Raw genomic sequence first — 288358 nt, 5'->3', positions numbered from 1 at the left:
TGTCCCACCAAAGTTGCAAGAATCCAGCAGAGTCAAGCCAACAGAGAAGCCATGTGGGTTGCAACCAGCAAAGACACCGGGGCAGAGCTACACAAGCCTTTTAGAGAGAACATCACAATGCCATGTGCTCCAGATGCCGGATGTGAAACTACAAGACTTGTTTATCCAGCTGGATTTTAGTCTTGCTTTGGTCCCATCCTTCTTTCTATACCCCTATTTTTCTGAATGGGACTGTTGACTCTGTACCTTTATTTTTATTTTTTTTTATTTGTTCTTTTTTGATATATATGAGAGTAGAGTATATTTTGACATATTATCTATACATAGAGTATAACTTATTCTAATTAGGATCCCATTCTTGTGGTTGTAGGTGATGTGGAGTTTCACTGTGGTGTATTCATATATGAACATAGGAAAGCTGTGTCAAATTCATTCCACTGTCTTTCCTCCATACCTTTCTTTCTGAAATATTTTTGGTGTTTTACTCTGAATTCTGTACTTTGGATTTGACCTTTGGGCATCATAAAGAAATGAGAGTGAGGATGTTAAGATGAAAATGGCTCCATCCCTTGCTCTCCATGATTTTGCTGGTGATTTGACCCTGAATGTTTCTAAGACATCAGCTCACACTTCACATGTAATTCTATCTTCTGCTTTTTTCACTATCTTGTAAGCATGGGTCATATAATGCTATGTTCTCCATAAAGATTATTTTAAATGACTATGTTCATCTAGCCACATGGCTGGCCCTCACAGGAGCTTCCCTGGGTACAGAGTCTTGCCTTTGTGCCAATATGTGGAGAAGATGATCTGTTGTGTCTTCCCGCTACTTGGAAACACTGGATGAAACAGGATAGGCCAGAAATGCTCCCTGCAAAGTTGGGGCATCCTGTAGCTAATCATTGCCTCGTTCACATTAAGGTCAACAGTAAAATCTCTGGATTCAGACTGCCTGGGTTAGAATCCTGGCTGCACCTCTGACCAGATGGTTGATTCTGGACAAGCAGCTAACCCCTTTCTTCCTTAGATTTCCTGTCTATGATATGAGATGGTTTGAGGTTTGTTTGTTTGTTTGTTTTGTTGTTGTTGTTTTGTTTTGCTTTTCTATTCTTATGATTGCTGTGAAAGATATCTGATAAAGATCTGATCATTGCCCTAAACATAGAATGCTCACTACTCTAAGAACGGTGGGATGAAAAAATAATCTCAAAATTAGGGCAAAACTGAGTGGATTGGAATATAAATAGTTACATGCTCCTCTGCCCTTGGTTTCTGACAGAGTTCAGGATTCAGATAAGAAATAAAAGAGCTCTGGCCTCAGGGGTTGACTAATGTATCACCTGTCACAATAAAAGACAATGAAGGAGGGTGTTGGAAAAAGCATTTGGGTGGGTAAGGGGTCAGGCCAGGAAAAAACTTGCAGCCCCTGTTTATTGCCTGAAATATCTTTTGTGTTTTACTTTCTGAATTCTGCCTGATGGATTTGACCTTAAAGAATCATGAAATTATGAGAGTGAGATTCTTGAAGATGAGCATGTCCCCATCTGTTGTTCTTGCTTTGCTGGTGACTGACCTTCCCTAACGCACTTCCTCCCAGATAAACTATTCCTCCTTTACCATCCCTTTGTATTTTCATTTTCTTCTTCCCTGGTGGCCATCTCATTCCTCCAGCATAGCCTCATCATATTTTACTGTACTAATGTCATTCCCTGCCTTTGCCCACTAGACTGAGAGGTCAGGAAATATTTGTTGAATTTGTTGAGAGAAAGAATGAGATGTTCTATGGGGTAAGTCAAAAGGGATTATTATCCAACTCTGCAAAAGAAATCACAGTACTCAGAGAAGGTTAGTGGCTGGCTACATATAAAATGAGGTTGATGTGGGCCTGGAGCCTCCTGAATCAAAGCCCAGTGCTCCACAGTCAGCCTGGGTCACAGTGTGTAGTGGATAGGGCAACCCCCAGCAGGGGCAGGCAGTTTGGGAGTCCAGTAGGAAATAATTCTAATCTTACCACCCACTGTTCAGATATTTTCCTCTGAACACTTCAATGTATCTCTTTAGAATAATTTTTTCATCACTAAAATCATGTCAGTAGTACAAGCAATCATGGACTGAACAGTTGATGAATTACACTATGAATTTCTTGAAGTCTGGGTTCATGTTTCTTCTCTTAGTATCCCTGCTCCACCACTAGGATATTGCCTAGCACATAATCGGTGCCTAACAAATATTTGTAAGTAATATGGAGACGGGTAAGTGAGTGTTCATGGTCATTGCTTCTGTCAGCTGATAAGACTTTGACTTCACTGTTTTCCCAAGGTAAATCTTTCAGAGGAATCAACTCTGGATTCAGATCAAGCTCTGTCCTGACCCTTCTCTCTCCTACTGGTGGTAAAGGTAATCCTCCCAGGACTTAGGTGGGGTTACTTAGAGGGTTCAGTGATACTGAGGGATCGTCAGTTGTCTAAAAGCTGTTGCTTCACAAGCATCTCTGCACTGAGCCTCACCAAACTCTCAAGATGTATCTCTGGATTCCTCCAAGTGGCCTTTATGCTGGGCCTACTTCTTCTGCTGTACAAGGCAGCCCAGCAGTACATGTTGCAGGCAGTGGCTGCTCATAACCCTCAAGCAGTTCCCATTCCTGCCCTCTTTGGGCACAAGGTAGGAAGCAGGAGGAAGTGGAGTAGAAGGGCAGGCAGGTTCAGCCCACAGAGACTGGCCAGCAAGTCCACAGGACAAAGCCTCTGTGGAACACAGCGTAAAGCTTCTGAGAAACACCCAGATATCCTCTCAGGCTAGGCTCATCCCTGTGAAAGGAAGCTCATTCCCTCACAAGAATCCTATCCTGCTGTTATTCAGCTTTATTACTGTTACCTGCCCAGGCAGCCTTGTGCTGGGAGACTATGGTTGGTCTTTCCTGAGTCTGCTGTTTATGCTGAGCATCCCTAGCTCCCTCAGCTTTCACATGTGTGGCTTCAAGAGTAGAACAAGCAAATCTTTTATAATTCTAAATATCTGTAGTATTCAGGTTTTTGTTGCTGTGACAAAATAACTGAGAAAATCAGCTTAAAGGGGAAAATATTTATTTGGACATATGGTTTCAGAGATTTCAGTCCATAATCACTTGATCCCATACTTTAGGCCTTTAGTGAGACAAAACATTATTGCATATGAAATCCTATGCTAAGTGTATAAATAGATAAAAGATACTGTCCCTGCCTCCAAGAGCTTAGAATCACAAAGTAGGGTGTGCAGAATCAGATACCTACCTTTAGACAGACATCATTCCTTCATTCTTTCACTGGCTCAATAGTTTTGATAACCAGTTTGTGGAATATTCTATGTCTCTGGCACTGTTCAAGGCCCTGGACTACAGTATGTCTTGAATAAAACACCCATGGGGACTTTGAGGCCTGGAAGATAGAGCCAGCAGGCCACTGATATTGGCCTGATCCTTGAAAATACAAAGGCAGAAGTGAAGGGAAGACATCCTCAGTGACCTCAACAGCTTGAGCTGAGCTTGGAAGTGGATTTCAGGTAAGAGGTAGTCAAGGCAGCAGCCCACAGAGGGTATGCAGGGAGCTAAGGCATTTAGACACTGTCCTACCTGATGAAGGGCAGGGCAGGTTTAGTGTGGAGGTGGGGAGTCAGGGATACCAAAGAAGTCCAGGCGAGGGGACTGAAGTTGGCAAGGATGGACATTTCTGGAGTAGAATTAGAAGATTACAGATGCTAATGAACTGAGTAGGCCAAAGGAGCAACTGAAAGGTGAGAGAAGGTGGCTTCTAGGATCCCTCCCAGTTTCAGAGTCTTAATCCATAGAAGGCTGGCTCCATTCCTTGGCCCTCAAGATGAGGCAGAACATCACGGTAGAAGAGGAGTGTGACAGGGAAGCAGCTCACATGATGATCAGAAAGCAAAGAGAGAGATATCTTCACTTGCCATATACAAATATATACCCCAAAGTCATGTGGTCCAATGTCCCACCTGCCATCAGTTACCACCCAGTTAATCCCTTCAGGTGATTAATTCACTGACTGGGCTAAGGTTCTCACAACCGAATCATTCCCCCGCTGAACCCTCTCACATTGTCTTACATGTGAGCTCTTGGGAGACACCTCACATCCAAAACATAACACTACCCTTCCATCCACAAAGTTTCCCCATGCCCTTCTAATGTCCCTTTCTTACCCACCTTATCCTATTTCTGATAATCTGAGTCCTTCTGTGTCCTTCTAATGGTGATCTGGGAGTGTGGGCCACCCTCTTCAGGGCTCTAATCAATGGCCTCCACATCGAGGAACCAGAAACTGTGAGTGAAGGGAGTGAATGAACCAAGGACTAACTCTAAAGGTTCATGTCATTGGACTCTGTCCTTTAGAATTCTGATACTATCCTGACAATTTCATTCCTCCAAGAGCAGAATTAGGGCCAGGGCTTGTCCTGAAACAATGATAGTTTTTGTCAAAGGTCAGGAGAGTGTGAGCTAAGGTTTGGGTTAGATATATGTGTGACCTATAAGGAAGAGGAAGACAGGCCCCAACAAGGAGGGCCCTGAATGTCCAGCTCTGGGCTGGGGGGCTCAGGAGCCAATCAGTGCCTGTCTGAATAAGGTCTGAATAAGGTAATATCTCAGAATAAGGTCTGAGGTCACTTACCATGTCATTGTCCCTTCCTGGCCTAGGAACTGCATTGGGAAACAACTTGACATTAATGAGCTTAAGATGGTTGTGGCCCTGACCTTGCTCCACTTTTGAGTTGCTGCCAGATCCTACCAGAGTCACCTTCCCCATCTTTTGAGTTGCATTGAGGTCCAAGAATGGGATCCACCTGCATCTGAGGAAGCTCCAATAATCCTTTTGAGTACAAAGACAGCTCTTTGGGCCTGCTGCCAGCAACTCTATCTTGTCACCTGCTTCCATTACCAACCTGTCTGCCCACATCTTGCCTTCTCTCTGCTCACCTGCCCTTCTTCCCCCCTTCAGGCTATCCTTCCTCCTTCCTCCTGTCTATCTGTTCTTCTGTCTTTCACCTTCCTCCAGGCTCCCTACCTGCTTTTTTAACTACCTGTCTCCTACTTCTTATCTCTGACTGTCCACCTAACCCCTGATCACCTGTTGCTCTCCAGCCTGATTGCACCTCTCTTTATGTAATTGCAGAGTTGAGACCGTTTACACTGTTATTTCAGATAGATGTTTATTATTTACTGTCACTTTTATTTATTTATAATGTTAAATGTGATCCTAATTATCATTTGCTTAACTACTCTGCTAATTAAACTCATTATTCCAAGTCCTTCTGGACTTTAGGGTTTCTGTTAAGAAGTAATATGTTACTCTGATTACCTTTTAAATGTGACCTGACCTTTTTCTCTTGAAGCTTTTAAAATCCTATCCTCATTCTTTATATTTAGCAATTTAATTACAATGTGTTATGGAGTAATTCTTTTTTTTGATGTCGTCTCTTTGGCCACCTTTTCTTCAGGGTCTGAGATTCTGAATTCTACTTTAAAAGATTGGTGAGACTTTAATTTGAATTTTTATTTGATTTACAGAGTCTTTTATTTCCAGGACTTCAGTTTGTTTCTTTCTCAGACTCTCTCTTTATTGAAATGCTTTACCTCATCTTGTATTTTCTCCAAATGCTGCCTATATTAGGATGTTCATCTCATTCCCAAGGTTTGGAAACTACTAAAAGATTAGCAATGCCTGTATTTCTGTTCCTTCCATTTCATCAATGATTCTTAAGGTTTTTCCTCTCAACATTGTCTGAGTTCTTCCATATTCTGATAATAGTTTCTCATTTTTTTTCTTCAATACTGTCTGTTTTAAGTCAGCTTTTCCACTGTTGTGACCAAAGGACCTGTCAAAAACAATTTTAGAGGACGAAAAGTTTCTCTAAGGGTCATGGTTTCAGAGGTCTCAGTCCATACATAGATGGTTGACTCCATTCTTCAGGGCCCAAAACAGGCAAACATGGTAGAAGTGTGTGGCAGAGGAAAGCAGCTGGGGACATGGCACCAGGAAGGAGAGAGAGAGAGAGAGAGAGAGAGAGAGAGAGAGAGATCCCCTCACAGATAAAATCACAGATAAAATATAAACCCTAAGGACATGCTCCCACTGACCCACCTCCTCCAATCTCACCCCACCCACCCACAGTCACTATTGAGTTGATCCCTATCAGGGGATTAAATCACTAATTGAGTTAATGCCCCAATGACTCAATAATTTTACCTTTAAACTTCCTGCATTGTCTCACACATGACCTTTTGAGGGATGCCTAATATCTAAACCATAACACTGCCTGAATATTCAAAACTGGCCACCTTTTCTTCAGGGTCTGAGGTCACTTTGAATATTCAAAACTGGCCACCTTTTCTTCAGGGTCTGAGATTCTGAATTCTACTTTAATCGATTGGTGAGACTTTAATTCGAATTTTTATTTGATTTACAGAGTCTTTTATTTCCAGGACTTCTGTTTGTTTCTTTCTCAGAATCTCTCTTTATTGAAATGCTTTACCTCATCTTGTATTTTCTCCTTTTATTCATTTCTTATATCTTTTAATTTATTAATCATTTTATTTTTTTAATTTTTTTTATTTTTTATTGTTGGTTATTCAAAACATTACATAGTTCTTGATATATCATATTTCACCCTTTGATTCAAGTGGGTTATGAGCTCCCATTTTTACCCCATATACAGATTGCAGAATCACATCAGTTACACATCCATTGATTTACATATTGCCATACTAGAGTCTATTGTGCTCTGCTGCCTTTCCTATCCTCTACTATCCCCCCTCCCCTCCCCTCCCCTCCCCTCTTCTCTCTCTACCCCCTCTACTGTCATTCATTTGTCCCCCTTGTATTATTTTTCCCTTTCCCCTCACTTCCTCTTGTATGTACTTTTGTATAACCCTGAGGGTCTCCTTCCATTTCCATGCAATTTCCCTTCTCTCTCCCTTTCCCTCCCACCTCTCATCCCTGTTTAATGTTAATCTTCTTCTCATGCTCTTCAACCCTACTCTGTTCTTAGTTACTCTCCTTATATCAAAGAAGACATTTGGCATTTGTTTTTTAGGGATTGGCTAGCTTCACTTAGCATAATCTGCTCTAATGCCATCCATTTCCCTGCAAATTCTATGATTTTGTCATTTTTTAATGCAGAGTAATACTCCATTGTGTATAAATGCCACATTTTTTTTATCCATTCATCCATTGAAGGGCATCTAGGTTGGTTCCACAGTCTAGCTATTGTGAATTGTGCTGCTATGAACATCGATGTAGCAGTGTCCCTGTAGCATGCTCTTTTTAGGTCTTTAGGGAATAGACCGAGAAGGGGAATAGCTGGGTCAAATGGTGGCTCCATTCCCAGCTTTCCAAGAAATCTCCATACTGCTTTCCAAATTGGCTGCACCAATTTGCAGTCCCACCAGCAATGTACAAGTGTACCCTTTTCCCCACATCCTCGCCAGCACTTGTTGTTGTTTGACTTCATAATGGCTGCCAATCTTACTGGAGTGAGATGGTATCTTAGGGTGGTTTTGATTTGCATTTCTCTGACTGCTAGAGATGGTGAGCATTTTTTCATGTACTTGTTGATTGATTGTATGTCCTCCTCTGAGAAGTGTCTGTTCAGGTCCTTGGCCCATTTGTTGATTGGGTTGTTTGTTATTTTATTGTCTAATTTTTGGAGTTCTTTGTATACTCTGGATATTAGGGCTCTCTCTGAAGTGTGAGGAGTAAAGATTTGTTCCCATGATGTAGGCTCCCTATTTACCTCTCTTATTGTTTCTTTTGCTGAGAAAAAACTTTTTAGTTTGAGTAAGTCCCATTTGTTGATTCTAGTTATTAACTTTTGTGCTATGGGTGTCCTATTGAGGAATTTGGAACCCGACCCCACAGTATGTAGATCGTAGCCAACTTTTTCTTCTATCAGACGCAGAGTCTCTGATTTGATATCAAGCTCATTGATCCATTTTGAATTAACTTTTGTGCATGGTGAGAGAAAGGGATTCAGTTTCATTTTGTTGCATATGGATTTCCAGTTTTCCCAGCACCATTTGTTGAAGATGCTATCCTTCCTCCATTGCATGCTTTTAGCCCCTTTATCAAATATAAGATAGTTGTAACTTTGTGGATTAGTCTCTGTGTCCTCTATTCTGTACCATTGGTCCACCCGCCTGTTTTGGTACCAGTACCATGCTGTTTTTGTTACTATTGCTCTGTAGTATAGTTTGAAGTCTGGTATCGCTATACCGCCTGATTCACACTTCCTGCTTAGCATTGTTTTTGCTATTCTGGGTCTTTTATTTTTCCATATGAATTTCATGATTGCTTTCTCTATTTCTACAAGAAATGCCGTTGGGATTTTGATTGGCATTGCATTAAACCTATAGAGAACTTTTGGTAATATCGCCATTTTGATGATGTTAGTTCTGCCTATCCATGAACAGGGTATATTTTTCCATCTTCTAAGATCTTCTTCTATTTCTCTCTTTAGGGTTCTGTAGTTTTCATTGTATAAGTCTTTCACCTCTTTTGTTAGGTTGATTCCCAAGTATTTTATTTTTTTTTTTGAAGATATTGTGAATGGAGTGGTTGTCCTCATTTCCATTTCAGAGGATTTGTCGCTGATATACAGGAATGCCTTTGATTTATGCGTGTTGTTATTAATCATTTTAGCAATAAATTTTTAAAACTCTTTTTCCAGGATTTCATCTACTTCATTGTCTATGGAGTCAGTTATTGGAGGGTTATAAATTTTTGGAGACATCTAGTTGGCATGTTTCATCATGTTTTCTGAGGTCCTGTATTTGTACATCTGTTGAGATGGATTCTTCTATCTGTTTTATGTGACGGTTGTTTAGTAAATAGTTATCTCTGGGCTAGAGACATAGCCTAGCCTCACCACATCTGAATAATAAAAATTATTAAGTTCAACCAATAGTACCACATTGAGAGGAAAGAATAACAGCCAGAAAAAAATAGTTATTAAAGAGCAAACTGTATATCAGTATTTGCTTAAAAATTATTACCAATGATCTCTATGACTCTATTAACAAAAAGAGAAAAATGTGTGAGAAATAAGATAGAATAGGTTGAGAATATTAAGCACTAATGATAATACACTAAGTTGAATTGGAAGAAAGGATTAAAATGAGGAAAGGAGAAAGGAAAAAGAAAAGGCTGGGGAAGGGAAGAGAGAAGATAAAAAGAGAAAAAAGAAGAATGAAAGAGAAAGAAGAAAAAATCCAATTAATTGATAAAACTAGGTAGAATTCTGGAAAAACTCAGAGTATGGGATGTTGCTGGAAATCAGTTTACATCAAGCTGCTAATACAATGCCAGTCATAAAGAGATTCCATTTTCTTGATGAGATTTTTTAAAATGTTGACATTTCTTTCCAGGATTTCAGTTCTAGAATCTCCTAGCTATGAGGAAATTTGTGTGACACAGATTTGCTCTTTGTTTTTTCTCATCTTAGACCCAAATCAGACAAACTAGTTAGCGGGGTTTGTATGCTGAGCTCTTCCACCTCCTTGCCTCACAGCATCTATTGGTGGAGCATTACCCATTCCAGAGCAGACTTTATCTTCAAAATTGTTATGTTATTTTGACCTGGGGTAGAGTGTCAATCTGGGCAGCATTATTAGTCACCCTTCTCACCATCACAACCTGTTAATTGATCCAGATTACATGACTACCCTTGTTCTGAACCTCCATCCGTGTGCAGCAGGAGTATGTGGGACACTGTCTGTCTATCTTCCAGACCTCTCTGGGCATGGGGATGGTTGTGTTGGGTCTGCAGTAGGATATTTCAGGGTCACTGACTTTCACCAAACCCTGATCTGTCCCAGATCCACCCCTGTCAGCCCCATTCCTTAGCCCACAGCTCAGGCTGTCAATTCAAATGAAAGTGCCCTTTGTTCTTCTCCACTCTGCAGGCTCCTAGACTGGCAACCGTGGTCCCCATCACTCAGACCTCCCCACAAGTCTGTTTTACAGTTTCACCCCTATTCCCAGACTGACTCACATCTTGGTCACCTACCTACCCAGTGAAAAGTAAAATGTAAGTGGCTGTTTGGTCTTGGGTATTCAAAAAGCAAGCCTACCAAGAACAAGAAAAAAAATTTTTTGATAGGAAAAAAATGAAAAATAAAAGGAAATTCTAGTCTCCCACTCAGGAAATCCAAGAGTCTTGGTAAGCTATTATTGCTTCCCCACTTTCACTAAAGAACTAACTTCACTAACTTTCACTAACTTCACTAAAGGGATGGGATTTTTCCTGAACCACCATAGCTCAGCATATCTGAGCCTATTTTCTGCTCAGATTGCAGATTGATTGGATGGCTGCACCTGTTATTCTTAAATTTGGGGGGGAGAATGTCTTTTAGCTTGTTGGAGGGGGACTTCCTGCCACTGAGCAAATGGGCACCCTGCACTGCCACAGTCTATTCCTCTTATTATCTTCCTCTTCTAGAAACCAGTATTTTTGGTTTTCACAGTTTCAGGCTGGTTGCCTACCAGCATTTTCTCACAGCCTTCCTACCTCAACATGCTGCTGCAGAACTCTTGTTTTTATTTAGTCTCTGGGAGCTACTATGATACTGTTCATTCCTCTAATCCACCATTTTCCTCCTCCATATGAATTTTAGGATTGTTTTTTCTAGTTATGTGAAGAATATATTAGTATTTTCATGGGGGTTCATTGAATCTATATATCACTTTGGAAAGTATGAACATTTTAACAATATTCATTCTTCCCATCCGTGAACATGGAAGGTCTTTGAATCTTTTGTCTTCTTCGATTTCTTTATTCAGTATTTAATAATTTTTGGTTGTAGAATCCTTTCACATCCTTTGTTAAGTTTATTCCTAGTATTTTAATTATTTTATTGTGAATGGCATTGCTTTCGTGATTTCTTTCTCAGAAAAATTGGTATGTAGAAAGACTACTGGTTTTTATACATTGGTTTTGCTGCTACCTTACTGAATTTTTATTAACAGTTGTAATAGTCTTTGGGTAGAGTCTTTAGATTTTTCTATATAGAGAATCATATTATCTGCAAACAGGGATAGTTTAACTTCTTCCCTTTCAATTATGTCTTTTCTCTCTTTCTCTTGCCTAATTGTTCTAGCTAAAACTTCTAGTACTATATTGAATAAGTGCAGTGACAGTAGATACCCTGTATATTTTCTGATCTTAGAGGAAATGCTTTCAGTTTTCCCCTGTTCAGTATGGAAGTAGCTGTGTGTTTGTCATATAGAGCTGAGGTTATGTTATGTTATGTTATGTTATGTTGAGGTGTGATTCTTCTGTAAATAATTTGTTCAGAGATTTCATCATGAAGGAATGCTGAATTTTATAGAATGCTTTTCCTGCATCTGTATTCATATGATTTTTGTCCTTCATTCTGTGAATGTGGTATATTATGTTTATTAAGTTGTATATGGAGAACCATATTTTTATGTCCCCATGTTTCAATTTTGTTAGGTCATATTTGCCAAATTTTGTTCTTTTCTTCTAGGTTTTCTGATTTATTAGCATATCATTTTTAAAAATTATCCCAAATAGTCACATTTTCCTTATCCATTCATCCATTCATCCTTTGTATTTTTGTGGCTTCTGTTGTTAACGGCTCCTTTTCCATTTCTTTTTTTTACTTATTTGAGTCATCTTCTTTTTCTTGGGCAGTCTTGCTAAAGGTTTGTTGATTTCATTTACTTTTTCAAAGAACCAACTCTTTGTTTCATTGATCTTTTGTATCTCGTATTGTTTTCTTCTTTACTTTGTTTGCTTGTACTCTGATCTTTGTTATTTCCTTCCCTCTGTTAATTTAGGGCCTGGTTTTTTCCTGATTTTCTAAGTCCTTAAGATGCATCATTAAGTTGTTTATTTGAAATCTTTCTATTTTTTATGTAGGCATTAATCACATCAAACTACCCTCTTAGTACTGGTTTTGCAGCATCCCACAAGTGTTGATATGTTGCGTTTCCATTAACATTTGTTTCAGGAAAATTTTTAATTTTCCTTATGACTTCCTCAATGGCCCAATTTTTGTTGAATGATGTGTTGTTCAGTCTCCGTGCATTTGTATAATTTCTGAAATGTCTTCTGTTGTTGACATCTAGTTTTATTCCAGTGTGATCAAAGAGATACAGGATATAATTTAAATTTTTAAAAATTATTAAGAGTTATTTCTCTCTCTCTCTCTCTCTCTCTCTCTCTCTCTCTCTCTCTCTCTCTCTGTGTGTGTGTGTGTGTGTCCTAATATATGGTCAATTCTAGAGAAAGTTACATTCTCTGGTGAAAAGAATATGTATTCTGTGTCTGATGGATAGATGTTCTGTAAATATCTGTTAAGGATACTTAACCTTAGACTTCCTATCTATACTATGAGAAATTTTTTTTTCATTTTTAAAGAAACATCAGAACTAAATAATACTATAAATCAAATGTACTTAAGAGATAATTACAGAACATTTCATTCAACAGCTGAAGAATATACATTATTCTCAACAGCGAATGGAACTTTTTCTACTAGACCATACATTAGGTTACCCACACACACAAAAAAATGTCCTTAACAAATTTTTGAAACTTAAATCCTATGTAGTTATGATTTCTGTATATGTTTGAGAGGGAAATATATATACAAATATATGTGTGTATATATTTATAGTTGTTTTCTCAGTGTGTTGAACAATTAACTGCTCACTAAATGGTAGCAATTGCCCTCATTATAAGCCAAACTAAAAGGAACTCAGGATTCAGAGATTTTTAAAAAGAGCCATAAACACAAGTGAAAGTCAGACTCTCTGACTCCACAGAACATTCCACTACTGTCCCCAGTGCAGTAAGTGAAAAGCAGTTTCAGAGCCAAGTAGAGCGAGAGTAGATATTCAAGAGCCCCTGACAGAGGAGGGTGGGCATGAAAATTTCCCTTTCCTAAATATCTTATATTTCATTATTTCATTCATGCAACAAATATTTGGGGATGGAAAGGTAACCTCAGAACAGGGCAAAGTTGAGCAGAATGAAGTGTAAATAGTTGCATGCCCCTTTGCCCTCTGGTCTTGAAAGGGCTCAGGATTCAGGGGAAAAAACAGAATTCCAGCCCCCTGGATTGAGTAATGAATCACCTCTCATGAAATAAGGCAAAAATGGAGGGTGATGAGAAAAAGAATTCATATGGGGAAAGGATTGAGTAAGAGCAAATCTGGTACCTGAGAGATCTGGCTTTCAAGGGATTCTTCCTGAAACACCTTTTCTGTTTTACTCACTGAATTCTGCATATTGGATTTGACATTTGGGGGTGACAATCAGAAAAAAAAAGTGATGGTGAGGAGCTTAAAGATTAACATGACCCTATCCTTCCTCTCCATGACTTTGTTGTTGACTGTTCCTCCATGTATCACCCCCCACTTGGTGAATACCTATTCATCTTTCAAGACCCTATTCTAAGGGTTGGAGTTGTAGCTCAGTTGGTAGAGCATTTACCTAGCATGTGTGAGGCACTGGGTTTGATTCTCAGCACCACATATAAATAAATAAAATACAAGTCCATCAACAATTGAAAAAAAAAAAGACCCTATTCTAATTTAGTCTTTTCTATATCTGGTGAACATTTCATTATCCCAGTGCAGGCTTACCATGTCTAATTGTACAATTATTTTGTTTTTTAGCTTTTGATTTTTGCCTTTATCCACCAGACCATAAGATCAAACATCTGTTTGTTAAAGCAGTAAGTTATTGAAAACTGAACTATCTTCTAGGGTATTTGGGAAAAGGATTATTACCCCATGTCATAAAAGCAGACACTGCGGTGCAGAGAGGATAACTTGCTGGCTGTATGAACTAAGAAGCTGACCTGGGCCTTGAGCCACCTGAATCCAAGTGTTCCATCCACCTCCAGTTGCCCTGGGACATAACTGGAAAGTGGATAGGACAACCCCAGGGAATATTTCTGAGGCAACTAAGGCAGGCAGTTATAGAGTCCAACAGAGAAGATTTCTAATGTGACCTTGGACTGACTACCAATGGTGATTTTCCTTTGAACACTTCTCTTTACTTCACTCTAATTAGTTTTCATCACTGAATTGGGATAATATTTCAATCAGGTACACCTAAGGAACACTTGATAACAAGACAATGAATACCTTGAAATCCAGTCTGTGCTTGTATTCCTTGCCATTGTGCCCCATGAACTAGAATACTTCCTGGTACATGGTAGGCTCTCACTAAATATTGTGAATAATATGGGGAAGGAAGAAGGGTATAAACATGGCCATCTTCTCTGTCAACTGGTAAAGCTTTTCCATTAATTCTCAAGTCAGATCCCTCAGGTTAATCACATATGGATGCTGAGGTCCAAGCTCTTCCCTCACTCTTGTATTCCTCAACCATGGAATTATAAAGAAAGGGAACAACTGGATACTCAATGTTGACTGGAGGTTTGGGGCAGGAGAGTGAAACAGAAGATCCTGGACAGGATATTTGGCAGCTCTGTGGCTTCAGTTGGAGCAGCAAGGAGTCATGCTGGCCAGGCTCAGGGAATATAGGACATTGGAAGCTTACTCCCATTACTACCCCTAGTCCTATGAGCAAAAAGAGGGAGCTCAAATTCAATCTCATAAGCAAAAGTGTCAATGTTCAGGTCCGAGAGACATAAGAAATCAAATTTGGCTTAAAAAAAAAACACAAAACAAGTAAATCCTGGAGTGATTGCCCCAAAGCAATACCTGCTTCAAGATATCTCATCAGAATCCACAGCCTCTCCTCTGCTTTTCTTTGCTTATAAACTCAACCAGAAAGCTTGTGGGAGGAAAAATGTTGATTTCATTTTTACTATAAACTATGGCACCCAAAAACTGAGCTTGCTGTAGTCAAGATGGAAATCCAGCCACTCCAGAGTTTTACCCATTCCCTCTCTCCCTCATTCACCAAATTAGTCAGTATTTATTAGTCACCATCAGTAGGCACAGGCTTCTGTTCCATGCAGTGGGAAGCATAAGGATATACAATGCCCAGTAACAACTTTCCAGAAGTCTTGGTTGAAGTGTCTGAATACCAAATAAATGGACAAGGTATTTACTTATTAATAAATATTAATGATGCAAAGCAAAATTTGTGTAAGAGTTAAACTTATAGAGAATATAGATACAGTTCTATATTCTCTTTTTATCACTTTCTTATAAGCTTTACTTATGTCCTTCAAAATTCTTCATATGACTATGCACGTTTAATCACATGTTTTTCCATACATCTTCTCATAGGGGCTACCTTGGATATTGAGGCTTGAATTTGTGCTTATATGTGGAGTAGATAATCTGTCACATCTCCTGCTACTTAGAACCACTGGATAAAATATAGCAAACATAAAATACCTCCTAGAACATTTGAGACCTTCAATGTAAGATATGTGCCCAGTGGAGTGTCATGAGGCTCAACCTAGTCCTCATCTCCTTTGTGCTAATGTATAACAGCTAAGTCTTTGGATCAAGACTGACAGGTAGAATCCTGGAAGCACCTCTTATCAACTGGGTAAGGCTGAGAAAGCAACTAACCTGTCCTGCCTCATATTTCCATCTATAGTATGAGTTGTTTTGTTGTTGTTGTTGTTGTTTATCTGTTCTGTTGTGATGAGGAGCAGGTAAAGTCCTTTGCTCTGTGCCCAGCATATACTTACTAAATGTTAGCTTTTACCATACTATGAGCCCCACTAAAAAGAAGAATTCAGGATTTAGAGAGGGCCAGAAAAACTCACAACCACATTTCAAAGCCAGAGTCCGACTCCACATATCTTCCCACTACTGTCTCTTATCTATAGATGAAAAGTTGGTGCTGAGCCAAGTAAGGTAAGAGTCAAGGTCCAAGAGTCCCAGGTCAGGGAAGAAGAGTAAAGTTAATGATGAAAAATAACCACAGAATTAGAGGAAAGTTCCGTGGAATGGGATGTAAATAGCTGCATGCCCTTTCCCCTGGCTTTTTGTAGGATAAAGAAGGGCGGGGGGAGCTAGTCCCATGGTTTATGTAATGGATTACTTGTTATTAGGAAAGGTAAAGGTGAAGGTTGTTGGAAACATTTCAGAAGTTGTCAGGGGAGGCAGTTTTATAGTCCAATAGGGAAAAATTCTAATCCTACCACAGACTATCAATGGTCATCTTTCTTTTCAAAAAAACATCACTTTGCCACTCTGCCATCAATTTCTTATCACTAAAATAAGAATAATAGTTCAACCAATCGTACTTACTGAACATTTGGTAAACTAGATTATGAATTCTTTTAAGTCAGGATTCATGTCTATTTTTATTGCTTTGTGCCTACTACCTACCATCCTGCCTGGTTCCCAGGAAGTACCCAGTGGATTGTCATTAGCAGGATGCCAGATTAGAGCTACCAAGCACATTCCCTCCACAACCAAGGATTAAATCAAAGAAAACAAAACTACCATCTCACTGGAGTGTTTGAAGAAAGTGTAGGAGTACAGGGTCATGATGGAGGCCACACAGCCTACATATCCAGGATGGCTTTCTAAAGAATGTACCTACCATCACATCTCTCCAAGCAAGGTAAAACCTAAATTTCACACAGTAAATATGAGGCCCACAGCAGTCCCCAGTAAACCCTCCAATACCTGAAGAATTTGCTACTGGATAAGCCTGCAACCTTCACAGGGTGTTCAGAGCTGCCAGAGAATCTACACTGATTCAGTACCCCCAAAGGAAGAGTCCTGCCCATTTTCTGCCCTCCACTACACATGCTTCTACTGAGCAACAGCAAACTCACTCAAGTGTAGTCCTATGATGCAGCAAGTCCACCAAGACTACAGAAAGAACCTCAGGGACCTCTTCCACCCACCAGCAGCCCTGGTAAACAGCTGGGCAGCCCCCTCTGAGTAAACCATTGGGCTAACTCCCCATGAAGGAACCTGTGCAGCCCTTAGAAATTGGCTGACACCAAACCCGGGCCCACGGATGCATCTCACTGGTGATAGATATTTTCAGGACACAGCTGAGGAGTGCCCACTCCTCCTGCTGTGAATGCTCCATTCATCTAGGCCTGCCAGCGGGGCCTGACTCTAACATTTTCTCACTCAAATGTGAAAGCTAAGAAGTTGGTTTTATAGAAGTAGAATGTAAAACAGTGGCCACTACAGACTAGGAAGGGTGGGGGGAAGAGGGATAGAGGGAGTTTGGATCAGGGATACCAAACTACATTTAGGAGAGAGGTTTAGGTACCACCACAGCACAGGGGGATAACTACAGTTCAAAAAAATTTATTATATATCTTATAAAGACATAGAAGAGTTCAAAGGTTCCCAGAAGAGAGAAACAATAGCCTGAAAAGCCAGCCTTCTAGTGGAAGAGGGGAAACTGAGGATGTCCTCAGGTCACAGCTAAGCAGCCTCCTGTAATCTGTTCCAACACCCCCATTGGCACCAAGACAAAAGGAAAAGAGTGTGAGGTCAGAGAGTGGTCAAGCGTCCTCGCTTACAGTACATGAAGAACATGACCAAAAAGGCTCCTGCAGCAGAGGGGTTAAAAACCAGTGGGAGGTGTGTAAAGGCGGAAGGAAACCCTACCTGCTCCAGAAAAGTAAAGATAGCATGGGATGGAGAACAGTCACGCTCAGTTCAAAGGAGGGGCACCTAAGAATTCATTGATAATGTGCCAAGGAAGGGAGAAGCTACAGGAAAAGGCTTGTGAGCTGAAGCTAAGACTTCTCCCATCAGAGGCAGTAGGAGCTGGCAAATGTGCCCAAAGCCCACATGGGCATGCTCAGCCCCCTCCAGAAGTGGCTGAATGCTTCACGAAGCAATGCAAGACACTCATTCACCACAGCCCTGGACACCAGGCAGCAACAGCTGCCCATGTGATGGATACACCTAGTGGGAGACTGGCAGCTGTGGTACTTAGATGCTCTAAATTGATGAGCACTCACCTCCTACCAGGAGAACTTGGCATGGGCAATTCCGATGTAAATATGCAGGTGTTGGACTTCCTGAGTGAACTCAAGGAACTCTCTGCTGAGACCAGGAAAGTGGCAGCCTTAATAAACCATGAAGTCTGGGGAAAAGCCCAGGGCATGGCGACCCTCACTTCAGACACGTTTTAGCAGAATAGCTATTTTTGTGTGATAATCTTGTTAGATAGTTAAAAAAATAAATAAAATAAAACTTTTGCAGTAGAAAAAAAAGAAATGATAAATATGTAAGAAGAAAGAAATGATAATTACCCTGATTTGATCAGAACATACTATATTCATGTACTGAAATATCACACTGTACCCCATAAGTGTGTACAAAAAAATAATACAGAGAGGGGAAAGTGGGTGTGTGCATGACCGTTACCACAGTCAGCTGACTAAAACTTTCTGCCTCCCAAGGAGAATCGTGTGGATGTTTCAGGTTAATCGACTCTGGACTCAGGTCAAGCTCTGCCCTCATTTTCCAGGTGGGCGGGGAAATCCTCCCAGAGCATAAGTACTGGAAGTCAAGGGTGATAGCAACAGACAGTGATCCAGAAGCTGCTGCACCATGAATGTCTCTGCACTGAGCCTCACCAGACTCCCAGGGAGCATCTCTGGGTTCCTCCAGCTGGCCTCCCTGCTCGGCTTGCTTCTGTTCCTGTTCAAGGCAGCCCAGCTCTACCTGCGCAGGCAGTGGCTGCTCAAAGCCTTCCAGCAGTTTCCATCCGCACCCTCCCATTGGCTCTTTGGCCACAAGGTAGGAACCAATGGAAAGGGGAGTAGGAGGGAGGGAGGCTGTAGCCCGGAGACTGGCCAGGAAGTCCACGGACAAAGCCTGTTGCATGCACTGAGGAAACCCAGATTATCTCTTAGGTTTGGCCCATCCCAGCACCAGGAGCTCACTCCCTCAAAAGAAGCCTGTCCTGCTGTTACTCAGCTCTGTCACTCAGCTCTGTCACTCACTGCATCACCAGGCAGATCTGACATCTGTCCTGGCAGCCCTGCATTTGGAGGACTGTGGTTGGTCCTTTCTGAGTCTCCTCCTCTCCAAGCTGAGCACTGCTATCTTCCTCGGCTCTTCTCAAAGAACCAGCCTCCTAGATGCTCACCTGTCCCAGTCACTGAATGCCATCAGTACCTGATCTGGAGCTTGCCTCGATTTTTATGGAACCTCATAAAAATTACCTTGAGGAATTATGCTGTGTGGTGACAATTTTAAAGACCCTCAAAAGACTTCAAACCACAGTAAAAGAGTTTACTTTGCTGGAGTGGGTGGGGAATGTCAAGTAGAGGGACCAACCAGCTAGGTTTACTGAAGATCAAGGGAATTTTCACAATAGGTGATTTTAGGGACTGAAACCCTGATGATCATAGGCCCATGTGAGTGGGACAGAAGCACTGTACCTTCCAGGTAAGGGAGACTGATGTTTGAGTTACCCTATTAGACAAGATCTGTTTAGCTCCAACTCACCCTACACTGTGAGGTTCTTTGCTGTAACTCAATGCCCAGCACAGAGCCTGGCACAGGTGTGTAGAGTCACAGAAAAAGGAAGGAAAGACGAAGCCAAAGGGCTGGGGAGGTGCAGTACCAACCCCCTATCCTGACAGCTCTGGGGAAGGAAGGCACAAAGCAATGTAAGGAGCACAGAGAGGGGCTCAGCAAGGGATTGTGCATTGAACACACTTAAGAGGAGGAGGAAGATATGGAGCTTATGTCACGAACGAGGCTCTGATGCCAACAGCTCCATCCTACAGGGCCAAAGGATCCCAGCTTTGAGCAAGTGCTGGGAGACACCAAAGTTCTGGAAGTCAGCACAGATAGGTCAGCAAAAACAGCTCCAAATCTCTAACATCTCTTGAAAGATCCATAACTATGTCCCTGTGGTCACCCTGATCATCACTCTATTGCAAGGACTAGACCTAAACAAAAGATTTTATTCATTTGTCTTTCCTTTGATGACAGATCCAAAAGGATCAGGAGCTGCAACAGATTCTGTCATGGGTAGAGAAGTTCCCCAGTGCCTTTCCTCGCTGGCTCTGGGGCAGCAAAGCTCACATGGTTATCTATGACCCTGACTACATGAAGGTGATTCTGGGGAGATCAGGTGAGAGAGAAACCTCATTCTGGCAAGAGAAGCTCCTCCCTCTTTAGTATATGCCCCTGGTCTGTCATATTCCAGAGCAGAGTGATGCTTTAGCCATCAACCCTAACCACTACCAACCATTTACCCAGGCCACAACCCAGCATATGGCCCAAATACTGGAGATATAACACAGCTGTGTGGAGGGAAACTTTTTTAATGTTTTTATCTTTCTTTTTAAATCAAATCTTGAGGCAATCTGTTATGCAAATTGCCCCAGATCCAAAAAAAAAACACCAAACTTCATATCCACACTGGCTTGTATTCGAAACCTCTAATTGTCACCTGTCTTGGGTCACAGGATGACTAAGCCACCATCCATTATAGAAAAACAATGAAGCTCTGTCCTGTTCTTTGGCACTGATGACATGGCCTGTTTCTCTTCATCATAGTCCTGGGGGTGTTCAGCTTCTGGTCTATGGAGCTGCCTTCCTGAGCCCAGCTGACTATCAGGACAGAGAAGGGATGGGAGGGAACGAATTGCCAACTGATAGTCATCAAGAACTCGTGGCAGCACATGGTCTACACCACAGCTACCTTGGGACTGCACTGTTTGGTCCCCAGTTTCCTGTTAAACCTTTACTTTAAACCTTTCAGATCCAAAGGCCTCTGGTACCTACAGATTCCTGGCTCCCTGGATTGGTATGTATGTCTCTAGTTAGGTTTCCAGTGTTATTCTCTGGTTCACAGGATCAACAGGTGACAGGCCAAGGAATGTCCCATCCCCAAATCAAGTCTCATTTCTTCTAACCATACCCTCCTTCCTTCCTGTGCTGGTATGAGACCTCCTAGTCTTCTGCCATCTCTCTACTCCAAACATCCCAGGCTAACATTTAGTTATGGCCTTTTTTTTCCTGCCCACAATACTTTTTCAGCCTTTATCTCACAGTTTTCATGATTGTAGCCGGATATACCAGCCCATTTAGGAAATTCACATTCCTGAAATGCACCATGTCCCTCCTTCCTTTGTCCAAGAAATTCCACCTTCTTCAATGTTATCTTCCCCATCTCTACCCCCATAGTACCTCCCTAATTATCCCAGGGGTATCTCTGATTCTGTATCCTCAATCCACATACACTTATCCATCTCTGGTCCAGGATATGGTTTGCTCCTGATAAACGAACAGACGTGGTTCCAGCACCGGCGGATGTTGACCCCAGCCTTCCACTACGACATCCTGAAGCCCTACGTGGGAATCGTGGCTGACTCTGTCCGAGTGATGTTGGTGAGTCTCTCTCTTTCATTTCCACTCACCCACTCAAGAGCCCCTCTCAGATTCCCCTGTCTAACACAGACAGCCATCAAACAGAGTCAGATGAAATAACACTCTCAGGACGGTACTTCCTAAAAATTAGAGGGGACAGAGAGGACCCAGGCATCAGGATAGAGCCACACTTCACTTATGGTGCAAGTCAGAAAGCATCAAGGTGGATACAGACCCTGGATCCCACTTCCAAGTCTTCAGAACAGTCAACTGGAGGAGTAGTCAATCATGCCAGACAGCAGGACTGGCTGACCTGGGCAATGGCAGCTTCAAAGGCAGGCTAGAACTAACAGGATGTCACTCAGTCAGGCTCTGACCTAAGGCCCAGGGCTTTTGCATGGACTTGAGTAACATATGCAATGAAAAGGATACCAGGTCTGCATTCTCACTGCCACTCTGCCATGCCATCAATTGCAACATAAACTCTAATTTATTTTTATTAGTGCACTTTTATTAGTGCTTATAGTTATACACAATTGTTGGATTCATTCTGGCAAAATCATATAGCAAAAAATTTAATTTTCTCCAGTTCAGTCACTGGTGCCCCTTCCTGTTCCTCCCCTCCTCCCTCCCCCTATTCTTCTTCCTCTTCTCTACTGGTCTTCCTTTCGCTCATTTATTTACTTATTTTTCGATCAGTGCTTTATAGATACACATAAAAGTGAAATTCACTGTGGTATATTTATACATGCACATAGCATAATTTTGTCAAATTTATTCCTAATTTCCTCTCCTTTCCTAACCCTCCCCTTCCCTCTCAACCCTGTCTTCTACATCACTGATCTTCTCTATATTTTTATGATATCTGACATCCCTTCCCCTTTTTCCTTATTTTGCTTTACCTTCCGCATATTACAAAAAAACATTCAACCTTGATTTTCTGAGTCTGGCTTATTTCACTTAGCATGATGTTCTCCAGTCCCATTCATTTACCAGCAAATGCCATAATTCTACTCCTCTTTGTAGCTCCATAAAACTCCATTATGTATATATACACCACATTTTTTTTTATCCATTTAACTGTTAACAGGCATCTGGGCTGGTTTTATGTCTTGGTTGTGCTGCTATAAACTATGAAGTGGCCATATCACTATAGTATACTGATTTTAGACCTTTTGGATAAATACCAAGGAGCTGGATCATATGGTGGGTCCATTCCTAGTTTTTTGAGGAACCCCCATACTGTTTTCCAGAGTAGTTATATTAATTTACAGTCCCACCAACAATGTATGAGTGTACTTTTCCCCCACATCCTCACCAGGTTTTATTGTCATTTACATTCTTGATAATTGCCATTATTACAGGATTCAGATAAAACCTTAGTATAGTCAAAAGTCTGATTTATGACCCAACTGTTCTCAGTAAACTTTTGTTGAATAAACAGAAATCAAAGTCCCTGGTGGCCCACTAGAAGTCCCAATAGCGGCAACTTAGATTTTAGGTTTTCTTTTGCCTCCAGACATTTGTCCCCTAAAATTAGAGTCCTACCAGTCCCTCAGATGGAGCTCAGCTCTATATTTTGCTGGTCAAACAAAACATTATAACTGACTTTCAAAATTCAAAATTTATTATAGAATACTATGCTTAATTTTTAAATAATTTGTGAAAATATAGGCACCATTTAACAAACATTTGTTTCAGCAGTTTTTAGTGCATCTGCTCTCTAAAGTGAGGGACATGGAATGGGATATCTGGAGATGCATAAGCCTTCTAGGGAAAATGAGAAGATCATTGCCCCTATCCCAAAACAGGACAAATGGGAAAAACTCATTGACAAGGACTCCTCTGTGGAGGTCTTCCAGCACATCTCCATGATGACCCTGGACTCCATCATGAAGTGCGCCTTCAGTTACCAAGGCAATGTCCAGTTGGACAGGTCAGTGACAACCCTTCAGCTACAGAGTCCTTGTTCTTAACCAATTGGTGTAGACTCACCTGAGAGGCAGAAAGATCAGTATGGATGATCACCCCCACAAAAAGAGAGATTCTGACCCCAGCCCCAGACTAAGCCCTAATTCCCTACCAAAATCAACCCTGTCCCAGCCACAGAACCCTGATCCCCAATACAAGGTCTGTAAGGCAGAAGTAATGTGTGTCTTAGTGTTGTCTGTCCCCACAATTCAGGAAAACTCCACAACAGAGCCCACTCTGCCTGCAGGTCCTCTCTCTTCACAGTCCAAAATGTTCTGCATCCTTTCCCTCAGGCATTCCCAGTCCTACGTCAAAGCCATTGGGGACCTGAACAACCTGTTTTTTGACCGTGTAAGAAATGCCTTTCACCAGAACGACACCATATATGGTCTGTCCTCTAATGGCCGTTTGTTCCACCGTGCCTGCCAACTTGCCCATGAGCACACAGGTTCTGTCTCCTCCTTGCCTCCTCTCCTTTACCAGGGGAAGTCTAATAGAGCTGGTCATGACCCCTCAGGCACAGCCAGGTCCTCTGGTATTCCAGCAGGACTTGGGACACACAAACACTGAGTACTTCCCTACTGCAAGGGTTGGGAGCTGAAATGTTAAGGTGCAAGACGGTGTGCAAGGGATTACTTGTGCCATCTCATTGGTAATATTGATGAGACCCATCCCGAAAGCTTATACAAATACTTTATGTGCTGTACTCTAGACGGGAGGTTTGACCTGCATTTGATTGTTCTGGGCCCCCTGACTCACACACCACACACATCCTGAGTTCTACGAGGCACCCAAATTGGTGCAGGGAGGCACATGGGGCTTCTGGGGGTTTCTGTGGCTCTCAGCCCTGCCTGGTAACTGCTGTTCTGGGACAGACCAAGTGATCAAAGAAAGGAAGGCTCAGCTGCAGAATGAGAGAGAGTTGGAGAAGATCAGGAGGAAGAGGCGCTTGGATTTCCTGGACATCCTCTTATTTGCCAAAGTGAGTATGTGGGAAAGAAACCTGGGGCTTTGCCCAGGGGAGGGAGTTTACAAACCCTGCTCTCTTATCTATGGCCTCCCCAGATGGAGAATGGGAGCAGCCTGTCTGATGAGGACCTGCGTGCCGAGGTGGACACCTTCATGTTTGAGGGCCATGACACCACAGCCAGTGCTATCTCCTGGATCTTCTATGCTCTGGCTGCACACCCTGAGCATCAGAAGAAGTGCAGGGAGGAGGTCCAGAGCCTCCTGGGGGACGGAGCCTCCATCACCTGGTGAGTGAGAGCTCAAGAGGTGGGAGAGCCCTGCCTCTGGTAGGGACAAGGTGCTGGTCTTCCCAGGTCCTGCCTTCTGCTCAAGATGGCCTCACTTCAGGGACCACATGGACCAGATGCCCTACACCACCATGTGCATCAAGGAGGCCCTGAGGATCTACCCACCAGTACCAGTTGTTGTCAGAGAGCTCAAAACACCTGTCACCTTCCCTGATGGACGCTCTTTACCCAAAGGTATGATCTTCCCAGACTCATTCACATAAGATCTCCCCAGAGATAAGAAGGATCAGAAATCCCCACGTGCTTCAGCAGTTCTGAACCTGTCTATGCCTCCCTGTGTATTTTCCAGTACATATGCCCAAATGACCTATAAATTTCCTTCCAATTCTAATAGTCCACATAACTAGCATCCTAAACTTATCTTGTTCTTTAGCAAACATTCCTTCTTCTTTAGAATCTTTGGTCTTATGGTGCTATAGTTAATTTTAGTCTGTTGGCACTGATGTTCTTTGATTCTAGTTCAACATTGTAGGAATCATGGGCATCCATGATGTTCATATGTCCTCATTGTCATATCATTTTTATCATCCTCTATATTTGTGAAGAAATATAGAGGATGTATAATGTGCAGAAAAATTGGTGAAATGAAAATAATTATGTGCACATATCTATAAATGTGATGCATCTCAATCCCTGGAAACTTCTCTACAGAGATGTCAGCCTCTGGATGTAATATCTCATGACTTTAGCTCTAAAATTCTATTTCCTGAGATATGGAAGGTAGACAGGGGCTAGGGAGAAGTGGTTCTTTCGTTCAGTCAAGGAAAATAAAAGAAATCAGCAAATTTCATGGCATGGGTCAGATGTGGTCCAGTCCCTCAGGAGCCTCAGGTTGATGACAGAGAGCAGCTTATGACTGGATATGAGATCCCTGCCATGGTAGCCAACCATCTGTTGGCTCATACCTCCTTAGGTCTGAATCCCAGCCCTGCCACATCCTACCTATGTGATCATAGGCAATTCCTCTCTGAAATTTAATTGCCTCATCTGAAAAATAGGGATCCCGCCATCTTCCCTGGTGGGTTGTTGTAAGGACTAAATGAATTAGTGTGTACTCCTCAGTGGAAATTTTTCAAAAACATAAGCTCCCACTAGATTTATTCCCAAAAGTAAGGTACGATGCTTTCTTGCTTCGCTCTTGGATTTGTGGTTTTCTACTCCTTGCCAGGGCTCAGGTGTTTTGTCAAATCCACACACGTTCTGCTCAGAGTCATGCTTTATAGGAACAGCCTTCTGTGCATGCATGTCCCCTGCTGGCTGGAGGATCATGGCCTCACCCCATGGGCATCATCGATCTTCTCTCTGCCCCACAGGCATCATAGTCACACTGTCCTTTTATGGCCTTCACCACAACTCAAAAGCGTGGCCAAACCCAGAGGTATGGAGGTCCGGAGGGGATGGGAGGAAATGATCTCTGAGGATACCACCTCCCTCTACACCCACCTCTGGATAGTCTGTCCCCAAGTGGATCAGAATCAGAAGCTTGACCTCTGTCTATCCTGGTCCTGCTGCTCTCTCTCTGCAGGTATATGATCCTTTCCGGTTTGCACCAGATTCTTCCCGACACAGTCACTCATTCCTGCCTTTCTCAGGAGGAGCCAGGTGAGGGGTCCTGTCTTGGTCATGGGATGGGGGAAAGAGGAGTCATCTCTGGGCATATACCCAAAGTTTGTGATCCCTTAAGTTGCTGTACAGCATCTTCAGGGATGGTGTTGTTTGTTGGTGTTTGTGGGAAAGAAACCTCATGTGGGCATGTCGTGCATGAAAGAACCATGGCACTGCAGGGCACACCACGGACATGCTGGTCCTCTGCCCTTCCCAAGGTCAGACAAATTTCACTGTCAGAGGGTGTCCCACACATCAGCATGTTCTGGTGTTTTTCTCACTTTAAGGATATAACTTTGTGAATTAGAAATTCAGTTGCCGGGATTCTTACCAGGTGGAGCCCTCTCTTCCCGCACATTCTAAATCCAGCCCACCACCCTTTCTGTTCAAGTCACCAATCCTCAGATCACTGAAGGAAGTGACGACTTTGCTAGTGTTTGTTTTCCCAAGGCCTGGAATGTGCCAACTGTTCAGTTAGAGACTGAAAGGTGAGCTATTTGAAGAAAGTGTCCCACCAGTGTATATGGCCCCTTAGCCTCCACGTTTGCAGTCTCTCCCAACATGATGTTTGACTATATGTTAATGTTCACATTCCCCGTACAACATTCCTAGTTGTCAAAATTTGACAGATGAAGTAAGGTCTACATACCTTGAAATCACACTTACAGTCCAGCTTCAGACAAAAAGCATTAAAATGAGGACAGTAAACTGCCTTTGAGAGAAAGCCACTCTATTTGGTATGTGGCACATAACATTTGAAAGCTTCCTCCAAAAGGGTTCACTCCAAAAGGGCTGCTGCCTTCATCCACAAAAGCTGCTGAAATCATCCAGTGAGACAAAACATCATATAAATTTTACTAAAAGCTAATAGAAGTAGGCTTTTTTCTCAGCCCATATGCCTATGAATCCTTCAAATGGTAAGTCAGCTTCCATAGAAGAGGCTTTAAGCAAATTGTTTTTCCAGAAATTGGTTTTCTAGGATTTGTTTAATTCCGGGACTACTTCTTCCTACGATGGCTGCAAATCATGTTGCTGCCACTAGGGGTCAGGAGAGTATTAGATAGTTTAGGTCAAAACCAATATGGCCTTTTGTGGTATTCCATTCTGTTTTACATTCCATTACTAAATTTAAGTGAACCGAATTTTTAAAATCAAGTGACATTAATTAACTTATTTAGTGTAAGATAAATTATTAAGCCAGCCTCTCTGTGCCAGGTCCTATATAGGCTAGGTGACAGGAACATAGAGATGAAAGATATTATCACTGACTCCAAGAATTCAAAGTCGAGGAAAAAAAGTGCATTCTCTAGAGACAAATACCTAAGCTTAAGACACATTGTTCCCTTCTTTATTCTTTCATTCACTCATCTGAGCAGTTTGTAGAGTATTCCACATCCCTAGCACTGTGCAGACTGGCCCTGGACTATGATGTGTCCTTAAATAAAGCTTGGACGGCACCTTTAAGGCCTGGGAGGGGGAAGGAGAGTCAGCTAGCATGGGGTGAGGACCAACTGATCACTGATCTGAGATTTTAAGATATGTAGGCAGAGATGGAAGGGAACATTCTCTATGATCCCCACAGCCTGAGCTGAGCTAGGAAGTGAGACTGGACAAGCAGGAGGTGGGTAAGGCAGCAATCCAGAGAGATGTGGAGGGAGCTTGGGCATTTGGACATGGAGAGCATGATGGAAGGCATGGGAATGTCTGAGTTGGGCTGTGGCTTGGTGTGTAGGGAGAGGGACGCAGGAACACCAGAGGAGTCCAGGAGAGGATTCAATCTTCAGCTAAAGATGGCAAATAGGGACAGTTCTGGAGTATAAGTAGAAGGCTACAGATACTAGTGGAATGAGGGGGTTAGAGAGTGGCAGGAGCCTAATCACCCTGTGGGTGGCAGATGGGGCTGCAGCTCAAGGATCCCCAACCCATCTCCTACTCTAGGAGCTTCTTCATTGATATCTGGCTTCCCTATGAGGAATTCAGTCCCTAGATCCTCTTAGATGGAATGTACAATCAAAAATTAATTATTTAAGTTATTCATGTGATTGGACTCTGTCCCTTAGAGTACTGGTGCGGTCCTAATAGAAATTTCCTGCTTCTGAAAGTAAAAGTAGCATCAGGGCCAGTCTTCAAACAGTCATAGACCTTGTCAAAGATCAGGAGAGTGTGAACCAAGGCTTGGAGATAGAGGAATGTGTGATCTGTAAGTAAAGGTGTCAGGCAGGCCCCATGAAAGAGGACCCTGAATGCCCAGCTCTGGGCTGGTGCTCAGGGACCACTGCCTGCCCAGCCTAGAACAGGCCTAAGACCAATGCTTACTTCACTGTCCCTGCCTGGCCCAGGAACTGCATCGGGAAACAGTTTGCCATGAATGAGCTGAAGGTGGCTGTGGCCCTGACCCTGCTCCGCTTTGAGCTGCTGCCAGATCCCACCAGGATCCCCTTTCCCATTCCGCGACTTGTATTAAAGTCCAAGAATGGGATCCACCTGCGTCTCAGAAAACTCCACTAACACTGGTAGGTCAAGTGCAGGCTCTGAAGGCCTCCTAGCTGTGTTGTCACCTGCTCCCGTCCCCAGCCTATCTGCCCACATCCTGCTTTCCCGTCTGCCTACCTGCCTTTCTTCCCATCTGCCTGTTCCCTGTCCTCCTGTCTGTCCTCTCACCTGCCTCCAGGCTCCCTACCTGTTTGTCTATCTCCCTGTCTCCCACCTGCCTACATCTCTGACTATGCACATAACCCAGCCTGCCTGCCCCTCTACCTGTCTTTTCCCTTTCCTCCTACATGTTTTTCTCTCTCTGAGTTTCCTAACACTGCTGTATTAACCACAACCTTAGTGGTTTTAAATGATGGGAATTATTATTCTTTTACAGTTCTGGAATCAGAAATCCAAAGAGGGTATCACTGAGAGAAGACCAAATTGAGAATGTAAACAGCCTTCCTCTGCAGGGTTTAGAGAGAATCTTGACCCTTGACTTCTCAAACTCAAGCTGCATTCCTTGCTTTCCTCCATACTGGCTCCCTTGTACTTCTTTGAAGCCAGCATCTTTTCAAACTTCTTTCTCTTACTGTCTTCACATTTCCTTCCTGTTTGTAAGGAACCTTATAATTACATCAAGTCCATCCAGGTGATCCAAGATTATTTCCCCATCTCAAGATCCTTTACTTAATTAAAACTTGAGTTCCTTTTGACATATGAGGTAACACATTCATGGGCTCTAAAGTTTAGGATTTGAGCAACATTAGAAGCCAATAATGAGCCCAACAGAATCCCTCCCCAAATGGCACCTCATCTGTCTATCTGAACCTCTCCTACATGGTTTCTGTCTACCTGATTGTCTTTCACATAAACCTCTCCATCTCCCTCCTCCCTGAAATAAAGTTCCTAATATCACATGTAGTGCCTGTCTTCCCTTGGGAGGAGATAGAGGGAAAGGGAGACAGGCGGGGAGACAAGTCTTTTCTGAGGAAGGAGCAGGAGATGACATTTGCCCTGTAGTACCAGGACTGACTCCTGCCTGGTCCACCTCTCCAGACATCTCACCCATATGAACCCTGATGCCCCATAGCTGATGAGGGTCCCATGTAGTGGCTGTGTTTAGAAAAAAATCTCTTGTCTGGGAACTCAGAGGGAGAGGCTTACACCTTTTGGGGAAAAAAAAGACCAGGCCTCCATTCTATTCAAGGAATGTTTCTCATGCTAGATTTTTTTCAGAATAGGTCCCAGCTAGAGCCCTTCTTGAGTTGAGCTGAGCAGGAAAGACTTGCGGTCCTGGTCTGGCATGAGACCTGGGGGACCTTTTTATTTCTTCTTTTTTTCTTTTTGATGTACTGGGGATTGAACTCAGAAGCACTTTACCACTAAGCTACATACCCACCTCTTTTTATTTATTTTATGTTGCAAGAGTCTAAGTTGCTGAGACTGGCCTTGAACTTGCAATCTTCCTGCCTCAGCCTCTAGAGTAGTTGGGATTATAAGCATGCACCACCACACCTGGCTGAGGACCCTGCTTGTCACAGACCCAGTGAGATGCAAGAAGAGAGCCCAGCCTGGCCATGTCATCAGACACCTGATAACCCACGAGTCCCAGCCTCCTCAGGAGGTTCAGGAGTGGATAGTTTTCCAGTAAAGGCTGGAAGGAACCCAGATGAGCAAATGCCTGGCCACTCTGAGGAGGGGCTTCATTGACCTTGCTCACATCTGGTAACTGCCTGGACGCTAGTGCTCCTTGCCCTGGGATGACCCCTGTGTGCCATCCAAGCACAACTGCATCTGCTTCCCTTATCTCTGGGTCTTCAGCACCCATGTCCCTCAGTACTCCCACCAGGCTCCCTGGGCTGGTGTCTGTACTTCAATCATCCTCTCTCAAACCACACCCTGCTTGTCTTGCTGGATCTGAACACAGGTTCCCTTATTTCCTTGAACCGTTCGTAGTTCAGGATGCCATAGACAGACTTCCCTGGAGTCCTTCGCCTTCCCCAGTATCCTATGCTCTGCTTCGCGGAAAGGGTTTCTCCCCAAGTTGCCTGAGCCAGGACCTCCTTCCTTGTTTCCTGACCTCCTAGGTCACTAAGCTGTTCAGTCCTGATCTGAAGAGGGGCAGGAAAGGGCTGGACATTTGGTGCTTGACCAAGGGGAGAGGAGAGAGTTGGGGCAGGAGAATGAGCAGGGAATGCTACAGGAGGAGGTTTAGTAGGTCCCCGGGTACCAGATGATACATAAGGGTTCATGCTGGCCATACTCATAGAGAACAGGAAAATAGGAGCTCAGAATTCTGGGTTGCCAACCATGGGCAGGTGTTCTAACCACAAGATTCCAAAAAAAGTGTGTTGCCAAAAATTTGACCCTGTTGCCTGCAAGTAACAGGCAAGAGCCAGGCTGATTCACATTCATATACCCGCCTCCCATGACTCAAGCACAGAGATACTCGTGTAAACCACTCCTACACACCCATTGCCCACTCCACACTCTATCCACACACACATGTGCACATAGATGCCCAGGATTACAGGAGACAGAGGGTTATGTTTAGAGAACTAGATGGATTAACAAGAACTTAACTGTGCTGCCCAACAGTCCCAGCCTCCCTCTGCCCTCCCGGAGGTAGCCTCCCCTCCCCTCCGGCGCCAGAGCTCTCAGGTCAATCTTTCACAGACACATACTGTCAGGGAGATTGGCAGTACTAGTAATGGAGTCTTGGTCAACATATGCCTGAGTTAGGAGGCCCCAGCTAGTTCCTTCTAGATAAGCATCACAGGTTCCTCCCCTTAATATTGAAATGGGATCACAGACTCCTCCCATCAGGAGGGTCATCAACCCTGCTGACACCAGGTAACTGTCTGAGGGCTAAATATCCAGAGATAAGGGAAGCAAATTGAGTTAAGCTTGGGTGCCACCCAGGGGTCATCATGTGGTTCCCAGTTTGAGGCCCTCCCCAAAAGCCCTTTGCAGCTTCATACCTCACCCATAACTCAACACCTGATTCAAGAAGGACTTTCTTTCTCCCAGCAAGTCCCCCTCTAATGCCACTTTGCCACCTTCCCCAGCCTAACCCTGAATGCCTAGAGCACTGTGAGATATCACTGCTGAGAATGGCAGGGATGCCACAGCGATCCATCTCAGGAGGGACAGAGACACCCTGGAGAAACCATCTTCCAATTCCTCAGTGTTCATGGGGTGCAGGGGAGGGGGGGTGTGCTTTAGAATTATCCATAATTTTTTTCAGTTTTTGTTTATGTGAATTTCTGTTATGTCTGTTATATTCCAAACCACACACACACACACACACACACACACACACACACACGGTTAAAAAAAGAAACACATCTCAATGAAGGGACAATGCCCTGAGCCGTCCCTCCATCATGAATCCAGAGGCAGAGCTTCCAATGCAGTCACTGAGGCTGGAATGTATGTTTTGTTACATTTTAGAACAATTGTCAATTATGGGACATAAATTTTCTCTAAGCAAGTAGGTGCTCACTAAGTGTTTGTTGAATGACTGAATCAGCTCTAGAATACATGCATAACAAGCATTTATACATACATGTTGATGTGGCACTCTCCTCTAGGAAGCTGTCTATGTTAGTGCCTATTCCCCTTCCAAATTACAAGCCTCCAGAAGCCAGAGAGCCTCAACCACTCCACATCCAACCCAGAAGGCAGTGTCCGGGGAGAGCCCACTGCCAGGGTTATCTGGTTCCTGGTTCTCTATAGAGCTACTTCCCAGGCCCACGGCCCAGAGACTTCAGGTGGAGATGGATACCATTCTTGGAGCGCAAGATCAGCTGGGGCATCTTGATGGGCACCCGCGAGGGATCCAGAGAGAACTCAAAGCGGTGCAAACAGAGGGCCGTGACCACCTTCATCTCATTCATGGCAAACTGCTGTCCGATGCAATTCCTACAGTGAACAGCACAAAGAGATGTTGCTCCCTGGAGTGTTGAGATTGGTGAAATTCAGGACTCTTAGTAGCCAACAGAAATCGATAACTATTTTTGGTTGTGAAACTGGCTGGTGGATTTATTGATTTGGACTTAAGAAACAGATCTTGGGAGAATGATGAGGAGCCCAGGCTGAGTAGCTTTACACTGGGGATTCTGGTTTGAGGTCTCTCCTGGATGACTCACCCATCCCACCCGCTTCCCTAGGACAGGAATACAATAGTAAGAAAGTTCCCTGGAGTTTACCCTGCATGACGGTACCCACAGACCCAGCATGGTCCCCCTCATCATGAAGCACTCCATAATGATGCCTCCCCCATGATGTCCTGCACCCCCCTCCACAGCCTTGAGAGCCTGAAGATGCTGGGTTTCTTCCTACCTGGGCCCAGCTGAGAAGGGCATGAAGGCGAAGGGGTGGCGTCCAGACATATTTTCAGGGGAAAAGCGCAGGGGATCAAAAACCTAAGGGATCATGCTTTGTTTAAATATCCACCAGGTCCTGGCATAGTATAAGCCCCATACCCTCCCCCACCCAGTCTGACTCCAGGCCCAGAGATGGAGTACCTCAGGGTCAGGCCACACTGCGCTGTTCCTATGGAGGGCATAGATGTGCAGAGAGATCAGGCTGCCTGTAGGTGGAACAGAGGCCTGGTGACAAGGTGTTCCTGGAGCAGCTAGGTCCCCTCCATATAAAGGCTAAATCCTCTACTATCCACTGCCAGTGACAGACAACTTATGTTCACACTCATCAAAGTAGCTTGATCATCATCATGACTGGTTTCTATAGACCCAGCACTGGGCATGGTCCTGACACAGACATTGTGGAAAGAAATAAAGGAGAAATGAACCCACCCTACCATAAAGTAGGACAGACAGGGTCTTAATATCCTTGCTGCTTTCAATGAACTCTCAGTAAGTTTATTATTCATAAGATTATGTTATTAATAGTAACAGCTACCAATCACTGGTATGTCCTATGTGTTGGGTTGGGTGGAGGTCTGCACACTCTTTACATCATGTATTGCTGTGTATGTTGTACACTGCACAACATCATAGTCTATCTATAGTGAATCTTGCCCCCTGAAGTTGTCTAGAACTCAACCTGGGTATGCACGGTGGTATTGGAGAGCCCTGATGAACATTGTCTCTTAAATCCTGACAACAACTTGAAAAGTAGCTATTCTCCTCACCCCTATTTTACATAAGAAGAAATGGAAGCTTAGAGGTGGAGGAATTAATTAATATGTTGTGAAGCTGGTTTGACCCAGGGCTCTGAATGCAAAGCCTGAGCTCTTTCCCTTTGGTGCAAAGATTTGACCAATAATCTAGGAGGTTTCAGAAGAGGATCCAGAGGACTCTGATTCTACTCCCACAAACCCACCCCATCCCACCTGCAGGCAGTGAGCGACCATCCACAAAGTTGACAGGCTTGCTAAGCTGGCGGTACACCTGGGGCACAGGTGGGTAGAGACGGAAGCTCTCCTTGATGCACATAGTCAGGTAGGTCATCTTGCCCAGATCATCCCTGCCAGCAACAGAGGACACTTGGGAATGGGGGGTAGTAGAATCCTGGAAGAAAATAGACCCCAGCCCCAGCTTCCCACCTCACCACCATCATCCATCCAAGAGTCAGAGGGGGCACAAAAGCTCCAAGTGCCCAGCCAGATCAGACACAGTGTGGCCACTCAGCCCCAGCAATCTGGCTCCACTATCTCCCATCCCCTCCTCATCTTTGCTGCTAGGAGAGGAAGGCACAATACCCTAGAAATGTATGCATCCAGCCATCAAAGACAAGGACAGATCTATGTACGTATCTCAGGACCCCATCAAAGCCCCACAAGGGACAATTCTGTAGGTTCTGCTAGTTTCCCCTGCAGACTTGAAACAGAAAGGACAGGAGTGTATGTTGATTTAATTAACCAACCTATATTCATGAATTGTTCAAGGGGTACAGAATGATAAACTGATAAATATACACACATACACACACACACACACACACACACACTCGCACACTACACACGCACACTTGGTCACCAGGAAGCCCAGACTCAAATGTGAGGTCCAACTATAACTACTGTGAAATATCTTATTACAGAGAGCCCCAAACTCCCAAGTTATTTTCCCTCTTGTCCCGATTTTTCATTTGTTGTATTGTTTTATTGAATATGTGTCCTCTAAGTTGCTTCAAGTTCTAAACAGGATGAAGGGAAAGCAGAATGTTTGAACTACCTGCCTCAGGGTATGTTCACATTGTTGCCCAACTGAAATCCTCTTTATAAAGTCAAGGTGAGCCCCACACCTTCTGATGCCTCTGTCCTCAATATCCAGGCCTCTCAACCTTATTCCTCCCTCTGTTTTTCTCTAACTTTTCAGTTATGTGAATTTGTCTCTAAAAACTTCCCAAGAATAGCAACTTGGCTTCTCCTCCTCTTCCCATTTGCCCCACATATACTACCTGTCACCCGGCTGGATACCCTGGAAGGTTCCTACATCCAAACAATAAAAATGAATAACAGAGATTCTTCCAGGTCTCAGATCCTAGACTTACATATAGGTCAGACCCTTCTAGTGAACCCAAAGTTCCTCCATTGACTGGACACTTTATGTACCTCTGCTATGTGTCTTGTCTGTCCTAGAGGCAGTTCAGGAGCCCATAAAGTTGAGGTGCCTGGCAGGACACAAAGGCCTGAGGGGAGGAGGCAGTTGGGGGAGAGGAGGCTGTGAGAGATTCCTAGAGATCACACTGCAAAAAGAGTTTGGGGCCAATCAGGTGCCGTGTTCAGGACTTCAGTATTGAGCCAAGAAACAAGGCGGAACATTTGGAAGTTTTTAAGAGATGGAGTTTGGGAAAAAGTTCTTTGTCCTTCACCAGAGGGAAAAGATGTAGGAGTCCAGAGGCTGTGTACTACCACCCAAAGGCAGGTGACAAAGGCTGGCTCTCCCTACCGCCTTAGCAACTTCCTCCTCTTTCTCTCCCAGCCCTCCCTGCTCTGTCCAGGAACCCAGAAGGGTATTCATGTTCTACCAGCATAGAAATTCAATTCATAAATATCAGCCTCTTATTGAAAACTTTCTCTATGTGACAATGAAAAGGCTCCATTTGGGAGAAGTGGGCTACAGGGTACATACACGCTCAGCCACCCACAAAAGCCATAGCACCAGAAGAAACAGGTCAGTCACCTCACCTCATCTCCAGGCACAGGACAGGATGGCACAGGACAGAATGGGCACAGCCTCTCCCTGGGTTGAGCACAACAGACTGGGCTCACTCTCAACCTTACTCACCACTGGAAGGAGTCCTTGTCCCCTAGGATCTCACGGACCTCCTCTCTACAGCGCTGCTGATGCTCAGGGTATAGAGCCATGCAGTAGAGAAACCAGGAGATGCCACTGGTGGTGGTGTCATGGCCTTCAAACATGAATGTGTCCACTTCAGCCCGGATGTCTGTGTCTGATAGCCTGAGCCCATTTTCATCCTGGGTTAAGGGGTAATGAGACAGCTCAAAGCACTTGAAGTAGATATTAAACAGAAATTGAAACAGGAGTTATCAAATGCAGATATGGAGGAGAAAGTGAAAGCTGCTTTGCAGACTGGGAGTATGAACTTCCCATCTTCCAAGCCCAGCCTGGATGCCTCCTACTCCAAGAAGCAATCTCCGATCTCTCTGACCAAATGACCTGTGACCTTACCCTACCCCAACTGTCAACTCTGCTCACTTGACACACAGAATGCCACCTGGCAGGTGAAGATATCTTTGTCAACATCCACCAACTATTCCCTCTACTAGACTGTAAGAACCTGGAAGGCAGGGCCAGGTCTTTCCCATCTCTATACCCTAGTGCAAAAACAGATTCCATGCAGGTACTCAGTGAGTTTATAGAACAGAAAAATAAAGGACCAAATGAATAAAGCCTAAATTCTAAGATTCTACAATGCCAAGATTCTTGGGGCTTTTAGAAGTCTGGAAATATCTTCAGGCTTCTACCATGTAACCCAAGCTCTCAGATCTCTGATGCCACAGCCCAGCCAGACACACCCTGAGTATCTGCAGCTTTGTTGATATGTGTCATGGGACAAGGAGCAAGTTATATTTACCAGGTAAAAAGGTAAGGAGTACTTAACAGCCTCTTCTGCTGGACAGCTGGCCCTAGGCAGAGATCCCTCTGTGACCAGCTCTCAGTGGGATTGGGCAACTACATACTCACCCGTGCTTCCAAGAGAATATCCAGGAAGTCCAGGTGTTTCCTTTTCTGAATCTTCTCCTGCTCCTTCTCATCCTTCAGGACTTCCTTCCGCTTCCTGATGACCTGGTCTGGGCCAGGAGCACAGGTTGTGCTGTGCCTGGGAACCCATCCTCTGCCCAAAAGGGAACTGAGGTCCTATAATAGGAAGCATGCAGAGGAGCTGGGAGGAAGAACCCAGGTTTCCTAGGAGTGGGCCCTGCAGGGAAGACCCACCTGTATGGTCATGGGCCATCTTGCAGGCCCGCAGGAAGCGGCGGCCATGTGGGGTGAGCCAGTAAATGAAGTCGTTGTGGTACTGGAAGGACTCGATGCGCTGCTGCATCAGTAGTGTGAGGTCACTAACTGCCAAGTAGTAGTTGTTGTCCCTGCACAGCAGAGGGTGCACGGAGGGCAGAGCCCTGAGCAGCTCCCTTCCAAGCATCTGGCCCAAGCACAGCACCTCCTGCTCTTCCCCTCCTTTACCCTTAACCCTCCTCTCTAAAGCAAGCACCAGCAAGGCCTGGCTCATCCCAACAGGGCAATAGGACAGGACACAATCTGTTCTTCAATCTGGGCCCAGGAGCCCTGCCAACTCTCCTCTGAGCTGGCCTGGGATAGGAATTAGGGGGCCAACCCCAAAGTGTCTGCTGACCTTTGGCACAGGCCTTTCTCTCCTTTACCAAAGGTGCATTTCATGAGTGTATCCAGTGCCATGTGGCCCACATCACAGAAGATGTCAAAGCTCTTATCCTCAAGAGCCTTTTTCTCCCATTTGTCCTAGAACCCAGAAATGGGAGACAATGTGGTGGTCAGCTGGGATGGATGCCCCTCTCTCCCCTTCAGGACCCATAACCTCCCTTCTGCCACCAAGCTCCCCTCTATGTGTACTCCCAGTCCCTGCCCTGCCCTGCATGCTGCTGGATTATGGGGTTTGGCAACCTCTGGGCATCAGGTCCATAATGCAGGACCAGGAGGCAGATCTTGCAGAGTGTACAGAGACGTTCTCCCAGTCAGAGCAGCCAATGAGGGAACAGGTATGCCAAGAGGTGGCGAGCTCCCCAGCACACCTGCAGCACACCTGTGCACATCAGGCCTGCAGTAATGCTGGAGGAGTTTCCTACAAAGGAAAAGACTAGCCCTGGTAGCCTCTAGGAATTCTCCAGCCCTGAGACCCTAAGCTGACTTGATATCCCTCTTAGAGATAAGTTGTAGCCACATCAGGGATAGGAACTGTGATGAGCAGAGAATGAAAAGGAGACACTTTAGATGTGAAGGACTTTCCTGATACTCTCAAATACAGGCAGCCCTCAAATCTGCTCCAATAAGGCTTTTATTGATGCCTCCAAGAGCCTTTTGGTCTGACAAGAAAGAGGGCTGGACCTCCTGATGGAGACAAAACCAGGGCTACCTGGACCCTGGGGGTTTTAGCACCTAGCCAGCAGTGTCATGCAACAGGAGGGCAGCAGAGCAGGGCATTGGTATTGCAGGCAGAAGGTAGACTCAGGGACTTAGGGGATCTCCCAGCTACAGAGCACCACCTTCCCTCCCCCAGGGCAAAATGAGGGTACAGAGGGCTAGCCCATCAGCCCACAGCTCCAGGAGCCTGCCACAGGGAGCTCACCAGCATGGCATGTGTGCATTCAGCAAACACAGCCACGTAAGGCTTCAGCACATCATAATGGAAGCCAGGTGTGAGCAGCTTGCGGTGCTGGAACCACTTGGGCCCATGAAGAACCAGCAGGCCTTCCCCTGAGAGGAGATTAAAGATGGAAGGCTGGTGAATTCAGATAATCCTGCTCCAAACCTAGCACCCTGGGATGAAGCACTCCCCATTTCCCATCCCCAGCCTGAAACCCTCTAGGGTGGGCCACTAAATTACACTCTGTACCCCCACCAACTAGGCACACAGAGGCAGAAGAAGTTCTTGACTGAGAAAGCTTCTTCTTCAGGGCAAGATGGCACAGCTTCTGCCCCTCAGCAGCACTTACAAAACCAGGACTCATAGAACACCGAGCTCACACTAAGGAGATTTGGCCCCCTAGGGACAGACAGGCAGGAGGGAAGCCAGCTGGGCCTTGGCTCTTAGCTGCTGGGACTGTGGCCACAGCTTCAAGACCTAGGGGACAAGCTGCCATGTCTGTGTTTTGTGGCCTCAGGTGGAACCCTATCCTCCTTCCCCCCGCCCCCCACCACACACACATACCCAGCCATGGAAATGCATTCCTATCTTCAAAACTGCATCTCATTTTCCTAAGCCTTTTGTCCTTTCTTTTTATCCTCCCTTTGACAGTTAAAAATAGAGTAATAATCACTGAAATCCGCAAAAAATAAAAGACTTCCCTGTGTTTCTCTGTGAGTCGATAGTGTTGAGACTGTTTTCTTCCTCTTGCCCTGCTCTTCTCAGCTCCAGGAAGGTGCTGATCGTAAGTAAAAAGACTTTGGAGAAGCATATGGCCTTGGTTCAAAAACACTCAATGTCTCCCACCTAATCTCAACATCAACCCACAGTCCTCATGCTGATAACAAAGGTAACCAATCCTCCCTGCCGAGCCTCATCTCCGAATTGAGGTCTGCTTTCCAGTCACCCAGAGCTCTTAGTCTCTGGTGACACCAGCCATGGTCCTACTAGTATAACTTTCCTCTGAACCTTGCCCCAGAGAGCACTATCTACTAAAATGTCCTATAGAGCAACTCTAGAGCCACTTTCGTCATGCCCACACATATCTCAGAGCCCTACCCCTGCCTGGAAAGGAAGCAATATGGCAGGCCCAATAAAGGAGGTCCTGGCCCCACTTCCCTGCCAGCCAAGAGCTTTCCTGCTCCTCCCACTGAGCTGCTGAGCCAGAACAGACACATTGGGGGCTGGCCTGTTCAACTGATAGGATCAATGACTCAGTGAGGCAGACAGGACCAGATCCTGGCCACCCAGCACAAAGGGTGAGAAAGGAAAAGAAGGGAAGGCAGGTGCTCACTTACCAATCCACTGGAGAAAGAAATCGTACACATCCGGGGCCTTAGGGTCTGCAGTAGAAGTAGAAGTCGGTCAAGCAGGGATGGGGGTTCCCAGAGGAGGCTCACTGATGAATGGGGTTGGGACCTTCACCATCCTCTTCCCAGACTTAGGACAGATGCCCAGGCTCTGAGCCCTCTGCTTTCAGAAAGCCCCACCTTCTCCTTGAGGTACCTTACCCCCACGGCTGTACACAGCTTTGGCATAGTCAGGTTCATAGATGTTCAGGAAGCCAAGGAACTGTCCAAACCAGAGTTGGTGGGCATAAGGGAACTGGTGGGCCCAGGATACCACCCTTTCCAGGAAGTCTGTCTGCTTAGCCTGAAATAGTAATAGAAGGTCAGGAACCCAGCGTCACTAGCCAGGCCCTAGGTCGCTAGGCAGAGAAGAGAGGAGGCAGCCCACGCAGCTGGGGGCTCTCTCCCCACTCCTCTGCACACTCTCTCCTCAACAGCTGGATGCAGCGCCTCCTCCAGCCCCTCAGCCACTGCCTTAAGTCCAGGGAACCTTGTCTGATCCAAGTCACCACCTCCACAGATCCTGAGGATTGGGCCTATTTTGGTCACCAGCCATCAGCTGTGCCTTCTCTGGGGTTCCTCTCCTCCCATGCCCCCTGAAGTTTGGTGTATTCTCCCCCAGAGTTTCATCCCTCAGGATCCTGAGTTCAACCCAAGATGGTTGTAAGAGTTCTCATCACCCTCGAGCACACGTTGCCAAAAAGCACAAAGTGAGGGAAAGGTGAGCTACTGGAGACCTAAATTGACCAAATTGTGTGCATGTACAAATACATAACAATGAGTCATCCCACTATTATATATAATACAATGCCAATAAAAATATTTTGTATATATATTATATATACGTATATAATATATATTCAATCAAATAAAACCCCACAAAGTGATAAAAATCATCTTTACCTACAATTAAGAGGGAAAATTCTAGTTTGCCTTTCAAGCTCTTATTCCTAGAAGTACTCCTTTTCCTCATGTCTCTTATTTTTCCATCCACCCTCCTAGGTTTTCCTTATCAACTTTCTGATCACCAGGGCCACTTCCTTTTTCCCCATTCTCCCAGGTCCAGGAAGCCAAATTGGATGTGGCAGATAAAGGCTTAAGTCACAGAAAAGCCAGACTCATAGTATCCCAGCACTGAAAAGAGCCTATGGCTGATCTGGTTCATCTGCACCCCATTTCCCTCCTTATCAACCATGCTTGTGTCCTTCAGCATCCCTGCCATAGACAGGAGACCCTGACCTCATGCTGACCCTGACTTCAAGTCACAGTCAACTTGCCGTAGACTCCCTGTGCCACCGATTGCCCCAGGAACCTAGGTCGAGTGAGGACAGCTCCCAGCATTTTCCCCCAAACCTGCATCTGCAGCCCCTCCAAGAGTTCTGGGATGTCTTCCTTCTGGGACACATATGGCTGCTGGCCATTTCTTCTCGGTTATACAACAGGTTGCATCAGACTTGTCCTCAGATTCCCTGAGCTAAGACATTTACTCGTAACTCTGGGACAGTTTGTTTTTCTCCATAAGGAAGGAAGCAGGGGGAAATCAGGATATGGAGATAATTCACTGAACCTAGCTCCCCAGCCCCACCCACCTCATCCTCTAATTTGCACTCCTTGTTAACCCTACTAGGAATAAACAATAGCAGGGACTGGGAAAAGCGAGCATTAGTTATCCCTCCCTGCTCTACTCCCCAAGAGTCTGAATAGGTTTTGCTCCAAGAATCAGATCAGAAGAGGACATCAATATTGCCTAGTCAAACTATGACCTCTTTTTATAGGTGGGAACAGCCCAAAGTCCAAAGGGAATTGATGTGGGAACGGTCCCACATAAGTCAGAGTCAAACAAGAATCATGACTGAGGCTCTTCCTGCTGTCTTTCTTGTTAATAAGACTTCTTAGGCCACCAGACAGTTGTCCTGAAGCTTAGCTGGCCAGTGTCCAAAGAAAAAACTACCTGCTTCTCCAATCTACTGTAGCCACAGCGCTCCCAGTTTCTCTCTTGAGAACCAAAATTAATCTGTTCACAAAATGGTAAGGACATTAAAAAAAAAAAAACAGTTCGGAGGGGAGAAAACAGAGATTTCCTCTTCCCTAGCAAGTTGCAACCTTCTGAGTACAGGTCATGTTGATCTCAGTCTCTAAATATCACAAGTTGCCTGGCCTCAGACCTCCACCCTCCGAGTATCTCTACGTGTGAGACCTCAGACACCTTTAGCGACAGGAAACTTACTGCTTTTCAATGCAACCATATTCGGGACTGTAAAAATTCTTAACAAGACTTCTTAGTCACTGGACTGAAAGTCACCCGCCTGGAGCCTTTCCCGTGCATCTCTGCTCTACTCTCTGGAACTACTTAGATCCATGTTTTGGATGAATGAATAAAACCCTTGGTGACTTAATTTGGGGGAGCAAAGCCATTCACACACAGGCTAAGCAGCAATGGCAGCATCCCCTTGGGACTATTAAGCAGCTCTTGGGTCCCTTGATATCCTGTTGTCTTAGGCGGGTTTTTTGTTTGTCTGTTTGTTTGGTGGTGCTGGAAACTGAACCCAGGGCCTTAGGCATTGGAGGCAGGCACTCTACCAACTGAGCTATATCCCCAGCCCATCTTAGGTGTATGGAAGTCTCTACATGATATCCTCCAGGTCCCTCAAACCCAGCATTTTGAAACAAGTGCACACATAAGTTTATACATATCATGTTTTCCTCCAAAATCTGTACCTAGCCCCATCCCATAGAATGGAACCACCACCCATCTCAATGCTAGCTAGGAATATGAAATATGATTTCTTTCCATGGTTGATAGTGACAGCAAGGTCCCTGCTATCCTGTGTGGAATCTGGCTCTCCTCACTGCAGGCTCTACAAGTGAATTTTACAGTGGAATTGGCAAAACAGAGATAATAAAACCAGATGTAGCAGCTCCAGGGAGGAGTCTCCCACCATGAAACTCTACAAATCCAGTACCCAAGGGTCCCACACCCTAACAATGATATGTGCTGCCAGCCCTGAGCCTCTTCTTCCTGGGCCTCAGATCCATGCATATTTGAATTTGACAGAAATTCATTGCTCTGTTTACAGTCCTCCAAATCCCATCCATGTGGCTCAACGGATCCTTTTCTCTCTAACTAATATTGCCAAATCCCACTGTGATTGAGATGGATGGATACCTCAATTTAATAAAGCTCCAAGGGCAATCTTTGTCCCCTTTTCCTAGTGGTAAAGGGGACTTCACTGATACCTTCACATCTGTGGCAGAGGCCTTAATACCCCTCTCCTTTGCCCACCGTGCCCAGACCTGGACTATTCTACCCCTCATTCTGCTCCATTCCACTAACTGCCTCCTCAGCATCTGTCTAGATTATCTCCACCTAACCTTCCTGGCTCCCAATTTGCCCTGCACCTGACCTTCCTATCCACCATTTTCCCACCACCCTGGCCCCTCGCCTCCTATTTGCCTTCCACCCTGGCCTCTCGGCCTCCTGTTTGGTCTCTGTCAATCTATGCACCACAAGCTTTGTAATTTTTCTCAAACACAAGTCCAACCTCGGTCATTCCCTTGCTTCAATGGCTCTAACGTTGTTCTTGGGGGAAAAAAACATAGCCTCTTGGCCTGACCACAAGTATGTACACGACCTGCCTCTGCCCCCACTTGCCTCATCCTCTCTATTATGTCCTTGTTCTCACCTTCCAGAAATGCTGAGCTACTGACACAGGCACATACTACAACTCAAAAATTAAATTAATAATCCCAGTGATTCAGTAGGCTGAGGCAGGATCACAAGTTCAAAACTAACCTCAGCAACTTAGTGAGAACTTATTTCAAAATAAAAAAATTAAAAGGGCTGTGAATGTGGCTTAGTTGTTGAAAGCCTCTGGGTTCAATCCCCAGTACAAAAAAAAAAATCAAATTAACGTCCTAAACACACAGTGCTCTTTCCAGCATCTATGCCTGTACCCAGGTAGCCTCTTCTGTCTTTCCTTCTGCATTTCCATGAACTTCTGCCTCCAGACCTTATAAGAGTCACCTCAATATCACCTCCCGGGAACTATTCTGACTCCCAAGCTGAGAGGTCCCTTCTCTCAGCCCTAGGATCCATAAAAATGTGCTGTGTTATCCATCTCTCCCTCAGATCTAGGTCCTTTAGTCTTCACCCTCCGATCTCAGCATAGGATCAGACATGGAGTTGTTGGTCAAATGTTTGTTGTCCGGGAAAAGAAAGACCAAAGACTGGATTTATTTGGAAGGAAATAGGAGAACAAAGGAAGCAAATATCTTGGGGTGTTTTGCATCAAAAATCCCTCTACAACGATTTAACAGTAGACATCTATCTGCTATCTTAGCAGCTTGCTAAGACTCCATACTGTATTCCTTTTGATATTCTTCTAACTCCAACACAGCAAGTTGAAGGTGATATCTCTATTTTATCAAGAAGAAAATGGAAGCATAGAGAGGGGAGTGATTTACCCAATAGGGCACAGCAAAGGCCCATTGTCAATGTTTGCTGAATAAAATGAGCCAGTGTCTTCACTAACCCATCCAGGGTCTATTCCAGGGACTATTCCAGTGATGGGCAGGGCCAGGGGCAAGGTCTCAGGGAACTCAGGGGATTACCTGCCCTTGGACTGGAAACAGGCATGCTCCCCTCCACACATGCACACATTTGATTTGTCAGCTCCTCCCAGAAACCCCAACCCTAGATCCACAATTAACACCTAATATGTGCAAAGTCTTCCTTAAGCCCCAGAGCAGAATAAGAGGCACTCTACAATAGGAACTGACCTATCCCAACAAGACACATTCTAAGAATTGAGTAGGATAAAAGGTAGACACTCAGGGCCTCATGATTGGAGACCAAAAAGGGAGAAGCCCATCCTGATGGACAACTCCATATCCAACACCCTTCAACCACCAATCCTCTTCCTTCCCTTCCCACTCGCATCTGCACCAAGTCTAGGAATCAAACTTGCAGTTACTTTTTATGGATCAATCATGTCCTGATTTAAAATGCAGGAGTCCAGGGCCCAGCCTTAACTCAATTTCTGAGCTATTGTATGGATTTAGGCAAATATTTTTCCCCCTCTGAATCTCAACTTCCTCATCTTTACACTAGGGAAACTAATCCTCCCCCCTCCCTACCCTCCCTATTTCTCAGGTTCAGGTGTGGATCCAAACAACATCAGAGGTGCCAAGCACTGAAGGCACACAGTGGTTCTATGCCTTCCATGGTTCCCCAGGAAACTTTTCTAGTGTTTAGGAGCAACCACCCATTTGATCTTTACATGCCCATGTTCCTAGTGTCAAGCAAAAGCCCTTTAGGTGGTTGTTTTGGAGATGAGAAGCCAGGCCTGGACTCTTTTCCAGACTTCCTCACACTCCCAAGTTTCAGGAGAGGGGGAGGTTAGGAGAGAAGAGGACAGTCAGCTCTGGCACAGAGTTGTGAAGAGGACAAGATCTCTGTCCTGGGGAAGCCCACTATGAGAGCAAACCTAATTCTGATGGAAGCAGGTAGAATTGGGGATGGAAGGGGAATTGAAAGTCTCCCTAAATGTCTCTCATATTCACTTCATGAGGGTTAGACTTCAACCTTCTCATGACCCTCCTTCCATACTTGGCAAAGATTCTACCAAGCCCTCCTGACCCCTCCATGTATCATCTCTATCACTCTCTCTCTCCCCTCTTCAAATACTCCTCACTACTTTCCAATATTCCCTATTGGTTCATTTGATGATGGCTGGTCTGTGCCAGGCATTGTGCTGAACCTTGAGATCCCAGGGATGAATCAGAACAGATCTCTATCCTCCAGAGGTCACAGACTGGAGGGAAAGATGGGAAATTACTGAAGCAAAAAGAATGGACCTAATGTGGAATACTGGGGAGGCACTTCACCCAGGGCTCCGGTGTCTGCTTTCCCCTCTAGATAGTAATTTCCATGAGAGCCTGGGCAGGGTCTGGTTTTCTCCCCAACCCACATTTATTTTTTCCTAGTTGTCCCCAGGATGCACATAAGTTACTAGGCTATCTCCAAAAGATTATCTAGAGGCAAGAATAAGCCTTGAGGTCAAGCTCATTTCTGGAGTCAATAGTAGAAGAGAGGCAATTCCCTAGATAGAAGATGAGGAAAGAGGATTTAAGAGGTAAAAGGAAAAAATATGTCCCTGAGCCCTAATCTCTGGCATCTACACCTGGGCTCCCAAACTTGGCTGCAGATTAAATCACTTCTGGAGGTTTTAAAACTCAGATTCCTGGTCCCGATCTGACAAATTAGAATCTCCAGGTGCTGGAAAACCCACAAATCTGCTTCTCCCAGTGATTCTACTTCCCTACCTTGTGTTTAGAAATGTCTGATCTAGATGCTCATGACAGAAGACATTCCTAAAAGTGGGTACTATGATGGTCCCCACCACACCGCAATAATGAGAGGATGAGCCAGGATCTAAACCCATGAAGATGCCATGCCTCCTCTGTGTCCCATCACCAAAATTTAGACCCTCTGGGAGGTCTCTCATGGCATTGCTTATCTCTGCCTCTTTCATTTTCTGCCTTAGAAATGGAAATCTTTACGCTGCATAGAGCAAAGAGGATAACGATGACACTCTAAACCTGACAGCCTAGTTCTAGGGCACTGTCAGGGGCTTTGGTTCCTTTCCTATGCCATCGTCGAACCTTGAGCCTCACAATGATGGAAGGAGTCTGTAACCTGAGATGTTCCCAATGTGAAGTGCTCACTCCTTCTGAAGCCACCTTCAAAGGCATGAATGAGGAAGCAGTGCCAGTAGGAAAGCTGAACAGAAATCACTCCCCTTGCCTAAGCTGAAGGTCTCCCACCCCAGCCCCCTAGGGGATTAGGCCTGATTCTCTGAAGAAAGGGAGCTGCCTCCTTTCTCTACCCCTCCCCACATACCTGAAGAGCATGCCCAAAGAGCCAGTGGGTGGGGGGCCCTGAGAAGCTTTCCATAGCCCTGGCCAACTTCTGTCTCCGCAGCAGCAGGCGAAGGAGCTTGAGGAAGCCGATGACCAAGATCACTCCAGACACCCATAGGCTCAGTCGGGAGAAGCTCGGGGACAGAAAGCTGGGCACCATGATTACAGTTGCAGCACCCAGGTCCAGCCTGCCTCCAGTTGCTTCTGGGTTCTCTTTTATTCTGGATCCAGGCATCCAGCCAGTCCCCACCCCCAGCCACACCCTGCAGCCAACAGTAGTCCAGATTGGGCTGAGTGCCAAAGGGTGGAGACAACAATCTCAAAAGTCGTGAACAACAGAAGAGAATACCTAGCTGACTTCTCCCAAAACTTGACTGAAGAGAAACTAGGTAGTAGGCTCAAAAAAAAAAAAAAAAAACAGGCAATGGTCATCCCACCTTGCAAGAGCAAACAGAAAGTGAATCATGCATAACATTGGCATAAAAACTCCCTTTTCCCACAAGCACCTTGTATGTTTCCAGGACTTTGTACACACTGTTCTCAATTCACCCAGAAAACAAGGAGATTGTAGGTGCTTGCTCTTTATACCGATTTCCCAGATAATGAAATCAAGACTCAGCTTGCCTGTGCTCTCTTATAAGAAAGTTTCCACTATCTCCTTCAACGTGGACCCTAGACAGACTTGTACTTTTGTCAGGCCCATAATGCTTTGGGTCCTTTTTTGTGAGGCAACTTTATGGATAATGTTCTACCCACAGAAGAGAGATCCTGAGACAGAAAAGAGCCAGTTGTACCCCCCAAAAACCATAGAATAAATGTGACATTTAAGAACATAGCATATCATCCTTTCAGGATGATTAAGGGAGTTCATCAAATGCAATCCCTCTTGGATGGATAGAGCTACTTAGGCCCAGAAATGGGTAGGGAAATATCCAAAGTTGCACAGCAAGGCAGTGGCCATCCCCCAATGTCCTAGTCCAGGTTTCTGTTGAAGAACAAGCGTGGCCCAAGCACCTCTTGCTTCTTCCTCCAATGTTGGCTTGTATCAATCAGTGCCCCAGCAGCACGCAGAATTCACTGCGGATGTTTTAGATGAAGAGTAGGCAGAGTTAAGGCATCAAACAAGATATGCTGTAGCATCCTGAGACTAGCAACAGCAGGAAATCCGTCCACTCTCCCAGGCTGGAGGAACAGTGTTTCCAGAGCCTGGTGGAAGCTGGATTTATGAGGAAAAAAGTATTATCAGAGAAGTGATGCTGGAACTGGAAAGAAAGAGAGAAAAAAATGTTCCAAACCCTTTCCTCTGCCACCTTCCAGGCTTTCCCAAACAGAAATGAGATGATAAGGGATCCTGGGGAAGTCAGTCTGTGGAAGTCAGATTGCCAGCAGGGACAGAAGAGCAAAGACTGAGTGGGGCAGGGAGGTTTCAAGGGGCAAATGAGAACACAGGTGGACTTGGAACTCAAGAACTCAGTGCACAGACGGCGGGTACCGACCTAGAGGAGAGTGAGGTGTCAACATGGCCTCCTCATCCCTTCTGGCAGAGAAGATCAAGCCTACTCCCAGTTTGGAAGAGTGTACCCAGAGCGTACCCACAGGCAGAAAAGGCAAAAAGAGACTACAATGAATGGAAATCCAAAAGTGTATTCTCCATTAATCTGCCACACTTCCACAAATTCCACAGTTGTTCTTCAATTTATTGGACTAAAACAATAAAACACTCATTTTAAATGAGTGCCCCATTTAAAATGCAAGTCATCCAGGTCAGAGAATAAGGGTACATGATAAGCTAACTGCAGACTTTCATGCTTTATAGTAAATTAATTTATCAGCCTGGCAGTGTAATAAAAGAAGTATTGGGGGGAAAGGTTTCTAAGAAAGCTCCAATCTGATAAAGGAGCCATGCCTACTGGCAGCAAGTATATGAGATTCACCTAAAAGTAAATAAGGCTAGGCTAGAAGTTATTAGATGGGTAGTGTAGATATTGGTTGAATGACTTTCCAACATCTATTTCATGATTATCCCTTCTACACAGTACCACAAATTCACTGCCTTTGGAATGCACTGGAATTGCCCTCACCCTCAACTCCAGTATGGACCTGTATTTATGTAATATTTATAGTCTATCTGTCATACACTGCTGATCACTCCCTGGCTATAACCTGGTAGGGCAAAAGGCAAGTCAGCAAACAACTAGAGTCACAAGCTGGACAGCAGCCAACTCTCAGATCCTAGTCCTACTAGATACCCACCTGACCATCCTGATAGTATAGTACAGATTGTATTCATCTTGCCCATAGTGATTAATTATTTCCAAGATAAGCACGTGATCTAGAACTCCTAGATAAAGTTTCACCTAAACCTAAGATTACCTTTGAAAGGTTTAAGTGAGCAAATAAATTCTCTTTGTTGTATAAATTCTATTTGAGTTGGATTTTCTTTCACTTGAAATGAAGGATTCCTACATGACGTACTTAGGAAAGCCCAGAAAGGTGGGAAAGGTTTGGTTAAGTAGGGCTGAGATGTATTTAGGGTGTTAGCCTGGGACAAACTGACTGGAATTAACCTGAAACAGCACAAGGAGGATCAACCTGGTATATTTTGAGCAGTGGGACTAGCCTGGGAAGTACTGAGGGAGTTCATAGAGGAGCCCTAAGTGAAATTAGCCAGAGTAAGGTCCATAAGAGGGGACTGAGCAATGATCTGGGTATGAAGAACGTGAGCAAGATGGATACCACTCATGGCCTCTGAAGTCCTGCAAAACTTCTACTGCCAGAAACATGACCAGTGCTTGTAGTCTATTTATCAGACACACCCACTCTCCACTTCCTTGTTAGTCTGGCAGTCATCCATACATCTAAGTCAAAAGTCAAGTAACCACATGATCAGAATCAAAGGTTGAGTACCAGCCAACTCCCTAGTTCTTTCCCACTAGCTACCCACATCCAGCCACCTTAGAAGAATAATTCTTAGAAGCCCAAATGTACCTCTCTGAAGTTTCCACCCACTAGTCTTAGTTTGGTTCTGAACGACCTGATAGAAAACTTCTACTAACAAAACAAATGGCAAATATATATATATTTTTTAAATGTTCGACATATGAAAATGCAAATCAAAATTATAATGATATTTTATCTCACTCCAGACAGAATGGCAATTATCAAAAATACAAATAATAACAAAAGCTGGCAAGGGAGTGAAGGAAAGGAACCCTCATATATTGTTGGTAGGACTACAATTTATTACAACCACTCTGGAAAGTAGTATGGAGATTCCTCAAAAACATATGAATGGGACCACCATATGACCCAGCTATCCTACTCATTGGTATGTATCCAAAAGATTTAAAATCAGCATACTATACGGATGCAGCCACATCAATGTTTAAAGCAGTACAATTCACAATAGTCAAGTTATGAAACCAGCCTGGAAGCCCATCAACAGATGAGTGGATAAATACAATGTGATATATATATACACAATGGAGTTCTACTCAGCCATAAAGAAGAATGAAATTATGGCATTTGATGGAAAATGGATAGAACTAAAGAATATCAGGCTAAGTGAAACAAGCCAGATCCAGAAAGTTAAGGGTCAAGTGTTTTCTCTCATATGCAGAAACTAGACCAAAAGAAAAAAAAAAAGATCTTTTAAAATGGGTGGGAGGACTGGGGTTGTAGCTCAATGGTACAGTGCTTACCTTGCATGTGGAAGGCACTGAGTTCAATCCTCAGCACCACATAAAAATAAGATAAAGGTATTGCGTCCACCTACAACTAAAAAAATTCTTTTAAAAAGTGAGGGGTGGGAGGGAATCCCATGAAAATAGAAGAGAGATTAGTGTAGTAGATGAGGGGAAAAGAAGAAGGATGTCAAAAGGGAGGAACAGGGCTGGGGCTGTAGCTCTGCGGCAGAGCACTTGCCTAGCATGTGTGAGTCACTGAGTTTGATCCTCAGCACCACATAAAAATAAACAAATAAAATAAAGGCGTTCTGTCCATCTACAACTACAAATTTTTTTTAAAAAAGGGAGGATCAGTGGAATGAAAGTGATCAAATCATTCTATGTACATATATGAATATAGCACTATGAAATCAGTATATATATATATATATATATATATATATATATATATATTGCACTAATTTAAAAATAAATAAATAAACTGAAGAAAGACTAATTGAATAGAGGAAAGGGAACAGGAGAGGGAGAGTGAGAGGGTAAGGAGAAGTACTGGGGACTGGACTAGAGCAAATTCTATTCTATGCTTACATAATTATGTCAAAACGAGCAGTGTTATATATAACTATACTGTACTAATAAAAAATTTACACATAAATAAATAAAATGGAAAAAAGAAAACTACTGTAAAGAGGCTTAGAGATAACAATACAGTAGTGTTCTAGAAAGAGTTGGCACTGGCCCTCAAGAGCAGATTATGAGCATTACTTCCAACTTTAGAGTTCAGTGACATCATACTGGTAGCTTGCAATTGGCCATCGTGTGATTATTTACACCACAGAAATTGGCAAATGCCACAAATCAAGGCTTCCTCCCCCCAGGAAGCTAGGTGTTAAACATTTTCCAACATACCATTCCCCCAAACCCCCAGCTGCAGAGTAAGTGACCCTCCTTAAGTGGTACTTGCCTAAGAGACCATCATTATGCAGTCTTGTAGGACAAGGCTGGAAGGCACCTTTTCAAACTCCTGGGAAAAGAAAAGTAACGGTCTTTAACCCCCTTAGCCTGTGGCTAAGGGAATATGGAAGGAAAGGTGGTTGAGGAGATGGAGAGGAGATAGACTGACTTTATCCAAATCCTTCCCAGTAAATCTTCTCCTCCAGAAGACTTCCTCCATACCCTTCTGTTGTGCAGGGGCTCTGACCCAGGAAACAAAGTTAAGGACTCAGCAGGTAGAAGATGAGGCATGACGTAGTTAGGATAATAGAGGTGGCAACAGCCTCCAGCTTTGACTTCAGCCCTCAGCCAGTTTTATTTTTGCCGCCATTTCACCCCAGAGTCTTTCCCATAAGCCCTTTTTATATGCAGGCCAAAGAAAGAAGGCACACAGATTACATAAGTGGGCCCATGCTCACAAGAAAATATTTATGACCTCAAGCACAATGAATCACAGTGTTTCTGGCCTTGACTAACCATAACATAGTCAGTTCCCAGCCCTGGCTATTCATTAAAAAACATAACATAGTCTGCCAGAAGTCTTGGCAAGGGAGCCAAACTATAGCCATTTGGGGCCTGATCCAAGAATCCAACCCTTTAGGATTTCTCACCATACAATCCACCTGTCTTGCATCTTCTTCCACCTGCAAAACCCTGAACTTTGTTTCCTGCATCAGAGGCCCCACACGACATCTTCCTTTCCAGAAACACCAATTAAAGTCAGTCTTTGAAATCTGCCAAGTTTCTCTACAACTCTTCTGGGTGGGTTTATTTTGTTCCTTCATTGCCATCATTTGAGTGCTTGTCCCATCTCAAACCCTTCCATAAGTCCCATCTCAAACCCTTCCACTCTGCTGCAAGTGGGAGACCACGCTGGTATTTCCCTTGTTTTGCATGGGATAGATAAGACACAAGCATTCAGTAAACCCATGAGCAGGTGCACGAATTAAGGGTATTACAGGCACTGAGTGATGTGGGAGTGGAGAAAACAGGATGATGGGCATCCACAACACAGCACAGCTCTCACCCCCAGCTCCATAAATCTTCAAGGGACATTCAGGGCTTTCTCCACTTACCAGCACACAATAGATACTTAACCAATAACTGACAAGTGGATGTTGAAGGGACTGGCTATTACAGACTGGCTGGGGATGTGGGGAGAAGACAGTGAGGAAAGGTTTACTATCCAATACAAACTATATTGGAAATTATATATATATGAAATGCTCTGTACTGATGCTCTTCTGGGGATGCATTTGGCACCTCTGTGGCTAGGTCCCAGAATCCCTTCTCCCCCAGGCCCCCCACCCTTCTGCCTAAGATGGTGGATGATGCTCCTTACTGAAGCTTCTAGCAATCCAAGCCAGCCAGTATGATTGATGAAGAGGTTAGGGGTGAGAGGATAGGTCAGACATAAATGGGAAGTAACCTGAACACCAGGTTAAGAGTTTGGCCTTTTCCTGTTTATACCAGTCAGGACCCTGAGAGGGAAAACTATTGAAATCTTATGAATGGGAGATGTTAATGGGGAAGGGATAGACAAGGCACAGGGGATAACTGTAAGAGTCATTATGGTTTGGATATGAGGTGTCCCCCTAAACCTTATGTGTGAGACAATGCAAGATTTAAAGGAAAATGATTGGGTTATGATACCCTTAACCCAATCAGTGAATTAATCCCTGATAGGAATGAACTGAGCAATAACTGTAGGTGGGTAGGGTGTGGCTGGAGGAGATGGACCATAGAGGTGTAACTTTAGGGTATATATTTTGTTTCCTGATCATCATGTGAGCTGCTTCCCTTGGCCACTGTCTTCCACCATGATTTTCTGCCTCATTCAAGCCCTGAGGAATGGAGCTAGCTGTCAGTGGTCTGAAACCATGAGCCCCCAAATAAACTTTTCCTCCTTAAACTTATTCTGGTCAGGTCATTTAGTCACAGAAGTGAAAAAAACAGAGTCCACAGACAGGAGCCATCCTCATAGGAACATGCCCTCTTTGCCTGGATTCCTCAAGAAGGGAGCAGAAACCCTGTCTGCCAGAGGTCATGCTACCAACACATCTAGCTGTCCCCCAGGAAGAGCCAGTCAGGAAAACTGATGAGTCATGGTCCCTAGGAAGGGAGGAAAAGGAAAAAAAGGAAAGAAGAGAAGGAAGAAGGGAAGGGGAGGGAGATGAGGAAATAGCTCCTTTTGAGATGCCAGAAAGAGTTTTCTCTGATGTGCCAAACATCCTCCTTCTCCCTGCGGGTCTGAAGCAACTGTGTAATTCCCATATCTCTTTCCTCAGTTTATGGGACACTGAATATTCATGTGGGGGTTCCCAAGCTCCAAGATTCAATAGACAGCTCTTAGAGCTCTCCCTTCCTGGCCTGGCTAGTTCTTCATCAGACACACTAGCTGCGTGGGACTTCCAGGAGCTTCAGCTAAGACCATCATCTTGGATTTCTGTCTAACCTCAGATGCAAGCACAGCACTGGGCAGGTTTCTTAACCTCTGTAAATCTCAGGTTCCTAATCTATAGACTGGAGACTATAATAGTATCTACCTTGTAAGGTGTTTGGCAGGTCAAAGAAGATAATGAGTGTGAAGTACCAGCCCCCACATTAAGAATAGCTTAACAGGGCTGGGGTTGTGGCTCAGAGGTAGAGCACTCACCTACCATGTGTGAGGCACTGGGTTTGATCCTCAGCACCACATAAAAATAAAAAAATAAAGATATTGTGTCCATCTATAACTAAAAAGGAAAAAAAGGATAGCTTAACAGTCTTATAGTCGTTTGGGGATGGGAGGTTATCAGTAAAAGGAGAATGGCTGAGACAACATTGAGTCTGGACTCAGGCTTCTTTACCTTCTCAACAGCTTCTCCCACTGAAGTAGACTTGCTTCAGAGTAACCCCAGCTACACTGGTGTCTGAAACTGAGTATGTATGAAATGGATTGGGGAGGGAGAGGGCTATGGAATATGGGTCAGGCAGGCAGAATCAGGAGGCCCAGAAGCTACTGTATTACATTCAGGTATGATCTCAGTAAGATAAGTCTGGGTCCTTCTTCCAGAGTGACCAGAGGGCTATGGATAAGAATCCAGGGACAGGTCCCCAAATTAATATGTTGGGGTATGCTGGGTTGCATACTGTGTTGAAGAGCTGAATTCCAGACCATGAACCTCTATATGATCCTGGGCAAGTAGTTTCCTTCTCAGGTCCTCAGTCTGCTCATCTGTTCAGTGGGAGGGTTGATCAAGGCCCCATCTTGATCTAAGATAACGTTTTGGAAAGGATCTGATGCCCGAGAAGGACAGCAGTTACCCACAAAGTTGTAAGTGGGTCTGGAGGCAGTTGGGAGAGAAGTATTACTGACTTTTTCTCTTTTAATTCCCAACCTCTGTCTATCTAATTTCCTATGTTCTATACTCAATGCACTTCCTCCAGGAAGCCCTTCCCAAGCCCAAGTTCATCAGCACACTGCTGAGTTTGGCTGTTTTTGATTCCAGGCTGCATTTAGCCTGTCATCCACGAACCTCACTCCCCTCATTTTCCAACCCTTAAGGCCATCCAAGAACCCTATTCCTCCTCAAAGGCAAGAACTTCACCATTTCAACTCTTCAGGGACCATGGCTCAGCCTGGAACCATAGACCAACCACCCCAGTATGCCTAGGACTGAAAGTTTCCCAGAACATGGAATTTTTAGTGATAAAATCAGGACAGTCAGGCACACGGGGGCGGGGGGGGGGGGGGGTGCTCGTCACCAGCTGATGCATAGTTGGGTCAGAAAGTGCTTAATTATGTTAAGAAGAGGGGGGAAATGCATGGGAAACTTGTTAGCAAAAGGTGTGACTCATTTCTAATGATTCTTTTTTTAATCTCAGAAAGATAGGAACCAGAAATTGGTTGGTCCTAATAATGTGCCAAGGCTACAACAAACATGTCCAGAATCACAGACTTTGGAAAGCATTTTCTTCAGCATAAGCTCCATGGATTCTCACAAAACCCTGTGAGCTCATTAAAGAAGGAAATCTAATCCCCATCTCACAAGTCACTGAGGTGCATAGAGATTAATGCATGGGGAAATATACCAAATCCACAAAGGAGAAGATTCAGAATCACAAAGATGGCCCTTCTTCCTAATCTGTAACTTCAATGCCATTCCAAAAAAAAAAAAATCTCAACAGGAATTTTCATGGGACTTATTAAGCTAATCCTCAAATTCTTAAAGAATAATAAAGGGCAAAGTATAGCCAAAGGTAGAGGGGGTAGAGAGAGAAGAGGGGAGGGGAGGGGAGGGGAGGGGGGATAGTAGAGGATAGGAAAGGCAGCAGAACACAACAGACACTAGTATGGCAATATGTAAATCAATGGATGTGTAACTGATGCGATTCTGCAATCTGTATATGGGGTAAAAATGGGAGTTCATAACCCACTTGAATCAAAGTGTGAAATATGATATATCAAGAACTATGTAATGTTTTGAACAACCAACAATAAAAAATTTAAAAAAAAATTTTAAAAGATTAAGAGTGGACCGGCCTCCATAGAGATATCAAGACTTATTTTAAAGCTGTTATAATATTGAAAAGTGTGGTAATGGCACAACTGGAACAGAAATACTAATAATGACACAAAAATTTCATGTGACAAAAGTACCATTACAAATCAGTAAGCATAAATGAAATCTTTAATAGATGGTGCTGTGACAATTGACTGTTCACATGGAAATGGGGAAAATTAGATCTCTGACTTAAATAATACGCAAAAATTCTAAATAAAAAGACCTGAACATTAAAATTTTTAAAGTTTTAAAACTTTTAGGGGAATATAAACTATAAAAGAAAAATTGGTGCATTTGATTGCATAATAAAATTGATAAATTTGACCACATTAAAATTTTGAAATTTGTGAATAAAAAAAGGTTATATAATAAACAAAATAAAAAGCCAAGTCAGAAGGAATTGGGTATTTACAAAGCATGTAACTAACAATGAATTAGTATCCAAAATAGATGAAGACCTACAAATAATAAGCAAATGACAAACATACCAATGGAAAAATGGGCAAAAGATATGAAAAGGTAATTCATAGAAGAAACAGAAGAAAATAGAAAGTGGCCAAATTTCATAGAAGTGGCCAAAAACATGGAGAAATATTCAACCTCACTAGAAATCAAGGAAATGGAAATTTAATCCACAGTGAAAATCTATGTCTCATCCAATAACTGGGAGCAAAAATCTTTAAGGTTGACAATACCAAATGTTGGTGTGGACCAATGAAAACCCTTACCTGTTTCTATTCAGAGTGTAAGCTGGACAGCAATGCTTTCAATGCTTGGAAAACTACAGAAGCACAAACCTCACCACCCAGCAATTCTTGTTTTAACCACAGATTCAATTCCCACACTTGTACCCAAAGACCATATCAGGGTACTGGGTGTTCCTTGTGGCTGTGCTTATAATGGTTAATAAAATAAGTAGAAGTAGAAACTTTCCAATTTTCCCTCAGAGTACAAAAGTGTATATATAAACTGAATAATCTGTACAATGGAATATCATAAGGCGATTAAAATGAATCAATCAGTTTACACATATCAATGTGAATATCAAAAATAAAGATGAGTGGGGTGGGGGAGAAAGTTGCAAAAGCATATAACCATTTATGTAAAAAAGAAAAAATTGGGGGAACCAGCTAATGGCCTAAACTTACCAATCAAAAGACATGGACTGGCAAACTGGATTTAAAAAAAGAGTACTGACTCCTCTCCGGAGTTTCTCTCTCTTTCTCTTCTCTTCTCCTCTCTTCTCCTCCCCTCCCCTCCCCTCCCCTCCCCTCCCCTCCTCTCTTCTCTTCTCTTCTCTTCTTTCTCTCTCTCTCTCTCTCTCTCTCTCTCTCTCTCTCTCTCTCTCTGTTTAATTTAAATAAAATTTACTGCCTTCTCTTGCCTGGGTGTTTCTAAGATGTTTAATATTCAACACTGGGGCAAGAAGGATCCAATTCTAATTTTTCAAGACTGGTATCATAACTTGGTTACAATCTACACCACACTAGATCCTAGATGGCAGGCTAGAGGGCGGCAGCATTCTGTGTCACTCTGTGACTTGGGATTCAAGTAGTGGGAATATTGCTTCTCTTCGAGTGATAGCGAACACCCCCACAGCTGCTCCTGTGCAGGAATCACGGACTGCTGTGCCCACATAGGGCTCCAGGCCTCAGCATAACAGCAGGACTCCCAAGCAGGTGCCCAAGCAGGTCCACTGGCATCAGCACCCACACAGGACTACTGGTCACCCACCTGCACTCCGCTCCCAGGCAGGACACCCAGCTGCTACCCACGCGCAGGAACTCTGGCAGCCAATCCCATGTGGATCCCCATCTAACAACATGGGGCTCACCTGGTTGTCTCCATCTTGGGATTCTGCAGCCACTGCCATGGTCCCCTACATGGAGTAGCGTGCCTGCACCTGGGGACATTGCACAGACTCTGAAGACAGCCAACAGCCACAACATTGCACGCCACAGAGCTGCATCTCTGAATACATAGCCTAATGCCATCGCCCAGGCCCCCCCACCCAACGCCCCATCTCTGAAAATAGCCGCCTCCATCTTGGGTCACCTTCCTCACCATCTTTAGATGGGGCAACTCCCAATTTGGATCACAGCTGGGCAGGAGAGATATTGTAACCCTACAGTGGCACTAAAAGCCTATAGGGTAAAAATAGTAATGCCTCAGATCCACAGTGCTAGAAAGGAAGACACACAAACAATATGAAAAAACAAGGGAAGGAAGTGCCCCAAACAAATCAAGATACTACATTATTAGAATCCATGGTCAGCACAACAGAAGAAATTTCAAAGAAGGAGTTCAGGAAGTACATAATTAAAATGTTCTGTGAATTAAAGGATGATATAAGAGAGCAAATACAGGCAGCAATAGATCATTTTGATAAAGAGCTACATACGCAAATCAGGGAGCAAAAGATTACTTCAATAGGGAGAAAGAGGTTCTGAAAAAAAAAACAAATTAAATCCTTGAAATGAAAGAAACAATAAACCAAATTAAAAGCTCAATTGAAAGCATCACCAACAGATTAGATCACTTGGAAGACAGGACCTCAGACAATGAAGACAAAATATATAATCTTGAAAAGAATGTAGACCACACAGTGAAGATGGTAAGAAACCATGAGCAGAACATTCAAGAAATATGGGATAGCATGAAAAGATCAAATCTAAAATTGAAATAGAGGAAGGCATAGAGTTCCAAACCAAAGGAATGAACAATCTATTCAATAAAATAATATCAGAAAAAATTTCAAACATGAAGAATGAATTGAGAGATCAAATACAAGAGGCTTACAGGATGCCAAATGTACAAAATGAAAACACCTGGAGACTAAAAACTATGCTATTAAATGAACAATGAGTAGCAAAAAACATCAAAGAGGAGATTAAAAAATTCTTAGAGGTTAGTGAGAACATTGACCAAGTCACATCATAATGAAAATGCCTAGCATACAGAAAAAGGAGAGAATTTTAAAAGCCACAAGAGAAAGGAATCAGATTACATATAGCGGGAAACCAATTAGGGTATCTGCAGATTTTTCAACCCAGACCCTGAAAGCTAGAAGATCCTGGGACATATACCAAGCTCTGAAAGAAAGTAGATGCCAACCAAGAATCTTATATCCAGGAAAATTAAGCTTTAGATTTGATGATGAAATAAAAACCTTCTATGATAAACAAAAGTTAAAAGAATTTACAACTAGACAGCCTGCACTACAGAACATCCTCAGCAAAATATTCCATGAGGAGGAAATGAAAAACAACAATGAAAATCAGCAGAGGGAAGTATTACACTAAAAGAAATACTAATCAAAGGAGAAACCAAGTCAAGTTAAATGCCAAAAATAAACAAAAATGGCTGGGAATACAAATCAGTTCTCAATAATAACCCTGAATGTTAATTGCCTAAACTTACCAATCAAAATACATAGACTGGCAGATTGGATTTTTAAAAAGACCCAATAATATGCTGCCTCCAAGAAACTCATCGCATAGGAAAAGATATCCACAGACTGAAGGTGAAAGTTTGGGAAAAATTAGACCACACACATGGACTGCAGAAACAAACAGGGGTTTCCATCCTCCTATCAAATAAAGTAGACTTCAAGCCAAAGTTAATCAAAAGGGATAAAAAAAGACATTTCATACTGCTCAAGGGAACCATACACCAACAAGACATAACAATTATAAATATATATATACTCCCCAAGTTGGAACATCTACATTCATCAAACAAACTCTTCTCAAGTTCAAGAGTCAAATAGACCACAATACAATAATTCTGGGTGACTTTAACACTCCTCATTCACCAGTGGATAGATCTTCCAAACAAAAGCTGAACAAAGAAACTAGAACTCAATAATACAATAATAATAACTTAATAACTTATACTTAACTGACATATATAGAATATTTCATCCATCAATGAGTGAATACACTTTCTTCTCAGCAGCATATGGATCCTCCTCTAAAATAGACCATATATTATGCCATAAAGTAACTCTTAGCAAATACAAAAAAATTGAGATAATATTCTACATTCTATCAGATCATAATGGGATAAAATTATAAATCAATTATAAAATAAAAAATAAAAGCAACTCCAACACCTGGAGACTAAAAAATATGCTATTAAATGAACAATGAGTTGCAAAAGACATCAAAGAGGAGATTTAAAAATTCTTAGAGGTGAGTGAGAACATTGACCAACATATAGAAATCTCTGGGACACTATAAAGGCAGTACTAAGAAGAAAGTTTATTGCATGGAGTTCATTCCTTAAAACAAGAAAAAGTCAATAAATAAATGACCTAACATTATATCTCAAAGCCTTGGAAAAAGAGGAACAAATCAACACCAAAAGCAGTAGAAGACAGGAAATAATTAAAATTGATTTCAGAGCTGAAATTGATGACATTGAAACAAAAGAAACAATTCAAAAAATTGATAAAACAAAAAGTTGGTTCTTTTAAAAACTAAATGAAATTGATAAATCCTTAGCTATGCTCAAGAAGAGAAGGAGAGAGAAAACTCAAATTACTAACATACGTGATGAAAAAGGAAATATCAAAACAGATACACAGAAATACAAAGAATACTAGAAATTATTTTGAAAATTTCTACTCCAATAAAATAGAAAATATAGAAGGCACTGGCAAATTTCTACAGTCATATGGTTTGCCCAAATTGAATCAGGTTGATGTACACAATTTAAACAGATCAATTTCAAACAATAGATAGAAGAAGCCATCAGAAGCCTACCAATCAAGAAAAGCCCAAAACTGGATGAATACATAGCTGAATTCTATAATATCTTTAAGGAAGAACTAATACCAATACTCTTCAAATTATTTCCTGAAGTAGAAAAGAAGGGAACCCTTCCAAACTCATTCTCTGAGGCCAATATCACTCTTTTTCCAAAACCAGGCAAAGATACATCAAAGAAAGAAAACTTCAGATCAATATCTCTAATGCATATAGATGCAAAAATTCTCAATAAAATTCTGACAAATTTAATTAAAAAACATATCAAAAAGATAGTGCACCATGATCAAGTGGGGTTCATCTCAGAGATGCAAGGTTGGTTCAACATACGGAAATCAATAAATGTAATTCATCACATCAATAGACTTTTAAAGATAAGAATCATATGATCATCTCAATAGCTGCAGAAAAAGCTTCAACAAAATACAGCACCACTTCATGTTAAAAACACTAGAAAAACTAGGGATAACAGGAACATATCTCAACATTGTAAAAGCTCTCTATGCTAAGCCCCAGGCCAACATCATCTAAATAGAGAAAAATCGAAAGCATTCCCTCTAAGAACTGGAACAAGACAGGGATGCCCTCTTTCACCACTTTTAATTAACATAGTTCTTAAAACACTAGCCAGATCAATTAGACAGACAAAAAAAATTAAAGGATACTGATAGGAAAAGAAGAACTCAAATTAGCACTATTAGCTGATGATATGATTATATACCTAGAAAACCCAAAAAAAAAATTCCACCAGAAAACTTCTAGAACTAAAAAATGAATTCAGCAAAGTAGCAGGATATAAAATCAACACCCATGAATAAAAGGCATTTCTGTATATTAGTGACAAATCCTCTGAAAGAGAAATGAGGAGAGGTACCCCATTTACAATAACCTCAAAAAAATATAAATACTTGGGAATCAACTAAACAAAAGAGGTGAAAGACCTCTACAATGAAAACTACAGGGGCTAGGCTATAGCTCAGTGGCAGAGCACTTGCCTAATCTATGTGAGGCACTGGGTTCAATCCTCAGGACCACATTAAAATAAATAAATAAAATAAAGTCAGGCTGTCCATTTACAACTATTAAAAAAATTAAAAACTAAAGAAAGAAATTAAAGAAGACCTTAGAAAATGGAAAAATCTCCCTTGTTCTTGGATAGGCAGAATTAATATTGTCAAAATGACCATACTATCAAAAAGCTCTATACAAATTTAATGAAATTCCAATAAAAATCCCAATGACATTCCACATTGAAATAGAAAGCAGTCATGAAATTCATCTGGAAAAATAAGAGACCCAGAATAGCTAAAGCAATCCTTAGCAAGAAGAGTGAAGCAGGTAGGATCACAATATCAGACCTTATATACTACAGAGCAATAGCAACAAAAACAGCATGGTATTGGCACCAAAATAGACTTGTAGAACAATGGTACAGAATAGAGGACACAGAGACAAACCCACATCATTACAGTTATCTTATACTAGACAAAAGCACCAAAAACAAATATTGGAGAAAGGATAGCCTCTTCAACAAGTGCTGGGAAATGGGAAATCCATATCAAACAAAATCAAATTAAAACCCTATCTCACACCATGCTCAAAACTCAACTCAAAGTGGATCAAGGACCTAGGAATTAAACCAGAGACTCTGCGTCTTACTAGAAGAAAAAGTAGACCAAAATCTCCATCAGGTCAGATTAGGCCCCAACTTCCTTAATAAATTCTATAGCACAAGAATTAAAATCAAGAATCAACAAATAGGTTGAATTCAAACTATAAAGCTTCTTCTCAGCCAAAGAAATAATCAGTGAGGTGAATAGAGAGCCTACAGAATGGAAGCAAATTTTTATCACATGTACATCAGATAGAGCACTAATCTCTAGGGTATATAAAGAACTCAAAAATCTTAACACCAAAAAAAATAAATAACCCAATCAATAAATGGGCCAAGGAACTGAACAGACACTTCTCAGAAAATGATATATAATCAATCAACAAATACATGAAAAAATGTTCAACATCTCTGGCAATGAGAAAAATGCAAATCAAAACTACTCTTAAGATTTCATCTCACTCCAGTCAGAATGGCAGCTATTAAGAATACAAATAACAATAATAAGTGTTGGTGAGGATGTAGGGAAAAAGGTACACTCATACATTGCTGGTGGGACTGCAAATTGGTGCAACCAATATGGAAAGCAATATGGAGATTCCTTGGAAAACATGGAATGGAACCACCATTTGACTCAGCTATCCCATTCCTCAGTCTATACCCAAAGGACTTTAAAAACAGCATACTACGAGGACACAGCCACATCAATGTTTATAGCAGCACAATTCACAATAGCTAAATTGTGGAATCAACATAGGTGACCTTCAGTAGATGAATGGATAAAAAAATGTGGCATATGTACACAATGGAATATTACTTAGCAATAAAAGAGAATAAAATCATGGCATTTGCAGGTAAATGGATGGAGTTAGAGAAGATAATGCTAAGTGAAGTTAGCCAATCCCAAAACACCAAATGCCGAATGTCTTCTATGATATAAGGATGCTGATTCATAATGGGGATGGGAGGAGCATGGGAGGAATAGATGAACTCTAGATAGGGCAAAGGGGAGGGAGAGAAAGGGAGGGGGTATGGGGGTAGGAAAGATGGTGGAACAAGATGGACATTATTATTCTAAGTACATGTATGAAGACACAATACATGTATGAAGACATAAATGGTGTGACTCTACATTGTGTACAACCAGAGATATGAAAATTTGTGCTCTATATGTGTAATATGAATTGAAATGCATTCTGCTATCATATATAACAAATTAGAGTCATTTTTAAAAGAAGAAAACATTTTTAAAAAAAGAAAAAAATATTTAAGATAGGTCTCACTATATTGCCCAGCCTAGCCTGGAACTCCTGGGCTCAAGCAATTCTAGCTGAGACTATAGCACATGTATGCAACTAGGTATAAAATTTTTAAGACACAAAGAAACAATATTATGTATGGTATACAGATAAACTTACACACACACATACACCATACGTGGAAAAATATAAAAATAAAAATAATACATGCTAATTTCTCATTAGACTTTTGTGGAGGGAGAGAAAAAGAAAAGGAAAAATAGATGATCAGGGTACAGTTTTAGCTATATCTAGCATTTAGTTGCTTTCAAAAGAAAGGGGGCTGAGGATATAACTCATGGTAGAGCCCCTGTCTAGCATGTTCTGGATTTGATATCCAATACCACAAAAAAACAATAGAGTAACATCAGAAAGAACTATAGCAAAATATTCACATCTGTTAAATCTGGGAGCTAGGTTCATCAGGTTTTTTTCTAGTTTTTTTCTGTATTTTCAATTTGTTTAGCATCTTGTCTCGAAATTTAAAACTTCACATTGGTAGAAGTGATATGTTAAGTGACTCTGTGGCAGGACCTAGAGCAATGCGACAGGAGCAACCGCAGACAGGACATGACTCAGTTCAGGCAATAGCAGTGACAGCAAGGTAGTGGTCCATTGAGTTTCTGGGGACAGTTATAGTGTCCTCCTGGCTCTAAGCAAACATAACCATAACTGGTCTTTTGACCCCAGCAAGCACCTGTGGATTTTCCTGAGATGGTCACCATATCAGGAACCCCAGAGAGGAACACCAGGCAGAACTAGAAGTAGAATTCAGAGTCTGACTCCCAGCAGATCCACAGCTGCCATCTTAGCAAACTCTCAGAATCTCACAGTCCCGAGGGTCAGGGAAGGTTCCAGTTTGGCAGTGTGGTAGGATTGTTGCCTAGAGTTGCAACAGTGCTATGGAATGGCAACAGCTCTCTTTGCCTTGAAGTCCCTGAAGCCTCCTTCAGAATCTGAGATCCTCCCCTCAAATTTGCTGTGTCTCCAGGTGCACACAAGATCCCCATCCTCATCTCTTAGTTCTGTGGCCTCTAGTCAGTTCATTGACTTTCTACCCCCAGAATGACAGAACTCAGAGCTGAGAACCTTAGCAATACATCTTTTAGTCTATGGATGAGTCCTACAGAGGAGAAGAACGGGGCTAGCAAGTCAATGAAAGAGCTGGGAAAACAACTTCGGTCTCTACATGTGCATAGTCATTGAGGCTGAAAACTCCCTGGAAGAGCCAGAAGACACAGGGAACAATTACACAGAGAAGAGAAGAGAAGAGAGACTCTAAGCCATAGGGTGATGGAGCTCAGAGTGGGGACAAAATACATGGCATGGAGTCCCTGGCAATTGGGAGTAGCCAGAGGGTCCTGAACTCTATAACCCAGAAGACAGGATCCAAAGGACAAATTCCTAGGCTTTCACTAATTCTGTAGTTCTGCCCAGAGGATTCAGCGTGGAGCCAAAGGGCAAAGCAACTCCCAGCTCCAATAAAGCAATGGAAAGGTGAGGATAGCGGGAGGTAAAGACAGTGTCTGAACCAGCAGGAATTCATAAAGCTGACAGGAGGCTGTCACAGCAGAATCTGGAAGGGCTGGTTGAAATGTCTGGCCACCCCCACTCAGCTTTATCTTTCTCTCCAGTTCTACCCATATTACCCTGATGTAATGGAGAAGATGCAACCTGTAATAGTCAGGGTTCTCCAAAGAAACAGCACTAATAAGATGAATCTAGAGGGCTGGGGCTGCAGCTCAGTAGCAGAGTACTTGACTAGCATGTGTGAGTCACTGGGTTCGATCCTCAGCACATATAAAAATAAACAAATAAAGGTGTGTTGTCCATCTACAACTGCAAAAAAAATTTTTAAGATGACTATAGAGAAGGAGGAAGAGTTTTCTTAAAAGGAATTGACTCAGAAGGGCATGGTGGCACATGCCTGTAATCCCAGTAGCACGGGAAACAGAGGCAAGAGGATCTCAAGTTGAAAGCCAGCCTCAGTAATTTATCAAGGCCTTCATCAATTTAGCAAATCCCTGTCTCAAAATAAAAAAATAAAAAGGGCTGGGGACATGACTCACATTGTTAAGCACTACTGGTTTCAACCACTGGTACTAAATAAATAAGGAGTTGACTTAGGCAGTTATGGAGACTGACAAGTCTCCTCAGGGAATACAAGCATTCCCTTTAGTCACTCCCAAACATTTCCAAATATGAACACACACACACACACACACACACACACACACTCATCCCATTTTCAGAGCATTTGTACCTACATTGCTTTGCCCCAATATCACACTAATTGAGGAAGGCATAGCTACTTGAGGGAGGCCCAGCACTTACAGCCCAGCACTTTATGAGAAGACGGATTATTCCCTCTAGGTCTCAAGCAATCAAGGGAAGAGATGTAGTTAGAGGCTTCTGCCACCAGCCATTTCCTCTTCCTTTCTGCTTTGGAGTTATTTCTGAAAGATTAACAACTGGATTAGGGGAACTCGCAACCAGACACATTATATCTCAGCTCAGGCAGGATTTACAAGGCAGCACTCTGTGTAAAACAACCCAGATGGGTAGGGAAGATGGGAGACAGGAGATCACAAGATTGTCACGCCTGGTAGTGTTGTTTCCCATGAGTTTGGATTTCAGACACCAAAGCGCTGGGCTAAAAATCAAAAAGATTTTTCTTTAAATGCTGCACCTGGCTGGATTCTGCCTTGACTTGTGCTGAGCTAAGCCTGCCTCAACCTTGTTCATGGGTGTTGTTAATAATTCATGTCTCTTCATCCCTTAATACCTAAAGGTGAACCTTTGAACCAAGCTTCTGTCCATCCCTTTTTATTTCCTCTTACATCTTATTCTTCCTCCAGGACATAGCAATAAAAATACTTCCTCCTGCCGCACTGCCCAGACCTCCCTTCTCAGACCATTGAATTGGAACCATGCAATTGCTAAATTATCATGAAACACAGAAATAGAGTTTTGAATAAATGTCTTATTTACATATATGGATGATACATTTCTAATTTTTATTTATAAAACATTCAAATATATATTTCAGATGAAAGTGCAAATTCAAGAATTTAGAAGTGAATGCAATTTACCTTCAAAGTATTCAGAAAAAATATATGTGTGTAGGAGATATATATATATATATATATATATATATATATACACACATACATATAGATTACACATGTGTATGTATGTAGTGTGTGTGTATATATGTATACATATATATCGTGTGTACATAATGGAATCAAAATGGGACTCTGTCACTTGTGGCAACTTGAATAAAATAAATTAACAAACAAAGCTGGGAGGTTATGAAGGAAGAGTTCAAGTGCACAATTACTTGATAGTAACTATCACAAAAGACTCGGCCAGGACCACAACCATACATTTAAACATATGAGGAGTCACCCCAAAAGCTCATGTGTGAGACAACACAAGATGATTCAGAGGAAAAATGATTGGGTTGTGAGAGCCTTAACCCAATCAGTGAATTAATAGGGATTAACTGAGTAGTAACTGAAGTGGTAGGGTGTGGCTGGAGGAAGTGGTATTTAGGACGTGGCTTTGGTATATATATTTGTGTCTGGCAAGTGGAGTCTCTCTCTGCTTCCTGATCATAGATGTGAGCTGCTTCCCTCTGCCACAGGCTTCCACTATGAGGTTCTACCTCGCCTCGAGCCCCAAGGAATGCAGCCAGCTGCCTATGGACTGAGACATCTGAAACTGTGAGCCCTCAAATAAACTCTTCCTCCTCTACAGTTGTGCTGGTCAAGCCATTTAATCATAGCAGCAAAAAATCTGGCTAAAACATCACCCTTATTATTAATCCCTGTGGCCAAGGACTTTTTTTTTTTTCAAAATAGCTCATGGATGGTTATGGGAGTCATTATGGCTTGCACTGATTTCAAAGGAAAGCCTGGGAAGCCAGGCAGTGTGCCTGTAGCACTGGTCCGGCCCGGGGTCCTTCTCACTGTGGGGGGGGGGGGGGGGGGGGGCGGGGGGGGTTAAAGTTTTTTCAGAATAAGTACTCTTGAAAGTCTTCTGCATTTTGGGAGAACTATTTCAGAGTAGTTTTAAGACTTTGAACAATAAGGTCAATACATGGCTATTTTTACTCTTTAGAAATATGTATGATTAAGAGATGTAACAACTGCTGTTTTAACAGAATTTACTGGATTGATCTAAACAAGAAAAAAGAACAAAAGCATTAACTAGAGCTGTGTTCTCAGTTACCAATGTATAGGCCTTATCATTGCCAGAGTTATGAAAATTGATTACCAAGAGGTTGAAATTATAGCCTTCTGGTTTTAATTTCACTGTGTTGCCTTTCATAACAAGTTGTTTTCAATTTCCTTGCACTGAAAAATTTGAGATGTCACCTTTTTCTTACTGTTGGTACTATAGGAGTGACTTGTGTTTAGCTTTGAGGACCAGAGCTCTGGCAAAGAAAGGTATAGTAGAAGTAGAGCAACTGGGAGAGGGAATGGGGTTCTGACTATGAAAACAAGATTCTCACTTTTTTTCCTTACACCTTTCAGTTGCTTGAATGTTGAGTGCAAGATAGATATGACCAAAACCTTTCTTCCTCTTCTGTGCTTCTTAATGGGTTATACTTAAACGTTTTCCTCACTACTGCTTTAATAAAACAAGAAGAGGGGCCACTGTCATGAAGATAGACCTGACTTTTAAGCCCTTATTCATTCTTTAAAATCATGGTCTTTGCTAAAAGATTTGTAAAGGGTCTAACCCTTTACCTAAAACTTCTTGGAAATGCCTGAATACCTTGGCTTCAGGTTAATTTTCCAGAAGGAATAGTGCCTTCTCTTAGTCACAAAGAAGCACAGCATGATTCGGGTTTGTTGGTCTTGCCAAAAAAAATGGAACCTGAGAACGTAGAATGTAGGTGGAATGGGTGTGTGGCCCATTGTAAGTGTGCCTGTGGCTCACTGGCTTGTGGATAGAGGTAGGGTTCATCATAGGACAGCCAGAGGAATGTAAAGTACTGCAGCAAAACATCAGTGAATTAATGGGACTTCAGAATGAGCATCATTTAATCCAAGGCTGTATTTTATATAAGAAGAATCTGAGGCTGTGGGGTTTTTCTTAATTGCTTATTGGTTTCATTTTATTAAAGAGGACTTTAGATCTTAAAAAATCAAAAAGAAAGAAACATGATTTAACCACTTTTAAATGTGCAGATGGAAAATGGGTTGAGAAAAATATTCACTCAATAAAAAATGCCGCAGTCTGGCTGGGCACAAAATCACGAGCCACTCAAACAGGAACAAACTTTATTTTGAAACTCCCGCCAATGCCCTGTATGCTCCCGGGAAATCTGCCGACCCACACACACGGTGTTCTCCCGGACACACACCAACAGGAAATCCCTCCTCCGGAATTCCCTCCTACCGCACTTCCCCAACCAATGGGAACTCTCCAGGAGTCCGTAGCAGGCCGAGGTGGACAGCAGGGGTCTAATATCCATTTGAATGCAGATCTTAACATAATCATATTATCTCAATGGCTTGCTGGCGTCACCTTTCAACCAAAAATGCCGTGCATCATTACTACTTGGCTATGGCTCTTAGCAAAAAAATATATATAAAATATGGGGCACACCTTCCAAGTAGAATTCACAAAGGGCACTGTAGAACCAGATGCATTGCAGTGTCTGGCTTCAATCTGGCCCTGGGAGTTCATTGAGCAAGTCACTCTAGAATAAATTTTAGTTGGGCGAACCTTGTGTTCCACCATAGTTCCAACTGGTGAACAAGCCAACTAAGAGCCATTCCAACTGGCTCTGGGCCAACACCACTCCTGCTGGTTGCGTGGCAGTCAGGACAAAAGAAGTAAGGGTGAATGAATAGCCCCAGCCTTTGCTCTACAAAGAGGTGCATAGCCTAAGACATGGGGGAAAAAAGCTGAGAGGTACAAGTAAAAAACATCTACTCTTGCCTGTACCATCAACCACCTCAGCAGAGACAATTGACAGATCATCCAGACCAAAAAAATCAACAAAGAAACATCAAAGTTAAAATGCACTATTGATCAAATGGACCTAACAGACATCTACAGAACATTCCATTCAATGGCTGCAAAATACATTCCTTTCATCAGCACATGGAACTTTCTCCAAAAAGATCACATTGAGGTCATAAAGCAGATCTTAACAAATACAAAGAAAAGAAAAGAAAGAAGAATTTTAAACTAGAAATTAATAGCAAAAGAAACAACAGAAATTATACAAACACATAGAGATTAAACAATGCACTTTTGAAAAAGCAGTGAGTTGTTGAAGAAACTGGGAGGAAGGGGGATTTAAAAATTCCTAGAATCAAATGAAAATGGAAACATAACCTACAAGAACTTGTGGGACACAGAAAAATTTTATAGCTATTAGTGCCTACTTTAGATAAAAAGAAAATTTAAAAAAAATACCTAAAGATGCATCCAAAAATCTTAGAAAAACAAACAAAAAAATTAGTAGAAGGAAAGAAATAATAAATATCAGAGTAGAAATAAATGAAAAAAAAGACTAAACAAATACAAAAGATCAATTAAATAAAGTTGTTCATCTTTGAAAAGATAAACAAAATTCACAAACCCTCAGCCAAACTAACCAAAAGAAAAAGAAGACCCGAGTAAATAAAATTAGAGTTAGAAAGGGGACTATTACAAGAGATACAACTGAAATCCAAAGTATCATTAGGAAATATTTTGAAGAAAAAATATTAAAAACATGCCATTATATGCCAATAAATTGAAAATACAGCAGAAATAGAAATTTTTCTAGAGATATAGAACATGTCAAAATTGAACCAAGTAGATATAAAAACCTAAATTTATCAATAAAATGTGACAAGATTAATTGAAGCAATAATAAAAATTCTCCCAGGATTGATGTATTCACTGCTGAATTTTTACCAGACTTTTAAAGAAGAACTATATTAATGCTCCTTAGACTATTCCATAAAATAAAAAAGAAATGAACTCTTCCAAACTCATTCTATTAAGCCAGTATTATCCTGCTATCAAAACCCCATAAGAACACAACAAAACAAAGAAAACTTAGACAAATATCCTTGATGAACATAGACACAAGAATCCTAGATAAGGGCTGGGGTTGGGGCTCAGTGGTAAAGCGCTTGCCTAGCACATATGAGGCACTGGATTCAATTCTCAGCACCACATAAATAAATAAATAAACAAACAAAGTAAAGTTTAACACTATTCCTTGATAAAATGTTTGCGAATCTAATTCAACAGCACATTAAAAAGATCATACACTATTATTGAGTTGGTTTCATTCCAGTGATGCAAAGTTTTACAAAAAATTCAGAATGGATCAAAGACCTCAATTAAGTCCTGAAGATTTGAAATACTAGAGAAAGACAAAGGGAACACTTCAAGATATTGGTACAGTCAACAACTTCCAATAGGACTCCAACAACTCAGGAAATGATAACAAGAACTGACAAATGAGTTTACATCAACTTAAAAAGCTCTACACACAAAGGAAACAACAGGGTGAAGGGACGGCTTATAGAATGGGAAGAGATCTGTGCCACCTTCATCTGACAAAGCATTAATATCCAGTATATATAAGTAACTCAAAAAAACTTAACACCAAAAGAACAAATAATCTGATTGATAAATGGACAGCTGAGCTGGACACTTTTCAAAAGAAGGAGCACAAGTGGCCAATAAATATATGAAAAATGTTCAACATAGTTGACCATCAAGCAAGTGCAATTTAAAACCACACTGAGAGTCCATCTCATCCCAGGCAGAAGAGCTATTATAGAATAGGAAAAAACTGGTGAGAAAATGCTGTGGTGAGGATAAAAGGAATTCCTATGCATTGTTGGTGTGAATGTAGATTAGTAGAATGTAGATTTCCTCCTTAAGGAAATCGGTAAGGAGGTTCCTCAAAACACTAAAAACAGAACTACTACACAACGCTCCTGGGAATATACCCAGAGGAATTAAAATCAGCATACAAAAAAAAGCATACTATAGAGAAGCTTGTATACCCATGTTTATTATGTATCATAGCATTCATCAAAATAGCCAAGTAATGGGGCTGGGGTTGTGGCTCAGGAGTACAGCCCTTGCCTAATACGTGTGGGGCACTGGATTTGATCCTCAACACTACATTAAAAAAATAAAGTTATTGTGTCCATCTACAACTAAAAATATTTTTTAAATAGCCAAATATCCATCATTGACTGAGTAATATATATATATATATATATATATATATATATATATATATATATGTATATAATGCATATTATATATATTTATATATATCTGAGCTATGAGATACTAGCTAACCATCACTGGAAGTAAGCAAGCAGAGACTAGGGTTCCCATCCATGAGGAACTAAGTCAATCACCTCTGAGACTCCTTCTTCCCTAGTTCAAATAGTAGGACTCCACATTAGCAAAACAGGCCAAATGGTGGATGATAGCCCAATTTTTAAAAGCAGTGAGAGATAGGAACCCAGTTTCAATCTTCCACAGGTGGACATCTAGTCTTTTAGCACCATTTATCTTTCTTTCTCCCTCTCCCCATACACACACACACATAAGTATGTATGCATATATATATATATATATATATATATATATATATATATATTAAATATTATATATATTTAATATATATGCATACATATATGTGTGTGTGTGTATACGAAAGTCAGGATCCATCCTAGTTCAGTGTTCAGACACTACCCAATATGCAGGCATGTTATAACCACCCCAAGACCCAGAGGCCACTAGGCAAAGCACAAGCCCTAACGATAGTGACGAAGAGGGTGGTGCTAATTTTCCTGCCACCCATGGAAACAGATTCCAAGTAATTCTGTTTAAGTGCCAAAGGGCAGAGTGACCTCAGAAGCCGGAGAACTTCTGAGAACATACACACACACACACACACACACACACACATATCTCCTGTCACATTATCACATTATTCTTTGTGAAATTTAGAAAAAAAATAAATTTAACTTTTAAAAAACAAAATAGAGAGGAGCCTATTCAGGAGGAGGAAGGAGGAATAAGGGTGGTAGGGAGACTGGACATAAAATAAGAAGGACTAGGGGGAAAATGTCCAACATCTCTAGCAATTAGAGGAATGCAAATTAAAACTACACTGAGATTTCATCTCACTCCAGTCAGAATGGCAACAATCAAGAATACAAGTAACAAAATGGGTTATAGAAGACATCAAGGAGGAAATTAAAAAATTCTTAGAGATAAATGAAAACACAGACACAACATATCGGAATCTATGGGACACATTGAAAGCAGTTCTAAGAGGAAAATTCATTGCTTGGAGTTCATTCCTTAAAAAAAGAAAAAACCAACAAATAAATGATCTCATACTTCATCTCAAAATCCTAGAAAAAGAAGAGCAAAACAACAGCAAAAGAAGTAGAAGGCAAGAAATAATTAAAATCAGAGCTGAAATTAATGAAATCGAAACAAAAGAAACAATTGAAAAAATTGACAAAACTAAAAGTTGGTTCTTTGAAAAAATAAACAAAATCGACAGACCCTTAGCCATGCTGGCGAAGAGAAGAGAGAGAGAACTCAAATTACTAGCATACGGGATGAAAAAGGCAATATCACAACAGACACTTCAGAAATACAGAAGATAATCAAAAACTATTTTGAATCCTTATACTCCAATAAATTAGAAGATAGTGAAGGCATAGATACATTTCTTAAGTCATATGATCTGCCCAGATTGAGTCAGGAGGATATAGACAACCTAAACAGACCAATATCAATTGAGGAAATAGAAGAAACCATCAAAAGACTACCAACTAAGAAAAGCCCAGGACCGGATGGGTATACAGCAGAGTTTTACAAAACCTTTAAAGAGGAACTAATACCAATACTTTTCAAGCTATTTCAGGAAATAGAAAAAGAGGGAGAACTTCCAAATTCATTCTAAGAGGCCAACATCACCCTGATACCTAAACCAGACAAAGACACTTCAAAGAAAGAAAACTACAGACCAATATCTCTAATGAACCTAGATGCAAAAATCCTCAATAAAATTCTGGTGACTCGGATACAAAAACATATCAAAAAAATTGTGCACCATGATCAAGTAGGATTCATCCCTGGGATGCAAGGCTGGTTCAATATACGGAAATCAATAAATGTTATTCACCACATCAATAGACTTAAAAATAAGAACCATATGATCATCTCGATAGATGCGAAAAAAGCATTCGACAAAGTACAGCATCCCTTTATGTTCAAAACTCTAGAAAAACTAGGGATAACAGGAACATACCTCAATATTGTAAAAGCAATCTATGCTAAGCCTCAGGCTAGCATCATTCTTAATGGAGAAAAATTGAAGGCATTCCCTCTAAAATCTGGAACAAGACAGGGATGCCCTCTCTCACCACTTCTGTTCAACATAGTTCTCGAAACACTGGCCAGAGCAATTAGACAGACGAAAGAAATTAAAGGCATAAAAATAGGAAAAGAAGAACTTAAATTATCACTATTTGCAGATGACATGATTCTATACCTAGCAGACCCAAAAGGGTCTACAAAGAAACTATTAGAGCTAATAAATGAATTCAGCAAAGTGGCAGGATATAAAATCAACACGCATAAATCAAAGGCATTCCTGTATATCAGCGACAAATCCTCTGAAATGGAAATGAGGACAACCACTCCATTCACAATATCTTCAAAAAAAATAAAATACTTGGGAATCAACCTAACAAAAGAGGTGAAAGACTTATACAATGAAACTTATACAGAAACCTAAAGAGAGAAATAGAAGAAGATCTTAGAAGATGGAAAAATATACCCTGTTCATGGATAGGCAGAACTAACATCATCAAAATGGCGATATTACCAAAAGTTCTCTATAGGTTTAATGCAATGCCAATCAAAATCCCAACGGCATTTCTTGTAGAAATAGAGAAAGCAATCATGAAATTCATATGGAAAAATAAAAGACCCAGAATAGCAAAAACAATGCTAAGCAGGAAGTGTGAATCAGGCGGTATAGCGATACCAGACTTCAAACTATACTACAGAGCAATAGTAACAAAAACAGCATGGTACTGGTACCAAAACAGGCGGGTGGACCAATGGTACAGAATAGAGGACACAGAAACCAATCCACAAAACTACAACTACCTTATATTTGATAAAGGGGCTAAAAGCATGCAATGGAGGAAGGATAGCATCTTCAACAAATGGTGCTGGGAAAACTGGAAATCCATATGCAACAAAATGAAACTGAATCCCTTTCTCTCGCCAAGCACAAAAGTTAATTCAAAATGGATCAAGGAGCTGGATATCAAATCAGAGACACGCCGTCTGATAGAAGAAAAAGTTGGCTACGATCTACATATTGTGGGGTCGGGCTCCAAATTCCTCAATAGGACACCCATAGCACAAAAGTTAATAACTAGAATCAACAAATGGGACTTACTCAAACTAAAAAGTTTTTTCTCAGCAAAAGATACAATAAGAGAGGTAAATAGAGAGCCTACATCCTGGGAACAAATCTTTACTCCTCACACTTCAGATAGAGCTCTAATATCCAGAGTATACAAAGAACTCAAAAAATTAGACAATAAGAGAACAACCCAATCAACAAATGGGCCAAGGACCTGAACAGACACTTCTCAGAGGAGGACATACAATCAATCAACAAGTACATGAAAAAATGCTCACCATCTCTAGCTGTCAGAGAAATGCAAATCAAAACCACACTAAGATACCATCTCACTCCAGTAAGATTGGCAGCCATTATGAAGTCAAACAACAACAAGTGCTGGCGAGGATGTGGGGAAAAGGGTACACTTGTACATTGCTGGTGGGACTGCAAATTGGTGCAGCCAATTTGGAAAGCAGTATGGAGATTTCTTGGAAAGCTGGGAATGGAACCACCATTTGACCCAGCTATTCCCCTTCTCGGTCTATTCCCTAAAGACCTAAAAAGAGCATGCTACAGGGACACTGCTACATCGATGTTCATAGCAGCACAATTCACAATAGCTAGACTGTGGAACCAACCTAGATGCCCTTCAATGGATGAATGGATAAAAAAAATGTGGCATTTATACACAATGGAGTATTACTCTGCATTAAAAAATGACAAAATCATAGAATTTACAGGGAAATGGATGGCATTAGAGCAGATTATGCTAAGTGAAGCTAGCCAATCCCTAAAAAACAAATGCCAAATGTCTTCTTTGATATAAGGAGAGTAACTAAGAACAGAGTAGGGTCGAAGAGCATGAGAAGAAGATTAACATTAAACAGGGATGAGAGGTGGGAGGGAAAGGGAGAGAGAAGGGAAAATGCATGGAAATGGAAGGAGACCCTCAGAGTTATACAAAAGTACATCAAGAGGAAGTGAGGGGAAGGGGAAAAATAATACAAGGGGGACAAACGAATGTCAGTAGAGGGGGCAGAGAGAGAAGAGGGGAGGGGAGGGGAGGGGAGGGGGGATAGTAGAGGATAGGAAAGGCAGCAGAATACAACAGACACTAGTATGGCAATATGTAAATCAATGGATGTGTAACTGATGTGATTCTGCAATCTGTATATGGGGTAAAAATGGGAGCTCATAACCCACTTGAATCAAATTGTGAAATATGATATATCAAGAACTATGTAATGTTTTGAACAGCCAACAATAAAAAATTTAAAAAAAAATGGATTTGTTTTAAAAAAAAAAAATCCCAACGGCATTTCTTGTAGAAATAGAGAAAGCAATCATGAAATTCATATGGAAAAATAAAAGACCCAGAATAGCAAAAACAATGCTAAGCAGGAAGTATGAATCAGGCGGTATAGCGATACCAGACTTCAAACTATACTACAGAGCAATAGTAACAAAAACAGCATGGTACTGGTACCAAAACAGGCGGGTGGACCAATGGTACAGAATAGAGGACACAGAAACCAATCCACAAAACTACAACTATCTTATATTTGATAAAGGGGCTAAAAGCATGCAATGGAGGAAGGATAGCATCTTCAACAAATGGTGCTGGGAAAACTGGAAATCCATATGCAACAAAATGAAACTGAATCCCTTTCTCTCGCCATGCACAAAAGTTAATTCAAAATGGATCAAGGAGCTGGATATCAAACCAGAGACACGCTGTCTGATAGAAGAAAAAGTTGGCTACGATCTACATTCGGTGGGGTCGGGCTCCAAATTCCTCAATAGGACACCCATAGCACAAAAGTTAATAACTAGAATCAACAAATGGGACTTACTCAAACTAAAAAGTTTTTTCTCAGCAAAAGAAACAATAAGAGAGGTAAATAGGGAGCCTACACCCTGGGAACAAATCTTTACTCCTCACACTTCAGATAGAGCCCTAATATCCAGAGTATACAAAGAACTCAAAAAATTAGACAATAAGAGAACAAACAACCCAATCAACAAATGGGCCAAGGACCTGAACAGACACTTCTCAGAGGAGGACATACAGTCAATCAACAAGTACATGAAAAATGCTCACCATCTCTAGCTGTCAGAGAAATGCAAATCAAAACCACACTAAGATACCATCTCACTCCAGTAAGATTGGCAGCCATTATGAAGTCAAACAACAACAAGTGCTGGCAAGGATGTGGGGAAAAGGGTACACTTGTACATTGCTGGTGGGACTGCAAATTGGTGCAGCCAATTTGGAAAGCAGTATGGAGATTTCTTGGAAAGCTGGGAATGGAGCCACCATTTGACCCAGCTATTCCCCTTCTTGGTCTATTCCCTAAAGACCTAAAAAGAGCATGCTACAGGGACACTGCTACATCGATGTTCATAGCAGCACAATTCACAATAGCAAGACTGTGGAACCAACCTAGATGCCCTTCAATAGACGAATGGATAAAAAAAATGTGGCATTTATACACAATGGAGTATTACTCTGCATTAAAAAATGACAAAATCATAGAATTTGCAGGGAAATGGATGGCATTAGAGCAGATTATGCTAAGTGAAGCTAGCCAATCCCTAAAAAACAAATGCCGAATGTCTTCTTTGATATAAGGAGAGTAACTAAGAACAGAGTAGGGTTGAAGAGCATGAGAAGAAGATTAACATTAAACAGGGATGAGAGGTGGGAGGGAAAGGGAGAGAGAAGGGAAATTGCATGGAAATGGAAGGAGACCCTCAGGGTTATACAAAAGTACATACAAGAGGAAGTGAGGGGAAAGGGGAAAATAATACAAGGGGGAGAAATGAATGACAGTAGAGGGGGTAGAGAGAGAAGAGGGGAGGGGAGGGGAGGGGAGGGGGGATAGTAGAGGATAGGAAAGGCAGCAGAACACAACAGACACTAGTATGGCAATATGTAAATCAATGGATGTGTAACTGATGTAATTCTGCAATCTGTATATGGGGTAAAAATGGGAGTTCATAACCCACTTGAATCAAAGTGTGAAATATGATATATCAAGAAATTTGTAATGTTTTGAACAACCAACAATAAAAAATTTAAAAAAAATTTAAAAAAAAAGAATACAAGTAACAATAAATGTTGATGAGGATGTTGCTGGTGGGACTACAGTTGGTGCAACAACTCTGGAAAGCAGTATGCAGAGTCCTCAAAAAGCTTGCAATGGTTGGAAGAAAAAAAAATCTTTTGCCTTTTTTGAGGGATACGCTAGTGTGTTCTTGATGCTGGGAAAATTTTATCATATGAGATGAAGCACAGTTATCATCATTGTCTTCATTTCGAGATTGTATTGCTCATGGTTATGGGAGCGGATATCATGTTGTCACATTTATGCTGTTGTTTTCTTTTTTTTAGTGTCAACTTTGACAGGCTGAACTGTAATACACAGACCTGATATGGACAGATAAGACTAGAGAAATGAAAAATATTTTTCTGCAAAAAAAAAAAAGCTTGGAAAAGAAACACCATTCAACCCACCCCTTATACCACTCCTTGGTATATATCCAAAGGAGTTAAAATCAGCATACGACAGTGGCATAGCCACATCAGTGTTTATAGCAGCTCAATTCACAATAGCTAAGCTGTGGAACCAACTTAGGGGCACTTCAACAGATGAATGGGTATAGAAAATGTGGTACATATACACAATGGATAGCTGGATGGATAGATAGATAGATAGATAGATAGATAGATAGATAGATAGATAGATAGATAGATAAATCAATTGATCTCCTTGGTATTAGATCCAGTGAAAACTCTTCAACATGCTGTGCTGCCAGAAAATAGAAGGGACAAGAGCAGGAACACACATTTAATGAGCTCTTACCACAAATGGCCCATTCACAACCAGCCTTCCAGGCAAGTGCCTCTGAACTATGAGATACTGAACTCTCCATCACTGGAAGTGAGCAAGCAGAGGCTAGGACTCCCACCCAGGAGGGAGATGAAGGGAGCTAAGTCAATGCCCTCTGAGACTTCTTCCTCCCTAGTTCAAATGATAGAACTCCACATTAGCAGAACAGGCCAGATGGTGGACGGTGGCCCAGTCTCTAGCAAGGACAACCATGGATCACTCACAGAGGTGCAGGTCAGGGCAAGTGATCAAATTACTAACATAATAAAGGTTAAGAGTAATATCATCCTGTGAGTCCTGCCTCCACCCTTTGGAAGCTTAGGTTTAAGGTGGCTTGTGAGAACTGCCAAAGCTTGCTAAGTACTTTTGTCTTCCTGCTTCACCTCCAGCCCTTCCCTGGGAACAACTACCTGACTCTCATGCCTGGTGATATTTGCTGAGCAGGTTAAAAAATGTCAAGTGGATTAAGCAGGTCGGATAGAATGGTGTTGATAACCTCAGCCAGAGCCATGACCCTGGAGCCAGAAACCAGTACACAGTAGATAGTGGAGGGCGTGGGAGGTGAGGAATGTGCCCAATGAGGGCCAAGAACAAACTCTTCTGAGAATTGCTGTGCAGGGGAGGGCCACTGATGGTCCAGGAAATGTTTCACTACTTTTAGAATGAGGAGATATGAGCATTTTAAATACTGAAAGGGACAAGGTTGAAGGTGCAGGACAGAGTGGAGGAATAAGATGGGTCCAGCTCCCAAATATGGAAGAGGACATGAGAGCTATGATGCAGGACTGGCCATGTCCAGGTAGAGCAGGGCATGAGAGCAGGGTAGACAGGAGAAAGGCAGGTTCTGAGGAGACCAAGGAGGATACTAAATTCTTTTCAGGGCAGAAGGAACTAGGCATTGAGTAGGGGGAAGGTTTCCAGCCATGAGCAGAGAAAGATGGGCAAGAAATGGTGGCCAGCAGAGAAGCCTAAAAACCTCCACAGAGAAGGACATGGAACGAAGCAGGAGCTGGGGCCCAGCGGTACTGAGGGACTGAAAGCCACTTGGAGCAAGACAGCAGAGCCCGTGAGGCTTACAGCAAGCCTGAATGGAAAGGTTGGCCCTGTGACCTATGATGGGGGCTCTGAGGCTCTGCCTACAGTGCCCCGACAGCTCCTTCTCAGGGGGCTCCTCTTCATCCTCCAAGGCCCAGACTGGGAAGCTTCCTCAGTCCACCTCCACTTCAAGCAGTGTGAATCCCTCCCTCCTGAGAAACCCAGCAGGCCTCTCTTAATATCTGTAAACCCTACGATAGCAAGTTCTTTTGATATGGATGTTGGGGTATTTGGGGGGCAAGAGAGTTTTAACCTTCATAACACACCTTTCATAGTTAGGAATTATTATCCTCATTCTACCAAAGGGGAAGCAGCCTCAGGGAGAAACAGACAGTAGCCCAAAGCAACCCAACCAACATTGGCCCAGATGATTCTGAGCCACAAAGCCTGATCTTCCACAGGAGGGTATTACTCTAACCTTTACCGATGTTAAAACCATCTGAGTGTGAGCTTGCCTCCTGGACTGTGTGCTCCGGGAAACCAGGGGTGAGGTCAACTTCATCTGCGCACCCCAGGCAGCCCCAATGCAGCATTCATGGTAACACTTGTGGAGACCCCAGAGACAGATCATCTGACCCAAACTTTCATGTTACAGATAAAGATATCTATAAGATCTTATGGCTATCATAATAAGAAAACAGAGTCTCAAGAGGAAGGAAGGGGCTTGGGAGGGCCACACAGCAAACCAGCACTGATGCTGAGCTAAGATGCAGGCCATCTGGCTCCGAAACAGGGCTAGCTTCATGGAACTTAGAATGCGGCTTGGTCCCTCCCTGGGTCTATTCACTCACTTGTAGCTGCCTAATTATTTGCCCACTAATCCAGTTATGTCTTAAACACCCCGAGCCCTGAGTCATAAATGGACTTCAGGTACTGGAAGCACTGCCCCAGTTCTACTTGCCTCCCTCTCTGCCAGAGGAAACCACCCCAGGGAGCAGCTCAGCCACCTACCCAGGCAGTTCTGGGCTGGGAGTTGAGCCAAAGCTTAGGCTGGAGTTCTCTTTGGGATAGTAGAGAAGACACAGATCAGAAATATCACCTCTGTGCAGAGACAGACTTAGTTCAACCTAGAGGCCTGGATGTGATTTGAGGAGGTAGATACAGAGATGAGACTGAAAGGAAGAATAAGAGAAACCCAGATAGAGATGGGCAGGAGAAGGGCATTCCCAGTGAGCAGCAGGAGCACAGGCTTGGAGTACAAGAGAGAAAGAAGAAAGTGTTCAGAAGCCTGCAAGTTCAGGGTGCCATAAGAGGCAGGCAGTGGAGGGATAGGAAATAGGGTTCAGGCTGAGCAAAGTCAGAAAACCTTCCCATATAAGGAAGGAAATAGCACTGGGCACTTCAGGTGAGGAGAATGGAATGAGCAAATACCAAGAAAGGGAGCAGAGAGACAACACTTTAAATTATGACACCGCCTCATACTTCTTCCCCTTGGGATTGAAGCCAAACCCTTTGTGTTCCAGACCTGGCACAAATGGTTCCCAAGAGCCAATCTAGAGCCCATTTACACCCTGCAATTCCTCCTCAAATTCTGCTCATCACACCCTGAAATGCTCTCCCCAGCTAAATGCCACTTCCTCTAGGAAGTCTTCTGCGGCCCACTTTCCCTTGTCTCTGTCCCAAGATTCCCAGTGCTGGCCTCCGCCATAGCTCTGATTGCACAGTTTTGTGGTTTTGTTACAGAAAAAGGGCGAATGTCATTTCAAACACTAGATGCTGAGTGTGTGGCTGGGTGTCAGAATGATTGCATAATGGGTGCAAGGTCCTAGGTTCAAGCCATAGAACTGCAAATAATAATAATAATAATAAAATTATATTAGAAGTTATCTTCAATCTGGCCTAAGAAGAAGGTGGAATTGTTCTTAAAAAGATAATGTTCACCGGGCATGGTAGCGCATGCCTGTAATCCCAGTGGTTCGGGAGACTGAGACAGGGGGATCTGGAGTTCAAAGCCAGCCTCAGCAAAAGTAAGGCACTAAGAAACTCAGTGAGACCCTGTCTCTAAATAAAATACAAAATAGGGCTGGGGACGTGGCTCAGTAGTCGAGTGCCCCTGAGTTTAATCCCTGGTACCTCCTACCAAAAAAGGCAGAGAATGTTCTGTTGGTCAGAAAAAGACAATAAGAGGTAAATTTTGGAATGAAATTACCTCAGCCATAGATTAGATGTGAACCAAGTAGACAAATCTCTCTGTGTGATGTTAAGTTCCAAACACTGTCTGCTGTCCATGCATTGTTCTCCCCCTCTCTTCCCAGGCCCCACTTCAACAGGTAGCCCTACAGGTCTTTGCAATCAGAGTTAAATTCTTAATTTTAGGATTCAAAAGCCTAAGTATGATGGATAAATCCTATAACATCAAAAACAAATTTGAAGAAATACATGGACAGTTGGAGCCACTTTCCTATAGTTGAGACCAGAAATGAACTGAATGGGGCAGCAAAGGAAAGAGAGAAGGAGTGAAGACAAGAGGAAGACTGACAAGTCTGTAAGAAAGATCCTTATATGACATCTGCAGGGAACTCAGAGAGTGAAAAAGGACACAGGACAAGCCCTTCCTGGCTCCGGGTAGGTGGAGTCAAGGGGCCTGCACAGTGCTTCTAGGCTGATGGGTCTTAACAGCCTCACAGCAGAGGAGCAAATGTGTGCTCAGTGCACCCAGTTGGGATTCAGATGTAGCTAGAAGGGAGTCGGAACTGGAGAGGCCTTGAGTTTGGCAATGAGGAATATAGAGCATAGCTGTCAACTCAATGAATTAACAACTAAGGATAAGGCAGCACCATGTACAGGTTAGGCACACCCATGAGGACAGACACCCTGAACCCCAGCCTCACCAGTGCCAAGACTCTTAGAGCTTGACACAAGCTTGGTATTATTGTCTGAATGTTTGTGTCCCCTAAATTCACATGTTAAAACCCAATCATCACTGTGATTATATTAAGAAGTGTGGCTTTTGGGGAGGCAGGATCCCTTTTGAAAGTATTGATGCCTTATAATAGGAAGCCAGAGAGTTCCCTGACCCCTTCCGCTGTGTGTGGACACAGCAAAAAGATAACCCTCTATGAACCAAGAAGCAGGTACTCATTAGACACTGAACCTGCCAGTCCTTTGATCCTGGACTTCCCAGCCTCCAGAATGTGTGTTCCACATCGTTGATAGTAAGTCACATAGTCAATAGTACTTTGCTACATCAGCTCAATGTCATGTGGAAAGAAGGAGTGAGGAGACCTTGATGTGACTGTGAGGAGACCCTGATGTGACTGAGATTCAGTTCTGCCATCTATAGGAAAAATGTTAAGAGAACAAGTTTCAATGTGGAGAAATAGCATTTCGTTTCTTGAAGCACTGAGTTTATGGACTCATAATCTGTTGGGTGGCTCTTAATATAAAAATAAGAATGAATGCAACTAAAAAGGGAGAGGAAGGTGGAAAGGGGGGAGGGGAGAAAAAGAATCTGAGGATAATGGCAGAAAGCTGCACCTAAGGGTGGACAAGACCTGTAAGAAATTCTCTGTGGTTGGAATGCCTAGGAATTTTCTCTCACATCAGTCTAATACTCAAGTTGAGTTTTTCATTTGTTCTGGACTTTGCTGGATCCCAACCCCTCTGTGGTCCCAAATCTTCAAAAATCATCAACTGCACACACTTGCCTTGCATTTGTGATGCTTTGCCAGACTGAAGGAGGAAGGAGATGGTGTTCACAGAATCAAAGAGAAAAAAGAATAGCCATTTCAGGCCATAGGGAGATTACAGTCTGATGGTGGCTGGGGTATTGTCCTCTCAAATTTTACTCACATGCTGCTCACATGTCACTTGAGATCTCTGCATTCATTGGCCAGAACACACCTGGTTTTTCCATGCAGCCTGGGCCTCCTCACAACATAGCAGCTAGAATCCAAAAGAGAAAGAATCTGACAGAAGCTCAATCATCTTCATAAAAACCTAGACTCAGCAATCAAGTGGCATTGCCTCTGCCCTTATTTATTAGATGTAAATCACTAAAGCCAACCCACAGAGAGGAGAATTAGACTTGGCTCTAGATAAGATAAGTATCAAAGAATATGCAGGCATGTTATAACCACCCCAAGACCCAGAGGCCACTAGGCAAAGCACAAGCCCTAAAGATAGTGACGAAGAGAGTGGTGCTAATTTTCCTGCCACCCGTGGAAACAGATTCCAAGTGATTCTGTTTAAGTGCCAAAGGGCAGAGTGACCTCAGAAGCCGGAGAACTTTGTGGAATCCCAGGCAAGAATGTCAGTTTGCACTCCACAGATAGTGATCTCACAACCCTCCGCCCTGGACCTGTGACTGTGTTGCTGACTGAGTTACTCAGAGCAACTGGGACTCGGCAGGGTTTCAGTTTCCAAAGGGCACACATACTTGCACTAAATCTAACAAATGCATTAAGATTTCTAATGCTTAAAGAAACATCACTACAAGAGAGGGTACAGCAGTATTAAGACTTAGGAATGTTATCTGGAATTGATTTAGGGACTTGACCAGAACTCTGTAACACATACCCAGAGGTGGATAATGGTTTCTCCAGTGATTAGAACTCCTGAACTAAACAAGGCAGTTAAAAACAGCATAAATGGATAGAAAAATGAATCCCTCCATGACGTGGTTAATGTCTAATAAGAAAACAAACATGTCTGTGAGTAGGAGAGGATAAGACAAGGTCAGAAAACATGGATGAGTTCTCTAAAAGATGACAACAAAATATGGGATTGGATAAGATAACAAATAACCCAATCAACAAATGGGTTTGTCTGAACAGACACTTCTCAGAGGAGAACATACAATCAATCAACAAGTACATGAAAAAATGCTCACCATCTCTAGCTGTCAGAGAAATGCAAATCAAAACCACACTAAGATACCATCTCACTCCAGTAAGATTGGCAGCCATTATGAAGTCAAACAACAACAGTGCTGGTGAGGATGTGGGGAAAAGGGTACACTTGTACATTGCTGGTGGGACTGCAAATTGGTGCAGCCAATTTGGAAAGCAGTATGGAGATTTCTTGGAAAGCTGGGAATGGAACCACCATTTGACCCAGCTATTCCCCTTCTCGGTCTATTCCCTAAAGACCTAAAAAGAGCATGCTACAGGGACACTGCTACATCGATGTTCATAGCAGCACAATTCACAATAGCAAGACTGTGGAACCAACCTAGATGCCCTTCAATAGATGAATGGATAAAAAAAATGTGGCATTTATACACAATGGAGTATTACTCTGCATTAAAAAATGACAAAATCATAGAATTTGCAGGGAAATGGATGGCATTAGAGCAGATTATGCTAAGTGAAGCTAGCCAATCCCTAAAAAACAAATGCCGAATGTCTTCTTTGATATAAGGAGAGTAACTAAGAACAGAGTAGGGACGAAGAGCATGAGAAGAAGATTAACATTAAACAGGGATGAGAGGTGGGAGGGAAAGGGAGAGAGAAGGGAAATTGCATGGAAATGGAAGGAGACCCTCAGGGTTATACAAAATTACATACAAGAGGAAGTGAGGGAAAGGGAAAAATAATACAAGGGGGAGAAATGAATGACAGTAGAGGGGGTAGAGAGAGAAGAGGGGAGGGGAGGGGGGATAGTAGAGGATAGGAAAGGCAGCAGAATACAACAGACACTAATATGGCAATATGTAAATCAATGGATGTATAACTGATGTGATTCTGCAATCTTATACGGGGTAAAAATGGGAGTTCATAACCCACTTGAATCAAAGTGTGAAATATGATATATCAAGAACTATGTAATGTTTTGAACAACCAACAATAAAAATAAAAAATAATAATAATAATAAAAAATATGGGATTGGAGGTTTTGACTACCTGTGCAGACATTCCCTCAAGGAGATGCTGAGGTTCCCCACAGTAAATTACCCATCCATTTCCCAGGCAGCAGGTGCCAAAGAGGAGAAACTGCTTCTGCTTAATCAGTACCTGTCACTTCACTGAAAAAATTAAAAGCCCTGGAACAAAAGGTATTTCTCACCTTACCCTATCTCCCCTTATCCTCTCCCTCTCTCCTGATAAACAACAGCAACGGTGGGTGAGCAATGCAGGTGGCCAGGAGTCATGTCACATTTTATAGAGACTCAAAGCAGACTTTTGGAGAGGGATGTGGTTAGTGGAGAAGAGAGGAAGGAATGTGCCCAAAGCTTGTGCCAAGGAGGAATTCCACTCTTTCTTGATGTAAAAGCAGGACTTTATGGCCCTGATGGAGGTATGCCCTAACTATGCAAGGATGTCTGAAGGAAGGAGGAGTCAGCAGGGAAACTGAGGCTTTTTCTTCATGTGCCTTTGTAAAGTTTTCCCATCACCTAGAAGGAAATTGGAGCAGCAGGAACCTGAAGCCATAGGCCTAAGCCGTGATGCCATCTGAGGTCAAATCAGGCATTCAATCAACACCCACTAAGCCACTCCTGTGTGCTGGGCTTTGTATGAGGGCTCGGGACACAGAGGTGCCTCAGACATGGTCCCTGCCCTGCAGGAGCTCAAAGTGGAAGAGAAAGACAAAATAGATCCACGTAGACAATTGTTTTCAGTGCTGGGACCATGGGGAGAGGAGGGGAAGAATTTGTTCCTGCTGGGGTCGTAGAATCCTTCCCAGGAGATGGGCCACCAGAGCTGATGAACGAATCCAGGGTGGTGCAGACTGAGGGAAGGGGTTGAAGAGGCAGGCCAGGCCCAGGCCACACCTGGTCTTGCAGGCCCCATTAAGGAAATGAAGCTTTTCCAGGCCATGAGGAGTGCTGAAAGATTCTAAAGGAATTGAGGCATGGCCAGTGAGGCCCACCCTGGCCATTCTGTGGGGATTCATGTGGAGAGGTAGCAAGGACCGGAGTTGGGGAAATCAGTGTGGAGGGTTGATGAGGGATGATGGAGGCTTATGCCAGGACAGAGCCATTGAAGAGCACGTGGGTGCAGATCAAGCAGCAGAAAGACCTTGACAAGGGCAGAGACCGAAAGTCAGGCTCCATCCCAGTTCAGTGTTCAGACTCTACCCAAATATTTGGTGCCTGTTCTGGTTTTGGATGGAAAAGAAGTACTGGAGGCAGCTTCAGAAAAAAAGAGAGATAGAGATAGAGATAGAGATAGAGAGAGAGAGAGAGAGAGAGAGAGGAAGCAACATGGAGACATTGGGCAGAACTAGGAGATGGGAGGTAGAAGCAGAGTAATTTCTTCCTTGTGATGAGGATCTGCACTCAGCTGTGTGTGGTATTGACCTGGAGAAGCAGGACATTGAGAAAGAGAAGGAACATTCTCTGACTTCATTCCACAAGTTCATTCAAATAACATTGTCCTGGGCCTACTAAGGGAGAGGCACCAATTCTTGGAAACCAGGCGACCAGATTTAAATCCCAAGCAAAATATTTACCAACTCCATGGCCTCAGGGATTTGATCTCTGATCCATTTCCGTCTGGAAAATGGAGGCAGTCATCCCTGCCATGCAGAGTTGTTTAAAGATTAGAAATAATGCATATGTTAATGATTTAGGCACAGAGTGGGTGTTCAGTAAATGGCTACCATTGTTATGCACCTAAAACTCTGTTGATCTCTAATATATTGAGTGAGAATGAACTTAAAGTCCTAGGCTTTAAAAATTTCTGTGTTTCAGTGCTTCCCTCTGCTGGTCAAAGAGGGTAGCCACCACAGGGGAAAGAATCACAAGATGCCAGCCCAGACACAGCTTCATGCCCTTCTAACCAGACTAGAATCCCCCTACACTGTGGGAGGACAGCAGCTTGGCATGGATCTTTCCAGAGGCACAGATAAAGGGTAGAATATAGACCACCAGCTACTCACCAGCAGTATGAAATTGCATGCAACCCTTCACTTCTCTGAGCCTGTTATCTTAGCTGTGAAATGGGGTGACGATCCTTGCCATGTTTCACAGAGTTGCTGTGAATCCCAACTGAGATTATATCTATGGAACATTTTGAAGAGCCTGAGCTATCTCACCAAATGTAGTGGTCCAGCAATTTTTGATGCTCCTTCCCCACCATCCAAGGTATTAGGGACCCCAAAAAATATAGGAAGCTGCCCTTGACAAGCTCCATTTTCTAAGCTCCAATCAGTCATGCTTCAGGCAAGTATTGGGATGGTACAGAGACTGTGTGTCCTGCTCCAAGAACCCCAGTTTTTCAGCCCTAGAAGGGCAAAGGCAGAAACCAAGTCCAGGAGGACCAATCACATCCTCTTCCAGCATAATCCTTCTTTCTGCTGTTCAAGCCCTTATCTTCCAAGCAGAGAAAAGGGAAATGTAGAAGAGGGTCACCAGAGTCAACCAGCCGAAACCACAGCTGCCTCCAAGTACACACCACCTCATATAAGGTAAGGCTCTCCAGATGCTACTGAACTGAACATTTGCACCAGGTTTCCTGGGCAAATTCCTGATGGGCTTCCCAGCTACTGACATCTCCAAAGCTCTGCTTTTAATTCACCCCACTAAATTTGTTAGCTCACCATAGATGGGTTTCCACCTGGGGAATTTATCCTGCCCCCTACCCACCTATAGAAATTCCTGAGCACATGGATATTGACAAAGATTCATAGGGATAGAGAGAGATTTAGACAGACAGGGACAAATTGGCAGAGAAACAGATATGTGCTTGAAACTTCCTTAGAATTTAGAATCAGGGAAAAAATTATCTGTAGAGAAAAACTATATAACTAAACATTTCCCAAAATAAACTACTCAAAACACTGGTTTCTTGCACGCTGTTAATAAATTTTCCCTTTGGAAGAGGCTTCACAATCAAACTTGAGAAATTCTGAGTAAAAATAAATTTCACTTGAAAGATGTCTCTGAGCCTTCATTATATAATGCCACTAGAAATCTTCAAGTGGGATGTGGAGTGTAATGTATGCAGCATTAATCAGTTCTATTTGACCAAGAAACTGCTTATTTATGGCACACTTATTCACATCTTATGGAACTCAGATTTCATGAAATTGAAGTACTGATATCCATTGTGGTTCCCTTTGTGCCTTGGCTTCCAGGGAACTCAGAGCAAACCACAACGGTCATTTGCAATCACAGGAAGCAAGTAAATTAGGTCTGAGGTATAATTTTCCTTTCCCTAATAATATTTCAGGGCTTCTGGACAACACATAGCTGTCATTCCGTGGCAACACAAGACAGATATTGCTATAGATAGGGAACTTTTCCTCCTACCCCTGACCACCCCTAGGCTCTAGACCAGGCTCACTAATGTGATCCCCTATATCTTAGGGTTGACTATTCCCAGCCCTGCCAACACTGCAAAGTCTAAGGGTAAGAAGCAGCTCAAGATTAGGAGCCAGGGACTGGCCACTAGGGACTTCCCCCTGGGAATTCTCTGGCTGAAGGTTCACTGCCACTGCTGCCAAATCTGTAACTTGCATAGATGGGATCCCATGATCCCTGAGGAATTGAGCTACCTGTCATTCCCTAGACACAGGAAAAAGTCTTAACCCACAACTCAAATTGCCTAAATTTGTAAGGGCTGTGCTAGAATAGCAGCCCCTGTGATGTCCCTGCTATATTATAAGCCCCTAGCATTCTGGAGGAACCCCAGAATGTAAAATGGACTTCACCATGTTGGCAGGGAGACCAGTAGGACTTCCTGAGATAACCAGAGCCAGCAGCCTTGTGCTCAAAGTTCTCCAGGGAAATAGAGTCACCAAGAGAACTTCCTAAACCCCCTAGAAATTGAAGGAAGCACCCCAATCCATCCTCACTCATTAATTCACTGGAAAAGGAGTTTTAAAAAAAATAATTAAGAGAAAAATATTAGGAGTTAAATCTGAGTTCAAATCCAAGCTCTGCCTCTTTCTGGTATGTGGCCTTTGGTAGGTTGTTTAGCATCTCTGAGTCTCTGCTCATTCTAAAAATGACATAGTAATTGTACCCATCTTATAGTGTTTTTAGGAGAATTAAATGAAACTAGTTTTACAAAATCCATAGCACAGTACTCAGTAAATACTTGTTATTATTCCCAAACATTTGCTCTGGGCCAAGACTTATCGTGTCTATCTCCTCAAAGAATTCTTACACTAATAAAAGAGATAGACAAGTGATCAGACAATAATAACACAGTACCATCAATACTATGAGGGAAGTTCGGGAGCTTAGAGAGAACAAAGGAAAAACTTTAGCCCTAATAAGTGAAAAAAAATGTTGAGGCATAAATGAATGGAATGGAAAAAATAAAGCTGTGAATTAGTACACATAATATGATTGTCTGCATAAAATGAAACAAAATAAAAAACCCACAGACCAATGGTTAGAATGATTAAGAGTATAGCAAAGCAATTGGATGTAAGATGGAAACACAAATATCATTGCATTTCTATACATCAACAACAAAAAATTACTATTGAAAACAATATTGAAGTTGGGTGAGTGGCACATACCTGTAATCTTAGTGACTGGAGAGGGTAAAATAAGTGAATAGCAAGTTCAAGGCCACTCTGGATAACAGAAAAACCCTATCTCCAGTGTTATATAGTTCAGTGTTAGGGCACCCCTCAGCTCGATTCCCAAAATTGAAAAAAAAAAAAAAAAAAGCAAGAGAGAAGGAAAGAAGAAAGGAAGGAGGGAAACAATATTTAACATGCCATCTATAATAATACCAAAATTACAGTCATTTTTCAACTTACAATGTGGTGTCAACTCAACCAATAAATCTATCATACATTGAAAATATCATAACTCAAAAATGCATTTAATACACCTAACCTACTGAATGTCACAGCTTAGCAGCACTGTACACTGTAGAGTGTCAGTTATTCACCCTCATGATCACATGGCTAACTGGGAGCTGGGACTGGCTGCCACTGCTTTGCATCAAAAGAGAGTATTGAACTGCCTATCACTAGCTCTAGAAAAGATCAAAATTACAAGTATGATTTCTACTGAATGCCTATCACTTTCCACCATTGGAAAGTCAAAAAATCCTAAGTCAAACCCATCCTAAGTTAGGAATCTTCTATATAGAGTTTTTAAGCATAAATATGACACAAAGTTGTATAAGATCTATATGCAAACAACCATAACACATTACTGAGAGGTAACTCCTCAACCAAATGATCAAATCTAACATCACCAACAATTACTCAGATGACATTGTGTGCCCTCAGATGTGATACCTGAGTCATTGATAAAGCACTCCTGCCCAAGCGCTTAATCTGAAACTATCATGAGAAAACAATTATATAACAATTGCTGTTGGAATTATAAATTGGCCTAACCATTTTACATCCAAATTTTTAAAAATTTTTGCAAAACCTAGCCTTTGCTTTCAAAAATATCATAAAGACCATGAAGCTCTAATTAAATAAATAAATAAATATCATGAAAGATAAAAATCACATAGGTCAATGACACGCTGTAGAATTGCTCTAGATTAAACGAGAAAAAAAAAGAGAGACATGGCAACTAAACACAGTGTGAGATCTTTGATCCCAAAGAATACTAGAGAGACAAGTGGAAATTTTTTAACATGGAGTATATATTAAAGAATAAATAATGTATTGGTGTTAAATTTCCTGAGTGAGATAATTATGTTGTACTCATTCTGAAGAATGTCTTAGGACTTAGGAGTTATATGTAGAAGTATTTGGGAGTAAATTTCATAATTTGAATGTAAGTTAGTCTCAAATATTTTACAATAAAAGAACATAAATACTTATATAAATACAGAGAACTAAAGCAAATATTACAAAGGTATATGGGTGTTGATTTACTACTCTTGTAAATATTCTATAGCCCTGATATTTTTATGAAATAAACAAAACAAAAACTTTATTGAAAGATATTGAAGAGACTAATACACGTATGTTTTTCTAAAGAAGAAGAAGAAGGAGGAGGAGGAGGAGGAGGAGGGGGAGGAGGAGGGAGGGAAGGAAGGAAGGAAAGAAAGAAAGAAAGAAATTTAAGAAGATGAAAATGGCCAGGCTTGGTAGCACATGCCTGTAATCCCACCTGAGCCAAAATGATGGCAAGTTTGAGGCCAGCCTAGGCAATTTAGTGAGACCCTGTCTCAAAAGTAAAATAAAATAGGCTAGAGGTGTAACTCAGTATAGAACACTTCTGCAAGGCCCTGGGTTCAGTCCTCAGTACTGCAAAAAGAAGGAAGAGGAGGAGGGGAAGGAATAAGAAGGGGAGGAGGAGGCAAAATAGATAGAGACAATATTTATCTCATATCCATAAATAGACATATTTAATATGATTTTAAAAGGTTGATTTTACATTGAATGCAACCCCAATTAAAATCTCCACAGGGCTTTTTAAAGAGAAACTTAGCAAGCTTATTGTAAATTAACAATGAATAGGAAGAAGCCAAGAATATCCAAGGTATTTCTGAAGAAGAAAAATAGGGAGGAAAGATTTGTCTTACCAGTTATCAGAATACATTATGAAATAATAGTAACTAAGACAATGTGATGGTACAAATTGGCCAATATGAAATAGTCCCAAAAGAGATTTATCAAATAATATGACAGTAATGAAAAAATGAAATTTTCCCCTATACATACAAAAAGTATCATCTCAGAATAGACTAAGGACTAATGGAAAATATAAAACTTTAAAGCATTTAATAATAAATGCTTTTACAGTTTAATATCTTTATGACTGTGACCTAGGAAATGATTTCTTTTTTAAAAAAAATATTTTATTTTTTAGTTGTAGTTGAACACAATACCTTTATTTTATTTAATTATTTTTATGTGGTGCTAAGGATCCAACCCAGCACTTTGCACGTCCTGGGCAAGGGCTCTACCACTGAGCCACAACCCCAGCCCAGGAAAATGATTTCTTAAACAATTTATCCCCCCAAAAAAGGAGCTAATCATAAAATAAAAGATTCATAAATTTAACTGTTAAAATAATGACTTCTTTGGACAAAAGGCAAAAAAGAAAGAAAAGGTAAATTTACCAGCTGGGGAGAAATCATTACACAGATAACCAGCAAATGATTTATATCAAGAATCTATAAAATGGGGGCTGAGGTCGTGGCTTAGTGGTAGAGCGCTCACCTAACAAACATGGGGCTCTGGGTTCGATCCTCAGCACCACATAAAAATAAAAATAAAGATATTGTGTCCACCTAAAACTAAAAAATAAATATGTTTTTAAAAAGATTCTTCTTAAAAAAAATCTATAAAATGCCTCAAATCATCCAGAGGAAGAAAAATAACAGGAAAAATGAACAGAAGTCATAGACATTTCATAGAAAAGGAAACCATGTCTTCAGTAAGCATTGGCTCCACTTAATTAGTAGGAAGGAAAATGAAAATAAAAGCGTACAATAAAATTAAAATTGGCCCATTCAGTTTACAAAGATCAAGAAGACTGGCAAAAGCAAGTTCTAGAGAGAATGTGAGTCAACAATTCTACTATACACCACTGATGGGCATGTACTTGGCCACAACCATTTTGAAAAACAACTTAGTACTACCTGAGTATTCACATACTGTACAAATCAGAAATTCTACTTCAAATTCCACAAGTATGTACAAGAAAACAAGAGCCAGGATGCATGTATGACAATATTTTTAGCAATACTACAGGTTAATATCTTTATGACTGTGACCTAGGAAATGATTTCTTTTTTAAAAAAAATATTTTATTTTTTAGTTGTAGTTGAACACAAAATAATGGCAGCAACTTCAATGCCTATAGAAAGGAAAATGGATAAATAATTTGTGACATATTTACACAAAATAATATTTTATATAAGCCAGCAAAATTGAGTGAATTATAGCCCATGTAACAATTCGAATGAAATTTCAATGTTATGTTGAAATAAAAAAAAATAAGTCTCAGAAGAGTGCATACAGCATGATACTCTTTATATAAACTTTAGTAACAACTAAAATAAAAACACAAATTAGCTATGCATTTGTGTTTAACAAGAAAATTACAAATACAAATTTCAGGTTAGTGTTTACCAGGGGATGAAGAAAGGGGATAGGAGCTTAAATGTCAATTAATGTTGATATTATTTATTGGATTGGGTTTGGTTGTGAGTTCCTGAGCAGAGTGGGGATGGAGAGAGAGAGGGAAAGAGAGGGAGAGGGATAGGAAGAAAGAGAGTAAAGAAGGAAAAAAGGAAGGATAAAAGGAAACAAGTCTACACAAGGACCTATGAGGACAGTTTTCAGGAGCCAAAACTATAGATAAGTTAATTTTGTGCGTAGTGTCAATTAAGAAGAGGAGGAGGGGGACTGGGGATTTAGCTCAGTGGCAGAATTCTTGCCTAGCTTGTGCAAGGCCCTGAGTTCAGTCCTCAGCCCTGGGGGAAGTGGGAGAGAGAGGAGGAGGAGGAAGAGGAAGAGACACCTAAGCAACCTAGGAGGGGTCAGTGAAGGCTTTCTGAAACTGGTACACCTCACTAGAACATGGAATGGCACTAGGATTATCCATATAAAGGAAGCATAAAGGGACTTTTTAGAAAAAGTTAACATGCAAAGACAAAATGACAGAATGTTTGGGCCTACAGTTTACAGCAGTTAGCTACTGAGCAGAAAGACAACTAGTTCACTATGAGGAACAAAACTAAGGAGCCAGGCAAACCCTGAGCCACCTCCATGGTGTTACTCATAAGGGTGGGGTGGAACCTTGGGAAGTGACTAGGCCAGAGCCCTCCAGTTCCCTAGATAGGAAGACTTTCTCAGTCTGTCTGGTCAAACAACTACAATATGGGGAGATCTATGAAGGTGAAGAGGTGAAGCCAACACACATCCCCAAGCATCTTTTACCAGAACCAAACGCCATACATGGGATGATGCTGGGCTTGTTGATTCTTTGTTAACCCTGAGATCTGAGATGGGAATGTCGGTGCGCCCTCCAGAGGTGGAAATGGGAACTTACACACAAGCACCAGGGACAGAACCCTCAACACCTTCTCTCCCCTCTCCCCTCTCCCCTCTCCCCTCTCCCCTTTCCCCTCTCCCCTCTCCCTTCTCCTCTCCTCCTCTCTCCTCCTTTCTCCTCCTCTCTCCTCTCTCCTCTTCTCTTCATTCAGGCCAAGCCAGGAAGATCAAAATGGAATCTTTGGCAGACAAATCCCTGGAGACTTTGATGCTGCAGGATCCCAGAGACAGAGAAACACCATATCAGGAGATCATTGGCCTGTATCTAGCCTGATACAATGACCTCATTGTTGCTCTTGCCTCCTGCCTGGTTTTCCTGCCCAAGGGCTCTGTCCCACCCTAACCATTTCATTCCCTCAGTTCATTTCATTCCCTCAGTGCTGCCAAGCAACATTTCTAAATTGTGAATCTGAGCCTGGCACGGTGGCACACACCTGTAATCCCAGTGGCTCAGGAGGCTGAAACAGAAGGATCTCAAGTTAAAGGACAGTCTCAACAGCTTAGTGAGGACCAAGCAACTAAGTTAGACCCTGTCTTAAAATTTAAGAAATAATAATAATAAAATAAAAGGGCTGAGGGTGTAGCTCAGTAGTAAAGTGCCTCTGGGTTCAATCCAAAATAAAAAAAAAAAATTGTGAATCTGACCATGATTCTGATTCTTCAGAAACACTTCAGTGATATCCCTACCCTGGTATTTGAGGCCCTTCTTGACCTCCACATCCTTAGTTTTAACATTGTTGATAGTGTCTGTCCCTACACACCTTTGCTGGTGCCCAAGCTACCTACTTCTGATGGTCCCTCCCAAGAACCTAAGCTAGGGATTGGAGGATCCGCAGGACTCAGTCCATGGAACTCATGTCCTTCTATTTCCATTCATCACTTTAGTGATCTAATCTAATCCTAAGGCTTGAAATATATTTGGAACCTAAACCCCTACCCAGAACTTCAGATTCAATATCTTAAACTAATTACTTTACAGATCCATTTGAATGTCCAGTAGGCATCTCAAACTTAATATGTCTGTAACAAAATGGTTGATCTACTCCTCCCAAAATGACTCCTTCCACCATCTTCCCCATCTTCAATACTTAACAACTCTGCCTCCCAGTTACTTGGGCCTTAACACTCACTCACTTCCTTCCTTCCTTCTTTCCTTCCTTTTCTTCTTTCTCCTTCCTTTCTTTCTCTCTTCTCCTCTCTTCTCTTCTCTATCCCATATCTAATTCATCAACAAATTCAGTCAGCTCTACTTTCAAAATGTATCTATAAAATCAATTAAATGGTATCCTCTCCACCTTGATCCACACCACCATCATCTCTGTGTTATTGCAGTAGCCTCTGAAATACTCCCCTGCTTCTGCCCTGGCTCCCTTTTATTTCTTTCTAGAGCTGGCAACCAGAGTGATACTGTGAAAACATTAAAAGCGATCACATAATTCATTTTATCAAAACCCTCTAATGGCGCCCTAATTCACTTAGAATAAAAACCATAATCTTTACAAGGTCTTGCATAGCCCTAAATTACCTTTCTGTTACCTGTCTGACCTCATCTCTGGCTACTCTCTACATCCTTCATTCTGTGTGGCCACATTGGTATCCTCATCGCTCCTCAAACATTCCAGATGTGCCCCCTCCTTGGGCCCTTTGCATTTTCTCTTCTCCCTGCTGGAGGTACTTTCTCCCCAGATTTCCGTGTGATTTGGTCCCTTGCTTCCTTCACATCTCCATTACTGTTATATTCTGTTAAGTCTTGAAATCAAATAATATAAATCTTCCAACTTTTTTCTTCTTTTTCAAAAATTTTTTTTACTATCTTAGTTTCATGCATGTTCATACACAGCAATGTATTTTAATTGACAAGGCTTATATTTTCAATTTCTTTCAAAAAGAAAAGAAAAAAGAAAAAAACCTACTGGCATTTTGCTCAAGACTGCATAGAATCTATAGATCAATTTGGGAATAATTGGTATCTTAATAATATCTTCCAACCTATGACCATAATATACATGTTAATTATTTAGAACCTATGTTAGTCTCTCAGAAATATTTTGTAGTTTCAATGCACAGATTTTTCATAGCTTGTGAAATTTATCCATAAATATTCCATGTTTTTATGCTATTGTAAATTGGGGTATTTTTATTTTATTTTATAATTGCTAGGAGTTGTAATGGTAACTCCATTCCTAGTACATAAAAACACAGTTGACTTTTATACATTGACCTTTTATCCTATGACTTTGCTAAATTAATATTAGTTCTAATAGTTTTATTAAAGACTCCTTAAGATCTTTTACTTGGGCCGGGGTTGTGGCTCAGCAGTAGAGCACTCATCTAGCATATGTGAGGCCCTCGGTTCAATCCTCAGCACCACATAAAAATAATAAATAAAATAAAGGTATTGTGTCTACCTACAACTAAAAAAAAATTTTTTTTAAAAAGAGCCTTTACTTGTATAATCATATCATGTGTAAATAACGTCAGTTTTACTTCTTCATATCCATCTATATGGTTTTGTTTTGGGAGTTTTGTTTTATATTAGAATTTTCGGTTTGTTTTGGTTTTGTTGTTGTTGTTTGCAGAGGGGGGTGTTGTTGTTTATGGCTTATAGAACTTACTGGGACTTTGGTACAACGTTGAATAGAAATGGTGAGAGCAGAGCTGGGTGCAGTGGTGCATATCTATAATCCCAGGAACTCAGAGAAGAAGGCAGGAAGTTTAAGGTCAGCCTCAGCAACTTAGCATGACCTCTCAAAATAAATAAAGGGCACTAGGTGCTATCCTCAGTACTGAAAGTTAAAAAGTAGTGAAAGCAGGATTGCAGCCTCAGCAAAAGCAAGGCACTAAGCAACTCAATGAGTCCGTCTCTAAATAAAATATAAAATAGGGCTGGGGATGTGGCTCAGTGGTTGAGCACCCCTGAGTTCAATCCCTGGTACTAAAAAAAAAAAAAAAAAGAAAAGAAAAGGCATTTTAACCTTCAGCATTAAGTATGATACTTAGCTATAGGCTTTTCATAGATTCCCTTTTTCTCCCTCTATGGAAAAGTTTGTCTAAAGCCATTTTTTTTGCAAATATTGTGATGATTACATTGTTTTCCTCATTTATTTTATCACATTGTAATTATAGTGATTTTTCAAATGCAAAATCAATCTTTCATTCCTAGGATGAAGCCCATTTGGTCACGACATGTTGTATGTTAATAGTTTTGATTTGCTAATTTTCATTAAAAATTTTTACATCTTTTTTCCCTAAGCAAACACAATGTATAGTTTGCTTTCCTTGTAATGTTTTTATCTGGTTTTAATGTCAGGATAATATTAAGCTCGAAAAATAAGTTGATTAATTTCCTTCTTCCCATATTTTTTAACAAATTGTGTTAAGTTAGTATTATTTCTTCCTTTTTTTACTTTTATTTTATGCCTGGTTTTTCTTTTATTTTTATGCAGGGGGATTCTAATTACAGATTTGACTTATTTAATAGATATAAGGTGATTCAGGCCATACTTTTTTTTTCTTGAGTAAGCTTTGGCAGTTTGTGATTTTTAAAGGAATTTGTCCATTTCATCTGAGTTGTCAAACTTATTGGAATAAAGTTTTTTCAAGATGTTACCTCTTGGAGGAAGGAAGATGGCGGCGAGGGGAGTGCATTGCCCCCGTGTGCTGCTTCACTGTGTGGGAGTATGACAAGTCAGGACGGCTAAAGGATATCTTGTTAGGAATTTCCAGCAATAGTGGGGTGCTCCGGAACCTGGAGGAAGGATTTCCATCGCACGAGGATCAGCTACGGGGACTCAAACGCGAGAGGTTTGTCGCACGGAGGGTAACACTGCTTATTCAGCAAATCGCCTCGCGGCTAGAATCTGCAGCGTGCGCTGGGATAGAGACGCAGGGTTACAGCGCTGCAGTTTCTGCCAGCCGCGCAAGCACCGTACTCAGGGCTGAATTCTGGGTTCGAGACGGGGGAAGGAAGTGGTCCATCTCGGTTCTCCACACCGGTCAGACCACAGAGGAGGCCAGCAGCCACCATGTTGGTAAACTGACGTCACCACCCCTGTTTTCGACTGACCGCAGCTCATTCAGCCATAGAACAGGTAATTTCAGGCTGCAATTCGCCTGCGGCTTGCAGACAGATTGCTAGGGCTCAGCACCTGGGTGCTTCCTAGAACCTGATCTTATTGGAGTGAATACCGAGCGCGGGGCGGCCGAGTTCCGGCTCCCGGAACCGCCCTGGCCCAGGGCTGCTGAGCCTGCGGAGGCTGCTTCTTGGACCCTGCGCCTACCAGAGCATACAACAAGCACTAAGCAGCCGAATTACGGCTCCCGGAACTGAGCCCGCGGGGACTGCTTCTTGGAGCTTACATTTATAGGAGCTTACACCGAGCACGGAGAGGCCGAGTTCCGGCTCCCGGAACTTCCCTGGCCCGGGGCTAGGAGCCCACGGAAACTGCTTCTCGGTCCGGGTCCTGCTGAGGGCCGGTCAGGACTCACCCGGTGCTTTGGTTGCCCGGCAAGGGGAACGAAATGCTGCCATTCGCATAGGATACCAACATGGCAGAGATCTGATGTCTGCAGAAAGCGGCGGAGGAGGGAACTTCATCAATACCAGTGGTGACATAAGCAGTTGGTCTCCTGGTGGGGGGGTGAGGCACAGTCACCCGAGTCTCCTCAATTTGTCGTCAAGCCAGAGGGAAGGAGCCGGGCCGCCGCCAGCGCCCGGAGCAGGCCCAGCGGCTCGCCAGCGTGGTGACCGCGTGACCCCAATTGGAGAGGGGGCGGAGCGGAGCCGCCACCCGCAACCGCAAGGTGGGCAGACCCGCGACCCAGTGGTACATGGGCGTGGTAGGAGGGGCAGGGCAGAGCCACGGTTCGCGCTGTGACGAATGAGCGTGCAAGGTAAACAGACCTGTGACAGCCTGGCGGGTCAGGCCCAGTGGCCTGCCAGTGTGGTACACACGTCACCCCAACTGGAGTAGGGGCAGAGCAGATCCTTCTCCCACGCCCGGATCAGGCCCTGCCGGTGTGGTGGTCACGTGACCCCAATTGGAGTGGGGGCGGAGCAGAACCGCCACCCGTGCCCGCAGGGTGAGCAGACCAGTGATCAACCTGCAGATCAGGCCCAGGGGTCCGCAGGCGTGGTAGGAGGGGCAGGGCAGATCTGCCGCCCGTGCCTCCAAGGTAGGCAGACCTACAACAGACCGGCGGATCAGGCCCAGGAGCCTGCCGGCGTGGTACAAACACCACCCTAATTGGAGTAGTGGCAGAGCAGAGTCGCCGCCCGTGCCAGGAACAGGCCCAGCGTCCTGCAGGCGGGGTAGTCACGACACCCCAATTGGAGTAGGGGCAGAGCAGAGCCTCCACCCGTGCCCGAAAGGTGGGCAGATCTGCGACCGACCAGCGGGACAGGCCCAGTGGCCTGCCGGTACGACAGACACGTCACCCCATTTGCAGTAGGGGCAGAGTAGAGACGCCGCCCGCGCCTGCAGGGTAGGCAAACCTGCAACCGACCGGTGGATCAGGCCCGGTGGCCTGCCGGCGTGGTACACTCGTCACCCCAATTGGAGTAGGGGCAGAACAGAGCCGCCGCCAGCTCCCAGAACAGGCCCAGTGACCTGCCGGCGTGGTAGCCACGACACCCCAATTGGAATAAGGAGAGAGCAGAGCCGCCGCCCGCACCTGCAGGAAAGATACGCAAGCAGTATGAAAAGACAAGGAAAGAAAGGACCACAAGCAATGCAGGTCAACGCAACTTTAGAAGAGGTAACAGCTGCAGCAGATGGAATGTCAGATAAAGAATTCAGGATATACATGCTTCAGATGATCTGGAGTATCAAGGAAGACATTAAACAGCAAAATCAGACAATGAAAGATCACTTCGACAACGAATTACGCAAACAAATCCAGGAAGCAAAGGATCAACTGTACAGGGAGATAGAGGTTATAAAAAACAAACAAACAGAAATCCTAGAAATGCAGGAAGCAATAAACCAACTTAAAAACTCAATGGAGAATACTACCAGCAGAGTAGAACACTTAGAAGATAGAACATCAGACAATGAAGACAAAGTATTTCAACTGGAAAAGAACATAGACAGCTCAGCAAGACTGTTAAGAAACCATGAGCAGAACATCCAAGAAATATGGGATAACATTAAGAGACCAAACTTAAGAGTCATTGGGATACAGGAAGGTACAGAGCTCCAAACCAAAGGAATGAGAAGTCTATTCAATGAAATAATACAAGAAAACTTCCCAGACTTGAAGAATGAGACAGAATCCCAAATCCTAGAAGCCTACAGGACGCCGAATGTGCAAAATCATAAGAGATCCACACCTAGACACATTATAATGAAGATGCCCAACATACAGAATAAGGAGAGAATTTTAAAAGCTACAAGAGAAAGGAAGCAGATTACATTTAGGGGTAAGCCAATCAGGATAACAGCTGATCTTTCAACACAGACTCTGAAAGCTAGAAGATCCTGGAATAACATATTTCAAACACTGAAAGAAAATGGGTTCCAACCAAGAATTGTGTATCCAGCGAAATTAAGCTTCAGGATGGAGGATGAAATTAAAACCTTCCACGATAAACAAAAGTTTAAAGAATTCGCAGCTAGAAAACCATCTCTTCAAAACATCCTCGCCAAAGCATTACAGGAAGAGGAAATGGAAAATAACAATGAAAACCAACAGTGGGAGGTAGGACAGTAAAGGGGGGGGGGATAATCAAAGAGGAAAACAAACCATGTTTAGTAACAGAAATAAACAAATATGGCTGGAACAACAACCCATATCTCAATAATAACCCTAAATGTTAATGGCTTAAACTCACCAATTAAGAGACACAGGCTAGTAGAATGGATCACAAAACAAGACCCAACAATATGCTGCCTACAGGAGGCGCATTTGATAGGAAAAGACATACATAGGCTGAAGGTGAAAGGTTGGGAAAAATCATATCACTCATATGGACTTCGGAAACAAGCAGGAGTGTCCATACTCATATCAAATAAAATAGATTTCAAGCCAAAGTTAATCAAAAGAGATAAAGAGGGACACTACATATTGCTTAAGGGAACCATACACCAACAAGACATAACAATCATAAATATTTATGCCCCAAACAATGGTGCAGCTATGTTCGTCAAACAAACTCTTCTCAAGTTCAAGAGTCTAATAGACCACCATACCATAATCATGGGAGACTTCAACACACCTCTCTCGCCACTGGACAGATCTTCCAAACAAAAGTTGAATAAGGAAACTATAGAACTCAATAACACTATTAATAACCAAGACCTAATTGACATATATAGAATATACCACCCAACATCAAGCAGTTACACTTTTTTCTCAGCAGCACATGGATCCTTCTCAAAAATAGATCATATATTATGTCACAGGGCAACTCTTAGACAATATAAAGGAGTAGAGATAATACCATGCATCTTATCTGATCATAATGGAATGAAACTGAAAATCAATGATAAAAGAAGGAAGGAAAAAGCATACATCACTTGGAGAATGAACAATAGGTTACTGAATGATCAATGGGTTATAGAAGACATCAAGAAGGAAATTAAAAAATTCTTAGAGATAAATGAAAACACAGACACAACATATCGGAATCTATGGGACACATTGAAAGCAGTTCTAAGAGGAAAATTCATTGCTTGGAGTTCATTCCTTAAAAAAAGAAAAAACCAACAAATAAATGATCTCATACTTCATCTCAAAATCCTTGAAAAAGAAGAGCAAAACAACAGCAAAAGAAGTAGAAGGCAAGAAATAATTAAAATCAGAGCTGAAATTAATGAAATCGAAACAAAAGAAACAATTGAAAAAATTGACAAAACTAAAAGTTGGTTCTTTGAAAAAATAAACAAAATCGACAGACCCTTAGCGATGCTAGCGAAGAGAAGAAGAGAGAGAACTCAAATTACTAGCATACGGGATAAAAAAGGCAATATCACAACAGACACTTCAGAAATACAGAAGATAATCAAAAACTATTTTGAATCCTTATACTCCAATAAATTAGAAGATAGTGAAGGCATAGATAAATTTCTTAAGTCATATGATCTGCCCAGATTGAGTCAGGAGGATATAGAAAACCTAAACAGACCAATATCAATTGAGGAAATAGAAGAAACCATAAAAAGACTACCAACTAAGAAAAGCCCAGGTCCAGATGGGTATACAGCAGAATTTTACAAAACCTTTAAAGAAGAACTAATACCAATACTTTTCAAGCTACTTCAGGAAATAGAAAAGGAGGGAGAACTTCCAAATTCATTCTATGAGGCCAACATCACCCTGATACCTAAACCAGACAAAGACACTTCAAAGAAAGAAAACTACAGACCAATATCTCTAATGAACCTAGATGCAAAAATCCTCAATAAAATTCTGGCGAATCGGATACAAAAACATATCAAAAAAATTGTACACCATGATCAAGTAGGATTCATCCCTGGGATGCAAGGCTGGTTCAATATACGGAAATCAATAAATGTTATTCACCACATCAATAGACTTAAAAATAAGAACCATATGATCATCTCGATAGATGCGGAAAAAGCATTTGACAAAGTACAGCATCCCTTTATGTTCAAAACTCTAGAAAAACTAGGGATAACAGGAACATACCTCAATATTGTAAAAGCAATCTATGCTAAGCCTCAGGCTAGCATCATTCTGAATGGAGAAAAACTGAAGGCATTCCCTCTAAAATCTGGAACTAGACAGGGATGCCCTCTCTCTCCACTTCTGTTCAACATAGTTCTCGAAACACTGGCCAGAGCAATTAGACAGACGAAAGAAATTAAAGGCATAAAAATAGGAAAAGAAGAACTTAAATTATCACTATTTGCAGATGATATGATTCTATACCTAGCAGACCCAAAAGGCTCTACAAAGAAACTATTAGAGCTAATAAATGAATTCAGCAAAGTGGCAGGATATAAAATCAACACGCATAAATCAAAGGCATTCCTGTATATCAGCGACAAATCCTCTGAAATGGAAATGAGGACAACCACTCCATTCAAAATATCTTCAAAAAAAATAAAATACTTGGGAATCAACCTAACAAAAGAGGTGAAAGACTTATACAATGAAAACTACAGAACCCTAAAGAGAGAAATAGAAGAAGATCTTAGAAGATGGAAAAATATACCCTGTTCATGGATAGGCAGAACTAACATCATCAAAATGGCGATATTACCAAAAGTTCTCTATAGGTTTAATGCAATGCCAATCAAAATCCCAACGGCATTTCTTGTAGAAATAGAGAAAGCAATCATGAAATTCATATGGAAAAATAAAAGACCCAGAATAGCAAAAACAATGCTAAGCAGGAAGTGTGAATCAGGCGGTATAGCGATACCAGACTTCAAACTATACTACAGAGCAATAGTAACAAAAACAGCATGGTACTGGTACCAAAACAGGCAGGTGGACCAATGGTACAGAATAGAGGACACAGAAACCAATCCACAAAACTACAACTATCTTATATTTGATAAAGGGGCTAAAAGCATGCAATGGAGGAAGGATAGCATCTTCAACAAATGGTGCTGGGAAAACTGGAAATCTATATGCAACAAAATGAAACTGAATCCCTTTCTCTCGCCATGCACAAAAGTTAATTCAAAATGGATCAAGGAGCTTGATATCAAATCAGAGACGTGCCGTCTGATAGAAGAAAAAGTTGGCTACGATCTACAGTCGGTGGGGTCGGGCTCCAAATTCCTCAATAGGACACCCATAGCACAAAAGTTAATAACTAGAATCAACAAATGGGACTTACTCAAACTAAAAAGTTTTTTCTCAGCAAAAGAAACAATAAGAGAGGTAAATAGGGAGCCTACACCCTGGGAACAAATCTTTACTCCTCACACTTCAGATAGAGCCCTAATATCCAGAGTATACAAAGAACTCAAAAAATTAGACAATAAGAAAACAAACAACCCAATCAACAAATGGGCCAAGGACCTGAACAGACACTTCTCAGAGGAGGACATACAGTCAATCAACAAGTACATGAAAAAATGCTCACCATCTCTAGCTGACAGAGAAATGCAAATCAAAACCACCCTAAGATACCATCTCACTCCAGTAAGATTGGCAGCCATTAGGAAGTCAAACAACAACAAGTGCTGGCGAGGATGTGGGGAAAAGGGTACACTTGTACATTGCTGGTGGGACTGCAGATTGGTGCAGCCAATTTGGAAAGCAGTATGGAGATTTCTTGGAAAGCTGGGAATGGAGCCACCATTTGACCCAGCTATTCCCCTTCTTGGTCTATTCCCTAAAGACCTAAAAAGAGCATGCTACAGGGACACTGCTACATCGATGTTCATAGCAGCACAGTTCACAATAGCAAGACTGTGGAACCAACCTAGATGCCCTTCAATAGACGAATGGATAAAAAAAATGTGGCATTTATACACAATGGAGTATTACTCTGCATTAAAAAATGACAAAATCATAGAATTTACAGGGAAATGGATGGCATTAGAGCAGATTATGCTAAGTGAAGCTAGCCAATCCCTAAAAAACAAATGCCAAATGTCTTCTTTGATATAAGGAGAGTAACTAAGAACAGTGTAGGGACGAAGAACAGGAGAAGAAGATTAACATTTAACAGGGATGAGAGGTGGGAGGGAAAGGGAGAGAGAAGGGAAATTGCATGGTAATGGAAGGAGACCCTCAGGGTTATACAGTGGAGGAGGTAGAGAGAGAGGAGGGGAGGGGAGGGGAGAGGTGGGGAGGGGGGAGGGGGGAGGATGGGAAAGGCAGTGGAGCACAACAGACACTAGTATGGCAATTTGTAAATCAATGGATGTGTAACTGATGTGATTCTGCAATCTGTGTATGGGGTGAAGGTGGGAGTTCATAACCCACTTGAATCAAAGTGTGGAATATGATATGTCAAGAAATTTGTAATGTTTTGAACAACCCACAATAAAAAATTAAAAAAAAAAAAATACACATCTCCAAAAAAAAAAAAAAAACGTATATGTATAGATAACAATCAATACCCTGTTACAAAACAGCCTCAAATTTCTCTGTACCACTCATTTTTCTTCATCTGTTTCTTGTCTACTCTGTGATAAAGTATAATGAGCTCTATGCAAATGCATTTGTGTAACAGGGAATGAATATATTAAAAATGAAATACCTAAAAAAAAAAAAAAAGATGTTACCTCTTCATACTTTTCAAGTCTGGAGGCTATGTCATGATATTCCCTCTTTCATTCTCATATGGATAATTTGTGACTTCTCTGTTTTCCCTACATTGGTCTAGCAAGAAGTATATCAATTATATTGATATCTTCAGAGAACCAGCCTTTGACTTAATTTTTTGTTTCCAGTTTGATTGATTTCCTCTCAGACAGTCATAATTTCCTTTTGTTTATTTGAGTTTAAACTTCTCTTTTTTGCTAGCATGTTAAGGTAGAAATTAACGTACATGATTTTCAACCTTTCTTCTTTTCTAACATAAGTAATTAAAGCTATAAATCTTTTAGGTAATTTTGGCCACTCCCTGAAATTTTAGTTTGTCTCTTCTTCTTTCCCTGCCATCTTTGGATTGGATTTTTACTATTTTACTTTATTTCTGACATTAGCTTATTAGTCATAAATCTTTAATTTTAGTAGTTTCTCCAGGATTTACAATAAATATTCAATCTATCTTCAAACCAAAGTGTACCCCATCACACATATTGAAGAAAACAATATGCTTCAGTATTCTCCATCCTACCCTGTATTGTCAAATATTTTACTTCTTCATGTTATAAACCCCATAATACATTGTTGTTGTTTGCTTTAGTCGGTTAAAAAAAATTTAAACCAAGAAAAATGACTCTGTATTTAATATTACCAGTACTCTTCATTCCTTTGTATAGATCCAAATTTCTAGCTAGTGTTATTTTACTGCAGTCCAAAGAATTTCTTTTAACATATAATGCAGAGCTATTGACATGAATTCTCTCAACTTTTGTTTGTCTAAAAATGTATTTATTTTGCTTTCACTTTTGAAGAGTATTTTCACTGGATGTATATAATTCTAGTTTGGCTTGGTTTTTTTTGTTTGTTTGTTTCAGTTTTGGTTTGGGGATTTTTTGTTGTTGTTGTTGTTTTGTTTAGTATTTTTGCCCCCCCCCCCAATAGTTTGGATATTTTCTATGATCATGTCTTCAACTTCACTGATCTTTTCTTCAGTATCTGATCTTATGGTAAACTGTACAGTGCATTTTTAGTTCAGATACTATACTGTTAAATTCTAGAAGTTCCATTTGGAAACTTTCACTTTTTTTCTCATTAGGTTCATGTTTTCATTTAAATCTTTTAATATGTAAGTATATATTAAAATAGCTGCTTCAAATCTGTGTCTGCTGATCCCATCATTTGTCATTTTGGCATCTATTTCTATAGAGTGACTTTCCTCCTGATTATAAGTCATATTTTGTGGATTATTTACATTTCTAGTCATTTTATTGGACATTGGACATTGTAAATGTCCTACTGTTGAGGGTCCAAATTTTTGTTCTGTTGGAGTTTGTTTCACTTAGGTAGGCAATTAAGTTATTATGAATCAACCCTTTTCCTTTTGAAACTATTGTTAAGCTTTATTTGAGTGACTCATGGATTTTTACTCTAAGGGTAGTTTAGCCCTACTACCATGACCCTTCTGAGATCTCTACTGAATGTTCCAGGTGTTCATCAAGTTCTCTCCACTCAGCCAATTAGTAGTTGAACGTTTCTCAGCCCTGACTGAATCCCACAAGCTGTTCAGTTTAGAACTTCCCAGTAGTTATTATTTGCTTTCACTCATGAATTTTTACTCTACATATGCATAACTTTTTAGACCGATTCAGGGGAGTCCTTTTTCCAAATAACTCCTTCCTTTCTAGTACTCTTCCCTGCAATTCTAATGCCTCAGTCTTTCCGATGTCAATGTCTCTGTCTTAAACACAGAAAGGCTCCCATTCTCTACTTGGGTTCCCCTCCCTGCTCTGCCAGAAAGTGCCTTCAGGGAGAAAGGTCAATGATCATCAGGCTCAATTTTGTTGGTTTTCTTTCTTTTAGGGATCACAGCCCTGTGCTAACTGTTGTCCCAAGTCTAAACAGTTGTTTCTTATATTCGTCCAGTTTTCTAGTTATCTGTGTGAGACAGAATTACAGGACCAGTATTCAATTATGTTCAGAAGCCAGATTTTCTCTCCCTTGGGTTTTTGTTTGTTGTTGTTGTTGTTGTTTGGGGGTTTTTATTTTCTTGTATTTGGTTGGAAGTTTTTTTGGCACCAGGGATTGAACTCGGGGCACTTGAACACCAAATCACATCCCCAGCCCTATTTTGTATTTTATTTAGAGTCATGGTCTCACTGAGTTGCTTAGTGCCTCACTGTTGCTGAGGCTGGCTTTGAACTCGCAATCCTCCTGCCTCCACCTACTAAGCTGCTGGGATTACAGGTGTGCACCACTGAGCCCAGCTCCCTTGGGTCTTTATTCAAATGTTACTTCAGGAGTTGTGATCATCCCAAAAGTACTCCCTTTCCTCCTTCCCTGCTTAATTTTTCTCCTTCAACACCATATAAACATACTTGTCTTATTTATTGTTTCCCTTCATTAGAATGTAGACTCCAGGCAGGCAAGGATTCTTATGAAATCTCTCCCCTTTTGTAGCTCCAGAACAAATATTAGAGCTTGTAACACATTAAGTAATGAATAAACATGCGGTTAATGAATTAGGTAATCCATGAATTAAAGATCATCACCATTTGAAAACTTATCTTCATACCATTTTTATCTTTTCTGCATCTTGTTTCATGGTGATTATCACAATTTTATTGTACATGTGTGTATGTATGTGTCTACAAACACATATGCACACACAAGCCCTTAAGCAGCAAGAATTTGATCATGTGTATCTGTGGTGGACCTACACAGAGCTGAACATGGGCGGATCTTTGCATGTGAATGGGAAGGAACTCATGTATAAAGTGTTGCTGTTCAGGAAACCAGCAGAGGGCAGCACAAGGCTGCACTTGCCTTTACTGTCTCCCTAGTCTTCTCCAGTGAGAAGGCGGGGGATATCAGTCAGAGCTGTATACTACTGGACCAAAGCTCAGAAGAGAACTCAGGAGGGCCCAGGAAGCCTTTCTTAGGATCCTTCACAGGGCCTTGATGACTCAGAGTCTCCTATTCACTCCATCATCCACAAACATTGAGGCTTGCTGGAAGGAGCAGCATGCACAGAAGGAGCAGCATGCACAGAAGGAGCAAACACCACACACACACACACACACACACACACACACACATCAGGCCCTTCCTTAGTAGAACTCTCTTTTTCTGATCCCAAAATCTCTCCAGACTGTACTAAGTTCCCTGGTTCAAATGGGGTTTCTCCAAGGCTGGCCTCCCAGTACAACTAGTGCACTTAGCAATTCTGTTGAAGCCCTTGAAAGTCTACCACTTAAATGTAATCCTTACCTCAGACACTGCCAGGAGGTGATCATTAGTTCTAATTTACAGATGAGAAGCTGGGCTCAGAGAGGAAAAAGGAGTTTGCCTAAGGTCACACAGCTAGTGAGTTGTAGAGACTGAAACACAAACCCAATGATGGCAGCCCAGGGCTCCTTCCAGGGCCTCTTGAAGCCTCCTCTCCAGCTTAGACCCCAGGGGAAGAAAGCCCAAGGAGGCCAGGGTAGGTAGGCTGGAGGCCATGGTAAGATCCTTTCATTCCAGGATTATTATTCTCATCCTAAAATAAACTTACTCACTCCAGTCTTGCTCTTTTCTATAAGCCTTTCTGCGACATTTACCCTGTGATAGTGGGGATGGGCATTGCCTGCTTCCTTGGAACTTTTGGTGAGTAGAGTCTGAGTATTATTGTACTCCAGGACAGCACACAAGGCCTCAAAAGTAAGTAGGGGCTCTCTTGGGGACAGAAGAATGGATGGATAGAAATCACCAAGAAAAACAATGCCTGGAAACTCTTTGGCTTCATCTACTCCAATAGTTCAAGTCAGCAAACAACCCTTCATTCTCCCCTGCCCGAGGTTCTGTTCTGGACACTAAAAACAGTTTATAGGTGAGGAAACTGAGGCTTCAACAAGCAGTGGCACGAAAATGCTTATAGCAATTCAGAGGAGGCTGTGCCTAGAATAGGAGAATTCCAGCCAGGGGTAGTCCTTACCCCGTCCCACAATAATGCTGGGAACCAGTTGTTGCTTCCGGCTGCTTAGGACCCATGGGGAAAAAAGTCATTGTTCATCTTTGTGCTTGGTCCCTTTCCTACCACCTAATCCTTCCCCTTCCCATTGTCCTCAGACCCTTCGTTGGGGTACAGGATGCAGCTGCTGGTGCAGGAGCAAAGATGGGAAGGGGCTCAGGAAAAACCAATGAGGCCATCCCAGGAGAGATGACAGGCTTCAGCTGGCAGTCCCTTTTCTGGTGAGCTGCAGACAAAGGCACCAGGCAATGGGATCTGCCACATGGTGCTGGACACCAGTGCAGAAATTAGGCTTCAGAGGTGGACTAATCCAGATCCAAGCCACAGCATCTACCACTGATTTATTGTGTGTCCCCGGGCGAAGCCTCTCTCACTTTCGAAACATTAATTTCTTTCTCCATTAGAGCAAGAATAAGATGCTTGCCTAGAAAGGATTAACTTATTGTAGTGAGGATTAACACAAAAATGCCTGATACCTAAGTATTTAAAAATGTTCACTTCTGTTCCTTCCTCACCCTTCAACCATGGCAAAGCATCAAGAAAGATAATGCTAAAGAGGGATCTTCTAGCAAGTATAAGCAGCACTTCCTATTAGGTAAATGGAGATGTATTCCCACAATTGAAACATCATCAAAATCATATGTAATAAATCTATACATCATATTAAATAATTTATAATTGCATTAATGGAACAATTGACATTTACTAGGCATTTACTTACTATGTGTCAGGCATATTACTTCTCTCTGCACACTCTGTGAGCCCAGTACCATTGGGACCAGTTTGACAAGTATGTGACCAGTGCAGCTGCACAGAGTGCATCGTCAGAAGGGTGCTCACAAGTCAGGTTTAATGCTCTGGGGTAGCCCTCTTGAAATTCTTATTCATTGTATCTTCTTTTTTTTTTAAGGTAAAGTAATTTATTACAATTATTTTAATAAATAAAACTTCCATGTCTAGATAAATTTCTTTCTAAGGTGTTGAGAACTCGGAAAAAAATTATAAAATAACCATCAATAAATTTAAAACTATATGAGACACTAGAAAGCAATTTAAATTGGGTTGACCTTGTATAAAGGAAAATAGAGCTTGTTTCCTGATGCTCAATATCAACAGTGAATAGAATTTCCTAGCTAAGCAGGTTTGCTTGTTGTGAACACTTGAAAATAATTAAATGAACAGCATGTTCATTGTATCTTTGTGTTTCAAATGTGAAGTCTGATGGAATAATGGAGCACACACTGGGTATCTGGAGCCTCAGCGCACGTGTGGTCCTGTCTCTTTTCTCCTTCCTACCTCCCCATACCTAAGATGGATTCTTAGCTGTCTGTCCACCCAGCCCCCTGCCAAACTCTACTCCCTGTCATCCCCTGATTCTGTGGGGTCTGGATGCAGGCACAGGAAGAAGATAGGAAGGTGTGCATGCCAAGTTATGGGACAGGGACCTACGCTGCTGTGATGGCCTGCCTGTACTACCAGGCCCAAGGAAGAACATTAGATAGTGAATAATAAACAGCATGACAGGTTAAAAAAAAATCACAGAAAAGAGGACAAAAGCCTTTTTCCAGCTTTTTTTTTTTTTAACAAGAGGCCTCCCCATTTTCATTTGCATTTGTCCACACAAATCATGCAGCCAGTCCTGAGTACTGTTATTACCATCACTTCAAAAAACTGGACAATGAGGTTCAAAGAGGCTCAGTAATTTGTCCAAGGTGACACAGCTGCCAAGTGGCAGCATTCAGAGAATTATATCTCAGGAGTGAGAGAGAACTTTGAGATCATAAAGAACTTTAGCCCAGGAACCAGGAGACTTACATGCAACTTCTGACCACAACTGGGCAAGCTGCCCATTCCACCTCATTTTTCCTAAGTGAAAGCACTCTGTGTAATCTTTGGCAGTACAGGTCTCGGGATTTAGCTTTGCAACTTACATAGGATGTGACTTTTGAGTTACAAGAAAATCATCATTCACCCCACTTCCCCAGAGAGCTGCCATGAGTATTCAGCAGATGACAATCACTCAACCTAATGATACCTGAAGTCATATAAAGCACTTTCATGCCATTCCCTCCCCCAGACAACACTGAGCAGAAAGGAGTATTATTTTCCTCATCCCATGGACAGGAATGCTAAAGCATCAGAACTGTAAAGTGACTACCCCCAGCTCCTACTGCTTTTCAAGCAAGTTTTGAATAGGTTAACAGGGCTCCCCAGGCACAGTCTCATAATATGAACATCCACAAAAGAAGGGTCACCACTTTGGGCAGTCCTGATGTGGGAAGACAGAATGGACCTCTCAGGACAGGAGCCCCAGATCTGAGGGAATCGGCTCCATCCCAGATCTTGAGGGTCCCAGGTCTGAAGGAGGAGCCCAGAGAGGCACCCAGGAGCTCCTGAGAGAAAAGAAATACCAGGTCAGCAGCATTCACAGAGTGACTCAGATCCTGGAGGATACTTACCCAACATAGGTGGGGCATGATCTACAGAGCATAGACAAACAGACAGAAGGATTGAGGGACAGGTCACAGCATAAGCATCATCCTCTCCACACATGACCAGTTCACTGGCCAGTCCTGGGGAAGGTTTCTGTTGTGAGTTATGCCATTAACATAGACCCAGCATGTTTGTGTCTTTCCACAATGTCAGAATTTATTGAATAACCATAAATTCATAGCTACACCACTTTCAGGAGCGGAAGTTAACTGAATATTAGGGTGATCACCTGATAGACATAAGTCAGGCAATCACAGGTTCTTTTATTCCAATCTTAACTACTAATATTTATAATACTCAAGTCACATAGGGGGATATCTTACAGAAAGGCTAAGAAAGGGTTAAGGCAGCCTCAGAGGTTCAGGAGGCTAAACTAAGGGCAAAGTCTGAGCAGATACAATGCAAAGAATCACTGTAAGTGATCAGATCAAGATTACTTATTCTAAGTGAAGAGCTGTCAAAGTGCAGGAACTTATTCTAGGCCAGGGGTCAGAGGGCAGTTTCAGAGTGTCAGCTTGAGATATCCGTTTGGAGTGAGCTGTGCATGGTCTTCACAGGCAGCAGAAACCAGACTGTGCTGAAGCCCCAGGATAAGAACTGGAGGTTCGTCGTTATGGCGATTTTCCTGGGCAAGGCTCTTGACAAATGACCAAATGACAGGGTTAGTGTGCCACTGTGTCCCATCTTGGGTGCTCCTCCTTTTATAGGCCTCAAGTGGGGGAAGTTGCTTCATTTGGTACTCAAGTATTTTAATAAGCTCATGGGCCTGTTTTTTTCTGATATGAGTTTGATACATCTATGCATCCATGTGTTTCTGATTAATTCAGTAAGTTCACAGGTGATTATTTTTAATACCACAATGAATTTATCAGTTTGTGCTTTATGGTTGTGCTAGACAGATAGTAGTTGTTTACTCATACAAACAAGATGTAGACTCATTCTACCTCAGCACTTAACCTCAAAATGGAGTAAGCTGGGGGACAGGGTTATGGCTCAGTGGTAGAGTGCTTGCCTAGCATGCGTGAGGCATTGGGTTAGATTCCCCACACCACATAAAAATAAAAATCAAATAAATTAAATAAAATAAAGGTATAAAAAATGGAGTAAGTCAGGGCAAACGACTGCTTTTTAAAATGGAGTAACTCTGGGTTAGGCACAATCTGAAAACTACTGTTCTATACATCATGAAGTAACTCAGAGCAGGGCACAGCCTGCTCTGCATAGCCTCCACCTACAGAGAGGGTGAGATCTGGGTGACCAGAAGTCATTCAGCCTAGTGGTATTTCCTTTGTCCTACCCCATACCCCTGGGTTCCTCAGTCCCCAGTTTCCATGGGAAGAACAAAGCATTTACAACACCGGACCCTTCCTCCTGACAACCACCTCTCTTGCCTGGGGCTTCAGATGACCACAAGATGTGACTGTGAAATGGTTCCTGAAATCACCTGTCCATTTCCAGTCTTTCAAAGAAGCACAATACAGAGCAGTCCAATAAACTTTCTGAGATGATGGAATTATAAGATCTATATTTCACTTTAAATAAGTCAAATGTACATTTAAATTGTCAAATGTGGCTAATGGCTACTGTACTTGTACAGCACAGCTTTACAAACAGAGACAATAAAAATGGAAAAAATGCACCATGATTTTGGGCTTCAAAAGCACTGTCACAATCACCTTCTCCTTGTCTGTCCTGCAAAAGAAGTATTTATCCCCATTTTACAGAGGAGGAAAATGGAGCTCAGGAAAGTTAAATGGCTTCCATATGAACAGAGTTAGTTTAAAATGGGATTTAATCTCAGATCTCTGGATTCCAAAATTCTGCCCATACTTCTATGCAACACTTAACGCAGTTATGCAGTCATGACATATTTATGGATCATTATTATTAGGTGTATACCTCTGAGCTAAACGCTTAAAGACAAATCAGGCAGACTTTGGGTGGAAATCTCTGGACAAAGGCAGTATAATTGCCACAAAAGGAATAAGGGTATAAAAATTATTTTGTCTTTCAGATAGCTCAAAGCACTTCATTTTAAGGGTCATTGTGCCTCATGACTCTCCAATTTATATTTCAGGTCCCAACTCTGCCCAGAATTCCCAGTGGATATATCAATATCTAATTGACAAGCTTCTCAAGCTTGTCCCATACTCCCCGCCGCCCCACCTCACCTCAGTAAATGGAAATGCCCTTCTTCCAGATGTTCCACCTCAAGTTTCTAGAGTCACCCATGGGTCATTTTTTTTATGCCTTTCATCTAATCCACCAGCAAATACTGTTGGCTCTGTCTTGAAAAAGCATCCAGAATGCTCACCATCTCCACTGCTGCCACCCTCACCTATCATCATCATCTCTAACTAGGCTGAAGCAAACTGGTCTCTTGAGTCCCTCACTCTTCCTGATCTTTTTTTCCACACAGTAACTAAAGTGATCTTTTCTTTTAAAACTAAAAAGTCAAAATATGTCTCCTGTCAGTTTAAAGCTCCCAATGGTTTCCCAAAGTCCTTTGGTAAGGTCCTAGGGAGTTTAGGAATAGTCAAAAATGCCTCTCCAACCTCATTTCCTACCACTCTCTTTGCTTTCCAGGTCCAGCCATACCAAGTCTTCCTGCTCACTCTTTCCTACGGCTGTTGCCCAGTTCACTCTCTCCCTTTTTCAGGACTTCTGACCAAAGGTTTCCTCACGGCAGAGGCATTCCCCATTACTTTATCATGTTTCCATTTTGTTCATAACATTCATCACCTCCTGACATGAATATGTTTGCTGGTTGTTGATCTTCTCCCACTAGAGTGTGGGCTGCTAGGATAAACATGAAATATACAAGCTGTCCAGTTGGATTTGAATTTCAGATAAGCAATGCATCATTTTTCAGTCCCAGATGTTGATTATAGCAAAAAAAATCCTGTTTATCTGAAATTTAAACTTTACTGGGTGTCCCGTATAATATTACTTGCTAATTCTGGCAACCCTGTTCAGGAAAACAAGGACATTGGTTATTTTGCTCATTGCTGTATCCCCAGCATTAGAATAGCTCTTGAAATGTCGTCCTCAATAAACACTGAATGAATGAATGTGTTCAACCAGATGATTAATCTGAAACACGCCCAAACTTTTAATGAACGGCTTGCGAGTCAGAGGGGTGGATCCTGCAGACTAGGTTAGTCCGGCTGGCTACCGACGGCCTGCACAGCTGACAAACTTTCCAAGCAGGTCTGGCAGCCGGGTGCTCAGCCTATTCCGCCACCACTCCTCGGCAAACAAAACTCCACCCCGCCTCAAAGGAGCTGCGGATCTCCAGCGGCCCTCCTGGGGGCGGGGCCTCCCTAACCTGCAGGCCCGACCCAACCCTCGCCTAGAGCCTGCACCCCTCTAAAGCCCCGCCTCCCTGCCACCATTCGCACCCACTTGCGTGACGTCACCCAGCGGGCAACCAATGGGGCCCCTGCTTACTGGCAGGCGGTGCCGGGGGCCACTGCCAAAGGGGAAGTGAGCTGAGGCTGGAGCGATGGCCCGGGTTTGGTGCCCGCGGCCGCCGCCGCCGTTGCCACCAGCGCGTCGGGAGCAGCCGCGGCCGGAGCCGGAACGGGGGCCGAAGTCGCGGCTGGAGTGGGAGCGGCGTGTGTGAGTAGCTGAAGTCGTCCGTGTCGCAACACCTCAAACTCAGCCGGAGCGCTTCAGGTGGGGGGAGCGACGGTCGCCCCCTGAGTACCGCCCCCCGCCCCCCGGCCCAGACAGCAGGGCTGGGGTCTCCCAGGCACCGGACTAGCTGCTGTCGCGCCAGGCTCTCCGACCCGGACTCCCTTCAAACTCAGGACGGAGGCCAGAGAACGGTGATCATCCCAAACCCCCTCCGCCTTCCCGGCCGGAGCGTTTTTCTCGTCGCCCGGGCAGAGTTCCGGGTTGTAGTGCGGCGGAGCAAACCCCCTCCTGCCGCCACCTCTCCAACCAGCTAGTTCCCACTGTCTTGCTCTGCATCGGCTCTTCTCCACCCTTTTCAAGAACAAGTGCTGTCCCAGACGTTCAAAGTATCTATTCTGGGTGTCCTTCCCCATCTCTTGGAGCACTCTTAGAAATATTGCCTATTTACCAGGGCTGAGAATCTCTCATTCTTGACGTAGCTTTTCTCCCCTTTGGGAGATAAAGGTTGCCCCCTTTCCACTCTCTTACCCGACAGACACTTCATGACCCGGGCTTTAGCCATTTGGATCATCAGCGCCTCGGCCATCTCTATGTGACTTCCCCACCCGTTTGAGTTCCAGTGTCCTCTGGGCTCCATTCTCCAGCCCCCAGCGGATCTGGTCAGTCCCGCCCCTGGGTGGGAGTGACCAGGGGGCTCTGGCCCAGGATTTCCCACCCTGGAAGGTAGTAGCTCCAAAGCAACAAGAGAACTGGGCGTTGGGTACGAACCTGGCAGCTCAGGAGTGGGTGCTCCACCCACCCCACACAAGAAGATGAAAAAGCGCAGAGAGCTTAATGCATTGATCGGTTTGTCTGGGGACAGCCGGAGAAAGAAGCCCAAGAAAGGCTCAAGCAGCCACCGTCTGCTTCGCACTGAGCCTCCTGACTCAGACTCTGATTCCAGCTCAGAGGAGGAAGAGGAATTCGGTGTTGTTGGAAATCGCTCTCGCTTTGTCAAGTGAGTAAATGCAGTGATCAGGGCTGGGAGGGTGAGAGCCATCTCCTTGCACTACCAATGGGACAAATCAGTGGGAAGAAGAAGGAAGTTTATAAGAAGAAAAAAGGTAAACCTTAGAAGGCAAAGAGGGAGAAAAGATGTTCAGATCCTGAATAAAGGATAAGTTGGAGGTCAGTCTTTAGGTATTGAAAGAAGAGCCCCACCTGTAGGGTGAAGGTTGTGGACGTGGGGAATGTACCAAGATCCCTGGGAGATTTAAAGAGGCTAAGAATAGAGGGGCAGAGAAACTTCTGGGATTAGGCCTTTAAAAAAGAATGTAGGAGAGTCCAGACTATCTTCAAACTGCTAATTATTTTTTGTACTCATATATGAGTCTAAATCTTGGTGGGAGAATATGGTGAGGGATGTATTATAGAAAATATGAGACTTAAGAGAAGATGGAGGGTGAAGGACAAAAAGGCAACTTTTCCCCAAACTATTTTTAGTTGGCGCAGTCATTGAACAAGTAGTGAGCTTTGAGCATGTTGGAAATTGGAGCTGAACCTGGTAAAGGGACCCTGTTAGAAGACACACTAAAAGAAAAGCGAATTTTTCTGAGGATTTGAAAGCAAGAGCTAGGCAGAAAGTTGGAGTGCCAGAAGAGATTGGGTCCTTTGTGTTTTTATTTAGAATGTCTACCCTTTTTTGTTGTTGTTGTTTTGTTAAAGAAGAGTATGGTTTCTAGTGACTTTTTCAGATTAGGTACTTAAACTTGTGTTTGGGGTATGAAGGTTTAATGATGGGTTAATTCTAGAATAGTTACCCTACTGGGTTAGTTTAGACCTTGAGGTCTGGATGAGTTTGGTATGAAATCTAGCTTGTTTGTTTCCTTCCTTCTGAGCCAATAAACTAGAGTGCACCAGGTGTCCACTTAACCCTACAGATCCTATTTCTTTCATTCCATTTGCAGTAAAACTTGTTCAAAAGTTTGTGAAGTTTCTATACACTGAAACAAGGTCCCCTGGAGTGAGCAAACTTATATTTGAAAGTGAAAAATAGGTACATTACAGTGCGGTGATAGTTGAAGAGAACCACTGGTTTTATACTTTTCTAATTAAGCTTTTCTCCAAAGACCTCTTGCCTGAATTGATGTTGATGGCATTATTCTTATGATAGGGGAGACTACTTAAGATGCTGCAAGATCTGTTATCCTCTCTGTGCTTTTGTCATCCTCGCGGCCTGTGTCGTGGCCTGTGTTGGCTTGGTGTGGATGCAAGTTGCTCTGAAGGAGGATCTGGATATTCTCAAGGAAAGATTTAGAACAAGTAAGTGGTCACCCTTTTCCGAGTATAATCTGAAACTCTTTTCCAGGTTCAAGGACAAATTGGACCATGCTGAGTTTTGCCCATTCTGATAAAGCAATTGTACATTCTTTTCAGCATGTTTATACTCTTTTCCAGCTGTCAACTTGAATGTTACAACAGTTGTTTTTTGGTTTTGGAGATAGGTACTAGAAATTGAACCCAGGGACTCTTTACCACTGAGCTACATTCCCCATCCTTTTTTATTTTTTATTTTGAAATGGGGTCTTGTTAAGTTGCTAAGACTAGCCTCAAATTTATAATTCTCCTGTCTTAATCTCCCAGTTTGTTGGGATTATAGGGGAGTGCCACTGCTCCTGACCAATTATCTCTTTTTAAACTGATAAACAAAAGACAGTGCTTATCCACCAGTATTTTAGATGCTACTTGTCCACCAGGACATTGCAGTTGACTCTTAGAGTACAGAAAGGAAGAGCAGCCTTGAGCCTTGGTTAACCTCCATGTATGACCTGGACGCCACTAAGTGAAGTGGCGATAGAAGGCTCATTCCTTCTATCTTACAGGAACAGTTGAGAAGGAGGGTAGGTGTGTCTATCAAATTATTTTCTCTTATGAAAAAACATGTAGAAACATAGGAATAAGCAACTACAATAACCAACATTTATGGAATGCCTACTATATGCCATGTCACAAATAAATCATTTTATGATTTTTATGCTCTTAAAATCAAAGAGGCTTAGAAAGATTAAGTAACTTGTTCAGTGATTACGTGTGGCAGACCTGACATTTGTACCAGGTCCTCTTGCCCCTTGCTGCCCAGGTTCATGTGTATAACCACTAGTATATTGAATCACTGTTGCCAATGCTTGTGTAAGTCTATACACATTTCTCCAAATAACCATAGATTTCTTTGATATTAACTTGGGCCAGTAATCTAAGAGAAGTTTAGTAGAAATACCAGATGAGCTGGTTTTCTGCATATTTATCAGCTTTCAAGCATAGAGCAAAAAAAACCCCAGATTTCCCTCTTTTCCTTATCAATGCTTATTTGCTTGTTTGTGGCATTATGTGTTTTAAGGAAGACTTTTTTTAAAGATATAATTTTAAAATTTTAGGAAACCCCTGATTCTTTGAATTAAATTATATATTCATGAAGAGCTTTCAATAACCGAAAGAGTACCTACCTTGAACAATATACAGCTGGGAGAAGTATCTGTCTCATGAAAGAGTGTCAAGGTTAAAGAGACTTTTCAAGATACAAAGCACTATATATTCTAATTGTGAAGTTGTATTTTACACATTCAAATTATTTTTTCTGACAGATTTGTTTGCATGGTAGCTTCCACCACATTTAACCTAAATATCTGGTTGGCAACACTGAAATTTTTGGTTCTAGATTTCATGGGTTAATTTTCTAAACTAAGGAATTAGTTTCAACTTAATCACAAATACATAACCTTGATAGCATTATCACACGGGGAAACTGATCACAGTCTTTCTCAAGGTCACGAAGAAAGCTGGCTTCAGAACTGGAATTAGAGTTCTTACTCCTATTTTAAGCCTGGGAGATCACAACATTTGACCTTTTCTTCACCCCAGCTTCTTCTTGCTGCCTGCAGTTTTCAGGTTCTGAACCTGACCTAAGGATAGCTAACCTTTAGTGTGATAGTCATGTCTCTAGTGATATTGCTTTGGGGAAAAAATTATGAAATGCTCACTTTGGTTTTCTTCAGATTCAGGGATTGCATTGGGTAAACCATAATTTTCTGCCAGAATCATCCTGACTTGTATGATTTATCAGCTGGTTAAATAATATAAGAAAGAATGAGAGTCAAGCTCTGTTTTTTCTCTGGCTTACTGGTTGTCCTTGCAGTATTGCAGAATGTTTCTAAGGCCAGTGTATTCTTCATATGTAAGTAGTAATTATAAATTGAAAACAAGGTTCTCAGAAACAGTGTTTAACCTTAAGTAACCACTGACCACTCCTGTCTGTACAATCATCTCTCCATAATTAGTTGGACTTCATAGGCTTGTGCCACAGCTTGTTTTGATCACACATAGCAATTATATATTTATACATTTCAATACATTACTCAGTGCTGCCCTCTAGACATTCCTTTCTCTAAATGCTCTATGTCTCTGTTTATAAGATACCCAGGTAATTTGTACCTTAGCTGAGCTTTTCAAGGAATTTCTTAGTTTGGAGAATGTAGGACATGTGGTAGGCCTGACAGTAAATTAGTTAACAAATATTTAGTGAGCACTTGTTAATACCAATCTCTGGAAAGAGTGTATTTAGGAGCTGCCAAGGATTATGCCCTGGACCATGGAGCTGGCTTTCTCACACTGAGCAACATTCCCCTGGGATCCTGACTACATTTGTCAGCCAGCTAAATGAAGTAGGTTTGGATTTAGCAATCCACCTCTTTTGATGTCTTTGATTTGCTACAACAGAAATGCCATTACCTCAATATCTGAAAGCAGGACTTCTGAAAGATGATAGAGAAGAGATGGAGCCTGGGGCATTCAGTCCATAGGCTAGACTATTGTGGACTGCTTGTCCAAGAGTTTTTTTGTGAAAACCAATTATCTTGACTAAATGGGGTCACTCTTATGAAGCTTAAATAATCTTTCTTTGAATTATGCTTCTACTTTAAATATGTTTCAATAAGTTAACTTACTTTTTAGTTTTCAAGGACATGGTGGAATTCACTGACTCAAATAAGACCACCATCTTATCAAGATTTAATACTTTTTTGAGAAATTCAGAGCCCCTCTTTCTTTATTTCAGTAAATTTTCCAAGGAGCTTGTGAGGCTAAAATATCTGAAATAGCAAAACAGATAGGCTTGGCATTTTCCTTTGTGATCAAGGAATAACTTGATCCTTGAGTTTAAAGTACTAGCTGGCCTTAAAACTCTTGGCTCAGTGTCCTTTTTCCAGAAGCAGGTACTTTGAAAGATCTCCACAGTTATTCTAAGAAAAATTCTGTTCCAAGTTATCCTCCTTTGTCACTAAAGTGTTAAACATTAGGAAAAGAATTTGGAAGAGAAGGATGGTATTAATATATCAGTCATCTCCTTTTCTGGCTATACAGGCAAAGTAGTGAATTGATATTTAATATATAGAACTTAAAAATATCTTGTGCTAATGAGGGTATTAGGATGTGTGTGAGACCTCTGGAGTATACTCAAAAGAGTACTGACCCTCAGAAAAGAAAATTTGAATCCTGGCTCTAAAATTTAAACAAGTCACTTATTCCTTTTGAGCCTTCATTTTCTCATAAAAATGTATTTGTACCCCCAAGCACTTTGGGCATTCCTCTAACGTTGGTCACACTATATAGTAATCAATGCCTCACTTTTCCTCTAGACTAAGAATTTAGGGTCTTCTGTATACAGTGGTGCCAAATGCAAGACTGGCACATGGTAGAGGTTCAATAATAATTTGTTTAATAATGGTTACATAAATTTTATTGCAAGTTGTAAAGACATTGTATAAATAAATATTGCTATTAGCATATGTTCTGCTCCTAAGGTACAGTGCATAAATTTCCATCTCCTAATCTTTTTTTTTTTTTTTTTTTTTTGGTGGTGGTGCTGGGGATTGAACCCAGGGCCTTGTGAATGCGAGGCAAGCACTCTGCCAACTGAGCTGTATCCCCAACCCCCATCTCCTAATCTTATATATTAAAAAATCAACGAGGTAATTCTTTTGAGAATTAACATATTAAATTTTAAACAAGTTGCTTTCCATATTGAAAGAACATGAATTAGTAATTGTAAGTTATTTGCTACACTTCCTCCCATTTATGTAATAAAAGTATGTCTGCTTAGCTTGTATCTCCTAAAAAGCCTAAATTATATAATGATTACAATCCCCTTTTAATTCATACAGTCCTCAAGATATAGTATTTTCAGGACTTACCATTTTTATGTATTCATTAGTTAATAATTGTAACCTAGGTTACTGTGTTTGTCTTATTTTTCTCTTCCACTTCTAATTCCTACTTAATGCATACTGACTTCAGAAAAGAAAGAAAACTTTCCTTCTTTGGGATTTTCAACCACCTGAATATGAACATTCATGGATGGGTTTTCTTTACAATCTTACTGAAAATGTGTAAGAAATTCAGTAACATGCTTTGAGCTTCTTTAGTTTAGACTAAATGGGAAAATATTTTTATTATATGGGATGGGTATATTCCTGCAACCCATGTGTAAATCAAATGCCACATTAAAGTACTTAAGGAAGTCTATTACTTGAAATGAAATCCTTCAGCAAATATTTTTGAAAGATAAATAAAAATATCTAATTTCATTTTTCTAAATTTTCATATATTGGGCATGTATGAAATACCACCTCAGTTTTAGGGGGGAAGTTTTTGTTGCTAAGCATTTTGAGGAGCTTTCTTTCTTGAAATTTTCTTTGTTAGATTGAAGAGGTAGACACAGTGGAGTGCCTGAAATGTACCAGGTATAATTTTTTTAAAGAGTTGACTCTTTTTTCCTTTTAATGCCTTTATTTCTATTTATTTTTATATGGTGCTGAGGATCAAACCCAATGCCTCACATATGCTAGGCAAGCACTCTACACTGAGCCACAACCGAGCCTGTGCCAGGTATATTCTACACAGATATGAATATGACCCAATCTTGGAGTTTACATTTTAGTAAATTGTTTTTTATTGGTCCTTTGTATCAGTTTTTGGTTTAAAAGAAAGTAAGTAATAACTAATCATGCGGTCCATGACCTAAAAAAAAAAAAAGTAGGTTTTATTCTGAAGGACCAGCCATTATCAATATTTTATTTTCCATTAGAAGGAAAAATGCTTTTTAAAGAAGAGAAAGCACTCTCTCAGGACTCTGCCTTCATGCTGGTAAATCTCTCAACCATTCAGGAGATATTGTTTCCTAAAGAAAAGGCCAAATATCACCCTGTACTTCACCTAGCATGATCCTTTATCTTCTACTTCATCTGGAGCTTTTGGGTTGAAATCGGATTTTAGAAAACACTTTGCTATTTATGAAAAATATTAAAAACCTCAGTCCTCGTAACAGTTTCGAAAAGTGATAAAACCCCTTGCATTTAAAACTATAACTTGTATGATGTCACTTGAGCATTAATGGAGCAAGCTTTATAAATCTTCATTGATTAATTGAAAAACTCCTTATTTGAGCTGGTCAGTACTAAGCATTTATGTATCTCTTCTTGTGTGCTTGGCCAACTGTGTTAAAAACTTTATATCTATTCTCTTATTTAATTCTAACAATCCTGGGAAGTACATCTTATCACTACTGTATTACAAATGAGGAAACTGAGTTCAAAGAATATGAATAATTTGCTCAAAATCAAAATGTTACAGAGTTTCATATCTAACTCCTCTCCATGAATTTTTTATTTTTTAGCTACCTGACTTAAAAAAACTGCAATGCCAGTAGTAAAATAGCTCTAGTTGGTCTAGTTGAAATGAGGGCTTAGTGTTAAATATATGCATTTAGTATATAAAATAACAGTGGAGTTGGTAATATGAATTTGATCATTATCATCCCAGAGTTAACTTTTATTAATTTATCTTCTTTCCAACTGTGTGATTATTTTTTCATCTTGGAATCATGAGGGAAGCTTATTTCTATTTATGATTTTTTTTTTTTTTTCCTTTTAGTGGAATCTAATCAGAAAAGCTCATTCCAGGAAATACCCAAACTTAATGAAGAACTACTCAGTGAACAGAAACAACTTGAGAAGATTGAGTCTGGAGAGCTGGGCTTGAATGATGTCTGGCTCAACATCACAGAAATGAATAAGCAGGTAGCAGTGATTTTATTTCTGTATTAGCTATGAGGGTAGTGCATTTACTTCAGGTTGCTAATTTTTTAAATTGAGGTTTTTGCATACTATGATCCCAATACATTTAAAATATATATTAGTTATGCATTTGCCAAATATTTAAAATTTTAACCCTTCTTTAAATAAACAAAGTTCCTCCAAGTTAGAGCAGTGTAGAGGGAGTTGGAAATTGTTGAGTTGGTGTTTCCTATGAGGCAGTATAGGTATCATAAAAAAGGAGTGTCATCCAACCCCCAAGAAAAATGGATAACCTGTTTTTATTAGATTGTGAGAGCTTTGTTTTATTTAATAGAGTTAATAAACTTACAGTTGCAGCCTTGGGATGTAGCGCTGTATACTATGCTAAACCAAATCTGGAAATCATACCTAGTGGTGGTTATTCTAGAGTAGCTTAGGAGCAGGTGGTAAAGTAAGCTAAATACTTTGGCCAGGCAAAGAAGCCTAGAATATAAACTTTTCCAGTCCCTAAGTTGGCTAGAGTTCAGTAGGCCTTAATTCCTAAAGAGTGAATGTGACAGGGCTGGGGTTGTGGCTCAGCGGTGCAGCACTTGCCTAGCGTGTGTGAGGGGTTTGATCCTCAGCACCACATAAATTAATTAATTAATTAATTAAAGAATGTTGACTATGCATCTCATATATATAAGGAGCTATTGTTGTCATTGGGTCTTGTAGCCTGTGTCTGCAGTTTATTCAGTTTATTTGGGAAAGATGTCATCATTGAAAAGAAAACTCAAGTAACAAATGAATTAAAATAAAAATGAGCAGTTTGGCTAGAGAATACATCAGGTGAAAGCAGACTACACTGAAACTCTGAGAGATAATTAGCATCTCTCCTGAGGTAATCAAATTCCAGTATTTCCCATCTCCTTATAAATCATGGAGTTAACTATTCTGAGTTAAAGATGAGATTGTTTAGCATGAATAGGCAAAATGCCTAAAAATAGGTGTGTCATGTTTGTGGAACTAAGAGGATATTCTTTTCTTCAGAGGGGAGTCACAAAGTTCAGAATGAGCCAAACAGTGGGAGTTTGCTGTGGGAGAGAGCACTGTGCTAGAGGAAGTACTTGTGATTATTTCTGAAGCTACACCTTTCAACAGTTGTTTGTGAGCTGAGTAGTTCAGTACTTAGGACCAAAGATCAATGACCTGGGCACCACATGGCTTCCAAACTTTTGCCTGGAACCCACAGTAAGGAATGTTTTATATAATGACTCAGTAATCACATTCAGACATATGTGTTGTAGTTTGAATGTGTCCCCCAGTAGTTCATGCATTGAAATTTAATCCCCAGATTAATGCTAATGGTATATTAATTGAAACTTAATCTGCCAATGCTAATGGTATATAGAGGTAGACTTTTTTGGAGGTAATTAGAATTAAATGAGGTCATAAAAAATAGGACCTCCAATGATGGTATAATAAGAATGATGGCACACTGTTGTGTCTCATCACGTTCATTTGATGTTCTCTATTATATTACCATGCAGCAAGAAGGCCCTCCCAGATGCTGGTGCCATGCTCTTGGGCTTTCCAGCCTCCAGAACCATGAGCTAAATATAAATAAACCCCTATTCTTTATAAATTACCCAGTCTCTTGTGTTCAGTTATAGCAACAGAAAATGGTCTAAAATGCTATATGTAACTGAGATAAGTTTCTGAAAACAGTGACACACCCTAAATATGTATGATGCCTTATGGCTTGTTATTTCCTATTCAATTCAATTTTGGAGTTTTTAAAAATTATTTATGAAATAATTGATAGGCTATAGTACCTAGTACTGACTAGTTGCCATTTATGCTTGAACTCCGTAACAAAATAGGGACAAGCAGGTATTCACTCCTTTCATGCAAAAAGAATAGGATAAACTGTGGCCTTGCTTACATTCACACAGAAAATGAGCAATTTGGGCAGAGATTATATCAGGTGAAAGTAGACTACACTGAAATTCTTTGAGATAATTAGTCTCTTCTGAGGCAATCTGAGGATTCCAGTAGCTAGTCATGGAGTTAACTATTCTGAGATGAGGATGAGATTGTTTAACAAGAAGAGGCAACATCAGCTATTTCCCATCTCCTTATAAATGGCATTGTATGAAGAATCAAAGGGAAATTGGTTCTTAGTATGAGAAGACAGATTTTTTTTCACATGTTTGGGATATATTTTGATTTCCAAATTCTCTTTAACCAGAAATCTGGACACAAAAGAATCACTTTTATTCCTGGCCTGGCCATTATTTTTAATGCAAAAAGTATCTGGGAAAAGGGCTGGGGCTGTTGTTCACAGTGATAAAGTGCCCACCTCCCACGTGTGAGGCACTGGGTTCAATCCTCAGCACAACATAAAAATAAATAAAGATATTAAAAAAAAAAAGTACCTGGGAAGACAGGTATATCGAGAAGTTTACTTCAGTCCTTGGGTTTTATATATGAAACTGGGAAGATTGAATTGCAACCTTTTCCATTTTAGCTTCAATACACCTTCAGAGATGCTAGGAGTGACTAATGAAGTCAGCCTAACACAGCAATTCTTTACTGGCTTGGGCCCAAACAGTGAATGGATGGTGGTGAAGCAGAGTTTCATGTTGTTTCCAAAGGGAGCGCAGCACTCTTGAGTGTTTTTCTAATGGCATCTCTAATGGCATTTGTCCTAAACCAAAATAGGTATAAAAATAAAATTAATATTTAACTATGTTTCTATATCTAAAGGTAACTGTCCATTAAGATGCTTTTAGTGGCATTTTTAAAAGTAATTCAAAGTGACTTAAACAACAAAAAAATGTATTTCATCACTTAACAAAGCACTGTCCTTACCACAATGTAAGTTGAAGTTAATGCAGTTTTTAAAACAAAAGCTATCAGTTTGGAAAGCATAAAATCGTATTTTCCCTGGAAAATTCTTTAAACTAGTAGTTGAAATGTATTCATAAAAACCTCTAAATTTATATCTATTTCTTCTTGACCATTATAGGGAATCTTCTCCCTTTTCTTTGAAGATTATTAATGCCACAAATGTTTACTAAGCTGCTTTTATGAAACTAAGTCTTGGATTCTGTTTTAGTCCATTCAGGTTACTATAGCAAAATACCTTAAACTAGATAACTTACAAACAACAGCAATTTATTGTTCACAGTTCTAGAGGCTTGGATGTACAGAGTCAAGGCACTAGCAGGCTTGATGTCTAGTGAACATTCATTTCTCTGTTTCATACATCCTGCCTTCTTACTATGTCTTCCCATGTCAGAAGGGGCAAACAAGCTACCTTGGATCTTCTGTGAAGACACTAATTTCATTCATGAGAGTGGAGCCCATATCATGTCTCAGAGGCTCCACCAATTAATGCCACCACATTAGGGATTAAGTATCACCATATAAGTTTTAGGGTGACACAAAATTCATAGCATAATAGATTTAAAACCAAAAAGATATAATTTCTTTCCTTAAGGGTCTTACCAAAAAAGTGGAAGGTTTTTTTTTGTTTGTTTTGTTTTTGTTGTTGTTGTTGTTTTGGTACCGGGGATTGAACTCAGGGGTACTCAAGCACTGAGCCACATCCCCAGCTTTATTTATTTATTTATTTATTTTATTAGAGACAGGGTCTCACTAAGTTACTTAGCACCTCGCTATTGCTGAGGCTTTAAACTCAAGAATCTCCTGTCTGAGCCTCCAGAGCCGCTGGGATTACAGGCATGGATGACTGCGCCCAGCTGAGGTTTTTTTTTTTTTAAGGTATAAATAGTTGTAAACAGCCTAATAAACAATAAGAAACAGGTTCAAATGACTACTGTGAGTACATATTTAAGTATATATTCAACCAAGGCTGGGGTCAGTTGAGATTTCCCAAAGATGTTGAGCTGAGTCCTGAAGGACAAATAGGAGTTGGCCAGGTAAATTTTTGAGAAAGAGAAGAGGGTACTTAGCTTAAAGCATTAGTATAGCCTGTCCTCCTAATTTGTAAATTCCATATTTGCAAATTCACATGCTCAGTAAAATTTATTTGTAACTCCAAAGTCTATATTTGGGAGGCTTTTGTAGTCATTCACTCACTTGTTCACAGAAGTAAAAATTTGAGTCACTCAGTACACATTTACAGCTGAGGTTGAACAATGCAACACACTGCTTTCTTGTTTCAGGTCTTATACTATAAACAAGTGTCTTTTTTATAGTATATTTAATGCCACATTTTTCCTATGTTTATACTTTTTGTTGGTGATTTTACTGTTTCAATGTCGCCAAGGCCTAGAGATAAAGTGCTATGGTGTTCTTAAATGCAAGGAGACGGTGGTATGCCTTATGAAGTAAATATATATATATATATACACTTGCCTCCTTCAAGCATGACTTGAAGTAGTGCTGTTAGTGAGTGAACAATATGCATTAAATAATATTTTTAAACAAAAACATGCATAAAACAAAATTATGTATTAATTGATCAGTTGACAAAATTGTGATTGAAAAAAAGGTCTGGTAGGAACGTAACCCTGCATTTCCCCTAGGAACAGCAGTTTAGTATTCACTAGTTCAATATTTGCTGCAACTTTTCTAGAAGATAACTACCACTACCAATGAAAATGAACTTTATGTGCAAGAGAATAGATGAATAGAAACACAATGTGTTTAGGGAATTTTAGTCATTCATTATAGCTCTAACATAATAGAAAGAGTCCAGAGATCAAATCCCTTAACAAGAACCATTAACAAAAAGAACCTTGAGTGCCCTTCTGTAGTACTCCCTATATCTTTAAGCACTTGGTCCAAATAACGTATGTGATGGTTATTTGCATGTGTATCTAATTGCACTAGAAGGTTATATAATGTATTCTGAACCTTAATCATGATGATGAAAGTGATGATGATGATAGTGGTGGTAGGTTACCAAGTAATGATAATTGCCATTATTGAGTATTCTCTTTGTGTAGGCCACTATTAGATGCACTGCATCTGTGATCGTCTTTGTTTATATAGCCCTATAAAGTAGAAAATGGTATCTCCATTTTATTGGTAAGAAAATTAAGGGTCAAAGAGGTTAAGTAGTTTGCAGAAGGTCACACAGCTGTATAGCAGTGCTAAAATCAAAATACATCTTGAGAGCCTCTTTCCCATTTCCCATTCTGCCTCCCATCCTTATGTCCCTTTCAGGATTCAATAGGTGCTTGGTAGATAAAGTTGAAAGGATAAGATGCTGATGGAAGGTTCCTATTCATTCTCATTTACTCTTGATGAGTGTCTGTTTTAGTAACTTTTTTCCTTACTGTTTAAAGAACACTTAATTTCAACCCCAAAGCAAAAAAATAAAAAGAGCACCATTTTTTACTTTATAGTATAAAGTGATCTATTAAGCAGATGATCTACAGTGGCTATTTTTAATTTTGCTAATGAAAAGTCATGTAATATGCATAAAAGTCATGACTCATCTTTTGGCTGAAATATGAATTTTTTCTTAATGGTTTCTATTTAATAAAACTTTAGATTCTTCAGATTGCAAAATATGACTTAGTGATAAGTTCTGTGATGCTTAAATCAAATCTGACATTCCAGAACGTTTTAGAAGGCAGGGCAGTTTCAGAGATAGTAACGAGAGGGTGCCCCTCATCTCTCCTTTCCAGATACACACATAGCTTTGCTATAGTTTTCTCGAGATTTTTGCATTAAAGTCCCCCAAAGAGAGGAGGGCTGTAAGATGGAATTCAACCTTGTAATTTATAGGACTATAGCTTACTTTTAGAGACTGACCATGTGTGATCCAGGTCTTTTTTTTTTTTTTTTTTTTTAATGTTTTTAGTGGTAGATGGACACAGTACCTTATTTATTTCTATGTGGTGCTGAGGATCAAACCCAGTGCCTCACACATGCCAGGCAAGTGCTCTGCCACTGAGCCACAACCCCATCCCGATCCAGGTCTTTTAAGTTTGTTAGGTAACTGCCAAGTTGATGGTCAGCTCTTCAGAGCATACTCTTCAGTGGTGCAACTGAAACCCTAGGCCTAGAGTGTTTGTGGTATGAGGAGAGGGGAAACAGTACCTCACCTAATTCTACCTACATTGGCTTCTAGCTACTTCTCTGGTTTTGGGTAAAATGACACCTGCTAAATAACCACACTGGCCTTTTGTGAGGCTGAAACCATTCCTGAGCTACTTCTGACTAGTTCTGCCATAACCTCATGATGTCGTGGAATCTGGGACAATAGTTTCTACCTAGCTCACTCTACCCAGAGAAGTTTGTTGTCCCTTTAGAAGGCCAGCTGTCATGGGAAGGAATTTGTTCCTTCTGGTGGCCAAAAGGTAATCACATAATTAATAGGGCATTTGAAGTAACTATGTTCTTACACATCAAATTGGTTTTGAGCCAACTGTATATATACTGTGGGGCACTGAGTAAAACATACTTGGTGAGTGAATTCCTTCCTCCTCTTTATGATTGGATGATCTTAGAAGGTCCAGTATAGGGCATGGAAGGAAGGGGCGGCTGAGGAGAACCATCAAACACCTTCCAAAGTTATGTGGTAACTTTTTCATATATGTGTATTTTTTTCTCATCTCTTGTCTTTTTAAAAATTTCATAAATAATATATGAATATAGTCTTAAGTAAGATTTAAATAATAAAATACATTTTATTGTTATTATTATTTAATAATTTTATTATTTGTTATTTAGTCCCCATCTGTTTGTACCCTGATCTGTCAAACACACACTCACACACACACACACACACACACACATTTGTGTTTCCTTCCCCTGTAGTTGTCTATTATCAATAATATGAGCTGCATCTTTCCATTTGTCTTCCTATGTATTTAGAAAACCATGACAGCTTTTAGTAAGAATTTGCTAATGGATTAGCATGTATGTGTGGAATAAGTGGTATCCTTTAATATGTGTTGTTCTACAACTTATAGAACATGTTTCTTCATTCTTAGTGATAGATATTTAGATGGTTTCTAGTGCTTTGCTATTACACATAAGGAAGACCTTAATATCTTTGTGCATATATCTTTGTATACATGAGCAATAAGGGTAGCTTTCTAGAAATGAAATTGCTGAATAAAAGACAAATACATTTCAAATTTTGAAGGTTGTTCCTAGATAACCTTCTAACACAGCTTTTCCAATTTATAATCCTGTGACCAATGCTTGAGAATGCCTTTTTCCTTATGTCTTTTTCAAATCTTAATATTATTCATATACTCTTAAAGGCCTGAGTGAAAACCTTCTTAATGTAATTGCTACTCTATTTAGAATTTTATAGCTTGCTGAGAATCTACCTTTGTGGGCTAAGGTTTCTCACTTTTTTGTTTTTAGAGTTAGGATGCTGATGAGTGGTCTGAATATTTGGAACACTTATGGAAAATTCCCTAAGTGCTCATTAAATTGTACTACTAAAAAACTGTTGCTTATTTAATGTTTTGTTTGTACCAGGTACTGTGCTTTAGTTACATATGTATTTAATCCTCATAACTTATATTAGTCATCTGTTGCTGATTTACATGTTGTCCTAAAACTTAGTGGCTTAAATCAATAAACACTCAGTATCTCAGAATTTCTGTACTTGGGAACTGGAGAGTAGTTCAGCAGAGTGGTTTTGACTAGCATCTCTAAGCAGCAAAGCCACTGCAGCAAAGATATCAGCAGGCCTTCAACATATGAAGGCCTAACTCGGCAAGAGACCTCAGTTCTTCCCAACGTGTACCTCAACCTAGGGATGTTTGTGTGTCCTCACAATATGGCAGCTAGCATTCCCAGAATGAGTGATCCCAGAGCAGAGAGGAAATCATAATGCCTTTTATGTATGACCTAGTTTCCAAAGCTGCCGATTCCTACATCCATTTTATTCTGTTTACTAAAACAAGTCAGGTTAGTCCAGAACTCACTCAAGGGGAAGGGAAAGGAAGGTAAGACTGTCAAAGAATTTGTAAACATATTTTAGAACCATCACACATCCCTCTGATACGGTTGTTAAACAGTAGTTGTTATGCCTACTATATTGAAAAATAAGTTTACTACTTATCAGCCTTATCTCCTGCCTCCTGGCCTCTCCCCCTATTCTGCTTGGACTACCCATCTCAAGGTTCATCCCAGACAGAGTGTTTATTCTCAGCCATTCATTTATTCAGTAAATGCTTACTAATTACTGTCTTCGTGACAAGCATACTCTGGAAGATACAGCAGAAATGGTCCTTGAGCACATGAAGCTTATAGTCTTGTGGAGGAGAGAAACCTTAATCAAATAATCACACAAATAAATAAGTCATCACCTTGAGAAGTACTATGAAGAAAAAGTACCCCTGAGCTTATTTATGCTGTTTGTTCATTACCCATTCCTCATTGCCACTGTCATCCTTCTAACCTCAAAAGAATGCCTGTTTTATTTTTTTGTTTATAAAAGTTAACTTTTCCATCAGAGTCTGAGTTAGGACAGGCTTCAATAAAGCCTGTCCCTTCCCGCCTAATATTATTTCAGAACTTTATCCAATATCACACTTAATACTTAATCAGTTGTTTAATGTGACCTCTTTCTCAGCTTTTTTTTTTTTTTAATACTTTTATTTATTTATTTATTTATTTTTATGTGGTGCTGAGGATTGAACCCAAGGCCTCACGAGTGCTAGGTGAATGCTCTACCACTGAGCCACACCCCAGCCCCTCAGCTTCTTGAGGTAGTTTTCCTTAATTCCTCTCTCTTCCTCACCTCTTCCCAGCAAATCATGTCAGTCACAACTTCTACCACTAACTCTGCTACCACTGAAGTTCAAACTACCATTGTCTTTTACCTACACTACTCAAATTGCCTCTTTTTCTGGTTTCCATATATCTACAGAGCAGCAACAGTCATCTTCCTACAGGTTATCTTCAGTCATGTAATGATTCTGCTTATACCTCTTCCCATCACAGCTCAAATACAATTCATATCTTTGTTCTGATTTATAAAATCCTGCCTGTTCTGGCCCTTTCCTGTATCTTTGGCTTCACCTCCCACCCCCAAACCCTCCTCACACACATTATTTGGTCCTGCCACCTGACCTTTTTTCTATTCTTTAAATATGTCAAGCTCTTTCCCTAGCAATTTACCCTGAAGTATACGTCATCCAATCTTTGTATGATTAATTTCTTTTTATTATTTAGATTTTAGTTTAACTTTCTTCTATAGAGGCCTTCTCTGAATTTGATCCAAAGTAGCTATTCAGTCACTCTTACCAGGTCAACTTATTTTAATTTTCTTCTAATGCTGTCTACCATCTGATATTTTTCTTATATGAAATTGTTTATCTACTTGCACTGAAACATAAGCATTGTAAGATCCCTGATATCTGTGTTGTTCACCATGGGTATATAATAGAGTTTAATAAATATTTGTTGCATTAAAGTGAATGAAAAATGGGCAAGTCTTTGAACTTACCTGTCCTAAAGGGAAAGAAGGAAATGAGAACTTGAATTCCTGAGTTCCCAAGTTCTTTATTGGATTCCCTTACCCAAACCAAGCTGCTGCTCATTCCAGCAGCTCTGTTAACTTCTTTGCATAGTATTTAGTACTTTCTGATTCTCTTGTTTTTCTGTCACCTTCTGCTGAGATGAAAGCTCCATGAGAGCAGAACCCTGTCATCTTATTTGCCACTGTCTCCTCAGTGCCTGCAGCAGTGCTTGGCACAGAGAAGATGCCAAGCATCTGTTGAAGGAATGATAGGGAATATGGTTCTCTTTTGTCTAATATCCTCCTGGTTCCTGCCACAGTCCTTGGCCTGTGCCTAGAAACACCGAAATGTTTACTCTATGGCCATTCTTAATATCATTGCTTGGTAGATCTGAATTCTTATCCTAGAATTTGAAATAGGAAAGCAGTGTGGATCTGAGAATCTTTGAAGAATGTTTTTTTAATTAATCTATTTATTTATATATGACAGCAGAATGCATTACAATTCTTATTACATATATAGAGCATAATTTTTCATATCTCTGGTTGTATATTCACACCAATTTGTGTCTTCATACATGTACTTTGGATAATAATGTCCATCACATTCCACCATCATTTCTAACTCCATGCCCCCTCCCTTCCCCCTTTGAAGTTTTTTGAGCTACGCTACAAGCCTCCTTAGAATATTATCTCTGCAGCCCGAAATTGAACTTCTCTCCATGCAAGAGAGAAGTTCAGCTATTTAGAATTCTACCCCTAAGTAGCAGAAGGGAAGCCACATTTTATTTTGATTCAACTCCTGTTTTAATACATTCATTGAATCAGTCAATGAGTCAGTGGTATTTATTGAGCCCCTTCAGGGTACAAAGTAGTGCTTTGGCTGAGTTATTGAGTTTGAAATATTAATCACATTATTAAACCAAAACCAAATCCCTAAGTAGTTGAAAGTACTGTTCAAATTGTCAAGGTATAGTTCCTTAGACTATATTTTGTAATATGGGCTTTTATTTTATAAAATATGTTCCCACATGGACTGGAACAAAAGTCAGTTAAATAACTGAGGGTGTTATATTTTACCAAAATGAAACCTTGAAGTGGTCCTTGATCATTAGCTTTCTTCTTGTCTAACTATTGAAGGATTGTATGTAATCACTGCATCTTTTGGGTTATTTAAGATTTTAGACCTTATAACTGCTAGGACTAGGATAAAGAATAATAACCTCTCTTTCCCTCTTTGGCACTAGTTTAAATTGGGCAGGGAAAGAAAGGGTATTATTGCTGCCTCCTGAATCTCAACCCTATCCAAGGTACTTTTAGTTCCTTATTCCTGCAAACTGAAAGTGTACCTTGACTTCATCAGCCTTGTAGTTTGTGAAGGAAACATATCTATGAGTTCTGTTTTCATTGTTTGTTTTTCCTTTTCTTTCCAGATTTCTCTGTTGACTTCTGCAGTAAACCACCTTAAAGCCAATGTTAAGTCAGCTGCAGACTTAATTAGCCTGCCTACCACTGTAGAAGGACTTCAGAAAGTAAGTGCTTTATATAAGTACTGAGACTAACCTACTGCTGGACTTCTAGCTTCAAAGTTTTCTTTGAAAGCCTGGCATCTAAAATCAGCTGCTCAGAGAGGGCAATAATAGAATCTTATCATAGTGTTCTTCAGAGTTCAGAAAACTTTGTTTTGGTCTGGTTAATTAGACCTTTAATTTGCAACATGTTACTTTAATGATGGTTTATAGGGTTCACACATTTTTGTCTATTGCAGTCCTAGATTTACATTGCTGAGACTCGTATGTTAGCTTATGGTCTTGCTTTTCAACACTTGCCTTTTCAGTTTTTCATTCATGTAGTCTTTATGAAAGCAGACTATTTGTACATGAGTGTTACCCTAAATCTCTGCTATTTTCCATGTTTAAAAAGAGTTGGTTTGGGCTGGGATTATAGCTCAGTTGGTAGAATGCTTGCTCGCATGCACAAAGCCATGGGTTCAATCCCAGCACCACAAAAAAAAAAAAAAAGAGTTGGTTTTTGTTTTTGTTTCCAGAGACACAGAGATATGTATTTAGGAAATCAGATACACATCCAAAGGAGAATGAGGGCCATCTCCAGAGGAAAAGATAGCCAAGAGTTGGGTATTTTCCCTTAAAAAAAGATGTAAAGGAAAGTAAAATGTAAGAATTTAAGGAGCAAGTGTTGCTAAGGATGTGAAGCAAACACTCCTGCTGAGAGTTTAAATTGGAAAAAAAATAACTTTGGGAAACAATTTGACATTTTATAAAGGTAAATGTACACATCCTCTGAGCAATTCACTTGTAAATATATGCATAGATTCTAGTTTAGAATTCTAGTTTAGAATTTCTCTTTACGTGATCCGTAGGATTCAGACCTAGAGAAGGAGGCAAGAACCAACCAGATAGATGATACTTAGGAATCCTTAGAACTGGATGGGGGTTGGAAGGGGAAAGAATGTACCTAACTGAACATAAGGAAATATCCCTGCATCAGGAAATGGAAGAAAGGATTCAGGAGTAAGAGAATCTCAAAGAGTGGGTATTGAGTCTAGGATCTTTGGCTTTTTTCAAAGTTCGTGTGTGGTAAGTTTGATTCAGTTATATGCCAGTCTTTATAAAAATTTCAGTTGTTTCAATAACAGAGTGAGAAATTCCTGAGCCATGAATAAAACAAAACTTGCTATTTTATAGACACAACATCATATGTGCTCAGTTGTCAGTTTGCTGTTTGTCTGTTATGGTGATCTGTTTTAAACATTAAAAAAAAAAAAAAGGGTAGAGACATCTTTGATGAAGCCAGATTCTTGCTGTTATTCCCAAGAGCCAAGTAGGGAAAAGGCCTCTGTAGGCATTAGTACAAAAGCAAATCTGGCAGTCTTTCATTAAAAAAGGAAACTAACTTATTCTTACATTCATTAATTCAACAAATATTTGTGCAGCTTCCTCCAGTGTGTACCAGGCTCTTTGCAGTTGGTGGCAATACTAGTTTCAAAGTTTGATTCCAGAGTTTACATGGTTGTGTCAGCTGCTTTCTTTAAAAAAAAAAAAATCTCTAAACAAGAGCTTACTATCTTCGGGCATCCTGCTGGGCTCATACATCCAGCCAGTGAGGATTCTCTAACAGTAGGTGTCTTTGAATGCCTGTAGCTTTTGTAACAACAGAGCTTACATAGCATTCCAACTTAGAGACTTCTACTCTTGTGTCTTTGCAAATCCTTATATTGGTGATGCTAGATACTGCTTTTATTACAACTGGCTCACTTTTGAAGCAGTAAGTCATCTCAAAGACCTGACTTCAATGCGTCTCATGTATTTATTTTCTTTTAGTGTTGAAAATGTTATCTTTTTTTCCTCTTGGATTCTTGTATATCAGTATGATAAAACATTACCTTATTAAAAATACTAATATGGGGGGGGGGGGGGCTGGGGATATAGCTCAGTTGGTAGAGTCCTTGCTTTGTATGCACAAGGCTCTGGGTTCAGTCCCCAGCACCAAAAAACAAAACAAACAATCAAAATACTAATATGACACTATAAATTGTCAGCATGTTTTTATAAAAGGCCAGAACCCACCAAATGGTGACATTCTTTAATGTTCCCTTAAGACAGGGTTTTTTAAAAAGATGGCTTCTGAATCCTGTCCCCAGTACACTTAGGCTCCTTAGGCCTAGTGAAAGCAAAATAAGTTACTCCATGTACTCAGCTCTACCCAATAGTTGCCGACAGGATTCTATAGAAATGGAATTTTTCTTCATCTCTGCAATGCTGGGTTTCTTAGAACCAAAAATTGTTCCTACCCATTTTTGCACAAAAGTCATCATTTGCCTCTGACCCAGTGGCAGTCCACAGTGTTGTACCTAGCCATCTGCCTGCCCACAGCAGGGCTTGACAGAAGCAGTTTGTAGATGAACCTTATCTCTTGGCCCCACATTTATAAACCAATATCTTTTCTTTAGAAAAGATTTTATTTTCCTCTAGAAAAAGTTCTTTAAACTGAGAAAATTTGTTAGTTTTATATATGTAGGAAATTATACGTATTAGAATTCATAGTTTGAATATATTTGAAGTAATTAAAAACACTTATCTACATTTGGTTAGTTGTTTAATGTAAATTAAAATCACAATATGCCATTGTATTTCCATTAGAATGGCTAAAATTGAAAGGACTGATTGTACCAGTTTCAGTGAGGATATGGAGTAATGGGACTTCTCATACACTGCTGGTAAAACTTCAAAATGGCATAACCATTTTAGAAGACGGTTTGGCAGATTTTTATAGAAATTAAAGCATAGATTTGCCATATTATCAGCGACTCGCTTCCTAGCTATTGTGTTGATGAGAAAGCATACGATGAAGGGAAATGAAAACATAAGTCCACATAAAGACTTATAGATGAGTGTTTGTGGCAGCTTTATTTGTAATAGTCAAATAGAAAACAACCTAAATGTCCATCATCAGGTAAGTAGAGAAACTGTGATATGGCCATACAATAAAATGTAGCATCCTGAGTAGCTACAACATGAATGAATCTCAATTATGCTGAGTGAAAGAAGCCACAGTTTAAAAGTTTGTACTCACTCACTGGTTCTACTTATATAAAATTCTAGAAAATGCAACTGATACAGAGTGACAGAAAGGGTATCAGTGGTTGCTTGGAGATAGGATGGGAGGAATTACAGAAAGGTATGAAGAAACTTCTGGGAGTGATAAGTGTTTATTGATTTAATTGTGGTAAAAGTTTTACTGCTATATTTATGTCAAAATAATCAAAGCATTTTGAATATATATGGTTTCTTGCATGTCAGTTATATCTTAATAGAGCTATTAAAAAGGGAAAAAAATTGACATTCTTTCATGTTTCTGTTCAGAGTGTAGCTTCCATTGGCAATACTTTAAACAGTGTCCATCTAGCTATGGAGGCAATACAGAAAACTGTGGATGAACACAAGAAAACCGTGGAATTGCTGCAAAGTGATATGGTAAGGAGATCAGCAGATACTAAAAAAGTCAGCATGCGTCTCACCCTTTTTTGTAAAAGAGTCATGATGCCAACTTTCCACTGATCTGAACAGGCCCTCTACATACTTTTTAAAAATATCTAATAAGCAATATGTGCTGACTGTTCTGCAGTCTGTGAAGTAAGCAGTTAATGAAAATAAAACTGAAAACTGAGTCTTTTGCAAACATGGTGCTGGAGGAGACAGTGAGAAAACACAGTTCCTGAGGATAGAATGGGTAGGGTGGAAAATAGAAAATAAGGAAAAGGATGTGGAAAATTGTCTCAATTTATTGCTATACAACAAACCACCTCAGTTATTATTTCTCATTATTCTGAGCATCAGGAATTTGGGCAGGGCTTTTAAACTCCCAAGCACTGAGAGGCCATCAGAGGATGAAAGGCCATCTTGGATGTTCCAGCTCCAGCCTGGTATCGATGGAATGCAGCTAAATATGTGATCTCAGCCTATACCACATAGAGCAGGACCAGCCCTCCTACCTCAGCTGAGCATAGTCACAGAATCATCAGAATAATTGTTGTTTATTGTTATTTTAAGCCACAAAGTTTGGGGATGATTTGTTATACAGCAACAAATAGTTAAGATGGAAGTAAACCCCTACAGTGCCCAGTAATTGTTTTCAACTGTCTCTGGGTCTCCTAATGCTGCTACATGTGTCTGCAATCATTCAGAGACCTAAATTAATCACTTAGGGGTAACAGCTCCAAAAGGGATTTGTGAAGGGTATAAAAGGATGGCACAGCCCTTGCTGTCTTGCTGAAGAGATGAGTTATATGTGTGAAAGCAGGACTAGTCAAAGCACATACACTAATTTCTAGATCTGACCCACGTGCTCTCTACAAACTTCAGAGATCTGAGTTTTAAATTGGGTAGTTTGTACCAAGGGGACCAGAGCTCTATCAGAGAGCTCAGGAGGGAGGATTTTTCATTTTCTTCAAAAACAAAAATTCTTGTTATTTAGTGGGAGCTAACTCAAAGGGAAAAGCATTGATCTAGGCGTCGAGACAATTGACTTCTAGTTGGATCTGCCACTAAGGAACTCTGACCCATAATAATAAAGACCCCTTTCACTCACCAGTTCTTTTATCTTGAGCATGTTTTCAAGTAATTAATCATTTTCTGAAATACTTTTTCCTAATTAAAAAAAATGTCTGCTTTGCTTTCTAGAACTATTGGTTTTCCTTCCTTTTCTCTTTAGTGTTGCTTTTTTTCTTTCTTATAAAACCAGGGTTGATAAATGCCTACATTGTCAGATTTCAAGGAAAACAGTTTACTTTTACCAATTACATTCTGTTGTAAATAAGTCTGCCTCTTTTTAAACTTCCGTGGCTGCCAATAGTAATCCTCCTGCTGACGTACTTTATACTAAGCCATATTATGGGCTGTGAAGGATTAATCTGTGCAGTTTTTCCCACTGATAGGAACAAATGTATATAAGGTTTAGACTGAGTTGGTCACAGGAATGTTCTGGTGATTTTGTAGTTTCTCTGGGAGTATGGTGATGGGGGAGCAGAGAAATGGTTTGTAGGGAGTTCATTCCATTAAGAGACTGAGAAGCAGACTAGGAGGATCTCAGTTTCTTGGGGCAATCTGGGTGCAACTGCTCCAGCCCATGCTTTGGGCTAGACATCCCCAAAAGTCCATGATGCCTTCAAAGCCTAGCACAAGACTAGTCACACTGTATATTCTTAAGGAATGCCTATAGATTAATCTGTGGGTGCACTCTGGGGGAGGCTAGAATGTTACAGGATCTTCCCAGATAGTTAAGTGTTGCCTACACTAAGCTCTGTTTGTGTTGACAGAATCGGCACTTCTCAAATTGGACCAATGGAAGCAACAAAATCATTCCAACACCCTCAGCTACATCAGAACTTGATAATAAAACCCACAGTGAGAATTTGAAACAGGTACTTTTGATCTGTGGCCCACAACGTGTGATGGAAGCCTGAGGAGTTTGGGCCTAGCTCCATGGTGCCTCGGCAGGCACATCAAACCTCTGTCTACTTGCTGGAGAGCAGAGAGGGATGCATGTTGAAATCTTGGGATCCAGAATCCTGCCCTGTCTTTTCTTTGGCACTCTGCTTTTTCCCCTACATGTCAATCAATGGAGTAAATTCCTTTTCACATCTTGAAAGACATAGAATAACCAGATTATCCTGAAACTATGAAAAATAGCAATCTAGGCAAGTCAAAGATGGATGGATAGCAGATTAATCCAGAGTGATGGCTATTTTAAACCACAGTAAATTCTAAGAATGTTAGGAAGCATATCCTTGAAAATCGGGATTTTCTAAAGTCTAAAGACGAAAGGCAAGAGAGGAGAAAAAAGAATATTGAGTTCGGAATCACATTAAAGAGAATAAAGGAAATCTTCACTAAGAAGAATTTCTGTCCTGAGTTTAATGCCCTTTAAAACCTATAGTCATCATTCCTTTTTAAGTAGCAATCAGTTCTAGAGGATGTCAATAAAAATAATTGAATCTTGTACTAAATAATGCACTACTTGTTATGGTTTTGTTACAAGCCAATTCAGTAATTGGTATTGTTCCTAAGGTAGTTTTGTACTGACAAATTAGGTTAATGGAACTTTAAGTTAATAACCCAGCAGGTTTTCCTGCCAGCAGGTGAGGTAAACATTGGGAAATTAATTCTCAAATGCTCTGCTTTCTAGGACCAGAGAGTGAATCATGTAGGTAGTCCTCTTTTCCTTCCCCTCCTGTCAAACTGAGATCAAACAATTCCAGAGGGCGAAAACTAGGAACAATTTAGTGTGGAAGAGACAAAGCAGAAACAGACAATTGGTGGTCACAACCAGGAAAAGGTGTTTACTTCAGTAACTTGACATAATAATGGTTATTTGGTGTTGCTCCTCTGCTTTGCCTAATATTCATCTTTAGCTGGATTCTGCAACTTGCTTTATTTCCACTCCAGGATATCCTGTACCTTCATAACTCTTTAGAGGCGGTAAACAGTACCCTAGTAGCATACCAGAGACAGAATGATCTTAAACTCGAGGGGATGAATGAGACACTCAGTAATCTCATTCAGAGAACCAACCTGATAGAAAGCAATGTGGTTTTTGCTCTGGGTGAAATAGAAAACACAACAAACCTGACCTCCAGCATGGTAAGCCTTTTCAGATCTTTTGTGACGTGTTTTGTGTTGCACTGTTTTATTTGTACCTAGATGGCATTCCATCACCTTTGAGAACAGTCTTCTGGCATATTTGAAAGGCTGCACATTTGTAATGTGCTTAGTCCATGACTGTGTTAGTCTTTACACTAGGTCTATGATGTGAATGGCACAGCAGTGCTAGACCAGATTTGGAAAAAGAGATGTGGCAGAATCAGGTTGTTTGTCAAGGCCTCACCACAAGTTGTTGGCAGAGATGACAAGTTATTGTTACCAGTGCCCCAATTGGTAGGGAAGTTCTGTCACATACTTCCAAAGGCAATCTTGTTGATCTTTTGTAGAAGTCATTAAAGCAGGAGCAGAGACAGTGACAGTTATGAAAAATCTTCTATTTCTTTTTTTAGAGGGGGTGGGTTTTACTGGGGAGTGAATCCAGGGGTGCTCAACCACTGAGCCAACATCCCCAACCATTTTTTGTATTTTATTTAGAGACAGGGTCTCCCTGAGTTACTTAGGGCCTCATTAAGTTGCTGAGGCTGACTCTGAACTCGCCATCCTCCTGCCTCAGCCTCCTGAGCCACTGGGATTCCTCCAGGTATGCACCACCACACCTGGCTAGTTCTTTAAGCCTGAATTTGGCTTTCAGAATTATCTTACTTCTCTCTGCATATAATGTCAGGAAATCTATTTAAAATAGATTAGGTCAGATCAACTCAACTTACGAGATGACCGAGTCCAGTACCTCATTTTATATATAAGGAAACCAAGTAACCTACTAAATCACTGATGCCCCCTTACTCTGCAGTTTTCATGTTCTCAATGAATAGAATGTGATTTGTTTTGGTTTTGTTGTTGTTATTGTTGTTTGTTTTGTTTTGTTTTAATTACCTTTTACATACATTGTGTGGGTTCCCTGTAGATTATTTTCTTAACAGCTATAGGCCCTACCCTTAAAAGATTTCATACATATTTTTGTAAAAATATGAAACCAAATACAGGAAACTTACCATAAATTCAAGTAACCACTAAAGCTGGAAGCAAGCCAATACAAAGTCAAACCCTGGCAGATAGCAAGGAGTGTTTGAACTGGCTGTGCCACAGTGGAGCCTTGGCAAGTTGCCTGGATATGGCTTTGAGGGGTAGAATAGGACGACCTGTCCTCCTCCTCCCCTTCCTGCTTTACAGGGGTGTGTAATTTACTACAAAGCTGTGAAGATTAAAGGAGCCCTATTCTTTTAAAGCCCTTTTGAACTCAGCTAATCTAAGTAGGAGCTGAGAACCTTGAATGATTTGATGAATGTTATACCTTGAAGGTTTTCAAGGCTTCTTGTGAAAACTTAACACCCTCAAACTTCCTGAACTGTCTCTGCTTTCCCATTTCATTTTTCTCTAACATAAAAAACTGGTAATAGTATCCATCTGTCTTACTACTTTTTCTAATGGCATCCTACCCAGCCTAGATCTGCATAAAAATTCTGTCACCTTTTATACTTCATAGTTTGTGATTGAAACATCTAGAAGCACCAGTTTCCACTTGGTCTCTCTGTAACCTTCCTCCCTCACTCTTCCCATTCTGCCACTCCTCTGCCATTTCTCTTGAAAGTGTTCAGACTCTTTAAGTGAGTTTGACCATTTTTTTAAAAAAATACTAGATGTCATTCAGATTTTTTAATGTTTATTTATCTTTAATCTTTCCTCTTATTCTTTTTGCCCTCTAAGATGAGTGATAGAGCTGCTATTCTGAAAAGAGAGTCTTTGGATCAAGGGGCCAACAGAACTGATATCATAAAAACCCAAAACATAAAGGTAAATAAGAGGAAGTTTAACCTAAAGTAAAAATAAATGCATCAGCATCTCTCTGCTTGTGACATGCTACTTTCTTCTCAAAAAGAGCACTTTGGTCTCACATGCTAAAACCTCAAGACAAAGCAATTAGTAAATTAGTATATTAGTGAATAAATGAATATCAGGTACGTATCTTGTGTCAAGCTGGGAGGGCCATGGTGAGCAGGATAGACATGTGATCCTTATTCTGGTGAAGCTCAAAGTCCATCAGTCAAAAAATCTGACGCAGAAGTACATAGATAACTAATCATAAGTCTGATGAATGCTATAAAGGAAATATATAGGGTATGTTGAGGGGAATCAGGAAGGCTTCCCTAGGGAAATGACTTAAAACATTTGCTTACTTATGATGGAGGACAAAGGTATAGATCATCTAAAAATGGTGTCCAGCCTCAAAATCATTTCCTGCAGTCTTAATACGGACATTAATTCACTTAAGTGTCAGTCAGTTCCCTTTACCTGTACTTTCTCTTTTTTGTTCTACCCAAACATATTGTAACTATTAGGGTAGCGATAGAAGAGAGAAAAATACATATTGAATAAAAGAAATGTGAGATGAATTGATGTTCTAATACCCATGAGATCAGACCTTTCTATAGTAGCATAAGCAGTTAGAAACTGGCCTTATAGAAGGCAGACTTTTCTCTTTATAATTAAATTTATTTTTATGTGCCAATCTGGATCTTCCTAGGAATAAAACAAAGTGTAGGGTGACAACTTTTTAAAAGATTTAAACAAATAAGACTTTGAATTAAAACTATTACAGCTCCTTTATGTTTCTGACAGTTGTTGCCATCCATTGTCCATCACCATAGGGGAACAGAGGGAAGTATAGAAGAATACTTGTGGTTTGTTTGTGTTCAGCTGTTTTTTGTTATTTTTTCTTATTTGGTTTTGGGGGGTTTTTTAGGGTGGTACCGGCATAAAGCTCTACCTCAAGAGGTCTGGTCACAAGGCAATGTGAGATATTTAGGACAGTTATTTCCTTCGTGTGATATAGCTCCTAAAAAAAAATACCCTCCTCATTTAGGAAATGGGTGTTATACAGGTACCTGAGCAAGGGTACATTTTCTTTCTTGCTGATCATGCATGCCTTCTCCCATCAGCCAAATGTTCACAGCAAATCAGATCATCTGGAGCATAATGTTGCCTTAATGGTCTAGCCTCAAATCCAGCTAGACACACATCAACACTGAACAACAAAGATATCCCTGGTATTTGTTAATTCATTCCTTCAATGCCTTTAGAGGGAACTTTCTCAGGGTCAGGTAAATAGTGGAGACTCAGGTGAGATCTTACTTCTACCTTAAACCTTCTTTGATCTTTGTTTTGAGCAGAAGGAAGATAGTCCAAATTCTCAGGTATCCAAGCTGCGAGAGAAACTGCAGCTGATCAGTGCTCTCACAAACAAACCTGAGAGCAACAGGCCTCCAGAGATTGCAGACGAAGGTGAGCACTGGGCTGGCTTGTGAATATTTCACGCAGGCTTGGGCAACTTGCTCCCACACAGGGAGTGGGAAAGGTGTTTCAGCAGCACTGATCGAACCGAGTGAGTGATGCCTGAGCGCACTGAGATGAAGCTGATGCACTTTGCTTTCATTTAGAAAAAGCCCATTTTGTACATGATTTGTACTCTGGTCTATTAAGGGAAGAATGGGTAATGTTTAGCTGGAAATAGACTTCTCCATGCTGTCTGCATCCAATTATAGGCAAAAATGTTACTGTCATAACATATTAAACCAGCCCTAAATGTTGTTTATGGGATTCTTCATTTCTGTATACAATTTACTTAAAAATAAATTTTAGTCTTTCTGTAAATCATTAACATATAATGGTAGGATTATTGGTTTAGAAGGGTGCTTGACTTTGGGTAGAGACATAACTAATTAATATTAGTAGATGCATTTACCTCCATTATGGACATAACAAAGGCACTAGACTGTGTTGGCTTTGACCCCTCCTCCAACAATTATTATTCAGTTTGAAAAAGCAATATAGCCTCCCTTGAATTCTTTTGGTTGGGAAACAAACTACAATGGGAGGCCTTGTCCTAACATTTGGTGCTGTATAATCTTATGGTGACCCTCTTTTAGCACCAACTTACTTGTAGCATGTATTCCCAGACCAGGCTTATGCACATCTCCCAGGATGTTAAAGATCTTTAATATCCAGCTTCTATGCTGTTGTCACTTGGCTGCTTAAACTCCTACCATCTACATATGTATAATGCTAACTTGTACTATGGTTGGAGTATCTCTTATCCAATGTTTGAGACTGGAATTATTTCAGATTTTCAGATTTTGTAATATATATATTTTGGGATATGGGTAGACAAGTCTCAACATGAAACTTATTTATGTTTCATATACACCTTATATACATAGTCAGATAGTTGTTGTTGGGGGGAACTTTTTTTTCCTATTGTTTTGTTTTTTGCAGTTCTGGGGCTTGAACTGAGGACCTCACACATGCTAGGCAGGCACTGTGCACCGAGTTACATCCCCAGCCCCTGATAGTAATCTTTTTTTTTTTTTTAATTTTTTATTGTTGGTTGTTCAAAACATTACAAATTTCTTGATATATCATATTTCACACTTTGATTCAAGTGGGTTATGAACTCCCATTTTTACCCCATATACAGATTGCAGAATCACATCAGTTACACATCCATTGATTTACATATCCCTGATAGTAATCTTATGCGGTATTTTTATGCACCTTTTTTGGGGGGTTGGGGGGACTGGGGATTGAACCCAAGGGCACTTAACTACTGAGCCACATCCCCAGCCCTTTTATATTTTATTTAGAGATAGAGTCTCACTAAGTTGCTTAGGGCCTCGCTAAATTACTGAGGCTCAAGATCCTCCTGGTTCAGCCTCCTGAACCACTGGAATTACAGGCATGTGCCATGGTGCCCAGCCCACCTTCATTTTGACTGTGACCCATTACAGGATGTCACATGTGGAATTTTCCACTGGTGTCATGTTGGCACTCAAAAAGTTTCAGATTTTGGAGCATTTCAAACTTTTTAATTAGGAATTTTCAACCTGTATCCCATATTCCAGCAGGACTTCTACTTGAAAACTTAATGTAATGTAATCTTGATTCATCTTCACTTGTCCATATACATCTCAATCCAAGTCTTTAACTTCACATATCACTGTGCTTCTTAATTCTCAACTATTTCTCTTAAATTAAGTACATATCAATTGCCCTAAAAGGTGACCTTTAATACTAGTTTAATTGGGTGTTAATTTGATTATATTAAAGCATACATGTTTGTTACAGAACAAGTACAGAGTTTCACATCAAAGCCATCAACATTGCCAAAATTCTCACAATTTCTTGGAGACCAAATTGAGAAAGCTGCCCAACTAAGGCCCGTCTCCCTACCAGGAATTTCTAGCATTGAAGGTAAATTTTTATACTTTGGTATAATTGTGGGAATGTTTAAAGTAATAACTTTTTAATGATTTTTTTAACTTATGAAAAAAATACATCTAATATTTATTGAGTACTTCCTGTGGACATTTGATATGTATCATCTCATATAATCCTGATGTCTCTCCTATGAACATAAGTATTCATGCATTACGCCTATTTTACTGATAGGGAAACTGTCTTAACTCTGAGCAGCAAATAATTGGTTAAGGCAGAATTCAAGCTGAGACTGTATGACACCAAAGCTTGCATTCCTAACCAGTATACCATCGGGTTTCCCTATTAATGTTTCATATGAGCTTCATTCATTCACTAAGTGCCTCATTAGACCACATACTTAGCAGTGAGGATACAGTATAAGATGCAGTCTCACTTTCTTTCCTCAGAGATACTATAGTATAGTGTAGAGGGCAGAAAAGCAAATACAATAATGTGAAAGTAGTAAAATAAAGTAAAAATTGACCCAGTTTTTCAGGGCCCTCCAAAAATGAGGGGACTTTTTCTGAATATAATAAAATAAACAATAGGAAGTATGATTCACATAAAAATATATTTGCATTATTTCCAATAGTGTGTTCTACTCATTGTGATGTTAAGACCTTTTTGCATTTGCTAATTCCCTGGAAAATCACTCATTCCTTCCACCTCCCTTTCTCTTGCTCTTTACTTTAGCTTAGCTGCCATTCCACTGGGAAATATTAACTCCTAGGACTGGAGTAACCTCCTCCTGTATGCTGCTATTTGAATTTGCCCATGTTTAGCACATGTCACTCTTGTGATTTCCTGAGGTCATATAAAATGTAATTTACATGGACAATGTCCATGTCTTATTCACAGTCTTATTCATTCCCTAATCTCTAGCACAATTCCTAGTACACACAAATATGTTAAACAAATTAATATGTTACCTACACACTGCAATTAATACTTAAAGCATAGATAACTTAGATTTAAATCTCCATTTAAATGTTATCACTTTGTTTTTTCCTATCCCTGATTTTTGTCCTATTTTGGTGTGAGAGATGGAGAGTGTGACATTGAAGGGCAACATAAGTTGTATCCCCACTCTCCTATATCAAGAATTGATGAGTATGAATCGGGGAAAGACTGGCTGTTCAATCAGATTAAGGAATAGCAGTCTGAACATTTGTACTTCAGTCTTTAACATAGGCCTGAGACACTTTTGAAATGACACAAAGCAGCAATCATTTTTATTTGAGTTCTGCTACAAAATACATAGCATGTTATATAAACTCATAGTACCAAAAAAAAAAAAAAATTTGTTTTTTCTTCTAGCCACTTGGTGGCAGGCATGAGGAAGAAGTGTTCCACTTGATTTTCTGGTTTTCAGAGAGCTTTTGTGGTTTTACTAGCTGCATTACTGGTCCTATGACAGGAGAATAGGGTCCTGTTTAGAAGTTGTTTACAAGAACTCATTTTTGGACTGGATTTGCACTGCAATGGTTTTCCCTCCCTTTGGGACATTTTCATTCTTTCCAGGTACCAAACAGCAAAAGGCTCGTTGAATGTAAATATAGTCTTAAATAAATGAAGAAAAAAAAAGAATTTAGGAAGATTTTTAAAGAAATATAAGCCATATTGACCTTCTTTAGTGTTAGAAATTAAATCTTCTATTTGACTGTGAGGACAAAATGAAGTCCTTTTGTTAGACTATTGATAGAAATTCTCCAATCCTATTCACTGAAATAGTGTCTTAAGAATTGAATTTAAAAAATGCAGATCATCTGGTGGCATTGCTCTGTTTTTTAGCTACCAGAAAGAAAATTGGGAGTGCGGGGGGCAGTGGAGAAAGACAATGCTTTGAAAAGACACCGTCTTTTGGGATAGGGCTGTAGCTCAGTGGCAGTGCCTAGCATGTGTGAGGCACTGGGTTTGATCCTTAGCACCACATAAAAAATGAAATAAATAAAGGCATACTGTCCATTTACAACTACAGAAAAAACTTTTTTAAGGAAAGATAGTCTTTAAAGACTATATATATAGAGAGAGAGAGGATGGGGGGAGTGTGTATGTGTGTGCATGTGTGCATGTGTGTGTGTCTTCTGGGGTTTTTTGTTGATTAGTGTTTGAATTGTTTCCACATTGGAACTATTGGGAATAATACTATTATGAATATTAGTGTGCAGGGTCTTGTAGATGTTTTTTCATCCCCCTTGAGTATATGCCTAAGAATGGAATTGCTGGTCATTGCTAACTTTTTGAAGAACTGCCAAACTATTTTCCAAAGTATCTGCACCATTTTACATTTTCGTCAGCAATATATAAGGATTTAATTCACTTTTCCATATACTCGCCAACACTTTTTGATGACAACCATCCTAGTGATTGTGAAATGGTATCTCATTGTATTCTTGAGTCCCTGGATCTTAAGCTGCTCAATTTATGGATCCAAAGAGACAGTGTTCCATAGATAGTAAGAAAACTAGTCTATATCTAGCCATGTAAGAGTTATATGACCTTAGGCAAGTTGCTTTCCTTTATGAGCTTTGGTTTTCCTATCAAAACTGAGAGAACTAATTGTAATGCATTCTGCTGTCATATATAAATAAAAAAATTTACATTAAAAAAACAGAGAACTTTGAATTTTTGACATTTTTACTGCTTATGGATATCCAAGACATTCCTCCAGTCCCCACTCAGACATTCAATGAGAAATATTACAATATATCATACTCTGTTTTATAGACTAATTCCTATCTATCAAACAGGCCTCTATTTCTTCAACATAGATTAAAATCTGGGAAATTGAAAGGGAAGGCCATGGACAGAGAGAAAGTCAGGTCATGCATTTCTCCCACTGCTTGTATTTTGTAATATTCCTTTCATTCTTAAAGGATCAAAAATTAGTCTGATTTAGTGAAATCCTAAATGTTACCCTCTGGAAACAAATCTGCAAAGTAGCTTTCTTTTCAATATTGTAAGAGCCTACTTTTAACTGAATTTCTATATAATAGATATATACATTTTTCATAATTCCTTTTTGACAGATCTTCAGGATTTATTCCACAAGACTGGCCAGGATGTGGATGGGAAGCTGACCTACCAGGAAATCTGGAACTCTCTAGGTTCTACCTTGCCAGATCCAGAGAGCTTGAGAGCATTTGATTCCAATGGAGATGGAAGATACTCATTCCTGGAGCTAAGAGTAGCTTTAGGTGTCTAGCCTCAACAGGCGTTATTTTAGGAATGGATGTATACCATGGACTACCTAAAATCTACTTACATAACAAAAACAACCCTTTTATGCATCAGCCCTCTAGTCCTCCAAACTATTGTAGCAAACATATTGCCACCTTCTAACTTGTTTGAAAAGCTATACAAAAGTTATTTTTTTAAAAAAGAAAACCATTTTACTTATAATCTGATGTTCAAAAATCTATAATTTCCTGAAACCAGTGATATCTTACATTTTAAAATTGCCAGGAAAAGAAATAATAAAGCCCTCTTTTTTTCTCCTTCCTTTTTTTTGAGGGGAGGAGACCTTAACTTTTAAAACTGGAAAATGTATATACAGAGAGAATAAGCCACCTTTTATATTTCATATAAATTTGCCTTAATAGCTGCACTTTATAGAGACTCAGAAAATGTCTTGTCTTCAAAAGATAGGCCTTTTCTGTTTGTAAATATTTAAAATGAAAGAAAAATTGTGCATATTGTGTGGAAAGTAGAAAGAATGATTTTGAGCAGGATGTGAACAAATTACTTATTTAAAAAAATCATTTATTTGGGTAACAACTGAAACTATATTCACATATACTTAACTCATCCCTCCTCCAAGGCCAAGGTGCTGCCATGGGGTTTAGATAGGGGCATTGATTCAGGGACTGGATGCTGTGGGAACAGTGCCAGCTCCATACTTAAAAAAGTTGGCTTCTGAGAGTTTATTCCTATTCCCTCAATGAATCCCAACATGTGAACCAGAGAAGTCTTCTTGAGGATTTTTCTCATTTTTAATCCTCTTATAGGGTTTAGGAACACAAAAAGTTATCCAGTGGGGAGGAGCTACATTTTCCCTCAAGTGAGTTAGATTATCTTCCCCTATCCACCTACACAAGTCTATCTAAAGGCTATAGCTGGCTCCTACCTTCAGTAACGTCTCCATTCTGAATGGCAAAACCCAAGTCCCTAGTCACTGTCTCAGACTAGCCACCCAGGGTATTAAAGGAAAAGGGTACATCTACTTTTAAAACAAGAAACTACCCCTTTGAGATTTTTCCTGGGAGCTAACCAAGAACCTGATGGATTTCTTGGTGAGATGACTAGGGCCAAAAATAGTTGTGAAATGAAATGTGTGAAATCATATTGTTTTCTTACAGATATCAGCTCAGAAGTAGATACAGGCTTTCTGTCCAGAGGATGCCAAACTATAGTTGGCACTACAACAGAAGCCTTCATATGATGGTAGCAAGTGCAGTACTTCTCCCTTATGGACCTGGCACAGCAGGTCCCGGAACTGGAAGGAATGGTCTAAGTCACTTGTATGTTGAGTTACACTTGCTGTGTTGTTCCCAAAGGCAATCTTTGGGTAGCACAAAAGGAAAACTTACAAAACTTAACTTTGCTGTAGTCAAGTGAGGGAGAAACTAGAGAAGCTCCCATGGCACCAACTTCTCTAATAGAGTTCATTTTTCATTTAACTTGTCCAAGACCTGTAAGCCAGTGCAGTCCAGTACCCTGAAACATGTAAAGACTGGTTTTTTTCTTTACATTACATTCAGCTTGGTGTTAGCTAACCTTAAATTTTTTTGTAGAAGTATTAAAATTCAGTTAAAGCAGGACAACGTCTCTTCTAATGAATGTGTCTGCTTGTCATTATTGCTTATGTTTCTCCCTTTTAAAATGTTTTTCTTTAACATTTCCCTTACCCATCTATGTTATTTCACTTTCATGGAAAAGTTAAAATTAGCCTGGCACTTTAGGAAACTTGATAATTTTTTGCTCTTCTGGCTGCTTTCCATGCCCTCCTCCTTTTTAATATATACACCCTTACAGATTTTGTAACAACCAAATAAAGTTCTAGCAATAAATTGAATTATACTGCTATGTTTGTATATATTGTACCATAAATAGTATGTCTGTACCTGGAAGGTATTTTTTTGATAACTGATTTATATGAAATATACTTGAGGGTAATGTACCTTGTCCTTTTTAGTTTCAAGTTCTTATTCATAGGCAGATACATTCAGGACACCTTAACTCTTTGTAGTATGTATTTTTCTTTTACATCCAATAGCTATATCCGTGGAAAACTCAAGGTTTCTTTTTTTTTCAATTTCTCTTCTGTTCTTCCTACTTCAAGCTTGTCTGCCAGCATCACCCCTGAGCTGTATATAATGCCAACCCCTCCCCTGCCAAGTCTGCCAGAGGCATCCATGCTGCACTCAGGCCTATGATACCTTTGTCATCCTGCCTGAGTAACTACCATGTCTCCCAGACAGGTAGGTATCTCAACTTCCTTTGTTCAAGTTGAGCAGACTCTCCAGTTTACAAGCCCCAGAAACCTATCACTTAGTGTTAATTTGGGATTTATATCTGTATGCTGTCCCCACTTACCCAGCCTGTGCCTTGTGTTTGGCTATAGTGAAGCCTCACCTGCCACATTTTCAGCTCTGTGAGAAAGCTTGGGAAGTGAATGGTATGAGTTTGACATTCATTGTAAATTCTTTTACCTGTTCCTTCTGGCAGCTCCTACCACTTCTCTCCTTAGTTTCCCAAAGCACAACCTTCTTGACCCTTTTATTCCATTGCCTTATATATATATCGGCATAATGTTTACTTAAATAGCCTCCCCATAAGTCAGAGAGGCAAACAGGTACTGTAGAAAGAGAAGACCCAAAGGAATAAAGTGCCTGGCTTCAAGATGACTGCAGAGTACCTAGCACTCAGGAATGGGTCTGAGGCAACAAAGCTGAGGAATGGACCCTTCCCCTGCTGTTGGCTGTTTTGCATTCTGCTGCAGTTTCCTTTCTTTGCAGTTACTGGACATAACCCCTAGAGCCCCCCTTGCTGGTCTTCTGGTCACAGTTGAGGATTTTGACTATGATGGGCTCATACTCGTAATGGCCTGTTGTTTTTAGTGACAGCTTTTGTTTGCTGCACACCTCATTGGCTTGCTTACCAACACCAACTAGATGTGGTTTCTTTCATAACCAAACCAGAACACATTTGGGTATCCTGAGACTTTATAGAGCGTGTATTGTTTGTTATATGAACCTAACCTACCTTTTTTCACATATTAAGAAATGCAAATCTACTTTGTTCTAGTGGAGCTATTTTGGTAACATATAAGCAATTTTGGTTCTGTTTAGGGAGTGAATTCAAGGTTTTCATGACTCAATTTGAGCTTTATTTCATATCAGTGATACAGCCATTTTAATTTATCTAAATAAAACATTTCTTTTTTTTTCTCTCACTGTGTCTTATTAAAGCCTCCTCCCACTCCTTTGGTTCTTAAGAGAAAGAAAATATGCTTTGATCCCTATGTTTAATGGATTCCTTCCTCCTTTGAAAGCAAGGGCTAACAGAGGTGGGCACAAAGCAAGTGTTCTAGAATCTACCTTCAGAATTAAAATATTGGGCCTAGAGAAGTGAAGACTGTAGGTCTTGGGCTTTAGGCATCTGCAGGGTTGAAGGGGGCAAGGTGAAGAGGGGGCAAGTTGAGGGAGGAGTGAACCTCTGCCCCTGTTCTACCAGAGAAGATCCACTTGGTCCTGTTTTATATTTTGAGATACAATATTAGATCATGTTTACAAAGGGGGGGGGGGTTCCACTTACCTTTAAAAAAAAAAAGTTAAAAAGGCTTAAATCCATTGCTAGAGAGAGGTCATATAGATAGGACTAAGGCTTTACAGTTGCTGGACCTAATCCTTCAGCCCACACACAAGAAAAAAATTAACTACATGTTTACTAAGTTCTGAGAATCACAATCTCTCTCTCTCTCTCTCTCTCTCTCTCTCTCTCTCTCTCTCTCTCTCTCACACACACACACACACACACACACACACACACACCCCACTCCACAAAATAGGCAAAAACTGGCCCTACCTCAGGGCAGTCTACATTTAAAGTTTAGATCAAATATGGTGAGTGGGTTTGCTCATTTCCAAGTAAGTGCAGAAAATTTCTGTGACAGAACCAGGCTTTCATATCTTCAAGTTGGGGTCAAATAGCTCATAATTATCTCTGTGTCTCCTTTTAGGACCATTTCTAGAAAGTATAAAAATTATTAATATTCCCATGTAAATAGAGCAATAAGGGACTCTTAACTTTTGGGCAACCATGGATTTCTTAAGATACAGGATATGGATATTTTTATGTGTATAATTTTAGGAGGTACTCACCAGCCCTTCCTCTAAGCCACTTTGTAGACCAAGTTGATGACACTCTACACACACTAAAGCATTCACCAAGTGTGTTTTAACAAGACATGATTAAGGAAGGGATACCATGGGGTAAGGTGGAAAGACCAAGAACTTTAATGTTAGGCAGATGTAAATTGGGAAACTAGCTCAGCAACAAAAAGAAAAGATAATAATATATGCCCTTGGACCTTGTCTTTTCATCAGTAAGAGAAGAATCATAACAGCCATTTTGCAGTGTTCCTGTATTAGAAAGTGGCATCGCCACTGTGGACTGCCATAGCTGTGTGCCCTCAGCACCTGTCACTCTGTGGCAATTGTACTTCCCATCCTGCAGAACAGCAATGCCTTTGGAGACCTAGCCCGGGGGCTTGCACACAATAAATACTGGATGGAGGGATTTGAGCTCATCTGCAAGTATTGGTTCAATGTGTCTCTTCAAAGCCAACCTCCAATTCTCATTGTATTGGTGAGACTTGTGCCCCCATCAAACAGGGGAAGGATACTGTCCTCCTAAGGCAAATGAGACACAAAAGAGTAACTTTTCAAAAATCTTTAATAATGTAACATCTAAATGGCCTCTGATCTCTGTGTCAATATTACTTTCCTGAGGTTAGCTCCCTTTTCTAATACCCCTGGCACCTAAAGCTCCCACCTTCAGTGAGGAGGCTATACCTCTGAAGCAAAAGGCTTTGCATTGAAACAGTTCACCCCATGGGTCAGTGTGGGAAGGGAATAGAAGTGGACATTACTTTTGATACAGATGGCAAATGAGTAGCAGGCAGAGTGGTTCAGCATTGGAGGTTGATTGCGAAGGGGTGGGGCAAAGGGTATCTCCTAAAACATAATTGGGAATGGAGATCTGGTCCTGTGCTATGCCATCCAGTTAGAAAGAGGCTGCTGTGGGACCACCAGATCAGGTTGCAGGGGAACAGAGGCCTCTGCCTTGGGGCTGCTGCCTCTGTTGGCATAATGCCTGCCTTCAGGGGTGTCTGACCCCCACAGAGAATCTGGAATCTCAACTTTAATCTCAGTTTTGGTAACAGCCCAGGGAGGGCCTGTGTTGATAGCTGCATTCATGCCATATTGGCATCGCTTGTTTATCTAGTACAGGAGTGGGCTGTAAGTGCCCACTGCTGGGCACGCTCCTCCTGCTGGAGGTTCTTCTTCCAGTGCAGAAAGAGAATGCAGCCGCCAGTTATAATAGAGCATAGCCCCAGAAATCCAAAGTACAACGTGACCCACACTGAGGCAGTTAAAAAAGGGGGGGGGGGGGGCAGGGTGACTGACTGCTCTAGCTTGGGACCTGAACTGTTTCTCATTCCTCGCCTTGAATTGGTTCATTCATCCATTTATTCCTTCCCTCCCTCCTCAAAGATATGCCTCATCATTTTCTTATTCAGTCAAAGCTAGATTTGCAGGGAGTCTAAGAGGCCACTTTAGCCTTTTACAGATAAGGAACACTAGGTCTAGAGAGGACATGACCTTCCCAGACTCAGTCAGGCCTTCTGGCACCCAATCCAGGACCCAACCAATCCATCAGATTGAGAACCCTCACTAAGGACAAGGCCCTCGTGGAAGTAAAAGTTCATCACTTGACAAGGACACCAATGTATCTTTTCTAGTTGGGCAGAACATGGTCTCTGCCTTCTAGGAATCCTTACTTTCCTAGAGGAGTCTATCTCTTAACTATTTAGCACTCCATGGAGGCAGCCACCACTCCATTCATGCAAAGGGAAAGTTTGTCCCCCACACTCAAAGGACTGGAGAGGTACTTACTGCCAGCAAGGCCCATATCCTTCTTTTCGTAATCCATAAGGTTGAGTCTTGTTACCAGGCCTATGGCTCTGGAAAGAATGAACTCACCCACTAACCTATCCACCAATGGGAGTCTCAGAAGGCTCAAGCCCCATTGTTCCCTAAAGAAGTCATCACCAGGTTCTGAACACTGGGAATTCCAGGGGTGGTGCTTGTGGAGGGGTTCTGAGTTGATGGGAGGAAGGGATTCCATCTGGTGGCATCTCATGAGCATAGTTGTCTTCCATCAAAGACTGGTCCACCACAGAATTATCTGTTCCCAACTTCTTATGGTGAACTCACAGAACAGCCCCCAGGAAAGGGCCCTCACACGCTCAGGAGCTTATTTTTATGTTGTCAGTTATTAGGGAGCCATTTCTGGATATCTTTTCCAGTGGTGAGTGGGGCAGATAGCACAATGAACATTGGGCAGCCCTGCCCTTAAGAAGTTTCTGACCAAGTTGTCAAAGGAAAAAATAATAATAAAACACTGCTCAGGGGAACCAAGTGGTCCAAACCTCATTGTTTGGCTCTTGTAATCTCTCTTTTGTTTCTTCAACAAGTGCTGGCAAAGTATTTCCTGGGCATCAACTGGGCCTGTGGGAGCTCTGCCCATGTGATCTTGCATCTCTTTCCAGCTTCATCTCCCTCTCCATCTTTCATATACCTCTCCCTTCCAGTCATGCCAGGTTCCTCAAAGACCCTGTTTATTTACCTTGGGAGTTTAGCTCACGTGGCTCCTTCACTCGGGAGTGCCTTTTCCCACATTTCCACTAAACATCTCCTTATCCTCCCAGGTAGTCAACTCCCCTACTCTTGAGGCAAACAGTCCTTTCAGTTTGATTTCCCAGAACCACATCTTCTCCAGTTTGAAGAGACTTGGAGCATTGTCTAATCCAACTTCCATCAGATACTCGAGTACTGAGGACAGAACTTCCCTAACTCAGCAACTAATCCCCCAGAGTTCTTTTGACTCAGGAACTTGCTTACCATCTCCTGAGGCAGCTTGCTTCATTTATGACCAGCTCAGTTAGAAAGCCATTTCCTAATCAAGCCTAGGTCAGCTTCCCAATAGGTTGTTCTGGCTCGGCTCCTTGGCACCATTTAGTTACTTCCAACTTTAACAGTAGCCAGAATGATCCTTTTAAGAATAGATCATGTTACTCTGCTCAAATACACAGTGAATTCCCATCTCACTCAGATTTAAAACCACAATCCTTGACCAAGTCCTCCAAATCCCTGAGCAATCTAACCAACCACTCCCATACCTCCTTAGACTCATTTTTACTGGGGTCCCCTTCACTCATTCACATAGAAAACCTCCTTGTTGTTCCACAAGCAGGGGACATATGCTCCTGCTTCAGGGTATTTGCCCTTGCTATTCCCTCTTCCTGGAAAGCTGTTCTGTCAGATATCCATAGAGATCATTCCCTCCTTTCCTTTGTTTCTGCTTGGGTGTCCCCCTTATCTCCATTTCTCTTAAACTGCTTTGTTTTTCAGCATAGCACATATCATTACCTAACATTTATTTATTGTCTGTCTCACTCCCCTGGAATGTAAGCACCTCAAGTTAATGTAAACAAGAATCTAAGAATTTCAGATGGTGATAACTGCTATGAAGAGAATAAAGTTGGGTAAAATAAGAGGGCAAAATAAGGTTAAAAAAAAAAAGAAGAGAAGATTCATCAATAAAGGTTCCTTTGAGGTGCTGACATGGAAACTAAGCCCTAGATGATAATGAGGCAGCAAGTGTGGATCTATGCAGAGAGAACAAGTGCAATGATCCTGAGCCAGTAACAACATAGTACCTAGATGTACTTACTAATCCTCTACTACATTGCTCCTAGCATACAGCAGGGCGGATCTTCATACATATAGGTTCAACTGAGCAGAGTTTGAGGCTCCATCTCTGCCTCAGGAGAGGTTTCAGTCAGATAAGACCTAGGCAAGACTTCCACACAATGCAAACCAAAGACTGCTTGACAGAGAGTCCATTCATGCTGGGAGCAGGTGAGACAGATTTGGCTGTAACTGTCCCTGACCTTAAGAGTTCACACTTGGTTCCAGAGGTGAAAAAGATAGTGGCATCTGGGTTGAGGAAGAATGCATTCCAGGATCCAAAAAGAGCCTAAAGACTTTTCAAAGTCAATTCCTGATGACTCTGGGAAGTAGTTCAGTTTGGCTGGCGCTGCAATTAGGAAACAAGGCTTTGGAAGCAGCTGTCATATTGAAAAGGTCATCTCTCGGGTAAAACTTGGAGAAGTTAATATTAGACCCTCAGCCTCAGTTTCCTCGTCTGTAAAATGAAAATAATGCCTGCCTCAAAGGATATGAATCAGATAAAGTTTACTACACCTAGAAGCCTTAGTAAAGAGAAGCAGCAGCTGTGAAGAGGATTGGAGAAACAACCTTTGAAGCTTGCTAAAGGAGTGCCAAGTGAATTTTAAAAGGAGCAAGCTCCGTGAGGACCCTAAGGCTCCACCAGCTCCCCAGAGGACGACTGGCGCGCAGAGACTGCTGGTCTCGAAAGGGAGGGCGTGAGTCCTGGTCGGCTCCCGGGAGGAGGCGGGCCGAGGCACACGCAGGGCGGACAGGCAGGGCTGGAGCGGCGAGCCCCCCGTCCCCAACTCTTTACCCTCTTCCCCGTTTCGCCTAGCGTATCTCCTGAACCCGGAACCTGGGGCGCGCGGAACCACCTTGGTGTAGCGCGAGCGCCGCAGACCCGGAGGACGATGGAGGGGACGCGCGGGCCGGGGGCCGACTCTCCTGAAGAGGAGGAGATGGGGTCGGCCATGGCGGCTATGGTGATGGCTGCTGGTGGCGCGGGCCCAGCTGTCCTGCAGGTGGCCGGGCTCTACCGAGGCCTGTGCACGGTGCGGAGCCGCGCCCTGAGCCTTGGGTTCGTTTCACCCTCACAGCTGCGCGCTTTCCCTATGCGCCTCGGCTCAGGCCGGCCTTCTGGGGGCGCGGAGGGCAGTGAGGTCGGGGCCGAGCTCGAGGCCAACCCCTTCTACGACCGCTACCGAGACAAGATTCAGCAGCTGCGCAGGTGCGCCCCGGCCGGCTAGCGAGGGGGGGGGGATGGGGGGTGCTGGTAATTGGCCGTGGCCGGAGATTCCGCGCGTGGTGGGCACTAGTGCAGTCCCCACTGTGAAGATAGTGTATCGAGGGTTGGAGAGACTAGAGCACTGGCCTAAGATCTCACAGCTATTTAGTTTCTGAAAAGCCCTGGCTCTTTCCACAGTTGTCTTTATTTTTAGTTGTCAGAACGCTAAGGGGGACTTTTTGACAACCCTGTGAGTCAGATGAGAGAGATCTATTTTCATTGTAGAAATGGGAAAATGAAGCCTTCCAGAGAAGGGACTTTTTTTGCTCAAGGTCACATATTGAGTCAGCAGAGGCCTGGCCCAAAGTTTGGATTCCCAGGCTCCTCATTTAGGGCCCTAAACTGCATGGGAAGGAGGTTATGGGAGGGAGAAGTGCCACAAAGACCAGTGTTGTCACAGTTGTTTCATCTGTCAAACTCTCTCATGTTAAGGAAACTGAAGACCAGAGAGAGGAAGAAACTTACCAAAGGCTACCCAGCTGGTTGGAATTTGACTGAATCCAGGGTTCCCAACACTTTTATAGGGAAGGACCTAGAGATTAGAAGGGATTTGGGAAGCTAAGGAGCACAGAAGAGCCTGAAGAATTTGAAAGAAAGAGCCAGCTGAAAGAGACCAAAGGTGGAAAGACTTAGGAGAGACTTTGGCAGAGTAGTTTCCAACTCAGTCCATCTTGTTATGGCAGCCAAGCCAGGAAGCCTGCCTGGATCCCAGCTACCTGCATTTCACCACCTGCCTGCATAGGAAATAGGCAAACAATAGAAAAAGAAATTTTATGTAGTTTGTTTAAACCAGGGAAAAGTAGCTAGATTGCTTTCCACTGGTTCCACAGAAGCAGTTGCATTTGTAGAAACAAAAGCCTGGTGGTATAATATGTAGATTAATCTGTGCTTAGCCAGAGTATATGTCAGTCTTCCTTAGCCTCTGCCCTCAAGCATGAGGAGATTCAGGATGCAGAAAAGCAATGATCAGGAAGTTGCTTTTAATTTCAAAGGGGGTCTGTTTCGATCTCACTGCTATTATCTTGATCTTTCTCGATTTTTGAAACAACAATGGAATAAATGAATGGAGTGATTTTGCCCTCTGCATTTAGATATTTTCAAGTATTTGTCATTTCAGAAACTTTTCCCTGACCTACATTCCTTTCCAATTTTTTCTTTTATCCCTTAATGCACAAGCATCTGAAGAGTTGTCCACTCACATTCAGATGATACAAGCCTAACATCTCCCATTCATTCTTTTTTTTTTAAGTTTGTTTTTTTTGTTGTCGATGGACCTTTGTTTTATTCATTTATATGTGATGCTAAGAATTGAACCCAGTGCCTCACTCATGCTAGGCAAGCACTCTGACACTGAGCTACAACCCCAGCCCACAGCTCCCACTCATTCTGAACTCATGAACAAATAATGGTTTTGCTCTCCTTCCCTACCAGATCATTCCATCAACATTTACACAGACTGTTATTTCCTGAAGAGTAAGCTTTCCAAGGTGCCACACTGACTTCACACCCTAATATCTGTTGTTCTCTTTAGCCTTATTTATTACCTAAAATTCCTTTGAGTACTATGGTCTAGCACTCATGCATACAATTGGAAGAGAGAAATGAGAAATTCCAGATAAGGGGGAGACTAACATAATCAAAAGTATAGAGCATGAAACCACCTCAGTCATTCAGGGATATTTGAACAAATTTTCATGACAATACCTGTAGCATTCTTATATACTTATTTACATGTCTGTCTCCCCCACTGGATAGTAAGCTCCTTCAGGTAGGGACTCTGTCTTATTTATTTCTCTATCCCTAAGGCCCAGGATGCCTCTCCTCTCTATGGGCTTACCATGACCCAGGTGTCTGTGGCCATTAGTAGGACTGACACAGTCCTTCCAGAGGTAAGGAAGAAGATCTGCCTATCTACATGTCAGTGAAGGGAGTGATATTTGATCTCACCTCCAGAAATGAATTTTATGGGAGAGGGGCTCCATATAATGCCTTGACTGGGAAGGTCTACCGGGGGGTAGCCAAGATGTCCCTGGTTCCTATAGATTTCACCCATAACACTACAGTCCTTACAATCAAGGAGCTAGAGAGTCCCTGGATAATATCTTTGTCAAATATCCCACCATCAGACCCACAGCCTGAAGAATTCTTAACAAGGATGGCAGCCCAAAACTAGACTTCAAGCCTGAAGATCAGCCCCATTTTAACATAAAAGACAATTTCTCATATTCTATATGCAGGTTCTTTGGAAAACAGGTCAGGGAAACCCTCAGATGCTAAATCTTCTGCAAAATAGGATAGTTGAGTTCTTTGAGTTACCCAGATCTGAATAAAACTGATGTTTAACCTGAGGAGATATCAAAGAACTAAATATGTTCAATAAAAGCTTGGACACTACATAGATGTGCTATAGGATTCCTTCCTGCGGAGATGACCCAGTAAAATGACCTCAAAATACACTTTCCATCCTGAGGATTCTTTGTCACTAGAGTGTCAATATCTTAGAGACCAATCCCTGTATTTGCCTGGGAAGTAGCCTGCAGGAGAAAAAAAAAATGTTTTGCTAGCCCCTTAAGGATTAATAATAGTCACGTGGCTGGATTTGTTTTTCTACTTTCTTGACTTTCAGGCCTGTGCCCAGTCCAGACAAATACTTCAGCCTCTCTGAATTCCTGTGTCCTTTCTCTGTTGAGATGGAACACAATGCTTTATTATTTCAAAATCCAGAGCAACCCAGGTGGTTTATGTTGTTTTATCTTTGATCAGGTCTGACCCAGCTGCTTTTGAGTCTCGCTTAGAGAAGCGCGGTGAGTTTCGAAAGCAGCCAGTGGGGCATTCACGACAAGGTGATTTTATCAAGTGTATGGAGAAGGTAAGACCTGCCCCTTTTTATGCTATTGGCTTACCAGTACCCCTCCCTATACCCTACAACCCTTACCCTTGAAGTGGGCTCCTTGATGGGTTAACTAGATAATCTGAACATAGCCTCTCTCTACTCAGTCTTCAACCATATATGTTTAACCTGCTGTTTCAGGGCAACATAGTGTGGTCATGGTGGAGATACAGAGGGATGAAAAAGATAGCTCCCTGCTCCCAGCACGAGCAGGCTAATGGTGAAGGCAAGGTGTAAACAACACTGGACTGAAGGAATCAGGGAAAATTTCTCAGGGAAGGTAGGACTTGATCCAGGATAGGAAGAGTTTGGGTGTGTTAGTCAGCTTTTCATCTCTGATAAAACACCTGAGAAAATCAACATAAAGTAAAAAATGTTTAATTTGATTCGTGGTTTCAGAAGTTTCAGTCCATGGTCTGCTGGCTCCAATGCTTTGGGCCTGAGGTGAGGCAAAATATCATGATGGAAGGGTATAGGAGAGGAAATGGCAGAAAGAAAGGAGCTGGAAACAAGATATAGTCCCCAAGAGCATGCCCCCAAGGTCTCATCTTCTATAGTTTCCACCACTTTGCAATAATGCCATCAGATTATGAATCCATCAATGAATTAATCCATTGATAAGATCAGAGTCCTCATGATCCAATCACTTCCCCAAAGCCCCAACTCTGGACATTACTGCAGTGGGGACCAAGGCTTCAATACGTGAGCCTTTGAAAGACATTTCAGATCCAAACCATAAGGCTAGAGGATTTGAATTAAGCCAAGAGGAGAAAGGGGAACTTTGAAATAGAACGGGGATCATTAAACATTTTCTGTAAAAGACCCAATAGTAAATATTTTAGGCTTGGTAGGCCATATGGTCTCTGTTGCAACTACTCAGTTCTGCTATTATACTACAAAAGCAGACAGTAAGTAAATGAATGAGTGTGTGGTTATGTTCTAGTCGAATTTTATTTATAGGACTGGGGGTGTAACTCAGTAGTAGAGAGCACTTGCCTAGCATGCATAAGACCTATATTCAATTCCCAGTGCCCCCCACCCCACCAAAAAACAAAAATTATTTACTAAAACAGTTGGCAAGCTGGATTTAGATTGCTGATGTCCAACTATTGCCCATTCATACTCCACTCCCACCCCTTGTTAAGGAACTAGGTTAAATAGAGGAAGACTTTTGAAAGTAAAGGATTTTAGGAAATAGTGAAGTATTTTGCCCAAGGTCAGTCCAGCAAGAGCTGTGTATCCAAAGGATGCCCCTAGCCTTGAGCAGAGAGAAATGTAAAGACTAAAGAAATAGGTTAGTCATTAACCTCCAAGTGAGGATTGGGTTTTGGAAGTGGAGATAGACAACTTACTTGGTAAGAGGATGGGCTCTGGAGCCAGATTTCAGGAACTGAATCTTAGCTCTTCTACCTACTATTTGGGTGACTCTCCAAGCAACTTATACAAGTTCTCCATGTCTCAGTTTGCTTCTCTGTGATAAAGGAATAATAACAGTACCTACCTTACAGAGTTGTGAGATATTATGCAAAACTTTTTAGCATAGTCCCTAGCACACAGTAAGTACTTAATATGTAATCACATAAGAAGTATTTAGTACATATTAGCCATTATTATCCTTAAACAAGGAATCAAAGCTGGCTGGAAAATATGAGGAAAGCTGTATATAGGAAAATTAATCTAATGCAGTATTTTTCAACCTCTTTGACCATGACCTATAGTAAGAAATATATTTCCTGTAATAAATGTTTATAGTAGCAAGATTACCAGTCAGAAGCTCTTGGAAATATTACTGTATTGCAAACTTTCAATGTTATATAGGAAACCTCTTTGCACCTTTTTTTGTAAGCATACTTAAAAATTAACTATATAATGATAAGATACAGAATAAGTACTTAATTTTAATTATTGCAACTATTAGGTAAATATTCACTTACTATATATCTTCCTTATCTAGCTAGACAAAGGAAGGCTGATGGTAACCATATAATCAATTAGTATGACAAACAAATTCTTCCCCAGACTCAAAGTATCCATCTCAGGGAAAATGGGTGTTTTGTTTGTTTTGTTTTCATGGTATACCTGGGAATGAGTAGTAAGAACTACTCCTTTTTAGTATGCTTACATATGAAGAAGCAGCTACTTTAGGATGCCACTAATATATGACCAAAAGACAAGACTATATTTTTGTATAATGGATTTTTCTGCATCAGGTTTTTTAAAAAAAAAATATTTCTAGTTATAGATGGACACAATACCTTTATTTTATTTATTTACTTACTTATTTATTTTTATGTGGTACCAAGGATTGATCCCAGGGCCTCACATGTGCTAGGCAAATGCTCTACCACTGAGCCATAATCCTAGCTCCTATACCAGATTTCTCTCTCTTTTGTGGGTCCAGGTTCTATATATATAATTTTTGAAAGGTTTGGATTCATTAAATCATAGAGTGACAAAAGCTAGGTCTTATGCAGAAAAAGTATTTTTTAGCTTCAAAATCCTATGTATAGGCTGTACTCCTTACCTTTGAAAGTCATAGTCTTAAACTTAGAGACTGAATAGAAGATTCAGAACTATCAGCCATCCACCAGCATTCCTATATCAACAACAACTCGAACTAGGATTTCTAGTGTATAGCTTCTGTCAAAGCTAGTAAGCCAGGAGATAAAATAATCACTTTCAGTTGTTTTTTGCCTTTTTGAGAGGGAGTCTAATTTAATGGAAAGACCGTTGAGACTGAGTACTCAACTTGCCTATCATGTATGAGGCCCCCAGGTTCAATTCCTACTACTAAAAAAAAGAAGGGAGAACTTGGGATATAGCTCAGTTGGTAGAGTGCCTGCTTCACATGCACAAGGCCCTGGGTTCAATCCCCAGCACCATGAAAAAGAAAAAGACTGAGTACTCAGAAAGACTCTAGTCTACAAAGGACACCTGCCATCGGAAATGAGAAGCAGTCTTAAAAAAATATCTTTATATTTTCATCTTTTCTGCAGCTCAATGTGAAACAGTTGAAAGAGCCAATCACAGAAAACCCGAGCAGACCAAATTCTGCAAAGGAATCCCTCATATTCATAGTGGCAAGTATAGAATGAACTCTCAGTACTAGCTGATAATGGTTACTGACAAATCTTTTCTCATCTCTGCATCTCAAAGTCTTAGTCAGGGACAAGTTGTTTCATGAACAGGAACTCTTAGAGTAATGTGTACAGTTGTTATAAAGAGTGGAAAGAAGTGAGTTCTTAAGTGCAAAATTATTTAATGAGCTTGTGCACTTCAGCTAAATGGATTTCCTTTTTCCTATGAATAAAGCATAGATTGATATCCTGTCTCATCATGTATTTCAGACAGATACCTTGGGGAAACAGTCTATAAGCAGAGGATTCACTAAGGACAAGGTAGGTTTCTAATTAAATATAAAGATCCAAATCTAAAGTCATAGGAGACATTTTATATCAAGAGGCTAAAAAATTGAACATATTTACTGTGGTTAAGTGATTTTGTATAAGATGATTTTTCACCTAGAGATGAGAAATATTTCTATGAATTTTTGTATCCTTGACCCTAGTTCAAGTATAGGTTCTGGAGAAAATTTGAAGGAAACATAGTAACATCCTTCCTTTCTTTAGGAAGTAGTTTTAATAATCAAATAAAAACATATTTAGTCTGTCACTTAATTTGCACATAAGGAACCATCTCTGGTAAAAGAGCAGTTACATTAAAAATAACAGCCACCTTTCTCCTTTTAACAGCTGCAAAGTTCTATAGAACTCATTGGTGAGAGTGAAGCATGAACATGGTGACCTAATAGATAGCCCCCAGGAAAAGAACTATGAAAAACTGTGTGGGCTGGGGACTCACTGTCTCTGAGCATATATAGATTTTCATATACTTTTTCTATACTTACTGAAGCTCTGTTTCGATGTGCCAATAGGTTGTTTCCTACAAGAATTCCTACAGAATCAAGCTGTGGGGAGGGGGGTTTATTATTATTGTTTTTATTGTAGGAGTTAATTGCTTTTTATTTTCTCTTTCAAGACTCTCAGTTCAATCTTAAACATTGAGATGGTGAAAGACAAAACTGCAGAAGAAATAAAACAGGTAATGAATGAAAATGAATTGGCATACTCCATGAAAATGTGTTCTGTGAACCAAATCTGAGAGTAGAAAGAGCATACATTTTCTGATACCTCTTTTTAGTCAAAATGAAAAAGTAGTTATATGAGGCAAAAGTGATGAATTACATGAACAGTGGCATAAACTTGTCTTTCTTGGTCTTGCTCTCATATAACTAACCAACTTGTATTTTCCCTTTTTCATTCCTGTTGCCTACATCTAATTTAAAACCAAAAATACCCTATACCTGGATTACTATATTATCTTTCCAGTAGGTTTCCTGTTCCCATTTCTCCCCCCTCTACATATCATATTCTCACCAGCTGAGTCCTGCTTGCCTTATAGGGAAGCATAGCATACTGGTTAAAACATAGATTGCCAGTTTTAAGTCCTAGCTTGACCACCTCCTAATTGTCTGACATGGACAAGTTAGTTACCTTTTTGAGTCTTAGTTTCTCTATTTTAAAGTAGAGATAACAGTACATACATTCAAAGAGTTGAGAATTAAATGAATTAATATTTATAAAGTACTTAGAACAATGCCTAGTACTGAGTAAGGGCTATAGTTCTTAAATGAATAAAAATATTATGTTGGGAACCTGCTTACAGATGTTAAGTAACTTCTCATTTCTTTTTGTTTCTTTCTTTTTTCTTTTTTTTTTTTTGACATTCATAATCTTCCATGATTCCAGAACCTTCTGCAAGAAACTTCTTGAACTCCTTCCTTCAAACACTCCTCATCTATCCTGCCTATTTGGTCATTGTATATGCCTTGATTTTCATTGCCAGTTACCTTTTTATGTCTGGTTCTTTTCTAATGAGACTATAGAAAAAGCTATTTTTTGGCATTTCTTGAATTTCATTTTAGGTATATGTACTATTTATCAAAATAATAATAGAAGTAACATATCTGTCAGGTATTATCCCTAGTGCTTCATATGCATTATTTAATTAAATTTTTATGACCACTCTGTGAAGAAGGTGTTGTCAGTCTCAATTTATAGTTGAGGGAGCTGGAACTCAAATCCATGTCTGTTTGACTTTGCGTCATATTCACTTAGAGTTGTAATGCATTTCCTTTGGATGTTATATCATTTATTTTACCAAGCATTTACCAAGGAGTGCAAGTGGAACATGGGATTGGAGCTGGAATCTACATCCATGTCCTCCTGACTCCAGATCCTGTACCAAACAAAATTTCCTATTCTCAATAAGTTTAGTGGAGGGACAAACATAAAAACAAATAAAACCAGCACAAGATTCAGTTTCTGTTAATAGAGACGTATGCAAAGTCTCAGGGGGACATCAGGCTATGACTTTGGGAAGGAGTGCCAGTGGAACTTGGGCACCATACATGTCACTTCGGAGCAAGAAAACCAGGTCTAGGAGGCCTGATCATAGAGTTATCATTTAGACCTATAAATGTAAATACAAATTTGTGTTCATTGAAATAATTTTTGAGTAGTGAAGGCCAGCCAAGTTAGGAAATATCTATTAGTTTAATAAATTTCAGTGTTCATTCATAAACTTTGCTAATATCATAAATTAAATCAAAATGATCAGAATATGCTATCCTTAAATTAAGAAGTCTGGCCTGGGGATATAGCTCAGTTGGTAGAGTGCTTGCCTTACATGCACAAAGCCCTGGGTTCAATCCCAAGCACCAAAAAAAAAAAAAGAGAGAGAGAGAGAGAGAAAGAAGAAAGAAAAGGCAATGTTAGGCTGCATTAGTTGAGTGGTTTGCTTAGGTTCTAGGAAGTAGTGGGGTTTTTTGTGCTCTATATTTTGGTAAGCTAGATCACACTTTGATTAGTATCTTCAGTTGGGACTTGTGTGTGTGTATGTGTTTGTGTGTGTTTATGTGGTGCCAGGGATCAAACCCAGGGCCTTGCACATGCTAGGTAAGTACTTTACCACTGAGCCATCGTTCTGGGGCCATATATTTTATGGGAATATTGACAGAGCAGAGCAATTTTAGGAAAGGATGACCCATTCTTCAACATGTGCTCACTCAGAGGTCTCCTTGGTTCTGATGCCTTTCTTGACTTCTGTGCCCTGGTTAATGTTGTCATTTTGTGTATAGAATGTGTCTGTTATCTCCTCCTGCCTTATTTCATTTCATCTGATTGAAATGACCAAGTGAGACTACGTGGAAAAACGTAGTTGTTCTCAGCTTCAGAGAACAGGAAAGATTGGGGGGTCAGAGATAGAGAGGAAGGCTTTTCCAGTGAGAGCCAATAACATAAAAAATGGAAAACAATAAAAATAATAGTAATGAAAAATATAAACACAGAGCATGTATGTGATATAGAGGGGATTAAAAAAAAACAAGAGACAGTATTGCATATATATTATATCTATTTATATTATAACAGAAAAAATATTCTTAAGATATGCTAGAAACATATATCAAAAATAACAATAGTGATTCTTTTCTGGTAGTAAGACTATGGGCATATTTTTCTTTTCCTTATTTTCTAATTTTGTAATTTCATTATATAAATTTGTATTCCCTACACTTTGGTATTTGCATCATGAGAGTCAGCTTCTGTCTTATCTATACCAAAGTCACCTAGAAAATTTGATCTCTTCCTTATATGAAAGACTTTCAGGAAGTAGGAAGCTGCCTATAACATGGCAAAATTAGCTAATAAAGGCTAGCATTACTTTTAGTGTTTACTTTGTGCCAAGCACAAACCTGTATTAGTTCAGCTAGTCTTCACAACAATCCTGTGAGGTTGATATTATTGCTATTTTATTGATGTTATTTAGGGAGTTTCAGTGATTTACCCAAGGTAGCACAGCTAGTAAATGATTGGAACTGGAATCTACATCCATGTCCTCCTGACTCCAGATCCTGTACTCTGAATGACTGATGTTCTGGCTATCAGTAACAGGCCCACAGTTGTCTGGAGAGATGAGGATTTGGGGAGGAAAGAAAGAAGATACCAAAAAAAAAAAAAAAAAAAAGGATCTCAAAAGAGGATCACAAGGCACATCTTGAAAGGAGTGATTTCAAAGGTCATAGAATCTATTTCTCTGGCAGAATTTGTTAGTAAGAATTAGAATTTAATCATTTAGAGGAGTGTGTGGCATTAAATCATCTTTGTAATTATATATTAGTTATAAAAGCACTATAGTGGGTTTTTCCTCTTTGCTATCAAGTAGAATATTATTCTGAGCAAATGAAAATTATCACCATTTCTTGGCATAGGTTGAAAAGATTACCCACATATCACAAATTTACCCCTTTTTTTCTATACAGATTTGGCAGCAGTATTTTGCAGCAAAAGATACAGTCTATGCAGTTATTCCTGTAAGTAGTTTGGACGGGAAATGAAAGTGTTACAGTATGAAGGTCAGTGCTCTAACCTTAGCCGGCAGTTGCCTTAACTTTTCTTGTGTTTATAGCCTCTTGAGAACTTGGATTTTACAGCTCTGAGGGTTTTTATTATGCCTTAAGCGCCAAAGATTGGAAGCTCCATATGGTATATTTATGGCTTTTGTTTTCCCTCTTTCTGGTTTAGAAATGTCTCTGAGTTAAGTCTCTGACAAGGGAGCATGGTATAAGTTCATGTTGCTGAGTAATTTCCAGATGTCTTTTATTTCTTTTTGATGTTTTCAACCCGGCTGTTGGAATTTAAGACATAGCCTCTAGTATAGCTTTCTTCACTTCTTATCTATAAATAACATACCCAAGCTGACTTGGAGCTTCCTCCTAGTCTTTCTGTGGCGTTTTCCCTTAGCAAATAGCATTTTCTTGGTTTTTTCGCTCTTGAAATTTCTGTCTTAGAGATTGTCACTGGCTTGACCATTAAGGTCTGTGACTGGAAAGGGATGCTGTTGGCTTCTCTAGTTTAATGCCCTTCTGCTGACAGGAAAACATTTTAAATACTGGGTTATCAACTTGTTCTTCAATGTTCTTTTTCTTCTCTGAAGAGGAAGTGGCTTAGATTAAGCTTAATTATATCACGCATAAAATATATACTTGCTTACACGAATAAATGTAAGAATAAGGAAGAAAACAGATAGAAGGATAAAGCCAGACCTTTTGGTTGTTATGTATGAGGGTATCACTATCAGTTTTTGCTTTGTTCTATTTTTTAGCCTCATATACATATATAGCTATACCCTTCATGAGTTCAACAGTCAAAACAATCTGTACTTTTCATTATATTTTAGATTTCTTATACCAAGTTAGTGTTTGAGCAAACCTTCTCAGCTCTCCCTTGGACTGACTTAGTGAGTTCCCTGGAGAGTTGAAGCATTATTTTCACTCTTAATTCTGATAATGAACAGCAAAGCACACATCTGACTTCTCTTGTCTTTCTGTTACAAGAGTGATTTATAAATTATGAAACTTAAAAGATTGTTTTAGTTGTTGATAGTTCTAGAATCCAATCTTGGTGAATTTAATTGTGACTGTGGTCTTTTGTGTTTCCCTGTTTGTGAACTAATTTACTCTTTTCTGACTTACAGAAAGAGAAGTTTGATTTGATCTGGAACCGGGCGCAGTCCTGTCCAACAGTAAGTTTTTGGTGACCACGTAAGGATTGCTTAGCAGTACTGCCAAGAAAGGTGTTTTCCAACCCATTCCATCATATTCCATACTCTCACTTGTTATGGTGTACTGTTTATTTAACAAAGATGCCCACATATTAATTGTACTGATAAGTGATATTTATAGCCTTACAAAATAATGTGGGTTTTACCCAATAAGCCATGGGTTTTTTAGCTCTCTGCCACATATCAGGCCTTTCTGATGTTGGTCTTCATCTATTAGGGTAAGTGCAAGGTACCTGAGACCTTGATCTTTGCAACCTCTCTCAAGTTCCTAATTTACTGGCAATTTTCTTTGTAGTTTTGGCCATGCTATTCTGGTAATATGTGCCTATTTTTGAGGTTGTTGCTAAAATAATGAGCTTTCAGAAGGTTCCAGGGAAAGAGAATGGGTAGCTGACTTTACAGCTGGGCTACTATTGGTAATAATTTCTAGGATTTTTCAATTTTTTTTTCCAAACATTGCTGACAAAAAATAAAGAATTATTTAAAGCTGGAGATATAGCTCAGTTGGTAGAGTGCTTGCCTTAATCCCCAGCACCACACATACACACAAAAAAAATCTAAGTAAAAGGAGAGATATGTCATGTTCTTGGATTGGATGACTCAATATTGTTAAGATGTCAGTTCTCTCCAAATTGATCTCTAGGTTTATACAATTCCAGTCAAAATCTCAATAGGCTTTGGTATAGTACTAAAAACAGTATAGAGCTGGGCATAGTGGCACATGCTTATAATCTCAGTGACTTGGGAGGCTGAGGCAAAATAATTGCAAGTTTGAGACTAGCCTGAACAACTTAGCGAGGCCCTAAGCAACTTAGAACCTGTCTCGAAATAAAAAATTAAAAAGGGCTGGGGATGTGGCTCTGGTAAAACACCACTGGGTTTAATCCTCAGTACCAAAAAAATTGTAGTATTAGCATAAATAGACATAGAAATCAGTGGAACAGGATAGAGTCCAGAAATAGACCAATCTATTTCAGGTTAGTTGTTTTTCAAGAAAAATGCCAGAATAATTAAATAGGAAAAGGATAATGGTTTCAACAAAGGTGCTAAAATGATTGGATAGCCATATGAAAAGAAAATGAACCTCTACTCTTATCTCATACTACATAAAAGTTGATTCAAAATAGGTTGTAGACATAAATAAAAACTAATGGAAGAAAAAATAAAAGAGGAAGTCATAGGTTTAGTTGAGCAAAGATTTCTTAATTATGCCATGAAAAGCACAAACTACAAAAGAAAACAAATCATTAGATTAGGTTTCATCAAAAGTAAAATATTTGTACACTTGTACACTTATATTCTTAACAGCACTTATCAAAATAATAAAATGGTGGAAGCAACCCAAGTTATGTTAAAAACTCTTATTACAATAATAAAGAGGACAGACAATGCAATTAAAAAAATGGACAAGAGATTTGAATAGATGTTTTACCTAAGGAGTGAAGTGACAGATAAGCAGCTGAAAAGATGCTTATTAGTTCTCATTGAATTCTCATTAGTTATTATGAGAATGCAAATTAAAACCTTAATAAGATACCACTAGAATAATTGAAATTAAAAAGACTGATGATGCCAAGTGTTGGTGAAGATATGGAACAACTGGAACTCTCATATACTGCTATTGATTGTATAAAATGGTACAACCATGTTAGAAAATAATTTCTTTAAGTGTAAGCCCACACCTACCATATTAACTAGACATTCTATTCCTAGATATTTTTCCAAAAAAACTAAAAGCAGTCATATACTGACCTATTCATGAATGTTCAAATAGCTCAGTTCATAATAACTAAATAATAGAAATAATCCAAATGTGAGTCACAAGTGCATAGAAATTATGAGGGGGGAGAGAGAAAAAACATACATCTGCACCTATACACACAATAATCTTCAGCAATAAAAATGAATGAATACATAGAACAGCATGGATAGATCACAAAACAATAATGCTGAGTGAAAGAAGCCAACCTTCCCTGATAAAGGACATATTCCATGCTACCATTTATACAAATTCTAAAATATAGACTGATCTAAAGTCACAGAAAGCAAATCAGTGATTGCATAGGGACAGTAGGGGACGGGGAGGTATGAATTACAAAAGGATACAGAAAAACTTTTAGAGACCATAGATATGTTCATTAAGTTGATTATAGTAATGGTTTCACAGTATGCAAGTAATAGAACAAATCAAATTTTAATACAAATATTAAATGTATAATATGTACTTCAAATGTATATAATTTATTATACTTCAAATATGCCTAAATAAAACTCCATAAGCTTATTTCCCCCTAATAAAGAATATCAAATAGCCACCAAGGTTGTCTCAGATATTTAATAGTAATGAATCAGAGCCTGAGTAGTTGCCAGTAAGAAAACAACTCTGTGACTAGTATCTATTGGACTTTATTTTATTCTGGCACCATTCTCTACTGCTCATCTTCAATTCTAAGCATCCTGGGCATAAAACTAATAATTTCTTGGTATTTAATCTAAAGTCATGTGCCAGTATTATTAAATGATTTTATAGCAATTCGAACAAGTTATTTCAATACCATTAGTAAACTTAGAAATTGAAAAAGACCCAAATGTTCATTAAGAAAAAAATAGATGAATAAATCGTGAAAAATGTTTGTAGTAGAATTGCATACAATAGTGAAAAATTAAAGGATTATATTTATCAACATATATTAGTCTCAGAAGCCTAATATGAATTCAAGAAAGGAAGTTATGGGTTGTGGCTCAGTGGTACAGCACTTGCCTAGCATGTGTGAGGCACTGGGTTCAATTCTCAGTATCACATATAAATAAATTAATAAAATAAAGGTCCATCAGTGTCTTATAAAAAAAAAAGCAAGTTATAAGAGGATATATACAGTTTGATAAGATTTAAAGTTTTTGAATGCTCAAATAGTATATTTTGCTTATAGATTTACACATATGTATTAAAAATATAAAAACAGAAGGGAATGATAGATAGATACAGGACTGAATGTAAACTCTAGAATGGGATTGGAATGGCATGCAAAGGGATCCTCAAATTATATCTCTAATGCTTTATTTCTTAAGTGGGCTGAAAAGTGTTATATTGTCATATGAATTTCATAATTCTAAAATGTTTTAAAAAACAAGTATTGATAAAAATGGGGTAATAGATGCAAGTGGATGGACCTAGAGCAAATGGCTTCTTTTATTTAATTGTCTCCTTGTGTATTTTTTTCCCAGTTTCTGTGTGCACTACCAAGAAGGGAAGGTTATGAGTTCTTTGTAGGACAGTGGACAGGTACTGAACTCCACTTCACTGCACTTATAAATATTCAGGTAGGTGGCTTGTGCCCTACCAAGCAAAAGGGTAGGAAGAAAGGCCTGCTCGTTGTTAGGACTAGAAGCCCTTTCTGAGGTTTGGGGCACAGAATATTTATTAACTCCCAGCATTATTTGTTATAGCACTGCTGAACTATCATACTTTGAATGTTGGGCTATTTTTCTAGGCTCCACTTAATGTCAAGAAATTAGAGAAAAGACCTTAGATTACTTTTTCTTACTATATCTGGCTCTCTTTTGTCTCTTCCCCAGACCTCAATAGCTCTTACTGCATGTGCCCCACTTAACAAATATGGCTAAGTTAGGATGTTATCTTTTTAATCCAAGCTATAAGCCCACTGAGGAAGGTTCTGTGTCTTTTGTATTTTGTATTAACCAAGTCAGCACCTTCTGAGGTGCTAGATTAATATTTTCCATTTAATGAATGTCATTTTGTTTGCTTCCTTTTTTTGTTTATTCCCGAACATTAGATTTAAAAAGTTAGATTCAAAGCATTTGAATCTTTTAAACAAAAGTCGATATTTTGCTGAGCAAGGTAGCTCACAGATGCTTCCTCGTGAAATTATGATGTTCTCATACTTTTTCCCTCCTCCCTTCCCTAACCAGATTATATTTTAAAACTGTACACTACAAATCTGGACTATATCTCTAGCTTTTGTTGCAGCTTACTCCATCTTCAGAGCCAGCCAAGGAGAGTAGATTTTAGCTATGAAATGAACTAGTCCATAAAAGTGAGAATTACACAGGCATATTGCTTTCTTTAGAACTTGATTTGGTAGCTGCTTGTGCCATTTTGGTTTTAAATGTATAGTCACAATGAAGGATTCACTGCCTTCTATAAACATTTTCTGGGAAAAAAGCCAAATCTTTTCCAATTGAAGACACAAATAACATCCTGCAAACTGTCAGTTTCACTGTGCCTTTGTAAGTCTGACCTTGCCCCCACATACCAGTCCTCCAACTCACTAGCCACCCAAGGGGCTTTTAAGAACCAGAATTTCCTCCAGACTCTCTATTGCTTTGAAATTGCAGTTTGTTGTGGTGGTACCTTATTGAGCTTGATAAGTATTCTTCTTGCAGACCCGGGGGGACACTGCAGCCAGCCAACTGATTTTATATCACTACCCTGAACTTAAGGAAGAAAAGGGCCTAGTACTGATGACAGCAGAAATGGATTCCACTTTTCTGGTAAGAATCAACATTTACCTCTTTGAATTTACTTAGTGGTTCTGAAGGTGTTACTCTTCTGTGAAAGTTCATGAGAGGTAAAATTCTAGAGACCTAAAGGTAATAGGTACAGATAATGTGGAACTATGGATTATACAACTCCCCACAGAAAACACTCTTAGTATTTCCCTAATTTGTTTCTTATTTACAAAGTTGAAAATAATTTGATCTTGCTCACACTTTTGCTATTTGAAGCTACAACACATCCTCAATCATCTTTTCACAACTCTGAAATCCATAGGCTCTGAAAATAATTTTCCTTTTTTTAAAATATTTATTTTTTAGTGATAGGTGGACACAATATCTTTATTTTATTTTTATGTGGTGCTGAGGATTGAACCTGGTGCTTCACGCATGGTAGGCAAGTGCTCTACCTCTAAGCCACAGCCCCAGCCCCTGAAAATCATTTCCTAATACTCATTTGGTCACAAACCTTACTTGACCTTCCCAGCAGCTTGGGACACTGAGGCAGGAGGGTTGTGAGTTCAAAGCCAGCCTCAGCAACTTAGTGAGGCCCTAAGCAACGTAGCGAGACCTTGTCTCTAAATAAAATATAAATAAGGGCTGGGGATGTGGCTTGGTGGTTAAGTACTCCTTGGGTCAATCCCTGATACCAAAATAAACAAACTATACTCGGCTTAAATTCATTTGGGAGGTAAATGTTCATTTAAACTGAGATGAGGCCATTTATAGTCCTATTAGTCCCACTTGACATAGAATATTACATATTTTATTAGGGAAATACTAAGTGTATTTTCTGTGGGGAGTTGTATAATCCATATTTCCATATTATCTGTACCTATTACCTTTATAAAATAATTCTGAATCCAAGACAAATCTGACCGTAAGAATTTCAGGTAAGAGATATGGTGGACAAATAAATGGCTTCCTAAGTGTAGAGAAGAGCTGAAAGTCTAGAATAGTTCTCTCTTTTATCTTCCTCTACACTTCTCACATATGTAACCTTCATTATATACATGATTTCCTTTTCCACTTGGAATCACCAGGATAGAGCACTGAGTACGTTCATGCTCACAGCTAGTAATGTCCATTGTGTTCTCACTGCACAATACAAGAAGTAGTTTTATGATTACTATACAACTTCTTTGTCTAGTTCTTGCTCATTTCAATCTCATTATCTGACAGAAATAGTTCAGGGTGTCCTCAATATAGTGACACTTTAGAGCCTCTTTACCCTGAGATTCTTCATTACAACATTCACTTATTTTCCCTGTCTCTCTTTCTCTTAGCAGATGCATAGTGAGAAGGACAGTGTTATTCAGCTAATATATCACAGTAGCATTAATTAATTCCCTGATTTTTATTCATAACACTGTCCAGTTCCATTTTTCCCATTCTTCCTTCCTCATAAATCTTCTGCACATCATACTCAACTGGAAGGCACCTAAAATCCTTTCTAGAAATGCAGATTTGCCATTAACTGAGATAGACAAGATTTCAGAAGTAATAGGTTTGGAAGAAAAATCAGGAGCTCACTTCTAGACATGTTGAATCTGAGATACCTATTAGATCTCCAAGTAGTAGGCAGTTAGATATATGAGTATGGTATTCAGGGGAGAGGTTCAGGCTACAGATACAAATATGGGATTGTCAACACACAAATTGTACTTAAAGCCACAAGACTGAATGAAATCACCAAAGAAATAAGTGAAGATAGAGAAGAAGTCTAACAACTTGAGTCCTGGAGAGATGAAGAAGTATTAGCAAAGAAGATTAAGAAGGAACAGTTGTGAGGCAGAAGGAAAATTAAGATGGTAGAATGCTATAAAAGCCAAGAGAAAAATGTTTCAAGCCATAGGGATTGCATAATTGGCCAAATCTCACTTGCTTATAGGACAAATGAGATGAGGACTGAGAATTTATTAGATTTAACAAATATGGAGATTTGGGGGAACATTTATGAGAGCAGTTTCAAAGGGATGGTATAATGATACAAGCATGATTGGAATAGATTTAAGAGAGGATGGGAAGAGAAATTAGAAAGAGAAAACATTAATAACTCTTAAGCGAAGGAAAGAGTGGAGCACTAGCTAGAGGAAGAGAAGTGGGAATGTATTTTGTTCTGAATATGGGATAAATAACATTTATATGCTAATGGAAAACATCCAATAGAGAGGGGAATATTGATAATACAAGGCAAAGAGGGAAAGAGTGATATTTTTGAGTGGACAAGTCTGAGAATGAGGGTTTGATTCTTGCCAGAAGCATATTAACAGAGAGAAGTCAGGGTATAAGGACACAGAGTTAAATGGATAGAGATAATAGTAGCTTATAGAAGTGCTTGCCCCATTGCTCAGAGAAAAGAAAGCCCATCACTGAGAGTAAGCATGGAAAAATAGATGTTAGACATTTGAGTCAAAAAGAGAAAGTATGAAATTGTCTAGGATTGATCAGCAAGTTACAGACTGTGGACTATATCCAACCCACAGGCTGTTTTCATAAGGCCCATGAGTTACTAATGTTTTCTACATCTTTAATTAGGTTAAAGAGAGAGAGAGAGAGAAATTTCATTATATGTGAAAAGCATATGAAATTCAAATTTTAACATCCATAAATAGAAGTTTTATTGCAACATAGCCACGTACATTCGTTTACATACTATCTTTGGCTGCTTTTGTTCTACAGCAGAATAGAATAGTTAAAGATTCTATGATGTACAGAGTCTAAAATATATACTATTCATGGAAGTGTTTGCCTGCCCATGGTATGACAGCATAATAAGAAGAGTGAATTTTTGTATAGGTAGGGCACAGAGAGAAAGTTGAATTTAACTAGGGGTATGGTTTGACCAAGTAGTATAATAAGTGATTGAGGGGTCAGGAAGTTAAAGATAGATGCAAAGGAATGATTATAATTATTGACCAAGGAATGAAAGCTGAGTAAAGGGGAAGTGAATAGATAAGGAAAGTTTGAAACAGTGAGAATTGTGGGGTTATAGATTGTTGGAGTTGGGAGTGAATTAGAAAGATAGGAAATAGTAGACAAAGTGCATATGTTTCACATTGAGATTTGGAGGGAATACAGTTACCTATAATGACAAAGTTTGATTTGACCATGGAAATGTGATAGAGTGTGCTATATTTTCTGGTCTTCAGTAAAAGCACAGCATCTGATTATATTTAAAGAGGATTCTAGAGGTCAGAGGAGGCCTTTTCTGCATTGTTCCTTTTTTCCATTGTTCCATACCACCTCACTCTGGTGGTCTCAAACTGCTACACAGTTCTTATCACCATGAAATTTGTTTCTTGACCTTATAATATTTGACAACATACCAGGAAACATTCATTGCCTTGTATAAATGACTATGAGGCTCCAGTATAGTACAGAACTAGATGCATTAGAATTTATTGTAAAGTTACATGATATAGAGAAGGGAAACCTAGAAATGTAATATGCATGTATGGTCCCATATATACTGGAACATGAAAAGTGCACCTTAGGTACAGCATTTCCAAGTATAGTAAAGCATTAATCTCAGATGAATAGAAATATGTAAAAACTAGAGGTTTCTTCTGAAGTGACCTTCATGCTAAAAAGTTAGTAATATATTTTAAAAACATAACCTTGTTTGACTCCACATCTGTATCATTAGATGATTTTATTGGAATGCAGTTGGTGCTATATAGGGTTCAGAAGTGGGGTCAGGGATGGGGCACTGTGCCTAGCCCAAAGTGAGAAAGCTTCCTAGAGGAGGGACAGGGAAAGGGAGGTGTTACCAACTGAGAAAATAACATAAGTAAATGTTAATATACATATATTATGTATGTATGTATGTATGTATGTATGTATATGTATCCCAAGCCATTTGGGATACATATACATACATAATATGTATATATTTATATATATATATTAAAAAAATACATATTTTTTAAGGAGGTTTGTAGGACTGTATTTAGAAGTTTGGCCTTATCCTAAAGGCATGAAAAGAGTTATTAAAGGGTTTAATATAGAATAACCGATGAAGAGTTAGGTTTTAAGACCACTAACCTTAATTATTTGCTTCCTAAACATTCTGCAGTTCTAGTTGGTCAGTGTGATCATTTAGAAGACATTTGGAATAGTCTGGGCCAGAGATAGTGCAGATCTGAACTAGAGCAGTACTAGTAAAGGTGGAAGAGAGAAAAAGACTGCAGAAATGGAGAGGGAAAAATATGGGCAGGACTTGGTACTTTGATTGTAAATATATATTGTGTTAGTCAGCCTTTTGTTGCTGTGATCAGAATACCTAACAAGGATAATTTAGAGGAGGAAAATTTTATTTTAGCTGACAGTTTCAGAGGATTCAGTCATGTTTAGCCAACTCCATTCCTTTGAGCCTGAAGTAAAGCAGAAGATCATGGCAGTTGGGAAGCAGAAAGAGAGAACAAGGAGCCAGGAACAAGATATAGTCCCCAGAGGCACAACCTTCAATGATCTGCTTCTTCCAGCCACACCCCACCTGACTACATTTACCACCTAGTAGTCCATTGAAATTATTAATCCACCAAATGGATTAATCCACTGATGAGCTTACATCTCTCATAATCCAATCTTTTCATAAAAGCCCTATCTCTGAACCTTACTGCATTGGGAACCAGACTTTCAAAACATGAATTTTTTTAGAAGGACAATTCCAGATCCAAATCATAACAGATACAAAAAAAATTGAAAGAGAAAAAAAATCAAGTCTGTTAATAATACCTTCTTATTGAGCATCACAAGGAGTTAGTATATTTATCTTTGTGGGTGTTGGAAAGGGAAGAAACCAATGTTTTATGTTGAAAATCAAGAGAATAAAAGGCTGAGTGAATAAGGAGTAAGGGATGCTTTCCATAACCCTCCAGGAGAGAAAGAGAGATGTCTACCTCTCTCCCTATAACCTACCTCCCTATACACCATTTAAACTTTTTTTTAAAGTGGTGGGAGGAACCCTTTATCCAAACAAAATCTTATGTAAAATCCCAGGAAATAACAGCTAAAACTGAGAGGAAGGGACCTGAGGCACCTCCACAGAATCCTTAAGATTCTACAGAATATTTTGGATAGCACTGTTCTAGAGTGAACACAGCTAAATTTGCCCCTGCCTTCACCATCCCACCTCAAATAAAAGATTGATATCAGAATTCCTACCACTCTGGGGCTCAGAAAATGGTAGTAACTGCCTCATGTGGCAGCGCATTTACTTTAGGGTTTGCATCTGATGCACGTTTGAATTTAAGAAAGGTAAATTGATGAAGTAAAGTTAGTGGCCTCTATCATAATCTTAATTATCAGAAACGTAGTGGAGTGAAATGTAGGGAAATGTATTGAAATGATATGGAAGGATTATTGCTATTAAGACATAAGAGATTATAGCTCTGTCTTGGATCACTCACCCTTGGGTATTATTCAGTTCTGCCACTGGCCAACTACATGACCTTGGCCTTGTCCCTGAACCCCATCTACTTTGGTTTCCTGGCCTATTAAATGAGAACTGGATGATCTCTGAGGCTCCTTCCAACTTTAAAATTCTATTAATTTTACATAGCTAGGTTTTTGGGAAAAGGATTTTGATTGAAGATCCAGTCTCAGAGATTAATGCCTAATGAGAAATTACCTAAAAGTCCCAGGGAGGGAATAGAGGTGAAGCACAGCCTACAGTATTTATAAACTCATCTTCATCATTCAGTAGCTAGACACATCACACTTTGAACAGTCAGTTTTTATGGGAATTTTCCAGTATCTTTTGGGGCTTGATTTTGGCCGTATGAACATCATGATGATAAATAAGTGCCTCTGGTGAACTAGAACTGCAGAATGTGTAGAAATAAAAGTCAGAATCATTTGAGGTAATTCTTTTGTGAGGTTTTGAGGGTGTGGCCCTTGCCCCACAGCCCCACAGTCCTGTGCTCACTGTGTCCCTGCTCTGCCTTTAGAGAAAATAACCTTTTCTTTTTCTGGGGTTTTGCTGGTAGATTGGTTATAAATGGCTACATAACAAATTACTTCAAAACTTAGTGGCTTAAAACAGCAAACCTTTATTGCCTCATAGTTCTTTAGGGCAGGAATTCAGGAGCAGCTTCGCAGGGTAATTCTGGCTCAAAGTCTCATGAGGTTGCTGTTAGGATGTTGGCTAGGACTGTAGTCATCAAAGGCAGATTGAACTTAAGGATTGATTCACTTCTGGCCCCACTCACATGGCTGTTGGCAGAAACCTTGTTCCTTACCACATTGGGTTCTCCATAGGGCTACTTGAATGTCCTTATGGTATAGTAGCTGGCTTTCCCAAGGGTGAGTGAACCAAGACAGAGCTATAATCTCTTATGTCTTAATAGCAATAATCCTTCCATATCATTTCATCTTAGTCTGTTTGTTAGCAGCAAGTCACTGAGTGCACCCTCCCTTAATGAAATGCTCCACCAAAGGGAGAAGTATCTTACAATTTGTGGACACATTTTATTTGAAACTATCACAACTAGCTTTCGCATTATTTTTCACACTGAGGTGGTATCAGTAACAGATTTTATTCAAGTATAAGTCTGGTTAGTCAAGAACTTAGTACTTACAAAGTAGTTCTCAGACCTGGGTAATCCTTGCTCTTTTTTTCCCTTGTAGATATATTTAACAGTTATTTAGAAATTGAATGTAGAAGGAAATTGTGAACATATGCATTAGTTTATTCAGCAAACATTCACCAGATGTCACTGTGTGCAGAAATATAAAACAAGTCCTGGTCTATATCTTTGAGGAATTTGTATTAGGCAAGACAGAAAGAGCGGGGAAAAGGACAAATATAATACAGTGTGATAAATACTTTTATAGTAATAAACATAGGACGATTTGGTTTTATGGAGTAGGAACACCTAACCAAGGCTTGGGAAATCAGAGTTAGAGCTTTCGGAAGCAATGATTCCTAAGAGCTCCCAACTACCACAAAACTCAGACTCAGAGTTCTGTGGCCCTGTACAAGGAGAGACCTTATAATTCTTTTTACCTTTCAGAATGTTGCTGAGGCACAGTGCATCGCCAACCAAGTCCAGCTCTTCTATGGCACTGATCGGAAAGAGACCTATGGTTTAGTGGAGACCTTTAACCTCAGACCAAATGAATTCAAATATATGTCTGTCATCGCTGAATTGGAGCAAAGTGGACTTGGAGCAGAACTGAAATGTACCCAGAACCAGGATAAGACTTAAGAGTTGTAAAGTTTGACCCTTCATAGAGCAGCTCAGCCCTGGATAATCTAGAGCCCACCCACCCCCTAATCTAATGAGGAGTCTATCTTGAGTTGCTCTATGTGCTTATTGCAAAACGGGATTGTGGAGATGAGCCCTAATACTTGATATTCAGGAACAGAGGTACCCAAATGTTCTGATAATTACCTCAGCACACTTGAGGTTTCCTTTTTAAGTATTTCTGGTCATAAAAAGAGACAGCCAGGAAGCTGCAGAATGGTTGACTTGATTTTACATAGTATTACACTGCAGTTGCTCATTTCTCCCAGTTATGCATCTTTGTGAACTTGTGCCATGATGATAAACTTGAAGATCTGTAGTTAGATATGGGCTTTATATACTTTTTCCATGTGCCAGTCAGCTGGCCAAAAGCACAACCCAAATATCCTGTTAGGCTCTAATATATGTTGTTATATATTCCCATCTAGATGCGCCCACCCCCCCAGAGTTTGCTTTAGTGTAGCTGGTTTGGGGTATCAGCAGATTTCAGGTACAACTGGATAAACAGATATAGTGCCTGTACATTGTTAAACCACAATTTGTGGTACCCATGCCTCTAACTCTTCCTATTAGAAGCTATGCATTTGAAAGGGGTGAATCAGTGCAGTGTAAATAAAACACTTTTTTAAGGAGGAGATCATTCCATATTTGCATGATTTTTTTTAACAACTAAGTATTACATGAAAAAATGGTTAGACACACATGTTCCCAGATTGTGAGAAATTGTAGCAATAATAAAATCTGGCTCACAGTCTGTTATACAAAATAGTGAAATCTAAGCTGTGTGCCGTCTGTCCATGGTATCAGTGCTGTGGGTTGATTTTATCGAAAATCATCTTGGAGCTGGGCATATGGCTAAGTGTTAGAGCACTTGCCTGGCATGAGTGAGGCCCTGGGTTTGATCTCTCAACACCAAAAAACTTCATCTTAGGACTCCGCAATTTCTTGAAACTCCAGAAATAACAAAGTTGTTCTTCAACACTGGGAACTCATGTGTTGTAGTATCATTGTTATGGCTCTAAGCTCAGTGATAGAAGAGAATGGTGGTTACACTCCATCCTTCTGAGCTCAAAGTACCTGGCACCTGCTGTATTATTGTTAATCACCTGTACCATGCCTTCCCTTTTCTTTATCTAATGTGCTCCAATTGTCTACTACCCCTGTGGAAGATCTGGGTGACACTGAATTATGGTGAGTAGACATTTAAGCTGTGTGCTTGCATGTGTGTGTATGTTTTTCATTATGGAAGACTTATTGGACCTGTCCAGAAGCTTTTTAAAAAGGATTGGATTTCCCATTATTTATTCGAGCTGAGTATTTTGTTGTGCTTCTAAGTCAGTGTGTAGAGAGTGTTTATTTTAACTTAAAGGAGTTGCTATCCTTTCTACATTTTCTCTAAATATTGAGCCATTTCCAGCAGACACCTGTAATCCCAGCTACTCAGGAGGTTGAGGCAGGAGGATGGTAATATTGAGCTAATCTTGAGCAATTTAGTAAGACCCTGACTCAATATAAAATATAAAAAGGGCTAGGGGTGTATCTCAGTGGTAGAGTACTTGCCCAGCTTGTGTAGGGCTCTGGGTTCAAGCCCAGTACCACAACAGAAAACAAAAATGTTGAGCTATTTGCAAACTCTGGACCAACCCTTGGTCCTGACAATTCATCTTTTGAGAAACTTGTCTGGTATCAGCCCTGCCACTTTCCTTCAGTGCCCTCCAATATTCTGAATACTTTGTATCCCAAGAATCTTTGAAGTCAGGTGGGATTTCATTCATGGGTATGTGGTTGTTTGCCTTTCCCTCTAGACAGACCCAATTAGTACATATTCTTCCTTACCCCATTCCCCCCACCCCCCAGTACCAGGCACTATATCACTGAGCTACATCCCCAGCTCCCTGATATACACACTTTTTTTTTTTTTTTTGGACAGCATCTCACTGAGTACCCAGGCTGGCCTCAAACTTGCAATTCTCCTTCCTCAGCTTCCCAAATCACTTGGATTATAGGCGTGCAACACCATACCCAGTACTATAGTGCATTTTTCATAACACCTCCACTAGAGGTGAGAAGATGATGAAAAAAAGAAGAAATGGCCATTTGTTTTATGGTTCCTCTCATCTTTGCCCTCAATCCCAACTTGCCAAAGAAGGATGTATCCATGGATAAATTATATTGAGTGTGAATAAACTACCATCTGGCTGTTCTTTATATTTATTTACCTAGAGAGATCTAACAAAGAACTAAAAGAAAATTGTAACATTTAATCAATAAATTTGTCCCCAGTGTCAGTATGGTGTTATAGAAAATTGGCAGACTTTAAGAGAATCTGGGTTCAAATGTCTGTTTGCTTTTCTCTTTACTTTATAATGTTGAATGAATTAAACTCTGTAATTCTTATTTTTTCATCTGCAAAAATAGGGATTATTATACCTACCTCATAGGATTATTCTAAGAATTGTTACCTTATATAGACTGTAATAGAACTTGATAAATGGCAACCCCTTCCTCCTTTCTTTCCCCTGCTCCTCATTAAAAACTAACATAACTTAGTATTTCAGATGTACAGATCATTCCTCATTCCAATTAAAGGACAAACCCTATGTCATGGTTCTCAAATGGATTCCTCAGAATATTTTAAAATACAGATACCCAGGCCCCTGACCTACTTAATCAGAATGTTGGGTGCTGGTAATCTGTATTTTAACAATATATTCCAGATACTTCTGATGTAAGTAATTACTGAGCCACATTTGACAACCATTATTTATTTTTCACAAAAATGTCCATTAGCTGGGTCTTGTCTTTCCTATAGACATTGACCATAGGATTTAAGTTTTTCTGCTCTTTGTCTTCCATTGTGGTCCCCTTTGCATGTTCTAGTTATATTATACTTATTTATTCTTGTGTCTTTTCCCCACTAGACTGTAAGCTCCTTGAGGGTCAGGATTTATCTCTGTTTCCAGCACCAAGAACATGACCTGGACCACAGAAGATAATCAGTTGTCTTTTGACTAAATAAATGACATAGATTTTAGCCAAAATGTTATTTTGTTGGGGTGTGTGTGTGTCTGTCTGTCTATTTAGAGACTGTGGATTTAAGAGAAAATCAATCTCTCTCTCTTTTATTTCTTTATTTTTGTGGTGCTAGGGTAGAAACCTAGGGCCTTGTTCATAGTAGGCAAGCTCTCTACCACTGAACCACATCCCCCAGTCCAAGATAATCTCTTTAACACTCAAAGATTGAGAATTTGTTGAGTAGAAATATTTGTAAATCAAGATACCAAGTTATACACCACCAAGTTTGTATCTTACCTAGTCCCCCAGCATTACCTTGGTGGGCTGTCTACTCAATACAGTTTAACAGTTATTCACAGAGCAACTCTTCCACAGCTATTGTGCTAAGTGCCAAACACAGGAGGATGAGGAAGGTGTGATCCCTGTTCTCAAGCTCTTTTTCAGCCATCTGTTTCTCTCTTGCCTCTGATTCTATGCCACACATCTAGCACCTGGTCATAGTTTGCCTATCTCAAATTATGTTATTGGTAGGATTGTTTGCCTATTTCTCAGACTTATTGGTACTTGCTTGTTCTCCAGTTTAGAAGTTGGATCCATACGTTGATTTTTTTGCATTCTCCACAATGTTGACTTTTGGTTCAGTCTGGAAGAAGATGTATTAATGCCCACTCCTCCAGTCATTTTTTAAAATAAATTTATTTATTTATTTTAATTAGGTATATATGACAGCAGAATGCATTTTGTTTCATTGTTCATAATTGCAGCACACTTTTCATTTCTCTGTACACAATATGTGCCATCATACATGTACCTAGGGTAATAATGTTCATCACATTCCACCATCTTTCCTGCCCCCATGTCCCCACCCCTCCCCTCCTCCCCTTTGCCCAATCAAAGTTCCTCCATTTTTCCCCATGCCCCCCCAATTATGGATCAGCATCCACTATCAGTATATTTGGCCTTTGGTTTTTTGGGATTGGCTTACTTTGCTTAGCATGATATTCTCCAGCTCCATCCATTTACCTGCAAATGCCATAATTATATTCTCTTTTAATGCTGAGTAATATTCCATTGTGTATATATACAGTTTCTTTATCCATTTATCTATTGAAGGGCATCTCGGTTGCTTCCATAGTTTAGCTATTGTGAATTGAGCTTATCTAAACATTGATGTGGCTGTGTTACTATAGTATGCTGATTTTTAAGTCCTTTAGGTATAGACCTGAGGAGTGGGATAGCTGGGTCAAATGGTGGTTCCATTCCAAGTTTTCCAAAGAATCTCCATACTGCTTTCTATAGTGGTTGCACCAATTTGCAGTTCCACCAGCAATGTATAAGCATACCTTTTTCCCCCACATCCTCGCCAACACTTATTGTTGTTTGTATTCTTGATAACTGCCATTCTGACTGGCGTGAGATAAAATCTTAGAGTAGTTTTGATTTGCATTTTTCTAATTATTAGAGATATTGAACTTTTTTCATATATTTGTTGATTGGTTATATATTTCTTCTGAGAAGTGTCTGTTCAGTTCCTTAGCCCATTGATTGATTGGGTTGTTTGGTTTTTTGTTAAGTTTTTTGAGTTCTTTATATATCCTGGAGATTAGTGCTCTGATGTGCATGTGGTCCAGTCATTTTACATAACATTGATTGAGCAGTTATTCATATTTATTGAGCACCTATTTTATGCTAAGCACTATTTAGAAAACTGGAGAATATAGAAATGAACAGGATAAGTAAGACTGCTATTCTCATGTAGCTTATTTTCTTGTGGAAAAGACAAGTAAACCAATAAGATTATTTCAAATACTGGCAGTGCTAATGAAAATAAAATAATGTGAAAGACTGTGGGTGGAGGCAGTAACTTAATGATCAGGAGAGAGTGCCAGGTAAAAAGAATGGCAGGTACTAAGACTTTGGAGCAGGGTTAGGTTAAGCATGCTTGTTTTAAAGGTTTAGTCCCTGCCTTGAGGAGTCCCGCCCACAGTTCAGGCAAGACACTGGTGTGAGTAATTGTGATACAAGGCAAACTGACCACTGCTATCACAGAAGAGAGACAAGGAGGATTACAGAGCCCTACTGGGTACTGTAGAGGATACAGAGCTTGCCTGCCCAGGAAGGTCTTGCAGCTTAACAGGGAATAAACTCTCAAACGATAGGTGTTTTATGCAAGAGATGGAAGGCTCTGTGAGCTCAGAGCTGGTCTCGAAATATATACAGGTTAATGATAGCCACTAACATTTTCTGGGGACTTATCATGTGCTAAGCTCTTTACCTGGATTTTCTCAATCCTACTACTAACCTATGAGGTTGGTAGGAACGTGCTGGATGGTGACATATACTGCCACTCTCCTCCTACCCTCTTGCCCTTCTCAAGCTCCAGCTCAGAAGAGGGAGACCTCCCAGGTACCTCTAACCCCTGCTCCAGTAGCAAATTCAAGATTTAAGAAGACATAGGTGGCAGTGGAACCAGTCCTGAGAATGTCTGCCAATTTTTCTGCTGATAATGAAAGAGCAAAGTCCATGCAATACATTTTTTCTGATTCCTCCAGACTTTACTTGGAAAGACATCATGTTCTAACTAGGGAGGTCTTTTTGGTGTTCTGCGTTTTATGCTCATGGAGCACTTTGGACTTATCATTTCTTCTTCTGTAGCAGCTTAGTGGCACCATTTTTATCCCTGTTCTGCTGAAGAAGAGACTGTGGACACAGAAAGGGAAGAGATGACTTGAAGGTTTCTGCCTGCATCAGGAACCAAGCTCAGAATAGAAATGATTGCCCATGCTCTGAGCCTAATGGTACCATTTGTAATGTCCACTGAGCAGGCTCATATCTCATGTCCATTTGAACAGGACTACTTCTGAGCTCTTCAGGTCTCAGGAACTGAAATGTCTGTAAGGAAAAATTGGTTCCAAAAAGAAAAAAAAAGCACTTGAGTCCTCCCAGGCTCTCCAGAGCATTCAGGACAAAGTCCCTTTGGATCAGCTCACAAGCGCTTCTGGATCTGCTTCCTGATGACTTCTCCAAGCTCATCTCTTTCTGGGGCCCCAGCCACTCTTTAGCTTCAGCCACTCTAGATGACTGGCAATTCCCTGATCACACTGTATTTTTTCTACCTCCATTCTAATTTTCTAAAATATTGTTGCCTGCTTCAAAGGCTCATTCCCCTCTCATCAAGTTAATTCTTTTTTTTAAAAAAATTATTTTTTAGTTATAGTTGGACCCAATACCTTTATTTTATTTATTTGTATGTGGTGCTAAGGATCAAACCCAGGTCCCCACACATGCTAGGCAACCTCTGTACATTGAGCCACAACCCCAGCCCCAAGTTAATTCTTTTAATTTTTTTTTTTTTAGTTGTTGATGGGCCTTCATTTTATTCATTTATTTATAGTGGTGCTGAGAATCAAACCCAGTGCCTCACACATGCTAGGCAAGCGCTCCACCACTGAACCACAGCCCCAGCCCTCAAGTTAATTCTTAATTGTCTTCCAATGTTCCACTAAAGCATCTCTGTCAGAATCTGTCACCAAGCCCTACTCCCCCTACACTACCCTGACTTGACTAACATGCTCTCTGTACTTCCGCAGGATTTTGTGCTGAGCCTTTACAAGGCTGTCTTCCCCACTACACTGGTCACCCCTAGGAGATAAGGGTTGTTTCTTACTGGACATTATATTCCCAGTTTTCAGCATGAAATCTTGCATACAGAGATAAGATATCCTGTGGATCCTGAATGAATTCCTCTTGAGTTCCAAAACTCAAGTCACCTGAGTATACAAGCATCCCTTGCACAATAAGATCCAACCCTGCAAAATACATTGTGATTATGTTTCAGTCCCAGTCAGTGGCCATTTTTCTTGCTCTTACTATAGAGGCTACATATGGAAAACAAAGACAAAGGGCTATCAGAGGAAGCAGTCAGGTTCAGAGTTTGTAAGCAAAAAGACTGAAAGATTGAACTTTTTGAGCAAGATAGTTATTTTAAAATAGCAGTCTGGCATATTCAAGTTCTTGTCTTGGCTTACCAAGACTCAACATTAAAAGGGAACTTATAGACTGTCCAGTTACTGGTTTTCAAACTGCTTCAGGAAATTCCAAAAGTTCCTGAGAAGTGGGACCCTGAGAGTGGTCCTTAACCAACAGCTCAACCAGAGAATTAGTGTTTTATTTTCTGGGTTTCTAATGAACTGTCATTTGAAGAAACAATTTCCAAGAAAGACTGAAAAAAATCCTAATATAGTCTAACCTCCCAATACCACCCAACCTTCTCTACAGCATACCCAAGCCACTGAGCAACAGTCTGAAAACTTCCATGGACCAAGAGCTCTCTACTCTGCTAACTGACCTGTGCCATGGTGAAACAGCTCTGAATGGTGATAAGTTCTTTCCCACTCCAGCTGAAGTCTAGCCTCTCCTCCCCACAACTGCAGCCTCTCAGAAAGTCTCCCCTCTTCCCTTAGCAATGCTTATGTGTGATATGTGAAGACAGCTCTCAAATTGCCTTGAAGTCTTCTCAGCAGATTTAACAATCTTCTATTTCCTCATATAACCCAAAACCCCAGCCCTTCACTCTAGCTCTGAACATACTCTAGCTCACCAGTGTCTGCCTCACAGTTGGGGCCTTAGTTGAGTCTGAGATGGCCTTGTGGGATGACCAGAGATGATTCAGGGTGGCATTCCCATGAGAGTTGGCATGGCATACCACAAAGTCACTTTCCCACATTGCCACTCACTGAGGCCATCTCATTGACCACCCACCCTTTCCCCACTACACTGGTCACCCCTAGGAGATAAGGGTTGTTTCTTACTGGACATTATATTCCTGATCCCTATTCCCACCCTCAGTTGTCTTATATCAAATATGGTTTTTCCTGCCTGGAACTTTTGACTTTTGGGTCTCAGCACTTAGGTGTATTTCAATCTAGTTGGTTTCAGTCCAGTATTCGAATCACATCTTGCCTAGAATCTTTGTTCCTCCAAACCTATGTCCCTGCCAACATATATGATTCTCACTTTTCCTTGGTCTTCTGCATCTGTCATGACAGTAATCATAGGTAAGTGTTGTTCCCTCAAGCTCTTCACTTATTCTCCTCCCCCAAAAATATCCTTGCCATTACTACTGGGTCATACTTGTCCAATGTGATCCCAGATCATTTCTATTATTAATCATACATTTGTAATGTCATGATTCTCTACCTTGAATTCTCGTTTGTTCAACCCACATTCATTCCCCCATTTTGACCTTGTCTCTGGTCAAGAGGGAAGTACAAAGACATCTTACATTTTGACACTGATTTTGCAGCAGAGAAACAGCAAAGAAATGTTTTGCTGAGTCTTACTTGCTTTCTGACTCTCAGCAGACTGATATGTTTGCTTCCACTAAGTTTCTTATCTTTGCAACAATACCATAAGGATACTATTACTACCATTTTACAGATTAGGAGACAGCTTCATAGATGTTGAGTCAGATCTCAATTAGAATCCTTGCTCTGCCTCTTGGCAGACAGCCTCTTGGCTGTCCAACCTTGGACAAGTTAATCACTCTGAGCCTTTGTGTTCTCATCTTAAATAAAAGTTAAGAAAGGATAAAACAATATACATGTAGAGTGCCTAGCACCATGCTTCATACATAATAAAAGTGCAAAATGGCAGCTGTTAGATTAAGTACTTGACCTTTTCAAGGTATACATCTCTGCTTCTGGGACATAAATCTGCTTCTAATATAGTTCTCTACTTTTGGAACACATTTCTGTTCTGCTGTTTGTCTTGCATCATATTGCCATTTTTAGAAATTCTTTTCTAGGAATTTCAAAAAGCTTAAGCAGCAATCATCAGTCTAGAGGGCAGGCATTGGGAATTTGGGAGTCTCAAGGCTGGATTCAGAAGTTGATGGGTAGGAAAAAGGAAGAGAAGGCTGGGTAAGCCCAGGCCAGATCATACAGGTTGGATTAAGCACTATTTATCAGTCTAATCACCAGCTGGCTGGGCCCAGCACCCACACACAAGCAAGAGCAATGTGGGAGTGGGGAAATAAAAAGTAGGCAGGTGGCAGCCCAGAGCTTAGAGGTTGACATCTGGGTCAGGAGCCAAGTAACACCCAGAGTTCTGAGCCAAGGCACAAGCCTGTGTCATTGTTTGTGGATGGCTTATCTGAGATGAAGTTACTTCTGGTTACAAGTCTCTATTTGTTTATTTCCCCATCAGCTCATTAGACATAACTGTTTACAGGTTAAAGAGACCAAATCATCTAATTGACATCTTCCTGCCTGGTTGGACATCAGAAACACCTGAGGAACTTGTTGAAGCTGTTGATTCTTACGCCTTGCCACCAAGATATGGATTCCATTGAATAGGAGTGGGTCCTGAGAAACTAATTTTCTTTCCTTTCTTTCTTTCCTTCTTTCCTTTCTAACACTCCAGGTAATTTTGAAGCTAAGCCTTTTTGGGGAATCCCTCCAATAAGTTAGTGATTCTATATTTCTTTTACAGCTAAGGAAAAAGCCCCCAAACCAGGTGAAGAGATGTCCCCAAGGTCACACAGGGTGTTGATAGCATCATTCCTTCTCTTGGTTTCAAAATTTTCTTTGGACTTTGGTCCCAAGAAACCCAACTGGGAAATGTTTAGGGAAAAAAAGACCAATAATAATTTAAAAAAAAAAAAAAACACCAAGGAATAACTGTCAGCCTCTAGGGAAGATTTCTGGGATGAATTATGTGTTCCCAGCAAATCTTAGGTGAAGAACTCAAAGGGGGAAAAGAGGAAAACAGAGGCCTTTCCAGACTCTCATTATCCAGATATTTTCCTTGTTTGATTTCAAGACATGAGACTTTCACAATCCCTGGAGCCAAATGCTGGATTTGCTGTAGCCCTGGCTTATCTGGGCCTGGCCCCACGGCTATCCAGAGAACTGTGTGTTGCCTGTGCAGGCTGCAGCTTTCCATTCATCCTCTGTGCAGTTGTTCTCTCCTGTTGTGAGTGAGCAGAGAGAGATGATATATGGAGTTAGGCAGGCAGCAGTGGAGGGTGTGAAGGGATTGATGGGAACTCAGCTACAGTCTCTTTGGGAGACTTACACCCCATTGAAGCTGGGGTTGATTGGCTGGAATTTTTTTGCCTTTCTCAGTTGTCTCAAAGCCAGCAGCCTGCAGTGTGTCCTCTGGGCACCCCTGTGGAGAGGGGATGCTCCCAAGGTCAGGGAAGCTCAGTGGTGGTCTACCTCAGGCCTTCTTCCCGGGAGGCAAGCAACTCTCAGATAGCCTTGAGTTTCTTGAACCCTTTTCTCCTCTCTATACTTGGCACCCTTCCTATCTCTCTCTTTTTCTACTCATGGCTCACACTAAATGACTTTCTCCCTTGGTTGCCATCTATAGAATGTATGGAATATGACCTGCCCCAGCACTTGCAAGGGTATCAAAAGAGGCTGGAAATCTTGATGGTGTCAAGGTTACAGAGGATGGTGCATGTACTTAATGCTATTAATTGCTTTAACATGGATCCAGACTCAAACACCTGCATTATCTACACTCTCAGAACATCTTTAGAAAAGTATGTCTATCTCCCTTCCCCAAACTGATTTGTTCTGCTTTCTCTAACTCACTGGAGATAGTTCTTTAAATGGTTTATTTGCTAACTAAGCATTCAGGTGGTGGGAGCAGAAGGGCGAGCCCTGTTGAATGGAGGTAGGAGGCCTGGGTTTGAGTCCCAGCTCTGTCATTGTGGATTGTGCCTCTTAGCCAAATCATTTCACCTTTTGGAGTCAATATTCACCTCCCCAAGTTGTGGAAGGACTCAAAGAAGGACCAGAATTAGGGAAAGCACTCTAAGCCAGAAAGTTCTTACAACTGTCAATTGTTGCTATGGAGTTCCATGGAAGGAGATAAAATAAATACAACCCCATTTTTAAGGGTTTGCCATAGAAAGGGGGAAACAAAATCTCCATGGGCTTAACCAAGGAATGCATCTGCAAAGCACTGAGAACTTTCTGTGTCACTGGCTCCCCCCTGAGGAGGGCTGGTTCCAGGCAGTTGGAGTCACTCCCAGAAGAGAAGAGCACACAATTAGTCCACTCAGCATTGGGCAAAGCAGAGCTCCTCCAATCACTTCTTGAAAAGGCCCCAAATACAGCCCTATGACAAGCTGGATGACAGCTGCAGGGAGTCACGGGTTGTAGTTGTGTGGAATCCAGACTCCTTGGGGCACAGGAAGTCAGCCCCACCCTTGCCTGCAGGCTGTCTGTAGGCAGCAGACACAACTTCTCATCTCCCAAAACTGAAGCCTGGAGAGGACCCAGAGAGCACTGCAAGGCAGGGTTTGGGATCTCATACTAACATGTTCAATCCCGGCTCCCCACTTGGTGGAACTGTCTCTCTTTCCTGCCCCTCCATCCCTGAAGGTACTATTTTAAAGCTCTCAAAAAACAACCTCCTTCTGTTCTTCCCAGGGTTACTGAGAGGAAGAAATGATAATATATATCTCATCATAGGTATATAGAAGGTTCTGTGAATGGTTTTATTTTATGATTTAGCACTGGGCCAATCCTTGTTTCTCCCTGTGCCTCAGTTTCCCCATGTACTTCAAAGAGTTTAAGTGATATCTAAGAACCCTTCCCCTTTAAAACTCACCTCCTCCCTGCTCTGTCACTCACTAATGATCCTTTGCAGCCTCAGTCTTCTGAGCTAGGAAGAGAGACACCTGGACCAGGGGAAGCACCTTCGAAGACTGAGGCCTCTGTCATCACCCACATAACCTGGCCCAGATACAGTGCCTAACACCTAACAGGCCCTCAGAAAACACCTGTCAAATGAATGACAATGCTCTCTCTCTAAGACATTAAAACTATACTAATTTCCTACTCTTAATACCAAAAAGATATCACCCCAGCCCTCTGGGGACTATAAAATCACCCCCATCTCCACTGGTGACTCAGAGACAAGTGTTAGTGAACATACTTGGAGGAAGAAAGTGCCACAGGGTCTGGGGAAATCTGAGGAAGCATCCTGTAGAAGGGCTTTGAACTGGATGCTCTAGGCAGGTAGCCCCAAAGGCTGAATGTGAGAAACCACAACAGCAGAGAAGAAGGTAGGGTGGGACAGAACTTTCTGTACAGCCTTTGTGGTAGGTTCTATGGAAGGCTAAGTCTGGGACACTGGTGAAATCCACTCCCCAACTATCACCTCCACTCTTGGGGTCAACCTCTACTGGGAACAAACCAAGTAGTTGGAGGGACTAATCATCTACCAGGACCATATTGAAGGTCAGGTCTAGGGGAACATGAAATTGCCTTAAGCTACTTTTACACAAACTGGGCTTCTGACACAACCTCCAAAAGTCTCCTTCTGAAGATGGAGGACCTTAAACCTGGACAGCTGGGGGCAATGCCTTCAATTCAAATGATGGATAAGATGCTGGGAGAGTCCAGAGAATCTTGAAGCAGTTCTTGGAGGCAAGGGGGCCCTCCTACACATCAGAAGGACTGAGTCCCTGAACACCTTGTCACAGGGTTGCTTGCACACTTCCCTCCCAAGAAAGAGCACAAGCATCTAGGCTGCATGGTTGGACAATTCTGACCTGCCAGTGTCTCTTCATGTTGTCTGGGTCTCTGCCTCCAGGAGCCTAGAATAAACTCAGTTCCTACTCTACAAAAACACCTGCTGGGTGCTTGAAGGCAGCATCCCTGAAACAGACTAGCCACTGCCTTCTGCTGTTTACAAGGGCTATCATACCCCATCCCTTCTATGGAGCAGATGTTATTTCTGTTTTAGAGAAGAGGAAATAGGCTCAGAGAACAAGTGCTTTGTCTAAGGTAACACTGAATTTTAATGTACATCTTTGTCAACCCTGTCTTCCCCCGCCATATTCCCTTGAACCTTGTCTTCTTCACACCAAAGGGAGTCTCACTTCAATTTCTCTTACTGCCATGCTGTCTCCTCAAAGGGCCAGGATAGGAGATCCAAGATGGAAGATCCTTCCTCCTGGGCAGGAAAGGGCAGAAGCTGAAATAGAAACTCTTAAATGCAAGTGAGGAGAGGGCAGACCTAAAAAGTTATAGTGGATGCGATGTACCTGGTGAGGTACACTGTAGGTATAGTAGCTCATTCTGGGAAGGGGATGGGGATGGAGAACATTTCCTGGCATGGGAGGGCCCATGGAGTCCCCAGGAGAGACCACTCTGTATCCAAGGAGTCACTGGGTGCAGGTCCAGATGGGCAAGGGGCCAGAAGCTTTTTAGGTTTTGATAAGGTACTTGATATTAGGCTGGAAGATGTTTTTGTGGCGCAGATGTGGAAATTGAGGGCCAATGAGGGACAGGGTCTTTCTCAGAAAAAATATAGAGCAGTGGGAGACCCAGGACAGGAGTCCAGATCTCATGACCCTTGGATACCACCAAGCTGTCACTTGGAGCCACTGGCATGGAGGTATGTGCCAAGATTCTGCAGTGGAAGAGAGTATATACTCTCCTAGGTCCTCATTGGCTCCTATCAAGCTGCTAAGATGGGCCTCATTTGAGCCTTCTGAAGCCATTTACACTCAGGACACAGTAGCAGGGAAGAGTGCCTCTCTTGTGTGGGTGCGCAGTACATGCCTCAGAGAAGGCAAGACTAACCCAAGATCACACAGTGAATACATGGTAAAGCCAGGATCTCCAAGATCTGGGCCTTCTCAGCTCCAACAGGCCTCCTGGGAGAACACACAGTCTCTTTAGCCCAAACTGAGAGCAACAGAAAGGGGGCAGGTGTTTGAAGGATCTGGGCTATCTCTGACCCCACTCCTACCTGCCTCCCTTCCCACACACACCCAGAACTGTGCAGATGAATTTGAAACTTCTGAAGTTCCTTCTAAATGGGCCACCTATTTCCCACAGTGTGAGATTCTGTGCTTTTCACTCTTCACCAAATTCCTGCCCATCCTATAAAACCCAACTCAGAGGCACAGAAAATTACCATGTACGAAGCCACAAAAGAAGTCACATCAAATTCCAAAGGATCTCACAGACCATGATCTCTGACCACAATGCAATATAAGTAGAAGTCAACAAGAAAAACATAAACCTCTCATAGGGTGAGAAACTAAAAACACACTTCTAAATCATCCAAGAGTTAAGAGAGAGGAAATTACAATGAAATTTGTGAAATATTTAGAACTGAATGATAAGGAAAGCACAAGGAGTTTCTAAGTCATTTCCTCTGTGAAGTCAGCCCTGACCCCATGTTGACTCTCCAGATCTCCACCCTCCATCCAGTCCTGTGCCCAGGAAACTGACCCCTATTGGCTGTAGCAACAAGTTCCCTTGTCCTTGGCTTCTGGTGAGATTCCACTAATGAGGAACCTGGCCAGAGATGGGAGGGAGTGGGGGAGGGAAGTGAGGTCCCTTATTTTTCCCCAGTCCTTCTCCATTTGATTGCTGTGGACTGATCATGCTCTTCCCCTGTAGGCCCCAATGCCTGTCAATGGCCCCCCACCCATACATCCTAATCTTACCTGTCCTGTGCACCTTCAGCTTAGGGCTGACAGCTACCCACCACCTTTGCTAATCCTTTGGTGTTACATATCCTCATGGTTCTCCCACACCACAACTCTACCTATCAATAGTTCCTTTATTAAACTCATATTGAGAGCTCAAAATGCCCAGTATGCCCCACACGGCGGCGCATGCCTGTAATCTCAGAGGCTCAATAGGCTGAGGCAGGAGGATTGAGAGTTCAAAGCCAGCCTCAGAAAAAGCAAGGCACTAAGCAATTTCAGTGAGACCCTGTCTCTAAATAAAATATAAAATAGGGCTGAGGGTATGGTTCAGTGGTCAAGTGCCCCTAAGTTCAATCTCCAGTACCCCTCCTAAAAAATGCCCAGTTAGGGTGTTCTGCATCTTTCCTTTAGACATCCCCATTCTTACCAAGAATTCAGCCATCAGTGCTCAACCATATTCTCACTTCTGGATGACCTGTGTTATCTGTGGATGTGTTTTCCCCTTGCTGACCTGTCGGCACCTGAAGTCAGTAACTGGATAAACGTCATCATCCAATCCCCTGATCTCTGTGCACAATCATGCTCAATAAAAGGTATTGGTTAGGATACTAAATAAAGGAGTAGATTTGAATTCTCTCCATAGGTAAGTGTTTCTTATTGGGGACTTGGAGCACAATAAGGCCCAGACACAAAAATATAGAGAACTTCAGACACGAGAAAAATAGGTGCTCAATAACAGAATGGATCCTCAGTTCTAAGCTGGAACTCTCATCCCCCAGTACTGGGGATTGAATACAAGGCCTCAACATATACTTGGCAAGCTCTCTACCATTGAACTACTCCCCCAGCCCTCAAATCCCTAAGGATCTGGGGTTTCCATGTCATTGATTAAGCAGGTCCAGACCTAAGAGGAGCCCACTGGGACATCTGTGCCATGGTATGTGCCCATCTATGGCCTCCAGCTCTCCCCTACTTGTACCTGTTCATCTCCCACTTTCCTCCAGAGTGACTTCTGCAGCCCGGCTGTCTGCCTTGGCCCTTCTGGCAAGGAAGACCTCCAATCTTCCTTCCCATCCCAAACAGAGCCAGGTGACTTGTTCCTGGACCTGGATCACAGCATAATTGAACACTAATGTGAGATACTTATCTGTCTCCAAGAGAGAATCCAGGTAGAGGAGTAGGCAGAGCAGATCAGGTCTGGAAGGATTTGGATTTGGTTGGAAGGAAGGAAGGAGCAAAAGAAGGTATTCCAAAGAGGGAACAGGTGTAACAAAGATCTGGAGATGGGAAATGGGTGACTTTAGGTGAGGAGTGAGAATCAGTCCAGCCAGAGGAAGCCACCCTATACCCCATGCCCTGATGGGAAAGGTGAAGTCTGTTGATTTGAGCACTAATTGGGGGTCAGTCCTCTCAGGAGATGTTCACTTCATGGTTCCCAAGACAGACGACATTCATTCATTCATTCATTCATTCATTCATTCATTCACTGAAGTGGATTTTCAGCGCCTGCTCCCTGTGGATAGGGCAGACAGGTTCTCTTATTGAGTTCAGGGACAAGTGAGGCACCAAAGATTCCAGGAAGGCAAGAAAACCACCATTTATCTAGCAGCCCTTTTGTTTGCTCCAAAAAGAAGCTGGACATGTCCACATTACAGTCTAAAGGGCCAAGAAGACCCCCAGAGGACCGACCCCTCAGTTAGTGCCTCGCTCAGCGGGAAGCTGGGAGCCTGATATGGACTTTCCGGAAAAGCGCAAGTGAAGTGTTGTGTATTGGGGTGGGGGAGTCCCTGTCCCCGCCCCTCCCCGCCCCGTGGCCGCGGCGTGGCTGGGCCCGGGGCGGAGCTGGCGTCGCCCTGCGGGCAGGAGGTCGGCCGCAGCGGAGCAGGGCAGGCAGGCAGGCGAGGGGAGCTGCCGAGCAGGAGGACCCACAGGAGGGCGACCCAGCGCGCTGGCATGTGACCGCAGCCCAAGGAAGATTCGAGCTCTCCCGTCTTGGCGGACCCCGTGAGTGAGCGCCCGCGCCCCAGGGTCCCTGCCTTACTTCTACTTTCATTTCTTCCACGGTCCCGGCATGGCACGGTCCGGAGAAGATTCTGGCCTAAAAGCAGGGTGCCCACAGTCAACTCGAGGCCGAAGACTCAAGAGTAGCGAAAGTCCGGGTTGGGGGTGGCGGTGGTTGAGGGGGGCGTGTCCTCGGGAGCGGAAATGTCAGGCTGGCTCCTCTGGGTCCCACAACCTGCTTGCCCTGACAGCTGGTGAGAGGGGAGAGGTTCTTAGAAGGTCCAGGGGAGACTGAGGTGGGCATGGCTGGCCAAGCGCTGCCAGGAGAGTGTGGAGAATTCGACTCCACTTTCTCTTGGATATCTGTCCTGCAGGGGGCCCCGTGCTGGATTCTTAATTCACTCTGGAACTATCCTTTGACTGAGTTCCCTGGCCAGGTCCAAGGAGGGGTGGGTGTGGCCCGGGCAGGGGGCTAAATGTCAGAAAACAGGCAGGGTCACCCTGTGGTCTTTATTTGGGAGTCCAGATGCACAGCCAGGAGTGAGCAAGCCACTGGCCATTTGCCCAGCATTAGGAAATAGCAACTAAGAGGGGGAATGGGTAGTGGTTCAGGGAGAGCAGGGTGGAGAGTAAAGACCTGCCTGCACTGACCCTCAGCTTACATTTTCCTAGTAAAAGTCCAAGGCCTTGAAATTCTACAGCAGGTAGGTGGGACTTTAGCTTCCTAGTCAGGACAACCAAGTTGCCAAGGGTATTGTCAGTGTGTTGGGGGGGAAAGAAGTAGGTTGGTCTGATTAGTGGGGAAGATGTTGCCCCTCTCCCTTCACCCCACTCTCTGTCCTTATCTCCACCAGGCCAGTGACCAGCCAGTGCAGGAAAATGGTCTTTTGCTCCTTGTCATGGGCTGAATCCCTCTTTATCCCAATTCCCAGTTCTGCCTGTAATTTGTTATGTGAATGCAGTGTCCTCAAGTCTCCTTTCTGGACCTCAGTTTCCCTATCTTTACAAGTGGGTTGGACGAGTTGATTTCTCAGGGCTATTTTAATACTAAAACTCCCTTAAAAACTGAGCACCAGTTTTGTGCCTGCCCCTGAATTAGGTTAGGCATGGGGTGGAGAGAGTGGCCAAAGAGACATCTCCATACAAAGAGGAGATCAAGCTCTGTAGAGGAGGCTGCAGGAGGAGGTGGCATTCAACTTGGTGGAGTATGTTCAGGCAGGGTGCAGCTGGAGAAAACACACAGACCGGAGAATGGGAGGTGTGTTCAGAAATCAGGAAGAAGCAAAGTAGTTTGTGTAGGGAAGCGGAAAGTGGGGCTAGAGAGGTAGGGTATGGAGTTGAATGCCAGGATGTCTATAACTCTCAGTAAAAGGGGCCATGTAAAAGCAGAGCACCCAGGAACCCCCACCTAATGGCAGTGTGTGTGAGTGATTCTGGAAGCACCTACCCCAAACAGGTTTAAAACAGAGATGAAAACTAAAGCCTAGATACCTCCTCTTCTTTGCTTCAGGAAGCTCAGGTGCTGGATCAGGGATGTAGTTCAGTGGTAGAATGCTGTCCAGCATGTGCGAGGATCTGTATTCATTTCCTAGTACCTCAAAACGAGATGAGAAAAGAAGCTCAGGTCCTGGCACTTCTTCAGGAAGAAATTAATGGGTCATGATGGATGAGAGGAACTTCCACATGTTCAAGGTTTTTTTCCAGAGGGCAAGATCCTGCTGGGAGGCCTCTCCAAACTGCCTGTAGTAACCATCCTGGCTTGCCTATTATGGGTATAAGGAAGGACCCTAGTTCCAACATCTCCTCCATTAGTCTGAGTTGTTGCCCATATGTGGCATGCCTTTAGCTACAAACAGTTGTCACCTTGTTCCCACCCTCCCTTCCTCAGTCTTGTCCCAACAATTACCAGATATGTGAGAAAGGAAAATGCTCCAATGTCATTCAGTCACTCTGAAGTCAAGACCAGGCTTTGTCTTTGACTGTATTCAAGCTTCATTGTGGGCCTAGAGTTAGGGCTCAGACTGACCAGGGTCAAGGCCAAGTCAGAGTTCAGCCTGGAGCCCAAGCTCACTGCTTAGCTTATACTTGGCCTTAGTGCTAAGTCTGGGGCCAGGGTCAGTGCTCAGTTTGTGGCTAAGTTCCAGTCTCAGCAGGTATCTCGGTCTGCATTTCCCAATAGCTCACACACTCACAGGGGAGATGAGATGATGCCCTCAGATACTCAAAAATCTGGCTGTATCATAGTGACACAGGAATTGAATGGTTTAAATCTATGGTGCTACAGGTGTCACCGAGCAATCCAGTGGTGAACCCAGCACTCCTGCCTTTTTGTCTGGGGCTGATTGCTGCCTCTCTCCCAAGTCTGTTCTGTTTTCTGGGATACTTCCATTGTAGGGGGCAATGGAAAAAAGCATTGCATGTCTGAGTTCTAGATGGGCCCAGCCGGGTAAATCTGACTGCACTCTCCTACCCTCCAGTGTCAGGTGCACAGTAGATGTGGTAGAAATGTTTATAGTGTTTCAGATGCAGGGGGAAGGCCGGAGAAGCTTGATCAGGAGGAGGCTGGCTTGAAAGGAAGAACCTGCAGCCATTGTCAGAGGAAGCAGTGCTTTTATAGGCTGGCCACCCTCCCCCTCCTCCAGTGCCTGTGGCCACACTCAGCGGCCACCCAGCTGGCCACGTAAGGTCCCTTTCCTCTTTCAGAGTAAAGAAAAAGGAAAGGACATTTTTGGTAGAAAAGTCCCTCCTGCTCTCTGGGAATCCCCGGTGGCCGGATAAACTATCCCAGAGGAAGTGGAGGCCAGGGCCCTCCCTCTCCCCACAGCACAATGCAGCTAGGCTCTCCCACATTAAACAGGTGGGGCTCCCAGGGGTCAGTCATCTCTTCCAGGCCCCTGTCTCCTGTTGAGCCTGCAGTAGTCTCTATCTTTGGAGCCCAGACCCAGCCCACTATGAGATGCAGAGGAAACAAAACAAGATAAGAGGTGCATGTGGGTACTAGAAGGAGAACTAAGGTAGCCTGGAAAGGGGTGGGGCCCTAGGCCTGGAGGATGAGGATTTCCATTCCACGTGGAGGGAGCAGATCTCAGGCTGAGAGGTGAGACCCAAATGTTGTGTTGAGAAGTCAGAGCCCATTTGATAAGGCCCTGACCACCACCACCCCTGCCCTTGTGCTTGGCAGAGCATCCTCAGATCCCTGCCCCTGGACACCTGGCCCTACCAAGCCTAGCCATGGCTCTCTGCCTGAAGCAGGTGTTTGCCAAGGACAAGACGTTCCGGCCGCGAAAGCGCTTTGAGCCAGGCACACAGCGCTTCGAGCTTTATAAGAAGGCACAGGCATCACTCAAGTCGGGCCTGGACCTGCGCAGTGTGGTGAGGCTGCCACCTGGCGAGAACATCGATGACTGGATCGCTGTGCACGTGGTGGACTTCTTCAACCGCATCAACCTCATCTATGGCACCATGGCTGAGCGCTGCAGTGAGTCCAGCTGCCCGGTCATGGCCGGCGGGCCCCGATACGAATACCGCTGGCAGGACGAGCGCCAGTACCGGCGGCCGGCCAAGCTCTCCGCTCCACGCTATATGGCATTACTCATGGACTGGATCGAGGGCCTCATCAATGATGAGGATGTCTTTCCCACGCGTGTTGGTGAGCACCACCTGGTTGGAGGGTCAGCAGGGCCTGGAAGGGAGGGAGCCCCCAGGAGCCCAATCCATAGCTGAGGCATTTAGTTTGATATAGCAACTCTGAAGGGTAGGTTACTTTCATTCTGCTATCATACAAGAAGAGGTTGAGACAAGGGCAAGTATCTTGCTATTTATCAGCTATTTAACTAGGACTGTCTGATTCCCTTTGGGGGCTCTTGACCCAAGCATGAGTGCCCCACCAGAGACCATTCCAGCAAGACCATGATTCTCAGAACCTTCCAGAACAGGTGCCCCAAGTTATTTGTAACAGGTTTGCCTTCTTGGGCTGATCTTACTCCATCCTCTGGGAGTTCCCTCTGATTCCTGGCCCCAGGAAAGAGAAGAGATTGGAACCTGGATGAACCTAGATGATATCTTTACTGTAGACCAAGGCTCTGAGGGCAGAATTTTCCTTTGTGAGATATTTTCTTATCTCAACTGTGCAGCCTGGGCGGTGAGGGTGGGGAGGGGAGATGAGTGATGTCACCCTGGCCCTGCTTCCTCACCCAGGGGCTGAGCAGGCATGACAGTGTGTGCATCACAGCAGCCCCACCTGTATCCTGGGCTCCCGCTCCCACCCAGCCTCATGCTCATTTCTATTAAGGCTATAAGACTCAGAGATAGGTGTGGCAGGGTGGTCAGGCCCAGAGGGGAGAAGTCTGAATGCTGAGGAAAGCCTGGCACTGAGTCACAATTCAATGCCCACAGCTCCTCCCCAGCCAGTGGCTGCCATTTCCTGTACTATCATGCCCAACAATAGTACCTTCATTTTACATAGGAGGAAACTGAGGCCAAGAGGGAAAGTGCACTGAATTAGGAAAGAGTCAGAACTAGAGTTCACGTCTTGTGTTATGAGACCAGGACCCAATGTGTTGATGGGAAGGATAAGTGTGAGAGGCCTGGGATGGACCTGGAAGGCTTAATCCCACCAAGAGCAATGAGGGAGAAAGGGGACTGTGGGACTGGATGAGCCAGGTATGGACCTGAATCTGGGCTCTGTTCCCTTCTAGCTTTATATCCTTGGGCTTGTGAGATAGCCATACCCCCAGATATCCATACCTTTAACCCTGGATGACTCTGCCACAATGGAGAAGAGGACATAAACCACAAGACCTCTGCCCTGAGCATAAGGGAGCATAGGGGGCTGTGCACAAACTACCTTTTCCACAGGTCCAAGGGCAGGGTCTTTATTATTTACTTCTGAGGGTTGCTGCCATGTAGTATAAAGAGGGCTTGAATCCTGCCTCCAGTCTGTACTAATTAATAATTATGTGGCAATGGGCAAGTGACTTAATCTTTAAGCACCACCTCCATTTTATCATATCTAGAATGGTTATCAGACCCATCAGCCAAACTGTAAGGATTTAGAGGCCAAAGGTTCAAAAGACCCAGCTTAGGGGCAGGCTCACAGATAGAAGGTTCTTTGTGCTATTGCATATTTGAAAAAATGAGGAATATATGAACTGGTTCTAGTAATTAGTAATTTTAATCATTGGGAGTCTGGGACTTGCTGTGTGAATGTTGAAAAGAGGAGGGATTCAAGATGAGGCAGTAGAGAGAGGTCAGGATCAGATCATGAAAGACCTTGTGCAATGCCATGCTGGGAAGTTAGGACTTAGTCCTGAAGGCACAAGATTTTAAAAACAGACCCCAAACTTTTTTTTTTAAATATTTTTTAGTTTTAGGTGGATACGATATTTTATTTTGGTGTGGTGTTGAGGATCGAACCCATTGCCTCACAGGTGCTAGGCAAGCATTCTACCACTTGAGCCACAATCCCAGCCCTGCAGACCCAAATCATCCCTCCTTGGAATTGTATACAAGGGTGTGATGTGAGCATCCCTGCAGATACACACCTTGCTTGGGGAGAGTTTGAGCCATAACTTTCATCATGATCTGAGAAGGGTTGATCAGTCACCGGCAACAAAGTTGCAAAGCCCTGCTTTAGAGGATGGGAAAACTTAGAAGCTGATTTACATTTCAGCAGCAGGGAGGCACAGTCAGATTTGTGCTTCATTAAAAAATATACTATGGGAGAGGCTAGGGATAGAGCTGAGTGGCACAGCACTTGTCTGGAATGGCCTAGCATGCAGAAGGTCCTGGATTCAGTCCCCAGCACTGGGGGGAAAAAAAAAAAACATGGGAGATAACAAAACATGTCTGTCTGGCTGGCTGTCTCTGGCTCACACTCCCTGTCCTCCTCTCTCTTTTTCTCTCTCTCCAGGACAAATGTGCTGAGATATGTACTGGGGAGAAAAAACAAACAAACAGTAAAAGCAATCTGTGTGGGGAGGGGAGGGTTGGCAAAATTTTGTCAGTAGGATGTTGATCCCTCTTTCTGTCCCTCTCTGGCCTCTAGGTGTTCCCTTCCCCAAGAACTTCCAGCAGGTCTGTACCAAGATCCTGACCCGCCTCTTCCGAGTCTTTGTCCATGTCTATATCCACCACTTCGACAGCATCCTCAGCATGGGGGCAGAAGCACACGTCAACACCTGCTACAAGCACTTCTACTACTTCATTCGAGAGTTCAGCCTGGTAGACCAGCGGGAGCTGGAGCCACTGGTGAGGCCAAAACTCCATTGCTTCCCCTGCCAAGGCTAGCTTTTGGGAGTTTTCAGATCCAAAGGCTGCCTACTATACAGAATTCAAATAACCAAGTGAATACGTTAGGGGAAGCAATTCGTTCGACAATGGATTCCATGCTACAGTGAATCCAGTCTGCGGACTACAGTTGGGGTCCAGGGCGGGAGGGGCCAGGCTCAAACAGAAGAATGGTTGGGTCCTATGGTTTGGGAAGTGGCTATCTGGCAAGATGAACTCAGACTGACCCCTCCTCACCTTGTGTCTCTACAGAGGGAAATGACAGAGCGGATTTGTCACTGAGCCTAGTCCTGGACATTGTTGCTCATCAGATGGACCATCTGCAACAGCGTGGCTGGGGGAGGGCATCCTTGGGAGTCTGATGTTAGAGGAATCTGAAGGCCCTAGGACCCCTCCACATACCCAATACCTGTGGACTTCTGGTTCTCAGAAGTCTGCCTACATGTCCTCCTCGCTGCTTGTGAATAGAGAAGGGAGGGCTTCAAGTGGGCAAATGGAAAGAAAGGAGGAGTCAAACCCCCTGGCATGAAGTCTGGGAGAAGGGTGGGCTATCCAGTTTCTTCTCTGACCTTTCCATAGTGGTTCCTATTTGGGGAATGTGGATGTGACTGTGGCTGAGGTGACAGCAAGAGAGTAAGTGGCCTCTATGTAAGTTGGAACACAGATGCCAGTGTGAGTGTGTGTGTGAGATCTTGACTATGAGATGCCTATCTGTGAGAGATAGGCCCTCCCTGGCACATAGTAGGCTCTCCATAGATGTTGGGTGAATGGAGAGATGAATGGATGCATGAAGAGATTGGGACCACTAGACCATGACCACTGTAGGAGTCTTGACAAGTTGTTATCCCCTCTCAGGGTATCTGACCATGTGTACAAGTGTAGATGTACCTTTATGGTGGAAGCTTCCAGGGTACCATCTTCCATTAGTATGAATCCTGGGGACCTGGGTAGAGATTGGAAGGGGGAAGCTTACCCTGAGTTCCTTAATCCTCTGGCCCACCACAGATGTGGGTTCTGATTTGCTCGGTCAGGGATGCCCATGTCTCCAGAAAGCCCTGATAATAGAGTGCCTCCTGGGGTTTGGGAATGATCTCTAATGTTCACAAAGGTCCCCTGGCTTTTAAACCAGGAATCCTGGACTCCATTCTAGCTCCCAGAATATACAAAACTGACTCTTAGGATCTGAAACCCAGCACAAAATAATCCTCCAGTCCAAGGATCCAGTGGATTTGAACTGGGAAATCTGAAGTCCTCTCTCCTAGCCCAGGACACTGAGGATCTTATAGCTGATGGAGAGACGCCATCCTGAAAGTACCTGCCTCCTTCCCACCTATTCCTGAGACATTCCAGATGATTGGATCTCCAAGTACAGCCATCTACAGAGAGACTGGGATGTTCATTCACTGCTCAATAACTTCTTGCCCAGCCCTGTGCCCACACAACACAGGTGGGGAAACTAAGGCAGGAACAGGATTCTGCCCTCCCAAAGCCTCTATAATGGGAGGCCAGGATGGAATACCAGAGGGACCTGAGAATAATCCAGTCTGTCTCTCATTGTACAAAGGAGGATACTAAAGCTGGGAGAAGAGGGGAAAACTGTCTTTCACGGACTTGGATTAAAGACCAGGGGCTTGCCTCCAAAATGAGGACCTGATTGTTACACAGAAATGCACATGGAAAAAGGGTTTTACAAACCCTCTTCAGGACACAGCTGTTCCTGCTCTGAGCAAGAATTTCTAGCCAGAGAGCCCCACCACCCCTTGGGTTGGCTGGGTTGCCTGCTGAGCCAAGCCTCCAAAATTATGCCCTTCTTGACAGCCTAGAACTGCCTGCCCAATGGGGAAACAGATGGGGCTCTTGGGGCCAGCCATCTGGGCCTGGGATTTCTGCCTTTGCTGCCTCCAGAGAAGTTCCCAAGGGAAACATGCTGGCCTGGCAGCTTTGTCTGCGGCTCTGGAGTGAGGGGAGTAGGAGCTTCCCCCCAGAGTGGACTGCAGCTTGCACAGTGGATTCTAGACTGTGGCAAGGGCTGATGGCATAGGGGTCAGGGGGAGGGAAATCTATTTTTGTGAAATAGAAGGGAGACTTTATTGTTGTTATTTTTGGTAAAGTAAAAGAGACCAACTAAAGCATCCACTTGTGGGAAGCTGTGGTCTGGGTGCCACATGGCTCTTGGCAGACCATGGAATGTGCCAGGCCAGAATGGGGCTGGAAGGGCTTTTTGCCCTCAGAACATGGGCCATGTAGTTGGCTGGCTGGTATGATCATGTCTGGTCCAGCTCTCCAGTCCTAAGGTTCTCCCAGGACTCTGAGAATTCTAGACCCTTGGGAAGCAGAGGGCTGGCCCTTGCCTTTGGAGTACTCAAATCTGGTGGTGAAATTTTCTTAGTTTTAGTTCAAGTTACCTGGCATTGGCTATAGTTAAGATCTCACCCCTTCATATGGGGGTTAGGAGAACTAACAAATGAAGGGACAGTGGATATAGAGTCCCAACCTTAATTATAGGAAAGGAAGCCATTTCAGAAGGAAGGTGTTTGTTGTTGGCTGGATCTCAAAGTGGTGGAGGTAGGACATGGGGCTAACTCCTGAGCTTATTCCCCAGAAGACATCTGAATCTTTTGGCTCAGGTCTTGTTATCCCACTGACCTTAACCCACAATCTTTCCAGATAGGAGTTGAAAAACAGCTTGGTACTTTTTGTTGTTGTTAACCATCTTATCCATTTGGCTTGGTTTTTATCAAGTCAGCAAAGGCCCACCTAGAGCTCCCCTTCTACGTGCAACAGTGCCAGCCTGGCTTTGTACAGAAGCTTGGAAGTAGAGACCTGGGTTCCAGTCCCATCCCCCGCCAAAGTTCCATATAAGTACCAACCCTCCTTTAAACCTGTATTCCTCAGCTATTTCACATCAGAAGTAGGAGTGAAGGATTGATTGATCTCTAAGCACCTTCATTAGACAGTCTATGAATCCTTCATAATAATATTAATAATAATAGCTAATGCTTGCTATGTTTCAGGTACAATTGTGAGTGCTTGACATATAATAGCTAGCTAAAGTTTGTCTTTAGCTAGCTGGCTTCTCTTGCAGACTCCAGTATCCCTTCATCCTTTCACTGCTCTAGAATCTGAAAGGCCTACATTCTTCTGTTCCTTCTTCTGGTGCTCCAGAGGAGGTCCTTAGTCCAGCATTCTAAGAGGGTGCTGTTTGCACAAATCCTATGTCAGATTGCTCACTACCTCCGCAATCATTGGACATATCAGGCTGTTAGAAAGTCCATGCGCTGGGTTCATGGTCATTTTGAAATAGAATGAAGATTTATCTCAGAACTGTGTGGCCCAAGGTTTGCACCATACATGGCCTGAGTGACTGTGGACCAACTGGCAATTAAGACAGCAGGAAGCCAACACAAAAATTGCTTTGAGAGATTCAGAGAGGGATGCTTGGAGGAGAGAGAAAGAAAGAGAAAGAACTGGGGCTTAGTGACTTGAGAAAAGAGCCTCTCCTCAGCAATAGGGCAAAACCTAGCAGAACAGAGACTTAAGAGAAGCAAAGCATTAGAGGTAGAGTAACAGGGGCTGGGGTTGTGGCTCAGCAGTAGAGTGCTCCCCTAGCACGTGTGAGACCCTGGGTTTGATCCTCAGTACCACATAAAAATAAATAAGTAAAATAAAGGTGTTGTGTCCAACTACAACTAAAAATTAAAAAAAAAAAAAAAAGAGGTAAAGTAGTAGATTGGTTGGGAAGCCTAGGCTGGACTTTGTTTTCCTGTTGGATCAAGATCCATAATCATCTTGGGAACAGGGAACAAGGGAGTAAGCCATCTTCTTCACCCTGGGACCCAGCATCCCACTGGTGAGGATGCCCCACCAACCTTGGCTCCCATGAACACTACAGCCTCTTTTAAGTGCACTTCTGCCACTCTATGCAGGGAGCTGTTGAATATGTGGTGAAATGAACCCACAAACATGGCTGGAGTTCCAGCTGCCTTGGAGGAGCCCCCTTCCTCAGAGCCCCTCAGCACCCTCATCCAATATTAACTAAACTTGTTTGCCATGTTGGGGCATAGCAACTTTGAGAATATGGATCACAACATAGGCCTGAGCGACTCTGGACCAACTGGCAATTAAGACAGTAAGGAGAACAGGCCAGCAAGACTCTTGAGGACTTAAAGTTTTGATGGTGGGCCTGAAAGGTGATGCGTGGGAGAGGCTGGGATACCCAGGAGCTTTCAGGTTGGACTGAGGGATTCTAGCAGGACCCAATACAGAAGCTTGGGAGAAGATTCTATGTCCCCAGTTTTCACCCAGATTGGAAAATTTAGCAAAATCTTAATGTTCCCCACCTCCTTCCATCATTCAGGTGAGAAAACCTGCCCAAGAAGGGGAAAGGAAACAAATGTTGGGGTGGGGGGCGTGAATGATGGACAGTCCAAGAATTCTTTTTTTTTTTTTTTTTGGTGGTGTTGGGGATTAAACCCAGGGCCTTGTGCATGCAAAGCAAGCACTCTACCAACCAAACTATATCCCGAACCCCCAGGAAGCTCTTTCAGTAGCATTGCTCACCAGACCTTCACTACAAACTGAGTCAGGCAGGGAAGGGATGTTTACTTCCATCTTACAAAGAAGGAAACACTGAGCGTCAGAACCTGAATTAAATCCAAGTAAACACTGTCCTCTCATGGCACCTGCAGCCTAGGGAAGTGTCGTGGCAAGGTTGGTTGCGGCATTAATCCTTTTACAGCTGTTTTTCTATAAGAAACAAACTTTTTAAAATTTTGTTTTTAAAAAATATGCTTTAGTTGTAGATGAACATAATACTTTATTATTTTTTAATGTGATGCTGAGGATCAAATCCAGTGCCTCACATGTACTAGGCAAGTGTTCTACCACTAAGCCACAACCCCAGCTCCCTTGTTTTTTTACTAATGGAGGTAATGTTTTACTCAAACACAGAAGTGAAATTCTAGGCATCCATAGTTTTAAAGAAATTTTACAGAATTAGCCCGTTTTAGAGAAGACTAGCAGCATTTATTCATATATAAAAATAATTTAAAATTCCTTTCAGGCATGCAGAAGAGTTCAGTAAATACTGATTAAACCTGCATCTGCCAGGTCTCGTCCCTCCAGGCCCTTCAGTGGCTTCCGGACGCTAAAACTAGGAAAAGAAGGCGTGGAAAGGAGCTAAGCCCCACCCCTTAGCCAGCGCTCTCCCTGCCCTTCGCATGTCACGCATGCGCAGATACTCAGGTCGCACCCCTCTCTGTGGCCATTAGGGCGCAAGCGCAGCACCGCCCCCTCACGCCCCTCTCTGCTTGGGGCCCTCCCCCCCGGGTCTAGCACCGCCTCTTCCGCGTTCTCGGCGGAGAGACCTGCAGGTGGGGGTGCGCGCCACCGCTCCCGCTGTGGTCAGCTAAGGTAAAAGCGAGACAGCAGGTGTCCCTCCGAGCAACACGGGGCGGGGGTCTGGAGTGAGTCGGTGTTCCTGGGAGGGAGGAGGCAGTCAGGGCCTCAGAGCGGCTAGAGGTCACGACCCGATTCTGCTGCTAAAGGACAGGCGAAGGGGACGCTCTTTTAGGACGGTTTTCAGGGCTCATTTAAGACCTGTCGGGGCTGCGTCTATGCTGAGACCAAGGCTCAGTTTATGTCCCAGTCAGGGCTCAGCCTGTGCCTAGGGTCTGTCGGGGTTTGTGTTGTGACAGGTCGGATCACTGTCGGTGTCAGGTTTAGAGCTCAACCTGTGACCGGTATTAGCCTCAGTCCTAACCAGGGAACAGAACAGAGCAAGCTTATTGCAGGGCTCAGGACTCAGGCAGTCCAACATCATGAATAGTTTTTCATATGAGGAATTTATGAACTGTGCTTACTACATTGTTTGAAATTTAACTGTTTTCATTTGTTTCACAATACAATATTTAAAGCCTTGCCACCTGCAGGTGATTGTCCAGTGGAGAGTGGTCATAGCGTCAGGCCCAGTCTCTTTCCTTAGAGAACTTCCAGGCTACCTGTAGGACACTCAGTGGAAGATCAGAGGCCTTTTGCAGATGACAGAAATGAAGTGCTGTTGAAAGTGCTTGGCTTTGGGATCAGGCAGCCTTGGGTTCAAATTTCACCTTTGCCACTTCCTAGATGTGTGTCCTTGGGCCAGTCATTTCCCTTCTCAGAGCTTGTTTCTCTTCTCTAAAATGGGCATAATAAGGCCACTGTGAAAATTGAATAGGATTATATGTAAGTCATCTAGTATAGCACCTGTCATGCAGTGGGTACTGAATATGTGATTCCTGTAAACTGGGCCATTTTGGTCTGGAGTACTCTGGAGGGGCTCTGAAAGAAGAGTTGATAAGGCCTGAGCCTTGAAGCCTCAGTGGGATTTACAGGTATAACTGACCTTGTGACATGGGGAGGGAACTAATACTTATTGACTGCTGCCCATATGCTAAGTGCCTGTTGGGCAGTTGGTATATAGTGTCTCACTGGATCCTCAGCCATCAGCCAGGTGCCTTCAGCTGGCTATCCTTAGCTTCAGCCCCTCTAAAGAGAGATAGGCTGGGAGTAATGTGAAGAAGAGACTCAGAGTTTTTATGTGGAACTGAGCTAGCTGGAGGATTTGGTACCCTCTCTCTACCTTTCACCCTTCAATCTTCCCACCTCAGCTTTGCTCTTCTATATTGCAGAGAACTAGCTGGGATCTTGACTTTGGGAGTCCTGTTACTCTAGTGCTTTAGCAGATTTTGATGGTTGGGGGGCTCATCAACTCATATTGCATGATGACAAATGATGGGAGAGAGAAGCTTCTCTAACAGGAGCTGTTGGATTGCAGCACATGCTTAGAAAGTGTGTGGCCTCCTATTATGTGGTCCCATAATAATTCAGTAATATAGTTCCTTTTGCATCTTCTTCATGTGTGCCCATATGATCTCCCTGAGACACTGTTCTGATTGTATTGTATCTCTGCTCAGAAACCTTTGTGGACTTCACTGCCACAAAGGCCCAGAGATGGGAAAAGACTTAATAGGGATTACATAAGAAATGCTTTACAGTTTAGACTCTTCAGCCTCGTACACAAGACCCCATAATCTGTTCCCAACCTCTTTTATGCCCTGTTTCTCTTTGTTTCACCCTTTGCCCCAGTCAAAATAAACTAGTCTCTGTTCTTCAAACACTCTCTGCATATTCCTGCTCCAGCCTTTGCTTGCATTCCCTGCTTCTTCTCATCTTTCAAGACCAATATCTCATGTGATCTCCTTGGTGAAGCATCTTATCCTCCTGCGGGATTAGTTGCTCCCCTTCCTAACTTCTGTAGCAGAGGCTGAATTTCTGATTGAGTTCTCATCACAGTCTGCCTTTGGTATGTCACCCCATACAGACAAGGGACTGTCTCTTTCATTCCTCCTCTGCCTGGTTCAGGGCTGGCACACAGTAGGCATCTGCAATGTTGTGGTTAAGTGAGTCAGTGACATTTCCTATTTACTCGCTTTGGTCTTTGTTTTATGAGCTTTCAGGTTCAGAAGAGGACTTTGTGTTTTCCTTCTCTTTGTGGCTAAGGAGGGCCCTAGTTTAGATTAATGATGTCCTAGTTACAGGCATCAAAGGCCTGAAAGTGCAGGGATTCTGCATGAGCCACTGCTGCTGTTTTTTCTGGCTCTTGTCTTGCTTTTGCTGTGAGTTTTGTTGGGAGGGAGGTTATACTCTGTTCAGAGACCCACAGAGTTGTTGCTATAGTTCATGCAGGGGAAAGCTCACAGGTGGCTGACTAATCAGTTGCTCTGCCCTTGGCCTTGGTAAACAGCATTCTGTTTACCAGCAACTACAAATTCCATTTTTCCTTGCCAACAGCCTCAGCATATGGAACCAAAGATTCTTTGTTGATCACAGAAAAATATACATCAGGTAGAAGGAGCTTGGGAACCATCTGGTTCTACCACTTTCATTTTACAGATGGGAAAAGACCCAGAGATGGGGAAAGACTTAAGAAATTACATTACATAAGAAATCAGTCATGGGGTAGAGATAATTGTAGAAGTGAAATGTCCTCTTTTTTTTTTTCCAATTTACTACATTGAGATTTTTAAAAATAATTTTAATGTTTATTTATTTTAGTTTTTTGAGATAAAGTTTCTGTGTTACCCAGGCTGGCCTTGAATTCCTAAATTCAAGTGATCTTCCTGCCTCAGCCTCTTGAGTAGCTAGTATTACAGGCATGTACTACCGTACTCAGCACTACATTATTATTATAATATCTATATTTATTGAGTGCTGTGTGCTGACAATGTTTTTAGTACTTTAAACTATTTTGTAGACTAGGAAACTGAGGCAGATAGAAATCACTCCGATCTGTTTCCTGATCCCACGGATCTGATGTTTAGTGTGGTTTTAATGGCAGTCATCTCCTACCTAGTGGAGTGGAACAGTTCTCCAAAGAACTTGCTCCCAAATCTGCCTTCCTGTGGGAGTAAAAGACATCCTCCCAACAGTGGCTCCATGCATGCTGAAAAATATAACAAGAGGAGTCCTGAGTATGCTGGAAGAATGAAAAAGGCCAGACTTGGTAGCACCTGCCTGTCATCCCATCTTTAGGAGGCTGAAGTAGGAGGATCTAAGTTCAGGGCTAGCCTGGACAACTTATCAAGATCCTAGCTCAAAACAAACAAAAAAGGGGATGCGGATGTAGCTCAATGGTAGAGCACTTATCTAGCATGTGTAAGGTCCTGGGTTCAATTCCCAGTACCATGGGGGTGGGGAAATGGAGAAAGGAATAAAGTAAATCCACATGAGTATTAGTGGATCTTAGTTTAGGCATAGGAATAAATGTCAATGTATAGTATTGAGGCACATGGTAAATACTCAATAAATGAATAAATTTTTAAAATTGCCTGTTTACTTAGTTAGGCAGTAATTATTTTAGGAAAAAACTCAGTCCTGGATTTTTGTATAAAGAATCCCAGTCTTGGGCGGAGAGATCCAATTCAGCAAGAACATATTGTGCTCTTGCCATGTACAAGCCCCTGCTGTTGAGAAATATACACAGAGGACTACAACACATTTCCTGCTCTCTTGTAAGTAATTGTCTTTTCCAAGCCTTCTCCCTGCAGTGTCATTGGGAAGATAGATAAGTACATAAATAACTGAAAGCAGACTGACTGTGGTAAATGTAGTAAGGAATGTAAACAAAGTGGGAGTTTGAGAGAAGGAAAAATCAATCCCATCTTGACCAGAGGATTCCTGAAGGTGGGGAATTTATGCTGGGTGGGAGAAGGAGCAGCTTGAAGGATGGTCTAGAGGCAGAGATGCCCAGCGTGTGTGTAAGTGTGCCAGGGGAAAGAAGGAGAGCTGGTGAGGAGGGGAAATAATGGTGGATTGTGGACAAATGTAGAGAGGGGTGGAAAGAACACTAATATTTATCAGGTGTTTGCTTTGTGGTTTGCAATGTGCCACATGCTTTACACACTATAATTTATTTAATCCTCACAATCCCTGCAATATCTCCCAATTTAAAGATGAAGAAACCAGACCTCAGAAAGATTAAAGTGATTTTCCCAAGGTCAGGTAGCTAGTAAGTGGCATAGCTTGGTTCAGACCCACGAGGGTTAGATTCAAAGGCTGATGATTTTTCCCTCTTGCTGCAGGGTTCTAGGTGCCATGACTGGGGCTGTCTGGAGCAAAGAACCCAGAATAGGGACATCAGTGAGGAGCCTTAAATTGTGAGCCACAGTTTGGAAGGTGCCTGGTCTAAGTTTGCTTGATTGGGTTAATATGTGAGCATTTTGGCAGCTCCTGCAATACCATAAGTCAGTGCACTATCGTCCTTAACTAGTAGAATCTTAAAATGAGTTTAGAGAGGCTATGAGTACCCTTGTAATTCAGGTAAGGGTTCTGATGTGCAATTGGCAGTTTGTTCCAGAAATCTTCTGGGGAAGCAACGAATATGACACATTCTATTGCTTCATTTCCTCACATTTCAACAAGAATCTATAATGGAGGAAAGAGCAATAGGAGATAAGAAATTGGCATTCAAGCCCTGATTTGCTTATCCTCATCTGAGTCCTCAGTCTCAGTTTCCTTCTTTGTAACAGGGGAGATTGAGTTTCACTTCTGAGGCCTTGTCTCCTGCTAACTGTCATGTATTGCTTTGCCCTTCCTGACTTGGGGCAGATTAAGGGAAGGAACCTGAATTCAGAGATCTTAAGGTTCAAGATCCAGCCTCTCTTCCTGTAGGAAGACAATAAGTAAGGTGTAGACTCTAGAGTTAGACTGCCTGGATTTGTGTCCTGCCTCTGTCACTGTGCAGCTGTATGACTTCAGCAAGTTATTTAACCTTGCCTAGTCTGTTTCTTCATCTGTAAAATGGGGGAGGGATATGAATGCTACCTGGCACGTGGTAGGTACTGAATGAATGTTAGCTTTAATTATAATCATTCAAATTATATATTAATGTCAGTTTTTGCACTGTTTTTATAGACAATATATTCATCAGGGCCATTTCTCCCACCATTTCACTCTGATGTCACTGCCTTCACTCTTTCCATTGCCCTATTAGTGAAACTTGGAAATGTTGGATTATTCTGTCACAGGGTTACAAATCATGACACCAGAAAAAGTGCCTGTAGGAAAAGAGTCAATAAAAAGTGTGGCTTGCTGTGTGCAATCTGGAGGCTGAGGCAAAAGTTTTGTCAGTTTCCATCCTTGACCACTTAGTGAGAGCCTGTCTCAAAATAAAAAATTAAAAGGACTGGAATATAGCTCAGTTGTAAAGCACCCCCGGTTCAATCCTCAGTACTGAAAAAAAAAAAAAAAAGTCAGTGGCTTATTAGAAAATCTCACTTGACTTGGGTTTTCTCCCACGTCTCTCCACAGTAAATAGGACCAGACAGCATATTTGTTTCCTTTTGCACAGCTTTCAGCAAAAGTGCTAAGCAAGACTCCTCCAGTTCATTTGCCAAAAACAACAACGACAATGCAGTATCTTTGGAAAAATTGTGCCTAATCTGGTTCTTTTATCCAGGTTAAACCTCCCTGGCCTTATCTTAAGCTAATTCTTATTATTTCCTTTTCCATGAATATGGAAAAGTTTCTTCTGATTATAAAGGGAAGAGGAGATCAAGATTTTTCTCATGAGAACCTTTTCTGTACTTAAACCTAGAATCCAGTTAGGCCTCATCATCTCTTCTCCAGGCTAAACAGCCTGGGCTGCTTTCACCTCACCCGTAAAACCTATTTTCCATCGCTTGGATCACATTGGTTATGCTTCTTTTCTTTCTCTTTGGTTTTTCTACTTCTTGGCAGTGGCCCAGACTGTGCTAGTCTGCTAATAAGAGTCTAAAACAGTTTAACGGGAGAAAACTTCAGAAGTTTGATTCATTCATTAACATTTATTAAATGTTTGCCCCATGCCAGGCTTCTGCTAGGTATAGGGAACCCTGAGCTGACTCGGACATAATCTCCTCCCTGTCCTTAGCTCAGTCTAGGGGAAGATGTGTAATAAAGCTTTTTAAGTACTGTGATTGAATTATGTACAACGGCGGGAGGCTGGAAATTGTTTAGGGTAATAAGAAACAGCCCCTTTGGCTGGACTGCAGGTGGAGACTTCTGGAAGGGAGAGGAAAGCAGAATACAGGAGGGCTGGTCTGGGCAACACTGGGGAAACCACAGTGGAGCTCCTGTATTCCAGAGACAGTGGCACCCTTAGAGGTTTTGAAACAAGGATGAAAATACCTTAAGCCTTAGCCTTTTCTGTGCCACACTGATATTTTCTGTCTTAAAAGTAATGTGATGTCCCTTGTTTGTATACTTTGGGGGTTTGGGCTCTAAAACTCCCATAGCAAGTCTAGTTCTTGAGCTCTGGAGAAAGTCCATTTTCAGTACAGCAGGAAGTTCATGAAGGATGGAGAGAGCACTGGGTGCCCAGCCAGGCACAGCCTATTTAAGACCCAACTACAGGCCAGTCTGTGTGTGTTTGGTCTGAATTTCCCCAGACCAAAAGGAAAAGATGCAGGAATGAAGAAAGGTTTCAGGGCTCACCTAGATATTTGGTGAGCATGCTAAGAGGGGTTAAGCACCGTGCAAGTCAGAAGTTCTTGCTAAGGAGGAAAAGTGGCCCAACAGAATTAGGAATGGTAGCAGAGGAATTCTAAGGGCTAACTGGGCCCTTAGAATCTTCACCATGTGTCTGAAAACAACCAATGTCTGTCTCTCTGGCTTTGTGCTTGGCTATCACTTTGTTCTCTCCTACTGCCCAGTGTGGCTTACAGAGTGGCAGGGTTGCTTCCCAGAGCCACAGATGATCTGCAGAAGCCTTATTACAAGCTAGAATCAACCAATGCCAGGCATTGGTGCCATGAGCTTAATATACACAAACTCGCTTAATTCTCACAACAGGTATATTATTGCTTCTATATTATAGATGATGACATTGAAGTCAAAAGTAGTTAACTATATCCCAGAAAAAAAAATTATGTCCAAGACTACTTTGGTAGTATATTATAGGGCCAGAATTAGCATCCCAGACCTCATACTCGAAAGCCCATGTGTGTTCTACTTCCCCAGCCCCAGGGTGGCTCCAAATGGCAGAATAATACAAAGTTCATAAAGGAGTTCTGAGTTTCATTTTTGTTTCTTTTCTACCGTAGGCCTGTTGTTAGCACATTATGGCCCATTAGTCTGCAGCTGGCTTGCCCCCTGTTTTTGTATGAACTTTAAGCTAAGGATGTTTTTTACATTTTTTTAATGGCTGGGGGTAATAAGTCAATATTTGTGACACAAGGAAAGTATATGAAATTCAAAGTTCAGTATCGATAAAGTTTTATTAGCATATGGCTATAGTCACTTATTTACATACAATATATAATGCTTTTCCTCTGCAAAGATAAGATTGAGCAATTGCTAAAAAGACCACATGATACAAAAAGACCACATGATACATAAAATATTTACTGCCTGTCCCTTTGCAGAAAAAAATTGCCAACCCCTAAGAAAGGCAACGAGAAGTGACCAAATGGCAAGACTAAAAGCAAAGAGAAGTTCAAAGGTGTACAAGGCCTTCAATGGAAGTGCGGTGGTGGCAACAAGAGAGAGAATAACCCATTTCATTTGGTCTAAGAGGTTTGGGAATAAAAAGCACAGTAGGCAGGACTACCCAATGTATTAATGGCTCTAAGGGACAATACGGAGATATTTTGAGGATGACATAGTTTATTCAGATTCACTGAGCCCTTTGGTGCCAGATACTGTGTTAAATGCTGGAAATACAGAGGTAAAAAAGATAACCCCTGCCTTTGAGGAACTTATAGCCCCGTGGGAAGGCCACACATGCTTGTGTATAGCCAGCTGTGTTATAATGGAATTCTGTGTTGTCCATGAAATGCTGAGTGAATTAGAAACAAGGTAAAGGGTGCTTCTGCAACTTACAGGGATGCTTTCTGGAACTGTCCTGGGCCTTGAAAGATGAGTAGGAGTTATTTTTCAAGAAGCTGAATATAAGAGTCAGGGAAAGCCTGACAGTGTTAGCATTTGGAGTTTATGCAGATGGAGAAGAAAAAGATACTGGAAATGACATAAAAGTTCTGTGGCTGGGTAACTGGCAGAATGATGTAATTTGACAGAGCAGAAAGAAATCAGGAGGAAGGAAGCTGTGGGTAGGGGTTAAGGACACATCCAACTGGGGACATGTAGTTCAAGGTAAAATGATGAAACACTTCCAGCTTCAAGTTAGAAAGCCTTTAAAAAGTTTTTGGCACTAAGGCCTAGAATTCAGATTTAAACTGCATTTTCAGAGCTTTTTCCCAGGAAAGGGGGAAGTAAATATTTATTTAATAGAGAGAAGTTGACAAAACAACTCTTAACGTGATAGCTAGAGCCATGGGATTAAAAATAGCAGTGGACATACAGAAAATTTAAGTCATTACATTGGAAACTAGCAAAAATTACACACTTGGCACAAAACCTTGTTTCCATTTGAGTCGCCTGCATCTGCTTTATCTTCTGGTGCTGTTACTTCTTATCTGTGAGACTTGAGCCAGGCTACTAGGAGATGAAGACAGAGTTCACTTGTCTCTAAAAGATAGGCAGCACAGAAGTGTCAGCTTTTACCTTCTGCATAAGACTTCTCAGAGTGGACAGAGGGGTCCATCTCTTCATTCTGGCCCAGTTACATCTTTGGGGACCTAGAATTCTATAGTAGAAACAAAAAATGAAAAATTTTACCCGGAGTCCCATTAAATCTTCCAGTGCTTAGTGTCAGCATTTTCAGATATTCACCTGTTTACTTTTAGAGCTTGGAGATGTCTGTGACTGCCATGTGCCTGTCTACTTCCTGGGGTAACTAGCAGGACTGGGGGACACATGGGTAGATCTCTGTCTTCTCTGGGCCTCTTAGAGAAGTCAGCATTTTGATAATCCTTTCTACTTCTGCTTAAAGATTTTTGTGCCAGATAAGATGAAGCAGGTGGAGAACTGAAGGATAGCTCTGTGCAGAAGCCAGTGAACCCATCCAACGGCAGCATTGTTTCCCTTGGAATTTCATGTTCACTGAAGACCGCTGCTCAAAAGTTGGGAAAACCCATAGGTAAGATTGTGTGGAGGGTTGGGGTTGTGGCTGGGTGGTAGAGTGCTCACCTAGCACGTGTGAGGCACTAGGTTCGATCCTCAGCATCACATAAAAATAAATAAAAAATAAAGGTTTGTGTCCAACTCCAGCTAAAAAATTTATTTAAAAGGAGATTGGGTGGACATTTCACTTATCCTTTGAAATGTCAAATATCAGCATTGAAATTATCTGATATTTCTAGAGGAAGGGGTGGGCCTGAGATCAGCTAAGCCGTTGATGGTTTTCAGTGTTTAGTTGGACAGCTGGACTTAGCCAAGCAGCCCAACATGTCTAAGACAGGCGCTTAGTAAGGAGGAGCACATTTCCTCAGAATAACAGAGGTTCATAAAGAAAACCATGCAGTAAATAAAACATATTTATTACTTTTAAGTACAAAAGAAAAACAAGTACATCATAGTAAACCAGAATCAAATACAGCAGAAATATAAAATGTAAAATTCTTGTACTCAGCCAATCTCATTCCCAGGGAACCATTGCTAATAATTCTGTTGTATCTCTTCTGTTTGTTTTTAAACTAATGTATGACACATAAGATGACATTTTGAAATATTCTTTGTTCTACTCTGACCTGAGGTTTTGTGATGCCTGGAAGGTTATAAAGCATGTCTTATTTATAGATGTGCCAGATGAGAGTTGAGTGAAATGGTTTTAGCCTGGTCTCTGAGTTTCCATAGTCCTTGCAACTTTGTGTCACACATCTGCATCTGAAGCTTCTTGGTGGTACCACTGTCTCCCCCTGCTCCCCATCCCCAGGCTGTGTTCTCCCCTTCTCTGATAGCAATATTCTTCTTATGGTTACCTCATTTTGGTTAAAAAGCATATATTCATAAACATGTGAGGACTCCCTCTGTGCCTGACTGCGTACTAGGCGGTAAGGATAGAGAGGAATTATACACTGTCCCCTCCTTCAAGGAGACTAGTAGCCTTTGCTCCTCTACTGTGTTCAGTCGTTTGGCAGGACACAGACTAGTTCTGCCTCTGTGGTTTCCTTCTGCCAACTGAAACATGCTTTGCCTTTCTCTTAGCTTCTATCCCTACTATCCCTTCCCCAGCTATAGGACTTTTTGGCCTTCTTCTGAGTGGTTGCAGTGGCCTCACTCAGTCTCCTGTCTGTCCCCAGCCTGCAATTTGTTCTACACATCACTGCCAGTGTGATAGCCCTAGGCACATCCTCCATGGTCCCTAGTCCCTCCCCATTGCCTAGAACAGTAGTTCACAAATGTGCTATGCAGAAATGCTTCTAGGGGATCTGCAAAGTCAAGAGGATTTTCATGATAGTGCTAAATAAGATGCTATTTGATGTTGTAGAGTGACAGGAAGCTGTGAGTGCCTTAGCACTAGGCAATGACACTGAACTGTGCTAGTGGCCAACGTATTCTTCACTACTATACACTCACAGTTTTTTAAAGTGCCATTTTCATGTAAGAATGTCCTTGATGGCTGTGTGTGGTGATTCATGCCTGTAATCCTAACTGAGGAGGCTGAGGCAGGAGGATCATAAGTTTGAGGTCAGCCTGGGCAACTTAATGAGACTGTCTCAAAAAGTGGGGAGTAGGGGCTGGGGATGTAGCTCAGTGGTAAAGTGCACTGTGTTAAATTCCCAGTACCCATAATATTGTTTCAACTGCATGCTGAAGGAGCTGCTATTTTCGTTTTCATGTGAAAGGATGACTGTTGATTGTTGAGGGTAGAAAAAAGACAGGGACCAGGTATTAAAGGGCCTTGTAGGCCATATTTATGAGCTTGGTGATCTATAGCAGCCTACGTTTTTCTCTACTTCTCACACAAGTCCAGTTCTGCTTCATTTCCCCACTTCCATGTACTTCTTGACACTCCTTCTGGCACAAAATGCAGTGTGGCTCTGAAGACTGCTGTGATCCCAAAATCAGAACAGAAGGAGAAGATGGGCCTTAATCTAGACCTTTGACCTCTGGAAATCTCAATACCCCAGCCGTGATTAGGCTTGTTGTGACTTGCCACCCAGACCCTGGGCAGACCTCATGCTGGGTTTACCACAACTGAGTGAGATCCCGAAGTGTGCATGAGGCTGTCTAGCCTTCCTGGGCAAAAGGAATAACACTTTAGCTCCACGGAATCTCACTTAACAGATGGTCTTTTGACTGAGCTGATTTTACCTGTGGCTCCTTGCACTAATCATGTTAAATTGATTGGCTTCTGCTTAAATGTGCCCTTTCCTTGGCTCCTACAAAGTAATGATGCCATTAGAAACCACATCAGCCAACCACCAGGTCAGGTAGGAGAATAGTGTGGGCTTGCACCTAATATCCAGACTGCCATGAAATAATGTGGTTGGACTTTGGTTTGTAGCTTATATTCCATATATGACAGAATACAAATATAAAGTTATCTCAGAGCACGACTTTCTTTTACCTTTCTTTCTTTTTTTTTTTTTTTTTTTTTTTTTTGATACCAGGGATTTAATCCAAGGGCACTTTACCACTGACCCATATCCCCACTCCTTTTTATACTAGGGACAGGGTTTCACTAAATTGCTTAGGACCTCACTAAGTTGCTGAGGCTGGTTTCGTACTTGCGATTCTGTTGCCTCAGCCTCATTGGTTGCTGGGATTACAGATATGTGCCACCACACCCAACTAGATTAGCCTTTAGACTAATATAATAAAGAGGATGTGGTAATAAAGCCTTGTATTTATGTAAACTAAAGCAGTGCTGCCCAACTTTTTTTGTGTGTGTGGTGCTGGAGATTTCACGCAGGGCCTTATGCATGCAAGGCAAGCACTCTACCATCTGAGCTATATCCCCAGCACCCCCAGCTTTTTTACATCAGAGCACCTGGGAGAAAATGGTAGTGTTTGGGTGCATGAACTGTGAGCCCAGGGACTAGAGGCCTGATGAGGGATAAGTGTCTTATTCATAGCACATCAGTAGGGAAGCTCTGGGCCAAGGTTTATAAACAACAGCATCCTCATTGATGGCTGACTTTCACTGGCTACCCCTTCTGCCTTTCAGTGTTAATGTTAAAGTACAGTGTAAAGTTGAAAGCTTGACTTCTGAGCCAGACTGTCTAATCTTAAGTCCCAGCTCTGTAACGTGGGCAAATGTGACCAAGGGCAAACCATCCTATCTCTTTGTATCTCAGTTTCTTCATCTGCAAAATGTGGGCAATAATTAGCTTGCCCTATAAAGTTATGAAGATTAAATGAGTGAGTGTATGTAGTATAGAGTCTGTAAAGTGCTTAGACATTGCCTGGCCTGTGGTGACTGTGTACACTGTAAGTCTTACTGATGATAGAGTGCACTGTAACTACTGCTGCCATTTCAAAGTAGTAAATGATCTGGGTCAGTCTCCCCAGCCTGCGTGTTGCCTCTTCCTCTGTCTCGCATGGCTTAGCTGTGGCCTCCTCTCTGAGAGTGTCTGTTCCATTTCCTTTAATTCCTTAGTTTCCTTTATTGTTTGTTTGTTTTCTGTTTGGGGTTTTGGTGCTGGGGATTGAACCCAGGGCCTCATACAAGCTGGGCAAGTGCTCTACCACTAAGCCACAGCTCCAGCCCTCTGTTTCCTTCCACTGTTTCAGCTTGCCATTTGTTTGGGCCCTCAGCTGATTGATGCCTGAGGAGGCAGCCAAGCTCGTGGTTATACTCTTCAGCTTGCTCTCTCTACTCTACCTTCTCTAGAAGGCCCTGTAGCTAAAGGAAATGCTCAGACAGATTGGGACCTTGAAAGAGCTTGAGTGGGTGGGTGGGGAGCAGGAGTTGTTTGCAGACACATGTTAGTCGGACCTGACCTGTTTGTTATCACCCACTTAGATGTGACAGCTGGTGAATTCTGTATAGGCTTTGTGAGAGTATGGAGTGCAGAGCTGGTGGCTTGGGGGAAAGTACAACTGGCTCATCAGGCTTTATAAAGAAATGACCCAGTTGTTTCAGAAGGTGGGCCTTGAGGTGACCTGCTAGGGAGAGAACTTGTTGCTATGTGCCTCCTTCCCACCCCCATGGGACTCCCTATCACTCTAGGAGTTCTCTGGGCCATTACCTGGGCAGATGCCAGTTTAAGTCTTAGATCTGTATCCTTAATACCTGCTGTACTTCCAGTATAATCAGTATTTGTTGGCTAACACATTTCACAAATGAAATACATAATGTATTTATGCATATAAAAACATGCATCCCTGTTTTAACAGAGAAAGCAAGATAAACATGCCTAGGAATGGAAACATTGATTATTATTGATGATGCTGAGACTGCTTATGATCTGATCTCTCATCACTCCACCTGTATGTGCCATGCTTCAGCTGGCCTGAACGACGCACAGTGGCCCTAACCATCCATGGCGCCTCTCCTGTAGACCTTAGGGTGTTTTTCCTGAGTCTGAGACGCTCTGTCCCAGCCCTACCCTGGGCAGTTCCCATTTACCCTTCAGGTGCCAGCTTAGCTGTCTCATCTTTCAGTTGCCCAGCTAGTCAGATTCCTCTCTTCTGCTCTGCAGCACCTGGAACTTCCCTGTCACGGCACTTGTCCTACCATATTGAAATTGTTATATGTGTTACTGCTACCAGGGTAGGTGTGTTCCTCATGTTCTCACTGTCTAGTACTGAAGGATCGGTAGGTGCCCAGGAAATACGGCATTGGTGAGTGAATAATTGGTGTGCTTTGTCTGGTTTCTTATTTGATCCTCACAATAGCCTTAGGGCATGGGCAGCCCACCCTTAATTCTTACCCATTTTGTTCTCTGACTCTCAGAGAAGCTGAACTACTGGCCAGAGTTCAGGCAGGAGTGGGAGCGACAGACAGCTTTTAGGTTCCAATGTTCAGGGCATTTCTTTGTCTGTTTTTTATAAAGTAACTCCTTTAAAAAGTAGTATTTAAAAAAATAAAAGCAGTTTTTATGTTTTCTTGTGATATCAGGGATCTAACCCAGAACCTCAAGCACACTAAGTGAATACTCTGTTACTGAACTTTACTGCCAGCCCCTTCATTTGTTGCTTTTCATAATTATAAAATTAATATATTTGTCAAACCAATAGTTTTTCATCATTGAATGATGAATTTCAATACAGAGAAATCTAGCTGCAATTTTAAAAACCATAGATTCTAAATTCCAATATGTATTAGAGAAAAATCATTATGTATTTCACTAAGAAATAAAACTTGATTTAAAAAATAATAGTTGTGGCTCAGTGGTAGAGCGCTTGCCTAGCATGTGCTATGCACTGGGTTCAATCCTCAGCACCACATAAATGGAAAATAAAGATATTGTGTCTATCTAAAACTTAAGAATAAATATTAAAAAATAATAGCATAAAAATAAAAAATTTAATTGCATAAAATTTATAGAATACTGAAAAATATGAATAAGAAGAAAATAAAAATCACCCCATCACACAGAGTAACTACCACAGATTAGAGATGGCCTGGACTTGAAGGGGCAGCATTGAGTTTGAATCTCAGAGAAACCATTAACTGGATGTTCGGCATCAGTAGGTTACTTAGCCTACCAGCTGTCTACTCTGAGCCTGTTTCCTTACCAGAAATACAGTAAAATATTTATTCTTGGGGATTATTGTAAGAATGAGACAAATATAAAATTCCCAGCACAGTGCCTGGTGCATAATCATACCCTTTAAATGAAGTTGTAGTTAACTGTTTTGTGTATTTCTATCAAGATTTTGAATTCTGTTGTGTGTTCATATGTATGTATACATACTTGTGCATGCACATATGTTTTTTGAAGCACCTTTATATATTTAATTATATCATTGGGTCTTTATAGCAACCGTGTGAGGTGGACAAGGCAGGAGTATTTTTAAATCTATTCTGCAGATGAAGAAATTGAGATTCTAAGAGGCAAAGCCACTTGGCCTAGGTACTGTCTGGTAATATGTGAACCAGGACTTCTACCTTGGTCTCTTGATCCCAGCAGTGTGCTGCTTCTCCTGTTCCACCTCTACCTCCACCAATTACACAAATGTGGGCCTCTGAGCCTGCCCAAGAGGAAGGCAAGGACTGAGAGCCTCCAGACCAGCTGGGTTCTGTCTGAAAACTGAAGAGGGCTCACTTCCTCCTCTAAAATAACAAATTGGTCTTTTGCTAGAAAGCTAAGAACATTTTGTGTCATAGGGGGACTGTGTCAGGGAACTGATTAGAGTACTGACCTGAATTCATAGGCCAGAATAGCCTTCCTCTGCCGCCTTTCTGTCAGAGTGTGCACTCTGTGTGACACACACTGCACTAACAGTATGTGCATCTTTTCATGTCATTTCCATTTCAGGGTGCAGTTTCCAGGGGTTGATATGTGTCTGACACTGTGCCATGCCTTAGAGACAGGGGTACACAGGGGACAATTGTGGCTTTAGAAGCACTGGAGTACTCAAGGCCTAGTGAAATCAGCACCCAACCACAGCCTCTTGCGGTGGGGCTGGCGCACTCATTACTAGTTCTGTGCAGTGATACTGCCCAGTGTTTGCCTAGTGCCTATCTGTGTTTGCACAAACCTTAACTCATCTGGAGTTATCAGGGAGCTGAAGGGGCAAACACTTTTGAGCTAGTTTGATGGTTAAGAATTCCTAGGCCAAGGGCAACAGGAAGGCCAAGGTATAGCTTGACCGTGGGACCTTCCACCTGTGGAAGCATTTAGTGATTGCATGTGTACTGAATTAAGGTCCCACAGACAGACAAATTAAAGAGTGGTCCACTTCCAGATGGGGAACTAGCAACCCCTTGATGAGAGCACAACACCTCTCCCCAACTCCCACCTCCCATCGTGAAAACAGGGAAGTTAAGCGTGTTTCTTTTTCTTCACCATCTTCTTACATTTTTTCTCCCTAGTTTCAAAAACAACTCTCCTTCAACAAGTTGTGTTTGCAAGGAAAGTCTTAACCATTTGTTCCTTCTGGCATACCCTCTTGCGTTGAGATCCATGCAGAATAAACCAGGTACTCCATCTTTGTGTGTGAAGCCATAAAATCTAATATTGAGTGTGCAGTGATGCCCAGAGGTATGCTGCTTCCCAAGAGGCTTGCAGCCTGCTGTGGTAAAGAGCAAGTATAAATTGCCACTAACAGGGTTTTCTAGCTAGAGCCGTAAGTATGTCTGAGCATCCCCTGTGAGTCACAATGCTGCCAGCTCTCTCGCTGCTCCTGCACGCTGCCTGCCTGTTGGCTGTTTTGCTTGTCAGCAGATTCCCCATAGAAGTAGGGAGGGGTGGGGGGAGGTGAAACCAAAATTTGTCCACTCTATACCTGGCTTACAGAGCTGATGAGACAATAGGTGGGACAAGAGTTGACCCTAGAGTGCTTGCAAGGTCAGGGCCATTCCTTGGCCTGTTGCCCCATGGTCAGAGCCCACTCCTTGAGCTCCTGAAGATGAGTGACCCTGCATTTTATTACTATGCCATTTCTCATATATTTTTTCCTTCAAATTTCCCTTGGTGAGGATAGGTGTCCTAGTACCAGTGTTTAATTCTTTGAATTCATACAGCATTATTGTCCCTAGATAAAGCTTGTGCTTGAAGCTATTGATGGAGTAGTATTTTTAGATCCTCTGTGCCACAGTCTGGCTGGGCACAAATGCCGAAGTCTGGCTGGGCACACAATCACGAGCCACCACACAGCTTGTAGATTCAAACAGCAACTCTTTATTCCCGAACTCACACCAGCCGTCTACAATCACGTTCTGGGGAAATCCACGTTCTCTGCCCAAATTCACGTTCTTTGCCCAAATCCACGTTCTCTGGGCTTCTATCTCCAAAATATACTGTCTGAATCCCGTGAGAACTCAAGGGGAACTCAGGCAGCAGGATACGCCCTATTCCCAGCAGGAATAATCTTAAACCTTAAACCTGGAACCTAAACTGGGAACGCCCTAAACACGATTATCTTAAAACCGGGAACACCCTAATCTGCCTTGGTCCTTGAGCAAGGTCACCTACATTCAATGTCGCTGCAACATGTCAGCAACATGGGGTACGCTGGCAAGGAAATTGTCATACCTACTTGGCTAATGGCTCCCAGCACTCTGTATTTGAGATCCCTTTATCTGTGTATTTATCTGTTCTGTATTCTAAAGGTAGAATTTAAAATACGCCGTCATCAGATTCCAAAGATAGAAGGAAGCAAGCACCTAACCCGAGCTGTCAGACACTTGGCTGCTTAACCGTGCTTTCTGGATAACACTGTTGAAAGTGCATTCCGTGTGCCTCTCCTAATGTACTTGCCTCTGAGAACAGCACATAGACGGGCATCAGCACTAATCAATCTTCCAGGCAGACTTGCCATTTCTCTGATTCGTGTTCAGCAGATCCTTGGAGAAGGGAGTAGGCCTTTCCCTTCAGCAGGCAAAAAGCCAGCTTCCATTTTAAAATCTCTGAGAAAAAAAAAAATCCAACAACCCAGGGCCTGTGTTTATTGAAGGCTGGTCTAAAGTCCCTCACACCGTGTGCCCCATCAGCACTGGAGTGCGTCTATTTCAGAAGGATGTAGAGGCTTAATCACCCTGGTGGGGATTTAGACCCAGAGACTTCAGAGAAATCTTATTATTTCTAACTGCAGGCGAAGAGTATTAAGGCTCCACTCTGGATCAGGGGCATGACATGTTCTATAAGTAATTTATCTTTAACAGGGGAAGGCCCCTTACTAGAGTGTCCCAGAGACAGAACTGTGATTGGACACTGGCTCATGGTTCCTTCTTTTCTCTTTCCCTGTCTCAGTCTCCTGCTGCTCCTTTCTGTCCTGACCCTTTCCTGCCCAATCTGTCCAGTTTCTGTGTGCCTCAGTGCATCCTCCCTTTAACATGGGAGCCAGGTGCCTTCCAGGAAGAGAGTAATGGTTTTGCAATAAGTAACCTCATCTAGCAGCATGGTATAGACCTGTCAACTGCAGTTTCTAAGGAGGCCCTTTCTGCACCCTCTCTGAGGAAAGAGCTCGGGATGCTCTGGGCTCCACAGGCACTCAAGTCTGTACTCTTGGACTTGAAAGAATTTGGGGTGTATTCTCAGTCCCCTGCCAGCCCTCTTATTACCTTCCCAAAGTCCCCCAGAATGGCTTTCACCACATCCCTGTGCAAATCCTCTGATTTCATCTGCACCAGCTCCTGCTCCCACCCCCATTCTTGCCTAGTCCTGGTGCTGAGGCCTGAGAATGTCACAGGTGGGGCTCTGCTTGTGGATTCCTTGTTTTGTTGTGGACTATGGTTTGACTGGTAGCAGATCTAAATCCATGTGCTAATGAGCTTGGTTAAAGTAGGCTCCTGCTATCCTCTTCTAATCCAGCCTGTCTACCTGAGTTCCTTTCCACAGTTAATGATCTTTTATAATGGTTTTGCCTTTAGTTTTGCCTCCTGGGTTAAAACAAATCAATAGTCCTCACAGATATTTAAAAACCATCAGCAGTCCCCCCACCCACTACCTTTTTTATCCTTCCAGGTAGCTTGATCAGTACAGTGCTGTTTATCTCACTCCTCCTCTTGTCTCCCAGAGATGGGCAGCAGTGAACCTCTTCCCATCGCAGACAGTGACAAGAGGAAGAAGAAGAAGCGGAAGGCCCGGGCCACTGATTCTCTGCCAGGAAAGTTTGAAGGTTGGTCCCACAGCCCTCCTAGACATGGGCCTGTATTTCCCCAAGCAGGGGATGAGCATCCCAGTTCTTCTAGATGCAGATCTTGGTGCCAACCATGGTCATTTGTGTGATGGGAGAAGACAGGGGTGGGTGGGTTTACACGAAGGGGTGACAGAATGAACAGGGTGGAAAAGCTCTCAGATGATGCACAGTACTCCCCTGAACAGTCCAAGCACCCATCAGCGGGCAGAAAGACCAGTCTATCAGAGCTGTACATGGAGTGAGATTGCATTGTGTGTCCCAGCAGTGTCTCTGCCCCCAGCAGTTCCTGATAGGGCTGCTGAGAGGTAGAACAACCATGTAAGAAGAAGCAAGAATCACCAAGGACCATGGCTGTAGATGACACTGCAGGCTTCTCTAAATGGAGAATTTGACTCCTACAAAGTGTAGCTACCCGGCTAGGTGCAGTGGCTCATGCTTTTAATCCCAGTTGCTCTGGAGGCTGAGGCAGGGGGATCACAAGTTTGAGGCCAACCTCAGCAATTTGAGACCCTGTCTCAAGATAAAAAATGCTGGGGATGTAGCTCAGTGGTAGAGCCTCCCTGGGTTCAGTCTGCAGTACTCCAAGAAAAAAAAAGAGTGTAGCTACCTTTGCTGCATGTGTGTGACTCCCTTTTAAAGAGTACATATTGTGTTTAGGGGACATGATGTTGGGTCATCAGAAATTTGGGGTACTCTATGTGCAAAACACTAGGATCATAGCTGATGCTATTATCCCTGGGCATGGGGGAAGCAGATCACTGCTAAGGACTGAAAGAAAGGATCAGTAGCTGCTCTTCAACTATATTTCTTTCATAGTGAGACCTGAAGTAGCTTCCCCTCATGGGCCCTCTTCCCAGCCTTGCGAACACACCAGCAAGTTGATTGTTTTGTACAATGATTCTGATAACAAGCACTTTGTGAGTCAGGAACATTGAATTCCAACCACCTGACATGCTATCAAATGTAAAGGGCTAATGCTGAAGTGTGCACCATGAGAGAAGCATGTCACCTAAAATACTTACACACAGCAGTGTGCTGTCTGTTCGTACAAAGAAGTACTTAGTACAGGGGTTTGCCTGCCCTTTGCTTCCAGGGTTTTAGAATAGGCCTTTTGCTCTTTCAATAAGCACAGAGAGTTTTTCCTATTATTTAAGGATAGCCTCTGCAGTGACATACTTCTCATGACTAAGAGCGATAAGATCTCCTGTCATGGTTTAAAGTCTTCTGCTCAGTCTTGGTTGCCTCAAGAGAAAAGAGCTGGGGAATAGAGCCAAGGGAGGATGAGATCAGCCAGGCAAGGGCTATGCTGGAGACACAGAGAACTTGTTCTACTTTGTGAGCTTGGGCAGGTCACTAACATTCTTTCAACTCAGCTCTATTACTCTGTTACAACCACTGACTCGATAACTAAAAACTCAAGGCATAATTTGCAACCTCCTACTGTCTCTGATTTCCTGTGGATGACTTCTAAAAATTTCTCAGAAACCTTTAGTGATCTCCATTGTATGTGGTATAAATCGGAACTGTGTTTTATTCCTCTTTGTATCACCAGTGCTTAGCACAGATCTTGGTACATAATAGATGCTCAGCAAATGAGTAAATGCAAGAATTTTATTCATTCAAATCACACCCCTTCTATGAGGATCCCCAGGTTCCCCAAGAAGATCTCCTTCTCCTGTCCCACCCACCCCCCTTTTTTTCTAACTAGTCCCTCTATGTCAGTACTCACAGCACCTGGTTTTGAGGCTGCTTATGTATGTGTCTCTCTCCACTACTGGACTGTGACCCTTAGAGGGGAGGGACTCTATTTTATTCCTCACTCTGCCCTGCTGTGCTGTCTGACACACAGTAGGTGCTCAGGAAGTAGTGCTGAATTGAAACCCTTTCTCTGACCTCATCCCTAAAATGAGGAACAAGATGCCTTGTATGTGGTCTTGTTGAGAAACTGAGCTCAGAAAGCCATGTATCTTTCTTGTCAATGAGTTCTAAAGAGACATGGTGTGCCTGGGTGGTCAGATCCAGAGACCTAGTGATGGAAGATCTTCTTCTCATCTTTGTTTGCAGAGGGTGACTCATCGTGTTATTCCTCTTATTCATTTCACCCCTAGATATGTACAAGCTGACCTCTGAATTGCTTGGAGAGGGAGCCTATGCCAAAGTTCAAGGTGCTGTGAGCCTGCAGACTGGCAAAGAGTATGCTGTCAAAGTGAGTGTCTCATCTGGATGCCAGGCTTTACTTTGCAAATATTCATTCCCAGTTTGTCCTAAACCAAATAAATTTTATATTCTATAATATGGTGGCTCAGTAAGAACTTGAGTTCCAAAGCTAAACTTACTGGATTCAAATCTTGGTTTTTCTACTTACTTGGTTAAATCATCTAACGTTCCTGTCCTCCAGTTTCCCTATCTGTATAATGGGTGTAATAATAGAATATATAGAGAGAATTGTTGTGAGGATTAAATAAGTTAATAAGCGTAAAGTGCTTAGAACAATGAGTGGCTCAAAGTCAGCTTCAAGGAGTGGACAATCAGTTTTAAAATCGCCCTGCCTGACTCTGTTTTGACAAACTATTACTATTTGACATTGGGCAAGTCATAGAATCTTCTTAAGCCTCATTTTCTACATCTCTAAAATGCAGGTGACGATTCCTGCCCTTTCTTTCACATGGGGTGATTATGAAGATAAAAGTTAAAATGAACTGATAGAGGTAGAAACACTTTACAAACTGCTATACAAGTAATATACATTATCATGATGATGAAGATTAAAACTAAAATGACCAGAGCACTCTGCTTTAATTAGCTTCATGACCTTGGAGTGGCTCATTCACTGCTCTGTGCTCTGTACCACTGGCCATTCAGTGTAGAAGAAGAGATGGTGGTAGAACAGTGGTTCTCAAAGTCAGGTCCCTGGGCCAGCAGCATAGTGCACACTGGGGGCTTGTTAGAAATGCACATAATCTGTACCTATCCCACATCTGCTCAATCATAACTAGGGGTGGCCTCAGTAATGTGAATATCAATAAGCCAACCAGGTGATTTGGATCCTCACTGCAGTCTGAGAACCCTGGTGGAGGGCATGTTGAAATTGCATTGTATGTCAGAGCACCGGAGGGCTAACACAGAGAGCCGGGTTTCTCTGTACAGGAGACGGCCTGAGTCTCTTTTCACCAGTTTCCCCAGGTGGTTGTAAGACCCACTGTTGGAGGATCACAAAGCAAGAGAAAAGGTCTTATGAAAGCCAAGGGAGCAATTCAAGCTGATTTCCAGGCAGCCATCTGAGCCACTGTGTCTCAGTGCTGCCCCCTGTCCACAAGCCCTGGCAAACCTACTCCTGAAAGAAAGGCGTTCTGTTTTCACCAACTCTCTGCAGTCCCAAGCTGTGAATTGGGAAGAACACTTCTGCTGAGCCACAGTCCTTCTTGCCGGGGTGTTGTTTCAACCTGGCAGCAAGTGAGCTACCTCCTTTCCTTTTTGGAAATAAATTGGTATAAATTACAAGTAATTTAAAAAATTACGCAGGTGATAAAAACAACAAATGTAAATCGATTTCAAAGGTTTGGTACATCCATGGATGACAGATCTATTTCTTCCAATTTGGGTCACAGAAGAAAAACTCTGCCCTAGCTCCATGTACCCCTGACAACTTTGGACAGCTTAGTAAGTCTTTTCCAGCAGCTCTGTTCATGTCTTATGTCTTTCTACTCTCTAAAAGCTCCTTAGAGATGGGTAACTTCTCCTAACAGAACTCTGCAAGACTTTATTTATGACAACTTTCCTTACAGGCATCCTTCTGATGAACCTCAGAGTCCGAATGGAATGTCCAAATAGTCTGCTTCAAATTTTCTCTAAGACTCCCCAAATAGTTGTCCATGTTTGGCTCCCCATCTCCACAAAGGCCAAAGCCCATTCCCTCCTCCAAGAAAATTATGCTGTTGCTGAAAGCTTGCCTGCTGGAAAGTTCTCCCTGACTTGGACCTAAACTGCTTGGTGAATGAGATTGAATAGCTTGAAGTCAAATAGCTCCTGTTCCCCAGTACTGTACCTCACTGACTGCTCAGAAAATGGACCCACAGTTGGTTTACTGACTGATGTGGGCTTATTTAGAAAATTACAATCGGTCATGGATGTTTGTGCTACAACATATTGGAGACATTTGAAGTGTTGTGCTCAGCAGTGTTAAAGGAAGGAGTAGGACATCATCGTCTTAGCTGTGAGGCAGGGCGAAGCTTTGCAGAAAATTTGCCTGCAGGTTCCTTTTGGGTCCACATAAATCACCTGCTACTCTGTGGGCTGACGAATTGCTGCAGTTGGCATTTGGCAAGTATCTTCAGATAGAGAAGGGAGGAAGCAACCCACAATTTCATAGGTGAGAAGGAGCTCTAGGAGCTGGAAGAAGCTACCTAGGCTAGGAGCAGGTGTGGGGTAGTGAGGGTTTTGGGATCAGCTCTTTGGGATCATCTTCCTACCTTCTGGTATTACTGTAAGGGTTACCCAAGATTAGGTCTATATATCACTTAACACAGGGTCCGCTAAAGAGCAGGTTCTCAGAAGAGAAAGTGCTGACCTCTGCCTGGGGGAATTGCAGTGTGGCATTGAGCAGGCACTAGAGGCTTTAGTTCCTCCTCACCTGTCCTCCTCACCCTCCCCTTCCTCCAGCTCTAGAAGTTTCCTCTGTAGAGGATGTCACTCCTCAAAAAGCAGAAAGCTACCCTTCAGGACAGGGAGCCAAGTAGAGGTAGCTCTGTCTTTCTGGCTGTCTCAGTTTTTGCTGGGCAGCTGGGGGCAGCAGCTTTCCTTGCTATTGTGTATGGCCAGAGTCAAACAGGCTCAGCTGGGCTGGAAGCCCTCAGGCCAGTCTGCTACTCCCGCAGAGCCACAGTGCCCGAGTGGCCTCAGCCTACTCCAGACTTCCACTGGAAACTGAATTTGGACTGTGTTTGGCCTTGCATTCCCCAGGGAGCTCCTACTGAGGGGCTGTTTTGAAGTCAGGTGGGTGTATGTGAGATTTTATTCTTCCCACAGATCATCGAAAAACAAGCAGGGCACAGTCGGAGCCGGGTGTTCCGAGAGGTGGAGACGCTCTACCAGTGTCAAGGAAACAAGTGAGTATTGTGCGGGGGACTCATCGCTTTTCTGGGAGACATTTGGCCACCAAAAAGGAGGTTACTTCACACCATCCCCTGACCCTAGCACTTTGCTCCCACTCCTTCCCCACACTGCAAGTAAAACTCCTTCCATCTTTCTTGGGGAGAGAGGGAAGGAGGGAGGGAGGAGAAGCAGCAGTAACCACCCCCGAAGAAGCCATCTTCTCTTTAGGTGAAATGCTGTAAATCTCGCCTGTTAAGGTAAGTTAGAAGTCTGAACCGGTGTCTAGTTGGGGGTGATGTTTGGAGGGAGATGATGTTTCATTTCTTCCAAGTTCCTGTGGAAGCTAGGCTGCTGAGTGTTGCCTGGTAGAAATCTTTAGGGCTGCCTAAATACCAAGATGAGAACAATGAAGGTGTTAAGAATATTTGCTGCTATTCTCGGTTCCTAGTGAACCACCAACGGCGGGTGCCAGAGCCAGCTCCCAACCTCCTGGCTTGATAACTGGGCCATGGTAACCTCCAGCCCCATCTCAGGCTGCTCCAAATGAGTGGCCCTCCCACTGTGGCTTTAAATCAGGGTCACCTCCAAGACTGGCTTCCCCCTCTCTCCCTCCATGGCAGGGTCAGCAGGGAGCCAGTGGCCTGGTATTGATGGCTTTGTCATTAAGCTTGGAGGACAGGGGCTGCTGTTGATTTAACTCCAGGCACTGCCTCTACAATCTTCTTTCAAATTAGGCCATTTTGGCCATCTTATTTGGACGCCTGCACACTAGTAAAAGCCTCGTGTCTCCCAAAGTGGTCGGCATTTTTTATGAGGGACAGATTTTTATTTTCAGCCCTGCAGCTTCTTAGTTCAGCATTAGAGACTCCACTTGGTTTATTTCATTCTTTCAAAGAAAAAAAACCCCAACACCTCCAATATCCAGGCTGGTGGCTTCCCTACTGAGTTACAAGACGACCTTGTTGGCAGAGCACTGCATACTCAGGCAGACAGAGAGTGCTCACCGGGGAAGGCCACAAGTGCTACAGTGGCCAGGAACGCGGCCGTTTCATTAAGCAGCGCTTAGCAGTTAGGGTCTAGCGGTGCCCACGTTAGGCCCCAAGTCTATTTGACAGATGTTTCCATTTTCTCCAGGCAATGTAAATACTGCCCCGTGATTTATGGGCAAGAGGGAGGGCAAGTAATTATTTGCTGCTTGCCTCCAGGACACACACCTACTATTCAGTGTTATTAGCCGCAATTGCTTCCAGTCGGCTGCAGATTTTATTCAGTTTAATGTGACCGGGACTTTTTTATAACTCTACCTAGTGGGTTTTAGGGTTGGGGTTTGACAGCACAGAGTTGGCGAAAACACCAGAGACTAAACATTATGGAAAGATAAGGTGACCTGAATCTTGCTAACACCGTTGGCTGCTCCTCAAACATGGGTCTTTAATAAGCATTCTGATTTCAAGTTGATTTCTGCCCCACTACAGGGTGTTGTATATGTTTTAATTTGTATTTTGTAAGTGGACTTTAATATGTAATACAACCTCCCCCAATTTTTTCCTATTTAAGGAACATTTTGGAGCTGATTGAGTTCTTCGAAGATGACTCGAGATTTTATTTGGTCTTTGAGAAACTGCAAGGAGGTACTTCCTGTTGAGTATGTGTTTGGACTTCGGATTAAGACCCAGGGTGGTGATCATCCATCATGAATCCCAGAGACTTCTAAAACGAGTCAAGCTAATAAAAAGGATGAAGGACTTAAAAACTGCCCTTGATTTGGGAGAAGGGAAGCCGGAGGGAAGGATGATAATTAGCATTTTGCAGAGCTTAGAATGTCACCTGTGTGGGCATTCTATAAATGCCTTTTCATTATAATAGGAGTCATATATAGATACATTTAGTGATCAATTTATCAATCCCTGTTTTGACATATTCACCATTTAACTAATTTAATTATGGGGCGGAAGCGCTAGCTTACATTGTGAAGTCTGAAAAGGCTAAGCAGAGAGAAGAGGGCCCATTGTTTAGGACACAGAACTGTGACAGAGGGGAGGCCAAGAACGTTCCATTCTTCAGACAGGAGGATGCCATCTTGCCCACACCACACTGCTGTCGCCCACACACATCACTGGGATATGTGTTTAAGTTGCTTTTCTGACATAATGAAGGGAATAGAGAAGCCCTTTCCCTCCCCGTCCCTCACCCCGACCCTAGGACACACTTGCAAGGTGAATGTGGAGCTGAGTGGAGGGACACACGGAGAGCCTTGGTGGTCAAGGGAGCACACTTTAGAAATGAACAAAGCTAAGCTTAAGTCTAGCTCTGTTACTTACCAGGCCTGTGTCCTTGGGCAAGTCCCTTAACCAGTTCTCATCTGTAAAATGGGGATATTGGTAGCACATATCTCAGTAGGTTACCGTGAAGATTAAATGAGATAGTTCATGGGAAACATTTAGCACTGTGCCGGGCAGGCACTAAGGGCACAGTGAATGTTGATTCTCGATATTAAAACAACTGAGCACACTGGGGATGTCTTAGAAATATGGAGAGTATTACTTTCTGCCTTCCATTTTAACAAATTTAGAAATAAGAGACTCACTACAGCACTAGTTTTCTGAAAATATTTTCTAGCATGTTGGGCTCCTTTGACTGGCAGGCGAAAGATCTTTGACAGTTCTTCCCCATTTTTTTCATCCCTTCCCCAAACCAAAAAAAAAAAAAGTAAGCACGGACCATTTTTTTAATTGATTTTATTTTTTAAATACATGCCAGCGGAATGCATTATAATTCTTATTACACATATAGAGAACAATTTTTTATATCTCTGTATATAATGTTGACAGAAATTCATGTCTTCATACTTGTACTTTGGATAATGATGTCTACCACATTTCACCATCATTGCTAATCCCCTGCCCCCTCTCTTCCTCTCCCACCCCTCTGCTCTATCGAGAGTTCATCTATTCCTTTTATGCTCCCCCTCCCTATACCACCATGAGTTAGCCACCTTATATCAGAGAAAACATTTGGCATTTGTCTTTTTGAGATTGGCTAACATCACTTAGCATTATCTTCTCCAACTCCATCCATTTACCTGCAAATGCCATGATTTTATTCTCTTTTATTGCTGAGTAATATTCCATTGTGTATATATGCCACATTTTTTTTTATCCATATCCTCTACTGAAGGGCTTCTAGGTTGGTTTCACAGTTTAGCTATTGTGAATTGTGCTGCTATAAACATGCATGTGGCTGTGTCCCTGTAGTATGCTGTTTTTAAGTCCTTTGGGTATAGACCGAGGAGCAAGATAGCTAGGCCAAATGGTGATTCCATTCCCAGTTTTTCAAGGAATCTCCATACTGCTTTCCATACTGGCTGCACCAATTTTCAGTCCCACTAACAATGTATGAGTGTACCTTTTTCCCCACATCCTCGCCAACACTCATTGTTGTTTATATTCTTATTAGCTGCCATTCTGACTGGAGTGAGATGATATCTTAGAGTAGTTTTGATTTGCATTTCTCTGATTGCTAGAGATGATGAACATTTTTTCATATATTTATCAATTTATTGTATATCCTTTTTTGAGAAGTGTCTGTTCAGGTCCTTGGCCCTTTTATTGGGTTATTTGGGGGTTTTTTGGTGCTTAGCTTTTTTAGTTTTTTATATACCCTAGAGATTAGTGCTCTATCTGATGCTGAGGGGTAAAAATTTGCTCCCAAGATTTAGACTCTCTATTCACCTCACAGACTGTTTCTTTTGCTGAGAAGAAACTTTTTAGTTTGAGTCTATCCCATTTATTGATTTTGGTTTTAATTCTTGCACTATAGGAGTCTTTTTAAGGAAGTTGGGGCCTAGTCCCACATGATGGAGATTAGGGCCTACTTTTTCTTCTATTAGACGCAGAGTCTCTGGTTTAATTCCTAGGTCCTTGATCCACTTTGAGTTGAGTTTTGTGCATGGTGAGAGATAGGGGTTTAATTTCATTTTGTTGCATATGGATTTCCAGTTTCCCCATTTGTTGAAGAGGCTATCTTTTCTCCAATGCATGGTTTTTGGCGCCTTTGTCTAATATAAGATAATTGTAATTTTGTGGGTTAGTTTCAATGTCCTCTATTCTGAACCATTGGTCTACCAGTCTGTTTTGGTGCCAATACCATGCTGTTTTTGTTACTATTGCTCTGTAGTATAGTTTAAGATCTGGTATAGTGATGCCACCTGCTTCACTCTTCCTGCTAAGGATTGCTTTAGCTATTCTGGGTCTTTTATTTTTCGAGATGAATTTCATGATTGCTTTTTCTATTTCTATGAGGAATGTCATTGGGATTTTGATCGGAATTGCATTAAATCTGTATGATGCTTTTGGTAGTATGGTCATTTTGATAATATTAATTCTGCCTATCCAAGAGCAAGGTAGATCTTTCTATCTTCTGAGGTCGTCTTTGATTTCTTTCTTTAGGATTCTGTAGTTTTCATTGTATAGATCTTTCACCTCTTGTTAAGTTGATTCCCAAGTTTTGGTTTTTTTTTTTTTTTTTTTAGGCTATTGTAAATAGGGTAGTTTTCCTCATTTCCCTCTCAGAGGATTTGTCACTGATATACAGAAATGCCTTTTATTTATGAGAAGCACAGACCATTTTTAGGACACAGAAATGATACCTTCAGCTCAGAAGTACTGGCTTCCAGTAATTTGTATAGACCACATGAAACCAAGCTATATGTTCATGCCTGTGTCTGTCCCCATCACACACCAGGACTTGAATTATGTGTATGAAATGCTGGAGGCAGCTGGGCTCCTCTGTAGCCATATCACTTAGATGAACATTCTCCTGAGGCCAGACCTAGAGAGTAAAGAGGGTTTGGTTGGCTCAGGGCAGTCCATCCCCCCCAGGAGTTGGACCTCAAGTCCTGTTAGGGGAAGTCTGCTCTGAATCTAGCTCTGAGGCTCAATTCCTGGGCCTAAATCCTGTCTCCACCACTGACAAGCGTGTGATCTTTGGAAAGTGGCTTAACCATTTTTGGCATCAGGTTCCCCATCTATAAAGTGGGGATAATTATACTACCTATTTAATACAATTGTAATGAAGACGAGATAATTTCTTTTAAGAGCATTATATGGTGCTTGGCACATAGTAACTACTCAATAAATGTTAACCATTGCCAACAAAATGAATAACAACAAAGGGGAAAGTTCAGGAGGTAAAGCAGTTCCTCCCACAAACTTTTCAAGACCTTTACATATGTAGTGAGGTGTGGCACTTCCATTAGAAGAATCGTGCACTTGTTTGGATCTGAGCTCAGATGCAAAGAAGCAAATGTCTCTAAGGCCCTCTCAGCCCCACGTGCATTCATTTGTTTCTTTTGATTCCAGAAGCCAAATTAGCCTCCATGGCATTAATATTTTTTGCCATATAAATGATTGTTCTCTGCACATAGGACTTCCTCACAAACAGGCACAGAAGGTAGCAGTCAAGTTTTGTTCAGCAGATATATTCTTGTCCCTCCCCTGTGCCAGGCACCACATTTGGAGCTGGACATTTAGCAATGAATAAGTCTATGTTCACAAAGCTGTTCTTCTCTTCCCCTCTGCAACCCAGGCTCCATCCTAGCTCACATCCAGAAGCGGAAGCACTTCAATGAGCGAGAAGCCAGCCGAGTGGTTCGGGATGTCGCCGCTGCCCTCGACTTCCTGCATACCAAAGGTGATTCATGTCTTCACCTGGGTGGGCTGGGTGGGCTGGCCAGCTCTGGGTACCAAGGAAGAGGAGACAGGCCTGGCTGGGGGCTTGTCCAGGAGATGGCACAGCTGACTGGCAGCTGGAGATTTGGTCATGCTCACCCTCTGGAAGGGGAGGTGGGGACACTTCAACCTGCTCCGAGGCTTCCACCGTGGGTAGTAGGGAGATGGTGAGGCTGTTAAGCAGGATAGGCCTACAGGAAAAGGAGGGAGGGAAAAGAATGAATCTGACAGTGAACAAGGTGTGCATGCACTTGTGTACGTGTACCGGGTGCTTGGTGCTCCCTTCTTGATGGAGAACATAAAACTCACGTGTGATACCACCATTCTCATACGAAATTTTAGTGTCATTCCTTTCAGTGTTTTAAAGTTTATCTCTGACTTCAAAATTGACATAATAGGACATATGTGGTTGTATGTCTCTTGTTCACAGTAAATTAAAAAATACATTTTGTATTTATATGAAAGTTTGCGATATCTGTCGAACTTTGCAGCGATGACTAATGGGTTGCTATTGTTTGAATTACATTTCACTTGCAATCCTTTTCCTAAGACTGATAATTTAAGTACTTTTGTAGTGAATGAAATCTTTTTGCAAATTAAGCATTTTGACTTTTCCATTAATCTGTTGGACTATTACATACTTTTTAAAAATTTTACCCAAAAGCAGTACCATGGAAAAACCGAGTTCTGGCTTCACCTCTCTTCAGCTGTGTGCTCTCTGTGTCAATGCATGCCACATAGAGTCATGGGAGAATTTGGAGAGATGAGAACATCATCTACAGTAGTTAACACTTAAAAGCTCTTGTTATGTGCTAGGGACTATTCTAAGCCATGTGTGTGTGTGTGTGTGTGTGTGTGTGTGTGTGTATGAATTCCTTTATGCAATTGTGTGCCTTTTCTGTATGTATTGTGTGTTTATAGAATAAAGAGAGCATAGTTCCTGGCACATATTAGTTCTTTCTTAGATGTTGTTCCTTCCACTTTCATCTCCCAACAGGCAAAAAGCACTGTTATTCCTAATATTGATTCCCTTTAAGCATTCTTCCAGGTGGGTTGTGGAGGCGGAGCAAATAACATGTGACTTAGCTCCACTCCCTTCGTGACTGTGACTCCTGGCCAGCCACACTGATAGTGAGTGTTGAGGACCAACTGTAGGCGTGCTGTGCACACATCCCAGGCTGATGTGGCAGGTGTATGAGAGGTTCAGGTTCATTGACTCCACCTGGTTTCCTCCAGTGGCTGAAAGAGATCTGCAAACTGACAGTGTTCACATTGGAGCCTCGCACCTGGGATGAAAATTCCTAGAAGGGGGTGTCTCTACTTTCCACAGCATGATGAATCGCAGCAGTTCTGTTTTTGAAAGCTGGGATGCATGTAGGTAACACCTGCCTGACAAAGATTTACAATTGCTCCCCAAGCTGCCTCTGTAGATTGCGAAACTGGGTCATGCTTTTTATAAGAGCCAAACCTTGGAGGAGGGGTCTAGGCGGTTTTATTTTTTATTTATTTATTTATTTACAAGAATGCACTACCGGGGACGGAGGCTGGTGGTGTCTCAGGAGTTCTGAAGTGCTTGTTAACATCTAGCTGGCCAGCTGCCCATGTGACCAGAAGTTGGAGGGGATGAAAAACGATTTCCAGCTGAACTTGGCTGTTTTCTAAATAACTTCACGCTGGGAAGATGAATTGGGCAAGAATGGGTAGCCCTGAAACAAGTTCTATACTTTTAAATACTGGACACACTGCAGCTTAACCTCTGGGAAATGAACTGGAGCAGCTCTATGGCTGGTGCGCTCACACAGGCAGGCCCATTATGACAGCCTGGCTCTCTGCATTCTCAGGCCGGGGGACGAGTGGGCCATGGGTACCTATTTGGAAACTAAGGCTCTGTGTGCGGCTCATGATCCTTCTGTGGGAGCACTTGCTGTAATGGAAAATATCCTTCACTTTTAGTGCAGTGAGCAGTAGCCCGACTCAATTTGTGCAGGCTGGGCTGAGTTGCTCTGGGTTCTCATTCAATTAGGTGACTGATGAAGTTACTTAGCTTGCTGGAACTCTGCTTTTTCTTCTTAGTGAAGTGCCTCAGGTGGGCTGGGCCTTTGCCTATAGTAGGAAGTGGGAAGGCTGCCCACGCAGCTGATCATTGCTGGTGACTAAGGCAAGGTCTGCTTTTCTGCTTTCTCCACCACCTCAAGATCCTCCGCTGCTCTCCAGGACTTAGAAGTAGACTTTTGCTCAACTTTTCAGACCTGTCCCTGTGCTGTGGGTGCTGCAGAACGAAGGAGGAGGGGCAGGTTTCTCTGTCCTCCGCCAGGACACCCCAGACCAATTTGTCAGTGCTTTGTCCTTCCTTCCTTCCTTCCTTCCTTCCTTCCTTCCTTCCTTCCTTCCCTCCCTCCATTTCTCCCCTTCTCCCTCCCTCCCTTTCTTCCTTCTTCCCTCCTTCACTTCCTCCCTTCTTCCCTCCTTCACTTCCCCCCTTCCTTCCTCCCTTCTCCCAGGTGCCTTCTTGGCCAGGTCAGCAGCTTGTTTGTTTGTTTGTTTGTTTGTTTGTTTTGGGGGTGGTGTTTGCTGGAGATTAAACCTAGGGGCCCTTAACCACTGAGCTACATCCCTAGCCCTTTATTTTTTATTTTGAAACAGGATCTTTTAAGCTGCTTAGGGCTTTGCTAAGTCGTTGAGGCTGGCCTCGAATTTGTAATCCTTCTGCCTCAGCCTCCCAAGTTGCTGGGATTATAAGCATGTGCCACCATGCCTGGCAGGGCAGCAGCTTCCCTCAAGGGGTAAGCTCCTACTTGAAGCCCTCTGCAGATCTGGCCAAAATGCAGGGTGTCGTCTCTGAAGTACAGCACCCTGTGGCCAAAACTGTCCTTGAAGAGTAGGTGAGAAGAAAGTTAGACAGAATTGGGGTTATCTAACACTTGGTCCTCCGAACATTCAGGGAATCATGTTGAAGGAATCTTTTTTTAAATCAGCTACACAAGAAGAAATGAGGTAGAGCAGTCTAAGCCTCCTGAGATGTTCTTAAACAAGGCACTAATTATTTCTGCATTGCTGTTCCAAGCACTGCCGTCTGCAGAGCTCTCTGCTCTGCTTTGTGTTAGGCTGCACAATAAGAATTCCTGGTTGTCACTGCAGTGCTGAAAGGTAGGCTGGCTGGGATTCATTTAGCTCTTCTTATCCCTGCCAGACTTCTAAAGCCACTGCTTCAAAAGAACTTGCAGAATCAACTGTGCTTTTGGTTTGTGTCTCTGGTTACTTCTGCCTCCTGCAGCTCGTTGGTTTTTTAATGTACCATAATTGGGAATTAATCTGCGAACAACAGCATTTGGAAAAAATTAATTGTGTGTGGAATGTTTGATAATTATGTGCATATGTTAACTATTTCCTTGCTGCTTGTCATTTCAGGCATTGCTCACCGCGATCTGAAGCCAGAAAATATATTGTGTGAATCTCCAGAAAAGGTACTTAAGGCCTGATTTGGATGTACAACTTATCCTGGTCAAGCAAGCACCCTGCTCTCCATATAGATTGTTGGTAGTATTCTTGGCCTCAGGTACCAACTTCAGCTGATTGCCATGGACATGTGAGAGTATTGGACCCAGTATGTAATGTTTCAACATTCCAATATAGCCCTTGTTCCTTTTTTCTCTTTGTCATCTATGATTGGCTTAAGCCTACAAACTTGTAAAATATATGAGACCTGCATAAAATTAATGCTTTCTAGTACAACACATCTACTGTTAGAGCAGTTGTGAGTCAGAAATGACTCAATCTTACATGGGTACACCTCTGCCCATACGTGATATTTGTATGTAGGTTAGACTGTATCCACCACTAGAGGCAATAATTACGAAGCAAGTTCTTTAAAAGGGTTTTTATTTCCAAGGTGCCCATTAAAAAGAAAATATTTATTCTTGCTTTTAAACAAATGCAACTAATTTAAACATGGCCTAAATTCCATCTACTAATAAACGAAAGTGTTTGTATTTTTATAAGAACACATACATTTGACAAATTCGACACTTTTTAGGAGAGGTTTAGGCCCCAGTAGTGTTGGCAGCCCACATTCACAGCTTTGTGTGTGTGCATGCATGAGCAAATGCGAGAGCAACGTGCCTTGGTGTGGGTGAAGCTGTGGCTCATCCATAGGAATGGCTGTGAGAGAACGTGCCTTTGACATACAACTCTTGTATCAGCTCTAGTAAGATCTTATGACTTCCTGTCAGTTATTCTGTCCTAGAACTTTTTAATTTATCATTTTTATGGTTGTTAATAATAATTATCAATTAACATTTCTCAAGTGCTTACACTATGCCAGGCACTTTGGCTTATTTAGTATTATAAAGTATCTTGAAGAGATACTTTTATCATATTTATTTTATGGATGAGGAAACTAAAACTCAGAGAGTTAAGAAACTTAAAATTATTCAGATGATACATAGAAGAGCTAGATTAAAATAAGGTACTGATCCCAGCACTCACCGGTGTTCCAAACTATCCGTTATTGCCTCTGACTTACAAGGAACATCTTTTGTTTCATCTGCTCTTCATGGCACAGATTTGCTGCCCTTTTTTGTAATTAGAAAAACTAAAATTAAGAGAAGCTAATTATCAAAGGACATAAGAAAGTGAAAAGACAGCCTACAGAATGGGAGGAAATATTTGCAAATTATACATCTGCTAGGGATTTAATATCCAAAATACATTAGAATTCCTAAAACTCAACAACAAAAAGACAGACAACCCAATTTTAAAATGACCAAAGGATTTGAACAGAGATTTTCCAAAAGAGATACAAATGGCTAATAAGCAATGAAAAGATGTTTAACATCCTTAATCGTTAGGGAATTGCAAATCAAACCACAAGGAGACACTACTGTTGCCAATCTAAGATGACTATAATTTTTGTAATGGAAAAATAACAAAAGGGGGCTGGAGTTGAGGCTCAGTGGTAGAGCACTTGCCTGGCATGCGTGAGGACCTGGGTTCGATCCTCAGCACCGCATATAAATAAATAAAATAAAATAAGATCCATTTAAAGAAAAATAACAGGGGTTGGTGAGGACGTGGAGAAATCACAGAATTCTTGTACATTATTGGTGAAAATGTTAGATGTGGATTTCCTCAATTAGCTGAACATTGAAAGCCATATGAGTCAGGTATGGTGGTGCACACCAGTAATCTCAGCTCCTGGGGGGCTGAGGTGGGAGGATTGCAAGTTCTAGGCCAATCTAAGCAACTAAGACCCTGTCTCAAAATTTTAAATAAGGGCTGAGAAAGTAGCTCAGTGGTACAGCATCCCTGAGGTCAATCTCCAGTGCCAAAAAAAAAAAAAGAAAAGAAAAGAAAAAAATATACCATATGACCCAAGAATTCAAGGCAGAGACTTAAACAGATACTTGTATACTGATATGCATTACAGTGTTATTCACAGTTGCCACAAGGTGAAAACAGCCCATGTATCCATCAACAGATGAATGGATAAACAAAAAGTGGTGTATACATACAGTGGAACATTATTTAGCCTCAAATCAGAGTGAAGTTCTGATACATCCTACTACATGGACAAACCTTGAAAACATTATGCTAATTGGAAGAAGCCAGGCACACAAGGACAGATACTGTATGCTTCCACTTACATGAAATCTCTGAAATAGGGAAGTTAATAAAGGTACAAAGCAGGTTAGAAGTCAGGTGCACACTTTTAATCCCAGCACTTGGGGGGCTGAGGCAGGAAGATCACAAGTTCGAGACCAAACTGGACAACTTGACTCAAAAAAGGGCTGGGGTTGTAACTTGGTGGCAGAGCACCTCTGGGTTCAATCCCTAGTATTGGGGAAAAAAAGAAAAGAATCACTTGGGATTGGGATGAGCAGAAATGGGAAGTTAATGCTAGAGTAGAGTTTCTAGGAAGGTTTTAGAAACAGATGGTGATGGTGACACAACATAGATGTAATTAATGCCACTGAGTTATACGTTTAAGAATGGCTAAAATAACATGTTTTTATTTCACCACAATTTTTTTTAAAAAAGACTAAGTGAAAAAGAAAAGAGAGAATGAAAGAAAGAGGCAGGCAAAAAGGGATGTGAGGAAGGAGAGAAAAAGTTGAGAGCCTTGTGCGGGCTTCTCGGCAGGTGCGTTCACCAGCGATTTCACCTCGCCCCCTGTGCGGTCCTCCTCCTGCACTGCCAGGCCATCTATCGTGTGCTGTAGACACAGGTCACCCTCTTGTCCCAGGTACAGTAAGTATCAGCTTCTGGTGCAGCTGGCTGCTGAGTTGATGCCACCATGGTGACCATGCATCATACTTTTCCCAGGACTTTATGTGCTTAACTGAGAAAGACCACGCAAGCAAGCCAGGACAGGTCAGCCACCCTAAGCCACCTAAGATGGACAAGGGTTTTACTCCAAGCTCTTCTGACCTCCACTGAGTGGGCTTCAAGGGGACTGTCTTTAGAGATACATGAACTTCTCTGGCTTCTCTCCTGCTACCTATGCCATTGTTTGCCAGCAAGAGTTCCTTTTTATTATTCTGAGTTCATGGCCATCTCACATCATAGAGATCATTCATTTTTGGGGGGAAATAAGAAGGGAGCATGGGGAAGAGCACATCTTGGACAAAACCCTAAGGTGACTGACACCTGGTTAACCCAAGCAGAGTAAATATGACCTGGTAGACAGAGCCAAGCTATAGTGCGACAGCTGTACAAGCCATGTGTCCATGTGGTCATGCTGGTCTCCTCATGCCCTCTGGCTTCTTAGATCTGTGATCTCTGGTTTCTTTTTTCCTTTGCAGGTGTCTCCGGTGAAAATCTGTGACTTTGACTTGGGCAGTGGGGTGAAACTGAACAATTCCTGCACACCCATAACCACACCAGAGCTGACCACCCCTGTACGTATGGCCGGGTGCCCTGTTCCCTTCCTGCTGGGCACTGTGCTGGTGGAGTGTGCCTGATTCAAAGTTGTGGCATCCAGAACAGAGAGCTAAAGAAGGAAAATCAAATGTCTGTAGCCTTTCCAGGCCTGATTTGTTAGCTTCCAAGCCTGCCCCCTACACAGTTGTTAATGAAACTGACATTGATTGGAGTTTTAGTTTGGGGTGGGCCCTCTCTATTAAGGTAGAAACAGGTTGTCTCTATAAACACAGGCTCTGACTCTTGTCCCAGGTGAAAACAAACACTATTCGCATGTTGCACATGTAAAGTGAATGGCTCCAAGTTCCATTCTCTCTGCTGAAGTCAGCAAATCCCCCTTGTGGTGGAGGATGGGAGCAGTCTTCCCCTCCCCCCTCACCCCCATGGAAGAAAGCCAATAGCCTTTGTGGCGGGAACTGTGAGGTTCCAGGCCATATGCATGTAGGATTGTTTGGCCGAATTATCCGGTTGCTTCTCCCACTTCACATTTTATGCCCAGATGGAAGCTGCTTCTTCCTAAGACATATCTTGTACATGTTTGATGCACTATAATTAGGATGACTCTTTTGAGACTTGCATGCTTCATAAGTGAATTTTCCTAATAGCCTTTTTTTATAAGACATGCCTTTAAATATGCCTATATCATTCTTATGCTAAGCAACATTATTAGTAATGTTTCTGTATTAGCTTTTAACACACGGGGCTACCTTGTTCTCAAAGTCATTAACGCTAATTGCCAATAACAAAGAAAATATCCTTTCTCAAGTGCACTTACCATCTTCTAATCAAATTAGTTTTGTGGGATGGGAGTGGGGGCTACTTCTCAGTGAGCCTGAAATAACGAAGTGGGGAGCAAAAAGAATGTTTTATTTTTCTCAGCAGTTTCTACGCAAGGGTGGGAGGGAGGAGTCCTGGATCCTGGTCCTGGGTCGGCCACTGCTGAGCTCCTTGACCTATCCTGGGCCTTGCCTTTCCCATCTATAAATGAGAGGGGCAAGGAAATTGAACTTGTCATCAGACTAGCTTTGATGATCTCTTAATTCTAAATCCTTATGCTTCCTTGCTTCCAGTTACCTGGGAAACTGGACAAGAATCACTTTAAGAAATCCTTGCTGGATGGAGCCATAGATCTCCCTTCCTGCATTTAAATGGAGAATTGAGGCAGGGAGAGGCTCCTGGGAGTTTTTGGCCAAGGTCTTTGCCCACTGGAGAGGAACCAAAAAAGATAAGAAGTAGGCTTGGATCTGGTCATGTGGACCACAGGGCAGTGTGGCTCAGTTTAAGCTTCTCTGAATGCCTTGATGATACCAGCTGAGCCTTGACTTTCCTGACAAGCTCCTGCTGTCACTCCATCCTTCCATCCTCTTTTTTTTTTTTTTTTATTGTTTTTAGTTGTCAATGGACCTGTATTTTAAAAATTTATTTATATGTGATGCTGAGATTCGAACCCAGTGCCTCACACATGCTAGGCAAGTGCTCTACCATGGAGCCCAACCCCAGCCCTTCCATCCTCGTACTCAAGTTACGTTCGACATTTTGCCATCCTCTCTCCCTAAAACTCTCTTCTCTGCCATCTCCCTCTCCCCAACCTGGTCCTCACAGTGCGGCTCTGCAGAGTACATGGCCCCTGAGGTGGTGGAGGTCTTCAGAGACGAGGCCACTTTCTATGACAAGCGCTGTGACCTATGGAGCCTTGGCGTGGTCCTCTATATCATGCTGAGTGGCTACCCGCCCTTTGTAGGTCACTGCGGGACTGACTGTGGCTGGGACCGGGGAGAAGTGTGCAGGGTTTGCCAGGTGAGTGTAACCAGGGCCACAGCACATGCCCACCTGGGGCTCAGTAGGCTGAGATTGTTCCTGATCTGGAAGGGGTTCATAGTGCCCTTCTGTCAGGGCAGCCAGGGGGTGAAATAGTCAGGCATTCAGCCCAGCTAGGAGTTCGGGGGGGTTGCTGGAGACATCATACCTGAGCAGACTCTGAAAGGACGAGTCTTGCCCATGGGAAGAAGGTCAAGAAATATGAGAAGGAAGACCAGGACAGGCAAAGCCCTGAAGCAGCCACCGGGAGGAGTACGAGGTTAATGAAGGTGGCAGAGGAGACCTGGGAGGTTACCTGGGCCCAGTTCACAGAGCACTCTCTGAAGGGCTGAGAATTGGGGCTTTGTTATACAGGTGATATTCCCCACTCGTCATACCTCTAGCCATCTCAGTGGCTGAGGGCATTCCGTATTGTTTGGTGATTTAGGGGAGAGTGGGGGTCTAGGAAGAGGCCCTGTCTGTGGCATCCCCCAGCCATGAGCAGCAGCTGCCGCTGAGGTCAGTTAGAGCCAAGATGATGGACTCTGTAAGCCACCCATCCTGCCCATGCCCTGGCCCTGTGGCCTCAGGAGGAATCTTCTTTCCTAGAACAAGCTATTTGAGAGCATCCAGGAAGGCAAATATGAGTTTCCTGACAAAGACTGGGCTCACATCTCCAGTGAGGCCAAAGACCTCATCTCCAAGCTTCTGGTTCGAGATGCAAAGCAGAGACTCAGTGCCGCCCAAGTTCTGCAACACCCATGGGTGCAAGGGGTGAGTGACTCCAGGGCAGGGTGGTATGTCACCTCTCCAGGCCATGGCACACAGCAGCTTGGCCATGAAGAAGCTCTCATGCCAGCTAGTGAAGACCCCCAGCCCAAATGATTGCCCCCAGCTGAAATGAGGTAGTATAGCAGCTTCAGTAGCTTCAGTGCACAGTGAACCCACTCCTCCTTACCTGCCAGCCCAGCCCCTAACACAGCATAGACTTGGCTCTAACCTTGGCCATAGACTAAATCCCCATACAGCCCTCTGGGGGAATAGGCCATGCCTCCCACTATTGGCAGGAGCACCTAGACCAGAAGCAACTTGATATTGTTATTCAGGGCCTGCAGTACCATCCTCTTGTACAAAAACACCACTGGCTGAGAAGCAAGACCTTGCTGCCCTGAAGCTTGTGTGGCTGCCCTAAAGACTGTATGCTTCTCCTCATGGCCTGGGGCTCTGGGGGCTGGGGCTGGGAAGGCAAATGGTGTTTTCCCTATGCTCAGGATTCACGTCTTCACTAGAAAGCATTTTTAAAAAATCCTCCTTGGTTAGTCACAATACCTGACTTCCACTCTGAGGAGTCTGTCGAACCCTCTTGCTAGTTACTGTGTCTCATTGATCTACCAGGCCCTAGCTGGCCTCAGTCACCCTGCCAGTGGAAAGAGGCAAGTGTTGCCTGCTCATGTCACAGATGAGGATCAATCCAAGAGTGGCTCAGGGCCTAATTTCCAGCCACCCAAGAGTGAACTCCTACGGGGCTGGGGCTATAGCTCAGTTGGTAGAGTGTCTGCCTTGCATGCACAAGGCCCTGGGTTCGATCCCCAGCCCACACACACACACACAAAAGAGTGAACACCTACCATGTGCTAGAGAGGAGCCCAACCTGTCCTCATGGTCTAGTGGAGAAAGGGACAGTGTGAGGAATACTTGGGAAAAGTGCTAGAGGCACAAAGGGACAAGACCCCACCTCTGCTGGGACTAAGACGGGGAGGTGTTGGGCAACAGGGACTGCTTCAGGGGGGAAATGACCCTTGAGCCAGGTCTCAGAGGGCAGTGAAGACTTTGCCAGGGGAAGAAGGCTGTCCTTGCAGAGGCGGCTGTGACTTCAGAGTGCACCCTTTTGTTCTCTCCTCTGAAGGTCTGGCCCTGCACTTAAGCAGTGACAAGTCCCTGTGCTGGGCTGAGAGCCTGTAGTTACCTGCCCACTCTGTGCTGGCTTGGGTGGGACACCTCTTGGAAAGAGGGAGCAGTGCTTACCCACAATCTGTCCTTCCCATTCTAGCAAGCTCCAGAAAAGGGACTCCCCACGCCGCAAGTCCTCCAGAGGTAAATGCTCCCACACACCCAGTGCCCTTCTCTCCTCCACCTGGACTTTACTTCAAGCCCTCAGCCATGCTGGGATGGAAGTGGGGGATAGGAAACCCATCCCCAGGCTCAGGTGCTCTTCTCAGTCCCCTCCTCTCTCCCTCTCCCTCCATTATAGAGCTGTCTCTCTCTGCACTTCTTTCACCTAGATTGCTTCATTTGTCCCCTAGCACCTTTAAGTCCCTCTTTGCTTTGTTTGCAGGAAAAATCCTGTTCTGCATACCCACTTGAACCTAACCAGAAGTCACTGTTCACAGTCCACAGACAGATCTGATCTGTGGGTTATTTCTACCAGGTGTCCTTTTGCTCTTGATAAAAGTAGCAGAAGTGAGGGGCATTGCAAGGCAGAGGGACCGGCTGTCACATATACTACTAGACAGTAGTGATAATGGCTTCCATGTCAAACAGCCCAGGTCTACCATGCACAGTAACCATGGGCTGTTTGACTGTACAACCTTTGAACAACTAGATATATTCCCAGTGAGCTCTACCCCAGCAGGCAGGGACTAAGCTATGTGGGAAACCCTTCAGGTAGCCACTTTCATGGCCAATTTTTAGGAGTTACACAGGGAGGTATTCCCCTGCATGGGCTCGATTCACTTGCCCCAAGATGCTGTTGCCCAGCTAGGTCCCTCCCTGTTTCTGTGGAGTTGTCTCCAGATGCCTTCAGGTGCTAAACCTCATGAGGGTCCCCTTTAAATGATTTATTCAACAACCCAAAGTGCCCATCACAGGCTCACCCTGAGCTGGGTTGTGGGAAAACACATCAAGAGGCAGTCCCTACTCCAGGAACCCCTGACCTTCCAGGGAGAGGGATGGGTGGCTTTAGTTCACTGTGTGTGGCCCTGCCTCCAGAAGAGCTGTGTGCAGAGAGGCTCAGAGCAGGGAATGTTGAGGGTTGAGGCGTTTGCTCTGACCATCCAGTCCCAGGGCTATTTGAGGCTCAAAGTCCATTCTAGCCTCAGTCAAACCCAGGAGAGAACTGCTCGAGAGAGTCGCCCTGCAGTTCAGAAAAATCTGACAGGAGTACGAAACCCAGTGTGGAGTAGGCATGTTGCAGAGCTGACCTGGCTAACCCCAGGTCCTGTTCCCCTCTTCTCTTTCTCTCCCCCAACCCCACCCCACAGGAACAGCAGCACTATGGACCTGACCCTCTTTGCAGCTGAGGCCATTGCCCTTAACCGCCAGCTGTCTCAGCATGAGGAGAATGAACTGGCCGAAGAGCCAGAGGTGCTGGTGGAGGGCCTCTGCTCCATGAAACTCTCTCCTCCCTCCAAGTCTCGCCTGGCCCGCAGGCGGGCCCTGGCCCATGCTGGCCGCAGTGGAGACACAGGACTGTGCCCAACAACCTGCCCAACAACCACAGGACTCTGAACAGTTCCAGCCACACCTCATAGGCCTTGACCTGCCCAGGTATTGCCCCTGGAAACCCGTGAGGCCAGTGTCTGCAGAGCAGGCAGAGAGGCCTGTTTTGGGGCTCCAATCAGGCTTTTTCCACTTACAAAGGCCCTGCAGGGCCCCCCCCCAATGCCCCCCTCCCCATTTCCCCAGAGTCCTTGAGGAAAAAGCTTTTTCCAAAGGGGTTGTCTTTGAAAAGGAAAGCAATCACTTGTCACTTTGCATAATCGCCTGCAGCTGGGACATCTCTGCTGGACTCCACCTGCTCACAAGCCTGCAGACCCCAGATCCAGCCTGCTCTGTGACTGGGCTGTGCTGCTGGGGCTGCAGCCTGCAGGGAACCAGCTTGGAGAAGGAAGCCGAAGCTCAGTTGACAGAGGCTGCCAACACACTTGACTCTCCCCCTCTGCACTGCCACCCTCCTCTGGCAGTCCTTCACCTTCCTCTGTCCTCCGGACGTCCTCTTTGCCTGTCTTCTCCTTTGGCTGAGCAAAGCCACCCCCTCAATTCAGGAAGGGCAGAGAGAGCCTTCCTCTTTCAGGAGGCCAGATCAGTCTTCCAGTGTGCAGCGCGGAGAAGCACATAATCTTTCTTTGCTGTGACCGAAATGTGTTCCTCATTTATCATCCTCTTCCTTGTTTGTGATTGCTGCTAAAGTCAGTATTATTTCATTTTTTAAAATGGGATTTTTAACCATGCTGTTCCAATCCACATGGAACTTTAAACTCTCACTGCAAGCCCAGGGATTTTCTAGAGTGGGATGTCCGTGGACTTGGGTTTTAATCAGTTGTGTCCTATGGTTCTAACTGGTTTTAAGCTGTTACTAGGATGAGCACCTTAGAGATAGTATCAGTGTCTTCTGCTGCTGTATCCCCCGAGTCATGTATGAAGCATGGCACAGATTTGGGGCAGTTAGACGGAGCTCTGTGCCTAGGTGAGAATGGCAGGCCACCCGCTGCCCTGGTCTGCACCATGTGGTGCCTGATGCCCGGGAGCATGAAGATGCAGCCAGTGTCAGATAAGCTTTTGAGTTACATAAATAGGTTGCATATGTCTACACAACACCACGACTATGACGCTATCACACATTGTGCTTGTTTTAATAAAACTATTTTAAATTTGAGCTGTGGCCCGCTTGGTGGTTCTTTCTTCCCCTGCATCAGTCATGCAGACCTGAGAAGGCAGAGCTTCTGCACTGAGGCTGAGCCCAACCAGATGGGCAGAAGGCGCTCTTGTCAGGACCCCCAAATATAACACTATGTTTGACCTGAAAAATAAGAGGAAGGAGACATTGCTTTCCTTTTCTTTAGATGAGGAAATGAGATTCATCAAATGCCTATCCGTCACTTTGACTGGGACCCAGAGATGAGTCAGAAGCTGTCAGTACTCCTTAGAGCCTCCCCTCAGCGAGGGCGAGGCAGTGTCCACAGCCATCACACTAGCAGATCTCAAAAGGAACTTTAGTAGATGTCCCTGAACCCACCCCACCCACGGGAACAAATTGCCTTAGCATGGCTGAGCCTTTGTTGAGGACCTGTTTGTCCTCGACGGCCTGTCCTGCCAGGGCTGGCAACACAGAAAAACAGTGCCTCCCGCCCACAGTTTTCGTGTACACCATGCAGAGGGCTTTTCATGTAATAATTCCAGGGCCACACTAGGAAAGACTTTGTAGGTCCCCAAGGAGGTGACAAGAGGGAGGTCTGAGTGTCAGGGCAGTAGACTGGATGCTGATGACAGCTCTCTTCCCTCGGGACAGCAAAGAGGGAGAGAGGATTCCCTAGTCTCTCTTCAGGGCCAGGCTACCAGCTGTCCCACACCATCTGCACACAGTTGATGACATACTTTGTGGTTGGTCTTCCCTTTGCAATAACCCTTACCACCCTCATGTCCCTTCTTCATCAACCAGAAGTGAGGCCACCTGGGAAATCAGACCTGCAGAATCTGAGCCTCTTGGCCCGGCAGTTCCCAGCCCCTGGAACCCTGACTCAAGCCCCAGCCAGTCAGTTCTCCAGGTTGACTCAACAAGAAAGTGACTCAAGGGACTTCCAGAGCTGGGCACTCCCACCTGCCTCCCTGCCCTAGTCCACACTGCCCTAGTCCACGCTGCCCTAGTCCACGCCGCCCCGCCTGCCCATGGATCTGCATCATTACTACCATGCCCACTTTGGCTTGCTAACATTATTATGCACTTTCTAAGTTAACAGTGCTTTCTAACAAGTTTAAAAGCATTATTTAATAGTCCTAAGAGGTAGGTACATTATTTTTACCCCACTTAACATGAAAAATCAAGAAAAGGAAGAATAAACTAGTTTTTCCAGGACTGTATAGCAGGAATGGTAGACCCAAAATCCCTTCCAGAAAGGCTTTGGACTCAGGGTCTTGCTGCCAGGGTTCAAATCCCAGCTCAGCTTCTTACTATCTGGGGCCTTGGGCAGTTTCTCAGTTTCTGAGAGTCTGGCTGTTTTCAGCTACAGATGTAGGTCTCAGTGCTTAGTTCATGATGCTGCTGTGGACATTACAAAGTAGTAGTAAGTGTCAACAGAGGTTCTCAATACACACTGTAGGTCCCCCATAAATACCAGTGATGGTTTTAGTTCTTTTTTTTTTACATACATGACAATAGTGGAATGCATTACATTCAACACAAAGATAGAACTACAAATATATGTATGAAGATATAGTTCTATCTTTTTGTGTCTCCTAGAGCAGACATTTCAACCCATGGTCCCAGTGATAGGACCCACTTCCTTCAGCTCAGGGAGCCCTCTTCAGAATGGCTTGTATGTTGTGAAGATCCCTCTGAGGCTTTCAAGATGAGACAAGCCTCTGGCCCCCTATGGGATCCTTCTGCTGATGGTCTTCTCTGCCCCGGGGGCTGAAGTCCCTATCCCGAAGGGGCAGCTATTGGGCCAGGGAAAAACCAATAGAATGCCAAAGGAGCCTGGGAAGTCCTGCTCTGCTGCACTGAGGCAGATATGGCAACTGTAGTAAGGGAGGCTCTGGAGTAGCAGAGCCCCTCCCAGGCATGCTATGGCGGAAACCAATTTCCCTACTCTAGGGCTCACTCTGGGCTGGGCCTTGGAGAAGAGAGCTGGTCCCAGCCTTTTGGAGTGTCTTAGACCTCGGGCCTCTTTCCACAAATCCAGTAAGCGGGCCTTGACTCCAGCCCCAGTCCTGATTCAACTGGACCTTGAGAACTTCTTTCTGAGGGCATCTGCCCATAGGAAAGAACTTCTGTGCCTCCATGTGTCACCTGCCTGAGCTCTGGGGGCCCCTCCTGCCTCCTGGCCCACTGTCCCTTACCAAACCCAGCTCCATAATCAGCAGTGCCTTGGTCCCACGCCAAGTGCTCCAGCTGCTGCAGGTCTGGAGGGGGCTGAGAGTAAGGTCCCCCCAGGGCTGACATGCTTGTTGCCATGGTAGCGGTTGCCTTGGAATCCGCTTCCCATACTTCAGCTTCTGAATGGTCCAGGAAAGCTGCCTGTCCCCCCAGGGACCAGTGAATTAATCACACTCTTTTCCAGGGTTCTCAGCCCTCAAGGAAGATAAACAGAACCAAACCAAGCTGGGGCCTATTTGCCCACTCTTCCTCCCCACCCTCACCCCACACTGGGTCTTGGCGCTTCTGAGAAAGGAAGAGCACAGGCAGACCCCCTCCAGCCCCTGCCTTGCCAGAAGACACAGAGATCTTGAGGTGGAACCTAGCAACATGCCATGGCCTAACCTCACCCTGAGTTCCGTGGCTCCAGGAGGACACATGGGGCTTGGGTTCTGGATGTCCCTGGGCTCTCACCCATCTCAGCATTGCCCCTTGAACTCATTTACCTATTACTACAAGCACATCACCCAGGGACAATTTCCTTTTTCAGGAATTACATAATCCATATTGAGAAAAGAATTGGCAAGGCTCCCCATCTACATTGGTAACTGGTTCAGGAACCCTTAATGATGTTCTCTTGTCGAGGGGAGAATGCATTTCCTGACTGGTTCGTTTGACCACAGTGTCTCCCTCTGATGGAGGGTGCTACGGTTTGGATATTGTTTGAGTGTGTTTTCCAAAGGTTCATGAGTCAAAAGCTTGGTCCTCCATGTGTCAGTGTTAAGAGGTGACAGAACCTTTAAGAAATGTGGCCTGTGCATAGTAATTAGTTCACTGGGGGTGCTGCCCTCAGAAGGGACTGATACTGGTCTTGTGAGAGTGGGTTGTTATAAAAGAGTAAGCCTGGCCTCTCCCTGCTCTCTGGTTTCTTGTCTCACCAGGTGATCTCACACTCTCACACATGTTCCTACCACTGTGATGCCATCCCACATGAGGTCCTCACCATGAATGGGGCCACCCAATCTTGGACTTCCAGCCTCCAGAACTGTGAGCTAAATAAACCACTTTTCTTTATAAATTTGCCAGCCTTGGGTATGAAAATGGACTAATACAATGGGTTTGCTAATTCCTCCTACCTCAAGTAAAACAATATGGAAATTTAGGACTTCTCCACTAAGCAAGAATCTGGGCACACAGGTTCTATTGAGGACTCTGGGGCAACTCTTCTGCCTCACTATGTCTCAGTTTCCCAATTCATTCCATAATGGATCTGGAATGGCTTTATGGTTTGGTGAACCTATAACTGAAAATGGCTTCCTATGTCTTTCCTCCTCCCTTGACTCTTTCTGGGCTATGAGGGATTTAGAATGTCAAAGAACTCTTAAATTTGAATTTGGTTTTCAGTGTTTGAAGGTCAGAATGTTGTGGCATCTGAAACTTGCAATGCCTGGCCCTAGCCTCTGCACCCCCAGATGAGGCCATCCTTCAGTGAATGAGGTGCAGTGGCTGGCCTAGATGCCCAGTGTACGGCAGAAAGCATGGCCTCAGGGGTTCTGTCTTGCTGATGTGGGAGAGCCTCCCTCCTTAGACCACAGAGGGGCCACTGCAGGCCCTGCCTGGCCCAGAGTGGCGCAAACACTTAAGGGGAGTGGGGGCTGGGGCACTGTGGAGGGAGCTCAGATTCCCAGAGCATGGCCTCTTGGGAACATTTTTCATGGACACTTATTTTGGCAGCTCCTCCTGAAACTAGTCAGTGGGGGATCAATACATGTGACAGAGACATGAGCTGTCATTTGTTGCCTAATTAGAGGAATAATCAGACCTCAGCCTGGAAGGAGGCACAGGGGATGTTAGCAGGGCAGCCATGGCTGGTGAACACCTGGCTCAAGGGGCTTCCTCTTTATGGGAGCCTGATGGCCCACCCATGATTTGCAGTCACTCTCCAGCTGCCTGGCAGTGTCACCCACTCCACTCCAAAGAAAGATTGTTGGTAGAGTCGGAGGTTAACTGGCTCTCAGAGTCCTTTTCTCTTGGTAGACCCAAGGTGGTCACATAGGCACAAGCCCTCCCCCTGAACTCTGTCCTATGTCCAGATGCCAAACCCAGGTCCCTCTAGCCATGGCGTTCTGTGGACCTCACTTCTGAGCTTGCCCTTGATGGTTCACCCTGTAGACAGAACAAAGACAGAGAGCAGGCCCCTGAGGTGGGGCTCTGGGACAGTGGTGGGCAGCCCACTGACCAGGTTTGGTCAGCAAGGTTGCACGAAGTGGGGTCAACTGTGCAGGTCCCACTGGACAAGGAGGGGTTTTCCAGACGGCAAAGACCAGGCAGACACTCAGAGCAAGAGAGCAGGACAGGAGTGGGGACGGCGGGGAGTGGGCAGCTGTGGAGGCAGATCTTGAGCATGACCCAGATTGCAGACATGATAGGGAGAGAGGGACAAAAAGAGGCCAATGGGGCTAGTGACAGGACCCTAAGCAGAATGGGTGGGACCCTGGGAACTGCCCATGTGGGGACCAGAGCCAGGCCCTATTCTGGGACGGCAGAGTACCTGAACCATAAAGGGCGACAGAGAATGCAATGAACAAGGAAGGCTGGACCTAGGGCTCAGCTGGATTGGGCTGGTTACTATGCTCATCCTCAGGTGGGTGGACCCTGCAAGGCAGCCAATCAGGCAGTGTGGAGGAGCTGAGGACACCGCCAGGCCCCAGCCTCTGCTCCAGTCCCACTGACATCCAACCCCCCCCCCCTCAATTCATCTTCCCACCCTACCCCATACCCACCACTGCACAGATACCAGCCATTGCTCTTCCCTGTCAGCTCCCAGCTGGGAAGCTGGGGACAGATGACAGGCTCACTCTCTCATCCCACTGGCAACTAAAAAGGGGGTGGGTACCAAGAGTACCAAGGAAAAGGGGATTCTTTAAGGCCAATCCTCAACCCTGCCAAGGAGTCTAGAGGTTTTCAAGAGGGGGGAAGGGAAAGGGTGTAGGGAGGGCAGAGAGTGGACTCGGAGGGCCACCTCCCCCTCTCTTCTTCCATCCCTCTTACAGTTCCTGCCTCTTGAGCCTCCCTCGTCCAACTCTCCCTCCATGTTTCTGTCTCTGGACCTCCAAGCAGAGGCCTCAGGTGCCCCTCCAGGACAAAGGGCAGAGGACAGCAGAATGAGACTTGAGCATGTGTTCAGGGAGTCTCTTCACAGCCCTGGCTTCTGAATCCCATGTGAAGCCACCGGCTCATTCTTCCTGCTCTGGAACCAACAGTGGAATCTGGGCTGACTGCCCACTGGGCCTCTGGGACCCAGGCAGCAGCTCACATTGCAACCTCATGAATAACCCAGCACCTCCCAGCTGCCTACACCTCAGAGGAACCCGTGTCCCCAGGACCAGCCCCCACCCCTGTCTCTCATTGCTTTAAACTTTAATAGGCCCAGGTTGGGTGGCAATTGAGCAGGTGCCAGGGAGCCAGGGGAGGATGTCCTGACGGGGAGAGCTTGGACTGAGCTCTCCCAGGACTCAGATGGAGGCTGGCAGAGGAGGATCCCATGGGTCAGGCCCAACTCACTAGAACTCTGGCAGTTAATGGGGAAAGGTGGCAAGGCAGAAGTCCCAAGAGTGGCCTTCAGTTCATAAGGCCTTTAGTGGAGTAAGAGTAAGTTGGGGTATATAAGTCAACGTGTAGCTAGGGGGCCTCTGACAAGCTGTAGAATAGGGTTGCAGATGAATCTAAGGATTACCAGCCCAGACCCTTACTGCCTTGCAAACTCCCACGCTGTAGGCAGAGCTCCAACCAGTGGACAGCCAAGAGGACAGAGACCCTGCAGGACCAGCCGGAGACAGAGCCCTGGGTAGGCCTACATGGACATCCCCATCAGCAGCAGAGACTTCCACTGCCTGCAGCTGGCCTGTGTGGCCCTGGGTCTGGTGGCTGGCAGCATCATCATCGGAGTCTCTGTGTCCAAGGCTGCGGCTGCCGTGGGCGGCATCTTTCTCGGTGCTGCTGGGCTGGGTGAGCAGGAGCTAGACAGGGGTAGGGGAAAGAAATTCTGTGGGGACCAAGAGTCTGGTCAGGTGATTGAGAAATGGCGGGGAGAGGTGGTGGGGTCAGGGGGAGTTGGTGGGGGGGAATGAGAGCTAGAGGTGTGAGCAAGGCAGCCCTTAGGGGTGTAGGGAGGAGAAGGGGATCGAGGCAGGGCTCGACCTGTTGGCAGTGAGGAGACTGGAATGAAGAGGTTGATTGTCACAATCCCTTCTGGTTGTCCCCAGCTCTGTGGCTCTGGGCCCTACTTCTTGAGTTTGTGGTGGGATTTGTCAGCCTGTTTGTGGTGGGTTGATGGGGGCTGGCAAAACAGTACGGCTCAGTTGAATAGTTTCCTTTTCTTTCCCTGTTTGTCTCAGCAGCAGCTCTGTCCACCTGTCTGTCTGGGGCAGGCCCACTGACATCTCCACAGTGATGTTGAGTACCATCTCTCATCCTCTTACCACCTTGAGCTAAAAACAGAAGCTGGAACCCTAGGCTGGGGGCTCTGGGCATTCATAGCTGCAAATTCAAGCATAGCACTTGTTCTGGGGAGAGAGTGGGAGTGGGCAGGGCAGAATCTGCTCTGCTACTACCCCTCCAGGTCTGGGTGGGGAGGAGCATGCAGAGGAGCCCCCATGGTCACTCCTAGGGGCCCAAGGGAAGGGTGAAGGAGAGTTGGTGGTGTTGGTGTCAGTCGGCCCAGTTCCAGCCAGCTGAGAAGAGAGGAAGGTAACGACTCTTCACCTGGGTACAGTAGAGCCAGAGCCTGTGGCTTTCACAGCCTATGGCCCCTTCACATAGGCACGGCCCCTTCAACCCAGGCAGGGTGTTGGGGAGCAGCCCCACGCGTACTCTCACCAGCTTTCATTTACACACTCATAGTCCCAATACTGTGCACTTGGGCTCCTCCTGCACACACCCAATCACCTTCAAAAACCAGCCCCCAGGCTCACAGCCCACCCACATTTCCCCGCACTTCACACTAGCCAGGCCCCCTCCCCATCCCAGAACACTCTGTGTCTCTCTTCTCAGGGCTCCTCATCTTTGCCTACCCCTTCCTGAAGGCTCGCTTCAACCTGGAGCGCATCCTGCCTACAATAGGTGAGTCCCCTCCCCCCTTCCCTGCAGACCGCTCTGCCAAGGACTGTGGAGACCCTTTGTGTATAAGTCTGTGACCAATGGGGAGGTGGAGCAAGCCCATGTGTAAGACTGCTCCTGACTGTGTTGGAGTTGCTGTGTGTGTTGTACAGGCGTCGCCATGACTACAGTGTAGCAGGCTACAGCCTGCTGCCTGTCGCAAAGGTGTCTGAACCTAGGGAGTCCATCTTCCTTGAGAGGTTTTTCTATTCCCCCAAAGCCTCCAAGATCTCTAGAAAACCCCCTCACACCTGCAAGAACCCTCTGTCTCCCCTCAGGATCTCTGAATAGCCCCCACCGTGTCTCAGCAACTCACATACAGACACCCAACTCCTCAGCCCTGTGGGGCCTTACATAGCTCTGATTCTCCCTAGGACCCCCATCTCCTTAAAAAATCTGACACCTCCTTTAAAAACTCACTTCTTCCACCCTTACCCAAATCAATCCAGATTATGTGAGAGACTAAAGGAATGCAGTGGAGTAGAGAGCAGCAGGGCTGGATATTAGACAGCAGGAAGAACTTTCCTTCGGAACCTGAGCTTGATTTGAAGTGGGAATGGCTAACTAACCAGAGGAACTGGGGTGGTCTTATCCTTTAGAGAGCCTGAGAATCCACCCCAACCCAGGATCAGACCAAGGAGAGGGAAGATCTGGTACCAATGGAAATAAGGAAGGTAAGTTTCTAAAATTCTGGAGTCCATCTTTCATCTTCCCTCTCTGGCCTGGCTTTGGAGCGCAGGGAGAACCTTGAGAGGCATACAGAGGGGCCTCCCCAACCAGGGAGGCAACAGTTAGGTGTTCTTCCACGTGTCCAGTCAACCCCTTCTTGTTCCAAGGTGAGCTGATCTCTTCTTGTTGGTCCTCAGAACTTCTCTGTACTGCCCGGCCTGGACACTGGCACAGAGGACCCCTCACTGCCCCTCCCCCTCCCTAGGTCCCACACCCTAGTTTTCCCACTTTCTTCTCCATGGTGGAATCTGACTCTCAGAGCTGATACCTGAAACCGCATATCTTCCAATTCCCCTTCTCGTCCCTCCCACACTGGAAAATCCCAGGGCAGGAGTGTATCAGAGTGGCCCCAGCCTGCCGTCTATGCCACCAGGGCCAGGATGCCTTGTACTTATTCAGCAGAAGGTCCCATGCCGGATGTTGTCAAAGCAGCCTGCGTGATAACTTGTTTCGTTCTCACAAGAACCTTGTGAGGGAGCTACTCTGTGAGCTTCATTTTATATATGGGACCACTGCGGCACAGAGAGAATAGTGGCATGTCCAGGATCACACAGTCAGGAAGTGATAGAGCCAGAACTCAAGCCAGGTTAGTGCTCCGGAGCCCTGCCTTTCCCACACCAGGCTGCTGTCTTCTTGATGGGTTGTTCTGTCCTCTCTGGGCAAAACGGGGCCTCTCCTCTCTCCCCATCTATACCAGCTCTGCCCTGGGGTCACCAGGCACTCCAATCCCAGGTCCATATGGGTTCCTCCGACCCCAACAGCTCTATGGGGATGTGTTCTCAGGTAGCTCCTGTCCTGGTCTCTCCTCCAGGAGCCCGCAGCAGCCTGTCCACTGTGACCAGGACGCTGGAGAAGCTGAAACCAGGAAGCCGTGGGACGGAGGAGGGCTAGGCAAGGGCCACCCCTGCCCTGCCCCCCACTTCCTGACTATTACCCATCTCAGAGCCCTCCTGGGTCCAACTTAGAAGATCCAAACCAAAAATGAACCAGGCTCTGGAGACGCCAGACCAGCATTTGCCTCGGACCCAGACTCTTTAGAACAGATGCCACTGGTGTCACATTGGCCCCATGGGACTCCCTTGTTTCAGCCACTTAACCTGACATTTCTCTCAGGACTGCAACTCTGCTTTGTTCCCTTTTTGATCTACTGACTGGTTTCTCTAGAATCTGGAGACTGGGTCCCTGACTACACCCAGAGATGCCTCAGGTCCTTGCTTCATCCTGACCACAGAAGCTGACCACAGGAAACACAGATTGGGAGCCCAGCTAAGCCCCTCAGCCTCCGCAGCCCGGGTAGGAGGAATGGACCCAGATTCCTTTCAGAACATCAAGCTCCTGGTCAGTTCCTCAGGGACAGGCTCTGAGCAGCAGTTAGTCAGAGGGGGCCATATCCCCTGGTCCCTAGAGGACACAGACTCACAGAAGGACAGACCCATTGAGGGCCTTGTATACTCTGGCTCTAGATAAGCCTCTAGCTGTCCCTTTTCTCCCCTGTCACTGCTCCCTAAACAGGACCTATGTTTACTTCCAAGCATGGGCTTGTCTCTGGAGTGCTCCTTACTCCTTCTGCCTATGAAAACTCCCCTCCTTTAAAGGCCCAGCTCAGAGAACCAATGCTCTTCTCATCCTCTTCCATCAGCCTGTGTCCTCTCTTGACAGCTCCAGGAAGGCTCAAAGTCTTCTTTTTCACGAAATAACCATTAAGCCTACTGCCCTTTTTCTAGTCCCTAGCACAAGACAGGGCACACAGTAGGTGTTCGACAAATGTTAGTGGCTTAAATTTAATGGAAAACAACTCCCAAGGCTTCCCTGGAGAGCCATGTCAGGGCCCCATCTACCTGGGCAAGGAGACCAAGGTGCACATGGCCAGGTAAAAGATACCATCTTCCCTCCACACCTGCACCTCTAGGCCAACAGCATTCTTTGAACTCATGTGCCCTCTGTTCTTGTTTGGGAAGCAGGAGATAAGCTAGGAACATTCTTAGAAGCCTCCTCTGATGTCCCTGTGCTTCCATAGCACCAAGGTTCCCTCCAGCACAGTGGAGGTTCTGGTTTTCAGTGGTTCTGGGCTGTTTCTCCCCCTTGAAAGTGAGAGCAGAGAGCTAAGAACACAGAAGGCACCCAGTGCATGTTGGAAAACCAAACCAAAGTGGAAGAGCCCATCTCACTACACAGATGGGAAAATTGAGGGCATACAGGAAAAGGGATTTGGGGAGTCCCCCAGGGAAAGTCATGGAGCCAGACTTTGCATCCAGGTCTTCTGTCTCTGCAGCTGAGGCTACATCCTCTATACAGGTGCAGGACTTACTCCCTGACCACACTTGGACAACCTCCATAAAGGGGCTGACTTTCACAAATTCTGGCTAGTTGTGGAGAGTTTGTTCCCCCAGACTGAAGGAAGTCAGCTTCCTCTCTCCTTGAATTTCCCCCCCTCTCCATCTCCCTTCTGCCTGCTCCCTGCATTTCTCCTTTTCTTCAACATTAACAATAACTCAGGTGCCTCCTTGATCAGTGAGAAAACCCTCTCCCTATCAATCTTCAATTCTCACTTCAGTGCCCCAAAGAGATGCCCAAGGGTGGAGATGGTCCAATTAGGGAAGGCAGAGCCTAAACTGCAGGAAGGGTGACCCCACCCCACCAGCTCCTCCCATACAGGATCTCCCCGATGTCAGCTATGGAATCCCTGATTCCTGGCAGGGCCAGGCACAGAGAGGCTCTGGGGATCAGGATGGGATAAATTAAGGAATGAACATATGAAAAGGCAAAAACTGTATTCCAGCACCATGGTGCACTCCTATAATCCCAGCTACTGAAGAAGCTGAGGTAGGAGGATCACAAGTTCAAGAGCATCCTGGGCAATTTAGGGAGACCCTATCTCAAAACTAAAATAAAAAGAGCTGGAGATGTAGCTCAGAGGTAGAATACTGTTGTGGGGATGGGGCAGGGAAGGCAAGGGTTATGTCCACTTGGGAAGAAACTGGTAAAGGTTCAAAGGACCCGTGCATCAGGATGGGGGTTCTCAAGGTCCAGCCTTGGTTCCTCTCTTTCCTCAGTTGTGGGCTTCCTGAAACCTGCTTTCCTGCAGGTGAATGTCCCCAAGTGTGTCTCCACCTGGCGTCTCCCAACCCCATCACTGCAGTGGTTCATGTAAGACACCTGACTTCTCTTCCCTTACACACTTTGAAAAATGGGGAGGTGAGCCAACCCAGCAGGCAGGACTGGTATGGTAGGTAGTATCAGGGGACATGTCTTTCCCATCTGACCAGCAACAGCACCCTCCAATGTTTCAGCATGGGGGCCCTTGCTCTTCCAGCAGTCTGTTCAGTCAAGGAAATTGGTTTTTCCCAACAGCCCTGTTCTGACACTTGGGTTATGGCTGTGCCCTGCCACTGCTGTCCTGGGCTGGGCAGTGAGAACACAGCAGTGAACTAAAGGTAGAGAGTGCTTGGTCCATCGTCTTTGATGGACCAATTTGGAGGAGGAATGTTCCAATTTAGGGAGCAGAGGATGAAAATAAGACTCACGTTTTAGTCGTCTCCCCCATCCTTACCCCACCCCACACCACCCCCATGCCCATGGAGCTGAGCCGGTTTCCTCATCTGCAAATGGAGGAGAGTTGCAGCAGCCCCTCACAGGACCACCACCCTCAGAGAAAGTTTGCCTGGCGCCTCGACACATCAGGTGGGGCTTGGCAGCATAAGCGGATGTGTGAAGGGGAAGGTGGGCAAGATGCCCTCCCAACTGAGCAACTTCAGGACCTGGAAGGTCAGCAGCTCCGACTCCCACCCAGGCCTTGCTGCAATAGTCAGCCTGGAGCTCGGCCCTGTGCCCAGCACACCCTCCCCATGCGTCGTGGGGATAGTGGCATAAATTCCACCAGGATTGGTCCCACGGAAACCTCTGGCCTATTACATTTTGAGAAAAGGGCCACCCTGTAGGGGCTCGTGTGGCAACACCCCTTTCTAGGGGGCAAGTACTGGTGACCGACAAAGGGGTGCTGAAAACAAGCTCCATCCCTGCAAAACTCTCCCCACCCCACAACGCTGGGCCCCCCAGGCAGTTAGAGGCTGAAGGCAGGGCCACCGCCACCGGCATGGGGAGCACTGTACCCCGCCGGGCTCTGGGAAGTGCCCCGCGCCGTGGGGGCGGCGGGAGGTATTTGCCAAGGAGCTTGCAAACCGCGGAACCTGGAGGAGCCAAGCCGAGAAGGACGGCGCCGCGCAAGTGGGGGGGGGGGGTGCTCGGGGGAACGCGGCTCGCCCCTGGGCTGCCGGGCCGAGGTCAGCTGCCCACGCTCTGCGAGGGGCCGCGGGTGGTGGCAGGTGGTTGGGAGCTCCGCTCAGCCGGCTCCGCTCCGCCGCCAGCTCGGCCAGCGCGCCGCTCCTCCCACCTGTCGCCGCGGCGGCTGCTCCGCGGGAGCCGGCTGAGCGGGGCTGCGCGTGTCGCGAGGAGCCCTGGGCCCAGTGTGCCCGCCCACCCGGAGCCCCTCTCCCAGCCTCGCTGCTGGACTCTCACAGCTTGACGGGTGGGGTGGACACCCCGCCTGGCACTCCACCCAGCGCCTCGAAGAAGTCTGCAGGCAGCGCCCCGACTGACCGCAAGCGCTCCCTGGCCGCCCTGCGCTCAGGGGTCAGCCCAATCAGACTACAGGGCAGTGTCCAGACACCGACTCAGGTGAGTGAAGGCTGCAGGAGTTGAGGAAAGCTGGAGGGAGGGCGAGGGGGGGAAAGGGAAGGGGCGGCTTTAAGAAAAGGGGGAAATACTCTGTCCAGTCCTGAACTCCCAGGAGACAGGGGAAGCAGTGCCCAGACAAGGGGTCAGGAACACGTGACCTTGAGAAAACAGATGTGAGAGGGACACAAGAAGAGAAGACACCATGAACTGGCTGCCTTGGACACCCTCTGCGCTATCCTTTTCCCTCCTGCTCTTAACTCTGTAGAATCTGCCTTAGAAGCCCCTTCCATCCCCCACATCCTCCCAAAGACCCAAAGTAGAGAGCAGTGAGCACCCTGCAACTTCAAACCAAGAGACAAGTGAAGCCAGGAAGGCAGAAGATGGACATGGATGGCCTCCCTGAACAATGCCTGCTTTCCCCATGTATTTAACCAGTATTCACTGAGCACCTGGAGAGAGGCAGGCACCTCACTGGGGACACAATGACAAGCAAGGAACACATAATCCTGCTCCTGGGGGAAGCCAGTTGGAGCAAGCATACCTGGACACAGGAGTCACTTCAAGGGCCCTGGAGGGAGTGAAGAATCTGAGAACCATGAGTTGGCAAGTTAGGAAGAGGGAAGGAAGGAAGGAAGGAAGGAAGGAAGGAAGGAAGGAAGGAAGGGAGGGAGGGAGGGAGGGAGGGAGGGAGGACCCCGACTACACTGGAAAGCAGAACTGGGATGGGCCAGCTGAAGATGAAGCCCAGGGCTTAGGCACAGGGGTCTGGGTGTCTACCATACCTGCTGAGTCAAGCTCACCATACCTGGTCAGTTCAGCTCACCAACCCTGGTCAGCTCAGCTCCACCGGAGAAGAATCAAAGAGCCACTTAAAGCTGAGTGTGGTGGCACATGACTGTAATCCCAGTGACTTGGGAAATTGAGGCAGGATGATGGCAAGTTCCAGGCCAGCCTGGGAAACTTAGTGAGACCCTGTCTCAAAAATAAAATAAAAAGGTCTGGGGATGTAGCTCAGAGGTAGAGTGCCCTTAGATTTGATCCTCAGTACCCCCCCCCCAAAAAAAAAGCCACCCAGAAGAGTCATGGTTGGAGCAACTGCAGTGTGGGCCCAGGAGGGTCTTATTGTTCGGAAGAGATGGAGATGGTGGGTGAGCAGGTATAGCAGTGAGTCCAGAGAGGAGGGGACGGATTCAGGGATACTTGGTAGGAGGATCTGCAGGATTCTGAGATGGGTTGGAAATGTGTGGAGAGAAGCCTATGGGAGAAGGAGGGGCCAGCACTGGCTGAAGCTGTAGGCTTTGTGGGAGAAGGAACCCGTATCCCAGAGACAGAGTGTTCCCAGGAAGGAAGACTCAGCAGACTGAAGCTAGGGACAGCAGCATATTCAAATGGTGTTCATTGAACTCAGCAGTCTGCTGGTAACCTTGGTGAGCATGGAGTCCAAGAGTAATGGAGCAAAAACCAAATTGGAGTGGATGATGCTTGAGAAGGAAGTGAAGTATGGAGAGTAAGCAGTGCTTTCAAGAGGGGGAGAGAGGCCAGGCAGGCACTGTGGTGCATGACTGTAATTCCAGTTACCTGGGAGGCTGAGGCAAGAGGATCATAAGTTCCATTCTCAGCAACTTAGCAAAACTCTATCTCAAAATAAAAAAGGACTGGGAATGTAGGCCAGTAATAGAGCACCCCTGGGCTAAATCCCCAGTACTGCAAAATAAAAATGAATTTATGTTAGCTGGAGACTATAATGACTTGGAGTTGAAGAAAGGTTTTGTTTTAAGATAGGACAGGCTGAGGTGTTTCCAGGAGGAGGTGTGGTCCAGTGAGGAAGAAGTTGGTGAGCTCAGACTAGGAAGGGAAGGTTTCCTAGAAGCCTTGAGGGCCCAAATGAAGTCAGAGCAGGGATCTACAGAGAGCTTGTGCTATCCACCTGTGGGTTTTTTTTTTTTTTTCTGTCTGACCAGGCCTGGCAGTTTGAACACAGACTTGGAGAGACAGGAAGCTGGACCAAGGCAAGGCTGAGAATTTTCTGGGCAACTTTAACAAAAGGACAAAGTGACATGTTCAGTTGCAAGAGAATAACTGAAATCAGTCAGTGTGGGATCTCAAATGGATTCAGAAAGAAACAGGCAAGAATATAATGGAGAAAATATAGGGTTCCAGGGATTGTGTGTAATCAGAGAACAGTTATAGCAAGAGGCAGTACACAGTCCTGGTGAAGAGCATGGATTTAGGAGACACATGACATAGGTTTGAATCCTGGCTTTACCATGTATTACTACCATATCTGTGGACTTCAGTGAGTAGTTTAACCTCTCTGAGTTTCGGTTTCCCTATATGTTAATATGAATGGCAATAAGCCTACTTCACTCTGTGTAGTGACACATGCTTATAATCCCAGTGGCTCAGGAGGCTGAGGCAGGCAGGAGGATCGTGAGTTCAAAGCCAGCCTCAGCAACTTAGTGAGGCTCTAAGAAACCCAACAAGACCCTGACTCTAAATAAAAAATTTAAAAAGGGCTGGGTATGTGGCTCAGTTGTTGAGTGCCCCTGGGTTCAATCCCCAGTACCAAATAATAATAATAATAATAATAATAATAATAATAATAATAATGCCTACCTCTTAGGATTTGTCATACATTTATGTGAGTTAATCTATATAAAGGTCTTATGTCTTAGTCCATTTTCTGTTGCTATAACAGCATACCTGAGACTGGGTAATTTCTTTTTTCTTTCTTTTCTTTTCTTTTTTTGGTACTGTGATTGACCCCAGGGACATTTAACCAAGCTATATCTCCAGTCCTTTTTACTTTTTACTTTATTTTTTAGTTGTAGTTGGACACAATACCTTTATTTATTTATTTTTATGTGGTTCTGAGAATCAAACCCAGAGCCTCACATGTGCCAGTGAGCACTCTACCCCTGAGCCACAACCCCAAACCCCTTACTTTTTATTTTGAGATGGAGTCTTTCTTGCTAATTTGCATAGAGCCCCACTAAGTTGCTGAGGCTGGCTTTGAACTTGCAATTCTCTTCTCTCAACCTCCTAGTTGCTGGGATTACAGATGTGTGCCACTGTGCCTGGCGAGACTATGTGATTTCTAAAGGAAAGACGTTTGTTTAACTCACCATTTTGGAAGCTGGGAATCCAAAGAGGAAGATGCTGGCATTTGCTTAGTTACTAGTAATGGCTGTGTGCTGCTTCACCTCATGGCAGAAAGCAGAAGGGCAAGCAGGTACATGCAAAAACAGACAAAAGTCAAAGAGCAGACTAACTTTATAACAACCCATTCCCACAGTGACTAATCCAGTCCAGCAAAAGTGAGAACTTGCCCACCTCAAGAATTAACCCAGGCGGGAAAAAAAAAAATTAACCCAGTCCCACAAGAAAAGCATTAACCCCCCTTAATGATCTAATTGCCTCTTGAAGGCCTTATCTCTCAATATCAACACAAATGTCCACATGTGTTTCCCAGGAAACAAAACCATACTCAGGCCATAGCAGCTTAGAATGGTGTTGAGCACAAAGTAGCTGCTGTCCATTTGATTGAATAGTCATAGCAGTGGGGGTAGAGTCAAGAGTAAGATTTCCAGGTTTCTCAGAGGTGGATTGGTTCAGGGTCACAACAGGGTGATAAGGTCCTGGGGCAAGGATAAAGGGGGCTGATGGCCTGGGTGCAATGGAGGAACTGGGCATTGGAGATGAAGAGTCAGGGCAGAGTCAGATGGCTATGTACAAGATGCTGCAGTCCTTGGGGTAGGACTTAACCGGAAGGGAAATAGAGCTTGTCCCAAAGGAAGCAGACAGGAAGAGCAGTTCCACTCCAGCAGTCTGAAATCCTCTCCCATGGCCTCTCCTGCTAGTTCCAGGCAACTGAGTTGCTGAGGGCAGAGGCAGAGGCCCAGACTAAGGCTGAGATTCCAGGCTGGGTGGCCCCAGCAGGTGGCAAGTCTGATTGTCATGAAGGACTGGAAAGAGGGTCAGAAGCCCCCAGAGCAGGAGGATTACCTTCGCCTGAATGGGTGCGGAGGCTGGTCTAATGAACACACAGGGCTTTGGATGCTGCAGAGAGAGCTTCAGAGTCCTGTATCCCTAGGTCCCTCAGCTGTGCTAAAAGAACCTGCAGAGCCTGCAGAGATCTCTAGAGCAAACTCCTACTTTGCTGATAGCACTAATGAAACAGCCCAGTGAGAGGCACAGTGAGTAAGGGCAGTGAATGCTTGCCAGCTACAGGCCTGGAGACCCACTGTAAATAGGAGGGTGCCATTAGAGCAGCTGAACAGAACTCGTACCCCTACACCCCATTGCTAATGCCCAGGGGCTGCTGCTGTTAAGGCAAAAAGTCTCCGGAGATACGTCTGTTAGGCAGCAACCCATCTCCACCAGAAAGGCAGGCAACTGGGAGTGTGTTCACCCGCCTGTTGGCCTATATCTACAACCCTGTGTGTAATGCAGCTGTGCTTGTATTTTTGGAATATGTCTGAACCCTGAGTGTGCATGTGGGATATGTGTATGCATGTGTGCATTTGCACTCACGGATGAGAATGATGGGGCCCAGAAGTCAGTGACAGGGACTGGAAAGCCACACCTTCAGGCTTCATCCTCAGACCTTGTTTCTAGCTTGGGGAATCATCTGTGTGCTTATGTGCATGTGTGCTTGTGTGCACGTGCGCATGTGTGCATGCTCAAATGCTCCTGGGGTGGGGAAGTACCTGTGGATTGGCTGGGGTGGGGTGATAGTGGCTCTTCAGGCTCTGGAGAGACAGAATTCAGTTGGCAGAAGCTGAGAGCTTGCAGGGTAGTGAATAAACCCCATCCAATAATGAGTAATGGTGATGTGGGAGGTTCCCTGAGGATGGGGGTGGAGTTGAGGATAGAAAGAGCATAGGGTGGGGGCACCAGTGGAGAGGACTGGCCCAGAATTCAGGAACTAAGGGGAAACATAGGAATTCTCAGGAGTAAAGCACTCTGACTGGCCAAATGGGTCTCACTTGGAGGACAGAGGGCCCCAGGCCAGTGGCTGTTTTAACTGAAGCCCCAAGCCCCTCACCCAGAGACTCTTGAGCCACTGAAACAGGAATCAGGGGCCAAAGAATCCTGGAAGGTACCCCGGTCAGGCAGCTGCTCTTGTGCAACACTAGTATCCCAGAGCTGTGGACTGGGAACGTGGGGCAGGCTTACCTGAAAGGGCTTCCGGCAGAGATCCCCCTCCCTAGCAGCTCTGGCCTCCACCTACTGAGAACTACCACCCAAGCTTGTTGATGATACCTGGATAATAATAATCAATGATTGCATTCTTTTAGGAGGCAAACATCTCTATACCTTCCCATAAGCAGCAGTTCCAGTATAGGAAAAACAGACTTTCCAATCTGACGGAACTCGTTTAAACCTGAACTTTCCCCATTACAACCAGTGAACCAGGAAACATCCCTTCACCTCTTTGAGCCTCACTGTGATGGGGCAGTCTTGTAACAGCTCACAGGGTTTGTGGTGAAGATTAAAGTAGTTGACTTAGGGAAAGTGCTTAGCACAGAGTCACTGTTCAATGTGTGTGCCCCTCCCCCATAATCAGGACCCCCTCTGAGCAGCAGTGACTTCTCAAGGAAATAACTTAGTCCCAGCTCAAAGCAAAGAATTTGGAACAATGAACAGGGACAGCCATATTACAGATCAGTGTAGCATTTTTATGAGATCCTTTGATATTTTGATAGTAATTTCTGAACAGGTCCCCATTTCTGCCTTCACAAACCTCAGGTAGCTGAGGGTAGGGCAGCAGATTGATGAGAGACTTCCCCTGGGGACAATAACCTGCTTACAGCTCTTCCTTTACATTCAGGCAGCTAGACCTAGAGAGGGACCCCAACCCTTCCAGTTGTCCAACCAGATCAAAATCCAAAATGTTTGTCATCTGAGGTCCAGCTCCAAGTACCTGCCCCTGCTGCAAACAGCTCCTAGACTGAATTCCCAAATAGAGATCACAGGGCCTTCCCAGAGAGACTCAAGAAAAAAAGGAGAGCTAATGGCCAGGGTCATGGGTGCTAATGTCAACGTTCAGAGTCTGACTGGGTGGGAAAAGGGGCAGTCTGTTTTGACTTTGTACTGATTCCATGACCTTCCCCACTCCAAGCCTCCAGTTTCTCCATCTGTAGATGGAAAGCTTGGTCTAGGTTACCTTCACAGGCTCAGCAGCTTGGAGAACTCACTAAAGGGAAGGTCTCTCAATCCTAGCAACTCAAGATTCAGAGCAGTGACTGCTCATCAGGTGCTAGGTTTCAGGGCTGGATTTGAAATGAAATAGAAAGAGCTTGGAAGATTGGAGATAGCAATAGCATCAATTTGGAGGGTCCGGCTTCATAATCCAGGACTCCAACTGGAAGTGACACAAGTCACAGTTCAATGGCCAGAATGAGTTACATAGCAGCCCCACCCAATCACAGATTGGCCAGGAGATGCTATCTTAACATGTGCTCAGAAGGAGGGAGAGCCAGAAGGATTCGGTGAACAGCACCAAGGACATCTCACAACAGTGCCAGCCAGAGTTCCCACAACAAAACAGGGCACCACAGCAGGGCACCCAGAGGGCCACAGTCCGCCAGAGGAATTGGAGGTGGAAATTAAATTGCATGACCTCAATGCCTCACCCCTGCCCATGTCCAGATCTTAATTAGCCAGAGCAGAGACAACTGCAGGCATAAGCCCAGCACCCACATGTCCTTAGCTCTTTCTGGGTCTGAGATGGAAATTCCAGGAGTTGTTTTGTTTATGGAGTTAGCTCTGCCACCTACAAGCAGATAAGAATCACCATTGGGGGGTGGGGATGTGGCTCAAGTGGTAGCGAGCTCGCTTGGCGTGCTGTGCCCAGGGTTCGACCCTCAGCACCACATACAAAGATGTTGTGTCCGCCAAAAACTAAAAAATAAATAAATATTAAAATTCTCTCTCTTTAAAAAAAAAGAATCGCCATTGGCAGTTAGCACTTAGAAGCTCAGCCCCTGGGCAGGAATTTGCTTTCTTTTGAACCAAGTATGCTAACCCAAGGAAGGGGCCAGGACAGTTTACCTTCCTGGGCTGGGGTGTGGCTCAGTGGTAGAGTGCTTATTTAGCACATGTGAAGCTCTGGGCTCAATCCTCAGCACCACATAAAAATTAATTAATTAATTAGTAAGTTAATTAATTAATTAAAGGTATTTAAAAAGAGAGAGAGTTTACCTTCCTTGCAACAGGGAAAACACAGCCTGTCCTCCTCTGCTGTTGACATTTGAGGGATATAATTGCTAATTTCAGGAGTTTATCTACAGGGCCTAGAGGAGAGCCTGTGACATGCCTGGTACTTCAGTCATTCAACAGATATTTAGCAAATCTAAATAAATAAATCTAAATAAATATTTAGCAAATCTAGCAGTTTGCTTGGTTGAGAGCCCAGGCTTTGAATCCTGGCACCACCAGCACTGCCCCCGAGTGGTTTGGGATGAGTTTACTTAATATTTCTGTGCCTTTATTTCCTCATCTATAAAATGGGGAATCTAATGGTAATAATCTTATGTTACAAAAATTAAATTAGATATTACTGTAAAGTGTTCTGTACAGCACCACTGTTCATTATCAATCTGAAAGTGCAAATTTCAGATTATCATTTAGAATTCTGTTTCTGGTTAAGGTAGACTAGCTCTCGTATCAGACCAATTCACCACTGAGAATAACTAAAAAAGCTGGATTTAGTATTTAAGAAATTTATTTAAAGGCACAGGAGAGCTACAGAGACAACAGGGACTTGAGGGAGGCAAGATCTTGGGGAAGAGTTACATCCCTAGCCCTTTTTATTTTTTTTTTATATTTTGAGACAGGGTCTCACAATAGGGACTTGAGGGAGGCAAGATCTTGGGAAGAAAAGAAATAATAACTGAAATTAAGAACTCAATAGACAGCTAGGAGTGGTGGCACATACTTGTAATCTCAGCCATTTAGGAGGCTGAGGCAGGAGAATCACAAGTTCCAGGCCAGACTCTGCAACTTAGTGGGGCCCTGTCTCAAAATAAAAAATAAAAAGGTTTGGGATTTAATCAGTGATAAAGTAACCCTGGATTCAATCCTCCATATCACAGAAAAGGGGAAAAAAAGAACTCAAGAGATGAATTTAACAGTAGGGGAAGACACTTGTGAAGAAAAGGTTAGAGAACTGGTTGATAAATCAGAAGAAAAATATCCAGACAGAAACAGAGGGGATGGGGAAGCCTGGAAAAATACAGAATAGAGTGTGAGAGGCATGTGGAACAAAACTGGATGGTTGAACATATGTGCAACAGGGCCTCAAAAGGAGAGGTGAGAGAAAATTGGGAAAAAGAATGTCTGAAATTTTCTCATACTGGGGGTAGATGTTGACCCACATGTTGTAGAAGTACCAGGAACCCACGAAGGCTAAATTAAACACACACACACACACACACACACACACACACACACACACAGTTTAGCACATCATAGTAAAACTGCTGAAACCCAAAGACAAAAAAATTCCCTAAAAGGGAAAAAAAAATGAGATATTTGGGTCTTTCAGCCACCTCACCAACCAGCTTTCTAGTCTTTCATGAAGTGTGATGAAGGTCCAGACTCTGCCCCCTCTACCAGAGACACACTCAGCCTCAGAGGGAGCCTTCCCCACAGAAAGATCTCACTGTTAGCCGGGCACAACGGCACAGAGGGCGCTGAGGCAGGAGGATCGCGGGTTTATAAGCAACTCAGGGAGACCCTGTATCTAATAATATAAAAAAAGGGCTGGAGATGTGATTCAGTGATTAAGCGTCCCTGAGTTCAAACCTTGGTACCAAAAATAAATAAAATAAAAATAAAAATCCCACCTTTGCCAGATAATGTCAGATATTGATAATTAAAGGGAGTGAGTGTTTTGAAAGGAAAATCTGGAAATCTCACAGCCTCTTCTGAGCATCAGACCTTTGTCTTTAAAATGAAGCAATATTGTGCATAGTGTGGCCCAGATATCTGCTCTCTTACTCTGGTTTTAGGTTGTCTTTTCTTCCTTTTACTCCAACTACCAGAGCCCAATCCTTTCTGAGCCTCAATTTCCTCAGTTGTAAATGTGGTTATTAGTAAGTGTCATGCAGTTGTAGGGATTAAGTGATATCATGGATATAAAAGTTCTTTGCAAACTGTAAACTGCTGTATCCGTTTAGTTGTTGCTATTGCTGCCTGGCAGAACCAGCAGCAGCCGGTTAAAAGAGATGGCTCGTGCATGTGTGACACTTCCCAAGGAATCTATGGTTTACCCATGACTGACCTGAAGGGTCTACATGAGCTTTCTTTGCCAGGATTTTGGGATTTCTGACTTCCTGCCAGCTTGGTGTGGCAGCAAGATGATTCTTGGTTGGAGTGAGTCCCAGTAGAACTGCCACCTGTCAGCATAGTGCCAGGAGGGGGAGCCCTGGAGTCATCAGATCTGGAGGCCTGGAGGTGATCCTCCAAGCCCTCTGACCTGCTTGAGCTGCCCCTTCCTGATACTATCTCTCATTTTCGTTCACCTAGTCATCAAGCTTTTTCCAATCCCAAAGTGTGCGGCTTTGGAGACAGTCAGGAAGACACCTCCAATTGGAAGGCCGACCAACTTTTCTGTTTCCATACATGACATGACCAGCTTCTCAGATCTGAGATGTAATAACTCGCCCTCAAGGGCATGGTTAATGTTTAATCAGCACTGTCCTAAGAACTTTATTTAACTTTATTTAGTTTAAAGCATTTAATTATTACTATACCCTGTAAGGCTGATTCTATTATTATTATTATTATATTATATTTTTTAGTCATTGATGGACCTTTATTTAATTTATTTATTTGTATGTGGTGCTGAGAATTGAACCCAGGGCCTCACACGTGCCAGACAAGCACTCTACCTCTTAGCCACCACCCCAGCCTCTGATCTATTATTAACCCCATGTCACATGTGATAATCCTGAACACAGAACATGGGGCCTCTTGTCCTGGTCACCCTCCCTGTTCCTCACTCTCCATGCTCTGACCCCATTTGTGCTACCATCTGATTACTCCCCTACCTAACCAGGACCCTTCACTGACACTTTTTCTGACATACATAAATAGAGTATAACTTATTTGTCTGATTGTACAAGATGTAGAGTTACACAGGTCATGTAATCATATATGCACCTAGGGTAATAATGTCCAATTAATTCTACTCCTATCATTCCTACCCCCATACCCCCTTTCCCTCCTTCATTACCCTCTGTTTAGTCCGGAAATATAACTATTCTCCCCCTCCCCTTGTGAATTAGCATCCACATATCATTCATAGGCCCTGGATCTTGGATAAAGTACTAGACCTTTCCTGAGCATCAACTGATTGTTTTCTTCCTTCCTTTCTCCTCCTCCTCCTCCTCCTCCTTCTTCTTTGTTTTGTGTTGTGTTTTGTTTTGTTTATTGAACTAGAACCCAGAAGCACTTTACTTTTTTTCAGATTCTCATCTAGAATTCTGTTTCGGGCTAAGGTAGGCTAGCTTGTATCAGACCAACTCACCACTGAGAATAACTAAAAAAACTGGATCTAGTATTTAAGAAATTTATTTAAAGGCACAGGAGAGCTACAGAGACAACAGGGACTTGAGGGAGGCAAGATCTTGGGGAAGAGTTACATCCCCAGCCCTTTTTATTTTATTTTATTATTTTTTTTTTTTTTTTATGTTTTGAGACAGGGTCTCACAATAGGGACTTGAGGGAGGCAAGATCTTGGGGATGAGTTACATTCCCATCCCTTTTTATTTTTTAAATTGCCTCCAGTTTCACTAATATGCTAGGCCGACCTGGAACTTGCATCCTCCTGCTCCAGAGTTGCTGGGATTACAGGCCTGCTCCACTGTGTAGGGCTAAACTTCATTTCCTTCATCTGAGTAAGGAGGGGCTAGATCAAATGATCTCCAGGCAGAGTTGGAGGTGGAGTTGTCAAAAACCCAAGAGCTGTGTCCTCTGACTATAACTATTGAGAGTGATGATAATGATCATTTAATAAGTACCCTGCTGAGGGTTTCACAGCGATTCACTCTCTTAATTTAATTCTCCCAGGAAGGCTTCTTGGAGGCGCTGGGTGGAGAGAGAGCGAATGGCAAAATTAGCGGTGAGGGACTCCAGGAGTTAGGTGGGGGAAACAGGCTGACTATACATATGAGGTGGGTTGTTTCCCAGAGGCAAAAGCAGAGGCAGGGGTCTGCCCAAGATGACCTCTTCACTCCCAGGCACATAATGTAGCCAGGGAACTGAGCTGAGATGCTCCACTGACTCACCCTCTCTGTGTGCTCACAGGATCATCGTGAGCTCGCCCCTGGCTGGAGGGATCTTGATGCGTGCCAGGCGTGCTCAGGCCGATGCCGCCCACAAAGAAAAAGAAGAGCAAGGGACCTGTGGCTCCCGCGCCCGCCGGCCATGCCCAGGGCCGGTTGCCAGGCCTACCGTCACCCGCGCTGTGCTGCGCCTGCGGTCTGTGCGTGCTGCTGGCGGGTGTGAACGTGACGCTAGTGGGAGCGTTCGCCTCCTTCCTGCCAGGGCACAATGTGCCACTGATCGTAGGGCCGGCGCTGCTAGTGCTGGCGCTCGGTTTTTTCGCAACCTGCTGCGTGTGTAGCCGCCGGGGCCCAGCGCTCCGCACGCGCTCCTTGGAAGCGGCGGCCCGGGGCCAGAATGGCGGGCGCGCGGGGCCAGTGGCGCTGGAGATGGAAAGCAGCGAGCGCACAGCGCAGGACACCACGGCCGTACAGCTCAGCCCCGCTGCCTCGGCCGCGTCCTCTGGCCGCTCCAGCCCGGGCCCGGGCCCGGGCCCCGGCCTCTTCAGCCTGGACGCGCCCGCGCCCACAGCAGTTTGTGTGCCGCGGCCCGAAGGGACGCAGCTCAACCTGCCCCGGGAGCTGTCCGCCTCCTAGCGGACCAAGGCCTCTGTCCATTCCCCTGTCTGGGTTCCCTCCATCCTGTGTCACTTAAACAAAAACTAGAAGAGGGGGGCTTTAATTTTTTCTCCATAAGGAACCAGTCCTAGGCACAGGTGGCCTCACCTGTCTCATTTCTGAACTTCTGGAGGGAAGAATGTGGTGATGGTGTCAGGGCTCAAATCCTAAAGAAATGAGCAGCCTTGGCCCCTTAGATAGGGTCTCTGCGCCCTATCTCACCTCACCCCCCCCCCGAGAGACTTGATGAAGCTGGACTCCTGGACCTTGGAAGCTGACCCCACCCACAGTATTTGGGCATGTGGAAAAAGAAGCATCAAGCGGCTCTGGCTACCAGCAAGGCCCCTGTCCCCAAGCGGGGAGAAGGGAGGAACTCAGCCCTAACTTGCTCCATCCCTTCACACTGTGAAAGTCGTCTAGGCCCTCCTCTGCCCCTCCCCTACCTCCTTGTCTCTACCCCAACATGATCTTTGGGATTCATTTGGGAGGAGAGATTCTGACTTCAGCCATGAATGGGTAGAGCCGAACAGAGCACTCCCTGCCATTCTGTCTGACCCCCACAGTGTGAGTCCTGCCAAGGATGAGTGCTGAGGGGGATTCTCCAATCCTGAAGGTCCCAGTGATCTTCACTGCCAACAATGCTGCCACCTTCACTGTGCCACACCTTATGTTCCCACTCCTCAATAAAGCACCTTTGGAGTCAGTCCTCTTTGGTGTGCAAGCAAGCTGGAGGGAGCTTGCTATGGGCCTCTTGTTGTGGGGCCTCTGACTGAGCACTTGGGTTCTGGGCCCCTGCCAGCCAGTGGCCAAACCACCCTTCAGCATCCTAGCACTAGCTCTTCTTGGAGACCTAGAAAGGGGTCCATGGGGAAAGGAGTGTGTGTCTGTGAATGTCTTTGGGAACGGGTGTGTCACACCTGGGGCTGGATGAACGTAGGAGTGCGGCTGTGGGTGCAATTGCCTGGCTCCTGTAGGAGATGAGGAGTGCAGTGTTTGGTAACTGTCAATATCACACATGTTGCGGGAGTATGGGAGGGGTAGATAGTTGAGGGCATGACCACCCAGCATGCATGGGGCGGGGAGAGAGCCACCTATGTAAAGTCTGGACCTTTCTCTGGGGCTGGCTGGGCTTACAGAGTTTGGGTTCAGCCTGTGGTCTGACCTGGCAGGCAAGGGCACCTGGTCGAGGAAGGGGGGCTGCCTTGTAATTAGAACAAGGGAACTGGTGGGAAAATCCTGTGATCCCTTCCCACTTGCAGGGATCCAGGCAAGCAGTGATGGTGGTACACACTGGCCCCCCACCCCTCGGGGAACATGACTCCCTGCCCTTGGCTTCATCAGTTTCCTTTTCCAAGGTGGGCTCTGCTGCCCTCCTGCCATAGCCCGGGTACTTCCCACAGGGAGAGCGCTGTCCTTCGTCTGACACCATCTCAGTCCTCCTGTCCTGCTGTCTCCCTCTCCCACTAAGAGTGTTACAAGTCTGTCAGTAGGTGCTGAGCAGCTCATCTCCATTGGTTCTAATGGGGGGGGGGGGCTAACCTTTGAAGCACCCAGCCCCTGGAGTTGATGGCCTCTTCTCAGCACTTCCCCACCACCACCATTTATGTGTGAGTCCATCTCTTTGGGCTCATCCTCTCATCTGGTTCACTGGTCTGTAGCTGCCTGAGGCCACCCGCTGCCTTAGTAGAACAGACAGTGTAGGGCCACTGCTGATGCTGCCATGGGGTGGTCTGGATCCCCCTTCTCCCACCACCTTCTTAGGAGACTCCCCCAGATTCACCCCCATCCCAGTGCCAGGCTCAGCCCAAGCCCCTCTCCCACCTGCTGGCAGACGCCTGAATTACACTCTCAGGGCACCTTCCTCTTCTACAAGATGACTTTCAGATCTTGCCATGGGAGCTGGCTGCTGGGCAGGAAGAGTGAGCGTCAGATGAGGATCCAGGACATAGGCCACAGATTAACAGATCAACAATGGGAGCAGAATGCAGAGAGAGTGGGGAGAGTCATTGGCTCCCTGCAGTCCCCTCAGCTGCCACCAGCTGAAAGGTCCTTATTTATCTCATCTGGGCTCCTCCCACTTCTTAGGTACACCAGGAGAGAGTCTCTTCACCCAGTGCCACAGGACTCACTTCCCAGTGAGTACCAGCAAAGAGCATCTCTGCCTCTCTCCAGGCTGCCACACTAGGGAGTCCTCCCCCAACACGGCTTCCTCAGGTGAGAGCTGAGGACAGGACCTTCAAGGACAGCACAGCCAGCCCAGTGAGGACCTAGGGCAGCCCCACTCTCCTTCACAAAGTGGGGCTGGAGTATACACTCTGTCTCCACACCCCTGTAGGCCTCTCCTCAGGCAGGCCCACTGAGGGGGCCACTTTGAAGGTGAGGACATGATTCTGACAGTACAGGGACATCCCAGATTGACAATTCCTATAGCAATTATGCAGAGGACCCTTAATAAGGGCTAGGTTCTCCACCAAGGTACCAGGGCCTGTTCTCCGAGGTCCAGGGGCTGCAGTGGAGGACACAAAGCTGGTCTTTTGAAAAGGATGAGTACTCCCCAGGGCTGGGGGAGCTCTGGGATGGTACAGAGAGCTTTGCCTCCACAGGAAACTACTGCTGACCTGGAAGAGGGAGCCTCTTGGGTGGGGTAGGGGGTCTCTTCCCTCTCCACAAGAAGAAATGAGGGAAGCCACTTAAAACCAACTTTTACTAATTAATTCAACGAATCATTCCCGGGCCCTGCTATGTGCCCAGCACTGAGAATACAGTGTGAATGAGGTCTCATGAAGCTCACATTCTACAGTAAAGAATTAAATAAGCACATCTGGGTGTGATGGCACACACCTGTAATTCCAGCCACCTGGAAGTCTGAGGCAGGAGGATTAAAAGTTCAAAATCAACTCTGGGAAGGAAGGAAGGAAGGAAGGAAGGAAGGAAGGAAGGAAGGAAGGAAGGAGGCTAAGGGTGTAGCTTGGTAGTAGAGTGTCCCTAGGCTCAATCCCCTCCTCAAGGAGGAGGAGGAAGAATAAGAAGAGGAGGAGGAGGAGGAGGAAGAGGAGGAGAAGGAGGAGGAGGAAGAGGAGGAAGAGGAGGAGGAGGAGGAGGAGGAAAAGGAAGGCGGTGGCAAACATTAGTTAGGGAACAGTGCTATATGCAGAAAATCACAATAGGAAGGTGTAAGAGGTTAGGAAGTTCTTCTCTGAGAGGTGGCATTTAAGCTCCTAATAATAATAGCCATACCAACAAGGTTCAGAGCAAGAATATTTCAAGCTCAAAAAATGACCAGTGCAAAAACTCCTAAGATAAGCATGAACTTGGCCTCTATGTGTCAGATCAATAAAGAAGGGCCATAGAAACTGGGGTGAGAGATGAAATTAGAGAGGTGGGGAGAGGGGCATGTCCCAGCTCGTGGAAAGCTTAGTAAGCCCGGGTGAGGATTTTATTCTCAGTGAGATGGGAGCCACTGGAGGGTTTTAAGCAGGCAAGTGACATGATCTGATTTATTATTGTAAAAATCACTTGGCCTGCTATGTGGAAAATAGAGTGTCGCCGGCAAGAGGGAAAACAAGGAGGGTTAGGAGGTTACTGCAGTGAGCTGTGCTGGGGACTGGGCCTGGAGTGGTAGCTGTGGAGCAGACAGAGACTGCACCCATTTCCTGGGTAAATAGAATAGGTTGCCCTTATGGATATCCTGGGGGTATCGAAAGAGAAGAATCTGGAAGGAAGTGCTGGAATTTGGTTTGAGCACCTGGGTATATGGTGGATCAAGTTTTAGAGAGAAAACTCATTGGTCTCAATAGCACAAAAAGTCTGTAAGCCCAGGAGAGCTTTCCTGCAGGAATGGAGTCATAGTCCTGAATTCTAGAAAGAGGAGAAGGTCCTGGGGTGAAGGCTGAGGAGCCTCTGGCATGTGAGTGGTGGCTAGCCCTTGAGTTCAGAGGAGGCATCTGAGGATGGGAAGACAGCCCAGAGCCTAGGGTAGGTAGTCTAACCTCTGAATCTAGGGGAAGAAGAGACCCCAAGCTTCCCAGTTCTAAATCCTCTTCAACCTTCTGCCTTTCTGATGAGGGCTGTGGACTAGGAGTTGGGGATTTGAGAGAAGAAAGAGGAATGTGAGCCCCAAGAGTTTAGGGCTTCTGTCTTGTTTATTACTATACCTTGTTTATTTAGTACCTTCCTGAAACAAGGGAGATTCTCTATAATATCTGTCAAATGAATTAACCAAGTAAAAGGTGTGAATTTCATTGCAGGAATGAGACTAAGTTCCGGGGAACAGGGGATAGGGATTGATCAAGATGCCTGACTTAGCAGGAAATGAAAAGATCTCCTCCTGTGTGGGGGAGTTTCCCTGGCTGCTTCCTCAGTTTTCTACTTCTCTGTGGGGAGGTAAAGCTGGCCAGATGGACATGGATGGATGATGGGCTTGAGGGTGAGCCAGATAGGTGGACCAAATCTGAGGAACTCAGCACTGCTAGAGACTGCCACCAGAGGGCACCCTGGGCACATGACAGGGGATGGAAGCCACGCAGCCAAACCAGACGGCAAAATTTTGCCTTTCCCTCTTCTGAAGGCCTACCCCCTGAGGAATGGGAGAAGCAGGCAAGTTGGAGGTGGGGGGAAGTCACCCAAATTTGCTGAGTTAACTAACCCACTGCTGGAACCTGACGTTATAGAGGGAGCCTAAACTTGCACAAATACTTAACCTTTATCAAGGTCACCAATAAATCTTAGGTCTAATCATAGACTAAACCCAACCCTGATCTTTAGACTTATCCCTCACCCCAGCCCATACTGAGTCCTAACCTTGATCACAGACTGAACTTGACCCTATTCATGCTCTGAGACATTTGCTGACTCCTGACCTTAATCACAAACTGAGCACTGACCCCTAACCTTTACTATATATTGAACATTGATCTTGACACAGACTGAATCTTGATCATGGACACACATTACCTCTTATTTTGGTCATAGACTGAGCTCTGGCCCTGAGAACAGATAGCCCTGACCCTGAGCCATACACTGAGCCCTGACTTATAATATCCTGAGCCTGAATCTGGTCATAGCCTGAACTCTGACCCTGGACAAAGACTGAACTTTTATTGTGGTCACAAATGGAGCCTTGATTTCTAAAACTTTCTCTCCATTGATATAAGGGTCTTCCAGAAAAGGCTCCTGTTAGGACAAGCTTCAGCTCTAGAAGGAAGTAACTCTCAGAACCACTGTTGGAAAGAGAAGAAATTCTGGGTCTCTGGAACAGAAATTCCTGGGCTTTGGGATCCCAAGAGACCAGGCAGAGAATGGCCAGTTCTAGATGGTCCAGCACATTGGAAAGGGTGGCTGAACTTCTCAAGGTAGCCTAGGAACTAGGAGGGAGTGGGCGTTCTGCCTGTCTAGCTGGAGAGTCAGCTTGAAGCCTCTTCCATCTGCATCTCCCACTGCCTTGAGACTCTTCAACTCGCTCTGCTCACTGGGCTGTTCCCTTTCAGGGAAAATATAAGGAGGTTACACTCCAGGTGATGAGAGTGACACCAGGTCATGTCGGAGGCCCATGTCCTAACACCTGTGTCCTGACCAGAAGAGAAGCCCCCTTAATCTGAGAGCTCACCTGTCACTCCAAGAAAAAGTGAATGGTGCCCACAGTCACCTCAGATTGGTAGGGGGTGTAACACAAGAAAGAACACAGGGCAGCTAGGAAGTCTCTAAACGTTTTCCCCTTGTGCTGTGTGAGGGCTGGGAGGGCCACAGAGGACAACAGAGCCCCTCCCCTGGGCACAGTGGCCAGTTCCATTTCTGTCCTCTCCAAGGATCAGCCTCGGTGCCTGGCCCCTGCAGGGTCCCCGCTGGCCTCAGCCAGGCCCACCGGCCTCGGGGCTCACCTAGGGAGGCCCAGAGGGCGGGGGTGGGGCCCAGCCAGGCAGGAGCTGGGGCGGGGGAGGGGGCGGCTGGAGTCAAAAACGCTGACGCTGAAGACAATGAGCTCTCGGAGGCTGAGGCAACTCATTTGGTCCCGGCCACGCTTTATTAAATTCTCATAAACCTGTCAGGGGGGACAGGGCTCGCTTCAGTTTACCTCATTAGCCCGACACAATGACAGTGGGGGGGGTGCGGAAGGAGGGGGCGGCATGGGGGGGCCCGGTGCTCAGCGCTGAGAACTGAGCCAGCCGGGAAGATAATTGAATTAAGTGGCTTTTGTTAATGGTTTTTAAGACTCCGAAGTGTAAATAACATTTAGGGGCTTTCTTTTAATGGGGCTGGGGTTTGGGAGACCAGGGGAGCTCAGAGGAGGCTCAGCCTGTTCCCTGCCCCTCTTCCCCAGGCTAGGGGGACTCGGCAGGGAGAACCTTTGGGGCGTGGCCCCAAGAGGTGTGGCAGTTAGTCTGGGGAGAGCTGAGGGACCTTCCCTGAGGACAGGATAGGGAGCCTGGAGCCAAAAAAGGCGAGATGTCTTCCTGGCCTATCTTCACAGAGAGACACAGAGATGAGGATGTGAGCAAAAGAGGGCCTAGCTACAGGGGGCTGACAGGGACCTACCCAGTCCTGAAATGCCACTGTTAGATGTCTCTGGGATGTTATTGGAGTCGTGGCCTGTGAGTGTTCAGGGGACCTGAGCTGGGGTCAGTGTTCATTCCCTATCAGAGCTCAGAGGGAGTTAGAGGATATGTCTTGGTTGCCTAGGAGGTAGTGAGCTCCCCCACACAGGGTGTGGGAAGGCTGTGAATTCGGGGGTTCCAGCCTTCAAGCAAAGCAGTGGATTAGACTAGACCCCAGACTTCTTGAAAGAGACTGGCCTTGGGCTGAGCTATAAGAGGAGCTCAAAGATGGGAGTGGACAGGTCACTTCTTTGGGACTCAGGGGCCAGAGGTAACTGAGTGCCAGAGACAGGAACAGGGACAGAAGTTGTTTTAGAATCCATTCCCTGGATTTTCACAGTCACAGCTTCTCCCTCTCAGCAGGCAGAACCAGGTTGGGAGTTGGCTGAGCCAACTAGGTCCCAAGGGGCTGAGGTGAGATGGGGCGGGGCTGGCCCAGAACCAGTTCACAAAGGGTTAAGGCGCTAATCGCCCTGCATGCGACAAAGGGAAGTGAGTTTTCTGATCCAGAAAGGATCAGTCCCTGGGACGCCCCATCAGGCCCTTCAGCGTGAAATTACACCCCAGCGGGGGTGCTCCCCTCCCCCTACACACACTACCCGCCTAGGCCTGGCACGGGATTAGGGCCTGGAGTCATCAGCTTAATAGATCCTGCCTCCCCTTCCCATCCCCTCCACCCCAGCCTTCAGTCCTGCCTCCAGGCAAGCACCAGCCTCTTTTCCCCCAATCCATCCACCTGGCTGTCCCTCTGTCTGGTCATCTCTGGTCTCAGGTTGGTCTAGGCACTCTATCTCTTCCTCCAGGCTCTAACCTCAAACGTGCCCTGAGCCCTGACTTCATGCTGTTTCAGTTTCTTCATAACTTTTAATCAGCTCCCCAAATGTATATATTTCGTTGCTTGTCTATTTGTTGTTGTTTGTTTCCCCTTTGCATATAAGTGTGTTAGGAGGAAGGAGGAAGTCCTGTTCAACAGTGTCTCCCCAGTGTCTGAGCTGATTGATCCGCTTGGTAAATTACTAGTTGACTGAGCCCCTCCCACCTACCTTGCAAACACTGGGGTGAGACCCCTACACTCTGAACATCGGTGCTCAGGACTGAAAGGTGAAAACTAACCTGTGCCAGGATGGGGCTATGTCCTCAGAAGAGGCTAAGGATGCCATGAGTGAGGCGGGCCAGAAAAGGTAGAGGCCCTGCATGAACAGAAAGGCTCACTCATCTTTGGATGTCATCCCAGGAGACCCTTTCACCCCACCCCTCAGGCATTGCCACATGAGTGCCTTGAAAAATCACCTGCACCCATGGCTGGGAGCACCCAGCATGGGAAGAGGTCCTAGATGGAACAGTTGAGGAAACCAGGGGTGATGATCACACATGGAGGAGAAAACTTGGCAAGACACTCAGAAACCAGGCTGCCCAAGGCAGGAAGGCTATACAGACCACTCTGTCCAAACTCTACCCAGGAAATAGAGACCGAGGAAATAGAGACCAGGGAAAGGCCAGGGCTTGCCCAAGGCCATATGGTGAAGCCAGGGCAAGACTAGACAGGAACCAGGTTCCCTGAAGGCCTTGGCAGAGCTTATCCCTCACCTTATTCTTCCAATTTCATTCAACAAGTTTGGTATTGGTTGAACACCAGCTCTGAGCCAGGCTCTGGGTCGTGCCAAGTCCCACTCAGGGAGCTCTCTCTGGTAGTAGATGAGAACTGTATTTGGTGGCAAAAACAACGTCAAGAGAAAGGGACATCCTCCCTCCCTCAGGGAATCAAGCAAGGCTTCCTGGAGGCACTGGCATGTGGATGGGTCCCGAAGAGCCAATCGGCTGAAGGAGGGGTCAGTAGAAGCAAAGACAGGTGGGCAAGGGCACAGAGTGTATGTGAGGCCCCTCCTGGTGGCACATCCCAGAACAGTGTGCGTGGACATGTTCTGTGGGCCCCTCCCCATCCCAGGCTAAGCCAGACCTGATAAGGAGACTGCTGCATAGTAAACTTCTGCTCAATATGAGAAAGAACTTCCCAACAGAACTGGAGCAGACTGCGTGGAAGGTAGTATGCTCCTCATCCCTTCAGGTGTAGGCTGGGTTGGTGACTCCTGCCCTATGGGGGCTGAACTAGAAACCCCTGAGAACCTGAAGCAGACTCCCCAGACCATGAACAGGCCCAGCCCTCCAGTGGTCAACCCCAGCCTCACCTTGTCCATTCCCCTGGGCTCTGCAGGATGGTGGTGGTAGAGTGGGGGAGAGGGAGGGAGAAGGCAGGCAGAACAACTGAGCATCCAGGTCCAGCTGTACAGGGTTCTGCCTGGATATCTCAGCTTCCTACCAACCCAGCCCAGGGACTTAAGTCAGGGTTAGAAGCTGTCAAAGTCCAAGTCTGACTTAAAACAGGCGCTGAGGCCCAGAAAGGGACTTCCAATAGCTCACAATCTAAGAGGCAGGTCACAGTCTTTCTCTAGGAGTCCAGTAAAGGACAGACTGAAGGGGCTGGGGATGTGGCTCAAGCGGTAGCGTGCTCGCCTGGCATGCGTGAGGCCCGGGTTCGATCCTCAGCACCACATACAAACAAAGATGTTGTGTCCGCCAAAAACTAAAAAAATAAAAATAAAAAAAAAAAAAGGACAGACTGAAGGAGCGCCTGAATAAGGAAAGCCTTTCGGATCATCACGTGGGCCCTCCACACACAGGGCTCTATGTGCTGGGGAGAGGCCCAGGGCTGAGGCATGTCCTGCCCCTTCTAAAAAGAGTGGAAACCCCCTTTCATCTCTTCCCTGTTGCCCAGCGTTCACCTCATAACCTGGATTCTTGCTGAAGCATTGTGGCTCCTGTTTCCTGGGGTTCTTTCCTTCTAGAGAACCTTCTGGTAAAAATGAATGTGTCTGCTCCCTCCAGCACATGCTGTGTGGAGGCCT

The 288358-nt window shown here is 43.0% G+C and overlaps 9 protein-coding genes and 1 long non-coding RNA gene across 20 annotated transcripts; 7 read left to right on the top strand and 3 right to left on the bottom strand.

The window, feature by feature from the left end:
* Positions 1 to 18542: 18542 nt before the first annotated feature.
* On the top strand, positions 18543 to 29588 carry LOC114094177 (cytochrome P450 4A6-like). The gene is made up of 13 exons (XM_027937184.2): positions 18543 to 18731; positions 19938 to 20079; positions 20713 to 20757; positions 21214 to 21341; positions 23132 to 23256; positions 23585 to 23739; positions 24167 to 24273; positions 24357 to 24547; positions 24648 to 24781; positions 25921 to 25985; positions 26133 to 26209; positions 28552 to 28725; positions 29082 to 29588. The coding sequence occupies exons 1-12, from the start codon at positions 18543 to 18545 to the stop codon at positions 28718 to 28720; spliced, it is 1527 nt and encodes a 508-aa protein (XP_027792985.2). The 3' UTR covers positions 28721 to 28725; positions 29082 to 29588.
* A 2525-nt stretch (positions 29589 to 32113) lies between these two features.
* On the bottom strand, positions 32114 to 47056 carry Cyp4b1 (cytochrome P450 family 4 subfamily B member 1). 3 transcript variants are annotated; one of them, XM_027937220.2, is made up of 12 exons: positions 46808 to 47056; positions 40069 to 40210; positions 39856 to 39900; positions 38501 to 38628; positions 37532 to 37656; positions 37114 to 37265; positions 36862 to 36968; positions 35941 to 36131; positions 34044 to 34177; positions 33217 to 33281; positions 33032 to 33114; positions 32114 to 32611 (listed from the first exon to the last, which is right to left on the bottom strand). In XM_027937220.2, the coding sequence occupies exons 1-12, from the start codon at positions 46985 to 46987 to the stop codon at positions 32428 to 32430; spliced, it is 1536 nt and encodes a 511-aa protein (XP_027793021.1). In that variant the 5' UTR covers positions 46988 to 47056; the 3' UTR covers positions 32114 to 32427. The 3 variants fall into 3 exon arrangements, with proteins under 3 accessions (XP_027793021.1, XP_071473907.1, XP_071473908.1); XM_071617806.1 differs by lacking the exon at positions 46808 to 47056 and adding an exon at positions 41260 to 45009; XM_071617807.1 differs by lacking the exons at positions 38501 to 38628; positions 46808 to 47056 and having other exon boundaries at positions 40069 to 40088.
* A 69180-nt stretch (positions 47057 to 116236) lies between these two features.
* Positions 116237 to 152458, top strand: Efcab14 (EF-hand calcium binding domain 14). Of its 3 annotated transcripts, XM_027937218.2 has the most exons (11): positions 116237 to 117401; positions 118557 to 118705; positions 124367 to 124512; positions 135388 to 135486; positions 138838 to 138948; positions 140790 to 140894; positions 141919 to 142113; positions 143839 to 143925; positions 145302 to 145413; positions 147253 to 147378; positions 150414 to 152458. In XM_027937218.2, exons 1-11 carry the CDS (start codon positions 117217 to 117219, stop codon positions 150587 to 150589), a joined length of 1491 nt encoding a protein of 496 aa, XP_027793019.2. In that variant the 5' UTR covers positions 116237 to 117216; the 3' UTR covers positions 150590 to 152458. The 3 variants fall into 3 exon arrangements, with proteins under 3 accessions (XP_027793019.2, XP_027793020.1, XP_071473906.1); XM_027937219.2 differs by lacking the exon at positions 141919 to 142113; XM_071617805.1 differs by lacking the exon at positions 147253 to 147378.
* Positions 152459 to 155453: 2995 nt separating this feature from the next.
* On the bottom strand, positions 155454 to 156600 carry Tex38 (testis expressed 38). The gene is given in 3 exon segments (XM_027937222.1): positions 155454 to 155914; positions 155917 to 156030; positions 156564 to 156600. Coding segments are annotated over 3 exon segments (612 nt in total).
* Positions 156601 to 159168: 2568 nt separating this feature from the next.
* On the top strand, positions 159169 to 185217 carry Atpaf1 (ATP synthase mitochondrial F1 complex assembly factor 1). The gene is made up of 9 exons (XM_027937221.2): positions 159169 to 159630; positions 162451 to 162556; positions 165925 to 165975; positions 166616 to 166678; positions 169959 to 170009; positions 171173 to 171220; positions 174485 to 174580; positions 175664 to 175771; positions 182794 to 185217. The coding sequence occupies exons 1-9, from the start codon at positions 159314 to 159316 to the stop codon at positions 182986 to 182988; spliced, it is 1035 nt and encodes a 344-aa protein (XP_027793022.2). The 5' UTR covers positions 159169 to 159313; the 3' UTR covers positions 182989 to 185217.
* Positions 185218 to 195838: 10621 nt separating this feature from the next.
* Positions 195839 to 199666, bottom strand: LOC139707249 (uncharacterized). The gene is made up of 2 exons (XR_011708830.1): positions 199551 to 199666; positions 195839 to 196017 (listed from the first exon to the last, which is right to left on the bottom strand). It is a non-coding gene; the product is annotated as an uncharacterized lncRNA (long non-coding RNA).
* On the top strand, positions 199260 to 209467 carry Mob3c (MOB kinase activator 3C). Its single transcript, XM_027937224.2, has 4 exons — positions 199260 to 199513; positions 202692 to 203159; positions 205557 to 205759; positions 206051 to 209467. The coding sequence occupies exons 2-4, from the start codon at positions 202742 to 202744 to the stop codon at positions 206078 to 206080; spliced, it is 651 nt and encodes a 216-aa protein (XP_027793025.1). The 5' UTR covers positions 199260 to 199513; positions 202692 to 202741; the 3' UTR covers positions 206081 to 209467.
* Positions 209468 to 211122: 1655 nt separating this feature from the next.
* Positions 211123 to 254158, top strand: Mknk1 (MAPK interacting serine/threonine kinase 1). 6 transcript variants are annotated; one of them, XM_027937007.2, is made up of 14 exons: positions 211123 to 211210; positions 220206 to 220352; positions 227202 to 227308; positions 229847 to 229948; positions 232078 to 232175; positions 234995 to 235074; positions 236618 to 236691; positions 240647 to 240751; positions 244198 to 244253; positions 247590 to 247685; positions 249310 to 249504; positions 250114 to 250278; positions 251555 to 251598; positions 252765 to 254158. In XM_027937007.2, the coding sequence occupies exons 2-14, from the start codon at positions 220309 to 220311 to the stop codon at positions 253009 to 253011; spliced, it is 1413 nt and encodes a 470-aa protein (XP_027792808.2). In that variant the 5' UTR covers positions 211123 to 211210; positions 220206 to 220308; the 3' UTR covers positions 253012 to 254158. The 6 variants fall into 6 exon arrangements, with proteins under 6 accessions (XP_027792808.2, XP_027792811.1, XP_071473904.1 ...); XM_027937008.2 differs by lacking the exon at positions 211123 to 211210 and adding an exon at positions 214735 to 214848; XM_027937010.2 differs by lacking the exon at positions 227202 to 227308.
* A 5804-nt stretch (positions 254159 to 259962) lies between these two features.
* Kncn (kinocilin) lies at positions 259963 to 264899 on the top strand. 2 transcript variants are annotated; one of them, XM_027936981.2, is made up of 5 exons: positions 259963 to 260005; positions 260132 to 260362; positions 261407 to 261479; positions 262115 to 262185; positions 263052 to 264899. In XM_027936981.2, exons 2-5 carry the CDS (start codon positions 260212 to 260214, stop codon positions 263129 to 263131), a joined length of 375 nt encoding a protein of 124 aa, XP_027792782.2. In that variant the 5' UTR covers positions 259963 to 260005; positions 260132 to 260211; the 3' UTR covers positions 263132 to 264899. The 2 variants fall into 2 exon arrangements, 1 of the variants encoding a protein (XP_027792782.2); XR_011709017.1 differs by lacking the exons at positions 259963 to 260005; positions 260132 to 260362; positions 263052 to 264899 and having other exon boundaries at positions 261050 to 261475; positions 262111 to 262186.
* A 13393-nt stretch (positions 264900 to 278292) lies between these two features.
* Positions 278293 to 278844, top strand: Tmem275 (transmembrane protein 275). The gene has a single exon (XM_027937129.2). The coding sequence runs from the start codon at positions 278293 to 278295 to the stop codon at positions 278842 to 278844; it is 552 nt and encodes a 183-aa protein (XP_027792930.2).
* Positions 278845 to 288358: the final 9514 nt, after the last annotated feature.

This window comes from Marmota flaviventris, chromosome 10, assembly GCF_047511675.1.
Source record: "Marmota flaviventris isolate mMarFla1 chromosome 10, mMarFla1.hap1, whole genome shotgun sequence".
Classification (NCBI taxonomy): domain Eukaryota; kingdom Metazoa; phylum Chordata; class Mammalia; order Rodentia; family Sciuridae; genus Marmota; species Marmota flaviventris.
Note: the sequence above shows the minus strand (reverse complement) of the source record. Positions and strands in the feature narration are given on the sequence as shown.

Coding starts and splice junctions, on each gene's coding strand:
- LOC114094177 (XM_027937184.2), top strand. CDS start 18,543: ATGAATGTCTCTGCACTGAGCCTCACCAGACTCCCAGGGAGCATCTCT. Junction 23,257..23,584: donor GGCAATGTCCAGTTGGACAG/GTCAGTGACAAC, acceptor CCTTTCCCTCAG/GCATTCCCAGTCCTACGTCA. Junction 26,210..28,551: donor CCTTTCTCAGGAGGAGCCAG/GTGAGGGGTCCT, acceptor TGCCTGGCCCAG/GAACTGCATCGGGAAACAGT.
- Cyp4b1 (XM_027937220.2), bottom strand. CDS start 46,987: ATGGTGCCCAGCTTTCTGTCCCCGAGCTTCTCCCGACTGAGCCTATGG. Junction 37,657..38,500: donor AATGCACACATGCCATGCTG/GTGAGCTCCCTG, acceptor TCTGGGTTCTAG/GACAAATGGGAGAAAAAGGC. Junction 33,282..34,043: donor TGGTCGCTCACTGCCTGCAG/GTGGGATGGGGT, acceptor TTCCACCTACAG/GCAGCCTGATCTCTCTGCAC.
- Efcab14 (XM_027937218.2), top strand. CDS start 117,217: ATGAAAAAGCGCAGAGAGCTTAATGCATTGATCGGTTTGTCTGGGGAC. Junction 124,513..135,387: donor TCACAGAAATGAATAAGCAG/GTAGCAGTGATT, acceptor TTTTCTTTCCAG/ATTTCTCTGTTGACTTCTGC. Junction 135,487..138,837: donor CTGTAGAAGGACTTCAGAAA/GTAAGTGCTTTA, acceptor GTTTCTGTTCAG/AGTGTAGCTTCCATTGGCAA.
- Atpaf1 (XM_027937221.2), top strand. CDS start 159,314: ATGGAGGGGACGCGCGGGCCGGGGGCCGACTCTCCTGAAGAGGAGGAG. Junction 165,976..166,615: donor GAGGATTCACTAAGGACAAG/GTAGGTTTCTAA, acceptor TTCTCTTTCAAG/ACTCTCAGTTCAATCTTAAA. Junction 174,581..175,663: donor CTGCACTTATAAATATTCAG/GTAGGTGGCTTG, acceptor TTCTTCTTGCAG/ACCCGGGGGGACACTGCAGC.
- Mob3c (XM_027937224.2), top strand. CDS start 202,742: ATGGCTCTCTGCCTGAAGCAGGTGTTTGCCAAGGACAAGACGTTCCGG. Junction 203,160..205,556: donor TGTCTTTCCCACGCGTGTTG/GTGAGCACCACC, acceptor TCTGGCCTCTAG/GTGTTCCCTTCCCCAAGAAC. Junction 205,760..206,050: donor AGCGGGAGCTGGAGCCACTG/GTGAGGCCAAAA, acceptor GTGTCTCTACAG/AGGGAAATGACAGAGCGGAT.
- Mknk1 (XM_027937007.2), top strand. CDS start 220,309: ATGTTCACTGAAGACCGCTGCTCAAAAGTTGGGAAAACCCATAG. Junction 227,309..229,846: donor ATCCATGCAGAATAAACCAG/GTACTCCATCTT, acceptor CTTGTCTCCCAG/AGATGGGCAGCAGTGAACCT. Junction 236,692..240,646: donor CTTTGAGAAACTGCAAGGAG/GTACTTCCTGTT, acceptor TCTGCAACCCAG/GCTCCATCCTAGCTCACATC.
- Kncn (XM_027936981.2), top strand. CDS start 260,212: ATGGACATCCCCATCAGCAGCAGAGACTTCCACTGCCTGCAGCTGGCC. Junction 260,363..261,406: donor TCTCGGTGCTGCTGGGCTGG/GTGAGCAGGAGC, acceptor CTCTCTTCTCAG/GGCTCCTCATCTTTGCCTAC. Junction 262,186..263,051: donor TACCAATGGAAATAAGGAAG/GTAAGTTTCTAA, acceptor TCTCTCCTCCAG/GAGCCCGCAGCAGCCTGTCC.
- Tmem275 (XM_027937129.2), top strand. CDS start 278,293: ATGCCGCCCACAAAGAAAAAGAAGAGCAAGGGACCTGTGGCTCCCGCG.